Here is a 284,289-nt window from a genome sequence, read left to right as displayed (position 1 = left end):
CCTTCCTCCTTCCCTCCAAGCCATTCTCTCCCCCTCTGCTCCCTTTCCTCATTTAACTACTTCATTGGTCAGCAGCAGTAAACACAATTCATTGCTGTTGCTGGCTTCAGGTCTTTCTCTCTGGCCGGTCCTGTCTTCATGAAAACAGGAAGTAGGCAGGACCGGCCAGAGAGGAAGGCCTGAAGCCAGCAACAGCAGCGAATTGTAAACGTTGCTGCTGCCTGAAGCACCCGAGGCAGACTCTTCTCTCCCCTCCCAGCCCAACCCCCGCTGACTCTGCGACCCTCCCAGCAAGATGACTTTAATATCAAACCTCCCTCCAGCGTTGGCAGCCGCAGCACGCTAAACAGGCTGCTTCGCGGCTTTCTTCTGCCATTGAGTCCCTCTGTCATGTCATTGACATCATCAGTGACGCGGCAGAGGGACTCAGGAGAAAGCCCGAAGCAGCCTGTTTAGCGTGCTGCGGCTGCCAACGCTGGAGGGAGGTTTGTGCCGGTATGTGCAGAACCGGTATGTCCATCCCCCTCTAGTACGTGTGCAGCACTTTGCGCGGCGCATCCTCCCACGATCCTGGGTCGGCCACAGCGCTCCAGTATGGGCCCTAACCGCGCATCTGCTCTCCTGCCTGCCACGGACCTACGGATCACAGAAGCACGCAGGCAGAAGTGCGCATGCGCGTCTAGCGTTTTATTATATAGGATACTAGACAAATTCAGATTAACATACATGAAACGAAAGGAAAGTAGGGGAGGTAGAGGTTGTTTAAAATACATTGAAGTAAAATTAAAAAAAGGACAGTAAGTGGGGAGTGGTAAAGACATTAGGAGGGGAATCACTTCAAAAGAAGTATTAGATGTTTCAAAGCTACACATGAATCATGGAATTAAGAGGCAGAGGCTGATGCTAAAGAGTAAAAGCATTTTTAAAGAGGAAAGTTTTAAGTTTGGTTTTAAATTTTCAGAGTGAATTCTCTAATCGAATGTCTAGTGGAAGGCATTCCACAGAGAGGGGGCGGTAACTGAAAAGATGGATTTGCAAGTAGTATCGTAAAACAATTCCCGTTTTGACGGTATAGAGAGTAAATTTTGATTATTTGATTGGAGGGCCCTTGATGATGAGTAAGGAATCAAAAGTTTATCTATGAATGCCGGTTGGTTAGAGTTTTTTGTTTTAAAAGTGAGGAGGAGTATGTCTGTCTCAATAGCAGACTATGGAATTTTCCTCCAGAAACTTGTTCAAACCTTTTTTTTAAAAATAAATCCAGCTATGCTAATTGCTGTTCTAGTGCGGCAGAAGCTGTATATCAGAACATTTAAAACAGGTCCCTTTTCAGAAGAGCTTACAATCTACTTAACAGACAAACATAAACGATAAACGAAGGGGATTGCAGAGTTCATCAGGCATGAATGCCTTACTGTGAGTAGGGGATAGGAGTTGAAAGCAACCTCAAAGAAGTAGGTCTTGAGCCTGGATTTGAATATAGCCAGGGACGGAACTTGACATTGTGATTCAGGTACAGCAAGAGAGAAGGAACAGAGTCTTGAGTTGGCATTAGTGGAGAAGGGTACTGATAGGAGAGACTTACTTGATAAACGGAGTTCTGGGGGAGGAGTATAGGGAGAGATAACTGTTGCAGAATGCGGCAGTCAGACTAATCTTTGGACTAAAAAAATTTGACCACGTGACCCCCTACTACCGACAGCTACATTGGCTGCTGATGAAGGCACGCGTAAAGTTCAAATTTGCCTGTTTCTGCTTTAAAGCATTACACGGACTTGCCCCCAAATACATTACTGACCTTTTCTCCTTCTCAACCAACAGACACAAGAGAAGTTCACATTCCAACTTCGTTCCCCCCCAGTGAGAGGTTGCAAACTGAAAAAACACCATGAATTCCTTCTCTCACACCAAGCAGCATCATGGGGTAAAGACCTAGAACAATTACTTTCGCCCTCTACTTATGAGGAATTTAGGAAACATCTAAAAACACACCTGTTCCTAAAACATCTTGACAACTGATCCACTTATCTCTTTCCCCTCAATAGCGACCTACTGTCCTTTTGATCACTTTTCTCCTCAACAATGAATTTCCTGTCTAATTACTTCTCTTTCTTCTTCCCCTCTTGAAGTCAGTCAATTTGTACCTTTGCTTAATCTTTTGTAAACCGCATAGAACTTCACGGTATTGCGGTATATAAGCTGTTATATTATTATTATAATATAAGAGAGGAGAGATACTGAGGTGCTGCAGAGTGAATGCATTTGTAAGTAAGAGGAGTTTGAATTGTATGCAGCAATGGATGGGGAGCCAACGGAGAGATTTGGGAGAGAGGTGATATGGGTACGGTGACTCTGGTGGAATATAAGTCAAGCAGCAGAATTTTTGGATGGATTGAAGGGGAGAGAGGTGGTTACGAGGAAGACCTATGAGAAGCAGGTTGCAGTAGTCAAAGCAAGAGGTGATAAGGGTTTTGGTGGTGTGCTCCGAGAGGAAGGGTTGAATTTTGGTGATGTTATAGAGAAAGAAGCAACAGGTTATGGCGGTCTGCTTGATTTGTACAGGGGAGAGGGATGAGAACGCCATCCACTGAAATATAGAGTGGGGGAAGAGGAGAGGTGGGTATAGGCAGAAGGACTAGTAGCTCAGTCGTGGCCATATTCAGCTTTAGGTAGCAATGGGGCATCCAGGAAGCAATGGACAGGCAGACTGAGACATGGGCCTGGATACCTGCAGAGATTTCTGGTGTGGAGAGGAAGATCTGGGAGTCATCAGCATAAGGTGATATTGAAAACCATGGGAAGAGATCAGAGCCCCAAGGGAATGAGTATAGATAGAAAAGAGAAAGGGAACTAGGAGAGAGAGCCCTGGGAAACCCTGATTGACCCAGCGGGATAGGAGTGGAGGAGGATCCACCACTGTATACACTAAAGGTGATGTTTGACAGAGAATAGAACCAAGAAAAAACAGAGCCCTGAAATCCAAGTGAAGACAGCTTATCGAGAAGGTTCTGGTCTACAGTGTCGAAAGCAGCGTACAGATTGGGAAGGATGAGGATAGAATAGAGGCCTTTGGATCTGGCCAGGGACAGGTTGTTGGAGACTTTAGCAAGGGTGGTTTCCATGAAGTGTAGGGGTGAAAGTCTAATTGGAGTGGGTCAAGAACAGTTGGGGTTGACAAGAAGTCAAGGCAACAGTGGTAAATAGCACATTTGAGTAGCTTGGATAAGAAGGGGAGGAGGGAGATGGGGTGATAGTTGGGAGGGCAGGTATGGCAGGGATTATGTGTATAATATAAGGCAAGAAACCTGCAATATACAACTACAATGCCATGTGAGCTTTATGCATCCTAAATGTTAATACAGTATAACTGAAGTTTGTTTTTCTAGCAGTGTGAGGTCTATAAAGGACGCTGCAGAGTCTTCTGAAGTTGACAGAGGCTGACTTTACAGCTGTTGCAGTTAAGCAGATGTTTGAAGAGTCACCTTTTATTTTTGTTGCTGCAATCCTTGCTCTTAGAACAAGCCCATGCCATGTTACATCACTTCCTAAAAAAAGAATCAAATACTTCTGCTTAAGAAAATTAGCTCAGATGAATGAACAGGAAGCAGGAAATGCTCAGGTTTATGGAAGTGGGATAGAAAATGCAACGAGTGAATCAGGATGCATAAGACTGGGGCAGGTTCTCCGTGACATGCAGAAATCCAGCTTCGCACTCTCTCTTATCCTTTGGCTTGCTGCAGGGTTTCCCTATGGTAAGTGAGATCAGACCTTTTCATGTTTTGTGTGCCTGAGGCTACTGAACTCTGTAGTAGGATAAAATCCTGAGAATCCTACCTGTAAAGTAAAGGAAATTAGGTGTTGGCTGTCTCTGGTATTTTACTGTGAACATCTGCTTTTTTTCATTCTTTCTTTGAAAGACTAGATACAGATAAAGCTATTTTTCAGTCTATAAATGGACTCATAGGGCTAGATTCACTAAGAAAACCGATCGTGTACCGCTCGGTTTGCGCTCACTTTCCGACTTCAGCTCGATTCACTAACCTTCCTCCAGACCCCATCCGATCTGCGCATGCAATGAGTAAAAAGGCATGTAAATTTCTTAACGCGTTGATTCATGAAACCATTTCGTCCAAAACGACTGGCCTTTCCTGTCCCAAAAAGTTACGACTGCTGAGGACCAGCCGTTTACATCCTCGCCGGCTATTTCTGCCTAGCAACTGACGCGTGCATGTTAAGAACCCCATTAAAAATATATATCTTCCCCTACAAAAATCAAAAATGTATCTAAACTTTTAAATATATGTAAACTTTCATGTACTTAAGTGTTAGAAATATCTTTTTTATTTTTTTGGAATGCGCATAGCGAGAACGGGAGTGAATCTCAGATTTGTAATGCGCATGGCGAGAAAATCGCGGACTAACCCCGTGATCTCCTTGCGCATTGTACATTTCAAATATCAATGCCAAATAACAACAACAACAAAAAATCCTAAATCAAATATAACTTTTAAGGGCCAGCTATCCCTCCCCCAGCTAGATTGTCGCGTGCATGTGCATGAGATTCGTAGGCTGTATATAACAGCGCCTGATCCCAGCGCATTCAACAGCTGTTAACTGTTGTGCCATCTAGCAACTTAACAGTACTTTTCCGGAGTGAAATGGACGGCGCTTGGTGGCTACATTTCTACGCAGTGAAGTCCGATAGAGCTAGCGCATGCGTTATGAGCTTCAAAACCAACAAGGATACAGTACGCACGCGTGTTGATCGATGTTTCAGCGCTAATAGCAGCGTGTTTACGATGGGATCATTTGCATGGACAAGCTTTACTGAATCGATCGGCTACAATGCCTCGGAAACGGATAGGACACGAATAGGATAGATTGCGGGACTTTAGTGAATCCTGCCCTTAATGTGACATACTCTAGTTAAAAGTATGCAGTATTTGCTTTTCAATTAAATATGCAAATCGTGAAGGGTTTTTCTTACATAGACACGCTGGGTTCCAAGGAAACAACTTGGGGAAGGGATCTTCAAAGCCCACGAAGCAGGTTTTGTCTCCTTTATCTTCAAGCAGCATGGGGCCCAGGGCAATTGTCCTCTCTCCCCAACCTTTCTTGCTGGCTAACTGATAAATACCATATAGTTAATGGGCATCAGGCCCTCAGTGGCCTGGATCTGAGGCTGAAGGAAGCACTGAACACAGGGCTAGATTCACTAAGCAAAGCGATCGTGTACCGATGGGTTTGCGAGCCCTTTGCAACCCTTCTGACCCGATTCACTAACTTGTGTACCGATCCGTGCATGCAAATGAGGGGAAATGGCGTGCAAATGAGGAAGGACGCGATTCACTACACTTTTCCTGACACACTGACTGGCTGGCTGATCAAAACACAAGCGACTGGTGAGGACCAGTCGCTTGTGTAAAAAAACTGCTCTCTGCCCCATCAAAAGCACCCTGCTCTCTGCCGCCTCTCCTTCCCAGAACAGCACCGGAGGCTAGCCCTTATCTTGCTCTTGCCGCCCCGACTCTCCTGCTCTCTGCCGCCCTTCCCCGCAGTGCGAGCCCGTGGTTTTAACCTGCGGGTTTAAAGCAGGGCCGCACTGCGGGGACGGGCGGCAGAGAGCAGGAGAGTCAATAATTATGCTCGCTTTTGTCGAGTCGGTGAAGGGGAAGAGGCTGCCGCCTCCGGGGATCGCCCTTCCCTGGGAAAGCAGGAGAGTCGATGGCCAGTAAAAAAAAAGTTTTAACCCCCCCCCCCAGCAAAAATGGACAGCAAACGCATGCGCAGACTATCTACAGGCAAAGTAGATGGTCTACGCAAGCGTCGGGATCGCTACACGGCGATCCGTGTAGTCGGAAGGGGGCGTGCCTCCGATCGCCCCCATTTGAATATTCTCCCTTCGTGAATTGGTCGGCCTGCCATGGATTGGCCACGGATCAGGCACGCAAAGGCAGGTTAGTGAATCTATCCATTTCCCACCTGTGGCCGCCATACTTTTCCCAGTAGTGCTTGTATATCAGCTTGGCAAATAGGGCTGGATTCAGTAAACGGTGAAGAAAGTTAGGTGCTGGAAAGATGTATACTGAAATTACATTGGGGGGGGGGAAGATATGTAATTATATTATTATTTGTTATATATAAGTGCTGATTATTGTATCATTTGTTCATATGCTCTATTGCACTTTGTGTTTCTTTTTTGAAACTAATAAAAATTAAAAAAAAAAAAGAAATTACATCCAGTAAAGTCACTCTGTGTCAAGTGCCCTTTATAAAAAAGCTCTCGGGACTTGATTCTATAAACGGCGCCCAGCTTGGTAGGCGTAGGCAGTGGCGTAGCGAGGGTGAGTGACGCCCCTCCCCCACCCTCATCTCTATCCCGCCGGCCGCATGCTTGCACCCCTTCCCTTTCCCCGTACCTCTTTAATTTTCCCTGCATGAGTGGCATCATAAATTTGCTGCCCGCGTCGACGTTGGCTCTCCCTCCGCCATTACTTCTTAGGCGTGGGGCCTGGAAGTGACGTCGAAGAGAGCCGATGCCGACGGGGGCAGCAAGTTTGTACGGCTGCTTGCGCTAGGAAAACGAAAGAGGTACAAGACAAGCCCCACACGCGCATAGTGGGGGGGGGGGGAAGGGAGGCTGAGAGGAGGACAGCGTTTTCATCACAAGCCACTGGCTCTGGTCTGACACCCCCTGAAATATTCAGTTCATTCTTAAAAAATGTTCACATATCGATGTCAAATCTTTTTTTTTTTTCTTATTTATCTCTGGAAAAGAAAGTGATGTAATTGCTGGTAAACAACAAAAATTTTCCTTGATTTACTCATGAAATAAAAGATATCTACCAAAATGTGTATTCTAACTGAGAAATAGATTAGGACACCCTCCACCAGTGTATCGCAAACTGTGTGCCTCCGGAGATTTCAGGTGTGCCACGACACACTGGTGAGGAGGAGAGTCATCCACACTGACTGACTGCCTACAGGACGTGCCTCTCGCAGCAAAACACACGTCCTGTAGGAAGTCAGACGACTCTCCTTCTGGCCGGCATCTCTCCTTCTCTCCCTGCAAGTCCCGGATCCCTCCACCGAAGCGGGTCACGGCTAGATGGGCCTCCGCGCACTTCCAGGTGCCTTCTGGATTTAGTGTGCCACCAGCAAGAAAGTTTGCAAAACACTACCTTACACCCTAATAGCTCGTGTTACCCCCTTTACCTGAAATAACAGCAGTGAGACGCTTCTTGTAGCCATCTACCAGTCTCTGACATCGGTCTGAGGAAAGTTTGACCCATTCCTCAATGCAGAATTCTTTCAGCTGTGAGATGATTGAGGGGTTTCTTGCATGTACAGCCCGTTTCAAATCGCCCCACCGCAAACAAGATGCTAGGAATTATTTAAAAAAGGGATGGTTAGCAAGACTAAGAATGTTATAATGCTTCTGTATCGCTCCATGGCGCAACCTCACCTGGCGTATTGCGATCAATTCTAGTCTCCTTAAATACAAGAAAGATATAACGGCACTAGAAAAGGTTCAAAGAATAACGACCAAGATGATAAAGGGGATGGGACTCCTCTCATATGAGGAAACACTAAAAAGATTAGGACTCTTCAGCTTGGAAAAGAGATAGCTGAGGGGGAGATATAATTGAAGTCTACAAAATCCTAAGTGGAGTAGAACGGGTACAAGTGGATCGATTTTTCACTCTGTCAAAAATACTTTTAAAACATATAGAAGGAAATATTTTTTTACTCAGAGAATAGTTAAGCTCTGAAACGCATTGCTAGAGGTTGTGGTAAGAGCAGATATCGTAGTTGGTTTTCAGAAAGATATGGACAATTTTCTGGAGGAAACGTCCATAGTCTGTTATTGAGAAAGACATGAGGGAAGCCACTTGTTGTCCTGGATTGGTAGCATGGAATGTTGTCACTCTTTGGGTTTTTGCCAGATACTAGTGACCTGGATTGGCCAACATGAGAACGGGCTACTGGGCTTGATAGACCATTGATCTGACCCAGTAAGACTATTCTTATGTTCTTATATATTCCCTCTGAGGCCAATCTTTTTTTGCCCAATGTTCATGTTTGGCTCTACTGAAGAGATCTTTTAAATAATGGTAAAAAATTAATAAATTTAACCATATCTAAGAAACTAGAGCTGATGAGGTCTATCCAATGTAATTTTCAGAATCAGCACCCCAAATAACCCCAGCACCATCTCTTGTATGTACAATGTACATTGCTGCATGTGCCTGATAGTACTATAGAAATAAATTGTTGAATTCCTCTTTTCGTCAAAATGTTAGGTGAACTATCAGGAAAATCAATCTTCAGTACTCCTGCAGAACCACTAGAGGTCACTGCAGGATCACAATATAGCAAAAAACTAGGGTCTCTACACATGTATGAAATGCATGTCTGTCAGAGAGAAGAGAGACTTTTCTTTCAGAGTCTCAGTTTGAAACCTGTAGCTCATAGAGGACTGGGAATTTCAGTTTGAAAAGTAGCTGATGACCTTCCTCTAAACAAATATGTATGAGTTTTATAGTGTGTGTGTGTGTGTAGGAAAGTCAGAGGAGATGATGCAGACGAAGACATCCAATGGAATAATGGGTGTTGAGCAGTGTTTACAAGAATATGTGGAAAGGATTATGAGATGGATGGATGGATGAACATAACTTGAAATTAAATGTGAACAAAACAGAGGTGATGATTGTGAAGAACCGATGGGATAGTTTTGAGTTAGAAAATGTCACTGTGATGGGGGAGTGTTTGGAGTTAAAAAGGAGATAAATGTGTTAGGGGTGTGTCTGGACTGCTGCTTGACCAAGGAAAAGCAAATTTTCCATTTGGAAAGGACGGAGCATGTCACAGAATACTATGGTTGAAGTTAGAAGATCGTTTATATTTCAGGCTGCTTGTGATGGTAAACTTGTGTTTGAATGGTTTGGCTCCTGCAAGTTTGGTGGGTCCTATTCAGGCTTATGTCCCTTTATCAAAATTGCGCTCTGTCCATGATGGTGATTTGTCTGTGCCATCTATAAAGGAATTGAGACTGACCCCCTCTTCTACAAAGCCACGCGGTATGGGCTTCGGGGATGTTGCTGTGCGGCTTTGTAAAAGAGGGGGTGAATTCTTCATGTGTGACGATGTTTTCCTGTAGGGGACCCCAGGAATGGAATCTTCTACCCTTGTATATCAGAAAGCAATATAATCTTTTTTTTGTTTGTTTAGTTCAAATGTTTTTATTAATTTTATAAAATAAATGCAATGTAATCTTGATGGCTTTAAAAAGTTATTGAAGAGAAATTTATTTTGCTATATGAAGTATGGGCGTTAAGGCATCTGTTTTGGTGTAAGCGCAGGTCGCTTATCTTGTGAGTGTTTTTACATGTATTTTATGTACTTTTATTATGTATGTTTACATTGTGAGTCACTTTGGGAAAAATGGGTTATAAATAATATAAAACAACCCCCCCCCAAAAAAAAACAAATAATGAAAACAATCAAGGTGGGGTATATGCAGTTGAAAATGTTTTATACAGTGTTTCCCCAGTCATTTGCGGTTGGCGGTCTCGGTCATTCGCAGTACTCAAGCCCCAGGACCACTTCCCCATGCTTCTCATCCACGTAGGAACGAACGACACTGCCAGGAACACCCCGGAGAATATACCTAGAGGCTTTGGAGCCCTGGGTGAGAAGCTAAGACGGACGGGTGCACAGGTGGTCTTCTCATCGATCCTCCCAGTTAGGGGTAAGGGAAGAGCCAGGGATGAACGTAGCCAGAGGACCAACGAGTGGCTACACGGATGGTGCAGGTAGATGAACTTCGGATTCCTGAACCATGGAGAGGCACTGCAGGGACTTCAGGGACCAGACGGACTCCATCTAACCAACAGGGGTAAGAATGTATTCGGACACCGACTGGCCCGCCTGCTTCGTAGGGCTTTAAACTAGGTAAGTTGGGGGAGGGTACTGGTGCAGTAGGTAACTATCCTGTGGAGGTGAGTCGCAGCTCCAGTTCTGAGTCCGAGGTAAGTACCCACATTGCTAACAATTCTCCAGGAACCTCACTATCTCAGATGGGAAACTCCACACAAGGTCCCAGCAAGGTATGGAGGGCTATGTATGTTAATGCACACAGTTTAGGCAATAAAATTCTAGAACTGGAGACTGAAATAATGAATGCTGTCTAGATGTGGTGGCAATTTCAGAGACTTGGTTCACGGACTCTCATGGGTGGGATATGGCTATACCGGGTTACAACTTACTTCGTCAAGACCGAGAGGGCAAGTTAGGGGGAGGGGTAGCACTATACACTAAAGAAGACATCAAAACTACGAGAATCACAGATGTCAAGTACACCGGGGAATCCCTCTGGGTAAACCTAGCAAAAGGCAACGAAAAATGTCTGTATCTCGGTGTAATATATAGACCTCCAAGACAACTGGAAATCAAAGACATAGAATTAATCAAAGACATAGAGAATATCACCTTAAGGGGGGGACACTGTACTGCTAGGGGACTTCAACATGCCCGATGCAGATTGGAACATGCTCTCGGCAACAACCAGCGGCAGCAAAAGGCTAATATCCTCCATAAAGGGAGTACAACTCAAGCAATTGGTATTAAAGCCTACCAGGGCCCAGGCGATACTGGACCTGGTACTCACCAACAGAGACAGCGTCTCGGAGGTCTCGGTAGGCGATAAACTGGCCTCCAGCGACCACAACATGGTATGGTTCAACCTCAGAAAAGGTTTCACTAGATCAAGCACGACAAAAAAAATACTTAACTTTCGAGGCACTAACTTCAAACGCATGGGAGATTTCGTCCATCAGGCACTGCAAAACCAAGCTGTGACTGACAATGTGGAGGCTATGTGGTCAGCCTTGAAATGTACCCTACACGTAGCAACAAACCGCTACATAAAATCGATAAGCAAAAGGCGAAGAAACAATAGACCCCAATGGCTCACCACAGAGATCTCGGACCTCGTTAAAGGTAAGAAACGAGCATTCATCTCCTACAAACATTCAGAGCAAGGGAGGCTAAAATAGAATACATGGCCAAATCTGCAGCTGTCAAAGCGGCAGTCAGAGAGGCCAAGCACCGAGTTGAAGTAAACCTAGCAAAAAACATCAAGAAGGGGGACAAATCCTTCTTCAGGTACATTAGTGACAGAAAAAGAAACACTGATGGGATAGTACGTCTTAGGAAACCAGACGGGAATTATGCAGAATCGGATTCAGATAAAGCTGAACTACTAAATAAATGCTTCTGCTCGGTCTTCACCCATGAGGCACCGGGGTCTGGCCCACAGTTACAGGCAAAGCAATGTTCGGAAGACCCGTTTCAAAATTTCGAGTTTGCACCTGGTGACGTCTACGAGGAACTATCAAGACTCGAGGTGAACAAAGCCATGGGACTGGACAATCTACACCCCAGAGTACTCAGAGAGCTGTGTGACGTCCTAGAGGAACCGTTAGCCACACTTTTCAATCTGTCCCTGAGTGCGGGTAGAGTCCCCTTGGACTGGAAATCAGCTAATGTCGTTCCTCTGCACAAAAAGGGTTGCAGAGCAGAAGCTGCGAATTACAGACTGGTGAGTCTCACATTGATAGTGAGTAAACTCATGGAAAAACTAATCAAATGAAAATTGGACACGATTCTGGACGAGGAGAATCTATGCGATCCCCACCAACATGGATTCACCAAGGGTAGGTCATGCCAATCCAATCTTATCAGCTTCTTTGACTGGGTAACAAGAAAACTGGATTTGGGAGAGTCCCTGGACGTCGTGTACTTGGACTTCAGTAAAGCTTTTGATAGTGTCCCCCACCGCAGGTTGTTGAATAAGATGAAATCGTTGGGATTAGGTGAAACACCAATAGCATGGGTCAGCGATTGGCTGAGTGGTAGACTTCAGAGGGTGGTGGTTAATGGTACCCTCTCTAAAACGTCGGAGGTGACCAGAGGTGTGCCGCAGGGCTCAGTCTTGGGCCCAATCCTCTTCAACATATTCATAGGAGACCTGACTCAAGGGCTTCAAGGAAAAATAACGTTATTCGCCGATGATGCCAAACTCTGTAACATTGTAAGCAACAACAACAGCAAATTGCCTGATTGTATGACGCAGGACCTGCTTTTATTGGAACATTGGTCTTCGATCTGGCAGCTAAGCTTCAACGCTAAAAAATGCAAGCTCATGCACCTTGGCAACAATAATCCATGCAGAACGTACACATTAAATGGAGAAACCCTGGCTAGGACTGCAGCAGAACGCGATTTAGGGGTGATCATTAGTGAAGACATGAAAACTGCCAATCAAGTGGAGAAGGCTTCATCCAAGGCTAGGCAAATGCTGGGTTGTATCCGCAGGAGCTTTGTAAGTCGGAAGCCCGACGTCCTAATGCCACTATACAGAACCATGGTGAGGCCTCACCTGGAGTACTGCGTGCAATTCTGGAGACCACATTACCGTAAAGATGTGCTGAGAGTTGAGTCGGTTCAGCGAATGGCCACCAGGATGGTCTCCGGGCTCAAGGATCTCCCGTACGGAGAAAGGCTAAACAAATTGCGACTATACTCTCTCGAAGAACGTAGGGAGAGGGGAGACATGATTGAGACATTTAAGTATATCACTGGTTGTATCGAGGTGGCAGATGATATGTTCTCTCTTTGGGGACCCTCGACCACAAGAGGGCATCCGCTAAAAATCAGGGGCAAGAAGTTTCATGGCGACACCAGGAAGTATTTCTTCACCGAAAGAGTGGTTGACAATTAGAATGAGCTTCCAGTGCAGGTGATCGAGGCCAGCAGCGTGGCAGATTTTAAAAACAGATGGGATGCCCAGGTCGGATCTCTAGGAGGGTAGAGATAAGGGGATGGGTCATCAGAGCTCAATATCTCAAAGGGTAGCTAGGAGGGAGGGTCAATAGAGTGGGCAGACTTGATGGGCCTTGGCCCTTTTCTGCCATCACTTTCTATGTTTCTATTTTTCGACCATGAGCCGCCAACTATGAGAGGACAGCTGGAGAGGCAGGAGAGAGCAGCTGGAGTGCCGGTAAGTGAAGGAAATCAGTCCCTGTATGCTCCGACTGCCTCTTCCTGCACTAAAGTCAGGCCATACCAATCAGGAGCTGCTTTGACACGCAGCTCCTGATTGGTAAGGCCTGACTTTAGTGCAGGAAGAGGCGGTCGGAGCATACAGCGAGTGATTTTCTTCACTCTCCGGCGCTCCGGATGCTCTCTCCTGCCTCTCCCGCTGCCCTCTCCAGTCTCCCCCATGAAAAACCATATTCGCGGTTTTTCAAGATTCGCGGGGGTTCCTGGAACAGAACCCCCGCGAATTTCGGGGGAGTACTGTAGATTGAAACCAATGTTACCAGCTTATGACTTTCACAGAGTTGTGCAGGTGTTGATTTTGCGTAGGGTTGATTATGGTAACGCACTATACCTAGGAGTTTCTAAAGAACTCCTAGGTATATAAGAATGGTATATAAGAATGGTATGGCGGTATATAAAAATAAAGTTGTTGTTATTATTACTATTATTATTAAAGTGAAAATGAGAGCTCTGCAGATGTTGATTAACTCTGCAGTAAGACTGATTACAGGCATCCCCAGAATGTCTCATACCGTATAACGCCGGTTTTGAAATAGTTGCACTGGTTACCAGTGGAGCAAAGAGTGCATTTCAAAGTCTTGTCAATAATACATCAAAATTTTGAATCATGCATCTCCTGCACTGAAATCTTATTAGCCAAGGAGGAGCTTGAGGTCGGAAAATAATATGAAAGTATGCTTAGGGCGGAGGATGGTAATCTTTCATTCCAGAATTTGTGTAGCAATGTTATCGGTGGGAGGTGCAAGACTCTGGAATGCTCTGCCAGGTAAGGTGTTCCACAACACCGGGCCCTGCACAGATAACCTGGGCTTGCGGTTCCCAGAAAGCTTCACAGTCGTTAATGACGGAACTTCTAAACTTAAACTATCTGAAGACCGTAGCTCACGCAAAGGGCAATGCCGCTGTAACAGAGAGTGGACACTCAACGGACAATTATGCACTGAAGCTTCTTAAACATCACACACAGGACCTTAAATTCGACCCGCATGCCTATCGGCAGCCAATATAGCTCTCAAAGTATCGGTGTAATGTGATCGAATTTTGAAGCATGAACAATAAGGTGTGAAGCAGTATTCTGTGACAGCTGCCGTGCCCGCAAGACACATGTAGGCAGTCCTGGATAAATAGAATTACAATAGTCAATCAAAGGTGTTATCATCATCGTGATGACTGTTTGAAAATTATCATCTGAAAGATAGTCACGCAGTCTCCATAGCAAATGCAGCTTGAAAAACACACCGGATATCACTGGCTTAATTTGGGCTTTACAGGACAAAGCTGAATCAACCCCCGCCCAGATACCTGCACTGCCATCGCACTGAGACAGCCTCACTTGAAGTAAAATCTCAGATGGGCAAGATACCAAGTTCTTTCCATGACCAATGTATAGAACTTCGGTTTTAGCAACGTTCAACTTTAATTGATTTTGAGACATCCATTCCTGAATGATACAAAAGCAGTCGTTCAGGTGTGATAGAGCTTCATCCTGCAATTTTTCCCAAGGAATGAGAAATTGAATGTCGTCAGCGTAAAGATGAAACCTAACACCCAACTTATGCAACGCCTTACACAGCGGGGCAAGTAGATATTAAACAAAACTGCTGACAGGGCAGATCCCCAGAGGACAAAGATGCCCAGTCAGATTTCTTCTCTTTCACTTCAACACAGAATGATCTATTCCCCTCAAATGACCCAAACCAATCCAACACCGTGCCTGAAATACCCATGGTCCGTAATCTTGCTACCAAAATTTGATGATTAATAGTGTTAAAAGCCGCAGACACATTCAGAAATACCATGAAATATGATACTCCATGATCTAACCCTTTACATATGGTATCAAGCACGGAGAGGACAAGGAGCTCGGTGGAATGTTTTGACTGAACCCAAACTAAAAGTCATCTAAAATGGCACTCTTAATTTTTCAAGATCTATGCATGCCACTATGTTTTTAATCATTTTTAAAGTTTCTTTGTGGCTTTTTAAGGTCATCTTTACAGCATTTTAGGTGGTAATGGAATCCTGAACATCTAAGGATCCATTTTATTGAATGTAATTTTTAAACTTTTGACAGGGCTATTTTGTGATGCTTCTAACATACACATCTCGTTAACTCACTTCTTAGAGGATATTTATACTTTTTGATCCTCTTTTTATTTATTTTTTTATTGGTTTTCCATCCTGTTTTTAAGGGCTGAAATCACTTTTTATTATTTTAAGTTTTTAAATAATTATTACTCATTATGCCAAGCTTCCACCATTTAAGCTTGGTTACAAACACAAGTTTGTCTGTCAGTGACTATTTGGTGTTTGGTAAACTTTTTTAATTCATGTGATGCAATTTTATCCATTATTTTTGAGGTTTTTGCTTTTACTGATAAATCTCTCAATTGTTTAATAGATTTTTTATATTGGAGTGAGCTGTGCATTCACACCAGCTGGTTTTTATTGCTGGTAGAAACAGTTTATGATACCAGCAAGGTAAGCCATCTTTCTTTGACTTTTAATATGTGTGGTTTTCTTTTTAAGTTAATGTTTATGCTATCTGTCTATCTATCTATCTATCTATAAATATATATATATGTGGAGGGGCATAATCGAAAGGGATGTCTAAGTCCGTTTTCATCTATGTCACAAGTCGCCAAAGTAAAAAAACAGCCTAGGACACATTTTCGAAAAATACATCCAAAATTTTTTTGGTTTCGAAAATCGTCTAAGTACAGTGTTCCCCCAGTCGTTCATGGTCGGTGGTTCACGGTCCCAGTCATTCACGGTATTTTACGACCGTGAACCACTGATAAGGAGAGGGCAGCGGGAGAGGGAGCTCCTGATTTGATAAGGCCTGACTTAGTGCAGTAAGAGGAGGTCGGAGCATACCACGAGTGATTTCCTGCACTCGTGGCACTCCGGCTGCTCTCCTGCTGCCCTCTTCAGACTCCCCCATGGAAAACCCGTATTCGCATTTTTTTGAGATTCGCGGGGTTCCTGGAACGGAACCCCCATGAATATCAGGGAGTACTGTATACGTCCTGCTGATCTGATTGTCCAAGTCACTAAATAGTCCATCTTTATACTATATTTTATAAGTCAAAAATGCCTAGAACAAGCCCTGTGGATGTGGGAGAGGTCTGCAAAGTGATGGACAGAGGTGACCCCATAGACATCATATACCTTGATTTCCAAAAAGCCTTTGACAAGGTGCCTCATGAACGATTACTCCGGAAACTGAAGAACCATGGGGTGGACGGAGACGTACATAGATGGATCAGAAACTGGTTGGCAGGTAGGAAACAAAGGGTAGGGTTGAAGGGACACTACTCTGACTGGAGGAGGGTCACAAGTGGTGTTCCGCAGGGCTCGGTGCTCGGGCCGCTGTTATTTAATATATTCATAAATGATCTAGAAACAGGGACGAAGTGTGAGATAATAAAATTTGCAGATGACACCAAACTATTTAGGGGAGCTCGGACTAAAGAGGACTGTGAGGAATTGCAAAGGGACTTGAACAAACTAGGAGAATGGGCGACAAAATGGCAAATGAAGTTCAACGTTGAGAAATGTAAAGTATTGCATGTGGGAAGCAGAAACCCGAGGTACAACTATACGATGGGAGGGATGTTATTGAATGAGAGTACCCAAGAGAGGGACTTGGGGATAATGGTGGATAGGTCAATGAAGCTGACGGCACAGTGTGCAGCGGCCGCTAAGAGAGCAAATAGAATGCTAGGTATAATCAAGAAGGGTATTACAGTCAGGACGAAAGAAGTTATCCTGCCGCTGTATCGGGCGATGGTGCGCCCACACCTGGAATACTGTGTCCAGTTTTGGTCGCCATACCTTAAGAAGGATATGGCGTTACTCGAGAGAGTTACTCAGAGAAGAGCGACACGTCTGATAAAAGGGATGGAAAACCTTTCATACGCTGAGAGATTGGAGAAACTGGGTCTCTTTTCCCTGGAGAAGAGGAGACTTAGAGGGGATATGATAGAGACTTATAAGATCATGAGGGGCATAGAGAGAGTAGAGAGGGACAGATTCTTCAAACTTTCAAAAAATAAAAGAACAAGAGGCCATTCGGAAAAGTTGAAAGGGGACAGATTCAATACAAATGCCAGGAAGTTCTTCTTTACCCAACGTGTGGTGGACACTTGGAATGCGCTTCCAGAGGACGTTATAGGGCAGAATACAGTACTGGGATTTAAGAGAGGATTGGACATTTTCCTGCTGGAAAGGGGACTAGAAGGGTATAAATAGAGGATTACTGCTCAGGTCCTGGACCTGTTGGGCCGCCGCTTGAGCGGACTGCTGGACAAGATGGACCTCAGGTCTGACCCAGCAGAGGCATTGCTTATGTTCTTATGATGGACTGAACACCTAGAAATGCCACCTAAATAGTGGGGTATCTTACAGGGCACTGCTGTGAACTTCACAAAAAGGATGCCATGTCTTGTCCTCACTACAGCTCCCTTATACGTCATGGTGAGCCCCCCAAACCACCTCCAGAATCCCCTAGACCCACTTATCTACCATCCCAATAGCCCTTATGTCTGCAGGAGCCATTTATATGCCAGTAAAAAAGGGTTTTGGGGGTGTATAGGGGAGTGCAGTGTTTACAGGGGCTTATGAGCATGGGTCCTCCTCTCTATAGGTCCCTAACCCCCCCACCCTCCCCAAGACGACTTAAGCCGCCTCTATGCTGGACGACTAGGCTTTCCTATGCCAGCTGGTCAGGTGATGATGGTCTGGAGGCTGAATTTTAAATGTGTGATTAATATTTTTATGGGGGTGGGGGTTGGGTCGGTGATCACTGGGGTAGTGTGTGGGGGGGTCTGTTTTATGTGTTTGCAGTGCTTTTCTGGTGACTTTAGGTGGTTTTTTGTGACTTAGACCATGTTTTATATGGTCTAAGTCACAACGTCCAAGTTCCGTCGATCCTGGGCTGTATAACTTTCGGTTATATATGCTGTACGACTAAGTCTAAGCCAGCCCACGTCCCGCCCAACTCCCAAACCTGTTTTTATTATCGGCACTTGGATATATTTGGGAAACGTTCATCCAAGTGCTGACTTAGGCCAGTTTTTGGATGTTTTTCTCTTTCGATTATGAGCCCCATAGTGTTTTATTGTTATAGTTACTTGCCCTGAAGCAGCCTTGTTTGGTGAAATTAATTGATTGGTCTTTGTTGCTGGGAGCACTTTGAATAAGCATAACTTATCTCCAGATTGGATTCTTTGGTAGACTGTTTGCCTTGTTGTTTCCTAATAGCCAAACCATAGTGCAACAAGGAGTGAAAAAGTGGTGAGTGGTGCCAGAGTTGCTGAAGATGTAAGCTGAAATTGAGAGCCAGCCCACTCTTATCTCTAAGGAGGAAGGAGTGAAACAACAGGAGATCCTGGCCCTGAGAATCAGGAGGAAACACGTTTATCCATGAGATCTACAAAGAAAAAAAGACTGTCAATGGGAGTAAAATTGGTGTCAGAGGTGATGGTGTGAGCATTTTGCTCTGTACACATTGAGAGAGATTGAACAAATTTGAGACCCAGTTATGGTGAAAAGGAAGGCACAATGGGTGGTTATCCTCTCTACTCCCATGCAGTCTACCTCTTTGGTTTAACCAATCCTTGAAGTGCTTAGAGTTGCTCCTGTATGAGTGGAAGAGGAACAGAGCAAGAGTGGGGTGTCTTTGAGCCCTGAAGCATGAGCTGTTCCACTGCAACCCTGAAGCTCCTTGAGGAATTGGCATCTGACCTCACAGTACACTATCATCCACACCAAGATCAGGTGTGTAGAGTCCCTTGGTTGTGAGAGCTGTCATTTCTCAGCAAGTCCAAGGTATATTTACACTGGATCAAGCTGGGTTAAGAAAACCTGAAATGTAATTATGGAAGTTTTGTGGCAAGTAATCGGAAGTTTGGAATCTCCCCTCTCCAAGACTGTGAGTAAATTGGATGTTTATGTTTTGATACTGGTGAATACTATTAAAGATTTTGGGAAAGGGCAAAATCAGTGTTCCAGAAAAGTGGCTTAAATTGAGAAATTTTGTTATAAAATAGACCCAGATTTGATCTATTTTGCTCTTGAGCTAGACCAGAGATGGTACCAAGCCGGTGTTAGGCATGCTGGAACCCAGAGCAGAAATTAAGGAGGGGGCTCCCAATTCCCCTTCTCCCTGCTCCTCCCCAATTTTCCCACCTATCAAAATGCCCTTATAGTCAGTTCTTAAGGAGTAGAAAACTGTGCTCTAAGGAAGTCTTTTGTAGGACTCAAGCAAGAGACATGACGAGACATTTCCAAGAGAAAGGATATTCGATCAGGGCAATAAGCATGGGTAAAAAGAAAGCAACAGTGAGAAATAGAGAAGAATTATTGTTGCTAAAGATAAGAGAGCCTAATGAGAAAATTGTGTGTCCTCTACTTTTTATGTACCTCTCAGCAGATATCATCATAATATTATGTTAGCTTGATTTTGCTATGTAGCATTCTGTAGTAATTTGGTTTGTTCAGTTTTCACAATAGTGGAGGGGATATTTGTAAAAGGGAGGGGAGACAAGGGTTTTGTTGATCCTTGCTCTGTATTATTTGTGTTTATAAAATGACAATTGTACAGAATATTGTCTCTTTTTATACTTTAATAAAATAAGTTCAGTATAAAATCATAACTATTCGAGGCTTGTGCGGATGGAATCTGACAGTTTGCAGGGTGGGGACAGGGCAGAGACGGGGACTGAGCTGGCGGGGACGGGGCAAAGATGGGGATTGAGCTCGCTAGGACGGGTCAGGGACGGGGACTGAGCTCACAGGGACGAGGTGGGAATGGTGATAATTCCCCCCCTCCCCCCCGTGTCATTCTCTAATCCCACGTGCCTATCCCAGGCTCTTTGGAATTCAGACACAGTCTCTGTCTCCACCACCTCTTCCGGGATACTGTTCCATGCATCTACCACTCTTTCTGCAAAAAAGTGTTTCTTTAGATTATTCTGGAGCCTATCACCTCTTAACTTCATCCTATGCTTTTTATATATATATATATATTTTAACATTTTAAATAATCTCTTACTTTTTATTATTGTAAACCGACCAGATACTTGTGATGATCGGTATATCAAATTATAAATAAACTTGAAACTTCCTTTCAAATGAAAGAGACATGACTCATGCGCATTTACAACACGTAGGTATTTAAACATCTCTATCATATCTTCCCTCTCCCGCCTTTCCTCCAAAGTATACCGATTGAAATCTTTAAATCTGTCCCCATACGTCTTATGATGAAGACCAGGCACCATTTTAGTAGCCTTCCTCTGGACCAACTCCATCCTTTTTATATTTTTTTGAAGGTGTGGCCTCCAGAATTGTACACAATATTCTAAATGAGGTCTCACCAAAGTCTGGCTGTACCTCTTCCTATGCACCCTAGCAACCTTCTAGCTTTTGCCATCACCTTTTCAACCTGTTTGGCCACCATAAGATCATCACATACAATAACACCCAAGTCCTGATCTTCTGTTGTGCACATAAGCTCTTCACTCCCTAATCTGTACCATTCCCTTGGATTTTTGCAACCCAAATGCTTGACCTTGCATTTCTTAGCATTAATAGAACTGTTAACCAGTGTAATTTAACTTGCTGAGTTCCACTATAAGATGTCTTCCCCTCATTCAATATATGCAAGATCTATACTCAGATGATATGAATGCAATATAAAATTGGTATTGTTTTTAAGTCATACGAGTGTGGCTGAAGGACAAATGAGGATGAACGAAGTGAAGCGCCATCATTTAATCATCTACTCCAGGTTATTCCTTCTCATGAACTCAATGTTTCTTGTGATTGTTTGTTCTCTTTCCTCCTCCACTTCTATAGATCAGGTGCCCAAGAATTTTCCACTCTCTACTCTTAGTCTTGCGTCGGTGGTTAATTTGTTTCGTTAATATTGAAAAAAGTCATCCTGTTGTTACAGCTAGGTTGTTCTTTTTAGAAGATGAATCTTCTGGAGAGGGAATCCTACCGACTGAAGGGCTGTTCAGCACCAAAGGGGAACCAAATTATGACAGTAGCGATGATGACACAAGCTTAGCCAACCAGGACTTCACAGTCATACAGTTGGCCTTAATGATTGGTGTTCCTGTACTGGTGGCATTGGTACTACTTATCCTAATCATCATTTGCCTTGTAAACCATTACAGAAGAGAAAGACCTAAAGAAAAAGGTAAGGTTTCTGGCTGGGGTTGGCACTGTTCCATTGACAAGTCTTTTATTTTTTTTTCAGTTCCAAAATTTAATTAAAAATTTTTAAATATACACTTCATTCTCCTTATTTGCGGGGGTTAGGAGCAGAGCCGGCCTGCGAATATGGAAAAATCGCAAATAACTTTTAGGGCTGACTGACCAACCCCCGCTTCCCTTGTGCCTCCTGGACCTCTCCACACCTTGCCTGGTGGTCTAGCGGTGAAACAGGGTAGTAGTAATCTTCCTACGCGCCTGCCCTGTGCAGAGCCATCAACTAAAATGGCTGCCATGAGTTCCCGTGGTCTCTCAAGACTACAGCTGGAACTCACGGCAGTCATTTTTTGTTGACGGCTCTGCATGGGACAGGCGCGTAGGAAGATCACTCCTGCCTCGCTTTACTGCTAGGCCACCAGGTACAGTGTGGAGAGGTCCGGGAGGCAGGGGTGGGTCAGGGTTTAGAAACGCGCGAATAACCGAAGTTGGGAGTTCTAAACCCGTGAATTTGGAGGGAGAAGTGCACAATAACAAATCCAAACAGGAGAGAATATATGCTTAGTAAATATATGTTCACAAGTACAATCACATCCATAGAATAGGATATTTGAGAAATCACATGAAACAACCCATGTCCCTTATACAGAGAGCGAATCACCCATCAACATCCACACATTCATTCTTTCAACATACACTCATCCGTTATTATCCACATATTCTTGTATGGGTAACCATATCCTATGAAATTTAGCCTTCTTGCCTCCCTGCTCCATAATTGCAGCCCTATATTTCCCTGTCAAGCATACAGAGTTCCACCATGTCTTACTGCTTCAGCACTTTCTGGGAGTGGAGCTAAAGTATTGAACTATTTAACTATGAAAAAGGAGGCTGTATGCAATGTAAATTGCCAGTGCAGTTTTACAGACCGTAGATTGCTTTTCAGCATGAGCCATGGGGTAATAAGATATTACAAATTACTGTATAATCATGACTTGGTGGTGTTTGGAGTGCAACGGAGCCATGACTTCAGATTATATACAGTGGAGAATGAGGCTTAGTGCTTGATAGTGATTTTAAATATTGATCTGGTTGCGTTTAAAATGCCAATATGGATATTTGGGAAGTATTTGAGTGACCTCAGGGCTTTACCCCAAAGACTCTCCAGCATTAGAGCTCCAGTTGTCGCATGAATGGGGAAGAAAGGGTATTAAGTCTCTATTTTCCTTCGTTCTTCGATAGGTTGGTATTCAGGACCCCCAAACCCTTCTCCTCTCCTAAATCCCAGGCCTTCTGCTTAAGTGGCAGAAAAGAAGGGATGAAAAACTCCATCCCATTACATGACATTTTTATTGGTATTTTACTATCCCCACTAATATATTCCTAGAAGGGAATGGATTTTGCATAAATCTCCCAGTATATAGGTCCTTTCATTTCATTGTGCAATATCAAGTTTCAAGTTTATTTACAATTTGATTAATCGCCTATTCCAAATTCTAAGCGATGTACAGATCAGCAAAATACATAGTTAAAATATACATAAAATAAACATACGCATAACTAACAAGGGACTAAGTTTGCAGAACATAATAAAAAAAACCTCATTTACGAACACAATGAAACAATAGGTAAGGCAAGGAAAGAAATACAATCTAAGTAATATAGGAGTCAACAATTAGAGGTTAAGCACAACAGGAAGGGAAAGACAAAACTGAATTGAAGGTTTAAAAATAAACAGAAGAGCAGTAGGCAAATCAATTAAATATTGAATGCATCTTTAAAAAGAAAACTTTTACGTTTGCTCTTAAACTTTTCCAAGTTCTTTTCCTCTCTTACGTAAAGTGGGAGTGGAAAAGAACTTGATTCTGCCATAGAGAAAAATTTGAATCGTCACAACGTCTGTAAAAATGGAACTGTATGAACGAGAGACCCTTCCATTGCGTAATCTTGGGAGAGGCCTACTGGTTAGAGCCAGAGCCTCAACACCCTGAGGTTGTGGGTTCAAATCCTGTGCTGCCTCTTTGGGACTCTGGGCAAGTCACTCAATCCCCCATTGCCCCAGGTATGTTAGATTGTGAGCCCACTGGGACAGAGAAGGAAAATGCTAGGTTATCTGATTATAACCCACTTAGATAACCTTGATGGACGATATATAAATACATCAAATAAATACCGGTACTCAAAGATAAGTGAATTGTACTGTGAGAGGGGGTGAGGAGCATATGCTAGAAAACTAAACTAAACCTTAGGTTTGTATACCGCACCATCTCCATAGTCGTGGAGCTCGGCACGGTTTACAGGAATTGTGGTGAGAAAGGAACTCCAAGGAAGGGCTAGATGAAGATCGGAGGAAAGAAGAATGTTAGAGGGCTAGGATGTCAGATGAGGAGGGAGTGTTAGATTTTTGAGAAAAGCCAGGTTTTCAGATGTTGAAATGCCTTTTAATGAGGGGAAGGATAATTTCGATTTTTGGGTAAGTCTGGTGGTATTAAGATTTGAGAAGTTCCAAGAAAGAGGAATTAATGGAGGAAGGATGCCGTGGAGGATCTTGAAAGTTAGGCAGATGCATTTGAAGTGGACTTTGGAAATTATCGGAAGCCAGTGAAGCTTGAAAAGGAGCGGTGAGATGCGATCGAATTTACTTTTTGCAAAGATAAGCTTGGCCGCGGCATTTTGAATCCGTTGGAGTCTGTGAAGGTTTTTCTTCGTTAGGCTTATGAAGATAGAATTGCAATAGTCCAGTCTGGAGAGGATGATGGATTGGGCGAGAACGACAAAATGTTTTTGATGGAAACAGGATCTTACTTTCCTCAACATGTGTAGGCTGAAATAGCATTTTTTTTACCAGGGAGTTGAGGTGGTCATTGAAGGACAATGTAGAATCAATGATGACGCCCAGGACCTTGCTGGAGAATTCGAGCTGCAGAGTGGAGCCAGAGGACAGTGGGATTGAGGTGGGTAGCTGAACTAATTTTGGGCCAAGTCAAAGTAGTTTTGTCTTGGATTCATTCAATTTCATTTGGACGGTGTGGGCCCAAGATTGGAGGTTCGAGATACAAGAGGATATGTTCTCTGTGAGATTAATGAGGTTCGAGTCGGTCTCGAGAAGGACAAGGATGTCATCAGCATAGGTGTAAATTGTTTCAAGGGGGGATAGATGGAGGAGTTTTAGAGAGGACATATAAATGTAAGTAAGTAAGTAAGTAAGATGATCTTTTCTTTGGAAGCAAACGAGAAGTGGCATACTTTCAAATGCCCAAGCTTTACTCTGAGTAGTTTATCTAGAGTTGAAGTAAAATGATTAGTGATCTGTCTGTTGAATTGTGAAAATAGAATGGGACTATTTAGTCCACCCTGAGTTTAGAAGGGCTGTAGCAGAAAATAAATGTGCTTTAAAATGAAATGAAATTGCTCCAAGTTAAACTAGAAAGAAGTGTTCTATGGAAAGGACAATTAATTCCATGACACTTCATCACTGACAGTTAATTATTTGGATAATTAATCACGCAAAATGTAATAACATGTCACTTATTACCTGTAGAAATAATCAAACACCCAGACATTTAATCCATATTGGCACACAGGGCTATAGCTAATGAAACGAAAAATGGGACACAAAAACAGCAGTTTTTAGTTCTATATGAACATAAGCATAGCCATAGTGAGTCAGACTGCATCCTGCTTCCAATCCAGGCCACAAGTACTTGGCAAAATCCCCCAAAGTAGCAAGATTCCAAACTAACAGAAACATAGACGGCAGATAAGGGCCACGGCCCATCTAGTCTGCCCACCCTAATGACCCTCCCCTACCTTTCTCTGTGAATAGATCCCACGTGACGATCCCATTTGGCCTTAAAATCAGGCACGCTGGTGGCCTCAGTCATCTGAAGTGGAAGGCTATTTCAGTGATCAACCACCCTTTCAGTGAAAAATAATTTCCTGGTGTCACCGTGCAGTTTCCCACCCCTGATTTTCCACGGATACCCTCTTGTTGCCGTGGTTCCAGGAAAAAGTAGTGACTTTTCTTTAGTGGCGTGCAGTCAGGGATTTCAGGGGATTCAGTGAATCAACTACTCTACTCTAAATCAAAACCCCATATGGAAACAGATACCCCCTCTGCAACACTAAAAGGCCTTAATCACACACAAATCACCAATCACACAACATATAACAGCAGGAAAAGAACAAAAAAGAAAAAAGAAGTGGAGAAAATAATAATAATAACAACTTTATTTTTGTATACCGCCATACCCAGGGAGTTCTAGGCGGTTCACCTCAATTAATCAGATTTACAAGATTACAATTAATCAGATTTACAAGCAACGAAGTCGTTGAGGTAAGCATGAAGGGACTGTACAAGTCATTGGAGTTAGCAGGGTGGGAGCGAACAATAAGAAGGAGTAAGAGGAGAGTTCAGATCGTTGGTGGAAGGGCTGAGAGAAGTGGAAGATAGGGAATTAGGGATTCTGTCCATGGAATAAATGAGTTTTGAGTAGTTTTCTGAAGTCGAGGTAGGTGGGGGTCTCTAGCACAATTTTGGCTAGTTCTGCTTCATCTGGCAAAAAACTCCACTTCTTCAAAATAAACACTCCTGCACACCCAACAAAATGTAGAAAAAAAGCACTGCGATAGACTGCAGAGTGATATCAAACAGCACGCTGGACACACAGCCCACAATCGTGATAATGCGGACAAATGAGCACTAGGGCATTACGGTCCAGGATCTTGCAGATAGAAAAAAACAACTTAGCTGCTATTGGCATCCAGGATTTTCTCAGTCCAAAACTTCGCCTCCTGGGCCTTGTAGCCACTGAACCCAATGGGGAACCCTCCGTTTCGCTTCATTCGCTGCGTCATGGGTATCGATTTCACTGCTTCACATATACATTTTCCAGACCCACCATGCTCCTCGGGCTCTCGTTCCTCTTCACAGATCACTAATGGCACTGAAGAAGTGGAGTTTTTTGCCAGATGAAGCAGAACTGAGGCTTTTTCTCCACTTCTTTTTGTTCTTTTCCTGCTGTTAAATGTTGTGTGATTGGTGGTTTGTGTGTGATTAAGGCCTTTTAGTGTTGCAGAGGGGGTATCTGTTTCCATATGGGGTTTTGATTTAGAGTAGAGTAGTTGAGTTTAACTGACCCTGATCCCGAGGTGAAGTGTTTAGTGTGATTCAGTGAATCTCCAGGTCTACAGCCCTGCTTTTTTGGTTGGTTTGTTTATATTTTGCTTGATGTAGTTTGATTTGTTGAGCAGGCAGCCTGCTCAACCAATCAAACTGTATCAAACAAAACAAAACAAAAAAGCGCAGGGCTCTAGGGCAGCTCCATGAAGGCCCTTACAGTACTGATCTGAATTTGATTGGTTGAGCAGCTTCTGCCTGCTCAACCCAAAAAAATTCAGAGCAGTACCCTCAGGGCCTTCAGGAGGTTGGGAGAATCTCCTGAAGGCCCTGACTGCACAAAGTTTTCTTGTGTCTACTTTTTATGGACTTTTCCTCCAAGAACTTGTCCAAATCTTTTTCAAACACAGATTCATTACTGCTTTTACCACATCCTCTGGTGATGAGCTTCACAGCTTAATTATTTATTGAGTGCAAAAACATTTTCTCCTATTTGTTTTAAAAGTATTACCATGTAACTTTCGCCATTGTGACACCACTCATGAGGTTGGGTCTTATTGGTGGAATGAGGCATTATGACATCACAGTGTCAGCTCTGGTTACCAGATACTGAACTCTTCACACTATGAAAATGTCTCAGCCCAACCAAGAAGAGAACGACATGGATATGGTTCAATCAATAATCTGAAACAATGTCAAAACATAGAATTTTGTTTCTGCAAATTGGCACTTAATGAAATAAGATAGCACTCTTTTCAGCTACAGTGGCAAAATAACGCTCAGAATTTAGGAAGTTGGTTGGTTGAGCTGAGAACTTTTCAGCATCCCCTCGTATGTAATAAAAGTGAGCCAAGTATAGGACAATCAAGCTATTGAGACATCACTGATGAGGTTGGCTCTTATTGGTGGAATGAGGCATTGTGACATCACAGTATCAGCTCTGGTTCCCAGATACTGAATTCTTCACACTATGAGGGGGGGCTGAAAATGTCTCAGCACAACCAAGAAGAGAACGACATGGATATGGTTCAATCAATGATCTGAAACAATGTCAAAACATAGAATTTTGTTTCTGCAAATTGGCACTTAATGAAACAAGATAGCACTCTTTTCAGCTACAGTGGCAAAATAACGCTCAGAATTTAGGAAGTTGGATGGTTGGGCTGAGAACTTTTCAGCACTCCCTTGTACATGAGAAAAAAAAAAAAGGTTATCTTCTAGTCTTTCTGAGTATTGCCCAGCTGTCATATGTTGGAGAAATTCAAAAGTGATTGTGACATTTTATTTGATGTTATATCATATATTTGATAAATGTAAGCATCCATAATGGACGCTCATTAAGTGACTAGTGTTTAATGGTCAAAGTGATTGACTTGTTTATAAGTATCAGTGATTAAGTGACACTTTATTAAATTTTGTATGGTTAATTGTCCACGAAATTAACTGTCGGTGATTAACTGTGCTCATTAGTAAGTGTCACATGATTAAATATAACCAAACCCTTGTCATCTCAGAAATACTTGAAGCAGTAGTAGACTGAATGAGCCTTAGGTTTGACCATGAGGAAGGAAATAATCGAATCTATGCTCTCCAGGGAATGTGTACTATTAGAAATCTGATTCGCTCTCCATTTGAACTGAGATCTATGCCATTCATTACGTCTTTGAAATGCAACTCCTAATTACCTTCCAGAGTAAAAAGAACATACTTGTTTTTGCATTTGCAACCTCCGTTTGAGATTAGGTAATAATCATAGCACAGGATAACATTCCTTACAGAGAGAACCGATTGCTCCTATTGTGAGGGAGAATTCACCCACATGCTCACATCTGACTTGATCACCGTGAAGAAGAACCCTGACTCAGGGATTATATAAATTTAAGATACCTAAGGCTTTACCTGGGCATCCTTTATATTTTATCTAATTAAGCCAGTCCTCAGACGAATAAGATCAGGGAAGTTGTTTATAAGGCTGTAAAAGAAATAAATACAGTATTACACCAAGGTTCTGTAAGTATTAGATTTTATAAATACACAAATGTATGGGTTAACAAGGTGCTGGCCACTTAAATAGCTTTATTTGTGTTTGTTTACTGGCACTAATACAGTTATACTTTGGTTGTATGTTGCTATGTAGCCAAAATTTATCCATGTATACAGAAGAGGGTATGGAACGTTCTAGAGAAAGGGCTAGAAGTTATACAGATAACAGTAAAATTCAACCTCTGCCCACGTAGGTTAGGCCACAGAAATAGTAGGCCTAAGTTCATAAAGATACATTTAAGTCAGGGATCTCAAAGTCCCTCCTTGAGGGCCGCAATCCAGTCGGGTTTTCAGGATTTCCCCAATGAATATGCATTGAAAGCAGTGCATGCCCATAGATCTCATGCATATTCATTGGGGAAATCCTGAAAACCCGACTGGATTGCGGCCCTCAAGGAGGGACTTTGAGACCCCTGATTTAAGTCAATCTGTTCAACAGTATGACTTAAGTGGATAAGTCCACTGAATATCCACGTAAATACATATGAATAGCTCATCTATATACCTTTAGGTCGTTGTCGGACTGCTGACTGTGTATATGTTAATAGATAAATATGTGTCCCTGATGTAAAAAAAAGAAGAAAGCAAGAAAAATTAGAAGTAAAACCTTTATTGATTGAAAGAAAATGACAAACTATAATCCTCTTAAGGACATTCTTACATAATAATTTTTAAATCTTTTTGTTACAGATAATCTGGCAGGTGAAAATAACAAAAGGTAAAGTGCATACTGAACTCAGGGAAAAATCTGTATACTTTGCACTCCCATGTGTAAAGCATGTTTTAATCCCCAAATGGCTTTTATAAAAGTGTATGGTCATATATAGGGTTTACCATATGGCTCCAGAAAAAGGAGGACAGATAGGGGCAACCGGGTTTTACTTCCATTGCTTTCAGTGGCAGTAAAACACGGATGTCTCAATCTGTCCTCCTTTTTCTGGAGTCATATGGTAACCCTACATGTAAAAAATAGATGTATTGAAAGAGTGTGTCCTCTTGTTTTTGAACTGCATGTCGGCATTTCTTGAGGTGTACTTTGAGTGGAGATGCGTTATGCATACATATAATACCGTACTCCAGTACATGTGCAAATTTATATCTGCCTCTGATCTACTGTAACTTTGGGCAAAAGGATTTGTGCATTACTGGGATGGCTCTGGGTATCCATTTTATATAGGTCAAATGAATGTTTCCTTTTATCAAATAAACTTAAGAACTTTTCTGGCAATCCACTTAGGCACCCTGTTATAATATGCTTTTACTGGAGAACTCATAAAGGAATGTTTTGACTACAGTCGGCCCTCCGTATCCACGGGGGATTGGTTACAGAATCCCCTGTGGATACCAAATTCCATGGATGCTCAAGTCTCTTAATCCCTTCCCTCTTCCCCCCAACAAGATCTAGCACCTCACAAGTGCTCTCTCAGGTTCCCTGCCCCTGCTGTACCTTTGCAGCAAGTCTTTGGCCCTATGGCAACAGCAGCACAAAGGCTGTCTGCCGCCTGCACCGGGCCTTTCCCTCTAAACTGGCCCGCATCAGAAGGGGCGGACTCAGTGGCGTACCTAGGGGAGGGTGGGGGGGGGCGAGCCGCCCCGGGTACCAGCCCTAAGGGGGTGTTCCCGGCCTTGCCGTTCAGTCCCCCGCCACCCCCGAAGGACCGCTCGCCCCACTGACCTTCCTGCACCACCTGTGAAGCAGCCCGCAGCAGGATCGCGAAGTCAGCGTCAGCATCCCTGCGCTGCTTCCTGCGCCGCGATCCCGCCCCTCCTCTGACGTCAGAGGAGGGGCGGGACCGTGGCGCAGGAAGCAGCGCAGGGATCGCTGACGCTGACTTCGCGATCCTGCTGCGGCTGTTCATAGGTGGTGCGGGGAGGCCAGGGGGGCGAGCGGTCCTTCGGGGTGGGTCGGGGCATCAGGCCTTCAGGGTGGGGCGGGCGGGCAGGCAAGCAGGCTTTCAAGGGGGAGGGGGGTGACAGGCAGGCAGGCAGGCCTTCGGGGGGGGGGGTGCAGGCCTTCAAGGGGTGCAGGCCTTCAAGGGGGGCAGGCAGGCCTTCAGGGGGGTGCAGGCCTTCGGGGGGGGTGTAGGCCTTTGGGGGGGTGCAGACCTTCAAGGGGGTGCAGGCCTTCAAGGGGGGGAACAGGCCTTCAAGGGGGGAAAGGCAGGCAGGCCTTCAAGGGGGGGACAGGCCTACAAGGGGGGGGGGACAGGCCTACAAGGGGGGGACAGGCCTACAAGGGGGGGACAGGCCTTCAAGGGGGGGTGCAGGCCTTCAAGGGGGGTGCAGGCCTTCAAGGGGGAGACAGGCCTTCAAGGGGGGAAAGGCAGGCAGGCAGGCCTTAAAGGGGGGACAGGCCTACAAGGGGGGGACAGGCCTACAAAGGGGTGGGACAGGCCTTCAAGGGGGGGACAGGCCTTCGGGGGGGTGCAGACCTTCAAGGGAGTGCAGGCCTTCGGGGGGGGGGGGTGCAGTCCTTCAAGGGGGTGCAGGCCTTCAAGGGGGGGAAAGGCAGGCAGGCAGGCCTTCAAGGGGGGGACAGGCCTACAAGGGGGGGAGAAGCTACAAGGGGGTGGTACAAGCCTTCAAGTGGGGGACAGGCCTTCGGGGGGGGGGCATACCTTCAAGGGAGTGCAGGCCTTCAAGGGGGTGCAGGCCTTCAAGGGGGGACAGGCCTTCAAGGGGGGAAAGGCAGGCAGGCAGGCCTTCAAGGGGGGGACAGGCCTACAAGGGGGGGGAGAAGCTACAAGGGGGTGGGACAGGCCTTCAAGTGGGGGACAGGCCTTCGGGGGGGTGCAGGCCTTCGGGGGGTGCAGACCTTCAAGGGGGGGGACAGGCAGGCAGGCCTTCAAGGGGGGGACAGGCCTACAAGGGGAAGGGACAGGCCTTCAAGGGGGTGCAGGCCTTCAAGGTGGGACAGGCAGACCTTTAAGGGGGGACAGGCCTTTGGGGGGGGACCATGATTTAGAAGTACACGGAGGGAAGGGGGTGTTCAAAGAGACATGCATATGCCAAACTTTGGGGGGGGGGAAGAAATAATGGGTCTGAAAATAGAGGAGAGAGAGAGAGATGATGGACCATGGGATTTAGGGAGGGAAGGAACAGAAAGGGAGAGAAATTGGACACAAGGGATGGTGTGGAGGAGGGATAGAGATACTGGATAGGAGGGTAATTAGGAAAAGAAACGGAGAGATGGTGGACTCTGGGATGGTGGGGAAGGAGGGAGAGATGCCGGATGAAAGGGTATTTAAGAAAAGGTGGATCTGTGGAGGGAGATGAAAAAAAGGAAAGATACCAGACTTCCTGGGAAGGGAAGGGAAATGGAAAGGGAGGACAGAGTTGGCAGATGGATGGTTAGCATGCAGAAAGAAGGAGACCTTGGCAAGCAAGTTATCAGAAGAAAACCAGAGCCTTGGACCAACAAGATTTGAAATATAACCAGACAACAAAAGGTAGAAAAATTAATTTTATTTTCTGTTTTGTGATTATAACATGTCAGATTTGAAATGTGTATCCTGCCAGAGCTGGTGTTGGACTGCAAACGTGAGCTAGGATTTAACAGAAAGAGGAAAAGTCCTTTTTGTTTCTTTATTTTATTTACACCACAGCGCCAGTGTGGTTAGGAGAAGCCAAAGGGGGTGAAAAAGCTATAAAACCCACCAGGAGTTTTGAAAAAAATCACCCAACTGGGCAGGAAAATCGAATTGAAAAACCAATTCAATAGGGCTGAATCGAATCAAAATTTTTTTTTCCTGTATCTGGCAGCATTAGTTTGCGCTACTGTCTTAGACTTTAGGACCTGGGATTGGGGAGAGATGGCATCCTCAGTACTTTATAATGCAAGTGAAACGAGGATTTGGTCAGACTTTTGAAGGGTCTGCAGAAAAAAAATATTGTATAGGCCGGGGACATGAGACAGCAGGAAATGGGAACTTTTCTTCCTTCTATTTTTGTGAATGGAAAGGCTGAGGATGTCAGAGAGGTCAGTTAAAATATGTGCTTTATAAGAAAATATAATAATGTGTTTTATAAAGTTTATAGCATAGCTGGCCTACCCAGTGAGGTGTTCCTAGTGGTGATGGTGGCAGCGTGTCAATGTGTTGAGAGGAAGAGGTGGTCTTGGAAATTCTGCTGAGCAAACTCCGGGCCCATTTCCACCCCCCAGTTAGTCCACTCCACTCAACTGATTCACACACTGAGTGGGTCTTTGGGTGTTGTTTTGGGATCTCTTCCAGTGGTTTATCTCCTTCTGGTCCAAGGAAGGAAACTTTGTTATCCTTAGCATTGACCTACAGAATATGTTTGTAACAGCGCTGCTTGTGTGGCATTAGGCTATGTAGTGATCGAAAGAAAAAAACAGACCTTTGCACATTTTTGCACTATATGGTGGGTGTATGAGGAGATTCACATTTCCTGCACAGCTAAGTCCATGTGAAGTTACCTTGTGCTGTATTTGACATCTAGCAAGGTCTCTGTTTGAAAGGAAAGATCTAAACTTAAAAATGAAGTGGCCAGAAGTTATGGTAAAAGCAGATAGTGTAGCTGGTTTTAAGAAAGATTTGGACAAATTCCTGGAGGAAAAGTCCATAATCTGTTATTAAGACATGGGGGAAGTGTCTGCTTGCCCTGGATCGGTAGCATGGAATGTTGCTACTCTTTGGGTTTTGACCAGGTATTAGTGTCCTGGATTGGCTACCATGAGAATGGGCTACTGGGCATGATGGACCATTGGTCTGACCCAGTTAGGCTATTCTTATGTTATGTTCTCATCTGTAGGGGCCTTTGTTTTCACTTCTTATTTTAATGTATTTTTTTTTCTGGGAACTTATCAGTGTTTTTTATAATGGGAACAAAAATGGAAGAGAATTAATGTGTGTGGAATGGGGGGTAACTAATTTCTTCAGCTAAATAATTCAATCCACTTCAAACAGACATAGCAGAACTTGTGCACCATTCACACACCCTCCAACCAAAAACGTCAAAAGAAAAAAACTGTTCGACAACCTCCTAGCCATTCGAGCTGCAACACTCGACCCCCAACTCTACAACCAATTGATATCAACCACAGACTGCAAAACCTTCAAAAAGAAATAAAAACCCTTCTATTCAAAAAACACATAAAACCGAACTAACACAATCAGAACTGTCCCAAGCATCACCTGCAACTACTCCATATGTACTTCTAATGTCATGACAATTTAGACATAATTTATGTTATGTTATGTTTGGAATAATGGTTACATATATGAGGTTCAATAAAAGAAAATTTTCACTGCCTGTTTCTATTCTGACCATTTATTCCATTTCATGGTTATTGCAAAAAAAAAAAAAAAAAAATTTTTTTTACATGGGGGGGGGGGGGGGGGTCAAAAAATGATGGGCCCCAGGTGCCACATACCCTAGGTACGCCGCGGACTGTGTCAGAGGGAAAGGACGGGTGAAGGCCGAAGCCTTTGAGTACGACTGTTGCTCTTGCTGCATGGCCAAAGTCTTGGATGAAAAGGTACACCAGGGGTGGAGGACCTGCGAGAGAGAGCCGCAGTCGGGTCTGCGGTTGGTTGAAGCCACGGATGTGGAACCTGCACATACAAAGGGCCAACTGTAATACATTTATATTACTTCTAGTATTACTACATTAGTACATTTATATTTATACTAGCAATACTTCCTAGCTATTTTGTAAATATCTTCAATGAAATCTTTTGCCTGTATATCACACCAATGCAAATAGATTTTCCATTTTCTCTTTCCAGATTATAAGTGTCTAGAGTGAATGTTTTTCAGAAAAGAAACAAGGAATGAAAGTATCCACTAGAGAAGCCTTGCATAGCTCCTTATGGATATGTGAAACCAGGAATTACTAGCTTTGGCTTGCACTCCACCATTGCACTTCACCATTGTGGCTCCTCCCCCCCAAAAACAAAACAAAACACAAACCCCCCTCCAAATACCACAAAGTTTTCTTTTATAGAGGGCAAAACAGATCACAGTAGAAAGGTTATAATTTTTAAGGCAAAGAACCACAAAATTTCAATAGAATACCAAGAAACTGTAGTGCAGAGAGGATTAGAATTTTACAAAATAAGTTTCACAAACTGGTTTAAATATCCAACAATTGCGCTCAAGGTTAAGCCAGGTGGAAATCTCAGGTAGAAACAGAAACATAGAAACATGATGGCAGATAAAGGCCAAAGGGCCCATCCCCTCTCTCTCACTCTCCCTAAGAGAATCCATGTGCATAGAAACATGATGGCAAGTCAAAAATACTGAAATAATCAAAAAGGTTTTTAGTACCCAAAGGCTGTGTTTAGCCTGTGGGTCACAATTTGCCTTTCCTGATGTATAATATCAGAAATAAAGAGGCCCATAGAGGGTTGCGTTTTCTTCAGGGCAGACTCTACCAGTAAGGACTGGTGGGAGAGTTGCGCCTTCTCAAACCCCTTGGTAGGAACCGTCCTGTATTTTGACTTCATCTTGGACGGGACAGACGGGACTGTAAGAGGGTTAGCCAAATTTTTCAGCCAGGTCTGAAGAAGGACCTTATTTAAGGGGAGCCGAGGGGCCTCCCGAGGTGGAGTGGGGAGGTCCTGCTCCTCCAGGAATTCCTTCGTATACTGGGAACCCGCCATGAGGTCCAACCCCAGGGCTCGGGCCATGTCCTGCACAAAGGTGGAAAAAGAGGACGGCCTGGCAGGCGGTGAAGGGGTTCTCGACCTCACCGCCGAAGAAAGGGGAGAAGCCTCGTGAGAATAATGGGGTTCTCTACCGGACCCCGAGCCCCACGAAGTTAGCTTCACGAGTTGCTGTAAAGCATGTTTTACCCGGTTGGCTGCATTTTTTTCACTTACAACCAGCAGGCTTGACTTTTGAGGGTTATATTGCAGCTATGGTGGCTTCAGTAGCCTGCTTGAGATCAACTTTCATGGAGGAAATATGCAGGGCTGCAACATGGACATCTGTATTAGAGAATTCAATTCAAATTCTACTGCCTATTATTCAAAGCATTAAATGCCTCTTCCCCCTCCTACCTAAACAACCGCTTAAACCAGATCCTCCCCTCAAGACAAAGAAGAACCCCGAACCCTTTTGCCTTCCCTTCACTCAAGGGCACTCAGCACAAGAAGATGTTTGACAACCTTCTGGCAACGCAAGCAGCAAAACTCAACCGTTCCATCTCCAACTTGCTGACGGCAACGGACAACCTCAAAACATTCCGAAATGAAATCAAAACCCTGCTTTTCAAAAAATTCATCCAAATATCTTAACCCCCCCTTCCACCTACTCCCAGATAAATTCTCCTCTAAAACCCCCACTTAGAAAACCTCTTCCTCCCCAAAACACCTACCAAGTAAACAGATCCCTGAAATGTAATGTAATCTTATCTGTACTCTAACTGTAATCTATTTGTTATATCACACAGTAACGTACTGTCAATTTACTATCCAAATTGTAAGTTCCTTCGGAATCTATCCAGCTATCTCTCCTCTGTTGGAAAAAACCCCCCCAAAACTCATCTATATACCCCATATTGTATCTTCACTGGAAATGTCCAGTCAACTTTTTTGTAATCCGCCTTGAACTGCAAGGTATAGGCGGAATAGAAATCCCTAATGTAATGTAATTCATCTGTTTGACCTTCATACCAGGATGTCACAGCTTCCTTGATTTCATCATCACTTTGAAAACTGATATCCACAGAGAGATTTCTTCAAAACTCGTAGCGCGAAATAATCTGAGGGAGCCAAGTCAGGACTGTAGGGTGAATGGTTCAGCTGCTGAAACCCACATTCTTGGATGGCAGCCTGTGATTGTCCTGACATGTGCACCGGCGCATTATTGTGAAGAAGCAGCATGCTTGCTGTGAGTTTTCCTCATCTTTTCTTCTTGATTGACTCCTGCAAAGTGATCATTGTGTTGGCATAACCCTCCCCGGTTATGGTTGTCATGTGTGACATGAACTCCAGAAGCAAAAGTCCTTCATCATCCCAGAAGACAGTCGCCATGACTTAACCTTCAGATTTTTCTGTCTTGAACTTTTTTAGGGTGGGGGGGATGACTTGTGCTTCCACTGCATTGATTCCATTTTGGACTCAGAATCTTTGTGATAGTTCCAAATTTCATCTCCAGTCACCAAACAATTAAAAAAAAAAAAAAAAAGCACTTGGTCTTCACAGAGCAACTCCAAGTTCTCCTGACAGCACTGGAGCCTCATGGACTTCTGACTAGAGGTCTGCATGGGAACAGGGTTTGCAGGACTCCCACGGGGATCCCTCCCCCCCTGGGATGGAATCAGGGTTCCTGATGCCTGGAAAGAGAATTAGTAGAAGAAACCGGGACCAAGATGATGGAAAAACAAATTGTCCCAACATCTACAGCAAGGGAGATGTTCATTTTAAGGGGGGCTAAGCTCAAAGTGGAAGGCCTAGCCCCCTCTCATGGTTATGCCACCAATTGTGTTTAGTACAAAATGAAGTACTTGCTGAGTTTGTGTTGGGGTTTCCAGTTCAGTTTTGGCACTTTTTCTTAAGCAACCATTGTCCTGAAAAGTGCCTTTCTCAATTCTGCTTTAAATGATTTTGATGCTGTATTGTTTGATTCTTTACTCATTGCTGCATTAAAAACCATTTGTGGATCTTGGAAGGACCTCTCACAAGTTACCTATGCCAAATGGTGGAACCAGATTTGTTTGCTGTACAGATATGAGCTATATATTGCCAAAGACTTCAATTCTTTTAAACAAGAAATGGTCGACCCTGCAGTCACATGACCTAATGTCTATTCTAATCCTTTCCAGTGATGTTTGCGTCTCTTATTTCTGTTCACTGTTACTTGTTTATATTATACTAGTGTTTAAGCCCGTTATATTAACGGGTGCTAGAATAGATGTCTGTCTATCTTTTTTTTTCCTTTTTCTCTCTCTCTCCGTGTATGCTGTCTGTAATTCTTTCTGTCTGTGTCTCTCCCTGGCCCCCTGTCTGTCTTTCTGTCTCTGTCTCCCTGGCCCCCTGTCTGCCTGTATTTCTCTGTTATGCCATGCCTGCCTGACTCTCTGTGACCCCTTTCCTATGTCCTTAGTGTCCCATCTTGTCCTTAGTGCTCTCAGTGCCTCCTTCCTATGTCCTTAGTGCCCCCAGTGCCACCTTCCTATGTCCTTAGTGTCCCATCCTATGTCCTTAGTGACCTCAGTGCCTCCTTCCTATGTCCTTAGTGCCTCCTTCCTATGTCTTTAGTGTCCCTTCCTATGTCCTTAGTGCCCTCAGTGCCTCCTATGTCCTCAGTGCCCCCAGTGCCACCTTCCTATGTCCTTAGTGTCCCATCCTATGTCCTTAGTGCCTTCAGTGCCTCCTTCCTATGTCCTTAGTGCCCCTTCCTATGTCCTTAGTGCTCTCAGTGCCTCCTATGTCCTTAGTGCCCTCAGTGCCTCCTATGTCCTTAGTGCCCTCAGTGCCTCCTTCCTATACCCTTAGTGCCCCCAGTGCCACCTTCATATGTCCTTAGTGCCTCCTATGTCTTTAGTGCCCTCAGTGCCCCCCACCCCCAAAGCCAGCCAGCCTGCCTGCCTCCCTCCCAACCCCCCTGTACAGTAGACCTATCATTTTTCTAACCCTCCCTCCCATTCCCCTGTGCAGTAGAACCCTTGAAAGCAGCATGTTTCCATCTCCCCCCCCCCACCACTACCGCCGAAGTGCAGCCGACCTCACTTACCCTCCCATCCGACCCTCCCACCGCGAGGCGAACAGAAACCTCCTGGCTCGAGCAGCGGCCGCAGCACTCTAAACAGGCTGCTTCGCAGCCTTCTACTGCTCGCGATTCCCTCTGCCGCGTCACTGGCAGAGCAAATCAGGGCAGTAGGCCGCGAAGCAGCGTGTTTAGAGTGCTGTGGCCACTGCTAGTCAAGAGATTTGTCGGGACCTTGGGAAGGGAAGGGAAGGGAAGGAGGGTGGCCAGACCGGGTTTGGAGGGTCGGATGGGAGGCTCAACGGGGAATCGGATGTGCCGGGGAGGGGGGGGGTGAAGCCCACGACACTGGAAAGGCTCTGGACCCGAGCTGGGAGGAAGACCGGTGTTTGCTGAGGCTGCGCCTGCCTGGAGACTGCGTTCAGCTGCCCAGGAACCCCGTCAGCCTGCACTGGACACTCCAAAGAGGGGAGCAGAAGGAACGGCGGTGGCGACAGCGGTTTCTTTCACAGTGAGCGAGGGGGGGGAAGCTCCAGAGTGTTCCCTGCCACTGCGTTCTAAAATAGAATCCGGCCACGTATCACACACCACAGCGGCAGGGAACACGAAACTCTAAGTGCGCATGCGGCGCTTAGAGTTTTATTATATAGGATTTTATTGTTGGTTTAAATAAACTAAGACGTGCAAAAAAAAAATCAAAACTGTCAGAAGTAATTGCTGCTTTTTATGGGGACAGGTAACTTTTATGGGGGGACGGGTGGGGACAGTGAGATTCCTTGCAGGACAGGCGGGGATGGAGGGGATTCCTCACGGGGTCGGGCGGGGATGGAGGGGATTCCTCATGGGGTCGGGCGGGGATGGAGGGGATTCCTCACGGGGTCGGGCGGGGATGGAGGGGATTCCTCGTGGGGACGGGTGGGAACAGGTGGGATACTGGTGGGGACAGGCGGGATTTCTGTTCCCATGCAACTTCTGACATGGTGTCAGCATTCTTGGAACCCATCTTATACTAACCTTGGACATGCCCAACTTTTCATGACCTATTTTCCAACATGTACCTGCCGAGATGCCCATGTCTTCAGCTATTTGGGAAACTTTAATTTGTCTGTCTGACAAAATTAAATCCTTGACTTTTTTGCACATTTCTGTGGAAGTTGCTTTCACAGGCCATCCAGTGTGAGGGTCATCTTCAATGGACTCTCTATGCCACTTAAACTGCTTGCTCCAACATTTTACTTTGTAGGATGATGGGGCAGACTCACCATAAACTGCAGTCATGCGTTCATGGATCTCCTTTGGCTTTTTCCCTTCTTTCCCTCTACATTCCGCGGATTTCCAAAGAAAGGAAAACTAAAGGCAAAGGAGAACCGGCATGGCTTACTAGAGAGGTGAAGGAAACCATAAAAGAAAAGAAGGACTCTTTTAAAAAATGGAAACGAAAAAAACAACCGAAGCTTGGAACAAACACAAAGATGATCAGAAGAAATGTCACAAGGCGGTGAGGGATGTCAAAAGGGACTATGAGGAGAAAATAGCGCAAGGGGCCAAAAATTTCAAGCCCTTCTTTAGATACGTAAAAGGGAAAAAAACCCGCAAAAGAGGCGATGGGACCGCTGGCTGACCAGGGAAGAAAAGGGCACATCAAGGAAGACAAACAAATTGCAGACAGACTAAATTCCTGGGCCTCCGCGTGTGCGGATCGCCAGACTTGATGGGCCGATGGTCTGATCCGGAGATGGTCTGATCCGGAGATGTTTTGTGAGAAATTTTATCCCTGAACAGTGCTCCAAATCTTACTTGATTCACATGAGGACTCTCCTGACATCCTATCTCTTAGAATATTAGACTCACACTAAGCCACAACTTGAGACATGTCACAACATGCACAGACTTGCTACTTTCGTTCAGACGCAGGTAGATAAATTATTGAACGCCCCTCATACATTCGCATTCCAAAACTGTTTGGGACAGAGCTTCTGACAATAATGAGCTTGGCCAGTTGTTGTTCCTCTAGAATCTCATTGGGCAATACAGAATCCAACTGCAACCTCCCTAGACCTTATGAAAAAAAATCAAGTAAAGGTTAATTGCCACCCAAAATATGTTGATACCTGCCTGTTGCAGTGCATTGTTGTTCCTCTTTTCTTGTTGAAGACAGTTGCAGCTAGGGAGTTCCGTGGTGTGAGGGCTTGCTATCCTGCTTGTCTTGGGAGAAAACTACATTGCATATCTGTAGCAGGAGCTGGTAGATTTTACTTGTCTCTAAGGTCCGGTAACCGAATTCTAAAGCATTCCTTTTCCTGCTTCAGTCCAATTTTTCAGGAAGACACACAATCTGTTATGGAAATAGAGATGGAAGAACTTGATAAGTGGATGAGCAGCATGAACAAAAGAGGTACGTGGTTACTTGTCTTTTAGAAACCATAAAACCCAAAAAAGGGTAATCTCACTCGTACATTAAATGCAATTGTTATAGTTCACTAATGTGTTCCATACACTCCATTGCGGAGCTTACCGTCCAGTCATTGCATATGGTAATATTTATTTTTGTTATTATTTTGGCTTTTAAACTATTCTTTGCGCTTTGCAACTTAAAATGAATAAGCCACGAATGAACAAGCTATTTGTCTTAAATGTGACTTGGGGGATGGGGGGAGTCAACCAGTCACACCAAGTCACATTTAAGATAAGTGGCTTATTGATTTTAAGTTGCAAAGCGCAAGTGCTAAGTTTAACAAGAATTGGAGTGCTAAGCTTAACAAGAATAGTTTAAAAGCCAAAACAATAACAAACAAAAATAAACGTTACCATATGCAATGACTGGACGGTTAGCTCCGCGATGGGGTGTATGGAACACATTAGTGAGCTATAACAAATGCATTTAATGTATGAGTGTGATTACCCTTTTTTGGTTACAATAATCTTTTCTCCTCTAATTTTTGAATCATCTATTACCCTGTTATTCTTAGTTTAAGAAACCATAGGCTGATATTCAGCCACAGTGGTCAATGGTTTTTCAGCCAGCAGAATTAAGCCTGGATATACAATAATAGGCCATGTCCAGGTACCAGATTTAAATATGCAGGGTCATCTGCCAATCCAGATGTTATACAAGTTTCAAGTTTTTCAAGTTTAATTTTCATTTGATGAATCGCTTATAACAATATCTAAGCGATGTACAATTTAAAAAACCATCAGAATGTGGTAATACATTTAGTTTAAATAGGGTAGACAATAGACAAAACAAGTTGGACAAACGGGAGATAGTGGGAAGGAAGGGGAAAGTTACAATTTCGTTATTTGTTAAAATTTTACATCAAAAGGAGAACACATTAGGTAATAATGGGGCGAGAAGAGAGAGAGAAAAAAAAAAATGGAAAGAAAGAAATAATGAGAGAACCTAGGATGTTATGTTTCATGAATCAAATGCATCTTGAAATAAATATACAAGTTGTATGAGTTTTCTGATTTATTTCTCACCAAAGAGAGTCCTCCGATCTTCACAACCACAACTGCATCATTTAGATAGCTATTTCTTGATGTTCACAGGAGCTCTTCCTTCTCGGTCGTGGCACCTATACTTTGGAACTCCCTTCCACACTACATCCGCAATGAAAGTTCACTTTCAAAATTCAAGGCACAACTGAAAGCTTATTACTTCTCGTAGGTCTTTTAGTCAGAATCCGACAGAGAAGATTAAAAAAATGAATGAATAAATAAAATAAATAGGAATTCCTTTTATTCCCTTGTCTTGTGTTTTATCCTTTTCCCACACCCTAGATTTCATTGTAATTAACTTCTCATGCTCTTAACATAAGAACATAAGCAATGCCTCCACTGGGTCAGACCCGAGGTCCATCGTGCCCAGCAGTCCGCTCATGCGGCGGCCCAACAGGTCCAGGACCTGCGCAGTAGCCCCCTATCTATACCCCTCTATCCCTTTCTTCAGCAGGAAATTGTCCAATCCTTTCTTGAACTCCAGTACTCTGTCCTATTACGTCCTCTGGAAGTGCATTCCAGGTGTCCACCACACGCTGGGTAAAGAAAAACTTCCTGGCATTTGTTTTGAATCTATCCCCTTCCAATTTTTCCGAATGCCCTCTTGTTCTTATTTGATGTTTGTTGATTTTGTCCTTGTACTGGTATTGGGGCTAGATTCACTAAATTTACATTCGTGTACCGATGGTTTTGCGATCGTTTCCCGACCCGATTCATTAAACAGCTGTGCAATCAATCTCTGATCGGATCCGCACATGCAAATGAGGGGAAATTGCTTGCAAAAATAGGAAGGCAGCGATTCACTAAAAAGAAGAAGGAACACTGATTGGGGTTGCCAATCCAAAGTGAAGCGACTGCTGAGGACCAATCGCTTCACTTCCTTACCGACTTTTCTGCCCTCTTTTGCCCTTTAAAACCACGGGTTGGCAATGCGCCAATTCTCCCTTTTTTTAATATTCTGCAAAAAGCGCTTTGCGAGTCCTATGTTTTAACCTGCACCGATGCTCCCCCATGCACCGTTGCCCCCCGCGTGCTGATGCTCACCGCCGTCGCTGCCTCTATGGCAGGAGGGATTCCCACTCCCTCCTGCCATCTGTACCACTCCCGAATTCCCCCCCCCAAAAAAAAAAAACAAACGGCATGAGGGATGCCGACTCCCTCCTGCCACCCAAGGGATGCTCCTTCCCCGTTCTCCACCCCCCATCCCTGTAACAGAACAGGAAGGGTGCTCAGTCCCTCCTTCAGTGCCTCACGCGACGCTTCTGAGGCCTTAAGCCCTGATTGGTTCAGGCATCTCGGGCTCCTCCCAAGGGAGGGGCCTGAGGTGCTTGAGCCAATCAGGGTCACTTAGAAGCTGTTCCTCAAAGATCTGTGCTTCATAATGCTTCTTCCTGGGTCTCCTTGGGCATTATATTGTATCATCTTTATGCAGGTGGAGTTCAAATTTGTTTCACTTTGACATCTGCATAGATTGTCTTCATATTTTACAATGGTTACATTAAGGAAGTTTAACCATCATTGAAAACTCAAAATTCAACCTCTCTCTTTCTCACTTTACTATCATTCTAAATCTATGCAATACCCACTGATCTCCCTTTTCTGCCCTTCTTTCTGGACTGTTTCACTTTTCTTCTCTTGCTTTCGTAAGGATGGAAATAGACATCGTGACTGTTGTTCAAAGAATATTTAAAACAAAAAGCTGCATTGTAACTCACAGTGAGCATTCAGAGACCTGTGCAAGAGAGAGTTTTTATTCAAAAAGATTGTCATGCAGGCAGCAGGAATTGGTTGATTGATTTCCTCTACAGGATCTAAGGAAAATCTATGACTTTGCTTGTAACAAGTACAGAAGAGCAGAACTAGAATTGATTTCCATGCATCGGAAGTCCCTTTCATTTGCACTGATGCTACTGCATGCCTCGAGCAAAAGAAATGACTGTAAAATCTTGAATATAAAGTGCCCCCATGCATAATATGCACCTGGAGTTTTAAATTTAGCCCAAATGTAAAAACGGAATTACTTCTGCATACTATGAGGGGCCACTGAAAAGTTCTCAGCCCAATAATAATAATAAATTTTTATTTTTATACCGCAGTACCTCTCAGTTCTATGCGGTTTGCAATAATGAAAAGCTGGACAACGCGGCGATAATACATCAGTAGCATTAAAATTCATGTGGTTAATAATGTCAGACAAATTTAGCAAAAAGATAAGTTTAACATGTGTCCTAAAGTCTTGGTAGGAATAAGAAGCCGCAATCAGACCGCTTAAAGTTTTACTTCATTTACCAGCTTGGAAAGATAAAGTTCTTTCAAGAAATCTTTTATACTTGCATCCTTTTAAGGATGGGGAAAGAGAATAAAGAACAGCCATGGGTATGGCGGTCAGTATCAGAAAGTCTGAAATGTTTCAAGAAGAGAATGAGGTGGAGCCATGAAATTTACAAGTTATTCCACATTTTTTTTTTTTTACACTTTTCGTTTCAATGTTATGAAATGAAAAGTGTCAAAAAAGTGTGGAATAACTTGTAATTTTCATGGCTCCACCTCATTCTCTTCTTGGCTGGGGTGAGAACTTTTCAGCAGCATCTCATATTGTGATGTCATAATGCCTCATTCCACCAATGCCTAAGAGCCAACCTCATCGGTGATGTCACAATGGCTTGTTTTCCCTATACTTATGCCCATTTGCTAGATGCATTTGCCTCATTGAAACAAAAAGTGTCAAGGAAAGTGTGGAATAACTTGTAGGTTTCATGGCTCCACCTCATTCTCTTCTTGGCTGGACTGAGAACTTTTCAGTGGCCCCTCATATGCAGGGTGAACTTAGAAGCCCTATGCTAAGCATGCATGTGGGCTGTGAAACGTTTAATTCCAAAACTTGGGCACCCTATGGAAGTGCTATTGGAAACAAAAATACGTGGCAGTTCCCCTTGGAACTAAAATTCTTTTGAACTTTTTTTTTTTTAAATCTTTAAAATTTTTATTGGTTTTCAATAGTAAATATACAACAGCAAACAGTCAAAATACATCTAGCAAATGATGTCAAAAAGCTGCAACAATATATAACACAAACATTTCCCCAATACCCCACCCCACCCTCAACAGCAAAGATTAATCCCATGACTCCATTCCATCCCAAATCCCATTGCATTGACAAAGGCCCCCTTTTATGAAGTCGCATTAGGCTTTTTTATTGCTGGTCATGGCGGTATTAGCTCTGACACTCATAGGAATTCGATGAATTTTTAATGCCACAGCCTGCGGTATAAAATCCTAACACAGCTTCATAAAAGGGGTGGGAAATGAACATTTTCTGGAAATATGACTTCCTGATCTTTTTTTTTTGAAAAACATTTGGTAAATTTTATAAATACAGTGGTACTTTGGTTTACGAGCATAATTCGTTCCAGAAGCATGCTCGTAAACCAAAATACTTGTATATCAAAGCGAGTTTCCCCATAGGAACTAAGAGAAACTCGCTTGATACGTTCCCACCCACCTCCACCCCCCGAGGCCAGCGGCACTGCTCTACCCCCCCCCCCCGAGAACTGGCATTGCTCCCACCGAAGGCCCCCCGCGTGATCCGCCATCCCCTCCGCGATCCGGCACCGTCCTCCCCATGATCCGGCATCCCCCAGCTTACGTTGCACCCCCCCCCCCCGGTCGCGATCAGAAATCCCTCAGCACCCACCCGAACATGCTGCTTACCCCATCTGGCCACCGGCACCGGCACCAACGCACAGGACATGCCGGTGCTGGTGCCCGAAGATCTGTGTCCTCTTCTTTGCTGAGCCTCAGAGAGAGCGTGAACTCGAAGGCGTTGAGCATGCACAGGTGCTCAAGGCCCAGCAAAGAAGAGGACGAAGATCTTCGGGCACCGGCATGTCCTGTGCATTGCTGCTGGTGGCCAGATGGGGGTAAGCAGCGTGTTCGGGTGGGTGCTGGGGGATTTCAGATCGTGGCGGGGGGAGGGGGTGCGACATGAGTGGGGGGATGCTGGATCAAGGGGGGTGCCGAATCGCGGGGGGGGGGGGGGGGGCACCACTCGCAAATCGAGGCAAGCTCGGTTTCCGAGGCGCCGATTTTGCGAATGTTTTGCTCATCTTTCAAAACACCCGCAAACCGGTGCACTCGTAAACCGAGGTACCACTGTATACTTAAAAATTACTTACAGTAGTCTAAAATGTAAATTAACAACAACAAAAAATAGTAGGTAGGTTAACAGCTATTAAATTAACTGGCACATCCATAGCAGTCTTCCAGTGTGATCACCCTTGTATTGTATAATGTGCATTGCGCACCCAGAATTTGGACAAAATGTGCCTTTTATAATCAAGATTTTACAGTATGCACAGGTTTCTTGCAGAGTATTAACAGAGTTTGCATCTTTTATCCATTTTAGCTCAGTACAAACAACTTTCTGCTATGGAAGAAGAAAAGAAAACGCATTCTATCATAAGGTACATCTATCAATTCTAACCATTGGAACCATGATAGCACACAAAGTTACAATTTAATTAGCACAAGTCTAAAGCTTGTGTACAGTAACACATTCCTCAAGATCGAGCTCTATGTACTTTGCAGTCATCTGCTTTTCTGAGCATTTACTCCCCACACCAGCTCACAAAACCGACACCGAAATGTGCTACTCTAGAACAATGAGCTTTCCCTTCAAATAGTGTCTATCTTAGCAGCAGTTCCATTGCTTTAACACATATTTATATACTGGATATACTAAACTAAGCTAAAACCTAGTTTTATAGACCGAGTTATCAACCAAGAGGAGCTCGACTCGGTTAATAATAATGTAGTACATGATACATAAACTTGACAAGGAAAAGTAGACTGAAATAGTTAATTTCCAAAATGTTTAGCAAACAAAAAAGTTTTCAGAACTTTCCAGAATAAAGCAAAAGAACCTAAACTTCTTAATGTAAGCGGTAAAGCATCCCAGAATTTGGTTAATTTAAAAGCAAAAGAATGACTAAATCTCTTAAAGGTTCTGTTTTTACCACTGAGAGAGGGAAATGTAAGTTTTAATTTTTGAGAACTTCTGGCAAGATGAGATCTATGAACATTCCAGTCTAAAGGAATCAAAGTGGCAAAAATGCCAAATAGGATCTTAAATGCAATACAAATAGACTTAAATTGAATTCTGAGATACACTGGAAGCCAATGTAATTCCTTGAGCAGAGGGATTACGTGATCAAATTTACTCTCACCAAAGATAAGTTTAGCTGCAGTGTTCTGTATTAATTGAAGTCTTTGCAGACTGACCTTTGAAAAACCCAAATTCACTGAATTGCAGTAATCCAACCTTGACAAAATGACTGACTGAACCAATACAGAGAAGTGTTGTTGGTGAAAAAGTGCTCTCACTCTTCTCAGAGCACGGAGGCTGAAAAAACACTTTTTAATAAGCGAGTTTAGTTGGTCCTTAAATGTAAGTGAAAAATCGATAATACCCAGTATTAACGAGGAAAACTAAATTTAATTTGTATGAAAATTAGGTGCAACTTACATTCGATGACATGCTGAAGTTCTGCTGAAGTTACCGATGGCCAGAGGAAGCCTACGATGATGTTGTAAGACCTAATGGAAATTTTTGTACTGCCAATTTATTTTTATTTTCATAGAAAAAAAAAAACTCTTGCATCGGCACAACTGTTGATATACAACTTTCTATTTCCCTGAAGAAGCCATTGGTGAAACGGGCATGTTCCGCTGGGATTTTTTCAAAGATAAATGACTTATTTTTTTTCATTCAATGCCGTTAAAATTATTTTGGAGGTTTTTGACCTATGATTAGATTGAACTGGTGTATTGCAGAACTGCCTAAAGATTTTCTAATTCAGCAGGCTTTTTCTATTCAATGAGGTCTTTTTTTCCTCTTGTCATAATTTGATATTTCTAATCTAAATAAACAATTCGGTCTGGTTCCACTAGGTGGTGCATATTGATAAAATATTTTTAAGTGGACCTTATTTTCCCATCGTTTGGATTCTGTATGTTAGAATCATGGACAAATGTTACAAATCACATAGGGCTCCTTTTACGAAGGTGCGCTAGCGTTTTTAGCGCACACACTGGATTAGCGCGTGCTAGCCGAAAAACTACCGCCTGCTCAAGAGGAGGCGGTAGCGGCTAGCGCGTGCGGCATTTTAGCATGCGCTATTCCGTGCGTTAAGATCCTAATGCACCTTCGTAAAAGGAGCCAAAATCTACAGTATTTGCACACTCCTTAACACTTTGGTCCCCTTTTGTGAAGCCGCGTTAGGCATTTTTTATCGCTGGCCATGGCGGCAAAAGCTCCAATGCTCTTAGGAATTCTATGAGCGTTGGAGCTAATACTGCCGTGGCCAGCGATAAAAAAAAACCTAACCCGGCTTCATAAAAAGGGAGGTATTTTCAAATAGCCATACTACGTATATTGTTTTCCTTCTGCATGTTTATTGACCATATTTTTCACTTTTGCAAAATGGGGATGAGTCGTAGAATCGCTAGTGTCTTAGATATTTACAGATGGGGAAAGGCAGGCACAGAAGGTTTTTGCAAAAGAAGTTCAAAAAATGTACTATTATTCTTAATTTTTATTTTTCATGAAAAATTAACATATCATGTAGCATCTGTCTCTAGCAATCTTGGGTTCCACAATGGCACCTCATACTCAAATGAATGAGGGCACATTTTCAGTTATTGGTTTGCTCAGCACAATACATATTTATACTGTTCAAATGTGTCATTAAAACTGATTGAACATTCCACTACTTGTTTCTCCAATTATTTTTCTTCATTACCCAGATAGGAGGGGCAGGGGAACTAGGAAGAGAGACTCGTTTGGGATGCCAGACACAGGGTGATGAACAACCGAGAGGGAAGACATTCTGGACATGGTGGTAGAGGACTAGAGAGACAAAAAGAGGATGGTAGACATGGGAGTATGGGACTAAGGAGACAGAGAGGGAATGCTGGATATGAAGGTAGAAGACAAGGAAGACAGAGGATGCTGGACATACAGTGGTGTGCAAAGACTAGAGTAGGCTGTTTGCAAAGTGGAATGGAATTTTGGTATTTCTGGCATTCATTCATTTTCAATTTTTTTTTAAATTTGTGCTTATTTAGTGTTAATATTCTTTGTTGCTTCCTGCACAATGATTCTGTAATGTTGTTTTGGCCACAGATACATGTTACATATGTGATGCAGCACATAACATGGGTATCTATCTATACATTGCAAATTTAATGTGGCTCAGTTGTTATGTGGATGCTGTAATCAAATACAAAAAGGTCCAACAGAGGAATGAGACCCACAAAAAAAACAACCAAAACAGAGTGGGATTGAACAATGAACTTCCAATGAAGATCCAGGAGAATAATCGAAAAATAAAAATCCATAAAGATTCAGACCCGATTATTCTCCTGGATCTTCATTGGAAGTCTATTGTTAAATCCCATTCTCAGTTTTGATTTGGATGTTGTATCTATGACATTAAATAATTAAAGTACAGGTATATAAATTATTTTTTTTTAAATGTGGCATGAAAATGGCCAGTTGGGTGTTTGGTAGTGATGGCTAATATTTAGTACTAGTCTTATAGCCCATTACATTAACGGGTGCTAGAATATATGTGTGTGTGTCTATCTTTTTTTTTTTTCTTCTCTCCTTAGCTGCTTTTTGTATTTCTTTTTTTTTTTTCCTTGCCTGTCTACCACCACCACTTGCCTGCTCCCCCTGTCCATTCTCCCCTCCTTTTACCTGCCCTGTGTCCTCCACCACCCCATTACTGCTCATCTTATCCAGCAGCAGCCCTTCTCCCTTTGTTTTACCTCCCCCTGTCCATCATCACCTCCTGCCCGAAGAAGCCAGGCCTTAACCACAAAGCTGGAGGGTTTTAAAAGCTACAGCGGCGGCGGTGCTGGGGGGTTTGAAAAGCCATCGGCCGTGAAGTAAACTTGCCTGTTTTTTTTTAAAATGGCGTCTGGGCTCCCGCGGTCTGCAACCGCTGACATCCGCCTCGGGGGGGGAGGGAGGGAGAGAGAGAGCTTCGCGTGGCCTGCAACCACCGACAGCCACCGCGGCCGATATCCGGGAGGGGGGAGGGAGAGACAGAGCTTCGCGTGGCCTGCAACCACCGACAGCCGCCGCAGCCGACATCCACCTCGGGGGAGGAGAGTGTTTCGCACGCATGTGCACTCCTACTTGCGGTGCCCTACAGCGCATGGAAAACGGAACACGCGATGGGAGTGCGTATGCGCGGCTTAGCCTTTTATTATATTAGATTACAGAGAATTACACTGGCTTCCCATTGAGGCCAGAGTGCTGTTTAAGTTAGGATGCCTATGTTATAATATAGTACATGGTATAGCCCCAGGGTATCTAGTTGATCACTTTAATTTTTCTAGTTTTAGACGTTCGTCACTTATATCAACAATATTTGATTCTCTATTGGCCAGGGGCTGACGTTACAAAAGATATCATTATCGATTGCTCTCGTATCAAGCTACTACTTGGGATTCTGACCTTCAATTATTTTCCACTTTCTTATGTGAATTTTAGAAAACCATTAAAAACTTACTTATATGCTAAATTCTTAATTGGAAGTCTATGTAAACTTTTTATAGTTCGCTGCTTGATGTTCCTTTTCTTTTTACTAATTGTTAACCGCAAGGATCCACAAGGTTTTGCGGTATATAAATGTTATATTATGTTATGTCAGCCTTTGCTCTTGCAGATGACCTTGCACTGTCCTGCCATTGAATAATCCAACTCTAGAAGATAGTGGCCAGGGACCACTTGATTCCAGGCTGCAATGAGTGCCCCTGTCAGCTCTTTTTGAAGCAGGATGCCACTTGGATATTTCCAGTGCTATTTCATGTCACAAGTTCTTGATTGGATTCAAATCTGGTGATTGGGTTAGCCAATTATGGGTAGTGATCTTGGATTTCTTTCAGTCAACATCTGCTTTCGCTTGATGGCATGGGACACTGTTGTCCTGGCATAAGTTTTTCTTCTGATGGAATCATGCACTTCTGCAGTATCTTGATGTATTCCTTGACATTTTTACCATGCCATTGACGATTTGTAGATGGCCCAGCACCACTTGCTATCATACAATCCCCAAGCCATGATCTTCCACAGATGTTTGACAGACACATTAAAATGCTCAGGCTTGCATTCTCCACCTGAAAATCAACTTATGTACGTGCAAGCCTGGTTTCCTAAAAGGCATAAAGTGCTTTTATTATTGAAAAGAGTTTGTCCTACATCTTGCAAATCAATTTTGAGAATTCTTTGCTCACTCAATTCTGTACTTCCTCTGTGCCTCCATCAACAACAGTTTCTTCTTGCTTTATATCCCATCAATCCACATTCCAGCCACTTTTATCCACTATAAATGAAGAAAATGCCACTCAGCAGTTGTTAACCATTGTCTGAGTAGCTCAGATGAGGTGGGTTTGCAGTCAAATTTTCTGTGATGAATACATATTCAATTAGTTGCATTTGAAGGAGGAGTGGGCACTGAAACACATAGAGGGGCATGATCAAAAGAAACATCTAAGTCCGATTTGGACGTAGGGTGCTAGTCGCCTAAATTCGACAGCAGCAAAATGTCCATTCTTGAAAAGTACGTCCAAAATCATTTTTTTTGAAAATCGTCTTATCTATACGCCGAGGCGTTTGATCATCCAGACCACCACTACGTCTATCTGTATATCACATTCTCGACCAAAAATTCATCCAAGTCCCAAACACCCAGAACAAGAACTTTTGGACATGGGAGGGGCCAGTATTGTGATGAACTGGCCACCCAGACATGGCAACAGAGCAGTGGGGCACCTTACATGGCACTGCTGTGAACTTAACAAAAAGGGTGCCACATAAACATCTCATCACAACTTCCTTATAGGTCATGGTGAGCCCCCCAAAACACCTCAAAAACCCACCATACCCACCCATCAACAACCCCAATAGCCCTTATGGCTACAGATGCCACCTATAGTACAGTAGGGTTTTGGTGGTCTCACATTTTCCACCATTGATGTAGTGGTTAGAGTGTCTTATGGGCCTGGGTCCTCCTCTCTATGGTTCACTGCCCCCCCCCTCCCGCCCCAGACAACTCAAGCCACCTCTGTGCAACTGTACTAGGCTTTCCTGTAGCAGGTGCTGATGTTCCGGAGGCAGGTATGTACATTTTTATTCTGAACTTTGTGGGGGTGCAACAGGGTCAGTGAACACATGGGGGGTGAGGGGGGAGTCTTTACTTTGTCCTTGCAGTAGTTATCTGGTCACTTTGTATACCTTTTAGGCACTTATACGTGTCGTTACATTGTCTAACTCACAACATATAAGTTCCATCTAAGCAGTTTCGTCAAACCTTTGATTATTCCTGCAGGATGACTAAGTCTAGGTCGGCCCACATCCCACCCTAACCACTCCTCCCAAAACACCCCTTTCTGCTCTGAGTGCACAGCGGGATTCAGAGACCTAAAAAGTCCCTGGGTACATCTAAAAAGCCATTTCAATTATCGGCACTTGGGACGACCTGTCTTTTAGATCGTCCCAAGTGCTGACTTGGGCGGGTTTTTAAACGTATTTCAGTTTCGATTAAGAGCCCTCTAATATTTGATGTTTCAACATAACATCTACAGTTATGTGAAAATTGCACACTTAAGCTTCAAAAGAGCATTAAGGGCTGCTTATTTCAGAATTTTGCACACTATAGTAGGGGTAGAAGACAGGAGACAGAAAGAGGATGCTAGACATGGCGATGAGGGGACTAGAAAGAAAAATTTTAGGATGCTGGACATGAGTGTAGGAGACTAGCCAGACAGAGGGGATGCTGGAGTGAGCTTTGATGGAGGCTTTGATGGAGATGCTGGAGTGAGCTTTGATGGAGGCTTTGATGGAGATGCTGGAGTGAGCTTTGATGGAGACTCTAGTCGATGGAACCTAAGCATACTAAGGGCTCGGGGTTTCTGGCCCAGAAATATCTAAGAAAAAGGACCATTTAAACTAAATTAATTTATAGAGCATGTATGGTTGGGCAGACTGGATGGACCACTCGGGTCTATATCTGCCATCATTTACTATGTTACTATGGATGTAAGACACTGAATTTAAGGGGAGAGAAAGAAAAGGTTATGCTGAACCTCGGGAGGAGGAGGAAAAAGAGAAAAGAGGAAGCTAGTGAGAGACCTTGGAAGGTGAGATCAATAAAGAATGGGAGTATAGGGTAGGGGTGAAGGACAATTATGGAATCTAGTGGTTAGAGCAGCTGCCTCAGCACCCTGAGATTGTGAGTTCAATTCCCACCACATCACCTTGTGACTCTGGGCAAGTCACTTAACACTTCATTGCCCAAGGAACAAAATAAAGTACCTGTCTAACCCCTTCCCGCTTTTCCTAAGCCACTGTAGAGGTTTCTACCATGGCCCCGGGGTGATAAATGTTCCAATGCTCATAGAATTCTATGACCATCAGAGCAGTGTCGGAGCATTTAGTGGTAAAATTTGATGCACTTTTGATTTTTTTGAACAGGCCTTCTCCAGCTAAAATAACCCTTTTTAATAAAACATGACCATACTGTATCATGTTACTATTTTTGGATAGCATAGAATAAGAGAAGAAATCTGTAAAAATTACAACATGGGACTCAGCTTTGTGTCTTTCCTTTCAGTGAATATGACTTCTGAGAACGGATGAAGAGAAGGACAACCTGTCCCCAATCACCAACAGAAGCAAGCGCTCGTGACCTTTTCAGCCTGCAGTAGCCTTCATCACCATGGTGCTAGATAAACTAAAATGGAAAGTAAAATATTGAGATAGTTCCCTCCAATCCTTCCGCAAACACCTGAAAACTTGGCTCTTTTCAAAAATCTAACACCTCCCGCTCTTTGGTACCCTGTCCCTCTTTATCTTCCTAACTCCTTTCCTATAACCCTTCATTGTAGCTCCTTTTCAACCTAACCCTGTAAACCGTGCCGAGCTCTACGCTTGTGGAGATGGCGCGGTATACAAACCTAAGGTTTAGATTAGTTTAGTACTGTTAAGCATAATACTATGCTAGATATCACAGAAAAGTTGAAATGTGTTGAGCTATATCTATGTTTATCTTTATCTACTGTATGTCTATATATAGATATTTACAAGAAAACTCAGGCAAAAAGGCCCGTTCATATATATTAAAAAAAAAAGTCTAGTGTCCATACATAAGAATTGCCATACTGGGTCAGACCAATAATCCATCTAGTCCAGCTTTCTATTTCCAGCAGTGGCCAATCCAGGTCACAAATACTTGGCAGAAAATCCTCTATCTGGATGTCCAGGCCATTGGGACATCTTTATGCCACATTTTTTACCAAAATTTTATCCAAGTCCCAAATGCCCAGAACAAGACCATTTGGACATGGGAGGGGCCAGCCCTGTAATGAATTGGCCACCCAGACATAGCAACAGAGCAGTGGGGCACCTTAGAGGGCACTGCTGTGAACTTCGCATAAAGGGTGTCAGATAAACATCTCACCAGAACTCCCATATAGGTTATGGTGAGCTCCCCAACACCCACTATACCCAACTGTCTACAACCCGAATAGCCCTTATGGCTGCAAGTGGCACCTATATGGCAGTAGAAAAGGGTTTGGGGGTTTTGGTGGGCTCACATTTTCCACCATGAATGTAGTGGTTAGAGTGGCTTATGGGACTCGCTATTCCTCTCTGTGGTTCACTAGTCCACCCTCTATTAGGCTTCCCTAAACCAGGTGCTGATGTTCTGGAGACAGGTATGTACATTTGTATTCTGATATTTGTGGGTATGAGGGGGATCCATGAGCACTGGGGGAATGTGAGGGTGTCTTACCTTGATGCTTGCAGTGGCCATCTGGTCAGTTTGTGGCACTCAGACCCTTCTAAAACAGGTCTAGTTCCAAACATATATGTTCTGTTCAGGATGTCTTGCAAAATGTTTGATTATTGGAGCAAGATGTCCAGGTCTAACCAGCCCTTGAGACTGCCCAAAGACCGCCTATAACATGCCTCCACCATGCCCATCTCATGCTTTGAACATACAGAGGCTGGAACACCTCACTAAACGTACAGAAAGATGTTTTAATTATCGGCACTTGGACGTCCTAGCAATTAGGACGTCCAAGTGTTGATTTAGGATTCTTTTTGGATGTCTTATGTTTTTTGATTATGGATCCCAAAGCATCTGGAGTATTCCTTACACATTCCACTCAGTCACATACTCATATTATTTTCATTATCCCACACCAACTGATTTACATCATGGTTTGTTTTTTTTAAATTTCTGCCTTTGCTGTTCCTGCACCCTCACTGAGAAATCAGTTGCCCCCTGACACTAGAAACTCTCCATCTCTGCTATCAGAGACATAGAAGAATCCCTACACCCATTATTAAAGATGGACTTGGGAAAATCCACTGTTTATTTCAAGTTTTATATATAGTTAATTATACTTACATAAGCACAGAAAGACCCTCACCAAATGGAGACTAACTATTTCACAAAACTAACAGTGATGTTGTAACCTGCCATCAGGCAAGAAATCAACAAAATAAAATACCATCTTTTCATAACTGGACAGCCAAGCTCACACGGATGGGTCTGTGATGGGGAGACCCACTTGAAGCTAAAAAAAATTGAAATGGTTGTCTACAATAAAATGGGTTTTGACTGAAGATTTCAATATGCCGTTCTGAGGGTACTCAAAAGGTTGAAGTGATTTAGATCAGAGTGTGTGGCGCAGTGGTTGGATCTACAGCCTCAGCACCCTGGGGTTGTGGGTTCAAACCCCGCGCTGCTCCTTGTGACCCTGGGCAAGTCACTTAATCCTCCATAGCCCCAGGTACGTTAGATAGATTGTGAGCCCACCGGGACAGAGAGGGAAAAATGCTTGAGTACCTGATTGTAAAAACCGCTTAGATAACCTTGATAGGCGGTATATAAAATCCTAATAAACTTAAACTTAAACTTAATCTTGCCCTGCGAAACCAGGTTGATTTGTCAGTAAGGGTTTGTTAGTATCTTATGGAAACTCCGAACACTCAGAAACTACTTTGATTTTTCAGCCTTTAAAAACAGTCCTTGTACTTAGTCATTTGGACTATTGTAACATCATTTACGTAGCATGTACTAAGAAAAATCATATAAAGTTACGAATAATTCAAAATACTGCAGTCAGGCTCATTTATGGATTGAGGAAATATGATCATATTACATTACATTACATTACATTACATTAGGGATTTCTATTCTGCCATTACCTTGCGGTTCAAGGCGGATTACAAAAGGTTAATTTAAAAAAAACAGAGTTACAATGATTAGCTAGAGAGGTAAGTTGTAGATCTTATAAACATTTAGCGGGTTGTTGAGGGTGAGGTGGTTTGTAAAAGAGTTAATAGGTGGTCATACATTGGTTGCCTGTGGAGGCACGAATCCTTTTAAACTGGGATGTCTCTATTATAAGGTAGCAACGGGCCTGGTTCTTTCTTATTTGATAGATCTGTTCTGTTATTCTTCTGCACATTATTCACGCAGTACTAAAGTTTTATTTGTTTTTCCACCACTTAAGGGCTGCAGGTACAAAAGATACCACGACAGAACTCTCTTTTCAGATTGCATTATGGGATAAAGAGTTTAAGCGGCTGTTATCGAAATCTATTTCTTATCTTCATAACAGAAAACAACTTATGACTTTTTTGGTTTTTGAAGTTTTTCAGCTCTTAAAAACTAATTCATCTGTCATCTTGAATTATATATTATAGCTAGTCTTTTGTAAACCGCATTGAACTCTTCAGTAATTGTGGACTAGATATAAATTCTTATGTTAATCACTAATTTTGTCCACTGTGTCTGTCATAATTAGATTGTAAGCTCTTTAGAGAAGGGACCATCTCTTCATGTTTACTGTACAGCGCTGTGTGTGTCTGGTAGCACTACTGAAATAAATGGTAGCAGTAAGTAGTGTGGTGGTACTTTTTCCTGTATTATAGCTTGTCTTTCAAATAGTGGAAAAAGTTTATTTGTCATAAAATTGCTACAACATGCTGATCATATATTCATCATTATGCCCAATCAAATCATGTGGTGTTACAGCTGCTGGCAACCTTTTTCTGGAATTGTTCTCCCTTGAGAAGAGGAGACTGCGAGGGGATATGATCGGGACTTTCAAAATACTGAAAGGAATCGACAAAATAGAGCAGGAAAAATATTTACAATGACCAATGTGACACGGACAAGAGGACATGGACTGAAGCTAAGGGGGGGGGGGGGGGGGGGGAACAAGTCCAGGACAAATATCAGGAAGTTCTGCTTCACACAGCGAGTGGTGGACACCTGGAATGCTCTCCCAGAGGAGGTTATTGCGGAATCCACCGTTCCCGGATTTAAAAGCAAACTAGATGCACATCTCCTTACGAGAGGCATAGAGGGATATGGGTGACTAAAATTACGCCAGGTGTACACCTGGCTGGGCCTCCGCGTTTGCGGATCGCCGGACTTGATGGACTGAAGGTTTGATCCGGAGATGGCAGTTCTTATGTTCTTAAGAATTGTCATGTTAATATCCATTTATACACTTTCTCCCAAATTCTACTGTATATATGGGGTCTTAATTTATATGTGCCTAATTGGTGCTGATAATTGGCAATTAACACTATAATTTGCACTGATTAAAAGTTAAATGCAAAACTCAGCATGATTCTATAAAAAGTATGTGTCAGTTGCAGTGTGTGATTTTGAAAAGGGGGCAGGGACCGGGGTGGATCATGGATGTTCCTAAAAGTTGTGGCCGTTTGCTGAAAACTTCTCTCTGGAAGGCAGACCATCAGCCACCTCTTCTTGGATAGTGCTTCCAGGTTGAGGGGGAGCCTGCCTCTGATTAGGGCTCAGTGATGTTCGGTCAGCAGTAAGGTCCACTGAAGCAGTCAGCATTCTTCCTGAAGCCATCACAGACTTAGTCACCTGTCAGGTGACTGAAAAAAAATTGGACTCTTGATTCAGCAACCCCACCCCTGGCTGCTTTAGGAGGCCTCAGAGCGGAGGTATGTCAGTCTCACGGTGGGAGGGTCGGTGGGGTTCTACTGCACAGGGGGATGAGAAGGAGGGGTAGAAAGATGCTGCACAAGAGGATGGGTGAGAGGGGAGGAAAGATGCTGCACATGGGTGGAGGGAGAAAGGAAAGAGGAATTGGGGTAGAGGAGAGGAATGGGGAGATAATTGTTGTACATGAAAAAAAATAAAACATCCCCGAAATTAAGCCCTAGTGTATTTTTTGGACCCAAAATTAATATAAGACACTGTCTTATTTTGGGGGAAACACGGTAATAGTAACAACAGCAAAATAAAATTATATAGGAAGAGTTCAATAATGAGAGCAATTTCCAGGTTCTTGTCCTGGCTTGCATTAACCCTAGTCGGGTTTCATTCTTGTCTAATGGCAGGATATAACACATTTTGCTACTATAACTGCTGTTTCCCTCAGAATTAAACAGAATTTTGTTGGTTTGCCTTTTTTTTTTTTTGCTCATGTTGTCACTGTTTGAATTCTGAGTGTTAATACTGGAATTTGAAGGAGGTAAATAGAGAGCACAGAGATAAATGTCTCGTTACATATAGAGTAAATCTTGGGTGTTTGAACTCACAAGTGTGTGTCACCTTTTTTAGTAGGTGTAATAAATTCCTCTCTATACCCGATTATGATTCCCCAGGAGTTTCTTCCTTGATTTTTTTTTTTTTTTCTTTTTTCATTATTGCAAGAACTAACAGTTATTTGAAACCTTTGGGACTGGCTGTGGTTGGAGTCTTCGCCAATCCAAGTTTCCTATTACATTCCATTTATGAATTTATAGTCTGCCAAAGCCTTTCAGTTGATAATTTAGCATTCTTTCATTGAAATCTGGATTTATGTTTTTATGTTCCAAAAGCTGATGATGTGAAACCCTAGATGTTACAACTACTAACAGAGAAAGATTTCATTTTATGGGTACTAGCATTATATTATACAAAGTAGTAATACAGTGTCAGAGTAAACTATGCACCATTTCCACTGGCAGGCTATGAAATTTAAGTATCTCAAATTTATGTAATGGTAATAGTAGCAAGAAGAATAGATATTTAGGAATAAATTTGTCACATGCCAGTTTGCAGATGTATCTGATTTTTATGAGCATTTCTCGTGTAGGTTGTTTAGCATTTGCTTCCTGGGGAGAATGGTATAGAAAATTGAATAAATAAATATTTCATTGGGTTATCAATCTGTGTCCAGTCCACATCCTGTCTTCCTGCTGTCCTCCTGTAGTGGGAGCTGTCTGATTTCTGGTGTATCATGTGCTGATCCTGGATTAGCGGATGTTGGGTTGTGGTTCTGCTCTGTACAGGGATGTCTCTGGTTTATGGCTTTATTGTATCAATACAAGACAAATCTCCAATGGTTTGGAAATTTCCAAACATTGTGGGGGGGTTCTCTGGTTACTGGATGTGTGTGTGTTCATATTGCTGCTGTGGTAGCTATTCTGTTGTGGAAGATTCTAGTACTAGGGGGGAGGGTGTCAATTGCCTATTTCTAACTGGGTGATAAATCTCTTTTTAGGTTTGGGAAGTGTTGTTTTTCCAGAATTGTATCTCTGAGGGATTTGGCAAGCATTTTAACTACCTGTGCATTAAAATGTATTGGATAATAAATAAACCAATTAATAAATAATAGAAATAATCAGATTATAAAACCACAGACAAAGAATGGGAAAATTACCTGCACTAAAAGTAGATACAAATCTGCAAAAAAAAGAAATTAAAAAAAATCTGTAAAAAACCAAGAAGTCAAAAAGGCTGTGGAAGGGCAAAATCAATACTAAGAAAGTTTCTTAGATTTATGCATTAAAATAGCTAGACCTGTGCTAATAATGTCTACTGTGCATTAAAACCAGTAGCATGATTTATAAAAAACCAACAACACTGCACTAGCTGTTTAACATGGGTTGGGGCAGAAACTGAGCATTATTAGGACAGGTTGGAGGAGTGCCCAGCTATGAAAGGTAGTGCATGGGTTGGTACTGTACTCATATACTAGCTGTAAGGGGATGATAAATGTAACCTGGCAGTGCAGCTGTTCTCAGTGGAGGTGTGTTGGTGCTTCACCCAATGTTCAATCCTCCCTCTTGACACCCATGCCTGACCTCTCTGGCTCACACTCCAGCCCTAATGTTCCAAACTCTGCCTACAGTCTAAACCCCTCCCCTGAGTTGCATCCTCCTTCTACCACCCCTTCCCCCCATGACTGCAGTAGTTCAGTGGCCACAGGTAGGAGTGAAGTAGTATAATGGGTACACCTCATGTCAAACTGATTGACAGGTGAGATAAGATAAGGATCGACCAATCAGCGTTCACTTCCGGGTTAAGCCCCGCCCATTGTCCCGCCTTAGTCTCCGCCCATGGCCCCGCCCCCACCCATGGCCACGCCCTAGTCTCCGCCCATGGCCCCGCCCCTCCCATAGGAATGAATGGTGGTAGCCCCGCCCATGGCCACACACCCCGCCCATGGCCCCACCCCACCCTTCACCTAAGCCCCGCCCCTCCCATAGGAATGAATGGTGGTAGCCCCGCCCATGGCCACACCCCCCACCCATGGCCCCACCCCTCAAGCCCCGCCCCCGCCCCCACCCCTCAAGCCACGCCCCCACCCATGACCCCGCCCCCTCAAGCCCCGCCCCCGGAAATGCACTTTTGATGACATCACCGGAAATGGGGGCGTGTTTAACCCCGAAAATACGCTTTCTGATGACATCACCGGAAATGGGAGTGCCTGCCCCCTACCGGAAATGCGCTTTTCTGATGACATAGGCGGAAATTGGGTAAATGACGCGGCGGAAATGCGCTTTTCTGAACACGTAGGCGGAAGTAGGGTAAATGACGCGGCGGATATGCGCTTTTCTGAACACGTAGGCGGAAGTAGGGAAACAGACTCGGTCAAAACACCCACCCAGAAAAGAAGCGTCTTTATTTTAACAGTTTTTAGTTAAAAGACAGGGTTTAAGAGCTCACAGATAGAGCAGAGCACAAAACAAAAGGCATTCACAAAATCTTTCCTGCTTTTTAAAACAGAGTAGGGGCAGAAACAAACGAGAAAAAAAAAAAAAAGTTGCATTTGCTTTTAACACCCTTTTCAGTAGGAATTCTGAGCTAATGGTTAATGGGTCAGCTCCCCTATTGTCATGGTAACAGCTGATAAGACCCTTGCAACACCCCTCCCCCTGATAAAACCAAGGGGAGAGATGCGGAAGTGTGTTTAAACATGTCTGAACTTGTCCCGGCCCCCCTACTGTTGTCTTAACAATCTGAAAAAAAAAAAAAACCACAAGGCAAAAGTCTTTATTGAAGCAAATTTATTATGATCCACATGCGGCAGGAAGCTATGGAGGCATTAACCCTCTACTTCAAGCGGCTAAAAAGAGTGATATAACAGCCCGGAGAAAAGATGTGGTGGATTGGGTCACCGGTCAAAACGCATACAATTTACACAGACCGGCTAGAATCCATTTTAAAAGAAATAAAACAACAGACAGTGGCAAAGTGACTTAGTCAACATGTCAGCCTTTGCCCCCCTTATAACAACGGTTACAAATACATCTTAACGGTAATAGATAACCTGTCAAAATATGCACGGGTCGTTTCTTTAAAAACAAAAACCGGTCGTGAAGTTACCGAAGCCTTTGAAACAATATTTAATTTAGGGCGTACATCTGAAAAACTTCAAACAGACGAGGGTAAAGAATTTTGTGACCCATAATGATGTTAAAGCAGCTGTAGTGGAAAGATTTAACAGGACTTTAAAATCCATAATACCTTTACTTACCAAGACGTCCTACAGGCTATGGTGTACATCCGTATGGGCACGCGTTTCCGGTTGCCGCGCGGCGGCACACGTACGGCACAAAGGAAACATAAGTTTAACCCCCACCCTGACAGGTAACACCCCCGGAAATACGCTTTCTGGTGACATCACAGGAAAAGGGAGTGCCTGCCCCGACAGGAAATGCGCTTTTCTGATGACATAGGCGGAAATTGGGTAAAGGAAGCGACGGATATGCGCTTTTCTGAACACGTAGGCGGAAACAGACTTAGTCAAAACCCCCCCACCCAGAAAAGAAGCGTCTTTATTTTAACAGTTTTTAGTTAAAAGACAGGGTTTAAGAGCTCACAGATAGAGCAGATCACAAAACAAAAGCAGATGTCACCTAACAGAGCTCTGTTAAAAAGGCAAAAGTCTTTATTGAAGCAAATTTATTATGATCCACACGCGGCAGGAAGCTATGGAGGCATTAACCCTCTACTTCAAGCGGCTAAAAGAGTGATATAACAGTCCGGAGAAAAGATGTGGTGGATTGGGTCACCGGTCAAAACGCATACAATTTACACAGACCGGCTAGAATCCATTTTAAAAGAAATAAAACAATTGTGTCAGAAGTTGACAGACAGTGGCAAAGTGACTTAGTCGACATGTCAGCCTTTGCCCCTTATAACAACGGTTACAAATACATCTTAACGGTAATAGATATCCTGTCAAAATATGCATGGGTCGTTTCTTTAAAAACAAAAACCGGTCGTGAAGTTACCGAAGCCTTTGAAACAATATTTAATTTAGGGCGTACACCTGAAAAACTTCAAACAGACAAGGGTAAAGAATTTTTAAATAAGTCTCTGAAGAATTTATTAAAACAAAAAGGTGTTAGCCATTTTGTGACCCATAATGATGTTAAAGCAGCTGTGGTGGAAAGATTTAACAGGACTTTAAAATCCAAAATGTGGAGATATTTTACAGCCCATAATACCTTTACTTACCAAGACGTCCTACAGGCTATAGTGCACAGCTATAATTATAGTTTTCACAGAACGATACAGGCGAGGCCTGTAGATGTGACACCCTCAAACTCTTTGCAGATTTGGAAAACAGTCTACGGCAGTAACATCAAATGCGATCCCACCGAGGATCTCTTAATGAAAGGAGACCATGTAAGGCTATCAAAACTTAAAGGAAGATTTCAGAAAGGTTACGAACAAACATGGACGGATGAAATATTTATAATAAAAGATGTTTTAAACAGGGGTCAGAGAACAATATACAAGATACAGGATTACGATAGCGAAGCTATACAAGGTTCTTTTTATCCTGAAGAATTACTAAAAGTCAAACCTCTAGAGGACAGAATATACCATATCGAAAAGGTTCTAAAGGTAAAAGGAGGGGGTAAGAACAAAATTTGTCTCGTGAAATGGAAGGGGTGGCCTGATAAATTTAACAGTTGGGTGAAGGCCTCAGAGATTCAAGACATCTGATTTTGTCTTTTGAAACAGCACAGAGAGAGAAAAAAACAAAATGAATGACGGTGGCTTTTATATCACATTGCCTAGCAATGCTTCGGCAGCTATGTTTCCCCGTAATACCAGCTCTAATTTCACCATACAAATAGCTAGGCCTTTGGACTTACAGGGGCCGTGGGAAGCGGGGCTGGTGGAAATACAATACCCACATACTTGGGAAAATATTAAGGAAGACATAAAGTACGTTGTCACCTCTGCAGAAGGAAATGTACGCCAATTTATAATCAAGAGTGGATATTATGCGACCATGGGGAAGTTATTGGAAACCATGAATCATGATATTAGAAGCGCCTATGAGTCTGAGAAACCGCCGAGAATCATATATGACCCCAATACGCGAAGAATTCATGTAAAATCAGAGGATAAGTCTGTTATTTCTACAAGGGGTGATTTGGCAACCATTTTGGGGGTAAAGGCTAATGTTAATACAAGGCTTTCTCATTTCCCAGCAAATATAGAGGCCGGCTTTAATACCCTCTACGTGTACACCGATATTGTAGAGCACCAGTTAGTAGGTGACCATTTTGTACAACTGTTGCGCTGTGTTCCAGTTCTAGGGCCAGTGGATAAGTTTATCACCCTCACGTACGATAAACCGCACTATGTACCTGTGAACAAGCAGCACATCGATACCATCACAATTGAAATAAAGACGGATCAGAACAGGAACGTCTCATTTCGTTACGGGAAGGTGATCCTTAAGCTTCACCTGCGACCCAGGAAGACTGTAGTGTTTTAAAATGTTGGTGTCTAAAGATTACGGAGACCCCAAAGCATACAAAAATTATTACACAGCACAAGCCGGTTATGGACTTTCAGGATATCACGGAACCCCTGTCATGTACGGTGCCGGTGTAGGTGGCGTATTTCGTAGTCTCTTTAGAAAAGCAATACCGCTTTTGAGAAGGGGTTTTGAAATTATTAAACCACATGTGAAAGGAGCCGCAAAAAACATAGCTAAAGATGTCATGGGCCATGTCGCAACAACCGTTCTAAATAAAATAAACCATTCCGCAGAGCAGGCGGGGTCGGGTCTGGCTGTGGTTAGACGGGGTGTTAAAAGAAAGAGGACCCACCCTCAAGAGGTTCTGCAAGGACCTCCAAAACCTTTTAAAAGAAAGAAACCTCAAGGTAACAAATCACAGAAGCTATCCAGCGGATCCAAGAAGAGAAGGACCCGTTCTACGAAACGTGATATATTCTAAAAAAACCATGGCTTTTGTACACAACGGCTCTGAAGAATGCGTTAAATCAGAACTAGATCTGTTTGAGCTATCCCCAACCCAAACCAGTATCGAAAAAAGCATCTATGTGGAAATACCACCATTATCAGCTTTATCGGAAACAGCACCTTTGGACTTCTACATAGCGGGGCACGGTGAAGACTACATTGATTTAAACAACACTCTCCTGCATCTGACCTGTAAAATTGTGAAAGAAGACGGTTCAGACATTGACGCAGCCGCCAAAGTAGCCCTGGTAAACTACCCGATTGCATCTATTTTTAGCCAGTTGGATGTTACCCTGGGAGACCAGCTGATTAGTCAGAGTAATAACTGTTACCCCTACAGAGCCCTCATAGAGCTGATCCTCAATTACGGTGAAGGAGCCCTCAAATCACAGTTCACAAGCGGCCTGTTTTATAAGGATACAGCCGGACATCACGATGTTAGAGATATAGGTGCACGTAATGTGGGTTTTACCGAAAGGGCTCACTTTACAGCATCTAGCCACAAGGTGGAACTGTTGGGACATTTACACAGCGATCTATTTTTTCAAGAAAAGCTACTCATCAACGGCGTAGATCTTAAAATAAAACTGTCACGTAACAAAAACTCTTTCTGTTTAATGAGCGGTGATGCTGACCAAAATTATAAACTCCTTATCTTAAACGCTGCCCTCTTTGTAAAGAGAGTTAAAGTGGCCCCTGGAGTACGCTTAGGACATGCTGAAGCTCTACTGAAAGCTAACGCCAAGTATGCGATAGACCGTGTGGGGTTGAAGGTGTTTAGCATACCGGCCGGCTCCCGAGTGACTAATCAGGAAAATCTCTTTTTGGGGCAGTTACCAAAGCTCATCGTGTTGGGTTTTGTGGATAACGACGCTTTCAGTGGTAATTACGCTAAAAACCCTTTCAATTTTAAACATTACGATATTAATTTTGCAGCTCTGTATGTAGATGGTGAACAAGTACCCGGAAAACCTCTACAACCTGACTTTGAAAATGGAAATTGTGTGAGAGAATTTTTGCAGCTTATTCAAGCGACAGGTAAACACCTGAAAGACAACGCCCTCCTGGTTGACCGTCAGGAGTTTTACAAAGGTTATATGCTGCTAGCCTTTGACCTATCGCCGGACCAGGAGTGCGCTGACCACTACTCGCTGATCAAAACCGGTAACCTGCGGGCTGAAATACGTTTTGCCAGAGCTTTACCACACACTGTGAACATGATTGTGTATGGGGTTTTCGACAACGTGATAGAAGTTAATCATAGAAGGAATGTTCTTTTTGACCATTCTTGAACATGAACACCGTGCAGATCTTCCGTGTTTTAAAGAAGGACCCCTGTGTTGCAGAATCTTTTTTAGATGTACTGCCCAGTGACTGGTTAACAGGATTAGAAATACCAAGGAGGCCTGTGGGAATTGTCGTGAACACACACCCACACAACCTACCAGGTGAACACTGGTTGGCCCTCTATGTGACCGGGGACGGGACAGGAGAATTTTTTGATTCTTACGGACAACCACCGGATAGTTTATTCTTTCCTAACAGCATTATGAACTTTTTCAATAAACACTGTAAAGCTGTATTATATCATAATAGACAGTTACAGCACCCGCTGTCTGAGGCCTGTGGCTATCACTGTGTGTTTTTTTTACATCATCGCTGTAAAGGGCAACCTTTTGAAAATATTTTAGAAATGTATTCTGAAGATTTAATGCAAAATGATGAAATGGTACTGAAATTTGTAAAAAATAAAAAACAAGTCATGTGTAGACCTTTTCAAAACCCATTTCATACACCCCAGGGTTGTGTTTCCTACCACGAATGTCATGCTGTTTCTAAATAAAAAAAAGTAAACCTTAAAATCAAAATGTCTGCAGTCTTTTATTTTCATTTTTAAAAAACATTATTTTATTGAAGACATGTTTTTATACACTCAGCCACCGGTAACTGGGTAATAATTTACGTCTTTTATGAGGAAGGAGTTCTTTGGTCTTGGCAGGTTTTGTATATAGTTCAGGAACCTTCATAGCTGGGCTCTCCTTGAGACGTAACAGTACCTCTCTGTTGGCTGCGTTACCTACAACCGAGGAAGGCATATTTAATTGAGCTAAGGTTTGCATGAATTCCCCCCAGCCTAGGGGCTTTCTTTGCCCTGAAAGAGCATGGGTCTGCGTAACACTGCGAACGAGGTCGAGCAGGTTAGAACCACTGATAGGTGTTCCTTGGTATACAAATGTACCATCTCCCACCCAGGATGCAACACTTTTGTTTTTTGACAGTTTGTTAAGCAGGACTTCGGCATTTTTCCTATAGCGCGTATTGATGCTGTTTAACACTTCTTGAACCACAGAGTCGGGTGGTATACTATTTTCTGGAGCGGGGGTTGTTGAAGTATCAACCGGTCCCTGTAGATACACATTTAGCTTTTCTTTTTCCATATCCCTTTGTCTGTTCAACACGAGATAACGTTGTAACACTTCTGAATAACGTTTAACTTTTTCATGGTCGGACATACCAGGGCTCTGCAGTATGTTTTTCATTTCCTCGTCTAACCTAAGTATGGTTGAGGTTCTAATATTTTCTTCCCGGTCTACGGGGTTTCTCAAGCGCTCGAGTTGTTGACTAGGGACCAGGTACATTTTTTCAGCGTGATGCATCAGCGGTTTGTCAGAAGACCCGTTATCAACGGTATAGCAAAACTTAACAAGGGCCCTATAAATCCGCCCGATTGTTTCACCAATTGCTTCTTTTTTTTCTTAAGGGTTAATCTTTTATCACACAGTCTTTTTATGGCGTGACGCTTCCCTTTTAAAACCTTTATCTGGTTTTGTGAAAGCGGGATGTTACCTTTTAGGGTGTTGAGAGCTATTTCAGCTATAGCAGCCACCAAATCATCAGAGGCTGTATTCAGGATGGCTTTTCTGTGCTGCGACGAGGCTTGGACTAAAAGTTTTAAAAGGGGCAGGTTTCTCTTTACACGGCTAGACATGTTACCTGAGACACGCCCCAGCGTATATGAAGGGGTCTGGTTATGTATTCACAGCCTTTTACGGGTTGATTGTGGTTTTACACAATATACCGTTGTCCAGTCTGGCGGGAAAATATCCGTTCTCAATCTGTAAGCCTCAGGCGTTGTGGTATTTAAGTCCACACAGAGATAGCCGTACGGTTTTCTGGTGGCATCCTCGAAGGCTTCTAAAAAGAATTGTGATTTTCCAGGGTACATCTGCCTAGCTAGAATGGCTACCTGTAACTTATCTCTAGGATTCTTAAAGAGAACCATGTATTTAGTGTTTAAAGTTATAGTCCGGCTTGTTTTACCCTGGCAGAAAACATTCTGAACTATATATATGATGCTCAGGTTTCTGTGATGTACGTACTTAGTAAAGGCATTCTCTATTTCGCCGCTTTTACAGGCAGAATCCATTAGATCATCTATAATAACCAAGTTTACTTTATGGGTTGGAAACATTCGGTCATCGTTAAAAGTATCAGGCAAAATGTCCGTAAAAGTAATAAAAGGATATTTATTTAACATTTCTTTATACAAAGGCTGCCAACAACTATAACACCAAACAATATTGTCAGGCATGACAGACAATACACGGCCAGCGTGTTCTAACAGTTTTTTAACAAAGAAGCTCTTGCCTGAATTGGACGGTCCTGCTAATATACAAGAGAAAGGGTGCGACCAGCGGACATCCACCGTTCTAGTATCCGTAGGGTAGTGTGTTGAACCCATCCTCCTCCTTCACTCTTTTGTCATACACAACTTGCTGTGTTTTTTTAATCACACCGGTCTCTATAGCCCACCTCTTTTTGTTTCTTATAATACCGGTTTGTTGCACCCCTATCTTTTTCTGGGGTAAACCCTCTGCACCCGGTTTGTAGTCAAAAACTAGATCTTTTAAACTAGTAAATTTGATTTTCAGGCTGTTTTCTACATTTAACGTTATCCCTTTCATACAGGTCTTTCCACTTGTCAGTTTGTAACCGTATGTTTTAGGACCATCTGATACATACTCTGTTATATGATTCTCGGCGGTTTCTCAGACTCATAGGCGCTTCTAATATCATGATTCATGGTTTCCAATAACTTCCCCATGGTCGCATAATATCCACTCTTGATTATAAATTGGCGTACATTTCCTTCTGCAGAGGTGACAACGTACTTTATGTCTTCCTTAATATTTTCCCAAGTATGTGGGTATTGTATTTCCACCAGCCCCGCTTCCCACGGCCCCTGTAAGTCCAAAGGCCTAGCTATTTGTATGGTGAAATTAGAGCTGGTATTACGGGGAAACATAGCTGCCGAAGCATTGCTAGGCAATGTGATATAAAAGCCACCGTCATTCATTTTGTTTTTTTCTCTCTCTGTGCTGTTTCAAAAGACAAAATCAGATGTCTTGAATCTCTGAGGCCTTCACCCAACTGTTAAATTTATCAGGCCACCCCTTCCATTTCACGAGACAAATTTTGTTCTTACCCCCTCCTTTTACCTTTAGAACCTTTTCGATATGGTATATTCTGTCCTCTAGAGGTTTGACTTTTAGTAATTCTTCAGGATAAAAAGAACCTTGTATAGCTTCGCTATCGTAATCCTGTATCTTGTATATTGTTCTCTGACCCCTGTTTAAAACATCTTTTATTATAAATATTTCATCCGTCCATGTTTGTTCGTAACCTTTCTGAAATCTTCCTTTAAGTTTTGATAGCCTTACATGGTCTCCTTTCATTAAGAGATCCTCGGTGGGATCGCATTTGATGTTACTGCCGTAGACTGTTTTCCAAATCTGCAAAGAGTTTGAGGGTGTCACATCTACAGGCCTCGCCTGTATCGTTCTGTGAAAACTATAATTATAGCTGTGCACTATAGCCTGTAGGACGTCTTGGTAAGTAAAGGTATTATGGGCTGTAAAATATCTCCACATTTTGGATTTTAAAGTCCTGTTAAATCTTTCCACCACAGCTGCTTTAACATCATTATGGGTCACAAAATGGCTAACACCTTTTTGTTTTAATAAATTCTTCAGAGACTTATTTAAAAATTCTTTACCCTTGTCTGTTTGAAGTTTTTCAGGTGTACGCCCTAAATTAAATATTGTTTCAAAGGCTTCGGTAACTTCACGACCGGTTTTTGTTTTTAAAGAAACGACCCATGCATATTTTGACAGGATATCTATTACCGTTAAGATGTATTTGTAACCGTTGTTATAAGGGGCAAAGGCTGACATGTCGACTAAGTCACTTTGCCACTGTCTGTCAACTTCTGACACAATTGTTTTATTTCTTTTAAAATGGATTCTAGCCGGTCTGTGTAAATTGTATGCGTTTTGACCGGTGACCCAATCCACCACATCTTTTCTCCGGACTGTTATATCACTCTTTTTAGCCGCTTGAAGTAGAGGGTTAATGCCTCCATAGCTTCCTGCCGCGTGTGGATCATAATAAATTTGCTTCAATAAAGACTTTTGCCTTTTTAACAGAGCTCTGTTAGGTGACATCTGCTTTTGTTTTGTGATCTGCTCTATCTGTGAGCTCTTAAACCCTGTCTTTTAACTAAAAACTGTTAAAATAAAGACGCTTCTTTTCTGGGTGGGGGGGTTTTGACTAAGTCTGTTTCCGCCTACGTGTTCAGAAAAGCGCATATCCGTCGCTTCCTTTACCCAATTTCCGCCTATGTCATCAGAAAAGCGCATTTCCTGTCGGGGCAGGCACTCCCTTTTCCTGTGATGTCACCAGAAAGCGTATTTCCGGGGGTGTTACCTGTCAGGGTGGGGGTTAAACTTATGTTTCCTTTGTGCCGTACGTGTGCCGCCGCGCGGCAACCGGAAACGCGTGCCCATACGGATGTACACCATAGCCTGTAGGACGTCTTGGTAAGTAAAGGTATTATGGATTTTAAAGTCCTGTTAAATCTTTCCACTACAGCTGCTTTAACATCATTATGGGTCACAAAATTCTTTACCCTCGTCTGTTTGAAGTTTTTCAGATGTACGCCCTAAATTAAATATTGTTTCAAAGGCTTCGGTAACTTCACGACCGGTTTTTGTTTTTAAAGAAACGACCCGTGCATATTTTGACAGGTTATCTATTACCGTTAAGATGTATTTGTAACCGTTGTTATAAGGGGGGCAAAGGCTGACATGTTGACTAAGTCACTTTGCCACTGTCTGTTGTTTTATTTCTTTTTAAATGGATACTACCCGGTCTGTGTAAATTGTATGCGTTTTGACCGGTGACCCAATCCACCACATCTTTTCTCCGAACTGTTATATCACTCTTTTTAGCCGCTTGAAGTAGAGGGTTAATGCCTCCATAGCTTCCTGCCGCGTGTGGATCATAATAAATTTGCTTCAATAAAGACTTTTGCCTTGTGTTTTTTTTTTTCAGATTGTTAAGACAACAGTAGGGGCCGGGACAAGTTCAGACATGTTTAAACACACTTCCGCATCTCTCCCCTTGGTTTTATCAGGGGGAGGGGTGTTGCAAGGGTCTTATCAGCTGTTACCATGACAATAGGGGAGCTGACCCATTAACCATTAGCTCAGAATTCCTACTGAAAAGGGTGTTAAAAGCAAATGCAACTTTTTTTTTTTTTTTTTCGTTTGTTTCTGCCCCTACTCTGTTTTAAAAAGCAGGAAAGATTTTGTGAATGCCTTTTGTTTTGTGCTCTGCTCTATCTGTGAGCTCTTAAACCCTGTCTTTTAACTAAAAACTGTTAAAATAAAGACGCTTCTTTTCTGGGTGGGTGTTTTGACCGAGTCTGTTTCCCTACTTCCGCCTACGTGTTCAGAAAAGCGCATTTCCGCCGCGTCATTTACCCAATTTCCGCCTATGTCATCAGAAAAGCGCATTTCCGGTAGGGGGCAGGCACTCCCATTTCCGGTGATGTCATCAGAAAGCGTATTTTCGGGGTTAAACACGCCCCCATTTCCGGTGATGTCATCAAAAGTGCATTTCCGGGGGCGGGGCTTGAGGGGGCGGGGTCATGGGTGGGGGCGTGGCTTGAGGGGTGGAGACAGGGGCGGGGCTTGAGGGGTGGGGCCATGGGCGGGGTGTGTGGCCATGGGCGGGGCTACCACCATTCATTCCTATGGGAGGGGCGGGGCTTAGGTGAAGGGTGGGGTGGGGCCATGGGCGGGGGGTGTGGCCATGGGCGGGGCTACCACCATTCATTCCTATGGGAGGGGCGGGGCCATGGGCGGAGACTAGGGCATGGCCATGGGTGGGGGCGGGGCTATGGGCGGAGACTAAGGCGGGACAATGGGCGGGGCTTAACCCGGAAGTGAACGCTGATTGGTCGATCCTTATCTTATCTCACCTGTCAATCAGTTTGACATGAGGTGTACCCATTATACTACTGAGTGATGCTCCTTTTCCCCTGCCCAGACCTTTGCTGGGATCCAAAATGCCTACCAGAACTCCTAGCAGTAGTTTAATGGTACTACTACTAGGGGAAATTATTTGAGAGTGTTTAATAATAATTTAATAATAATAATTTTATTCTTATACTAGCTGATACCCCGGTGTTGCACGGGTATTTAATTATAGCAATAACACTGTAAATGGATTCAAATAAAGATACTTTATAGTGGTGAATGAAATTATTTTTTTACAGCTTAATAAAAAGTACAATATTCAAATTATAATGTGAAATATTTGACAAAATGAATACAATACAACTAACGGAAAACGTGATTATAAACAACAATTTTAGTTTCACCTCCTGGAGCAAGAACATATAAATTCTTGGGTGAACCAAGCCTTGAGCAAGCAACATAGAGTTGTGGGCCGCGAGACCCCCAGAACATATCACCCCAGGTAGTGAGGGATCTGCATACCAAGTTTAGTTCAAATCGGTCAAGCCGTTTTTGAATTACTGTGAGAATGACAGCTTTTTACATTTTTTCCATTGACATGAATGGGTGAAATCCGATTTTCTGTTTGTAGCTCCGCCCACATGTGCAGGTGGGCCGCGAGACCCCCAGAACATATCACCCCAGGTAGTGAGGAATCTGCATACCAAGTTTCGTTCAAATCGGTCAAGCCGTTTTTGAATTACAGTGCGAATGGCAGCTTTTTACATTTTTTCCATCGACATTAATGGGTGAAATATGATTTTCTGTTTGTAGCTCCGCCCACGTGTGCAGGTGGGCCGCGAGACCCCCAGAACATATCACCCCAGGTAGTGAGGGATCTGCATACCAAGTTTCGTTCAAATCGGTCAAGCCGTTTTTGAATTACTGTGAGAATGGCAGCTTTTTACATTTTTTCCATTGACATGAATGGGTGAAATATGATTTTCTGTTTGTAGCTCCGCCCACGTGTGCAGGTGGGCCGCGAGACCCCCAGAACATATCACCCCAGGTAGTGAGGGATCTGCATACAAAGTTGCGTACAAATCGGTCAAGCCGTTTTTGAATTACTGTGAGAATGGCAGCTTTTTACATTTTTTCCATTGACATGAATGGGTGAAATCTGAATTTCTGTTTGTAGCTCCGCCCATGTGTGCAGGTGGGCCGCGAGACCCCCAGAATATATCACCCCAGATAGTGAGGGATCTGCATACCAAGTTTCATTCAAATCGGTCAAGCCGTTTTTGCGTGATCGCGGCACATACACACACACACACATACATACATACTGTACCTCCGATTTTATATATATAGATACCACCAAAGCCAATGAAGGATAAATATCTGAACTGAGATTTTCCTTCATCAGGAAAAACTCAACTTGTGACTAGACTTCTAGGGTTTGGATCTGTGGAGGAAACCCCTAGAACAGTGTCTCTCAAACTTTTGTAGCTCTGGCACACTAACCAGAGCAAATGTTTTTCGCAGCACATTATAATTGAAATTACAAAATTGCAAAACCAACAAAATATTAAATTTGAGAGTTATTTATTTAAAGTTACTTAAGCTATGAGTAATTGTAACAATGGTAAAACTAAAGTAGATAGAATAGAATTGCTAATCAATGCAATGGATGTGCTTGCTTTTGAGTGCAAATTAACTCAAAACTTGGCTCGATTGTCAAGCAAGCACACATTTCATCATCCACCATCTGCAGTTGTTCTCTTTTTTTCCAATTTAATTTCCTTCAGAGCTGAAAATCCAAGTTCACAAAGATAAGAAGATCCAAACGGTAACAAAGCCTTGATTGCTTTGTTGCTCAAGTTAGTATAACTACTGCATAAAAAAGCCATGAAAGTTCGAGGCGGTTTACAAGAAGTGCTGGACAATCAGTGAAGTGGTCACAGTATAAAGTCATCGAATGCAAGCTATGATAGTTTGAGGCAGTTAACAACAAGAGGTGCTGGAAATCAGTATCATACAAAGACATCGAATACAAGCTTTACAGAATGGAAGAAGTGAAAAACTAAAAAATTTCTTAGGTTACAAGGGCAATCTTGGCTACAACCAAGGGGTAAACTGACCACTCAAGCAATCAGCATTGCCCAAGGACCCAACAGCTGGGGACCCAATATCTCTCCCATACCTGATCCAGAATGCTAACCTTTCTCTCCTCTTTACCCAGCATTTCTCCCTATCTCTTCCACTCCTCCCTCACCCTTCTGCAATATGGCATCTCCCTTCCCAGTCTTCCTTTCAATATGTTTCCCAGGAGATCTCTGGCAATGGTAGCACTTGACAGATGCTGCTTTCAGCCTACTCAGAGTCTCTTCTGCCATAACCTGCACCTGATTCAATTTCCAGTTTACACAGGGTGCATCACGGAAGAGGCTCCAAGAAGCTTGCAAGCGGCATCTGTGAATACTGCTGCTGTTGGGCACCTCCTGGAAGACTAGGTGTAAGGTAGACCATGAGATGTGAAAGAGGGGGAGTGGAGAGAGAAAGAGAGATGATGGACCCTGAGAGTGGAGGGAGAGGGAAGAAAGTGTGAAATGATGAATTGAGGGGGAAGGGAGGGAATAAATAGAACTGACAGACATGAAAGTGAAAGGGAGGGAGAACTAGAATTGCTGGACCTGAGGGTGGAGAGAAAGGAGGAAAGAAATAGAACTGGACACATGGGCGAAAAGGAAGGAATAGGATTGATGGACCTGAGGGTGGAGGGGAGAGAAGGAAGAAATAGAGAAAATTGGACCTGAGGATGGAGAGAAGGGAAGAGGGAAAGAAAGATGGACCAAAAGGGCAAGGAGGGAGTGAAGAAAGATATAGATGATAGACTGGGTAGGGGATTAAGATGAGGAAGGGAAAAAATGATGAACCTGCGAATGGAGGGGAGGGAGAGAATAAAAAGAATTAGTTGACCAAGAGGGGCAATTAAAGGGCGGGCAGAAGAAAGAAATGGTGGACAGAGGAATAGAAGGGAGGGAAAAGAGAAATGAAGAAGGGATGGAAGTAGGGAAGAAAGAGAGAAATGAGACCTGGTGTGGAAGGGTGGGTGAAAGAGATACTGGGCTATGTAAGGGAAGAAAGGAGAGATATTGGACCTGGGGTAAAAAGGAGGGAAAGATGCTGGACATTTGGAGGGAAGGAGGGAAAGGCAAAAATTATGTTGGACCACAAGAGCAGGGAAATAGGGAAGAGAGATAATACTGGAAGATGCTAGGGAGTGTTGGGCTACAAGGGTGGGAAGATAGAGAAGAAATATATGCTGATCTACAAAGGTGGATGGAGGGAGGAGAGAAATTTGGAATGGGGGGTTGGGGCCAAGATGGTGTTGAGAACAGATGCTTGATTAGAGCTTTCCTGTGTAGGAATTATTTCAAAGGCAACTGCTTACCTCAGCTGTTTCTGTTATGGAAACGTGGAAAAGTGCTCCACATGTTTATCCTCCACGGTTGGTAGCACCAAGGCGCTTGGTGCAGATGACCATTCCAGGAGTGAGCAAATCAGTGTCAGAGATGGAGTCAGGGAGTGTCGGGTACATTTGATGGGGGGGACTTTGGGGTTTGATCTTAACTAGGTTTTATTTTTGGGGTAGGGCTTATATTAGGAGCATCTTTAAAAATCATGTTAGAGCTTATTTTGGGATGTTTTATTTTCAGGGAAAAAGGGTACTTTGTAAATGATCTTCTGTCTTTTTTCTGTAGTTAACATACAGCATATAAATTACTTTGACAACACAAGTCAAATTGTCAAGCTAATAGTTATTTGAATGTGTGTGTGTGTGTGTGTGGGGGGGGGGTGGTTACCCTTCCTTCAGGTTCTCAAATTCCCTTTCTTATGCTCTATTTTTCCTCCCCAATTTTGGAAAATAAAATACTTATAGAATGTTTTGACTGCATTATATAAAGGTCTTAATAATAAAATAAAAATTTTACACAAAGAGAGGTTAATTTTACAAGGCCATTTAAGGTATTTATGAGGATTTTTTTGATTAAATGTATATATTGTACTACATTATATAGGGATCCTTTTAATAAGGGCCTGCTTTACAAAGCCGCGCTAGCAGCTGCGGTGCGGTAATGGTCCCGAAGCCCATAGAGATTTAAAGGGCTTCGGTTCTATTGCCACGTGGCAGCCGCTAGCGTGGCTTTGTAAAACAGGCAGTAAGGCGCACTAGCCGATTTAGTGCTACATTGGCTAGCACGCCTTAGTAAAAGAGGGTTAGTGAGCAAAAGATGGGAATGTAGTATGTTCATTTGGATTATTTGGGTTTTTTTTTTTTAGCTTCCCCTCCTGAGGAAGCAAGAGAACGCAAAATTCAAGTCGGGGGGTTGACTTGAATTCTACAGTTTCAGGAGTTCTATTTATTAGAGTTTGCGCACGGTTCGACCAGTTCATGGGACCAGCACTAACCAGCCATGATCATTCAGATAAGTTGTTAGCTTTTCTGTTAAGAATTTATCCAATTTTGGTGACTGTTTAAGTGGCGGTTGGACAGTGAATGCCAAGATGGCCCTACTGGGCAACCTGTGTTTTGTTCACTACATGGTTGCTGGTCCGAGCACTGCACAAATATTTATAAAATATAAATTAAACTGTGATTATTTGTGGATCACTTAATTTGTGTGCCAGAAATGTGTACATGTTGCATCAGTACATAGTAGATAAAATGACATCATAGATAGAGAATGACACGGTGACAAAATTCATCACCGTTCCTGTCCCCGCGGATAACCACGGGAAACCATCTTCATGTCGTTCTTTAAGGACAGAGGGAAGAATCAGAGTATGAATGGCCACAACCACTGATCCTCAAACTTTGCTTTGAAGAATGCTGGTGTAGAAGGACTGAGGTTGAAATAGACACTAAAAAATGACATGGGATTATTTCCTGCAGTTATCCACGGGGACGGGAACGGTGATGAATTTTGTCACCGTGTCATTCTCTAATAGACCATGATGGCTGCCCGAGTCCAGAGCATTGCTCAGCATTCTGACATTCGCTGCATTTCTGAACCTCCATTAAACTTCACTGATGACTTCTCTGCAATGATACAATACCCACTCTGCACAGGCCCTGGCAAAATAACTGCAAAAAAACCCCAACCAACATATGGCCAACTTGTAGGAGTTTTTGTACTCTGGTGGCTTGTAGCAGAGGAGAGAGTACTTCAATATAGTGCTCAAGACAACACAAGGCAGTGAAAAGAAAGTGGAAGTAACTGGGAAAGACCCCAAATTTGAAGGTGCAGGAGTAAATGTTGCAGAATGAAATGAGAGCCTGGTTTAAGGACCTGAGAAATGACATTGCAAGGTTTAGCAAGAAAATGTTGACTGCAGTGCCAGAAATAGGTGGAGACCTTGGAGCTAAGCATTAGGGTGGAAGCTGAATCCCATGCAGTTGAGCAACTGGAGACCACGTCTTCCTAAAGTATCAAGTACTGAACTGCTAAAATCCAATGGCAAACCCTGGGATAAGCTAGAGGATGCAAAAGGAAAAAAAAAAGTGCGAAGAAATAATTTGCACTGGTGGCCAGGGTTTCTGGAAATGATGACTGTGTGAAAGTAGTTTCCAGAATTTCTAAAGCTCTCCTAGAGGCGGGAGGTTGTCAGATTAAAACTTGAGTGGGCTCTTAGGGCACTAGGAATGTAGAGAACTAATACCCCTAAAAACATTCACCTGCTTCCATGACTTCTCTGTCAAAGAGAAAATTGCAAGTTGCAACAATAGTGCAGGAGCAGGGGAAGTTCCTGGAGGAAATGTCCATAGTCTACCATTGAGACAGACATGGGACAAGCTACTGCTTGCCCTGGATCAGTAGCATGAAACGTTGCTACTATCTGGGTTTTTGCCAGATACTTTTGACCTGGATTGGACACCATGAAAATGGGATACTGGGTTAGACAGACCATTGATCTGACCCAGTAAGGGTATTCTTATGTTCTTAAGTTTTAATGGAACTCATATCAGAGATGGTTGCAGACCTCCTCCCCATCACCCTGGTAAAGGGATCTAATCTAATCAGGACTTCTTATTCATACTTTTCCAGTTCAGGTTCAATGCGATTTACAGGTTAAGAAGCCCATGTAGCAAGATTATACAGTATATAGAAGGGAAATATATAGTATATTACTGGGGAGGGTTACACAGTTACAGAAAAGGTAATTAAGAGGCACATGAAGTAACATGGGGTAGTTATACAGTATATAAAGGGAGACACAAAATATTACACGGGAGGTTACATTGTAGTAGGAAAGAAAACATCTAAGATACCATTTGTAGGATTGCTGCTTGTCAAGGAGAGCGTAGTTGTAGGGAGTTTGTCTCTAAGTTGTAGGGACTTTGTCAAATAAGTAGGTATTCAACAACTTCCTGAAAATGAAATAGTTTGGTTCAGTTCCTATGGAGTGCGGGAGAGAGTTTCATATTCTTGTGGCATATTCTTGTGGCATTTGAACCTGAAGGGAGATAGGTTCAAAACAAATGCAAGGAAGTTTTTTTTCACCCAAAGGGTCGTGGACACTTGGAATGCACTACCGGAGGAAGTGATCAGGCAGAGTACAGTACAGGGATTCAAACAGGGATTGGACGGATTCCTGAGGGATAAAGGGATCGTGGGATACTGAGAGAGGTGCTGGGATGAAATACAAGTATAGAAAACTAACCAGGTATAATATGGAAACTCAACCAAGTCGTGAATGTGCAAGACCAGAGGATTAGGACTTCGATGGGAAGATAGGACTTCAATGGGAAACCAAGGTGGCAAGGGGGCCCCTTCTGGTTATTCAGACAGGTCGTGACCTGTTTGGGCTGCCGCGAGAGCGGACTGCTGGGCAGGATGGACCTATGGTCTGACCCGGCGGAGGCACTGCTTATGTTCTTATTATAGGTGAAGAGGGTGTTGAAAATTCACTTGAATTTCACTCCTTTGGATGAAGGGATGATCAGCTGGTTAGTGTTGCTTATCCTGCTTGAGGCGAAGGAGGAAGAGAAGAAAAGATGGGTCATCTGTTTAGGAACATTGGTGTATTATGCATGAGAGTTTGAACATGATTTGGGCCTTTATACGCAGCCAGTGGAGTGTGTGGTAATAAGCGGAAACATGATCATATTTTTTGAAGCCGAAAATCAGCCTGATAGGGTTGGGAACCACTGGTCTACAGTCAAACGCAGCTGATATATCAAACTGCAGCAGGATGGATTGGTGTCCCTTGCTGAGCAGTGTGAGAAGTAGTGTTTCTGTGCTGTGTTTGGGTTTGAAGCCATACTGGGAGGGATATAGGCAGGATAATTTGTCTATGTAGTTTGTGAGTTGCTTAAAGACTAGTGTTTCGAGTAGTTTGGTGAGCTATGGGTCTAAAGTTTGATGGAGCAGATAGGTTGCCTCCTTGTTTTTTTGGGGATGGGTGTGAGAATGATATGGCCCAATTGGGTAGGGAGCTGGCCCTTCTGTAGGAGGTTGTTGATCATCGAAGTCAATCAGTGAGTTCAAGTGGGACGTGGGCTTATAAGCGAGATGTGCATGTGCCTAATATGCTGCTTTTGGTAGATAACTCATGTATTTGGTTCAAAAGTTCATCAGGGGAGAGAGATTTGAAGGTGGTCCAGATTTGGTTTACTGCTCATGGGTGATTGGTAGTGGAGTCAGTTTGAATCTCTGGTTATATAGTGCTTAATACCTTGATTTCTGCTTGTACGTTCTTGATTTTGTCTTGGAAGTAGTTTGCTAGCTTTTGAGAGGTAAGTTGGGTGTTTGAGGTCACTGTGCCTGGTCTTGGGGGTGCAGTGATGGTGTGCATCATTTGGAAAAGTTTCTTAATGTTGACAGTATGGTTAGCTATTTCTGAAGCGAAGTATGACTTTTTGGCATCAGCTACTTGATGTTTGTAGGATTTCATCAGTTCTCCATGCTTGTTTATGGTCCGGGAGGGGGGAGGGTGTTTGCCATTGTCTTTCTAGACATCAACAGTTTTGTTTTCCAGCTTTTAGGGTGTCATTGTACCATGGGGATTGTTTGGCTGTCCTCACATTGTGGGGGCGCAATGGAGTCTAACGTTTGATGTGTTAGAGAGTCCCAGTTATTGGGTTCTACATTGTCAGCAGTCATCAAACTGGTTAGGTGTACAGTGACTGAGGTCCAAAATTAATTGGGGTCTATTTTGCCTCAAGTTTTCATTTGCTGGTTTGTCAGTAATGGTGCCCATGTAGAGGAGTAGGTTGAAGGATAGTAGGGAATGGTCATTCCAGAGGACTGCAGACCATGTATGCTCAGTGACTGGGAGTGCGAAGCTAATAGCTATGAAGTCAATGGTGTGTCCCTTGTTGTGGCTGGGGGCTGAGGGGACCAGTTTTAAGTGAATTTTTAAGAGAACGGTTTTGAAACTTGGACAGCAGGTTTATCTTGGGATTCTAAAGGCTTAACTCAGTACTAGATAGACGGTCAATAGACAGATAAAAATAAAAAATAAATTTATGAAGATAAAGAAAATAAAAAAAGAGATACCAAGGGAAAAAATAATAAAGATAAAATGAGAAGGCACCTAGGGGTAAAACAGCAAACTTATGGAATAACTCCAACTAATGTCTTTTTAGCTCTATGGAAAACTAAGAACTGATGACCCCGTGAGCAATCATTGGGCAGGAAGTCACGCATGCATGGGCCATTTAGAGACTTCTAAGAAGTTAAAGCGACAGTACACTTTAGGACTGTCTGTACCGAGTTAAGTTCCTTTTAGGTGATGACCCTGTATACAAATCCAAGTTTTAGATTAGATTAGATGCCACCCACCTGTGAGACTATGATGCCTGCTTGTCCTGGAAAAAAATGCAGAGGTACCAAATCTGAAAGAAAGGAATTACTGTAGTATGTAATAGGTGAGATCCAGACCTATAGAATCACATCTTTTTGGTATTGGCTTGCTGTGCTGTTGAGGAACAGATACTGATTAAGAAGAGGGAGCATGGGAAGGTTGTATTCGAATAGAAAAGAAAAAAGAGTGAGCAATCTATTCTCCAAAGATACTATTTTATCTATTCGATAAATATGGTGATCCTAGTGGGAGATTTCCGATTGTGAAGGTGCCACTGGGAACTACTAAAATGGTCAATGGTCTTTTTCATAAAACATATGAGACAGACTTAAAAGATTTCAATATGTATACTACTACTACTACTACTAATTATTTCTATAGCGCTACCAGACGTCACAGAGTAAACTGTGGAAGACATGCAGGAAAGGGGAAATATAATAGAGACATTTAAATTCCTCCAAGGCAAAATGCACAGGAGCCCTGGAATGAGGGGTTGGTATCATAGGATAAAGGTAAAAGGTTATAGACTCATGAGTAATCTACAGAAATCTTTTTTTTTTTTTACACAAAAAGGGTGATGGATGCATAGAATCACCTTCTTGCAGCAGTAGAGACAAAGATTGTATATGAATTCAAGAAAGAATGGAACAAACACAGGAGGATCTTTAAAGGACTATAGAGCTTAGCAATTTGTAAGGGCAGGTAGACTGGATAGGTCAAATGGTTTTTAGCTGTCATTATTTTCTCTTTTTTGGTATTCAGTATTCAACAAAAAAATACAGGAAAAATGTAGGCATATATACAAAACCATACTGACTTAAAAATATGCTAGTTACATTTCAAGAGATGGAGGCGCTACCACAAAGAAGCAGCTTCCATTGAGGTATCTGTATTTTTTAATATCAAGTTCAGCAACGTTCACAAAATCTTCACATGATTTATAAACATTAAGGATACTATCATGCATTAATGAGTGCAATTAGTAAATAGGTCCCACTGCATAAACCAGCACCTGCTGTAAATAATATGTTAATGCATGGTAGTGCACTTTGGTATATCTCTCCTGAAGTCTGCTTAAGGCCTCTGTTATGTACACAGAATGGCAAAGAATGACATGATTATTTATAAAATGGTTCAAGGGACCCACGGTAACAAGATGGCATCCGTGGAAAATCAGAGGCGGGAAACTACGAGGTGACACCAGGAAATTCTTTTTCACTGAAAGGGTGGTTGATCGTTGGAATAGTCTTCCACTGCAGGTGATTGAGGCCAGCAGCGTGCCTGATTTTAAGGCCAAATGGGATCGACACGTGGGATCTATTCACTAGGCAAAGGTAGGGGAGGGTCATTAGGGTGGGCAGACTAGATGGGCCGTGGCCCTTATCTGCCGTCTATTTCTATGTAACTTCATCCTTCTTCATCACTGCTACTCCATGCATCTTGAAATGCTGGATTCAAATGAGACTGTGGTCCTGACTTTTCAGAACCCTCATCCGGATCTAGGTCTCTCACAGCTGGTACCCAAGCAAGAATATTGCAGTCTTTGCTGCCACTATAAAGCTCCTGGAAATTAGACTGAAATACACAGCAGTCAACATCGCTATAATGTCCTCTGAGCTTGGTTATCAACTCTCCTGCATGAAGAGTATAAACCGCAATGGTGCTGTCAAAAGGTACAAAGACAAAATCTGTACTACACCTGTCAGATACGGTGAACTTAAGGCCCTTTCTACTCTCATTACACACTTTCCCATAGTTTACCAGAGTGTTTTCCCCACTGGAGCTGTTCCAGAGCCTCATGCGATCATCAGTACCCACTGTTAGAAAGTGCAAACCATCAGCTGTAAAACATAAGCCATTAACTCTTCCATTATGAGCCGTGTTTGCTATTTCAGAAGATATCTTGGACTTTTCACCATTGTGCTGATCAAGCGTAATTAGACAGCTGGATGCTCTTCGCACATCCCACAGTTTCACTCTACTATCAGCGCTTGCTGTTGCCAGGATGTATTCTTGGCGTGGAGACCAAGACACTGCAAGCACTTCACCTCTGTGGCCTTGCAAAATGTGAGAACAGGATCCGGATTTCAGATCACAAAGCTGCACTTTGTGGCTCTTGCTACCAACTGCTATTAAGCAGTGCTTGGTAGCAACAGGAGACATGTGATGGCTGTAGACTGTGCCTTCAAAATGAAACACATCTGCAGGTTGTAATGTATTTGTGTCCCATATTTTCAGCGTCTTATCAAAAGAACTTGACGTGAAAATACCAGTGTCATGGGGATACCACTGAACTGTCTCCACACTAAATTTGTGAACATCAGGATGACTCTTGCCTACGGTGCAAACTGCTTTACAAGTGTAACATGGCTTTCTGCTGAGGTTGGCAAGGTCATAGAGCACAATAACCCCGTCAGACCCTCCTGACAGCATGTACCTTCCCTCAACGGGTTCGATATCGAGGGTATTAACACCACTGCCATGGATTCTTTCAACATCTCTGTCTTTATTGAGCTCTAAGCTTAGCACCCTTCTTGTACGCTCTGCTCGTCTGAGTCGAAGTGCGTCATCTAAACCAAGCTGGCGAGATGAAAGAAAGCCCAACATCTTTAAAAACCCTCATTAACCACCACTGAGCTCAAATAAATTAAAAAAAAATTAGGATTACAAAAATATTTTCCATATAATCCATTCAAACTTGATGTCTTCAAGATTAGAATGTACGTTGTTAAAGCACCCAAGAAGTTACTGAATATGGCATTAGAAAGGGACATATGAATTTAGATTTTAAATTCCATCAGAAAGCATAGGCAGATCCAGCAAATCTTCTAAGGTTATAAAACCAGTTCAAGGCTTTTACTTTACAATGCAGTAAAAAAAAAAATATCACCAAAACAGAAAAATATCATCCAGAACAGTCTGAGAACATAAGAGTCCTGGATATCAATAGGAAAAAGGTCAGTGGTGCATTATATTCTTCCTTTCAAGATGAGATGTTTTACAAAATATGAACTAGTGGAAAATATCAGATGTTGTCAAAATGACACCACAGAAGATGCAGGGAGAAGCTTTTTTTGTAAGAATTCTTTATCTTTAGGGAGTCTTCATTACATTTTCGTCCAATCACTGGAAATGAAAAAGAAGAAAAATTAGAAAATTCTGTTTACATATAGGGGTCTTTTTATCAAGCCGCGCTAGCGGGGTTAGCGCGTCGGACATTTCATCACGCGCTAACCCCTGCATCAAGCCAAAAAACTAACGCCTCGTCAATGGAGGCGTTAGCGACTAGCGCGGCAGGCGGTTTAAAGCGCGGTATTCTGCGTGTTTAACCCCTACCGCGCCTTAATAAAAGGACCCCATAATTTACATGAGTAAGATTAAGGTGTAGACATGGAATAGGAATCAAAGCAAATACAGGGGTCTTTTTATTAAGTGCACGCACCAAATCGGTTAGCGTGCCTTAATCAAAGGACCCCATAGCGCAGCTTGGCAGTGAGGCTGGTCCTGAAAATCTTCACTGTTACAGAAAACGAATATATAAAAATCAGCAGACAATAAGTATCCCAGAGTCTATCTAACCTCTGTAGAATCTGGCGAATGACTATTTTGCCATTTTTATAGGTTTTGATTTTTATCGGTTCTACATCTTATCGTTATTAGTTTTGTACATAGTCTCAAACCTTGGTTAGGCAAGGTTAACCTTAAGAGGGTAATTCTGATAAAGGCCACCTAAAGTCAGCCACCAGTAGGTGCCTACATCACACCCGACACCTAAATTGTTTTAATTGGCTTTATTTAAATGGTGTGTTGATCACAGCATTAAAAGCCAATTAAAACATACAACAAAAAAAACCAACAAAAAAACCAACAACCCTAGATGTCTCCTGGGACCAGCAGCTAATACATGGACGCCTAGCAGCGTTTAGTGATGCTGCACGCCTAAGTAGGCGTGTTTAGGGGCGGAGTTAGCCTTAGGTGTCAGTAAGTGCCACTAGGCCCAATTCTACGATGAATCTAGGCGCTGGAAATGTAGTCCTTTAAAACCCTGGCCTATGTTACCAGCACCCAAGTTCATCGTTAGGCGCTGGTAGCCATGATTCTCTAAGTGGCGTCTGAACGTGATGGACATGTAGCAGATGCCACTTTTCTAGACGCCTGCCATTTCAGGCGCCACTTAGAGAATCAATCCCTTAAGGTAAGATTCTATAAGAAGTGCCTACCTTAATTACCCAAACCACATTAATAGATTCAATTATGAGCTTTAACAAGCCCATAATTGAAAAAAAAAAATAAATAAATAAATTTTTTTAATTGGTCGAAAATTACCTACCTGATTCTGCAAAAGGTAGGCACCTAAGTGGGCATGTTTGGGGGTGGAGACAATCAAAATAGAGAGGGACTCGAAGTACAGACCAGCAAGAAGCAGAAAAAGAAAAATTTGGGGCCTTCAAATTTCGAGCAACCAAATTTCCATTTATTGGTAGACCTGGCCGTGTTTTGGCGTACTTGCCTGTGTCAGGATTTTATATAAAAACATACATATAATCATATTGGTTGGCAGATAAATCATTAAAAAATGATATATAAAGTGATAAATATTGATTGACAGCTACATATTGCAAGAAATAAAATTCAAGAACAGCCATTTTAAATGTGTATAATAAAAGAACACTAAGCAGAGGGGCTGCGTCTCAGCAATGGCCAACAACCATTAGAGGACAATGTTGCGACAGAGCCAAAAATGGTAGTGCTTCCCTATGTCCAAGGAGTAACAGATCGCATAGGAGAAACTACTAAAGAAAAATAGCATCAAACAGCCTACAGTGCACCACAGAAACTCACATTTACCCTCAGACATGTGAAGGAAAAATTATGTTCTTACCTGATAATTTTCATTACTTTAGCCATAGCAGATGAATCCAGAGACGAGCGAGTTAAGTCCACCTACCAGCAGGCAGAGATAGAGAACACAAAGCTGAACTCTGACATATGTGATGGCCTGCTCACTAGAACTTCAGTATTTCTCTTAACAAAGCAGCAGGATCAACAAACAGGCCTAACGGCACAGAACTCCCTCCTCACAGCTGTGAAATTCACATCGAAGCCATCCACCTGAACAATCCCTATGGAACAAAGGCAAAACTGAAAATAGTAGAAAGGGTGGGACTCTGGATTCATCTGTTGTGACTAAAGGAACAAAAATTATCAGGTAAGAACATAATACTTCCTTGTCATCAACAGTGGATGAATCCAGAGACGAATGGGATGTACCAAAGCAGTACTCGGTGGGGTGGGATATATGGAACAGAATGAAGAAAGATAGAGACACCAGGGATCCAACTGGCACCCCACAACAGCTGTAAGGCTGTCCACTGGAAGGGGTTAAAGCCGAACAGACCGGAAGACACGAAGGACCCAAAGAACTGCACTAAGGATAGGTACTCTACAGCCCAGGAAGACAAGGTGCATGCAAGCAAGCAAAGCATGAGAACTCCAGGGATAGCCATTGCTAGATCTGCAACCTGCACATGGCAGAGCGACTGAGGAGGCGTGTGCAACTGAGGGTGAAGAAGATGCCCCAGGCAAGCAGGCACAGTGAAAGGAATCAATGGCTCACGCTCTGCATGGCGCCACAGAGGGCATACAAAGAGGGAGGCATACAGATCAGTCCAGCTGGGCCGCTCACTATGGCCGGATATTGAGCAATGCAGAGAGTGAGCCCTGCAGAGGAATTCATGCCAAAGCAGGTAGTGCCCTATATCCCAAGATGGAGTTGCACTACAAAGGCAGCTGAATTAGCGCCCTACTTCCAGCAATAGAGCAAGGTAAATGCGGTAGTATGAGATAGGGAGACAAAGCTCCCTCTGTACAGCCACAGCTGGGGTAGTACCAGACAGGGAGCTGAACACCCTCAGTACATAGAGCCATGACAAACCATCAGCCGAAGCCTTTCCGTACAACCAGAGATGTATCAGTGCTAGACAGGCATATGAAGCTCCTCTTTAAAACCTCACAACTGGGGCAGTGCCAGAGAGGCAGCCGAAGCCAATCTGCCAAGCCAGACAGGGAGCAGTGCCAGAAGATAATCAAAGCTGCTCCTTATGGTCAGAAAAGAAGCAGTGTCAGATAGGCAGCTAAAACTGTGCTGTAGCTCTAGAGAGCAAGCAGTACCATACAGGTAGCTGAAGCTGCACTTTATGGTCATAGATGGAGCAGTGCCAGACAGGCAGTTGAAGCAGCCCTGCACATCCAGAGACGAACCAATGCCAAGACTAGGAGCCAATATCAACCCGGTAGACAAGGCCACACTATACATCCAGAGATGAAGCATGGGCCCACACGCAGTCGGAGCTGTGCTCAACATCCATCGATGGAGCCTTGGTGGAAATGTGGCCAGAGCTGCTGCTCTCCAGAGCCATCGATGTAATCATGGCACAAATGCAGCCAGAGTTGCAGTGTCGGAGCTTGGAACAAATGTAGTTGTGGCACAAATGCTGCCAGTACTGCTGCTCAGCACATCCAGTGACGGAACCATGGCACAAATGCAGCCGCAGCTACGCTCCATAAGAACTGCCACTGCTGGGTCAGACCAGTGGTCCATCATGCCCAGCAGTCCGCTCATACGGTGGCTCTTAGGTCAAAGACCAGTGCCCTAACTGAGACTAGCCTTACCTGCTTACGTTCTGGTTCAGCAGGAACTTGACTAACTTTTTCTTGAATCCCTGGAGGGTGTTTTCCCCTATAACAGCTTCCGGATGAGCGTTCCAGATTTCTACCACTCTCTGGGTGAAGAAGATGAAGGTACAATCAACTCTGCTTCTCTGGGTGAAGAAGAACTTCTTTACGTTTGTACAGAATCTATTCCCTTTTAACTTTAGAGAGTGCCCTCTAGTTCTTTCTACCTTGGAGATGGTGAACAACCTGTCTTTATCTACTAAGTCTATTCCCTTCATTATCTTGAACGTTTCAATCATGTCCCCTTTCAGTCTCCTCTTTTCAAGGGAGAAGAGGCCCAGTTTCTCTAATCGCTCGCTGCATGGTAACTCCTCCAGCCCCTTAACCATTTTAGTCCACATCCAGAGATGGAAACATAGCACCAAAGCACTGTAGCTGCACTCCCCATCCAGAGTTGGAGCTGGAGCTGCTGCTCTAGGCTAGTCTTATGTCTCACCTGATATGTCATTTTCTTTCTTTAAGTTATAGCACATAACCATCTACCAGAAGAAGGAGATAGAGGGTACCAAACTGAATTCTCTCTTATAGCATGAATGCTTCTCAGCCAGTTAATATTATTCATAACAAAGCAAGAGACAACATAACACAGAAGGGAGAGGGGGGCACAAACTTGGGACAAAGGCTGGAAAGAGGGACGGGGCACGAACTTGGAACACAGAAGGGAGGGAGGGAGAGCACTGGGACACAGAAGGGAGGGAGCATGAACTTGGGATATACAGTCATGTGAAAAAATAAGTTCATCCCATGAAATATTCAGTTTTTTCTTAAGAAATGTTCACATATCGATGTCAAATCTTATTTTTTATTTATCTCTGGAAAAGAAAGTGATGTAATTGCAGGTAAACAACAAATTTTTTTCCTTCATTTACTCATGAAACAAAAGATATCCACAAAATTTCTAATTAAGGAATAAATTAGGACACTCTCACATATTCTCCCACTTAAAGTGGCTCAAATCACACACAGGTGTATTACATCAGGTGCACATGATTAGAATATCATTATTCAGCATTTTGAAGGAGGTTTGCTCTACTTAAACCTCAAACAGGCAAAACAGAAGAGCCCCTTGCCTTGGGATATAAGCAAAACAACAAGGAAAGACAAGGGGGATGGCTTTACAACCAAAACAAGTCTTTATTAAAAACAGTAAGTCCCAACAAGGATCCCAGTTTCGGCGTATAGAAGATGCCTTCAGGGGATACTTGAGCAGAGAAAATCGCGCTGTGTTTGACGCTGTGAAAGTGAAACTGAGCGTCAAACACAGACATTTAGTTTGGTGTTCTCATGACTGCTGCGGTGAGAATGAACACCATGGTGAGATCAAAAGAGCTATCTGAGGCCTTCAGATAGAAGACTGTAGCAGCTTATAATTCTGGTAAAGGATTTAAAAAGATCTTGAAAGAATTTGACATTAATCATTCCATGGTCCGGAAAATAATAGACAAGTGGAGACTTTTCAAACAATTGCCAACATGCCAAGGTCTGGCTGTCCAAGCAAGCTGACCCCCAGAGCAGACCGCAAGATGCTAAAAGAACTTTCCAAAAATCCTAAACTGTCATCAGGGGACCTACAGCCAGGCCTTTAGCTAGGCTGTCCTGAAGGAACTCCAGAATCTGGGGAACTGACAGGATAGACGAATCCTAGAGTTTCTGAACTCACCACATCTGAGAACATAGTATAGGCAGCCACTGTGGACTTCTTCCTGCTGCGGAGAAGAGTGGCACAGAGTAATGTAACAGAAAAGTTTTGCTTGCGACAAAAACTAATTTTTTGCTCACATCAACTCAGCCCTTAGAAGAATACCAATAGGCACCCATCTCCATATAGCACGTCCTGGGATGCCCCATGCAAGATTAGTCTGCCAAATATGGGAATTTTTCCCTTATTTGGTAGTCTCCGCCCAAATTACAAAATTAAGCTCTTGCTACTTTTGACATCAATTTGCACAGCTTTATTTAATTTTTTTTTTTTTGTCAAGGTGTATTTATTGAAAGATTTTAAATATACAATAATCACGCGGCAGCCCCCAGGTCAAAGACCAGTGCTCTAAATGAGTCTAGCCTCACCTGCATGCATTCCAATTTAGCAGGAACTTGTCCAACTTTGTCTTGAATCCCTGGAGGGTGTTTTCCACTATAACAGATTCCAGAAGAGCGTTCCAGTTTTCTACCACTCTCTGGGTGAAGAAGATGAAGGTACAGTCAACTCTGCTTAAGCGCAAGGCCTCCGGACCGGACCGCGACGTTCTCTTAAAAGGAGTGTGCACTTAATCAGAGTACCACTTTTTAGTCATGAAAAATCACAATACGCTGTAGTCCAATGCAATAAAACTTTTAATCAGTAAAAAAATACACAGGTAAAACAATTCTACATGGTTCAGTTTTAGAATCAGCACTGTTCTGTCTAATGCAATACACTGTAAACCTTTTTTAAACCAACATTCTACTGAAATAATCAGTCATTTTTTTCTGCACGCAGATTGCACGATTTAGGCTGTGTATCTGACTACTGATGCTGTAAAACTGGCCATAGTCGTGACATCCATTTATCTCCAACGTGTCTGAGAAGGAAACAATCTCTGCAAGTGTTTCATTAGTCGTGATGACCAGAGCAGTATCCCCGTCATCATCAGACTCTTGGTTGTCTGCAGTGTCCTTTATGTAAATCTGAGAAATCTGGCTAGGATGAACGCTGTAATGCTTTGCAATAGAGACCTGACTCTCCCATTGGTCAAGTCTCTTTAAGACATCAACACGTTCAGCCAAAGACAATGACTTTTGTCCAACGTGGTGAACATAGTCAGCCAGAGACAATGACTTTTGACCAGCCACAGACATAGGTTTTTCTCCACGAGACGCCAAGGTGCAGTTTTGAAAGTTTGAACACCTGGCCAGGCCTAGAATGCTGATCCGAAACATGTGGCTCATCAACACGAAAACGTGTTTGCTTTTAACCAGAGTGAACGTAACATGAACGCATAGAGGTGGGACCTATAACATCAGTGCGCATAAGCGGATTGTGTGCTTATCAGAATTGCAATTATCCAGATTTTACGTCCATTGACTTTAATGTAAAAAAAAAACGGGACCAAGAGGTAGGGTGCAGATAACTGAAGCGTGCGTTTAGCTGACATGCACATAGGTGGAATCAACTGTAGATAAATCCCATATGGCCTGCTTATCAAGACTGCCCATCCATGTTGTTATCTATAATACTTTTCTCTCCCTTAGAGATCTTATGTATTCGACCCAAGCTTTTTTAATTCAGATACAATTTTTACCTCCACTAGGAGGCTGTTCCATGAATTCACCACTCTTTCCATGAAGAAATATTTCCTCAGGTTACGCCTGAGTCTGTTCTCTTTCATTTTCATCTTGTGTCCCCTCATTCCAGAACTTCCTTTTAATTTAAAGAAACTCACTTGTGCATTTATGCCACAGAGGTATTTAAATGTGTCTTATATTTCTCCTCTCCCGCCTTTCTTCCTAAGTATGCACATATTGAGATCTTTAAGTTTGTCCCCATACGCATTATGATAAAGACCACCATTTTAGTTGCTGTTCTGTAGACCAACTTCATCCTGTTTGTATCTTTTTGAAGGCGAGAGCTTTAAAATTGTACATAATGTTCTAAATGAGGTCTCATGAGAGCCTTCGGCAGTGGCATCATCATCATTTACCTACTAGCCATTCATCTCACTATGCACCTAAGTAGCACTGATATCTAATTGGGGAGGGGGAGCTTACAGGTGCCAAGCTCTTTCCGGTATACTTTCAAGGAGAGGTGAAAGTGATACCTTCTCATCTCATTTCTGTCATGTTCGGAAATGGTGGTATTTGATGCCACGCAGTGCATCCAGAATGCAAACAAGGGAATTTCCCCTTAATTTTGTAATTTGGGCGGAGACTACCAAATAAGGGAAAAATTCCAACTCCCTCCAATTTAGGAATCAAGGAAACTCTTATATCTTGGCATCCCAAGTCCTCTAAATTTTCTTCACACTTCTACCTCTAACCCTCTGTTGTAGTTCCTTCCTATTTCTCCTACTGTAAACTGCATCGAGCTCTACGAACGTGGAGATGATGCGGTATACAAACCTAAGGATTAGATTAGATTAGATATTTGGCAGACATGGGGCATCCCAGGACGTGCTATATGGGGATGGGTGCCAATTGGTATTCTTCTAAGGGCTGAGTTGATGTGAGCAAAAAATTAGTTTTTGTCGCAAGCAAAACTTTTCTGTTACATTACTCTGTGACACTCTTCTCCGAAGCAGGAAGAAGTCCACAGTGGCTGCCTATACTAAGGCTTGGCGATGTTCTCAGATGTGGTGAGTTCAGAAACTCTAGGATTCGTCTATCCTGTCGGTTCCCCAGATTCTGGAGTTCCTTCAGGACGGCCTAGCCAAAGGCCTGGCTGTATCTTTTTTTCTGAGTCTAGATTGCTGGTCTCTCTTGTCTGGGGCATAACCTTCTGCGGGGCATTTTCTGCGGGGCACTCTGAGGCTTCCCTGTTCTACTTGGAATCTAAATTTGGTTCTCTGGTCTCTGGCTCATCCGCCATATGTGAGAGTGTGGGAGTGTGTGATGCAGCGGTTAGAGCTACAGCTTCGGCACCCTGAGGTTGTGGGTTCAAATCCCACACTGCTCCTTGTGACCATGGGTAAGTCACTTAATCCCCATTGCCCCAGGTACATTAGCTAGAGTGGGAGCCAATCAGGACAGTTAGGGAAAAATGCTTGAGCACTTGAATAATTTGTAATCTTCCTAGAATTGTAGGGGGTACAGATAGAAGTAGAGGGGATTGAGGGGTACAGATAGAAGTAGAGGTAGGTTATAGAAGTGGTCAGGAACCACTTCACAGGTCATAGACCTGATGGGCCGCCGCGGGAGCGAACCGCTGGGCACGATGGACCTCTGGTCTGACCCAGTGGAGGCAACTTCTTATGTTCTTATGCAGAATATAAATCAATTCTGTTTTTCCTTATGGCCATCACCTCCAACCACAGGGTTTCTGAACTTCAGGTTCTTTCCTGCCGGGATTCCTTTCTACGTATTATGGATTTTGGCGTGGTGTTACACACTGCTTCTTCCTTTCTTCCAAAAGTGGTTTCAGCTTTCCATGTTAACCAGGAGGTCTGACTTCCTGCTTTTGCTTCCTCTGGTTCCAGAGAGGAGGACCGAGTGTTGCGGTCCCTGGACGTACGCAAGATCAGCCCTGTGATTTGCTGATTGTCTGTCTTTGCAAGTACTGGTAAGCTGGATTTCAGTTTCCTGACCAGCCTTTCTAAGAGTACCATGCGAATATGTTTAACACGTTATCTTGGGGGTGGGCCCTCAGTCCGATGCCCCCTTCTAACAGTACAGACTGTGTATCTTTATAGCACTGTTCTTTTGGTTGTTCAGATTCCCGGAGTGTCTCCATACCCCTCTCTTTTGCCTTTTTCTTCTACAAATGTCCCTGGCTGCTTTGTCACCAACTGATTTCCTGGGGGGCAGTCCTGAGGTAAGAGGGGAGGGGCTCAAGACTCAGTTATGAGGCTTTCTACAAGCTCTGGCGAGTATGGGAAAATAACTCACTAGTCTAGGAATACAGTGTGGATTTACAAAAAAGATGATTAGCAAAATTAAGAACCTAATCATTCGTTGGCTAACTTCAGCTCTTAATAAGTAAATAGTGACAGATTCTCTATTCAGTCTTCCCAATTCTTAGTTTGGAGCTGGGGATAAAGTAAGACTCATAATTTCTGGACATAGCTGAAATATACAGAAAACACTGGGTATTTAAACATGAAAAAACTGAAATCCTCTTCCTCTCAGTTTTCTACACAAGTTTCTCATCTTTGTTGTAAATGCATTCATCAAGCTGAATCCCCTTTTGCAATCAGCGTTGGAAGTTTGAAAAGTTCCACCAATATTTCCAGAAGAAAATACAATAGTTCCTGTTACTATCTGAAAGTTAGTGTGTCTAGAAACAGTTTTATAACAACACTTTTCATTTAGATATAAGTACCTGAAATCTTATGCAGCTGGCAGAGTGCCTTTCCAAAAGGAAGCGCCATCTTTATTAAGCAAAGTGAACATTAAAATAGCCTTACTGGGTCAGACCAAATGGTCCATCAAGCCCAGTAGCCCATTCTTATGGTGACCAATCCAGGTCCCTAGTACCTGTGTGGCGGGGTCGTGGGTGCTCGATGGTCAACCACGGCATCTGTCACACGCTTAAGATCCGTGCCTCTTGGAGTACAGAGCTGTACGGGAACGGGAACGGGAACGGGGACGATGGGAATCCCGCGGGACCTACGGGATCCCGCGGGGTTCCCACTTCGTGTCACGGGGATCCCGTGGGGACGCCCCTAGGGTCGCGGGGATCCTGCGGGGTTCAATGCATCTCGAGCCACGAGGCTCGTCTTCTTTTCCTACCTGCTCTGCTGCAGCACACATAGCTGACCGGAAGTCTTCCCCGATGTCAGCACTGACGTCGGAGGGAGGGCTTTGCTTAAGCCCTCCCTCCGATGTCAGCGCTGACATCGGGGAAGACTTCCGGTCGGTTATGTGCTGTGGCAGTGCAGGCAGGAAATAGAAGACGAGCCTCGCGGCTCGAGTTACATTTGGATGAGAAGGTTGGTAATTTGCTGGCAGATGATGGGTGGGAGGCAAACGCGGAACACAAAAGGGGGGGAGGGAGTGCATTTTTGGACAGTTGTAAACTGCTACAACTCTAGGTAAAACTGTTCTTTTATTGGAGTGACTTTTTTTTTCCAAGGGCTATTTTTAAATTAATTCTTAAATATTTAATCCAGCAGAAATATAATATATCAAAATATGGATCTTTTAGATATTTTAGAGCTAGTAGCAGAAGTAAACATACAGTTGGATCATAATGCTACTGTATGTTACAAAACAACCAAAATGAACTTGGGAGAGAGATTGGAGGAAGGGAGCGAAAGAGGTGGGGGAGGGAATGCGTTTTTGGACACAGAAGGCATGAACTTGGGAGAGAGGAAGGGAGGGAAAGAGATGGTTGTGTACATGGGGAATGGAAGAAAGGAGAATTTTTGGTCATAGGGAGGACGTGAGGTACAAATGAGAGGGAGAAATATTGTGGTGGAAAGGGAACAGTGGGACAGATTGAAATGGATGCAAGAGGGAGGAATGTTGGACATAGTGGTGAAGGGAATGGAGGGAGAGATGTGGCGTGGTTCTGGAGAAGGGTGATGGAAAGAAAAATGTTGGGCATGGGGCTGGTGGGCAGGCACAAAAGATAAGAAAGGGATAAATGCTGGACCATGGTAGGAGGAACCAATGGACAGCAATAGAAGAATTTACAGAAGATGGGAAAGTGGAAAAAAGAAACTGGGTCCAACTCTATGGAAAAATAAGTCTCCAGACAACAAAGGTAAAAAACGGAATTTAGTGACTAAAATATGTTAGCTTTGGGAAATGTATATAGCAGATGTCTTTGTATTGTGTTCAAAAGAAAAGGAAATACATTTCTGGTTTTATTTCTACAGTGTTGAAGTACTTGCTGACCCTTGCTGTGACTGGTGGGGATCCCCAAGCATCGCCAGCAAAGGACCTCCTCTAGAGACGGCCAGAACTCCCCTCCACCAAGCATAGCAGTCACTGGCAGCATCCATGAGCCACTGAGATGCCAGCATCTGTGACTCAGGGACGCTACTGCTGCCTGCCAAGCTTGGCAAAAGGGACCCCCGGCCAACTGCAAAGGAAGTCCTCAGCTGACAGCTTGGGGGTTCTCATCAGCTGAGTATTTATATTTTATATTTACATTAGAGGCTCTGGTAGAAACCCGTTTACAAAGTATGTATTCTTCCCAATTGATATTTCCAAATTAATAAAGTGTCTTTGCTTATTTGTAAATGGGTCTCTATCAGAGCCTTTAATTCAGTAGCATAATTAAATGAAATAACTATTTCTGAAGTTTACAGGGATAGGCGGGGATGAAGGGGGATTCCTCGTAGGGATGGAGGGAATTCCTCGTGGGGATGGATTGGATTTTGGCAGGGACGGGTGGGATTTCTGTCCCCGCGCAACTCTCTATCTTGGAGTGCCAGCGATAGTGAGGCTCTGGGCCCCAAGGAAAAAAGGTCCCAGTCAATATTATTTCTCAGAAATCATATTTATTCTTCCTTGAAAACAAAATAATTTCCTCTCATTCAGAGGCAGTTCCTCTTAGATAGCCCATCAGGAGCTTCCATATAATCAAAATAAGCTTTTTCACAGTTCAACTATTCACAGTTCTTTGAATTCTGTAGAATGGTAGTGCTTGGTGTAAAGGCTGCTTCTCATTAAACACAGTTCCAGCAGCTGCCTCTCCCTTCCCCCAAGGGTGGGTTAAAGGAAACCCTAACCTCCTGGTTGGGATACGGCTTTCCCCCCTCCCTGCTCTCTACTTCTCAGAGGGGAAAAAAAGGGTTTTTATTTTCCTCTGTTTTTAGTCCTTTTCAAGCGACAGCCTAGCTTACTGCAAGGCTTCTTTCAGCACTTTTGCCCCGCTTGGGTAATGGCCAGAGTGCTGGGGATACTCTTCCCTGCATAACAGTTGGAATCATGTCCTCCCGGCCCCCTGATAAGTGCCCTGGAGCTCTGGTAAGAGGCTGCTTTTAGCTCCTTAAGTTTCCTCACCTAGCTCTTGTGCAGTGAATTCCCTTCCCCCACGCCTAGCTGGGGAATTCAGTAGCCTTCACGCACACACTTTCTGTTTTGAAAACCAACTGCGGCGTTTGCTTTCATACCCCTTAGGTTTAAAGTTAAACCGAGGCTTTATTCAAACATATCTTCATTCCCACAGACGTCCCCTTCAGTTAGCCATTCCTTGCTTTGCTCTGGGTTGCTATAAACAGATTCCAATATCTTCATAACACATTAGGAAATCAGGCTCTGCATAATCCTCCCTGCCCCTTGCTTCAGGAGACCAAAGGACATTTTCAGCAGTTTCAAAGGCTTCCCCTTCCCCCACCGCTACCTGGGGTTTAAGAACTCTCCTTCTCTCGGTAGGGCTCTGCTGGGAATTCAAGAGGCTGGGGAATGAAGGAGCAGGCAGCTTTCTGCCTATGGAGGCTGTCTGTGTCTTCCTGTTTCCTGGTAGCTCTGAGAACCTCCTCCTGCTGCAGCTTCAGCTTCCATGTTAGACAAGCTGGGCTCAATTTACCTGCAGGTTCTCCGCCTGCTGGGAAAACTCTCTCTCTCATTGGCTGCACAGCATTCCTCACTAGACCGAGACCCACCTCCTCTGTTAACTCCTTCAGTGCCAGATCTTATTCTCTGCAGTTCACAGATATTCAGCTGTCTTCCTAGCAAGGGAATAATAGGGAATCTCCCTTCTGTTTCTATCCCTCACCCTTATATCCTAGCAGGAGTCGGGACAGTTTTATCTTGGGCAGTGTCAGAAGGAGGGGGCAAATTGCCTGTCACACTGGCCAAAACCCAAGGAGTAGCAATATTCCATGCTACCAATCCAGGGCAAGCAGTGGCTTCCCCCATGTCTTAATAACAGACTATGGACTTTTCCTCCAGGAATTTGTCCAAACCTTTCTTAAAACCAGCTAGGCTATCCACTTTCATCACAACCTCTGGCAATGCAGTCCATAGCTTAACCAGTCTCTGAGTGAAAAAATATTTCCACCTATTGGTTTTAAAAGTATTTCCCTGTAACTTCGAATGTCCCCTAGTCTTTGTAATTTTTGAAGGAGTGAAAAATCAATCCACTTGCACCCATTCTACTTCACCCAGGATTTTGTAGACTTCAATCATATCTCCCCTCAGCCTTCTCTTTTCCAAGCTGAAGAGCTCTAACTTTTTAAATTTTTCCTCATACGAGAGGGGTTCCATCCCCTTTATCATCTTGCTTGCTCTTCTTTGAACCTTTTCTAGTGCCACTATACATTCTTAGTCTTGTTAATCATCCCTTTTTAAATAAATCATAGCATCCTGTTTGCTTTTTTGTCCGCTGCCACACATTGGACTGAAGGTTTCATCGTATTGTCTATGATGACATTTGGATCCCTTTCATGGGCGCTAACCCTCAAGGTGGACCCTAGCATCCGGTAACTGTGATTTGGGTTCTTCCCAATGTGCATCACTTTGCATTTGTCCATATTAAATTTCATCTGTCATTTGGACACCCAGTCTTCTAATTTCCTAAGGTCTGCCTGCAGTTTTTCACAGTCCGCATGCTTTTTAATAACTTTGAACAGTTTAGTGTCATCTGCAAATTTAATCACCTCACTTGTTGTTCCAATTTGTTAAACAGCACCGGTCCCAGTACAGACCCCTGTAGCACTCCACTGTTTACTCTCCTCCATTGAGAAAAATGATCTGCTTTCTATCCGATAACCAATTCCTAATCCACAACTGAACTTTGCCACCTATCCCATGACTCTTAAATTTTCTCAGGAGCCTTTCATGAGGAACTTTATCAAAAGCTTTCTGAAAATCTAGGTACACTATATCAGCTGGCTCACCTTTATCCACATGTGCATTCACTCCTTCAAAGAAGTTGAGCAAATTGATGAGGCAAGATCTCCCTTGGCTGAACCCATGCTGACTCTGTCTCTTTAAATCATGTTTGTCTACGTGTTCCACAATTTTTTTTTATAATTGTTTCCACCATTTTGCCCGGCACAGAAGTCAGGCTTACCAGTCTGTAATTTCCAGGATCTCCCCTGGAACCCTTTTTAAAAATTGGCCTAACATAGGCCACTCTCCAGTCTTCAGGTACTACAGAAGATTTTAGCAACAGGTTACAGATCACTAACCACAGGTCAAAAAAGCAGACAAGACGATAGGAGTTATTAAAAAAGGGAAGTTAACAAGACTAAAGATATTATAATGCCTCTGTATCGCTCCATGGTGCGATCTCACCTGGAGTATTGCGTTCAATGCTGGTCTCCTTATCTCAAGAAAGATATAGTAGCACTAGAAAAGGTTCAAATAAGAGTGACCAAAATGATAAAGGGGATGGAACTCCTCTTGTATGAGGAAAGACTAAAAAGGTTAGGGCTCTTCATCTTGGAAAAGAGAAGGCTGAGGGGAGATATGATTGAAGTATACAAAATCCTGAGTGCAGTAAGAACATAAGAACATAAGAAATGCCGCTGCTGGGTTAGACCAGTGGTCCATCCTGCCCAGCAGTCCGCTCATGCGGCGGCCCTCAGGTCAAAGACCAGTGCTCTAAATGAATCCAGCCTCACCTGTGTACATTCCAGTTTAGCAGGAACTTGTCCAACTTTGTCTTGAAATCCTGGAGGGTGTTTTCCCCTATAACAGATTCCGGAAGAGCATTCCAGCTTTTCACCACACTCTGGGTGAAGAAAAATTTCCTTACGTTTGTACGGAATCTATCCCTTTTCAACTTTAGAGAGTGCCCTCTCGTTCTCCCTACCTTGGAGAGGGTGAACAATCTGTCTTTCTCTACTAAGTCTATTCCCTTCAGTATTTTGAACGTTTCGATCAAGTCCCCTCTCCGTTTCCTCTTTTCAAGGGAGAAGAGGCCCAGTATCTCCAATCTCTCACTGTACGGCAACCAGGGCCGGATTAATCAATAGGCCTAGTAGGCAAGTGCCTAGGGCCTGAAACTGTGAGGGGGCCCGCTGAAGGAGGACGACTCACCTTGTCAACGGCAACGCCCCCCCCCCCCGCATCAACCCTCCTATCTCTCCCTCCCATGCGAATCCTGCTGACCCTCCTAGGCAGGAAAAAGCCGCAAAGCAGCCTGTTTAGTGTGCTGCGGCTGCCAAAACTGCTGGAGGGAGGTTTGCTGCTCGGTCATCTCACTGGGAGGGTCAGCAGGATTCACATGGGAGGGAGAGATAGGAGGGTCAGTGGGGGTTTGGCTGGGAGGGGGGAGAAGTTGTCTGCCTCGGGCGCTCCAAGGCCTGGCGCCATTACCTTCTTCGGGCAACAGCAGCGTTTACAATTTGCTGCTGTTGCCGGCTTCAGGCCTTCCTGTCTGCCGGGTCCTGCCTACTTCCTGTTTTCATGAAGACAGGACCCGACAGAGAGGAAGGCCTGAAGCCGGCAACAGCAGTGAATTGTAAACGCTGCTGCTGCCCGATGAAGTTCAGGACACCAGGAAGTTCAGGACACCAGGCCTTGGATGACAGAAGGAGGAAAGGGAGCAGAGGGGGAGAGAATTGGGGAGAGTGTTGCTGTACCCTACTGGAGGGAGAACAAAGATGAGGGAAGGAATGAAAGGAGATGCCAGGGGTTGGAGGGAAGAAGAAATGCCAGGGCATGGAGGGAAGGAGGAAGGTATGCCAGACCAAGGGAAAAGGAAGGGGGAAAGGATGGAGGAGATGTCAGAGCATGGAGGGGGGAGGGAGAGATGGAAGAAAAGGAAAGGAGAGAGATGCCAGGGAATCAGGGCAGGGATGATACCAGACAGTGGGGAGGGAAGGAAAGAAAGGAAAATAGAGAGATGCCAGAGCATAGGGGAGAGGGTGGTGAGAGAGAGAGAAAAATGGAGAGGTGACAGAGCTGAAATCAATCATGTTCAAAGAAGAGAAGGGGCACAGGATAGATAGTTTATGGAAGGCGCATAGAAAAAGGGAAGATGTCATATGGAAGAGAGAGAGAGAGAAAGGGCGAACACTGGATGGAAAGAGCAGAGAGGGCAGTGAATGGAAGGGGAGAGAAGTGTGGGGGAGAGGAGGGACAGCCGCTGAATGGAAGTGTGAGGGACAGGGGGAGCAGATGCTGGAAGGAAGTGGGGAGGAGAAAGAAAAAAGGGCACATGCTGGATTGAGGGACGAGGATAGAGTTAGATACTGGAAGGAGTGAGGGAAAGAGGTGGCAAGCTATAGGTAGACATAGTGAAAGAGGGAAATTGAAGACTGAATAATAAAAAAGAATTTAGACAGAGACAGAAAATAAATTGAGAAGGAAGACCAGGGAAGAACAGGAGGAAGGGAGCGGAGAGAGAGATGCCAGAGCAGGGGGGAAGGAGAGGAGACAGATACCAGACCTGGAAGGAGGAAAAGAGGAAGAAGACAGATACTAGATCTGAGGGAAAAAAAGGAGGAGAGAGATATGCTAAAATCTGCTGGGAGGAAAGGAGGGAGGAAGGAAAGAAGGAGAGAAAGAGGTAGAGAAAGGGGGAGGAGGGTTGTAAGGCTTGGACGAAAGGGGAAAGACAGGAGGTAGATGCAGAACTATGGGAGGTTCAGACAGAGGGGGAGAGAGAGGGAGACCTGGAACAAAGGTAGAAAGGAGAACTGACACTGGATCTGGGGAGGATAACAGAGAGAAAAGAGAGAGAGACCTGGACCCAAAGGGAATGGGGCTGGATTGTGAAAGAAATGTTGGATGCAAAAGAAAGAAAGATTGGATGCACAGTCAGAAGGAAGTGCAGAGGCTCATGAAATCACCAGACAAAGGTAGGAAAAATGATTTTATTATCAATTTAGTGATCAAAATGTGTCTGTTTTGAGAATTTATATCTGCTGTCTATATTTTGCACTATATTTGTCTATTTTTCTATAGTTACTGAGGTGACATTGCATTACAAGAGCAAAAACTACAGGATTAAACTACAGAAGCCAGACATGATCAAAGGAAAGCTACCCACTCGATCTCATTGTTAAGGCCATATGGGTGGAGAGAGTTGAGGTCAAAGATCCATTTCTGCTCCTTTCTCCACAACATACGAGCTGTATCACCACCCCTAGTATTACAAAGTAAATCCAATACTGTAAATTGTAAATCAGTAACAGCATGATTCTTGTTTTGCCAATGCTGGACAAGGGGGGCTTCCTGCACAGCAGTGCGTATGCGACTCATATGTTCTCCAATGCGGAGCTTCAAGCTGCGGGTAGTGCTTCCCACATACAACAGCTGACACGGACAAGAAATAGCATAGACTACATGATGAGAGTTGCAGTTGGTCACATGCTGAGAGTACTTCAATCGGGAGGGTAATGGCATTTGTTGAATGGTGGCACTAAACTGACAAACTTTGCAGTGCCCACATGGGGAATGCTGACCCCTCAAAGACTTAGAAACCACATGACTTGAAAACTGAGAGTGAGTTAATTGTTGTCTCAAATTGAAAGATTTTGAAAAAGCAAATCTGGGAACCTCTTGAAAAACTTCATGGTACTGCATGATGGGCCAGTGACGTTTGATAATTTTCTTGATTTGAAAAGCGTGAATAGAATAAGGCAGCACACAAACCAACGGGCAGGCATCAGATTTGGAATGAGCTTGCAGCAACAGAGACCGGTTGGCATATAAACCACGTTTATAAGCTTTCTTGAGAACAGAGGGAGGATAACCCTTCACTAAAAATCTTTGTTTGACTTCATCCGCTCTGTATACATATTCCTCCACTGTGGAACAGAGTCTTCTGAGACGTAAAAATTGTCTAGTGGGTATATTATTCCTTAGATGTCTCGGGTGGAAGCTGTCATACTGTAACAAGTTATTCCTATCTGTTGGTTTGCGGTAAATGGATGTTTGAAACTGACCATTTTGCAATGTGATATTAATGTCCAAAAAAGAGACCCGGTGAGAGTCCATGGTCATTGTGAACTGTAAATTAGAGTCACATTTATTAAGCCAGTCAAAAAAACGTCCCAGCTCTTCTGAAGTACCAATCCATACTGCCAATACGTCATCAATATATCTCTTCCAAAAGAGAAAGAATTGCCAAAACTCAGAAGGATATAAAATTTTTTCCTCAAACTGAGATACGTAAAGGCAAGCTATGGAAGGGGCCATCTTGGACCCCATGGCAGTGCCTTTAATCTGTATGTAAAAATCTAAATCAAATTGGAAATAATTCATACTGAGCGCTACCCTGGCCAAATCAAGCAGAAACTGTATCCTAGTGTCTAACATATCCTGAGCTTGTAGTTCAATTTTAATAACCTCAATAGCTTCTTCTTGTGGAATATTGGTGTATAATGCTGAGATATCAAAAGTCAGTAGTATAGCATTTGCTGGTATATCACAAAGAGAGGCTAAAAATTGAATCATACTCGTGGAGTCTAAGACGTAGGAGGGGGCCAGAGGAACCCTATCCTTGAGATACAAATCTAAAAAAGCAGATAAAGGTTCCAACAATGATCCAATTCCAGAAACTATTGGTCTACCCGGAGGGTTAATTAAAGATTTATGAATCTTTGGGATAAAATAGATGACTGGAATGCATGGATGTTTACAACTCAAAAACCTGAATTCCTTGTCAGTAATAACCCTGGTTTCAAGCGCTTGCACCAATAAATGTGAAATAACATCTTGTATGGATTGGGTAGGATCATTCTGCAAAAGTTTATAATAAGTGGGATCACTAAGTTGACGTTGTGCCTCACTCACATATGAATCTGTGTCTTGAATGACTATTCCTCCACCCTTATCTGCTGGATAAATAACAATACTAGTGTCAGTTGCCAAAGAAGACACAGCAGCTTGTTGTTGTCTAGATAGATTGAAACGGGTAGGAGGAGGATCTTTCTCTAAACTGCCAATGTCTCTCAATATTAAATCTTCAAATGTCTGAATGTGTGGATCAATAACTCCCGGAGGACACCAAGAGGATTTAATATGTAAAATAGGTTGACTATCTTGGGATTGATCAATAGGGGTCTCTTCTGTGTAAAAAAAATTTTTAAGTTTACACGATCTTATAAACTTAAACACAGCCACTCTAGTGTCAAAAGCCCCATAACGACTAGTAGGGACAAAAGAGAGACCCTTATTTAGGACTGATGTTTCTGTGGAGGATAAGATACGGTGGGAGAGATTAAAAATGTTAGATGCTAAGGTTGCGTCCGGGGTTGTTTGGATCTTACCGGCCTTTTGTTGGGAGGTTTGGGACCCCCCTGAAAATGGACATTGTGAGATGAGGCCTGTATAGTTCCCTGATGAGATTTATTATCATCTTCAGATGTGTCAGATGATGTCTGTGTATATGTGGGACGCTTCGGACGTTTGATGTTACGAGTTTTGTCCATCCACGCATACACAAACCCTTTTGTATAATCCATCTCATCCCTACGTAGTTTCTTAATTTTAGTTTTTCTTAAATCCTCTCTAAAAGCATCAATTTTAGACTGAATATCTTGTAATGATTTAGTATAATCATCAGTACTACTATTATTTTGTAAAGATTCCCTAGCTTGTTGAAATTCGTCCTGATAAGTGTCTAATTCTGTCTTGGTAGTCTCTATAACTAAAAGCATAAGATCCAAAGAGCATTTATTAAGAATTGCGTTCCATTTATCAAGAAATGCTGTATTGTCCAAAAAAAGTCCGGGTTCTGTCCTCATCCGGAGGCCTCTGGGAATTCGTTTCAGGCGACAATACTCAGCCAATGTGGCTGCATGCAACTCAGCACGTACTATACGTTTCTGCAGATTTTCTAAATGTTCCCAATCAGTGGGAATCATGGAATTGTCTTCTGAGGTAAATAAATGAAAGGCTGATAATAAATCTGAAGCTTGTTGCTCATTATAAGAATGTGCATCCCATCCAATGGCAGCCATAATACACCCTGCAATAGGTTCAACTATGTTTCCACTTCAGCAGGGAAAAGTAACAAAAGAGTCAGAAAAATGCAAAATTGTAACAAAAACAGACTGACTCAGTAATTAGCACTACCAAAGAGAGGGACCCGCTATACAAAAACTCAGCTCAGAGAAATGTAACTCTGAAGAGGGAGGGGTAACCCCCTCTTGGGAAAGAGTTTATCTTCCAATCATTGCTTGATTGATGTTTAAAGCGAGTCCAACTCGATGGTGTGAAAAAGGTTATTCAATTGTGTATGAATGTCTTAATTGAAATACTGTATATATTCAGTTCACAAATCTTTTGCATTCAGGTTGACACTAAAATTTCTACATGCACTTAACTCGGTTGTGAAAGAAAATTCATCAGGGTCCCGACGCGGCCCCGTTTCGGTGTCTACTTCAGGAGACCCCGCACACTGTACTTTGAGATTCACTAAGAGGTAACAACCGTGAAAAGTTCAAAAAAGATCTGAAATGCAAAAATACATGTCAAAAGAGCAATAGACACAGGCAAAGAAACTCAAAAAGCCTACTATCTATGCAAAAATGTAATAAGGCTTATAGCTGACAATAGCAGACAGGAGCAACATAAAGTACATACCAGTCAAAATGATGAAAAAATTTTGTGCAACGGAGAACGCCGGCACCCGCTCCGATATTTAAACCGGAGGGGGGAGGGAAACCGGACGTGACACAACGTGATGACATCATTGCAAATACTGACAAGAGCAAAAACTACAGGATTACACTACAGAAGCCAGACATGATCAAAGGAAAGCTACCCACTCGATCTCATTGTTAAGGCCATATGGGTGGAGAGAGTTGAGGTCAAAGATCCATTTCTGCTCCTTTCTCCACAACATACGAGCTGTATCACCACCCCTAGTATTACAAAGTAAATCCAATACTGTAAATTGTAAATCAGTAACAGCATGATTCTTGTTTTGCCAATGCTGGACAAGGGGGGCTTCCCGCACAGCAGTGCGTATGCGACTCATATGTTCTCCAATGCGGAGCTTCAAGCTGCGGGTAGTGCTTCCCACATACAACAGCTGACACGGACAAGAAATAGCATAGACTACATGATGAGAGTTGCAGTTGGTCACATGCTGAGAGTACTTCAATCGGGAGGGTAATGGCATTTGTAGAATGGTGGCACTAAACTGACAAACTTTGCAGTGCCCATATGGGGAATGCTGACCCCTCAAAGACTTAGAAACCACATGACTTGAAAACTGAGAGTGAGAAATGTCAGTTTTGAGAATTTATATCTGCTGTCTATATTTTGCATTGTTCAGGAAGAAATTGTTTTCTTTCTATTTCTCTTCTTTATGTATATTAATATTTTTAGTTTGAGGGAGCCTCTTGCACTTGGAGGATACCACCGGAGGGGATTTGGAGCTGGTTCCTGGCCTCCTGCAGCAGCGGTTTGGGTTTATTTTTCCCTCGCTGACAGGCACTTACAGAGATGGACCCCCTGATGTCACCGGGTCCGTCTCCAACGTTTTAAAACTGAGCCGCCGCCGCGGCTGATTCGGGAACCTCTTCCACTTGGAGGATACCACCGGAGGGGATTTGGAGCTGGTTCCTGGCCTCCTGCAGCAGCGGTTTGGGTTTATTTTTCCCTCGCTGACAGGCACTTACAGAGACGGACCCCCTGACGTCACCGGGTCCGTCTCCAACGTTTTAAAACCGAGCCGCCGCCGCGGCTGATTCGGGAGCCTCATGCACTTGGAGGATACCACCGGAGGGGATTTGGAGCTGGTTCCTGGCCTCCTGCAGCAGCGGTTTGGGTTTATTTTTCCCTCGCTGACAGGCACTTACAGAGACGGACCCCCTGACGTCACCGGGTCCGTCTCCAACGTTTTAAAACCAAGCCGCCGCCGCGGCTGATTCAGGAGCCTCATGCACTTGGAGGATACCACCGGAGGGGATTTGGAGCTGGTTCCTGGCCTCCTGCAGCAGCGGTTTGGGTTTATTTTTCCCTCACTGACAGGCACTTACAGAGACGGACCCCCTGACGTCACCGGGTCTGTCTCATAGACACATAGAAAGATGACGGCAGAAAAGGGCTATAGCCCATCAAGTCTGCCCACTCTAATGACCCACCCAATTTAGTCTGTGCGCTAATGACCCAACTCTTTAACTCGACCTTCTTAGTGATCCTACGTAGGTGTCCCATTTATTCTTAAAGTCAGGCACGCTGGTGGCCTCGACCACCTGCACTGGAAGCTTGTTCCAACGATCTATCACTCTTTCCGTGAAGAAGTACTTCCTGGTGTCGCCATTAAATTTCCCTCCTCTGAGTTTGAGCGGATGTCCTCTTGTGGCCGAGGGTCCTTTGGGAAAGAAAATGTCATTTTCCACCTCGACACATCCTGTGATGTACTTAAATGTCTCAATCATGTCCCCCCCTCTCCCTACGTTCCTCGAGAGTGTAGAGCTGCAGTTTGTGCAGTCTCTCTTCGTACGAGAGACCCTTGAGCCCCGAGATCGTCCTAGTGGCCATCCGCTGAACCGACTCGACTCTGAGCACGTCTTTATGGTAATGTGGCCTCCAAAATTGCACACAGTATTCCAGATGAGGTCTCACCATGGCTCTGTACAGTGGCATTATGACTTCAGGTTTCCGGCTGACGAAACTTCTATTGATACAACCCATCATCTGCCTTGCCTTGGATGAGGCCTTCTCCACTTGTTTGGCAGCCTTCATATCTGCACTGATGATTACTTCCAAATCTCGTTCTACTGAAGTCCTAGCTAATGTTTCTCCATTCAAGGTGTAAGTTCTGCATGGATTACCGCTACCGAGGTGCATGACCTTACATTTCTTAGCGTTGAAGCCCAGCTGCCAGGTCGAGGACCAGCATTCCAATGTAAGCAGGTCCTGCGCCATACTGTCCTGCAAGTTGCTTTCACTTACTATATTGCATAGTTTGGCGGCGTCGGCGAATAAAGCACAGTTACTTACTGTAACAGGTGTTATCCAGGGACAGCAGGCAGATATTCTTAACGCATGGGTGACGTCACCGACGGAGCCCCGGTACAGACCTTTTTAACTAGAAAGTTCTAGTTGGCCGCACCGCGCATGCGCGAGTGCCTTCCCGCCCGACGGAGGAGAGCGTGGTCCCCAGTTAGGATAAACCAGCTAAGAAGCCAACCCGGGGAGGAGGGTGGGACGTAAGAATATCTGCCTGCTGTCCCTGGATAACACCTGTTACGGTAAGTAACTGTGCTTTATCCCAGGACAAGCAGGCAGCATATTCTTAACGCATGGGTGACCTCCAAGCTAACAGAGAGGGAGGAGAGATGGTTGGCCATTAGGAAAATAAATTTTGCAACATAGATTGGCCGAAGTGTCCATCCCGTCTGGAGAAGGCATCCAGACAGTAGTGAGTAGTGAACGTGTGAACTGAGGACCAAGTGGCAGCCTTGCAGATTTCCTCGATGGGCGTGGAACGGAGGAAAGCCACAGAAGCAGCCATAGCTCTGACCCTGTGGGCCGTGACAGCACCTTTCAGTGAGAGACCGGCCCGAGCATAACAGAACGCAATACAGGCGGCAAGCCAGTTGGAAAGCATCTGTTTAGAGACGGGACGACCTAGACGGTTAGGATCGAAGGTCAGGAAGAGCTGAGGGGACGAGCGGTGAGCCCTGGTACGGTCAAGGTAGTATGCAAGGGCACGCTTACAATCCAGCGTGTGCAACTCCTGTTCCCCAGGATGAGAATGGGGTTTAGGGAAAAAGACAGGCAACACAATGGACTGGTTGAGGTGAAAAGCCGAGACCACCTTGGGAAGGAATTTAGGATGGGTACGCAGAACCACCTTGTCATGGTGAAAAATAGTGAACGGTGGATCGGTGACCAGTGCATGAATCTCACTAACCCTCCTGGCAGAGGTGACGGCAATGAGGAAAAGCACCTTCCAGGTTAGAAGTTTGAGCGAAGTTGTGGCAAGAGGCTCAAAAGGAGGTTTCATGAGGGTTGATAAAACCACATTCAGGTCCCAGACGACAGGAGGAGGCTTCAGAGGTGGTTTGACATTGAAGAGGCCTCTCATGAACCGGGAAACCAGTGGATGAGCCGTGAGAGGTTTTCCGAGGATAGGCTCATGAAACGCAGTGATGACACTAAGGTGGACTCTGATTGAGGTAGACTTGAGGCCAGCGTCGGACAGGGAAAGCAAATAGTCCAGTACAGTTTCCACCGCCAAAGAGGTGGGATCGTGATGATGCAGTAGACACCAAGAGGAGAACCTGGTCCACTTCTGATGGTAACATTGAAGGGTGGCCGGTTTCCTAGAGGCATCCAAAATGCGACGGACGGGCTGAGACAGATTATCTGGAGAGGTTAGCCCAAGAGAAACCAAGCTGTTAGGTGGAGCGAAGACAGATTGGGATGTAGTAGAGATTGATGCTGCTGCGTAAGTAGAGTAGGAAACACAGGAAGAGGAATGGGCTCCCTGGAGCTGAGCTGAAGCAGGAGGGAGAACCAGTGTTGGCGAGGCCACCGAGGAGCGATGAGAATCATGGTGGCCCTATCCCTGCGGAGTTTGGATAACGTCCGCAACATCAGAGGTAGAGGAGGAAAGGCATAGAGGAACCGATCTGTCCAGTCGAGCAGGAATGCGTCTGGGGTTAGACGATGAGGAGAGAAGAGTCTGGAACAGAACTGGGGCAGCTGATGGTTGTGAGGAGCTGCAAAGAGGTCCACCTGCGGAGTGCCCCAGCGAGCAAAGATGGACTGGAGTGTTGGAGGGTCCAGAGTCCACTCGTGAGATTGAAGGATGCGGCTGAGATTGTTGGCCAGGGAGTTCTGTTCGCCCTGGATGTATACAGCCTTGAGGAAGAAACTGTGGGCCGTGGCCCAGGTCCATATTCGGATGGCCTCCTGACAGAGGAGGGGAGATCCGGTGCCGCCTTGCTTGTTTATGTAGTACATAGCGACTTGATTGTCTGTGCACAGGAGAAGAACCTGAGGGTAGAGAAGGTGCTGGAAGGCCTTGAGAGCATAGAACATGGGTCTGAGTTCCAGGAAATTGATGTGATGTTGACGCTCCTGAGGGGTCCAGAGTCCCTGGGTGCGTAGAACCCCAGGTGAGCTCCCCACGCATAGGGGGAGGCATCCGTGATTATGATCATGGAGTGAGGGGGTAGATGGAAGAGTAGACCCCTGGAAAGATTGGAGTAGGTCAACCACCATTGAAGAGATTGCTGAAGAGACGATGTCACAGAGATGGGATGAGAAAGAGGATCCATGGTCTGTGACCATTGGTTGGCTAGAGTCCACTGAGGTGTCCTGAGGTGGAGTCGAGCGAGAGGAAGTACATGGACCGTCGAGGCCATGTGGCCCAAGAGGACCATCATCTGTCGAGCTGGGATGGTTTGATGAAGGAGCACCTGACGACAGAGGTGGAGCAGGGTCCGGTGTCGGTCGGGGGGGAGAAACGCCCTCATCAGAGTGGTGTCGCGAACTGCTCCAATGAACTGAAGTCGCTGTGTGGGAAGCAGATGCGACTTGGGGTAGTTGATCTCGAACCCCAGGAGATGGAGGAACGAGATGGTGTGTTGAGTGGCTTGTAGCACAAGCGGAGACGTAGGTGCTTTCACCAACCAATCGTCCAAGTAGGGGAACACCTGGAGGTTGTGAGACCTGAGAAAGGCCGCCACCACAATAAGGCACTTGGTGAACACCCTGGGCGATGATGCGAGGCCAAAGGGTAGCACCTTGTACTGATAGTAGCGGTGCTGTATCTGAAATCGGAGGTAGCGACGTGAATGCAGATGGATTGGAATGTGAGTGTAGGCTTCTTTGAGGTCCAGGGAACATAGCCAGTCGTGTTGAGAGAGAAGAGGGTAAAGCGTGGCAAGGGAGAGCATTCTGAACTTCTCCTTGACCAGACACTTGTTGAGGTCCCTGAGATCGAGGATGGGACGGAGGTCTCCTGTCTTCTTGGGTACCAGGAAGTAGCGGGAGTAGAATCCCTGACCCCTTTGGTCCGGAGGCACCTCTTCGATGGCATTGAGAAGAAGGAGGGATTGGACCTCCCTCAGGAGGAGGGGGGTTTGGGAGGAGTGAGAAGCAGACTCTACGGGAGGATTGTCTGGGGGAAGAGTCTGGAAGTTGAGAGAGTAGCCATGGCGAATGATGTGGAGGACCCATTGGTCTGATGTGATGACCTCCCAACGGCTGAGGAAGAGTTGGAGGCGATGTAGATTCCTCCTTGTCAGGAGCCTCAATAAGTCCCCTCAATCGTACTCCTCCCCTTCATCCGGTACCCAGTGATAGTGGGAATATAAGACCCACTACATCCGAAGCTCAATTGGTTTCATCTACCCACTTAAGTAAATTAGTATATGCTGAAGTACCTAAACCATTGATATTTACTGGTGGAGTGGAAGAAAACACACGAACAGAGGAAACACAGGATATTACATTAAAAGACTTATGGTTAGGTATATCCAGAGTTGAAGGGTTTATACGGGACATACGGGACAGTTCAACAAATTTTGTCAGATAAATTTAACATGAGACGCATTTCTACGAAATTTGTGCCAAGACTGCTAACTGATGAACAGAAGGCCCATTGCGTTTCTGTCTAGTCGGAACTTCCAGAAACATTAGAGTGATTACGCACCCTCCCTATTCGCCTTACCTTTCCCCCTGTGATTTTTTTTTTTCTATTCCCCAAAATGAAATTATGATTGAAAGGGTGTCGTTTTAACACAATTGAAGAGATCCAGGCAGAATTGCAGGAGGTCCTCAAGGCAGTCACCCAAGATGACTTCCATAGATGCATGGACTCATGGGAAAAATGCTGAAATCGCTATATACATTCTTAAGGGGACTACTTCAAAGGAGATGGTGGAAACTAGGCGTTTCGGTAAGCAATTTTTTTTTTTTACAATTGAATTCCCTGAACTTTTGAACGATGAAGCAAATGGGAGATTATTCTCAGTCAGTTTCTTCTAAATTTGAAAATGTGGATGCTAACCTAAGTTGTTTGGATAAACGACTAAATGTGGTGGAAAATCAATGTAATAATTTACAAGCTGTCTCTGTATCAGCTGTTAAAGATTCAACAGTAATACACTCTAAAATTGAATCTATCGAGAACATGAATAGAGTGAAAAATCTACGCTTGGTCAACTTTCCAGTAACTCATTTATTGTCACCTGAGATTTTATTAAGGAAATTCTTTAAAGAAGTACTGGGAATGACCAATGCTGAGAATTTTCCAATAAATAATTATTATTATATTCCTCCAAAAAAACTTGAATCTGCCCTGGAGGTGGACCATCTGACCACACCAGAGGTAAATTTGACTGAATTCCTAGAAGATACTCAGGATGTGATTCAGACTCGGTCCACCCTGGTAATAACATGCATGAGCGAGATGGATAAAATGTTGATAATGCGACTTTATTTTAAAAACAGGTTAATGAAATTTTGTGGGGATTTGGTTAGGATTTTTCCGGATGTATCCAGAGCCACACAGTTGAGGAGGAAAGAATTTTTGAAATTGAAGGATAGAGTGTTGGCACTGGATGCATCCTTTTACCTGAAATTTCCCTGTAAATGTCTGATTAAGCTACAAGATATCGAATATTCTTTTTGGGATCCAATACAACTACAACAATTCTTAATTGCAAGAGAAAAGAAATAGAAATGAGATTTGTTTCACCTTACTGAGAAATATGAGGAGAATTAATATAATGGTATCCCAGTTTAAGGAATGACTCAGGGTTCATTAATATGAACCAAGAATCATTATCCTTTATATTTCTTGAACTTTATTTTATTAGAAATAGCAAGATATACTCCCCATTAATGTGGGCTTGAAAGGAGTTTTGTACGTATGACTTGATTATGTATTGTTTTATGTGATTTTCCTTTTCTTTTGAATTTGTTGGATATTGTAAAGTATTCAAAATTATAAATAAAAAAAATATATATATATTTTTAGTTTGTGGTCCTGTATTTGAATAGGGGTTGTCTGTGTTCTGCGTGTGTGACCAAGGCCAGGTGTTCTGGTAGGAACGAATGTTGAGCATACATCGTGCTTTGTGCAGTTATATTGTGTGTATATATATATATATATATATATATATATATATATATAAATAAAATGAATGGAAATATGGTATTACAGTACTATTATTATATGATGGAGGTCTAGGGTATTGCTTTTATGCACCTCCCCCAAACAAAAAAGTGTTCCGCTGCCTATGATTTCTAGTATTTTATTTGCTTTTTTGGCTGCCACCACATAGCAGAATATTTCAATGTACACTTCTCCCTCCATATTCGTGGTGGATGCGTTCCGGCAATAGGCACAAATATGAAAAAACGTGAATAATTTATGTTATTCACAGTTTTTGGAAAGTGACATCGTTTTTACTATTGAAACCGCGAATAACGTATCAACTGTTATTTGCAGTTTTTGAATTAAGCTGCCACTATTACTACTAACCAGTGATTTCAGGGCAGCCAAACAGCAATTTCAAATTTATAATCAGGCATAGATGTTGCTTAAAACAGTGGTTCCCAACCCTGTCCTGGAGGACCACCACTATTACTACTAAAAACACTATTACTACTAAAAACACATGCTGGGAAGAAGCCTTTCTCTCTAGGGATGCTGGGAAGCAGCGTTTTTCTCAGTGAACATTGGGAAACATGGAAGCAGCGAATTTGTGGGAGAAAGCATGGAAGCAGCGATTTTCAGAGTTATCGTACAGCAATGGTAAGTGATAAACTTTTTTATCGGTACTGTACAGTAAAAGGAAAAAACTTTAGTGATAACGGGTTTTTTTTTTTGGGGGGGGCGGAGTCAGCAGCCGAAAAATTGCAAATAAGCGAATCCGTAGATATGGAAACCGCGAATACGGAGGGAGAAGTGTATTGTCCATGATAACATCTAGATCTTTTTTTTAGGCACTAACTCTTAAGGTGGACCCTAGCATCTGTTAACTACGATTTGAATTATTCTTCTTTCCATTTGGATGTCTAGTCTTTCAATTTCTTAAGACCTGAACTGAAAATTCTCAGTCTATATACGTTTTAACTTTAAATTTTCAGATAACAACAACAAAAGACTAGTCCGTCACCTCGCTTATCATTCACTTTTTCAGATTATTCATAAATATGTTAAAATAGCTTCAGTCCCAATTTTCCCTGATGTGTCTAGGGTAACTCGATATCGAAGGAAAGAATTCTTAAGTCTAAAAATACGTGTATTATCTTTAAATGCATTATTTTTTTAATGTTTCCTTGTAAGTGTGTAATCAAGCTTCAGGATGAACAAGAAATGAAATCATGGGTACAAGAGGAGGATAATGATAATAACAGTTGATCTTATATAGGGAGTCAGAAAAAGAAAACGCATTAAAGGTATAACTCGGTGGTTACGAGTTATTAATTTCCTTAGATTCTTTTGTTATTGCCTCTAATTCTCTCATTATTGTGGGCTAGGAAGATTCTATTTCAGGAAATTGGTCATATGTTGTTCTATACCATTTTATGTAATGTAAGTATCTTCATTCTGTACTATTCTGAATTGAATTGTATTGAAAGTAAAGATTTCCTGGGAACTCCACTATTTACCTTTCTCCATTAAGAGAAATGGCAATTTAACCCCTACCTACTTTCCTCTATTAACCAGTTCCCAATCCACATTGCCTCCTATCCCGTAGCTTTTTAATTTTCTCAGGAGTCCCTCATGAGGGACTTTGTCAAAAGCTTTATGAAAATCTAGATACACTACATCAACCTGTTCACCTTTTATCCAGATGGTTATTTATTTTCCAAATAAATGAAGCAAATTGGTGAGGCAAGATTTCCCTTGGCTGAATGTGTGTTGATTCTTTCCCATTAAACCATGTTTGTGAATGTGTTCAGCAACTGTATTCTTTATAATACAATAGTACTCTCTTGACTAGACTACTGCAACTCCCTATTCAATGGCATTGCTGCAAGAGATCTAAAACGCCTCCAAAAAGTCCAGAACTCAGCAATTCGACTCCTATACAACCTCAGCTACCATGACCCCATTACTCCAGCATTCTATGCAGCTCACTGGTTACCAGTGAAAAAGCGATGCATCTTCAAAGCCCTGGTCATGACACAGAAGAGATTCTACCAAAAAACCCCAGCCTACATAGCATCCAAGCTACGCCTATACACCCCTAACTGCCCCCCTCCACTCAAAAGCAGAACAAAGACTCAGCATTCTCGCAGGGAGATCCCTCCGAATGAGTACGGCGTACCAAAGATCCCACAGCCATTTCCTACCTCATCTATGGAACCGACTACCCACACAGATCAGGTCACTTGACTCACTAATGACCTTCCACAGAGCAGTAAAGATCTTCCTCTTCCACCAATCGGGCCATTAAAAACTGCCTCCTCAATATATTTCTCCTAGTACTCTTCGCTATGACCAGTCTAGTCTCTAGAATAAGCTCCGTTATTGTCTACTGTAACCTATTTGTTGTCATGACTAGTCTGTTTTCAAACGATTGTGAATGTCTACTTGTAACCTGTTCTGAGCTTCTGGGAGAACGGGATAGAAATCGAAATAAATAAATAAATAGTTTCCATTGTTTTGCCTGGCATTGATGCTAGGCTCATCGGTCTGTAATTTCCTGGATCACCCAGGATCCTTTTCAAGAAAAAAAACTGGCATTACATTGGACACCCTCTAATCCACAGGTACTAAGGACAAATTTAATGACAGAGTACATAGCAGATTTTATTTGAGTTTTTTTCAGTACTCTGGGGTGTATGCCATCCAGTCCAGGTGACTTATTACTCTCATGGATTTAGTGCATCTTCCAGGTTCATTACAATTTGTTTCCGTTCCTCTGTATCATCACCATCTGGCACAGTAAGATCAGATCACTTACATCCTCTTCAGCAAAGAATTCATTCAGTCTCTCTGCTATGGCCTTGTCATCCCTAAGTGCCTCTCTTACTCCTTGATGATCTAATGGCCCTACTGATTCTCTCACAGGGTTTCTGCTTCTGATAAAACTGATTAAGTTGTTACTACGGGTTTTTGCCTCTACAGCAAGTTTTCTCTTCATGTTCTCTTTAAGTCTTCTTTCTTGCTATATTGCATCTAACTTGCTAGTACTTACGCTGCTTTTTGGTTTCTTCATTTGGATCCTTTTTCCATTTTTTGAAAGATATTCTTTTGGCTCTAATAGCCTCTTTCACGTCACCTTCTAAACATGCTGACTCTCATTTACTCTTCTTTCCACATTTATTAATACACGAAATACATCGGGTTTCTAGGCTAACAAATGGCATTTTTTAAGCCAGTGGTTCCCAACCCTATCCTGGAGGACCATCAGGCCAATCGGGTTTTCAGGCTATCCCTAATGAATATGCATGGAGCAGATTTGCATGCCTCTCACTTCCATTATATGCAAATCTCTCTCATTAGGAATCGCCTGAAAACCCGATTGGCCTGGTGGTCCTCCAGGACAGGGTTGGGAACCACTGTTTTAAGCAACATCTATGCCTGATTATAAAGTTGTAATCTTTTAACCATTTTTCCTCATTTTATCATAGTTGCCCAGTGGCAGAGTCCAGTCTGGGTTTTTCTGGAACCCTGTGCACATTCAAACACGGCTTAAAAAGAGCAGCCATAGTGCCAAAAAGTCCTTTATTGACTGAAAAAAACCCTGAATCCCTATTACCTCACAGGATCAGGCACACAGGAACAGTTTCTTGTCCAAAAAGTTCAGAGAGGGGCCTGTAGCTTATGGGACTCAAAACATGGACACAGACTTTCCTCAGTTTTTCCCCAGCCAACCTTGTTCTAAGATCTGGTTAGGGACAGACCGTCCCTAACCAGATCTTAGAACAAGGTTCACATGTAATTAGCACAAGAGTTTGGCTTATCTCAGTCAAGTAGAATGCAAAGAGTTTGCTGGGGCTACTTCTCTGAGAAGTCTCTTGCTGGCCCGCCTAGTTCTGCCCATCCTCCACCCTAATCCCACCCCAAGCCCCACCCCCACCTGCCTGCTCCTGGCAGGGAGGACATGCGCAGATGCTACGTGATGACATCACAGACGCTATCGCGTGAAGGCCACGCATACACAGACGTCCTCCCTGCCCGACACAGCTTTTCCAAAACCCGGACAGACCCCTTCTGATCCAGCAGAGCTGTGGTATTCCTTCCCTAATGATCTCAGCACTGAGCTGCAAAGCTCAGGGCATCCTGGGACATATAGTTTTCATCAATTTGCCTAATGCCCCCTGCTGCCCAGTGGCATAACTGCAGTGTTAGTGAAGCAAAACCCCTAAATCTCTCACATTTTTATAGGTAAAAGCTGCTATAGTAGATTCCCTTAGTGACCTTATGCCAGTTATATTGGATCATGTTGGATCATGTTATCACTCATATTGGATCATGTTATCACTTTTTTCAGTAGACCCCACACCGTTACTTCATGTGCTAAGTCCTGCATTCTCGTAAGATAAGCCATCTTTTGCAGCACCTTTCTATAGTCCTAAGGTTTTCCTATTTTAGAGTTGGTTGTCTGTTCCTGGCACTTCAGCTCATTGAGCTTTTTGAGGTTCCACGGCCAGCACAGTAGAAGGTAGAATGCATTAGCACGAAGAGTACTGTCTTCCTTCCCACCTCACTCTATCATCCCCCCACTTTGTAGGACCAGTATCTGCTCTTCCCTTCTTTCTGGGTCGCTTTCTCCCTCCCTTCTCCCCCCACTTATGGATCCAGGCTCCATCCCCCTCCATCTGCCCTCCCTCCCTACCTCTACTACCCCCCTCCCTCCAGCCCCGAAGCAGCAGCGATTCTAAGCCGCGAACCCCTCTCCCTCCAACCCTGAAGCAGCAGCAGCAGCGGTCATGAACTGCGAAGCCCCCCTCCCTCCATCGCTGAAGCAGCGATCCCGCGTCATCAACCCCTCTCCATCCCCCTCTCACTTACCGAAACAGCAGCAGTCAGTTGGTAGAGGCAGCGCTGAAAATAGGCTGCTTGCAGCCAGCCCTGGCAGGGCCTTTCCTCTGCCACATCGGAAGCGAAACGCCAGAGGAAAGGTCCTACTGGGAATAGCCGCGAGCAGCCTGTTTTCAGCGCTGCCTCTGCTGACCAGCTGCCACTGCTGCTTCGGTAAGTGAGGAGGGATGGAGGGGGGGTTCGCAACTAAGGACCGCTGTTGCTGCTTCAGGGCTGGAGGGAGGGAGGGTTCGCAGCTCAGGACTGCTGCCACTGCTGCTTCAGGACCAATTCTTTTTTTTCCCCCCAATTGGGTTGTTTGAAATACCAATTAATCGCTATTCTATTGTATTTCTTAAACAGATATGTATGACATCAGTCTTTTCAACTGGGAATGAACAGAGCCCTTGCTGCTTCTTAGAAGTTGGTTTACCTCCTTTCTGAATTCTGTCATTTCAGCTGGTATTGTTTAATAATTTCTACATAATCTGTTGTTTTGATGAGCAGCTATGCAGAAGCAACCTGAGGGAGGAGGGTTGCAAAATCCTTGGGAATACCAGCTCTGTGCATCTGCAGCTGAGGATTTAAAATTCCGTGCAGCAGACAATACCTTCAGCAGGCAAGTAAAAAGGTTACTGCATCATTAGGCTGGTTTGCATCCATAGTTTTTTAATCTGCAAAGCTTTTACCTTTCACTTTGCACTGCCTGGTTGCAATTAGATATTGCTGGAAATTGACGGAACAGAAATGAAACTTCCCAAAGGGCAGAATGAGGTGAAGGGAGAGGCAGTAGTAGCTGAGTTCAGCATTAAGCAGTGTAATAAAAAAGGATAAAAAAAACAAAGGAGCAAGCTTCTATGATGCACTATAACACAAGGAAGTAAATTGTCCTAGCATGCATTTGACCTGCTTTCATATTCCCTGCTATTTTTAAACCTCTGATGATGCTGCTGCTGTTGCACTGAGGAAGGACCTGATGGCACTAGGAGTGAAGGAATAGCTAACATGAGATTGTCCAGTGATCAAGTTAAGCAGAAAAATCACTAAGCATGTGCAAAAAACACTTAGGGCGCCTTTTACTAAGGTGTGTTAGGGCCTTAACGCTAGCATTGAGCTGGCGTTACTCTAGAAGCGTACCGCGGGGTTTAGCACGCGGTAATTTCATGCGTGCCCTAAAAGCGCTAGCGCACTTTAATAAAAGGAGCCCTTAATTTTGGGAAACCTGTAAGGGTGGCATTTTTAAAAAAAATAAATAAAAGTTTAATATGAAATAGGAGAATGAGGTGTGTGTGTGTTAGTACTAAACTTACTTGCTCCACTTCATCACTGACGCTGAAACCGTGGATTGAAGACAAAGTTTTATTTTATTTTTCTTTCCAGCTTATGATTTATCTTTAATCTTATCTGTTGTTTTGCCTTTTGTCTTTGTTTTGTTCTATTTCTATCATTTAAATTTCCCCCTTCTGCTTCTATTCCTTTCTCTCCTCTCTTCTACCTTCCAAAGTATTTAGATCAATGCTGTCTTGTTAAAATGTTTATTTTATTTTTATTTTTCCTCTAACTCTACTTTTCACTTCTCTATTACCCTCCAGGTACTTTAGTTAGATTGTGAGCCTTCGGGACAGTAAGGGAATTTTTCAAGTACCTTTCTTATTTCTAATCTTAATGTATATTTTCTGTAAACCGCTTAGAACCTAACGGATGTAGCGGTATATAAGAAATAAATTACATTACAAATTACATTACTTTGTAGTGTTAGATATACAGTATTGGTTTTCTTATCACAGTGCTTTAGTGGTACGATGAACACACTGTGCTAGAGTTGTGGACTCTGATTTTTCCAGTTTGAAATATTACAGTAAATTAGCGCAGAATATGAATAGAAAGATTAGACATTGTGCTTGCTGTGTGGCAATTGATGGGTCTCCCTGAGCACAAGAGTTATAAAAAGGTCAGCAGCTCCGATTGGCAAATGGAAGGCTACAGCAAGTAATATTTCCTGCTTCCTGCTTTCAGCTCAGCGGTGCTGCCGCAGTAGCAGAGGTTCCTTTCCAGTTAATTGAACGGTTCTTGAATGGGATGTGTGGGGGCTGCGAGGAGGGAGGGGCGTGGTTCGTTCCTGTTGGCTCTTGGAATAGAGTGCAATTACAGAGGGAACAGGTTGGATAGGCTTAGTTTATGGAGCAGGCAAATGGATCTGAAGTGCTAGAAGCAGTGGTCAAAGAAAAGTGTCCGTCACTGGCCACTGTTACTGAGCTGCTAAAAACAAGAGAGTCTGAAATCAGCATCTTACCTTTTCGTACTGTAGTTTACAAGGCTTCTCTTTATTTTCCTCTAATCCCGCTAATTTTACTTGGTGATGGGGTTGGTGTTTTCTCCCGGAGAGCAGTACTGTCCGCTTTCTGTTTCTCATGGCTAATTTCAGCCAGAGAGCTGCGGAATGAAACCTTGCCTAATTCTGTTTTACGGGATGATACAGCTTCTGACTTCTTAAGGGAAAAATCCCTCATCCGATGAGCAAGTCAATGTGCGGCTGTGGCTGCAGCATTATTTCCTCTTTAATGAAGAGGCTGGGCCGCTCGACCTGCTGCTCCAATCTGCTGTCTTGCAGCCATACATCAGAGCAGTTGCAGAGACTATCCATCGAATGCCCCAGTCAACCAAAGGTAACCATATAGATTCATTTAAAGTGAAAGGCATGATTTTAAGCTATATTTGGATGTGATTTTGAGCTAATGATAAGCGACATATAGAAGAGGATGTGAGCAGATTTTTTTTGACCTTGCAGTAGTTATCCAATATCATTTTGCAATCCTCAGGTTGTGTAGCATTGGAAATGTGCTTCAGTAATTGATTTTGTAATAGGATCAGGTGATTTACTGGCTGCACTGACAACTGCTTGCTTGCTCTGAATCCTGGAGCACTCTAATGGATGTTATGATTGCAGCCAGGAACTGCTTTGAAAGTGCTGCAGACTTAAAGATGCAGTGTATTCTTTTTGAAACAGGATAATTATCGAATGGTTTTTTTCCCCCCCCAATTTATATGCAAGTAGGAAGAGAATAGCGTTCTTATGCAGGAGCTGTAGTTAAAAGGTTATGTAATGGCCTAAGAGACAGGGAAGCTTCTTTGACTTGCGAGTTCAGATTGTGCTCTTTTGGGGATATCTGCGTGAACTTGGGCTAGTCACTAAAAGGGCAATATTATAAACCAGACGCAAACATATACACACTTTTATGTATTTAGATGTTTAAAATCCTAGCATATAAGAATGAAGGTGCCCATTTATTTACTTTACAAATGTATATACCGTTTAAACCAGGGATCTCAAAGTCCCTCCTTGGGGGCCGCAATCCAGTCGGGTTTTCAGGATTTCCCTAATGAATATGCATTGAAAATAGTGCATGCACATAGATCTCATGCATATTCATTGGGGAAATCCTAAAAACCCGACTGGATTGCGGCCCTCAAGGAGGGACTTTGACATCCCTGGTTTAAACCTAAACGGTTTACATATCGTTACATACATAATTCAATAAAACAACTAAAATTACATTACATTACATTAGTGATTTCTATTCCGCCATTACCTTGCGGTTCAAGGCGGATAACATCCAAAGTAAAACAAGAATTACATTTCAACTTTGAAGTAATAGATTAAACGATGAGATAAAATTTTAAGGGAGAATTATGGGTTTTAGATAATGTTTGGTCACTAGAAAACTTAGAGAGGACTAAGGGTTTATAGAGTGTTGGATGTTGGGTTAGATTTGTTGTGCTGGATAGGTTTAACGTGTTTTTTGAAGAGTATAATCATCAGAAAATCACGTGAAGTGCCCATCAAAAGAACCACTGCAAAGCTCAGTTCCTAGAAAAATGCATTAACAAATAACTGCGTTTTGAATAGTTTTCTGAAATTACCCTTGTCGTGACATTTTCGTAATTGACCGACAAATGAATTCCACAACTTGACCCCCACACAGCAAAAGGCCATTTTACTGGTATCAGCATATTTTGGATTAGCATTTGTTTTTAATAACGCTGAGTTCTCAGAGACCTAGATGGTAAATAATTTGACATCTTACCCCCTTGTCTATGAAACTGTGCTAGCAGTTTCTAGCGCGGGGAGCCGCGCTGAATGGCCCGCACTGCTCCCGACGCTCAGAGGGACTCAATGAGCATCGGGAGCAGCGCGGGCCATTCAGCGTGGCTCTCTGTGCTATAAACCGCTACCGCGGTTTCATAGAAGAGGGGGTTACTTTTAAACAATTCAGGTCTGGCTCCATATAAGAATTGATGGCAAATCATTATTGCTTTATATTGAGATCTAAAAACAACAGGAAGCCAGTGCAATTGTGGGAGATGGGCGCGAGACGTGATTGTATTTAGATACGCCTGTTATCAATCTTGCTGCAGCGTTCTGCACAACTTGCAATGCCCTGTATATCAGTTTATAAGTGTCTATTATCCTATAAATTTGACTAGCATGTATATTGTGTATTTGCAAGAGGGCATATACATGGACAGAGCATGAATGGGACTCCTACTCATGCACATAAATTACATAATACTGTAATCCAGTGGTTCCCAACCCTGTCCTGAAGGACCACCAGGCCAATCGGGTTTTCAGGCTAGCCCTAATGAATATGCACGGAGCAGATTTGCATGCCTGTCACTTCCATTATATGTAAATCTCTCTCATGCATATTGGTTAGCATTAGGGCTAGCCTGAAAACCCAATTGGCTTGGTGGTCCTCCAGGACAGGGTTGGGAACCACTGCTGTAATCTACTTGCATCCCTGTTGGATTTAGGTGCCTGCATTTACGCCAGCTCTATAGCTGGCCTAAGTATGGGCACCTAAATGTTGGGTGTACTGATCCCGGGTTACACTAGTAGTCTATAAGCCAAGTATTTGAGGGCCTTAATGGAGGATTTTGGGGGCCACATGCAGTCCAGGGGGGTGTATGTTGGAGTTCAATGCTATAAGGAAACCTAGGGGGGGGTCTAGGTTCGTTTATAGAATAAGCTCCTACCGTCCACCCTTGGGGTACCTAAATGGAAGTGTCCTCTTTATCTACCTATTTCGCTTTTCCCAGCTGTTTTTATGTGAGATTCTTTCTTCATTTTCCTTTTTGGAGGCTGATCAGGCACAAAAATAAACAAATACACCAGTGGATACCTATGTCTATGACATACTAGATTGTAAAGCATTTTGGGATCTATCTAAAATGAAAGAAAATACAAATAAATCCAAATGATTCTCATTACATCTCCAAGCCAACATAATGAAAAATCTGTACAAAGGCATTTTTACAAACATGAAGAAAGCCAGTGCTAGTGATTCAGTCTTAGAGTGTGATGTTTAAACATATATCTGGTACGTCTCTCTCTTGTCTTAACCTGCCTCCTCTACTGCCAACTCACAACTCTGCCCCTTCTGCATTGCTGTGCTGCATGCCTGCAACAACCTTCCTGAATCAGTACGCCAGACTCCTTCCTTGGCGGTATTCAAATCCAGGCTCAAAGCCCATTTAGATCCTAACTCTTGCAGCTTGTAATGCATTGTATCCGCTCTCATTCCCTCTGTAACCTCTACCCTCACTACCTCTTCTTCCCTTGTTTGTCCCTTCAAGAGCACCATATATCTTCCTTTTATTGTGAATTGCATTGGCTGCCGGTTGAGGCATGTATTATTTTTAAGAACATAAGAATAGTCTTACTGGGTCAGCCCAATGGTCCGTCAAGCCCAGTAGCCTGTTCTCACGGTGGCCAATCCAGGTCACTAGTACCTGGCTAAAACCCAAGGAGTAGCAACATTCCATGCTAACGATCCAGGGCAAGCAGTGGCTTCCCCCATGTCTTTCTCAAAAACAGACTATGGACTTTTCCTCCAGGAACTTGTCCAAACCGTTCTTTAAACCAGCCACTCTATCCACTCTTACCACAACCTTGGGTTGTGTCTATTATAAAGTCTTGTTGGGTCAATCTCCAGCTTATTTGATCAATTCCTTTTCTACTCAAAAACATTCACGTAAAGCTCATGCTTTTTTTGTTTTTCTATTAGTGAAGGGTTGTAAGTTGAAAAGATTTCATGAATATATGCTTTCTTATCAGGCTGCCAGTTGGGATAAAGAATTCAAACAATTATCTTTTATGTCTTTCTCATATCTGGAATTTAGAAAACGTTTGAAAACTTACTTATTCTCTAGATTTTGGGGTAATTAAATTCCATGATGATCGCTCGGTTGTAAGTTTATGTAATCTTTTGTAAACCACATAGATCTGCAAGGTTATGCAGTCTAAAAGTTAATTTTATGTTATGTCATATATTGATCCACCCTATGTCCTCTGTGTCTGTCATAACTTAGATTGTAAGCTCTTTTGAGCAAGGACCATCTCTTGCATGTTTAATGTACAGCGCTGTATGCATCTGGTAGCTATAGAAATAATAAGTACTAGTATTAATTTATATCCATTTGGCAAATCCATGTTCAAAGCATATTACAAAAATCATATTCACAAGGAAAAAACATTCAACCATAACACAAACAATCCACCTATCAATCTCTTTACCAGCCACGTTCAATGACATTCCTGGTCTATCTGAAGGCTTCAACAAAATTGAGTTATAATACTTTTTCAGGCAAATAATTTTGTAAAGACGAACCAGCAAAAAAAAAAATCATCGTCTCCTATCTGCTCACTAACTTAGCTACGTTTTAAATACCTACGTAATGTAAACGCGCATAAGTCAAATCTCTTTCATTTGAAAGGAAACTCTAAAACGAGAAGGCAATGGATGAAGTTAAGAGGTGATAGGCTCCGGAGTAATCTAAGGAAATACTTTGTTACAGAAAGGGTGGTAGATGCGTGGAACAGTCTCCCGGAAGAGGTGGTGGAAACAGAGACTGTGTCTGATTTCAAGAAAGCCTGGGATAGTCACGTGGGATCTCTTAGAGAGAGGAAGAGATAATGGTTACTGCAGATGGGCAGACTGGATGGGCCATTTGGCCGTTATCTGTCATCATGTTTCTATGTTTTCTATGTTTCTATGTATACAGTATATTACATTACATTACATTACATTAGGGATTTCTATTCCGCCATTACCTTGCGGTTCAAGGCGGATTACAAAAGGTTAATTTAAAAAAGACAGAGTTACAGTGATTTGCTAGAGAGGTAAGTTGTAGATCTTAGGAGCATTTAGAGGTCGTGTTGTTATTGCTGTTTCAGGAATTTCTTGAAAAGTGTGGTTTTTATTTCTTTTCTGAACGTCCTATAGTCTGGGGTGGTCATCAGAAGGTTGGAGATCTGGTTGTCCAGTCTTGCGGCTTGGGTGGCTAGGAGGCCGTCGTGTAGTTTTGTTCTTTTTACTTCTTTGATTGGGGGGGGTATGAATGGGGAGTGCGTTTTTCTGTGTCTGGTACTGGGTGCTTGAATGAGGCGATTGTTCAGGTATGATGGGCTGTCTCCGTGTAGGGTTTTAAATAATATGCAGTAGAATTTGAATTGGATTCTTTCTTGGATTGGGAGCCAGTGTGAGTTGACGAAGGCTTCAGTGATGTGGTCATGTTTTTTCAATGAGTAGATGAGTCTCAAAGCTGTATTTTGGATTGTTTGGAGTTGTCTTATCGTGGTTGCAGGACATGGAAGGAAGAGTATGTTACAGTAGTCCAATATACCTAGTATTAGGGATTGTACTATAAGTTGGAATTGTGTTCTTTCAAAGAATTTTCGGACTTGTCTCAGGTTTCTCATGATTGCGAATGATTTTTGAATTGTTTTATTTATTTGCGGTTGCATTGTGCAGCATCTGTCTATGGTCATGCCTAGTAGTTTTATGGTGGTTTGGATGGGATATTTGGTTGCGTTTATGTCTAGGCTGGTTGTGGTTTGGATCTTGTCATTTTCTAGGAGGATGAATTTGGTTTTGTCTTGGTTGAGTTTAAGTTTGTGATTTTCCATCCAGGTTGTGACTGCTTCAAGTGTTTGGTGAAGTTTGTCTGTCATGGTAGGTTTAGAATGATCGTATGGGACGAGGATGGTGATGTCATCCGCATAACTATAGGAGGTTATGCCTAGATTATCCAGATGCGTTCCTAGAGAAGCAGTGTAGAGATTGAAGAGGGTAGGGGATAGTGGAGATCCTTGTGGTACGCCGCAGGGGTTTGACCAGGATTCTGACTTTTCTTTGTTTGATTTTACACTGTAGGTTCTGAGTTTTAGGAATCCTTCAAACCAGGAGTATACTTTGTCTGAGATGCCTATTGCATCTAAGATCTGTAGGAGGATGTTGTGGTCTACTAGGTCGAATGCCGCCGATAGGTCCAGTTGAATGAGTAGCATTTTTTTCCCTGTACTAAGTTGTTGTCTGACGGTATCCATAAGGGAGCCTAGTAGTGTCTCTGTGCTGAAGTTTGTTCTGAAGCCTGATTGCATGGGGTGGAGTAGGTTATGGTCCTCTATGTAATTGGTGAGGAGTTTGGCTACTAGGCCTTCTATAATTTTGACATATAGCGGAATTGAGGCTATAGGTCTAAAGTTAGATGGGAGGTTTTGTGGTGCTTTTGGGTCTTTTTGGATTGGGGTGATGACAATTTCGCTGAGGTCAGCAGGGAATGTGCCTTCTGTGAGCGTGATTTGGATCCATTGTAGAGTTATGGTGCGGAATTTTACACTAGAGGTGGTAAGGAGATATGAGGGGCAATGGTTGAGGTCACAGGAGGCATGGCTGTATTTTTTGTAGAATTTGTTGAATTCTGACCATTGTATGTTAGGGAATTGAGTCCAAATTCTGTCTGCTGCGATTGCCTCTTTTCCTGTAGGGTGGATTGTGATTGGATTTTGATGGGATGGGTTAAGGATGAGTGTGGCTCTGGTGTTGGTGATTTTGTTCTTGAAGTGTTCTGCTAAGAGGGTGGGTGATGATGGAGGTGTGTTCGTGGTGGTAGTGTATGGTTTGGTGTCTGTTAATTCTTTCAGGATTTGGAATATTTTTTTGGAATCTTGGGTTTCCGTGCCTATGAGATTAGTATAGTAGCTTTTCCTCTTATCTTTTAGTAGCTTTTTGTATTGTTTGTTGATTTTTTTCCAGTCGGTTTTTGTTTGATCTTGGTTCTTTTTTCTCCATTTGCATATAATTTACCTCCACTGCTCAATCATTGGCATAAAAACCTCTATTCTTAGCCATTCTCACTGGTTTTGCACTAAATTTAAACTTTTTCACCAAATACTATACCAACACTTCAGTGTTCAAAATAATGTTTTCAAATGGTTCCAAAATAATAATCTCCAAATAATTTCTTCTCTTAAAAAAATCTCTTTCAGGTAAACTCATTAAACATCACTTACAAAAAAAAAAATCACCGGCTCCTTTTTTTTTTTTTGAGAAAATGTCAGCAAAATATTAACCCCCCCCTCTTCTATTAAACTGCGCTACTCTATGAGCGTCGGGCCATTCAGCATGGCGCACCGCGCTAAAAACTGCTAGCGCAGTTTCGTAGAAGAGGGGAGGGGGGAAGTCTCATAGAAAAATTTATAAACGTATCTTTTCACTGAAATGTTGCCAGTATGAAGCAGTTCTCAAAACACACACTTATCTTTTACTAAGGTGCGCTAACCGATTGGCGCGCGCTAAACGCTAAATTTGCGCATGTTAGTCTACGGACGTTTGCATTTAGCGCGCGCTAATCAGTTAACACACCTTAGTAAAAGGGGGGTTAACGTTAACATTCAGCCCTTTAATTCTGAGGTTTTTCCGCCTTTCCTTTATAAACACCAGCAATATTTGATACAGTGGGTTGAGCTGTTAACTAACTGTAGGGGTTTTTTTTTACCACTGACCCCAATTTTATTTTTTTGTTTAATAGCATAGATCATTTTGTCACATACTGTTAGCGGAGGGACTGTGCAGCTTAGAAGGGGAGGGGAAGGCATCTTGATTGATACGTGGTGTACTGCTGACATTATTCAACTTATCATCTCCATCATATTTGTTTGCCTACATGGTCGGCAAGGTGGCAAGTTCTCAACCAGCATTTAAACACGGGCGACTGTGGGTGGGGCTCCGGTTGCCTTGCTGGGCAGAATGGATGAATTATGAGTCTTTTTCTGCCATCATTTACTGGGTTAATGTATTACTGTGTATTGGATGTTTATAAAGCAAAACAAAAAATGAGTGTTCTACCCGTCTTCGGATAATTGTGATCTTATAACTACTTTTTTAGTCTGATCCTTACTAATTGCTGTTTTCCAAACTTACCGATATAGATTAATTGTAGTTGATTTGTAGAATTTAGATTTTTCTTTTCTGTCTAGGAGTAGTCAGCTGTACATTAAGAGACCCCCATTAACTAAATTTAAAAAGAAAAAAGTTTGGTCCGACCTTGTTAAAAGGCACAGTTGGACAAGTGCCTTGAAGGAGACTCTGCTTTTAAAGTCAAACATATAGTTTATTTCCTTTTATATGATTAGTATTTTTTTTCTTGCAAATTTTTCACTCTAAACCCTCTAGCTCCACTGCTCAACACTTACCGGGCTTGTAACGTCTTGTATAGACCGGTTTAGCTGGTTTTGCGCGCATGTTATTATGTGACTAATGCATAAAGGGTTTCAGCACTGCTTTTACCATCCATGGAAACAGCAATTGAAAATACAATGCAAATGTATTAAAATGAGCATTTAGTAGTAAAGACATAGGATTCTGTACCATAGCTGTTCCTTCTCCCTAGTCATAAACTTTGCAACTTTGCAGAAGGGTGTGATTCAAAACTTCCAACTCCACTTTAGCACTGGAGAACAGCTTCCTCTTCAGTTTTTCCTTCTGCAGACAAACTCAGAAGGTGTGTTCCCTGGGCAAGAGCTCATATGCAGCCATTCTAGAACTCTCTTCTTTCCAGGTCATCCCTGCAATGCCACACTCTGCAGATGCAGCTCCCCTGGTCTTCAAGTGTGAAGCACAGTTTATGTTGATGGCTCCAGGGGGATGCCTTATCAAAGGACATGTCCCTTAGAATCAACTCATGGGTGAACCTCACAACCAACACCAGCTTGACCACTGCTGTGGTTGCCCACTCCAGGGGAAGTGGACCCTGTTGGAAAGCAAGTGGTCCATAAATTGTCTGGAACTGAGAGCCATTCGTTTGGTGCTGAAGGGGCTGCAATATTTCCTGACAGGGATGGCAGTCCGGGTGTTTTTGGACAATGCCACAACAGTAGCTTATGTAAACAGACAAGGAGGCACAAGAAGCATTCCCCTACTCCTGGAGGCACAGATGTTGTTCCAGTGGGCGGAAATTCACTTGCTGGCTCACATGGCAGGAGTAGAGAATGTCCAGGCCGATTTTATCAGCAGGCAGACTCTGGATTGGGGGGAGTGGTTTCTGTCCTGGAGGACATTCTCCCTTATTAAAGATGCTTTTCACTGCTAGCTTTGTATAGTTAGGTCACACCTTTTAACTCCAACTTTTGATCTTTTTTTAATTTTTATCCCTCTCTATTGTTATATCCGTTACCTGTCTCATTTACTATCATATATTGTATTTCTTCCCCCTCTTCCTTTTGGTCCTGTTTATGTTAAGCGTTGTGTCTATGCTATTTGTAATAAAGCCTTGTATTTGTATTTATTGATATATTATTATTATTTTTTTTAGACTTGTTCATCGCTTTGTATTACGATTAAGCGATTCTTCAAATTTTTTAAATAAAAACTTGAAAACTTGATTGTGTAGTGCTGGGGAAGACTGGACATGGATCTCATGGCCACAGACAAGAATTCAAAGGCAGATCGCTTCTAAAGTTGAAGAGCTGAGCAGGGAAGCGCAAGGCTAGATGCCCTCATTCAGCCCTATCCCACTGAGCTCCTACTCTGTGTTTCCTCCATGGGCCATGGTGGGCCAGATTGTCCACAGAATAGCGAGCCACTGGGGGCTGGTGATTCTAGTGCAGACAAGGGCAACTCTGGTCCTTGAGGGCCGGAATCCAATCGGGTTTTCAGGATTTCCCCATTGAAAGCAGTGCATGCAAATAGATCTCATGCATATTCATTGAGGAAAACCTGATTGGATTCCAGCCCTCAAGGACTGGAGTTGCCCATGTCTGTTCTAGTGGCTCGGGACTGGCCTCGTCAACCTTGGCATGTGAATCTGTTTGCGGCTTATGTGAAGACCTGGAAGGCCTTCCAGTTATGGTGCACCAAGGAGCAGGTGGCCTGAGAGGGCTCTCATCTTGGTGATTCTAGCATTCCTGCAAGCCAAGCTTGAAAAGGGCCTAGCAGTTTCATCTCTTTAGGGCAGAGAGAGGCATATAGTTGCTTTAGGGCTGAGAGAGGCATAAAGTTGCTAGTCTTTCATCCAGACATCTCTTGGTTTTTGAGAGGGTACTCAGATTGCATCCCTCACATTGTAGGCCATTCCTGTCTTGGAACCTTAATGTTGTTCTGAAGGGCCTTGTATCTCAGGCTCAGTATGAACCTCTGCTGGAAGTTTCTCTCTTGGATGTTAAGGTTAAGATCGTGTTTTTGGTTGCCATAGTCTTAGCATGGCAGATCTCAGAATTACAGGCCCTCTCCTGTAGCAAACCCTTCCTCTGGTTTATGGAGTCAGGTGTTTCTCTGTGAATGGTACCTTCCTTTCTACCGAAGGTGGTTTCTGCCTTCCATATTAATCAGGAGATTCGTTTACCAGCCTTTCACCCTACGGGATCGGCAAAAAAAAAGACAGAATTTTGTGGAGGTATAGAGTCCTGCTTCTCTATCTGGAGAGGATTGATGATGCCAGGCTCTTCGATCACCTTTTTGTGCTCACCAACTAATTGAGATGAGGCAAGCCAGTGTCCAAGGCTTTGATTATCAGATGGATTTGCATGGTAATTTCATCTTTCTACACTGCCTGCAGTAAAGAGCCCTCCATCTCATTGGCCACACATTTCACTAGAAGTGTAGCGACTTCCTGGGTGAAGTCCTGTGCTGTTTCTCCTGATGAAATTTGGTCTACTCTCCACACCTTTATGAAGTTCTACAGAGTGGATGTGGTGGCTCGAGAGGATGCTACTTTTGGGTACTCAGTACTATGGGCAGGCTCATCTATCTCTCCCTAGATGTCTGGCACTGCTTTGGTACATCAGCTCCTGTATAGAATCCTATGTCTTTGATACAAAATAAAAGATTAGGTTCTTACCTTAGTAATCTTCTTTCAGATAAAAGACATAGGATTATGTACACACTGCCCTGTAAAAAAGTTTTGATTCACCTGATTCTTGCCTTGGTCCATCTTGGGACCTCTTTTCCTGTTTCTGAGATATAACAGAGAAACAACTTTAGGAACATGAGGGCTCCTATTCCCTTTCTCCTAGGGGGGGATATAGCTCCTACTATTTGCACTTAGCAGGTTGGTTCCTAGCTACTCATGTGTGTAATTTGTTGTTTAATGTTAAATTAATTGTTGTTCATCACTGTTTTTTTTAATCATATGTTACAGAGCAGAACAGAATATGGTTTGCTGCTGGGGAAGTTCTCCTTGCTTCTCCTTCTCTTTTCTTCTGTTTCAATGGAGTTCGATTGCTTTGGTATTGACTGAAGAGGGGGCTGTTCTCCAGTGTTAAAGGGGAGGAGTTTGAAGTTTTGAGTTACACCCTTCTGCAAAGTTCGTGACTAGGGGGAAGAAACAGCTATAGTACAAAATCCTATGTCTTCTATCTGAAAGAAGATTAGTAAGGTAAGAACCTAATCTTTCATTCTGTGTAACTCACAAATGTTTCTGAGTAATGAACACAAAGGAGTGCCAATATTTTCCCAACAAATCTGAGGGTATCTTTGCATGAAGGCGACTTCTTGATGGAGCAGTTCGCTAGTGTTTTTTCAGTTTGCTTGTGTGTGTAATTTGTGTGTGTTCTACCTACTGAAAAAAGAAAAAAAAAAAGCAATCTGCATGTGTGTGGAGAATGTCATGTTTGTGTATTGTGTGTGGAGAAATGTGCCGTGTGTGTATTATGTTTGTGTGTTCATTCCTCCACTGGTAAAGCTGCTGCCTCTGCACCCAGAGGCTGTGAGATCAAATCCCAGTACTGCACCTTGTGACCCTTGGCAAGTCACTTAATCCTCCTTTGCCCACTGCTTTGAATGTCAGCTTTGAATGTCAAAGCCACAAAAAGGCATTATACAAGTTCCCATTCCCCTTATGATGTCATTCGATACATGCATATGACATCTGTCTATGGTGCATGCAATAGGTTTGCTCTATGGCAGGAGACTATCATAAGGGCTGCTGAATCATTTTCTCCCGGTATAGAACTTTGCAGAAGAAGCCTGTTAAGTACCTGTAGCTTGCCCTCTTATATATGCTTGCATCTTACATTTGTCTGTAACAGGAGACGTGGATAGAAGTTTCTTCCTGTGCTTTGTATGGGAATGTAAAGCTAGTGAGCAAAGGAGAGAGAGGACAATGAGGAAAGTAGGGAGGTACTTCGACTGCAGATTATACTTCTGCGTTCCCTTTCCTGTTGGATGGCCTTGGAAAAAATGTTGGACCAAAGCATGGAAGAAGCGTACCATTTAACCATTTATTTATGAGCTGTATGAGGACATCAAATCTGATATTGATCCACCAATAGCTTGGTCACATGCAGTACTAGGCTGGTGAAGTTGCCGACTGTTCTGCAGTTCCTTGGCACGGGAAGCTTCAAGCATGTGATAGGGGTTTCCAGTGGTGTGGACCAATCTGTTTCTAGATATCTGACCCAGGTTCTGCGAGTCTTGAGAAAATGTGCCAAGTAGTATATCAAGTTCCTGGAGGAAGAAGGCCATCTGCAGGAGTTAAAGTGGGATTTTTTTTCAAATTGATGGGATGCTCAATATCTTGGGCGCCATTGACTGCACCCATGTGCTAGTCAACCCCCATTGGATGATGAAATGGCATATTGCATCCGCAAGCTTGGATACTCCCTGACCATCCAAGTGGTTTGTGATGCTAAGATGAGGATCCTGGATGTCGTGTCCGAGTTCCCTGAGAGCTGCCATTACTCATACATCCTTGCAAACTCTGCTCTCAGGTGCAAATTTGTGGATGTTAAATTAAGTCATGGATGGCTACTGGGTGAGTGTTATTGTCAATAACTACATAGGGGGCAGGAGTTCAGAGGTCTAAGTGGGGGAGGTGAGACAGATGAAAGTGGGGGTCTACAAGCTGCAGCTATCCTGTTGAAAAGCACCATAGGAAAGTTGGGGAAAGGGTGGAGGTTATGCTAGCCTTTAAAGAACTTATGTTGAGTGATTGATATGTTACACATCATTAATTGACAATTGTGTTCTTTTAGGGGATGGTGAATATGGATGCAAATCGCAGTTGATGACCCTGCTCCCACACTACAATGACACCCACATCTCAACCATCGAGCCTACTTTTGGGGTGCTGAAGAGCCTGTTCTGCTACTTGCATCTCTCTGGAGGATCCAGACGGTATTCCCTGACAAGATGGCAGACATTGTAATGGTGTGCTGTATGCTCCATAACGTTGCACTGAGGCACCAACTAGAGACAACTGTTGTGCCACCAGAGTTGGACATATGCCCTCCAGCTATGGGATTAGATATCTCCAGGGGAAATGTAGTGCGATGGATTGAAGAGTACTGCACCCGAGAGCTGCTGCTTTTATATACCATGTTTGCTTTGTTTAGATTTTTTTGTTGTTATTGCGTAATAATATCCCAATAGTATCATTTAAATAAAATGTTTTACATATTTTAATGTATTGCTTTCCAAGAAAAAATAAAATCATTTTGGGAGGTAGAAAAGATAGACAAGGGTCCTCTCAAGAGTGGGGTTACTAGAGGGCTCCAGGATAGGGAGGACAGACAACAACCAGTTCTGCTTTTGTTCCCATTAAACGCAATGGGAGTAAAACATGGATTGGCTCTGTTTCTTGTTCTGCTCAGCTGGGGCTCTCATGACCCCCCCCCCCCCCATACCGTAGAATTTAGAATCTCTACATTCATAATGGTTTTAGTTGGGGATCTGGTGATTCAATGGGACATAAACCCAAATAAATTCAGTGGGATGACCTGACCTTACACAACTCAGCCCAGGCAAGGCATGAGGGGATGGGCATAAATCCTTCCTGCAAGAGGGGAGGAGAGCAGAAGCGATTTACGTGGAGGTGCCTGAGGGGTTGTCACTTGACTATCAGGGATAATGGTCATTAGGGGGTGGGGCCTGGCCGGCATAGTCATGCCTTGCGAGGCCTCCAGGGGTTGAAGTCACTTATAATTATGTTGTTGCCTCTGGCCATGACGTTCAAAATCTAACTCATCTACTATGTTAATAGCTTCTTTTCTTCAGGAAGCCTTGAAATCATTGTAATACTGGTCCTGAAATTCCTATAACACATAGTCTGTTTAGCAGCAGAGTGTGGTTAACTGTATCAAATGTTGCTGAGATGTCAAACTGTAGTGGTAGCATTTGTTCACCTGTGCTTAATACTGATCTAACCCTAGATGTCAGATCTATCAAGCATGTTTCTGTACTATGTAGGTTTCTGAACCCATGTTGGGAGGACATTAGTAGATTCCATTTTGAAATATATACTTTTAGCTGGGAGACGACTACGAACTCTTACTTACTTCATCATGGTATGCTTGCTACCAGTCTGTAGCTTGCAGCTTGGGATAGGTCTAAATCTGCTCCTTTTGGGTTAGGTTTAAGTAGAAGTTCCCTGAATTTATCTGAGAACCATCCTTGCCGTCTTAACTAAACCAATTCAGCACTTCTTCCAGTATATCTCGTTATAGGGCATAGGTCCAGTTGGCATTTTGTTCCAGATTGTCTGTTCACCAGAGATCTTAATTCTTTTGTTGTGACAGTATTAAAAGCTGTCCATGTTCTGTCTACTTATATATCAATTATGCTTCTATCTATCTCTGAAAGCAGTTCAATCAAAACTTTAAACGTCCAGAAAAGTGCCTAAAATGGCACTTGGATGTCCTAATCACCGGGACTTCCAAGTGCCGATTTTCAAAACCGTGTTTCTGGACTTCTTAGCTGCTGTGTGTCCAGAGTTTAAAAGAACATGTTATGGGCGAGCTTAGGGGCAGCTTAAACTTGGACCTTATGCGGAGATAAGCAATAGGACATCCTAGTCCAGTGGTCTCAAACTCAAACCCTTAGTGGGTTCACATTTTGGATTTGTAGGTACTTGGAGGGCTGCAGAAAAAATAGTTAATGTCTTAAAAAAGAAATGACAACTTTGCATGAGGTAAAACTCTTTATAGTTTATAAATCTTTCCTTTAACAGTTAATGGAAAGATTTATAAACTACTAGCTGATGCCCCGGCGTTGCACGGGTATTTAATTATAGCAATAACACTGTAAATGGATTCAAATAAAGATACTTTATAGTGGTGAATGAAATTATTTTTTTACAGCTTAATAAAAAGTACAATATTCAAATTATAATGTGAAATATTTGACAAAATGAATACAATACAACTAACGCAAACCGTGATTATAAACAACATTTTTAGTTTCACCTCCTGGAGCAACAACATATAAATTCTTGGGTGAACCCAGCCTTGAGCAAGCAACATAGAGTTGTGGGCCGTGAGATCCCCAGAACATATCACCCCAGGTAGTGAGGGATCTGCATATCAAGTTTCGTTCAAATCGGTCAAGCCGTTTTTGAATTACTGTGAGAATGGCAGCTTTTTACATTTTTTCCATTGACATGAATGGGTGAAATCTGATTTTCTGTTTGTAGCTCCGCCCACGTGTGCAGGTGGGCCGCGAGACCCCCAGAACATATCACCCCAGGTAGTGAGGGATCTGCATACCAAGTTTCGTTCAAATCGGTCAAGCCATTTTTGAATTACTGTGAGAATGGCAGCTTTTTACATGTTTTCCATTGACATGAATGGGTGAAATCTGATTTTCTGTTTGTAGCTCCGCCCATGTGTGCAGGTGGGCCGCGAGACCCCCAGAACATATCACCCCAGGTAGTGAGGGATCTGCATACCAAGTTTTGTTCAAATCGGTCAAGCCGTTTTTGAATTACAGTGAGAATGGCAGCTTTTTACATTTTTTCCATTGACATGAATGGGTGAAATCTGATTTTATGTTTGTAGCTCCGCCCACGTGTGCAGTTGGGCCACGAGACCCCCAGAACATATCACCCCAGGTAGTGAGGGATCTGCATACCAAGTTTCGTTCAAATCGGTCAAGCCGTTTTTGAATTACTGTGAGAATGGCAGATTTTTACATTTTTTCCATTGACATGAATGGGTGAAATCAGGTTTTCTGTTTGTAGCTCCGCCCACGTGTGCAGGTGGGCCGCGATACCCCCAGAACATATCATCCCAGGTAGTGAGGGATCTGCATACCAAGTTTCGTTCAAATCGATCAAGCCGTTTTTGAATTACAGTGAGAATGGCAGCTTTTTACATTTTTTCCATTGACCTGAATGGGTGAAATCTGATTTCATGTTTGTAGCTCCGCCCACGTGTGCAGGTGGGCCGCGAGACCCCCAGAACATATCATCCCAGGTAGTGAGGGATCTGCATACCAAGTTTCGTTCAAATCGGTCAAGCCGTTTTTGCGTGATCGCGGCACATACATACATACATACATACACACATACATTCCTCCGATTTTATATATATAGAAGATAAAGAGTTTTACCTTATGCAAAATCGTCATTAACTATTTTTTCTGCAGCCCTCACATTTAAAGTTTAATATCTTTTCTTTCTCAAAACTGACACATTTCAATCACTATATTGAAAATAAAATCATTTCCCCTACGTTTGTTGTCTGGTGACTTTATTTTTCTGTGCATTTAACTATGTTTCCAGGGTCTTCTTGTCCTTTGACTGGTTTTCTCTCCGTCTTCACTTTCTGCCTTTCATCCATCTTTGGCATTAACTTAATATTCAATTTTTCTGCTTTCTTTTCAAAATCTACGTTTCCATGTCTTCCCTTCCCTTCTATCTTTCTCTTCTTCTGTCCCTATTTCCATGGTCTGACATCTCTTTCTTTCCTTTCTCTCCCTCCCTCCTTCCTTCCTTTCCCCTAGTCTGGCATCTGTCTCCTTCCCTCCCCCAACTTTTTATTTCTTTCACCCTGCCCCCTTCTTTCTTTCTCTCTCTATGCATGCCCCCATTCATTCTATATATCTCTCTCTCTCCGTGCCCCCTTTCTTTCTTTTTTCTTTCTCCTTGCCCGCCCTTTCTTTCTGTCTTTCTCTCGCCATGCCCCTTTCTGTCTGTGTCCCGTTTCCCTTCTTTCTTTCTGTCTCCCTGTCCCCCCCTTTCTTTCTTTACTTCTCCCTGCCCTCCCCCAAGCCACCACCATTGGGGAACAGGCCGCCACCACTGCAATCAGGTAACAGGCCAGCGCCGAGGTCTTAACTCTCCCTGCTTATCTTCCCCAGCGCGGGGCCGACCAATTCACGCCACTCGATGTCAATTCTAACGTCGGGGAAGAACTTCCGGGCCAGCCAGGCAGCTGGCTTGTCCAGAACTTCCTCCCCGACATTAGAATTGACGTAGGGTGGCGAGAATCGGTCGGCTCCGAGTTGGGGAAGATATGCAGGGAGAGTTAAGACCTCAGGCGCTGGCCTGTTCCCCGATTGCGGTGGCTTGGGGGAGGGCAGTGGGAAGGGAAGCAGATTGGGGACCCCTGCTTTAGGCGAGGACAGATTGCGGGCCGCAAAATAGTCCCTGGGGGGCCGCGTGTTTGAGACCGCTGTCCTAGACGGTATAGAAATTTTAAAAATAAATAAATAAATAGACTTATTTTAGAAATGTCTTAAGTGCCACAAAAGTCTCCAAACTAACCAGATGAGCACTGGAGGTAAGTAAGTATGACCCCCCTAACACTCATTTAGTTTATTGTCTGCTGTATTTTAAAATAATTTAAATATATTCTCTATCTTGTTCACTCGTGGACAGTCTATCACCCAATCATATCTGAGTAGTATTTCCGTTTGTGTTGTTTTATTTGTCTGTTATAGTATGGATGATGTTTCTTCCATCTGTCTCTTAAGTGACTGATCTTTCGATTTCCTCCAAAATCTTTCTGGTTTTTGCCATTCTCTTTTTCTGCTGAGTACCACAGTTTCTTCTCGCCTCTAGAATCAATAGTTCCACTAATACAGAGAAAATTATCTAAAGTGGATTCTATGGATCTCGTCTATTCTTTACAATTTTGGTCCCATTTGGGTTCGTTGTTTGTAAAGAAACATAGAAACATGATGGCAGATAAAGGCCAAATGGCCCATCCACTATCTCCTCCTCTCCCTAATAAAAGCATAGAAACATAATGGCAGATAAAGGCCAAATGGATCCCAACTTTTCCCAGAACATTTGAGCATCAAATTTACCCTCTACATTTAACTGATTTTATTTTTGGGCCTGGTTTGGTGTGTAAGGTTCCGCATTTTAAGGTGTATCTACATATATAATGATCCGACCAGACTAGTAGTAATCAATCAATGAAGGACAGCAGTGGGGAAGTGAAGCCGATGCTGGAGGAGTAGCATTATATGTTAAAGATCATATTAAAGCCACACAATTGCAGGATCTGCAGGGTAAGGAAGAGGCACTGTGGATCAATATGGAAAGAGGGAATGGTGAATATATGTACATTGGTGTGATATACAGGCCTCCTTCACAGATGGAATTAGTAGATAGAGATTTAATAGTAAACATTCAGTCAGAATATATCTAAAAAAGGGGAAGTCTTGCTAATAGGTGATTTTAACATGCCAGATGTTGATTGGGGTATCCCTATTGTGGGGGTCTTTTAGAAGTAGGGAGATCCTGGATTCTCTACAAGAACTGTTCCAGCAGTTGATAATGGAACCCATGCGGGATGGGGTCATACTGGATTTAGTGCTTACAAATGGGAAAAGTGTTTCTGATGTCACTGAATGGTATGGTTTAATATTAAGATGGGTATAGATGGGCTCATTCAAAAGTAAAGGTTCTAGACTTTAAAAAAAACTAACTTTGTTTGGATGGGGGAATTACATCAAGGCATTATTATCTGGATGGGAATGTCTGGAAGGAGTGGAAATGCTGTGGGCACAACTGAAAGGAGCGATTGTAAGGGTGACAAACTTTTTGTGAGGCAAGTAAGTAAAAGAAAAAGGAAAAGAAGGCCGCTTTGGTTCTCAAACGTAGTAGCTGAGAAGGTAAGGAATAAGAGGTTAGCTTTTATAAACTACAAAAGATCGCAGAAAGAGGAAGATAGGCAAAAATATCTGGAAAAGTTAAGAGAGGCTGGTTGTCTAGTCAGGAAAGCAAAGATGCAAATTGAAGAAAAAAATAGCTGACAATAAAATGGGGAGTCAAGACATTTTTTTAGATACATTAGTGATAGGAAGAAGTACAAAAGTGGCACTGTGAGACTCAAAAGTGAAGGGGAAGAATCTGTAAAAGCTGATAAAGAAAAGGGTGAATTGCTTAACAAATATTTCTGTTCTGTGTTCACGACTGAAGATCTGGGAGCAGGACCACAGAATACAAATGCAAATAGGGATGGTGGAGTGGTAGACCCCAATCAATTTTCAGAAGGTTGTTTTCGTGAGGAGCTAGCTAAGTTAAAGCTAGAGAAAGCAATGGGGCCAGATGGTGTACATCCGAGGCTGCTGAAGGAACTTAGGGCAGCTAGATTCACTAAGCTTACCTTTGCTGGGCAATCTGTGGCTGAATCTTCCTGGGCAATCGATTCATCAAGCCTCCTCATACAAATTGATGCAATCGGAGGCAAGCCCCACAGCGACTGCACGGATCGCTGCAGAGCGAACCTGACGCATGTGCAAATCATCTTCTTTGCCTGTAGATGGTCTGCGCATGCGCTTGCTTTCAACACAAGTGCGGGGGGGAGGGGGAAATCGAGCTATACAGTCTTCTACTGTAAGGCCGTATTGATAATAATGCTGGGAGCAGAGGTTATTTTTGATCGGAACTTCCAGATAGGACCCTACGCCTTTTTTAAATACAGAGGAGCACAAGGATGCCCTCCAGTGAGGGAGGGCTGACACAGAAGAGCATACGCCAGCGCTAGGGAACGGGGAAATACCAGGCAAGTGCATCGTGACAACACATGCTGAGATCAGCTGGGGCTGGTGGCAAGAAGTGCAGCCCTGCTTTTAACCCGCCCAGTCGGTGTTCCTGATTTTGATTGGTGAATCGCTGCCTTCCTACATTTGCATGCCATTCCCCCTCATTTGTTTGCGTGGATCGGATCAGGTGCGGATTAGATTGGGAGTAAGGTTAGTGAATCGGGTTGGGGTCGCAAAGTGATCGGGACATGATCGGTGTCCTTAGTGAATCTAGCCCTTAGGGAAGTTCTGGTGGCTCCTCTGATTGAGCTTTTCAGTGCTTCTCTAGAGTTGGGAAGGATTGGAGAAGGGCAGATGTAGTCTCTACACAAACGTGGAAATAAGGAAGAAGTAGGGAATTACAGCTAGTAAGTCTGACTTCTGTGGTAAGCAAATTAATGGAAATGCTTTTAAAACAGAGAATTGTGAAGTTTCTGGAATTTAGTGGATTACAGGACCAGAGGCAACATGGATTCACTAGAGATAGGTCTTCTCAGACAAATCTGATCAATTTCTTTGACTGGGTAACCAGAGAATTGGATAGGGGGAATGCGCTAGATGTGATGTATTTAGATTTGACAGTGTACCATAAAATGGATAATAAATAAACAAACTGAGTGCTCTTGGGATGGGCCCCAAAGTGACGAACTGGGTCAGGAGTTGGTTAAGTGGAAGATGACAGAGGGTAGTGGTTAATGGAGATCGCTCTGAGGAAAGGGATGTTACCAGTTGTGTACCTCAAGGTTCTGTTCTTGGGCCCATTCATTTTAACATTTTATAAGCGATATTGCTTAAAGGCTGTCAGGTAAGATTTGCCTCTTTGTGGATAATAGCAAAATCTGCAATAGAGTAGACATCCCGGATGGTGTGAATGACATGAAGAAAGACCTAGCGAAGCGTGAAGAATGGTCTGAAATTTGGCAGCTAAAATTTAATGCTAAGAAATGCAAGGTCATGCATTTGGGCTGCAAAACCCTGAAGGAACAGTACAGTTTAGGGGGTGAAGAACTTTTGTGCATGACAGAAGAGCGAGACTTAGGTGTGATTGTATGTGATGATCATAAGGTGGCCAAACAGGTTGAAAAGGTGATAGCAAAAACTTAGAAGGATGCTAGGGTGCATAGGAAGAGGAAAAAGGAAGTATTGATACCCCTCAGTGTTCTACCCAGAAATTTTTTCCAGCTGGAGGACATGAAAAAGTAGTAGAGTGGGGCGGGACAGGGAAATTTGGTGGTTAAAATAGGGTCATTAAATCCAGTGAAGTACCTAGTATATATGACATCCAGTGCTGATCATTTTTAACAACCCCCTCCTATATATAAAAAAGTTATTTTTAGTAATAATCCATGAGTCACACAAGAGTGCACCTAGGAAAAGGCAGCATCTTAAACACTGCAGGGAGCACTAGAACACCAACACACGCATTGTAAAACTAAACAAACCAGATCCTGCATAGTCAGTTGATCTTGTACAGTCAATGCTAACAGAAAACCATGTCCTTTTCATACACACAGAACACAAACACCCTCACCCAATATGGAATAATCACAAACTAAAAATAGAAATATGTAGACAAAAGTTAAACTAATGCAATACCACAGAAACAGTGAAACATGTCCCCTAATACTGTGCAAAATATAAAGACAGTAGATGTAAATTTGAAAAAACGGATACATAACAATCACTACTTTACAAATTAACAAATAAAAATAAAACAAATAACGAGAAATAGGAAAATACCATTTTATTGGAATAATCCTGGATCCTGGTTTTCCTTCGAACTTGTCTCTGAATCCCTGGTCCATAATCTCTGCCTCAAACTGAAATCCTGCAATTGTACCTTAGATCCATTCCCCGCCTACCTTTACAAGAACACTCCCCCTCAGGCCATCTCCTCTCTTACCATTCTCATAAACTCCGCCCTCCATTCGGGCCATATCTCCTTAACTCCACTACTGAAAAAACCTGATCTAGACCCCTCTACACCATCCAGTTACCATCCAATAGCAAATATTCCTCTCCTTACCAAGATGCTAGAATCCATCATATCCACTCAACTATCTTCCTACCTTGAAAAATTCACCATTCTGCTACCCTACCAATACGGCTTCCGTCCCACCTTCAGCACCGAATCCCTTCTGACCTCCTTAATCTCAAAAGTTCAACATCTCCATTCTCGCAACAAGTTCGCCATCCTTCTTCAATTCGACCTCTCTGCAGCTTTTGATGTCGTCCATCATGATATCCTACTTTACCAATTCACCGAGATAGGCATTAACTCCACAGGCCTTGACTAGTTCTCGAAGTACTTACGCTCCCGCTCCTACACAGTCAACATGAAGGGCATTTCTTCCTCCCCCTGGAACCTGATCTGTGGAGTCCCACAAGGCTCACCTCTCTCTCCTATCCTTTTCAACATTTATATGTCCTCCCTCAAACTTCTCCATCTCTCCCCCCTTGAAACACTTTACACTTACGCAGATGACATCTTTGTCTTCCTTGAGACCAACCGGAACCTCACCAACCTCTCTGCGAACATATCCTCATGTATATCGAACCTTCAATCCTGGGCCCACACTGTGCAGATGAAACTGAACGAATCCAAAACAAAACTTCTCTGGCTCGGCCCAAAATTGGACCAACTGCCCACCTCCATCCCTCTGTCCTCTGTCCCCACTCTGCATCTTGAATACTCAAGTAAAATTCTGGGAGTCATCATTGACTCTACACTTTCCTTCAATGATCACCTCAACTCCCTAATAAAAAAATGTTTCTGCAGCCTTCACATGCTGAGGAAAGTGAGAACCTATTTCCATCAAAAACACTTTACCGTCCTTGTCCAATCCACCATCCTTTCCAGACTGGACTATTGCAACTCTATCACCTAAGCCTAACAAAGAAAAACCTTCAAAGACTCCAGCAGATCCAGAACACCGCTGCTAAGCTTATCTTCGCAAAAAGCAAATTCGATCACGTCTCACCGCTTTAGTCCAAGCTCCACTGGCTTCCGATAATCTCCAGAGTTCACTTCAAATGTACCTGCCTTACTTTCAAGATCCTACACGGCATCCTCCCCCTCTTTATTCCTCTTTCTTGGGACTCCTCTCACCCCAATTCCACCAGATCCACCCAAAAACTGAAACTTTCCTTTCCCTCTCTAAAAGGTGTCTCCCTTGTAGGAAAACTAGGTTCCTCTTCCTCCCTCCCTCCCTTTTAGAATCACTGAGCTCTGGAACAACTTTACCTCCCCTCTTAGGAATCTGAGCTCCCTCCAACTCTTCCGTAAACATCTGAAAACCTGGTTATTCTCCAAAATGTAACTCTTCCTCCCTCTCTGTTTACTCTAGTCCTCTAAATTTCCTCTTCATCTTTCCCTCCACTGGAGTTCCTTTCCACCCTAATTCTTGTTAACTGTGTCAAGCTCTGCGAATGTTGAGATGATGCGGTATACAAACCTAAGGTTTAGTTTAGTTTAGTTTAATCCATTTTTCAATTAGCTTTCAGAGGCCAAATCTTTCTTCAGCACAGTATGTTATGGTATCCTGTCCTGACCTGAGGAAAGGGTTTTAGTTCAAATGAAATTGCCTTATTTCCATTTCCTATTTATAAACTTTTATCAATTAAGTTACAATACTACTTGATTCTATGTAAAGCAACCAAAATAATTTCTTTTTACCTTTTGTCGTTTCTGCTTTAATCATCTTCTCTTCACTCTGTTCTTTCTATAAAGCGTTTGTCCTCTCTCCCTTCCATGCAACGTCTGCCCTCTATCTTTGCCCTTTCCACCCAGCCTCTGCTCTCTCTCTACCCCTTCCATATACTGTCCATCCTCTCTCTTCCCCTTCCATCCACTGTCCACCCTCTCTCTCTTCCATACGGCATCTTCCCTCTTTTTATGTCCCTTCTGTATATCCTGTGCCCTTTCTCTCTTTGTACATGATTAATTTTTAAGTCTCAACCCCCTCCCCCAATGCTCTGTCATCTCTCTCTTCTCTTCTCCTTTCCTTCCTTCCCATTCTACCCCATGGTCTGGCATCTCTATCTCCTTCCCTTCCCTCCCCCCATGCCCTGGCATCTCTCTCCTATCTCCCCCTCTCCCTACTTGCTTTGGCACTTCCTCGCCTTCCTTTCCCTCTGGTCTGGCATTTGTCTCCTTAGTTTCCCTTCCTTCCCCCTTACCCTGGCATCTCTCTCCTCTCCCCCTCCCCATCCATTATCTAGCATCTCCTCTCCTTCCTTTCTTCCCTCTGGTCTGGCATTTGTCTCCTTCCCTCCCCCCATGCCTGACATCTCCCCCTCCATGGTCTGGTATCTCCTTTCCTTTCCCTCCCTCCCATGGTCTTGGCATCTCTCTTTTCTCTCCTCTCCCTTCCTGGTCTTCCTTCTCTCTCCCCAATTGGGTGCAGCAGCATTTCTCTTCCCCCTTCCCCCATCCACTCACTCTCCTCCTCCACTGCTCTCCTCTCAGTCCAGCTGCGGCATTCCCTCTTCCATTTTAAGTCCAGCGGCACTCTCCTATGTTCCCAATCCAGCAGCACCTCTCCCTCTCACCTCCCTCCACCACTCAGCTCCAACAACACCTCTTCCTCCCCTCCTCTCTACTTCCTTTTCCCCTACTGACTAGCTGCAGCACTTCTCCTTTTAACCCCCAGGACCAGTAGCACCTCTCCTCTCTGAATAGCAGGGCTCCTCTCCCTTCCCTTCCCCTCTGACTAGAAGCAGTACCTTACCCATTCACCTCCCAGGTCTAGCAGCACCACTCCCTCCCCTCCTCCGACTACCAGCGGCACCTCTTTTCCTCATCTCCTATCAGCGCACCTCCCCCCTGACTAGCAGCAGCACCCCTCCCTCTTAACTCCCAGGTCCATCAGCACCATCCCCCCTCCCAATTAACGGACTCTCTATTGTAACTTGCCTGACTGCTGCCATAGCTTTAGCGAGTCAATTTCCTCCAACAGCCTCAGGGCCTCTGCTAGGCCATCCCGCCTCTGAGGATAAAAGGAAGTTGCATCATCGGAGGTGGGTCAGCCTAGCAAAATCCCTGAGGCTGCAGAACAGAATTGATTCCATAACACTACTGCAGCTGTCAGGCAAATTACAATAAGGAGAGAGCCTGCTAGTGGGGAGGGGAGGGAGAGGTGCTACTGCTAGTCCAGGGTATAGAAAATAGAAAATGATAGCGGCAGCAGGAACGCGGGAGGCACGCTGGCGCTGCATATATAGCACAGTTACTTACCGTAACAGGTGTTATCCAGGGACAGCAGGCATATATTCTCACATGTGGGTGACGTCATCTACGGAGCCCCAGCGCGGACAGCTTTTCAAGCAAACTTGCTAGAAGTTTCAAGTTTGCACACTGCACCACGCATGTGTCTGCTTCCTCGCCCACTAGAGGGCGCGTTCCACCTCGTGGTCCTCAGTTCCATCACTAGCAAAGAAGCCATCCCCGGGGAGGCGGGTGGGTTGTGAGAATATATGCCTGCTGTCCCTGGATAACACCTGTTACGGTAAGTAACTGTGCTTTATCCCAGGACAAGCAGGCATGATATTCTCACATGTGGGTGACCTCCAAGCCAACCAAAAAAAAAGGGCAGGTGGGAGGATGGCAATTTATGAAAACAGATTACGTAACACCGACTGGCCAAACCGGCCATCGCTTCTGGACAAAGTGTCCAGGCAATAGTGGGAGGTGAACGTATGAACCGAAGACCAAGTGGCAGCTTTACAAATGTCCTCCATGGGAGTAGATCGGAGGAAAGCAACCGAAGCTGCCATCGCTCGGACCTTATGCCCCGTGACACGCCCCGAGAGCGGGAGACCAGCCTGAGCGTAGCAAAAAGAAATGCAAGCAGCCAACCAGTTGGACAAGGTGCGTTTGGAAACCGGATGTCCTAGACGATTAGGATCGAAGGACAAAAATAATTGAGGAACCTTCCGATGAGACTTGGTACGTTGGAGATAAAATGCCAACGCCCTCTTACAGTCAAGAGAATGGAGCGCCGTCTCGCCAGGATGGGAGTGGGGCTTAGGAAAAAACACAGGAAGGACAACGGCCTGATTCAAGTGGAAATCCGATACAATCTTTGGCAAAAATTTCGGATGCGTGCGCAAGACCACCTTGTCATGGTGGAACACCGTGAAAGGAGGATCCGCAACCAAAGCTTGCAACTCACTAACCCTTCGAGCCGATGTGAGAGCAATCAGGAAAACCACCTTCCAAGTAAGAAATTTGAGAAGGGATACGTCCATAGGCTCAAAGGGAGGTTTCATCAGTTGAGCCAGGACAACATTCAAATCCCAAACAACAGGAGGAGGCTTCAGAGGGGGACAAACATTGATTAGCCCCTTCATGAACCGTTGCACCATAGGGTGAAGCGAAAGAGCACGACCATCTAAGTGCCGGTGAAAAGCTGAAATGGCACTGAGATGTACCCGAACAGATGTCGTCTTCAGGCCTGATTTAGACAAATGTAACAAGTAGTCTAAAACCGAAGCCACCGGGACAGACTCAGGAGTCAGATGTCGCGAGGAACACCAAGATGAAAATCTGGTCCACTTCTGTGAATAACAAAGCCTGGTCGAGACCTTGCGTGAGGCTTCCAAAACCTCCCTCACTGACTGAGAGACGTGTATTGAAGTGAAGGGGAAAGGAACCAAGCAGTCAGGTGCAAGGACTGCAGATTGGGATGCAACAGCGAACCCCGACTCTGAGATAGCAGAGAGGGAAACACAGGCAGAAGCAGAGGTTCCCTGACACTTAGTTGAAGAAGCAGGGAGAACCAATGCTGACGAGGCCACCGAGGCGCAATGAGAATCATCGTGGCGGTGGATGACTTGAGACGTACCAACGTTCTCATGATCAAGGGAAAAGGAGGAAACGCATACAGGAACCTCCCCTCCCAGTCCAGAAGGAAGGCATCCGCCTCCAGACGGTCCGGGGAATACATCCTCGAACAATATAGGGGCAGTTTGTGAGTCTCCGAGGAGGCAAACAGGTCCACCTGCGGAGTCCCCCAACGGTCGAAGACCTCGCGCAGGACTCTGGAGTGGAGAGACCACTCGTGCGGCTGAAGAAGCCGACTGAGCTTGTCTGCCAAGCAGTTTTGGTCTCCCTGAATATAGACCGCCTGCAGGAAGATGTTTCGGGAGATCGCCCACTCCCAAAGGCGAAGCGCCTCCCTGCAGAGGGGCCAAGAGCCCGTCCCACCTTGCTTGTTGACATAGTACATCGCTACCTGGTTGTCCGTGCGAACTAGGACTACCTGATCGCGAAGAAGGTGGTCGAATGCACGAACCGCCATGTAAATGGCTCGCAATTCCAGCACATTGATGTGACATCGACGGTCCTCCGACGACCACAGACCCTGGGTCCGCAGTCCGTCCAGATGGGCCCCCCACGCATACTCCGAAGAGTCCGTGGTCAGGACCCTGCGAAAGGGAGGGGCCAGAAAGAGCAACCCCCCGGAAAAATTGGAACAATCGGTCCACCAACGGAGCGACCGTTTCAAAGAAGGAGTGACCGTAATGAGGCGGGACACCGGATCGCAATCCTGACGCCACTGGGAGGCCAGGGTCCACTGAGAGATTCTCAGGTGCAGTCTGGCAAACGGGGTGACGTGGACCGTCGATGCCATGTGGCCCAGAAGCATCATCATGCGCTGGGCCGATACCACCTGCAGCTGCGAAACCCACCGCCCCAGCCGAACCAAGGCCGCCAAGCGAGGCTGCGGGAGGTACGCACGTCGGCTCACAGTGTCCAGCACTGCGCCTATAAATTGAAGGGACTGGGCCGGCTGCAACTGCGACTTGGGGAAATTCACCTCGAACCCCAGTCGTTGAAGGAAGGCGATAGACTGTCGGGTCGCTGAGATAACCCCCTCCCTGGTCGTGCTTTTGATCAGCCAATCGTCCAGGTAGGGGAAAACCTGAAGGCCCCGATTTCTCAGGGCCGCCGCGACCACGACCATGCACTTCGTAAAGACTCGAGGGGACGAAGCTAGGCCAAAAGGCAGGACCCTGTACTGAAGGTGCAAGTCCCCCACCTGGAACCTCAAGAACCTCCGGAAGGCAGGATGCACGGGAACATGAGTATATGCCTCCTTCAGATCGAGGGAGCACATCCAGTCCCCTTCCTCCAAAAGAGGGTATAGAACCGGGAGAGACAGCATTCGAAACTTCTCCCGGACCAGGAATTTGTTGAGCTTCCTGAGGTCCAGTATAGGGCGCAGGTCCCCGGTTTTTTTCGGGACCAGAAAGTAGCGGGAGTAAAACCCGGTCCCCCGCTGATCCGCGGGAACTGGTTCGACCGCCCGAAGCTTCAACAGGGCCCGGGCCTCGGCCAGCAAGATGGGAAGCTGGCTCCGATTGAAAGTGGAAGGTCCCGGGGGCATATCCTGTGGCACAGACAAGAAATTGAGAGAGTAGCCCTCGGAGACGGTCCGGAGCACCCAGGCGTCTGATGTAATTTCGGTCCAGGCTGGGTAAAAGGACCGAAGACGCCCCCCTATAGGCAGGGATTTCTGAGCTGTCGCGGAGGGGAACCCGCCCCATCCGCTCAGCCCGTCAAAAAGAAGGCGCGGGCTTGGAAGGGCCCTGCGCCGGAGCTTGCGTTTGTCCCCCTCTGCCCCTCTGAGCCTGGCGTCTAGGTGGCGGTCTAGAAAAGGCGGGAGTAGATTTTTGGGGGGTACCGCCTCGGGGGAGGGCGGAAGGGTTTCTGCGGCGGGGGTCTAGGCTTGGGCCGGACCAAGGAGGCCAACGAGCGCTCCTGCTCAGACAACCTCTTGGTCGCCGCCTCTAATGACTCGTCAAAAAGTTCGGACCCCACACAAGGCAAATCTGCCAGGCGATCCTGCAGGTTTGGGTCCATGTCGAGGGTGCGAAGCCAGGCCAGACGGCGCATGGCCACCGCGAGGGCCGACACCCTCGAAACCAGCTCAAAAGCGTCGTACAAGGCGTGAAACAGGTACAACCGCAGTTGAGACAGGTTGGACATGAATGTATCAAAACCTGCCTTCTGGGAGTCCGGTATGGAGTCACGAAACTGAGGGAGGTCCTTCACCATACCTCGGAGATAGGAGGAAAAGGTGAATGCATAATTTAGCACCCTGGTGGCCATCAGGGAATTGGAATAAAGGCGACGGCCAAACTTGTCCAGGGTTCGGCCCTCCCTACCAGGTGGAACCGCCGCAGAAACCCGGGAAGGCTGAGACTTTTTAAGGGCAGATTCCACCAGCAAAGACTGGTGGGAGAGCTGCGCCTTGTCGAACCCCTTAGCCGGCAGCGTCCTGTATTTGCCCTCCATCTTGGACGGGACTGATGTGACCGTAAGAGGGTTTGACAAATTTTTTAACCAAGTCTGCAGGAGGACCTTATTGTATGGGAGCCGAGGAGCCTCCCGAGGTGGAGTTGGAAGGTCCTGCTCCTCAAGGAACTCCTTAGAATACTGGGATCCGACCGAAAGGTCCAGCCCGAGGGCCTTGGCCATGTCCTGCACAAAAACCGAGAATGAGGACGGTTTAGCAGGTGGGGAAGGAGATCTCGACTTTTTCGCCGAGGAAACCGGAGAGGCCTCGTGCGAATAATACAAGGGATCTCTCCCCGACCCCGAGCCCCACGATGTCCTCTCCACAGGCCTCGAGGGGGTAGGAGAACGAGTCCGCCTCGACGAGGCCCGGGGCGAAGACCCCGGGGTCCGGGGGACGAGGGCCCCCTCCCGTTTCCTCGGCGAGGAAGACCGGGACACCCGACGCGCCGGGGAGCGGAGAAGCTTCGGATTGTCAATGCGCAACTCCGACACCCGCAACGCCTCGCCCCCGATCGGGGAAGACCGACCGCGCCCTCGAGGCGAACCCCGTGAGCGCTTCGGCTTCCTCGGCCGGCGCCTCGACCGAGTCCGAGGCGAGGGCGAAGACCCCCGGGAGGACCTCGAGGACGATGAGGAGGAAATGCGGCGGACCCGACGCACCTTGTCCCGGGGCCGCACGCTACGCTCCGGCTGATCCCCCGCGGTCGATGGTAAGACCGAAACCGAGGCCGAGGCCGAGGCCGAGGCGGGCGGAGCCTCGACAGCCGAGACCGAGGTCGGAGGAGCCCCGGTCTCCGAGGTCGAGGGAGCCCCGTCACCCGAGGCCGAGGTCGCCGAGGCAACAGCCGCCGGGGTCGAAGCCCGTTGCAGCTGTTCCAGGGCCCCCGACAGCTCAGTTGATATGAGCGCTCTGAGGAGCTCCTGGAAAGCCGGGATCCCGACGAAGGTCGGGAGGTCCGAATCCGGGGCATGCTCCCTGGAGGGCGACCTCGGTCTCGAGTGTTCCCTCGGGGCTTGCACGGGCGGGGCCCGAGGCGGGGCCGAGGACGACCCACCCGCCTTGGTTGAAGCAGAGGACGGCTTCTTTGCAGACCCTGTAGGGGATGGAAAGGAGGACTTACCCGAGGTAGCCTTCGTTCCCGAGGTCGACTTGGAAGTCGAAGGGCGAGGAGAGGCCGAGGGCCCCGAGGACGCCGAGGCCGAGGTCGAGGCCGGGGCCGAAGCCGAGGCCGACGTCGAGGCCTTTACCACGGGGTCTGCCTTAAACAACTCCGCCATTCTGGCCCTCCTGCGACGGAGAGCCCTGGGTTGAAACGTGGAACAACGATCGCACGAGGTGGTAGGGTGTTCCGGGCCCAGACAAACGATGCACCACCGGTGGGGGTCTGTAATAGAGAGCAGCCTCTCGCACCGGCTGCACTTTTTGAAGCCCGTTACAGGACGGGACATCAACGACGAAACTGGCCGGGAACGATCGACGTCCCGCGGCCACGGCTGCCGGGAGCCCCCGGAGCCCAACGAGAAGACAAAAATTTTTTGTTTTAAAAAGGAAAAGAACAGAAAAGAACAGAAATCAAAAAGCACAGCGACCGAAAAAATCAGACGCGGTGTCAGGAAGCAGCGACACAAAAAAGATGAGGAGCTCACAATCCACAGGGCTTACTGGCTCCGCGGAAAAAAATGAACTGAGGACCACGAGGTGGAACGCGCCCTCTAGTGGGCGAGGAAGCAGACACATGCGTGGTGCAGTGTGCAAACTTGAAACTTCTAGCAAGTTTGCTTGAAAAGCTGTCCGCGCTGGGGCTCCGTAGATGACGTCACCCACATGTGAGAATATCATGCCTGCTTGTCCTGGGATAACACGTGTTACTACTACTACTATTTATTATTTCTAAAGTGCTGAAAGGCATACGCAGCGCCGTACATTTTAACATACAATAGACAGTCCCTGCTCTGAAGAGCTTACAATTTAATTTAGACAGGACATTTTGTGGTTGGGGAGATTATGGTAGAGGAAATGATGCAGTACTAAGGGAATAGTTCCTCATCATTGGTTTTTAACTTATTCCCCTACCTGGGAAAGCAAGGGGCACTACTTTTAGATTTACTTCACAAGCAGGTAAACACAAGAAATCCGGGGCAGGTGAGAAACTTTTGGCCACTCAAGACAAGTAAACCAGGAAGCAGGGTGAAGAAGAAATATATCATAGGCCGAGGTGGGGGGGGGGGGCAGGTCAAAGCAAAAGTACCGAGTGGAGGCAATCGAGGAACACCTACCTCCAAATCACATTTGCACCTTGGCACCACACTGGAAACATTTAATTTCCTTTACAGAAGTAGCCTTGAGTTGATAAGTGACGTTTTCACATTCTTTTACCTTGAAACCAAAGCAATTTTCTACCTCCCCAGGCCTGTCTTCTTGATCGGGAATGGGAGGCGCCCATCGCATACAGTACTGCTGCTCCACCAACAAAATACAAATTACAGGCTAGTGTTACAGGGAGGGTTTGAAAATTGCCTGGTTTTGGGGTTGTTTTTTGTTCTTTTTTACTTTCTTTATTAATTTTTAAATTCAATACACAAGCAAAAAAAAAAAAAAATAAAAAAGTCAGGCTGAGGCCGGAGTCGAATACAGAACTTCCAGCAGCTCTTCAGGCTGTGCCAAGTCAGCCCGGGGAATGCCCAAGCAAGCAGCAGGATTCGCGACCGAGATGACAGCCAGGCCCTCACCTAAATTAGCCGGGCGGAGTGCCTGGCTAAAAGGAGCTAGGGAGAACTAGCTCTGTTGAGACCTCATTTAGAATACTGTGTACAATTCTGGAGACCACATCTTCAAAAAGATATAAAAAGGATGGAGATGGTCCAGAGGAAGGCTACTAAAATGGTGCTTGGTGGTCTTCATCATAAGGCATGTAGGGACAGACTTAAAGATCGCAATATGTACTATATACTTTGGAGGAAAGGCAGGAGAGGGGAAATATGATAGAGATGTTTAAATACCTATGTGGGGTAAATGCACATGAGTCAAGTCTCTATCGATTGAAAGGAAGCTCTGCAAAGAGAGGGCATAGGATGAAGTTAAGAGGTGATAGGTTCCGGAGTAATCTAAGGAAATACCTTTTTACAGAAAGGATGGTAGATGCATGAAAGAAGTGATGGAGACAAAGACTGTGCCTGAATTCAAGAAGGTGTGGGATATGCACATGGGATCTCTCAGAGAGAGAAAGAGATAATGGTTACTGTGGATGGGCAGACTGGATGGGCCATTTGGCCTTTATCTGCCCTCATGTTTCTATGACTACTTCTTTGTGACTCTGTACAGCGCAGCGTACGTCTGGTAGTGCTAATAGTAGCAGTAATGAACAAGAAGTTAAAGAACATTACATGGAATGGATGACCATTTAGCCTGAAATGGTCCTTTGTGCCCCTGAGTGAAAACGTAAGAACATAAAACTACCCTTACTGGGTCAGACCAAAGGGCCCTCAAGCCCAGTAGCCTGTTCTCACGATGGCCAGTCCAGGTCACTAGTACCTGGCCAAAACCCAAGGAGCAGCACTATTCCATGTTACCGATCCAGGGGAAGCTGTGGCTTCCCCCATCTCTTTCTCGACTTTTCCTCCAGGAAATTATCCAAACACATTCTTTTAACCAGCTACACTATCCACTCTTTCCACAACTTTTGGCAACACATTCCAGAGCTTAACTATTCTCTGAGTGAAAAAAATATTTCCTCCTATTGGTTTTAAAAGTATTTTCCTGTAACTCATTGAGTGCCCCCTAATCTTTGTAATTTTTGATGGAATGGAAAATCGATCCAGTTGCATCTGTTCTACTCCACTCAGGAGTTTGTAGACTTCAATCAGATCTCCCCTTAGCAGTCTCTTTTCCAAGCTGAAGAGCCCTAACCTTTTTAGTCTTTCCTCATATGAGAGGAGTTCCATCAACTTTATCATCTTGGTTGCTCTTCTTGGGACCTATTCTAGTGCCGCTATATCTTTCTTGAAAAAAGAAGATCACAATCGAATGTAATATTCCTGGTGAGGTCACACCTTGGATCGATACAGAGGCATTATAACATTCTTAATCTTGTTAATCATCCCTTTTTAAATAATTCCTAGCATCTTGTTTGTTTTTTTTGGCCACCACCTCAAATTGAGCATGAGGTTTCATTGTATTGTCTATAATGACACCCAGATCCTTTTCTTGGGCGCTAACCCCCAAGGTGGACCCTAGAATCCGGTAACTTGTCATTTGTGTTATTCTTCCCAACATGCATCACTTTGCACTTGTCCACATTAAATTTCATCTGCCACTTGGAAGCCCTGTCTTCCAATTTCCTAAGGTCTGCCTGCATTTTTTGACAATCCGCATGCGTTTTAACAACTTTGAACAGTTTAATGTCATCTGCAAAATTTAATCACTTCACTCATCGTTCCAATTTCCAAATCATTTATAAATAAGTTAAATAGCACTGGTCCCAATACAGATCCCTGTGGCACTCCACTGTTTGCTCTCCTCCATTGAGAAAAATGACCATTTAACCCTACCCTCTGTTTTCTATCTGATAACCATTTCCTAATCCACAACTGAACTTTGCCACCTATTCCATGACTCTTTAATTTTCTCAGGGGCCCCTCATGAGGAACTTTGTCAAAAGCTTTCTGAAATTCTAGATACACTACATAATCTTAAATGTCCATAATTTCCTACAAATGGCGAATCAATCTGCTTTTGAATTATAGCTCATTCAGCAGGTAGTAGAATTTTAAATGTCTAAGGCCAGAATATACTTCATAAGTTTATAGATGTAGAAATGATTGGAGGGGGTAGTTAGAAGGGGAAGAGTGGGAACGAAATAGTTGTTTTCTTATAACAACATTGGGTGAGTTGTAGTAACTACAGTTCTGGTTTGGCATAGTTGATTTTAAAGTTACTGATACTTAAGAATATATATGATTGTAAACATTCTTGCTGGATGTGGTAATGTGCTAACTTGAATGAGGACGGAGCTGGAGCCCAAGAAAGACAGAGCCATATAGCAGTTGCAGACAAAGGAAAATAACTTTTTGTTAAAGCTGTGGGTCAGGGGCCCAGTTCCATTCACAGGTAGGAGAAAAAGTCAACATAAAGCTAGTCCATAAGCTAGACCTGCTCCTGCATTGCCACTGTATAGCTTACTGCCTCTAAGAACAATAGCACACTACTTGTCCCTGGCCTGGTTCCTTAAATACTTAGGTCAAAATACAAAATCTTCAAGGTTCCAAGTGGGTCTTGGCCTACCTGACTGTGGCAGTGGCAATTCACACATAGAAGGTGGAGGCAAATACCGTGGAGTATCGCTGCTTCCTTCTGGGCCTCCTTAACTTGGCTGTGCCCCCTAGCTTTTATACTTCCTAGTTTCTGTTCTTCTGGCTCCACCCTTCTCATGTCATATCCTCCTTGAGTGGGACTATGGATCTTAAGGTGGTTTTGACTCATTGAGGGAGTATTCGTAAGGGCAAAGATAGCTTCCTATACATTTTTTCACACTGTAATATATTATATTGGCTGCTTCTTGCCTATTCATTAAAAAAAATATTCAAACATAAATGGTCATTAGTGATTAATATTTAACAGTTCGGTTTGCAAAGATTTTAGAAGGATTAGCATGTTTTTAATTAGGTTCATTTGTGCGAACACTCTTGACTCATGAGGCTTCTGGGAAGATTAAATATCAGTCCACTCTGTAGGGATCTAGTAATGAATACACTGAACTCTGTATAAAATCACTGCACCATAGTTATGAGTAAAAGCTTTGTTAAATTGTATATTTTACTGAATCCCTAAGGAGCCCTTTTACTAAAACTTAAAGTACACACAGGGCCATGTCTATAAACAGTGTCCTGATTTAGGCGGCAGTAGGCATCCTACTGCTGTCTAGCCAGCCAATCGGGGCACATGTTTTCTAAAAAAAAAAAAACAACAACCCCAAACCCCCCAACCTTAGGCAGGCCACCTACACTGTAGGCATCTGTCGTGGGTACAGGGAGGCTGGGCATGGGCGTGATTTCGACTGGAAGTAGCCTTAGGCAAGCTTAAGTGACCCTAGTCATCTCCCCAGGGCCGCAATAGGCAAAATGCTGGCCTACATTTCAAACAAATCACTTAAACTGGTCAAAACACAATATCGGTGACTGGTTCCCTATGGTGGAACGCCCTTCCCCAATACATTCGTAACGAAAAAGATATTTTAATATTTAAAAAACTTTTAAAATCTTATTTATTTAGAGATGCTTTTAATGTTTAAAGTATAATAAATTTAATATTGCTGAGGTTATTACTTCCCTTACCTACTGTTATTTCCTTATTCTACCCCAAACAAAAATTGTAACTTTTATCTTTTCCTTCCCACTGTATGTTTGTTCGAGTTAAATGTTCTTATGTTAAAATGTCAACCCCTTTGCACTTGATATATTTTTTGTTATGTACATCGCTTAGTGATTATAATAGGCGATTTATCAAATTGTGTTAATAAACTTGATAAACTTGATCTTAAAGGCCTAGTAAATCAAAGAACATCTATATTCATTCAGACCAATGTATCACTTTTCTCAATTCAAACAAAAGTATTATCGGTGCTCCTTTCAAACTCATGAGCCATCAGAAGTGACATGCTAAAATAAAAACTTTATAGAGTATGTTGCTGCTATGCTTCTTTATTGGCCCGTTTCAGACATTTATCTATATTCATTATTTTATTATATATAGATATTTTGAACTTATCTGAACAGCCGGCGTGGTATATAACCTAACGACCGCCTGTAGCACCGCCGCTGACATGCATGTTTCGTATGCAAGTAACTGCTTCAGGGCGTGGTAGTCTACAACCAAAAGAAAAGAGCCCATTATAGCTATCACTTACATATCTCATAATTATTATTACTCTAAAAATTCATTGCTTTTACCTATTTAGCTAGTTGCTCGTTTAACATGGGCACAAACGCTCACTTCAGTGGACAACCTCTGAAGGAAGCCCCTGCCTATTCCATGTCATAAAACATAACATAACACAACAAGTCATTTCTATACTGCATAACCAGTAGGTTCAATGCGGTTAACAAATATTAAAAAAGACAATAAAGATTAGGAAGATTTGGTTAGTTAGTAAACAGATATTTCTGTTGCCTTCGGAAAAGATAAGACTCAGAGCACAATAACAAAAGTCTTAGTTCCTTATCCCAGCAAGTCGCCTGGTATGAAAGCGAACATTGAAGATATTTTTTTTTACGACAACCTTTGATTAATGGAGAATTAAAAAGACTATGTGAACTCCGTGGACATTTAGATTGAAAAATGAAAATAATTTGGATAGATAAATCGGTGCCATGTCAAAGAGCACTTTATAATAAAGACAACCAAATTTAAATTTGACTCAGGTCTCAACTGGAAGCCAATGCAATTCTCGATAATAAGGTCTGTTCTCCAGAGGACTACACGACATTCAGAACTATCGCGGAGATACTGGGAAATTGCCGTTCCGACAGATTCCGATAAGATTCAATGATGATCCCCCCGATTCGACTCGCTTCCAACTCCAACCCAAAGCATGGCTACTCAAACACTAACTGCATTATCTAGTTTTAAAGGGCAACTGACCTCTAACAACAAATTCAAATAAGGGACATCCAGTACAATTCGGCATTTAACCCCTTAGGTTCTAGAGTCTGAAGCTCAAAAATCCATTTCTGCTCTTTATAATTCAGTAAAGATTCAATGTCGCCAACCTCCCACCCTACTATAATTTCTTCTAATATTCTCCATTTAAAGTTCTTGACTGAATGGTTTGCCTGTTCTCAATGGGTCACTAACGGAGCTAAAGCGGTATGATTTTTCAATCTAGATTTATGTTCTGCTAATCAGGTCCTAATCATTCTTAGTGATCTTCCTATATATAATTTCTCACAAGGACATATTATAACATAAACTACCCCCTTAGACAAACAGGATATGTTGGTTCTAGAAACAATGGAGCGATCAGTGTTAGGGATTCGCCAACAGGAGCCCTCTATAGTGGACTCGCACCATTGGCACAAACCACATTTGGTGTGAACCAATAAAGAGGTTTGCGAACATGAACAATCAAATCTTTTGTATAGTATTTCTCCAATTGTTTTGTCTCTATGATATGCAAATACTACATAAGAACATAAGAATTGCCGCTGCTGGGTCAGACCAATGGTACTTCATGCCTAGCAATCTGCTCACGCAGCGGCCCTCTGGTCAAAGACAAGCACCCTAACTGAGACTAGCCCTACCTGCATATGTCCTTGTTCAGCAGGAACTTGTCTAACTTTGTCTTGAATCCCTGGAGGGTGTTTTCCCATATGACAGGCTCCGGAAAATTGTTCCAGTTTTTTTACCACTCTCTGGGTGATACAGAACTTCCTTACGTTTGTACGGAATCTATCCCCTTTTAACGTTAGAGAGTGCCCTCTCGTTCTCTCTGCCTTGGAGAGGGTGACCAACATGTCTTATCTACTAAGTCTATTCCCTTCATTATCTTGAATGTTTCGATCATATCCCCTCTCAATCTCATCTGTTCGAGGAAGAGGCCCAGTTTCTCTAATCTTTCGCTGTACGGCAGCTCTTCCAACCCCTTAACCATCTTAGTCGCTCTTCTCTGGACCCTTTCGAGTAGTGGTAGTGGAAGAATGGTAAATTCCTCATGTACCTCCAAAATGGACCAGTGCTTGCGAATAATATTTTTCAAGATAATAGTCTGAGTAGAAAAAGGGAATACTGCTACACTCTTATCTTCATCTGTTCTTGATCGATATTGAAGCAACAGGTCCCTGTTGGCAAATTTTGCCCATAGACAAGCTCGTCTAATTACTGCTTCAGGGTATCCTCGGGTCCTAAAATGGTCCATCATCAGTGATTCCTGGTATTTGAAGTCATCTATGGAGGAACAAATTCTCAGAATCCGTCAGAACTGACTTACGGGCAAGCTTTGTTTCAGACAGTCTGGGTGGAAGCTATTATAATGTAAATATGAATTTCGTATTGCAGGTTTCTGATACAGTAAAGATAATAACTTATTGTGATGTCAAAAGAGATGAACATTTAAAAAAAATTCTATCCAATTGTTGTGAAAAGTAATCGTGAATTTTAAATGGTCAGTAAGGAAATTCATCCAACTGAAGAACTGTAGTAAAAGTTCTTCAGTACCAGTCCAAATGCAAATGACAATCGGTCAAATATCTTTTTTCAGAGGCGCACATGATCAAAATAAGATAACAGATAGATGTACTGTTCTTCAAATTCAGCTACAAATAATGTAGTTACGTGGAATGGGTTGGGGGGGGGGGCTTCCTTCAGAGGTTGTCCGCTGAAGTGAGCGTTTGTGCCTGCCACTTCACTGGCTTCCAGTTTATTTTAGAATTCAGTTTAAATGTTCAAAATCTTACATGGAGCTTTCTTTCCCTTTTGTTTCAATCTCCTTTAATTCTTTACGAACTACAAAACCAACAATTTCTCAATTGTAGAAACTCTCTTTTCCTTCACTTAAAGAAACGAAGATTTTAGGTTATGCTTCCCATTCTTTTATATACTTTACTTCAATTTGGAATGAACTTCCTGTTGAGATTAGACCTACTTTCTCTCCATATACAGTACTTTTAGAAAGTCTTTAAAAACATTACTTTATCAACAATCAATATATGAGTAACCTTACTGAGGATTTAGGAGAAGACCCGGTATATAAAACTAACGATTGGATTGGATGTTAAATAAGCAACCAGCTAAATAGGTAAAAGTAATGACCTTTTTAGAGTAATAATTATGAGATATGTAAGTGATAGTTATAATAATGGGCTCTTTTCTTATGGTTGTAGACTACCGCGCCCTGAAGCAGTTACTTGCATATGAAACATGCATGCCGGCAGCGGTGCAATTTGAGTGACTATAGGCCAGTGGTTCCCAAACCTGTCCTGGAGGACCCCCAGGCCAGTCGGCTTTTCAAGATAGCCCTAATGAATATGCATGGGGCAGATCTGCATTCCTGGCATCTCCATTATAAGCAAATCTCTGTCATGCATATTCATTAGGGCTATCTTGAAAAGCCGACTGGCCTGGGAGTCCTTCAGGACAGGTTTGGGAACCACTGTATAGGCGGTTGTTAGGTTATATACCACGCCGGCTGTTTAGATAAGTCATCTATACATAATAAAATAATGAATATAGATAAATGTCTGAAATGAGCCGATGAAGCACAGCGGCGAAATACTCTATAAAGTTTTTATTTTAGAGTGCTGCTTCTGATGGCTTATGAAATATAAGAAAATATTTCAGCTTGAAAGGAGCACCATTAATACTTTTTGTTTGAACTGAGAAAACTGAGAAAAGTAGCCACTGTAAGTCGGCCATCAGGAGGGATACCAACTCCCTCTCACCGCCACCCCGAGCCCCCCCCCCCCACTGTCCACAGCAGGAGGGATGCACACTTTCTCCTGCCGCAAAATGCAAAACAATCCCCAGCAGGAGGGATGCAAATCCTCACCTACCAAAGACCACCCGGACCCCTCCTCCCCATACATTTAACAGGAAGGCCAGCCTGAGGGATGCCTACTCTCTTTGTCCGGCAGGCCTGCCTCTTCAGAATGGTGAGTCTTCCTTTCCTGGTGCATCCTGGGATGCACCAGGGAGGCGTCTAAGGCCCTGATTGGCTCAGGCACCTAAGGCCCTTCCCATAGGAGGGGGTTTAGGCACCTTGGCCAACCGGAGTCTTAGGCCTCTTTCCCAGTGCATTCTGGGATACATTGGGAGTGGCCTAAGACACCGATTGGCTGATTGCTGGGGATGTTGGGAAAGGTGCCGGCAGAAGAGAGTGGGCATCCTTCCTGTCGGGGATGTTAGGGGGTGCCGCTCAGCTGATCGTGGCAGCGAGATTCCCTTGCTGCGATCAGCTCAGAGGCAACATGATTCTCTAAACAGTGTCTGTGACATGGACTCCAGTGAGAGAATCGGGACAGGTGCGATTCTATATAGGATGCCCATGTGCGTTTCTGAAAAGCCACTTAGGTAGCTGCATCCTATATAAAAATCAGGCCCTAAATGTTAAGAAGCCCATAGGTATAAAATGGCTTCTTTGAATTTAGCATGCGCTAATTCTATTAGCATGGCCTAAGCTTTGGTAAAAGAGCCCCTAAGTGAACAAAAGCTGGCCAAACTTCTTCCTGGCCCACAATGAAACGCAATATGTTTTTGTAAATTTTCAGGGCCATATTCTATATACAGAGCCTTAACTTAGGTGCTGGTAGAAGCCCTACCGGTGCCTACCTTAAGTGCAAAACACCCTATAAAAATGAGTAAAAACGGTTTTTAAAAAATAAGGTGCTTGCATCGTGGCTACAGAGGCGCTTTATGATGCCTAGCGCCATTGTAGGCGTGGATAATGGCAGAAGCAGCGTTAGGCATCATAAAGCACCTGCGTAGCCGTGAATCAGATAAAAGGTAGGCCCCAGAAATGTAGGCTTTGAAAACCCTGGCATACATTTCTGGTGCCTACCGTTCACAAAGCCGCGATTCTAGAAACAGCACTGTTACGTGACTGACACATGATCGGCGGCCATTTTTAGGTGGTTGTTGCCGCGGGCGCTGCTTGTAGAATCTGGAATTTTGGGCTCCTTTTACGAAGCCGCATTAGCGGCTTAATCACGCGCTATCCGAAAAACTACCGCCTGCTCAAGAGGAGGTGGTAGCGGCTAGCACAGCCGGCGGTTTAGCGCGCGTTAAACCGCTTACGTGACTTCGTAAAAGGAGCCCTTAATGTTTAATTACTATTTATTTGCTAATTGTATCAAATTGAAAATACTGTAAATTAAAAAAGTGGGCATATCAGGTGCTAAATTTGGATACCCTTATAGCTGATTAATTACTAGTTTTAATATGTTGCTAATAAGGCTCTGAACATTTACCCTCTCATTCTATAACAGGATGCCAGAGTGCCCAAATTTAAGCATCTTTTGAATTTATAGAATACAGGCATTTACATGGGTAAATAGACATATAGGTGCATAAATGGTAGTAAGGCGCTCAACCACTGTTCTATAATTACGCATTAAAAAGGCTTAGTGCATAATTGTAAGGAAGGCGTTCACGGGGGAGGGGAGGAGAGGGGCCGGACAAAGTCAGGGCTGACTTTTAGGCTCTTAACTTACATTATTTTTAAGTTAAATGCGTCACTGCCACATTTAGATGGCAACATTTATGCTGACAATAGGCTTAGTGTAAACGATTGAGCTTACAGTTACAACTTAGGCCAGAGGTGTCAAATGTTGGTCCTTGAGGGCCGTAATCCAGTCGGGTTTTCAGGATTTCCCCAATGAATATGCATGAGATCTATTAGCATACAATGAAAGCAGTGTATGCAAATAGATCTCGTGCCTATTCATTGGGGAAATCCTGAAAACCCGACTAGATTGCGGCCCTCAAGGACTGACATTTGACACCCCTGACTTAGGTTAATATTCTATAATGGCATGTTGATGCACAGATTCCATTATAGAATTGGCGCTCTGGGTGCAGCGTCGGCATGCCTAAATGGATATATCCAGTTTTGACCTTTAATTAGGTGAAGACAATTCATTGTTTAACAAATACTTCGACTCTTCTAGGCTCTCATCTTGTGCTTGTTTTCCGAGACAAGCAGGGCTGCAAGTCCTCAAAGCATGGGCGATGTCACCGATGGAGCCCCTGTGTGGAAAGCCACCCCAGGTTAGTGTAACTAAAAGATTTTGAGCCATCTCACCACTCATGGATGCCATTTCCTGTCTTCCACCATCACTGGGACAACTGTAGTCTTCGTCTTTCTGTGGAGAAAGTCCGTCGCCTGTCCCCAGAGCTTGCCCGAGACATTTGTTTTTCATTTCTTAAACTGCAGTTTTGAAAGATTTTTGAATTGCTCATGTCTGTCATGTGATACTTTTCCCAACAGCACCTTAGTTAGGTTTTTGGCTGGTTTTAGGTTTCTATTATTTTTTGTGGCTAGCCATTGGAGGCCTTGGTTGAGGACCTAGGGTTCCTGTTTGGAGCTACTTATTCAAAACTGAATAATCTGATTTTCCTTAGGCTACTTTTCTAGATGACATAGCCCAGAAAACCCCCAACACTTCTAAGAAGTGCATCCATTACAACAGGACCAAAATCTGTTATGGATAAACATAATGGAGCCTGCAATGCTTGAGGCTTGACCATGAACCCTCTCTGTAAATAATGTTCATACATGACCAATAGAGGTCTTTGAGGTCACCGGTGTTCTCAAAGTGCTCCAGATGTGAGAAAAATGCATCTTCTTTGGTATTTTAGGAGGTATAATGGCTTCCAAGGACTTGAGATATGGCTTCTGATACTCCTCAGGTTACTTAGAAAAATGTGGCTACTTTCATTGTATTTCCCATGCCTTTAAGGAGCCACTCATGAGTAGAAGAACAGCTAGAAAGCTTCTTTGTTCAGCATGATGCTGTAGCTTTCACATTATAGATGCCAATGCGCAGAGAGATTCAGCTAATCCTTGAGACTCATATGGTGCCTACAGGTGAAATACTGAGTCATCGAGGGTCTGGGAATCAATGTTGACCACACCATTGTTGATGTCCATTGATGGAAGAAACTTCATTGAACATCGAAAATCCTTGGTGTCTCAGTACCTTTGCCTAAGACCCGACATTGATATCAATAGGTCAGCACAGGCAGAAAACAAGACTTTCTCTGTAGTATTTTTGAAGATCTGACTTGAGTGCTTCTGGGATTCTGATTGACCAGAAGTATTCCCTAAAGAAGGTTCAACTGATTTACCCTCAAACCCATCTGCACCTCATGAGCGAAGAAGTCACTATTGGAGGAGCTGTCAGTCATTGATTTTGATTGGAAAATGATGGAGGCCATTCCGTTTAAACAAGAAATGGAGGAGCAGCCCATGGCAGAAGCATTGGATATCCTCCAATTCTTGAGAATCCCTCCAGTTCTTGAGGAAACTGTGATAGTACCCGTTCACAAAATCCTTAAGAATGTGCAGATGAGAATATGAGAGACCCTCCTCATTGTGTCTCCTATCAATAAGAAGGTTGATTCAGTGTATATAGTAGAGTCCAGAAGTGTTTCAGATTTAAGCAGCAGCAGGTTCCTTACTATCCCATGGCAGTCAAATCTGTTCTCAAAGAAACAAAATTCCACAACGCACTTATCAGTGGCTCTAGAGAGAATGGCTTGGATATTGGTTGGACATTGGCATAAGAACAAAAGAATTGCCGCTGCTGGGTCAGACCAGTGGTCCATCCTGCCCAGCAGTCTGCTCATGCAGCGGCCCCCAGGTCAAAGACCAGTGCTCTAAATGAGTCCAGCTTCACCGCATATGTCCCAGTTTAGCATGAACTTGTCCAGCTTAGTGTTGAAACCCTGGAGGGTGTTTTCCCCTACAACAGACTCCGGAAGAGCGTTCCAGCTCTCCACCACCCTCTGGGTGAAGAAGAACTTCCTTACGTTTGTACGGAAACTATCCCCTTTCAACTTTAGAGAGTGCCCTCTCGTTTTCCCTACCTTGGCGAGTGTGAACAGTCTGTCTTTATCTACTAAGTCTATTCCCTTCAGTATTTTGAATGTTTCGATCATATCTCCTCTCAGTCTCCTCTTTTCAAGGGAGAAGAGGCCCAGTTTCTCCGATCTCTCACTGTACGGCAACTCCTCCAGCCCCTTAACCATTTTAGTCACTCTTCTCTGGACCCTTGGTATGCAGAAATCCAAAGGAGATGTATGTAATAGGAGGTGGGAGTCTGAGCACAGTTCAGGAGAGATACTTTGGGGTGAAAGTATTTGAAGATCTGAAGGCGGTGAAGCAATGTAACAAGGGGTGGCCATAGCATAAACTTGCAGAGATATTAAACGTAGAACGGAATTATAAAAAAAAAGTCTAAATCCATTTTGGGCTTAGAGTGCTAGTCGCCCAAAGTCGGTAGTGTCTAAAGTCCATTCTCGAAAAATACGTCCAAAATATTTTTTTTTTCCCGAGAATTGTCTAATTATACGTCCAACCATTTGATTGTCTAGACCGCCAAGTCATCTATCTTTATACTGCACTCTTGTCCCAAAAAATCATCCAAGTCCAAAATGCCTAGAAAAAGTCCTTTTGGATGTGGGAGGGGTCAGCAAAGTGATGGACGGGCCACTAAGACACGGCAACAGAGTAGTAGGGCACCTTACAAGACACTGCTGTGAACTTCATAAAAAGGGTGCCACATAAACATCTCACCACAACTCCCTTGCAGGTCATGGTGAGTCCCCCCCCAAACCTACTATACCTACCTGTCTACCACCTCAATAGCCCTATATGGCAGTGCAGTAGGGTTTGGGGGGGGGGTTGGGTGGACTCATATTTTTCACCATGAATACAATGGCAGAGTGACTTATGGGCCTGGGTCCTCCTCTCTATGATTCAATAGCCCACCCCCCAGACTATTTAAGCCACCGCTGTGCTGCTCTACTAGGTTTTCCTAAGCCAGGTGCAGATGTTCTGGAGGCAGGTATGTACATTTTTATTTCGATTCTTATGGTAGTATGTGTGTGTGTGTGTGGGGGGGAGGGGCCCATGATCACTGGGGCAGTGTGTGGGGTCTGTACTATGTGACTGTAGTGGATATCTGATCACTTTGTATACCTTCTGGGCACTTAGACTTGTTTTCAGATCACCTAAGTCACAACGTATAAGTTCCATCTAGGCAGTCTCATCAAACTTCCAATTATCACTGAAGGACGACTATGTTTGGTCGCCCTAACCACTCCTTGAAAAACGTCCCTTTTTGTTCTGGGTGCACAGCAGCAGTCAAAAGGTCTAAGCTGCCTCTAGCTATGTCTAAAACCCGTTTTGATTATCGGCACTTGGACGACCTGTCTTTTTAATCGTCCAAATGCCGATTTAGGCGGGTTTTTAGACGTATTTTTATTTCCATTATGTACCTCATAGTGCATACAAGGAAACTTAAAAATATGTCTGAGCTAGAAGAGTTATGCAAGGAACAACAGAAGGACTTATACCTAGCTACAGGCTATTCCTGCCAAAAGAGGTGTTAAAAAGTACTGACAGAAAAGGCATGCAGAAGTTTGTGAATCTGTAAAATAACTGCCACTAGTAATTATGCATTACCTTTGTACCATATAGAGGTTCTGTGAGTATCTGTTCACATATAGATTCAGTGACACATACAGTTTGGCCAGGGATGCCTCAATCTTTTGTATATATATAGCCCATGCAACTGCTGTTAACTGATATGCACCAAAAAACAAATATGCTGTTCCAAATAGTTAGAGAAGTTAATTTGCTTTGTTTCTCAATCTTAGACTTTACTTTTTCACTGTGACAACAGAAACCCTGCAGCTTGATATTCCTAAGGTGGGTTGGCGGTACACTTCTCCCTCCGAATCCACAGTTTCAGTATCCGCAGATTCGGTTATTCGCGATTTTTTTAAAATTTTAATCAATTTTAATTTGGGGGGCTATTTTTAAGCCCTCTGAGACTTCCTGGAACCTTACCTGGTGGTCTAGCGGGCTTTCGGGACTGGAGCGATCTTCCTACGCTCCTGCCCCGTGCAGATCACTCGTAGGATATGGCTGCCGTGAGCTCCCATAGTCTCTCGAGACTACGACGGGAGCTCACGACAGCCATATCCTACGAGCGATCTGCACGGGGCAGGAGCGAAGGAAGATCGCTCCTGCCACGAAAGTCTGTTAGACCACCAGGTAAGGTTCCGGGGAGTTTCAGAGGGCTTAAGGTAAGGTCCAGGATTCTGGGGGAAAGCGGGGGGTGGGTTAGAACCGGCCCGAATATTATTCACGTTTTTTTTTAATATTCGCGGGCTGACTCTGCCCCTAACCCCCGTGAATATTGAGGGAGAAATGTATAGCATCTTTGACTAATAAACTTTGTTTTGGGTAATGCAGAGCATTTATACATAGTAGTCTCAAAATGTTTTAACTTACCCACTCGGATTGTACAAAATGTCTACCTTATGGCCCTCGTAATGTAAAAGCACATTTTCTGTTTCACTTTGCACAGCATCTGAATGTATACAATATTTTTTTGCTCAGACATTAGCTCCCTCTAGTGGATACAAAAATATTTTCATAAAATATTGAACATTTATAGTTGTCTAGCTTTTCTCCCATATAGCAATTTTGTTCAATTGAAGATTTGTTTATTATATTTCCTGCATTATCTATCTATTGAATGTATAGAGTTAAGCCTTTTATAATTCAGATTGGTATTCTTTTGTTTAAACTATACTGCCAGAAATGAAACAGAAAATAATGGAAAAGATTTATTCACCAGGCTGCTAACATACTCTAAGTAAGTAGTACTTATGGAAGTTTGAACTAATACTAATGTGGGGATATTAGAATATTTTTGAAAATTCTTTTGCTGGGCCATTTTGTTACCGTGATGTTAAGAAGAAACTAAAATGAAACTGAGAAAACACTAACAGAAGTATCAAACCATTTGATTTGCTTACTCTATTGTTTTATTTGCTGACTTTTCTAAAGTTCTGCATCTAATCTTATTACAGTAGTTGCTACCAATTTATAGCCGAAATCTAAAAATGTCTAAGGCCCGGATTCTGTAAACTGCGTCCCGATTGTAGGCAGCTGTACGCGTCCTACAGCTGTCTAACCAGCCAATTGAGATGCACGTTTTTTGGGTTTATCTAAATGCTCCCCAGGCAGGCCGCCTATATTGGAGGCGCTTCTGGGAGCATAGGGAGGCCCGTAAGCTCGCCTAAGGCTAGGTGTACCCGTACACGTCTCCCTAGGCCAGCAAAATGCAAAGGATGAAAAGCAACGCAAATGCAATGTAGGCCAGACGCAGCAAAGGATCTCCCTGCCACGATAAGTATAGTGGCTGTAGCTGCCAGTCCCCGCACTCCCCCGAATGAACGCAGAGGATTGGGCACCCTTCTGCCGGCGATCTTCAAAGGGGGTGTGGGGTGTTCAGGGGGCTCCGGGCAGGAGGGATTGGGCATCCCTCCTGCCGCGTTTGTTCAGGGAGGGGGAGGGGGGAACTGGCGGCCGCAGCTGCGGCCACTATACTTATCATGATAAATGTAGCGGCCGTGTCTACAATAACCCGATTCTGTAACCGGCTTCTGTAACATGAATGTCGGTTACAGAATCGGTATATAAGAAATAAATTATTATTATTATTTATTTTAGGTGGCCTTAGGCCCGATTATGTATAGGATGCCTGTCGGCTTCTGAGACCAGGCGTCCTATAAAGAATCCAGGCTTTAGTGTCTTGGGCATGAAATGGTTTGATTTTTAGTTCATTTAACTTAAGAACAAAAGAACAGAATACCGGGTCAGACCAATGCCTCATCTAGCCCAGTATCCAGTGGCCAATCCAGATCACAAGTACCTGGTAGAAACCCAAATGATAGCGACAACTAGAACCTCCCTAAGACAAACAAGCAAACAAAAAAAAAGAAAAAAAACCCTGCTGCTGAGAGGCAATAACATCATTGAAATATTGTTTATATCATGGCTTTACTCTAGTTGTGCCTCCTTATGTTTAAAATACTAAAAGATTGACATTATATTTTTGCTATTCTTTCTTGGAAGTTCTGAAAGATTAGATATTTTATGTATGAAGGATCAAAAAAAGTTCCCACACTATTAAATATCCCAAAAGCAAATTACATCACTTTTCTATATAATTACCTTATTTTGCAATACATTTTTTCCAGCGTCCTACTATCCTACTCTTACCACTTCTCCCGCCCAACCATGTCCCGTGAAAATATGAATGTGAGGAAACTTTATGAAGACCCCTTGTAGTTTCTTTCTTAGATTGAGAATATTTTTTTCCTACTACACAACTGGAGGTAATTCTTAGAAATGGTGCCGTTAAGGAGTAGAGATTTGTGTTCTAATCTGAACTGGCAATCTGTATAATGAGAAGTTTAGAATTTATTGCTACCACTGCAACCAGGTTTGATTATGGGTCACGTAGATCTGTTGAATGCAAAGAGGATGGGAAAACATTTTGGGTCATTGTCTTGGTGCTGAGGTTGGATATTCTTGCTGGAAACTGTGGAGTATGTTATACTGAAATACTTAAGACAGGCTACAGTGAAGGTGTCATTTGTGGGGGGAAAAATGATACTCATAAAGATGGTAAGAAGCAGCTTTCCTAAAAAAATTAAAAAAAAGTGCTTCAATGGATACAAATAATAAAATCAAAATCAATTAGTTGCAGTCAACTGATGTGGTTATTCTAGAAATGGAGTTAAAGTTACAGATTTTTATGGTTCTATACCAGACATGGTCACACTGAATATAGTAGAGGGTGTGTATTGTAGCTCAGTGTTCTTCAACCACCGGTCCACGGACCAGTGCCAGTCCACAGAAATTTCCTGCCGGTCCACAGGGCCAGCACATGCATCAGGCCCAAAACAGTGTTCTTCAACCACCGGTCCACGGTGCGATCGATGCAGCGTTATCTTCGAGCCAGCTCCCTCTTCCTAACTGATTCAGTGCACAAAGCCACGGGCAGCGGCTCCTACGGGCATCCTGCGCCTGAACCGGAAGCCTTCTCTCTGACGTTGCAACGTCAGAGGGAAGGCTTTCAGATGAGGCACGGGACGTGCAAGGTTCAATTAGTACTATTATGGGGGCGGGGTCTGGGGTAGAGATGGGTGGGGTCTGGCCCACGACTTAGCCCCGTGATCTTCAACCGCCGGTCCACAGAATAATTATTTTATTTCTGCCAGTCCATAGGTGTAAAAAGGTTGAAAAACACTGTTGTAGCTTAAAGAGCAAGGAAGTCAAAGTAATACTATGTAATTAGACAAGACTTCTCAGTATACAAATAAGTGAAATGTAAATCTGGCTTATAAAGAGAGGTTAAGTGTTCACATACACTCAGAATTGTGAAATTTGACCAAGAGCGTTAGCTCCTATAGCCAAATCCACCGCTCCATCATCGCTCTTGGTCAAATTTCACAATTCTGAGTGTATGTGAACACTTAACCTCTCTTTATAAGCCAGATTTACATTTCGCTTATTTGTATACTGAGAAGTCTTTGTCTAGTTACATACAATCTATACCAGACATGGGCAACTTTGGTCCTCGAGGGCCGGAATCCAGTCGGGTTTTCAGGATTTCCTCAATGAATATGCATTGAAAGCAGTGTATGCAAATAGATCTCGTGCATATTCATTGGGGAAATCCTGAAAACCCGACTGGATTCCGGCCCTCGAGGACCGGAGTTACCCATGTCTGTTCTATACAAACCTCCTCTTTTACGAACGCATAGCATGGGTTTTAGCGCCAGCAGCGTGATAACTGCTCAGACGTTCATAGGAATTCTATAAGCGTCAGTGCAGTTACCGCCGCTGTTGGCGCTAAAACCCGCACAGGGGGTTTAGAGCAGTGGTTCCCAACCCTGTCCTGGAGTTCCACCAAGCCAATCGGGTTTTCAGGATAGCCTTAATGAATATGCATGGAGCAGATTTGCATGCCCGTCACTTCCATTATATGCAAATCTCTCTCATGCATATTCATTAGGGCTAGCCTGAAAACCTGATTGGCCTGGTGGTCCTCCAGGACAGGGTTGGGAACCACTAGTTTAGAGAACTATTTCTCTACTGTTTTCTTAAAAAAAATTCTGCTATACAACAGTATATTCACCTTGATAATACGCTTGATTATATGAATGTTACTGTAAGGAAGATAAGTGAGGTTCAAAAATCTTTGCCTCTTTCCACACATAAATGAGAACACTCTTCTACTCAAATATAATATTACTGCCGTCAGATTTCCTACATTATCATTTTTATGTGAAGAACATTGCAATTGTATTAGATTTGTAAGGATTATAGGTATGTGTATATTTATGTTACTTTTTTCCTTCTCAGAATGTGAAAACATTTGCATCTTCAGACAGTCTAGCCAAGGTCCAAGAAGTGGCAAGCTGGCTTCTGGAAATGAATCAAGAACTCCTGGCTGTGGGCAGCAAGAGGCGACGAACCGGAGGGTCTGTCCAAGGTAATGGCACCTCTAGTCATCTAGACGAGGAGCAAATGAATAGGGTCGTGGAAGACGACGAGCAGCATCAGCAGATAAGACTGCAAGGAGAGGAGCCCGTTAGAAGGAATGGAGATGGGGTCGGGGCAGATATGGAACCTCCAGAGGAATGCGCAAGCCAACAGGAACCAAGAGAAGAAAACAACAACAGGTTTGTTGCAATGGATGAAGAATCTCTTGGAAACCAAGAAAACGAGGAGGAGGAGGAAGACATGGACCAAGACAGCGATGATTTTGATCAATCTGATGACAGCGGTAGGGAAGATGAGGACACTAATGGTAACAGTTTTTCAAATTCCAGTAGCATCTTGGACTTATCCATTCGCCGGCAGATATCGCCTTTCTGTACCAAGACAAAGGTTAGTCATTGTTTTTATAATGATTATCCCTTAAATGTTGTAAGGTTACATAGTCTAATTTGCAGAATAATAGCTGGAGAAATATTGTCACTATAGTTTCATTGAATATTGGATTGCTTTGCATATATGGGCTTATTTTGTTTAACAGATTCTGTAGGGAATTATTTTCTTCTAGAATGCTGTAAAAATGAAAAAGTTGGATATTATTATTATAAAAGTTGCAGTATCAATGGTAATGGCACCTAGGAGAGAATCTAAAATTTATCCTACAAAATCATGCTCATATTAGCAAGCTGTAAATAAACAATTTTCCAAGGACAAGAAGGATAGCCCTCAAACATGTCATCCAATGGACCCAGAGCCAGAAAACATGTATGCAAACTAAGTTGATAGAAATTTCTAGCATAATGGACAGATTTTTTTTTGTATGGGGAATACTGGATTTAATGCATCACAAAGTCAAATCTCCACTCCTATGAAGAAGTCTATACTCAAACACTCGCACTCCACTTTTATAGTTTATCTATACTTGGAGCTTGATATTCGTTCAGGAAAAGGCCTCAGACATAAGGAGTACTACGCTTATAATTTCAGTGGTAACCATTACCAGCATAGGTGTATTCCAAACACGTACTCCGTACTGCAATCACTGGCCAAAAACCTGTTCTTTTAGTTCATTATCCATATTATGTTTCTGCTAATTTAAACTATTTTTTTAAACTTTTTTGTTATAACTTATATCTCTTATTTTGTACATTAACTGATTGAGTGCAGACCGCTTCAGAATTTGAAAAACCTCACAGAAAATTACTCATCTTTAGCGTTTTCATTATTCTGTTTCCATTTCTGAGCTTCTTCAATTCTGTGCTATTTCGTACTCGGGATCAGAACCGGAGCTTTCAACGCTCTCGAGACTAGAGCCAGAGCCCATTATTGGATTTAGCCTACTCCTTTGCAGCAATGGCGTAGACCAGGGTTGTCCAACCTCGGTCCTCAAAGGCCCCAATCCAGTTGGGTTTTCAGAATTTCCTCAATGAATTTGCATTAAATTTATTTTGCTTCCATTGTGTGCAAATAGATTTCATGCATATTCATTGGGGAAATCCTGAAAACCTAACCTGGTGAGGGCCGAGGTTGAACACTCCTGGCATAGACAGACATCTATTTTTGGGTAGGCTTGAGCTCAAAGTGGATAGGCATGAAATTCTCCCTGCCCCACCCTTCCTTTTCTTCCAGCATTCCTCCAAATACAAAATATAAACACCTAAGCTGGTGGGAATCCCCAGCCCAAACTGAGCAGAATCTGAGCATGTATGGTGGGGGAGAGGGGGGAATAGCGGCAAGTGATGGCAGGAACTTGAGGACCCTCCATCAGTTGCTTAACTTATGGCTGCCAGAGGAGGTCTTTGATTCAGTAATTTTGGGTCCCCTGAGGGCTCAGGATCTTGACTTTGTACCTAAGGCAACACAGTTACATGTGCTTTGTATATTTAAGGGCACAGAAAAGTGTCGCATATGTATGTGAACTACAAGCTGTTCTATAAGGGTGCCCATTTATTTATTTATTAAAAAATTTATATCCCACATATGCAACAATTCTATGCGGGTAACAAAGGAACATACATAATAAAAATATGAAAAAATACAATTTAAAAACATAACAAAAGACAACACTATACAATCATTGTACAAACTCTTAAAAAACATGCACCACGATCCAAGATGGCCAACAGACCTGTTAGCTGAGTGCTTCGTTTCAGAGTGCTCACTCATTACTGCTTGTTGCACTTCTAAAAGACATTTACCTGCAAGTATACCAATAAGGAGAGGACACAGTGCCGCTGGAGCCTCGCGGCGTTCTAGCCTAACCAATTTTGGCAACATGGAGGAGCTCCTGCGTTCAATGCAGGATATCACGGAAGTTTTGGCACGCCCGCTGGAGACGCTCCGTGGCGAGACGGAGGCGGTCCCCTTGGGCCTGGAGTCCACCTTGAGCCCCGACGCCAGAGCACCTCCACCTCCTCCTCAGATCACCAGCTCCCCGCGGGTGTGCGCTTCTCTCCGGAGGCCATTGAAAACATGGAGGGGAGCATGGAGTTGGACTCCCTGTGTTTGCAGGGGAGTCCTGTGGAGTCTGGGGATTTGCCAACTTTGCGGACGGACCGTGAGCAGGAGAGTCATTGCCAGGAGGAGATACCGGTTGGTGAGAATATTGACATTGAAAAAAACCCTTTCTTTTACACTAGAGAAACCCGAGAGGTAACTCTTGAGGCTAGTTGGGATCTCGTGGTAGACCTAGCTAAATCAATTAAGCTCCAGATGGTTCAGCTGGAGTATAAAGTTAATACTCAAGAAACTGATATCAAGAATCTCAGTTGAATTACAAGATTTAAAAAATTCAACAGTGAACTTTTCTCAGGAAATAAGTTTCTAAACAAATTACAGAAACATTGGAGAGAGACAATATTAATTTGAGAAGAAAACTGGAGTCTCTAGAAAGTTGTTCCCGCAAATATAATCTTAGATTGATTAATTTTCCCAGAGTTGCAGCAGTAACTCCTAGAGCCATGCTGAAACATTATATGATGGAAGTGCTAGAAATTTCAGAGGAACTGTTACCACCACTTACCCAAGTGTATTACCCAAGTGTATTACCTACCCATGTGGGATCCCTACGAGGGTCAAGATAAGGAAATTGGGTCATTAGGGCATAGACAGGGGGTGGGTAAGTAGAGTGGGCAGAGTTGATGGGCTGTAGCCCTTTTCTGCCGTCATCTTCTATGTTTCTATGTTTCTATGTAAGAACAATTAAAATTAAAGGAAGGTGATCAACAACTACTTAATATCTCAATGATGTTGATGTTGGAACTTTTGGATAGGAAAGTGGCAACAGTGGCAACACTTCTTCTCCCAGTTGTCTTAGCACCAGATAAGAATTGGTTACTTAGACTTTCTTTTAAAAATAAACAAAAATAATTTCTTGGGTACAAAATACAAATGTTTCCAGATCTGGCACGGGACACAAAAAACCAATTGGAGGAAATTTTTTTCACTCAGAGAACAGTTAAGCTCTGGAACGCGTTGCCAGAGGATGTGGTAAGAGCGGATAGCGTAGCTGGTTTTAAGAAAGGTCTGGACAAGTTCCTGGAGGAAAAGTCCATAGTCTGTTATTGAGACAGACACGGGGGAAGCCACTGCTTGCCCTGTATTGGAAGCATGGAATATGGCTACTCTTTGGGTTTTGGTCATGTACTAGTGACCTGGATTGGCCACCGTGAGAACGGGCTACTGGGCTTGACCCAGTAAGGCTTTTCCTATGTTCTTATAAGCAGGACAAGGGAAGGGCATGGGCAAGGCTGCCATTTATGCATGCAACTTACAGAATACTTAAAAGTAACACATATTCCACGTCACATTTAGGCATGCCCATTTACATCTGGAATTGGCCTGGCACATATTGGGCATGCCTACATTTAGGTGTGCCAATGTGGGTTTATGCTAGTAATAGAATCCTGGTGCCCAGATGCCATTATAGACTAGGCACTCCCTATACAGCACTGGGGTGCCTACAAAGGAATTTTCAAATTATAGTGTTGCTTCTTTGGTGGCCCATAAATAGTGCTACTGTTATTTGAAGCCTTGTTCCAAGCCCATTGCTCTAAGAATAAGATGCTCCTCTGCTTAATTCTTTTTCCCTCTATGGAGCCTAATAGTTGCATTTTTACACTATCTTGCAGCAAATAGTCATTTTCCCTTCTGCTTTTTCATGTCAGGATGACATTGGTATCACCCATTTCATGTCTTAGCAAAACCCTAGTTAAGTGTTTATGTCATCTTTAGGTGTTTAATTTTTGACATTTGCATCAGCATATTTAAGTAGCTTCAGTCAGTACATTTTTATGTTCACATCTCTTTTTTTTTTTTTAAATTCAAACAAGTTTTATTGAAGTTTACAAGAACATAAATCATAAACAAATGATGCCCAGTAAGTAGACGGTGAATGGGTGGCACACAGTTGACACTTAAACATCCCAACCTACAAGCAGAGCATAAACATTAAAAAAAAATAAAATTCTCCCACTTCTCCCCCATCCCCGCCAACCCTATTTTATTTATTTAAAATACTTATATCCCAACAACTGACAATGTTCTGCGTAGATTACAGAAATATTAACAGCAGTACAGATTATTTACTGTATTTTCCTTTTAAGATAATGACATGGACAAATTTGTCCCCATGGAATCTTAATACTTCCATCCCACCTCCGCGAGTTCTGTCCCTGTCCCATTCCTGCAAGCTCTGCTTAACCGCACAAGCCTCAAACACTTAAGGTTTTAAAGTGTTCAAGATTTGCACAGATGACAGAGATTGCAGGAATAGGGCAGGGACAAGGACCGAGCTCGCGGGGACGGGCAGGGATAGAGAGATCCTGCGGTGATTGGGAAAATTTGTCCCCATGTCATTCTGTGGCATCAACTTGGGTGGGCCCCGCTCACTTAAGACTCCTGACGATCCAGCAACTCTTAACTCTAACTTCTTCCCCCAACCCCCTCGTACCTTTTAAATCTTTCATCTTCCCTCCGACACAATTCCTGTAACTCGGAGGAGAGGGAAGGCTCAGGGTTGGCATGAGCAGCTGGTATGAGTCGCTGCTGGCCCAGTAACGAAGGATTTTAAAAGGTACCGGGGTGAGAAGTTGGAGGAGTGAATTCAAGAGATGCCAGATCAGCTTAGGGATGTTGGGGAGAGGATGCTGGGTGGGGCACGGGCACCCATTCTCACCCACTTGAGCTCAAGCCTGCTGTCTGGCTACGTCTATGGCATAAAGGAAAATGTTAGAGAGTTCTTTCCCATTTCAGGAACCAAAATTTGTTTATTGTAGTGGAGACACAATGCAAATACAGAAACCTGACACAGGCTGTTGCTGTGCAGAGTTAGACTGTGGAGTAGAGGTCTGCACGGGAACAGGGATCACGGGAATTCTGCGGGAATTCCCCCTAACCCACAGGACTCCCACGGGACTCCCACGGGGACCCCCTCTAGCCCACGGGACTCCCACGGGGATGGAAGGCTTTGGAAGCAGGGTTCGTCCATATAATATAATGGACACGTCAGCCTTAGTAAAATAGGGGGGTTTATAAATTAATTACCTGAACAGAAAACAAAAAAAGGGTTCCACCAAAGAGATTCCACAAGGAAAACAGCAAAAGAAACTGTGGAATTGATGATCCTGTCAGAAGTGATTGCTGCTTTTTACGGGGACGGGCGGGGATGGAGGTAATTCCTTGCGGGGATGGGTGGGGACGGAGAGGATCCTGACGGGGACGAGTGGGGATGGAGAGGATTCTGATGGGGACAGAGAGGATCCTGGCGGGGACAGGTGGGATTTCTGTCCCCGCGCAACTCTCTACTGTGGAGCAGTGCCACCTTTTGGCTTAATGCTCCTCCCACCTGGCTAGTGATGCTGTTTTTATACACCACCCGACTAATAATCTTTATCCATAAAAAAAGCAATCATCTTACCATCTGTTCTGGAAATATTTAAAACTTTATTTCAAAAGCGCTTGTGTTGAATGTGTGCATCATTACTGCAATTCTGTATAGATTTTCTCTTCAATTTTTCATCACTAAATTACATTCCGAGAAGGAAAAGAAAATGCTTTTTGACAATACAGCAATATTAAAAAGCCTGAACTGCAAGATATACATAAAAAAGTATCAAATAAAAAGAGGGTGGGGGAAAAAAAAAATCAATTTTTTTTAACAATCATATAGGAAAATATCAGAATCTAGTCATGTCTTTAGACAGAAGAAATGTTACAAGGGGGGTGGAGTCTTTACCCTGGAGAAGCGGAGACTGAGAGGGGACATGATAGAAACCTATAAAATCATGAAAGGCATAGAGAAGGTGGAGAGGGACAGATTTTTTAGACTAGCAGGGACAACTAAAACAAGAGGTCATTCAGAAAAACTGAGAGGAGACAGATTCATAACAAATGCAAGGAGGTTCTTCTTCACTCAGAGGGTGGTGGACACCTGGAACGCGCTTCCCGGAGAGGTGATAGGACAGAGTACAATTCTGGGGTTCAAAAAGGGACTGGATGACTTCCTGGAAGCGAAAGGGATAACAGGGTACAGATAGAGATTTACCTTACAGGACATTGAGTGAACAGGGTATGGGTATTTTAAGTTAGGTAGGGAACACTTTCAGGTCATGGACCTGGGGGGCCGCCGCGGGAGCGGACTGCCGGGCACGATGGACCCCTGGTCTGACCCGGCAGAGGCAACGCTTATGTTCTTATGTTCTAAGAATGGCAGCCTTAAGCTTTGTTCTCCTCACTCCTCATCACTTCATTTTTATTTTCTAATGACAATTTTACTAACAGATAGTATCCTAATATATATCTAGACTCCTGAACATATTTCTCGATGCCAGCAGGGAAGAAACCCAGGTGCAAAATCATGGTGCAAAATCATGGTGCAAGAGCGGGAAGAAACCGAAGCAAGATTTACTGTTGTTCGCCTGCTCAGCGGAGTCTTGAAACTTTATTATATTCTTCGGGATCTTTGCGACTGCCACCGGTCACTACAGCCCTTCAAATCTGTTGGTTTTTCCAGCTACTTACTTTTGGTCAAATGGCTTCTCTGGTCACTTCCGGTCACTTGACTCCTCCGGTCTCTTAGTCATTTGGCTCCTCCAGTCACTTCCAGTTAGGCTTACAGGGGGTTAGGCGGGAGCTAGCATGCATCCCCCCACCCCCAGGACAGCCTAGAGAGTCCGTGTTGCCAAGAACTCCCTTCTGGGTTCTTTCAGTCTAGAGGTCACGAGAAGAGGTTTAGTCATGGCCAAGACTGAACTCCTTATCTTTCCTCCTAAACCCGCTTTGCCCCCTCCTCTCTTCTCTATATTGGTGAATTACACTCTCGACAGCTAGCAATCTCGGTGCCTTCTTTGACTCATCTCTTTCCTTCTCCACACATATCCAACAGTCTGCAAAAACTTGTCGCTTCTTTCTCTATAACATCACTAAAATCTAAGCTCCTCCCAACCAGATGTCATCCTACTCCAGGAAACCCATTTGAGCGCCACTGAGGCCCCCAAAATACGTCTGCCTTGGGCTCACCAACCTTATTTTCCACCTGCGAATGGGATTAGAAATGGTGTCCTTATATTACTCAGGAATAGACTGGATATTAATATTATTTCATCGTCTCACGACCTTAATGGAAGATGGGTTCAGCTCATCTTGGGTAAAGGCAACTGTTCCATTTCCATTACTAACATTTACGAGCAGGCTGCCAAGACCATCATCCACACCCTCGTTACCTCTTGCCTGGATTACCGCAACTTGTTTTTTGTAGGTCTACCCGCTAAGCCACATCTCTCCCCTTCAATCTGTCCAGAATGCTGCTGCATGCCTCTTATTTCGCCAGTGTCATTATGCTCACATTACCCCTCTCCTGACATCGCTTCACAGGCTCCCTGTCCATTTCCGCATCCAATTCAAACTCCTCTTATTGACCCTTCAAGTGTATTCACTCTATAGCCCCTCAGTATCTCTCCTCTCTTATTACCGCCTATGCTCCGCCCCGGGAACTCCACTAGTTTGATAAATCTATCTTATCAGCACCCCTCTTCTCTGCTGCCAACTCCTGTCTCCGTCCTTTCTACCTTGCTGTGCTGCATGCCTGGAACAACCTGCCTGACTTGGTACGTGAGGCTCCGTCTCTGGTGGTTTTCAAGTCCAGGCTGAAAACCCACTTTTTTGAGGTTGCATTTAAATCCTAATCCTAGCACATATTAGTCACCTGTCGCTTCCACCCCGTCAGCCCCCTTCTTACTCCCCCACATGAGCAACATGTATAGATTCCATCCTTTTTGTCCTGCTTGTCTGCCATAATTAGATTGTAAGCTCTTGTGAGCAGGGACTGTCTCTTGAGTGTTTAATGTACAGCACTGCGTGCGCCTGCTAGTGCTATAAGAACATAAGAATTGCCATACTGGGACAGCCCGAAGGTTCATCAAGCCCAGTATTCTGTTTTCAACAGTAGCCAACCCAGGCTCCAAGTACCCAGCTAAATTCCAAGTAATAAAACAGATTTTATGTTGCTTATCCTAAGAATAAGCAGTGGATTTCTCCACGCCATCTCAATAGTGGCCTATGGACTTCCCATGTAGGAATTTATTTAAACCTTTTTTAAATCCTGCTAAGCTAACTGATTTCACAACATTCTCCGGCAATGAATTCCAGAGTTTAATTACATGTTGTGTGAAGAAATATTTTCTCCGGTTTCTTTTAAATCTACTACTTAGTAGTTTCAACACATGCCTCCTGATCCTAGTATTTTTGGAAAGAGTAAACAAGCAATTCATATCTACCCTTTCCACTCCAATCAGTATTTTATAGAGCTCTATCATATCACCCCTGAGCTGTCGCTTCTCCAAGCTCAATAGCCCTAGCCGCTTTAGCCTCTCCTCGTAGGGAAGTTGTCCCATCCCTTTTATCATTTTTGTTGCCCTTCCCTGAACCTTTTCTAATTCCGCTATATCTTTTTTGAGATTCAGCAATCAGAATTGCACACAGAGCGATACAAGGGCATTATAACATTTTCATCTTTGCTTTCCATTCCTTTCCTGATAATTGAGAACTTATTGGGTCAGACCAATGGTCCATCAAGCCCAGTAGCCCGTTCTCACGGTGGCCAATCCAGGTCACTAGTACCTGGCCAAAACCCAAGGAGTAGCAATATTCCATACTATCGATACAGGGCAAGCAGTGGCTTCCCCCATGTCTCTCAATAGCAGACTATGGACTTTTCCTCCAGGAACTTGTCCAAACCTTTCTTAAAGCCAGCTACGCTATCCACTCTTACCACATTCTCTGGCATCACGTTCCACAGCTTAACTATTCTCTGAGAGAAAAATCCTTCTATTGGTTTTCAAAGTATTTCCCTGTAACTTCGAGTGTTCCCTAGTCTTTGTAATTTTTGAAGGAATGAAAAATCGATCCACTTGAACCCGTTCTTACTCCACTCAGGATTCCTAACATTCTATTGGCTTTTTTATTCGCCGCCACATATTTAGCTGAGGGTTTCAACGTGTCCTCAACAATAACACCTAGATCCTTTTCCTGGGCAGTGACTCCTAACATAAAACCCAGTATCACGTAACTCTAGTTTGGGTTCCTCTTTCCCACATGCATCACTCTGCACTTGCTCACATTAAGGGCTCCTTTAACAAAGGTGCGCTAGCGTTTTTAGCGCACGCACCGGATTAGCGCGCGCTACCCGATAAACTACCACCTGCTCAAGAGGAGGTGGTAGCGGCTAACGTGCGCTATTCCGCGCGTTAAGACCCTAACGCACCTTTGTAAATTTCTCAGGAGTCGGGCATCAAAATGGCAGATGACATTTAGGGATCCTAGGAAGAGATCTGCCATTTTGATGCCCGACTTCTGAGAAAATTATTAAGCCATTGGATAGGATACAATGTTCTGTTGTGGATTAGAAACTGGTTATTGGACAGAAAACAGGGGATAAGGTTAAATGACCATTTTTTTCCCCAGTGGAATAGGGTAAATAGTGGAGTGCCACAGAGATCTGTACTGGGACCAGTGCTATTTAACGGTGTCAGGTCAAAAGCGCGCCGGGACAAAGGCGCGCCCAGACAATTGAGCGCAGCGCGAAAGCGCGCACCACAGAAAATTACTGTTTTTACGGCTCCGACGGGGGGGCGTGGGGGGGAACCCCCCACTTTGCTTAATAGAGATCGCGCCGCGTTGTGGGGGCATTGTGGGAGGTGTGGGGGGTTGTAACCCCCCACATTTTACTGAAAACTTCACTTTTTCCCTGTTTTTAGGGAAAAAGTTAAGTTTACAGTAAAATGTGGAGGGTTAAAACCCTCTTCCTGTACTAAAGTCTGGCCTCACCAATCGGGAGCTGCTTTTCACTCGCCGGCGCTATTGCTGCCCTCTCCTACCTGGTCATTCGCGGTTGGAAAATACCGCAAATGACCCGGGGGAGCACTGTATATGATATTGTAGAGTTACAGTAAGGAAGCTTATAGTAAATAGAGAATGAAGATACAAACTAAAGTGTAAATACACTGGATCCAGTTAGGTAGGCATACAGTAGTAATTTGAAGAGGGCTTTATAACTTATGGTCAAATTTTAACTGTTTTAAAACTGATTTTTAATCTTTTAAAAATATTTATTGGTTAAGTGCAATAAATTTATATATGCACTTTACAACAAAGTCTTCTGGGTCATTTCAAGTTTTAAATATTTGTAACATTTCATCTGGTTTTCAAACCACATTTAGGCCTGGTCAGGTTCTCTTAAACTCGTATTTTAAATTTAAGAGTGGCTAGTGTTTTGTTTTTCCTTGATCTCCCTCCATTTCTGGCCGGGTGTTGGGCTGAGCCACTTGGATACCACGACTACAGAATAGAATACTCGGCACCTTGGCTCAGAATAATCAATGCATTAATAAACCATAATCAATAGTTGTTACAATACAGAGTTAGTGTTTTCTGAGCTGGTTCTCAATACAGCCCTCTTAAATCATAATCAATCCTGGTTCTTATTTCCACCTGTAATATATAATCAATCTACCTGCTTATACATACCTATATAAAATATATTTATTCAGATTCTACCTTCGTATACACACACATAAATATATAAATATATGCATCCATATTTAGTATCGTCTACTGTGTTCATACTACTCCTTTTTCAATTCACGCTTAGGGCTCCTTTTACGAAGGTGCGCTAGCGTTTTTAGCGCACTCACTGGATTAGCGCACGCTATAGCGCGCTAGCCGAAAAACTACTGCCTGCTCAAGAGGAGGCGGTAGCGGCTAGCACACGCGGCATTTTAGCGTGTGCTATTCCGCTTGTTGGGGCCCTAACGTGCCTTCGTAAAAGGAGCCCTTAGTGTCTGTATCGTGATCTATGTTCATCTTGGAAGTGCTAACTTCCTGATATATCTGGTTATCTGTGCTATGATTATCTTATCCCCTGTCTCTACTGTGTTTATCCTATAGATCAGGGATGCCCAAAAGGTCGATTGCGTTGCCTTTGTGTTTTCCCCATTCCCTGACGCTATAACAGACCAGACTGCAGAAGCACACCAGCCTTCCCCCTCACGTCAATTCTGACATCGGAGAGGAAGTTCCTGGCTTGTTACAGCATCAGGGAACAGGGAGAACTCGGTGTCAACGGCAGCTTGGGGAGAAAGAAAGGACAGAAAGACAGACAGGGAGACAGAAAGAAAGAAAGAGGGCAGGGAGAAAGAAAAGGGAGGGGGCAGGGAGAGAGGAAGAAAAAGTTGGGGGAGGGGTGCAGGCAGGTAGAGTGGAAGAAAAAGTTGGACAGTCAGAAGAAGAAAGTGCAACCAGAGACTCATGAAATCACCAGACAACAAAGGTAGAAAAAATGATTTTATTTTTAATTCAGTGATCAAAATGTGTCTGTTTTGAGAATTTATATCTGCTGTCTATATTTTGCACTATGGCCCCCTTTTTACTAAACTGCAGTAGCAAATTTTAGCGCAGGGAGCCTATTAGCGTTGAGAGCAGCGCGGGGCATTCAGCGCAGCTCCCTGCGCTAAAAACTGCTATCACGGTTTAGTAAAAGGGGAGGGGGTATATTTGTCTATTTTTGTATAGTTGTTACTGAGGTGACGCTGACTATTTTAAAGTCATCTGCCTTGATCTCTTTGAAAAAAAAAAGAATATAAATGATAATTAATATTTTCTCTGCATACAGTGTGCTTTGTGTGTTTTATAATTTTATTGTTGGTAGATTATTTTGACTTGGTCATTTTAAAAGTAGCTTGCAAGCCAAAAAAGTGTGGGCACCCCTGCTATAGATGTTCCTAGTTAAAGCTCTATGGCACAGGTGTCAGAGTCAGTCCTCGAGGGCCAAAATCCAGTTTGTTTTTCAGGATTTCCCCAATGAATATGCATGAGATCTATTAGCATACAATGAAAGCAGTGCATGCAAATAGATCTCATGCATATTCATTGGGGAAATACTGAAAACCCGACTGGATTGCAGCCCTCAAGGAGGGACTGACACCCCTGCTCTATGGGCTTCGGGGCCATTACTGCGCGGCTTTGTAGAAGAGGGGGTTAGAGTAACTGATCACTAGTCACTGTAAACCACTTAGATAGATAAGTGGTTTATAAATCACTTTCACATTCTCATTTTTGAAAGGGAGCATACCGCGAGTGATTTCCTTCACTCGCCGGCGCTCCGGCTGCCCTTTCCTGTCTCTCCTATCTTCCCCGCTAAAAACCATATTCGCGGTTTTTCAGCATTCGCGGGGGTTCCTAGAACGGAACCCCTGCAAATATCGGGGGAAGTACTGCATAGGTAAGTTTAATAATGTCTGTATTGAAACCACAAGTATATTTAAAGCCTACTCTATTAGAGATGGGGTCTGAAATCTTGTACTGCCTAGAAAAGACCTGCTCTCGATTCTTATAAAGCTTGTTGGGACTGAGGGTACTTGAGCACATTAAGGACTCCTTTTACTAAGGTGCGCTAGCGTTTTTAGCGTGCGCTACATTGCCCCGCGCGCTAACCCCGCGCTATGCGCCAAGAACTAACGCTAGCTTAATGGTGGCGTTAGCGTCTAGCACGCGCTAAAACTTCCTAGCGCAGCTTATTCAAATTCATGTTTATTACCCAGTGCCAGGTGTGCAACTGTTTCCAATCAACAGAAAGTTCACCTGGGTATGTCCTAGCTGCACCAGGATGATCTCGGGGCTCAAGGGTCTCTCGTACGAAGAGAGACTGAACAAATTGCAGCTCTACACTCTCGAGGAACGTAGGGAGAGGGGAGACATGATCGAAACATTTAAGTACCTCACGGGATGTGTCGAAGTGGAAGATGATATTTTCTTTCTCAAGGGACCCTTGGCCACAAGAGGGCACCCGCTCAATCTCAGGGGCGGAAAATTTCATGGCGACACCAGAAAGTATTTCTTCGCAGAGAGAGTGGTTGATCATTGGAACAAGCTTCCAGTGCAGGTGATCGAGGCAGACAGCGTGCCAGACTTTAAGAATAAATGGGATACCCATGTGGGATCCCTACGAGGGTCAAGATAAGGAAATTGGGTCATTAGGGCATAGACAGGGGGTGGGTAAGCAGAGTGGGCAGACTTGATGGGCTGTAGCCCTTTTCTGCCGTCATCTTCTATGTTTCTATGTTATTTAGTTTATTAGGAATTCATATACATAAAAAAGAATTCACACATAAAAACATTAATTGATAAGTTCCAAGGTGAGCATTATGATGTTTGTGCAAGCTAGGATATACTCAGGTGAACTTTCTATTGATTGGCAAAAGGTCCCACTAACTGCACACCTGGCACTGGGTAATAAACGTGATTACCTTCATGTGCAGTACATCTCCCCTCTTCCTTGCTCCCTCTCTCACCTCCTCCTCTATATACAGAATTTCTCCCTTCCTTCTATGTATATTTCCCCTCTCTCTGTCTTCCTATCCATATGTAAAATTTCCCCCTTCTCCCCATTTCTCTCTCTCTCTCTTTACCCCACCTAGCATCTTTCCCATCTCTCTTCCACCCTCTCCCCCGACACCCAATTTTGGGTAGCCAGAAATCCAAGTGGGTGGGCATAAGAACCCCACTCCACAGGCAATATAGTCTCTTTCCTCTCCCACCTGGGTGATCTGGTCTCGTAACTCTTCTGTTGCTACGACAGCCCTGCTGCTGGTGCCCTCGGTTTAAGGGCTCTCCAGGATGGAAGAGGCTAAGCGGAAAACGAGCAAGAAGCGCAGCTGACTGGGAGCTGCACCCGTGCTACTGGTAGGTCAGGTGCTACTGCCACATGCACGCTGCTTCCAGCCAGATGGTCTGGGCCGGCGTTCTGTGCACGTTCAGCTGGGAGAGCGCAAGGCAGCATTGCTGGGATTGCTGATTCAGCAGCAACCGTTCTGTTATAAGCGGTGCTGCTGCTCAGCCAAAGCTGCCCTCTGACGCGAACCGCCCAGGTGGAAACAGGAAGCTATATCAGAGGGGAAGCTTTTGGCCGAGCACCACTTGTAACAGAACGGTTGCTGCTGATTCCGGGAGGGGTGATGCCAGGGGGGGGGGAGGTGTGTGCCCGCATTGCCGATTTTCCCAGGGGCCCGTCCCCATTTGAAAACAAAAAAATTCAGAGTTGTCTGTCACTTGTTTCTTCAGCGGGCCCCCCTGACAAGTTCGGGCCCTAGGCACGTACCTACTGGGCCTACCCATTAATCTGGCCCTGTTCCCCAGAACTCCTGCAGTTTTGTGCACTCTCACCACATATTTATATGGTTGCCTATTTGCATGCAACCCCTCCAGCATTTTTCTGACTTCACATATATTTTCTTCAGGGCATCTATCAGGTGTGAGATGCTATTTATATAATATCTTTTACCAAGTTGGATGAAATAGTGAGATCAGTGCCTCTGAATAATAATTTGCTTCCGTGCATCCTCTTCAACTAGACTACCTAACATTTCCTCCCACTTCTGGAAATGTATTGGCTTAATTTTCTGCCCTACTATCATGGAGCTATATATTTTCCCTTTTGCCCAGCCCTCCACAGAGTGTCTCTAGTACTGTTGTCTCTTGACTTATTTCTCCCATCATTCCTTTTGATCCTAGGTAATGTCTAATTTGCAAGTGCTTGTGCAAATTTGTGTGGCTAAACCATGTTGCTACCTGATGTTGCTAAAATATAATAGCTGTCCCTGCCCATACAGTTGCTCAAGCTGATGAAAGCACTTCCTTCTCCCATTTTTGAATGACTTGAGCAGTCCTACAGACACAACTCCTGGAGAGCATCAGAGTGGCATTAGCACAGAAATTGTCTTAACTTCTAACAATCTCCCTTTATACCAAGATCAAATATCTAGTGTAAATTAGTGCTGCCCGATTTGCAAATTTGAATGGATTTGCTTTCAAAAAAAAAAAAAAGGACTCACCGATTCAGTGAGGTCTGACACCGCCAGGTCTCCTAAAACAGCAGCAGTGGTGGCATTGGCTGGCGGGAAGAGGCCTGCCCCGCCAAGGCCTTCCATCTGCCACATCAATGATGACATGGCAGAGGAAAGCCCTGGTGGGGCAGGCCAGAAGTAGCCTGTTCTGAGCACTGCCTCTTCCCACCGGCTACCGCCACAACTGCTGCAGCTTTGGAAAGTCCGTATGTCAGATCTCACGGTGGAGGGAATCGGTTGGGAGGTGTTTCACAGGAGGATAGGAAAGCTGCTGCACAGGGGGATGGGAGGGGGGAGAGCAGAAAGGAAGATTTGTTGGACATGGGTTTGAGGAGAAGAAGGGAGAAATGCAACAAACAGATGGAAAAGGGGTTAGAGGGAGAAATCCTGCATATGGTGGAAGGGAGGGAGATATGCATGGAGAAGAGAGAGGGAGAAATGTTGGACATAGGGTGGAGGGCAGGGAGAGATGGTGCATGGGGAGAGAAAGAAATATTGCACATGATAATGGAGGGGAGGAAGAAAGATGATGCATGGAGGGGAGGGGAAGGTACAGAGATGTAAGATGGATGGTGAGCACAGAGCGAGACCTTGACTCTATACCACCTGACCAGGATCAGTTTATCTTTCTATCAAGTCAGTTTGGGGAGTTTTAGTGCCCCCTGGGACTATGAGGTCATGGCAGCGGTGTGGAACCAGGATCTGTCCCCCTCTGAACAAGTTATGGCGGATGGACTTAGTCTTCTTATGAAACATCTTCCTCAGCTGACTCGTTCCATAGTTTGCAAGAACAGCAGTACAAGTTTCTTCTGCGACAGAATGTGTCTCTTTACCGGGCATATGTCTCTGGGTTTGCATCTCATGCTCAGTGTCCCAAGAGCCAGTCCACCCTGGCAGGCTGTTTCACATGTTTTGGTCGAGTGTAAGCAGATTCCTCTGCGGGCAGATATTCTGCTCTTTTCCCAAGTTGCTACTTTGGGTTTGTCTAGAGGGGGTAATTTGCTGTTGCACAAAACCTCCTTGTTGCCAAGAAAACGTATCCTTGTGTTGTGGCATCAAGTTGAGGTGCCCACTGTTACTATGTGGAGAAATGAACTGTTTACTTTATTAAAATTTGAATATTTAGATGTCTGCAGGGGTGGCCCCAGTCAATGGCGTAATCTAGGAGAATCTTGGCCCCTGTTTGTGAGGCTCAGTCCCATAGAGCTAGGAGTTCTCTATTGAGAACTTTTGACATTGGAGTGCTGAGGTGGAGGTTTGGGAGGGGAGGATCTTTTGGTGGGGGGGTTGGGTCTCTTAGATCTTTGTGAAAGATTAACACGGATGTCTTTGCATAGTCTGCTGTTGTATTCGAAAAAATGCGAGCCATGGAATCGAGGGTGATATGCTCACGTGGATTAAAAACTGATTGGTGGATAGGAAATAGAGAGTGGGGGTAAATGGATAATACTCGACTGGAAAAGTGTAATGAGTGGAGTGCCGCAGGGTTCGGTGCTCTTCAACATATTTATAAACGACCTGGAAATTTGTAAGACGAGTGAGGTGATTAAATTTGCGGACGATACAAAGTTATTCAGAGTAATGAGGACAAAGAAAGATTGCGAAGACCTACAATGAGACATAAACACACTTGAGGAATGAGGCAAATGAGGTTCAACATGGATAAGTGCAAGGTGATGCATGTCGGTAACAAAAATCATATGCATGAATACAGGATGTCCGGTGTCGTACTCAGAGAGCGCCTCCAGGAAAGAGACTTGGGATGCTTGTAGACAAGTCAATGAAGTCGTCCACTCAATGTGCGGTGGCAGCATAAAGGGCTAACAGAATGCTAGGAATGATTAAGGAGGGGATCGCGAACAGATCTGAGAAGGTTATTATGCCGCTGCACCGGGCCATGGTACGCCCCCCCTCCACCTGGAATATTGCATCCAACACTGGTCACCGTACATTAAAAAGGAAATAGTACTACTCGAAAGGGTCCAGAGAAGAGTGACAAAAATGGTTAAGGGACTGGAGGAGTTGCCGTACAATGAGAGGCTAGAGAAACTGGGCTTCTTCTCCCTTGAAAAGAGGAGACAGAGGGGACAAGATCGAAACAGTCAAGATATTGAAGAGAATTGACTTAGTAGATAAAGACAGGTTGTTCACCCTCTCCAAGGTGAAGAGAACGAGAGCGCACTCTAAAGTTAAAAGGGAATAGATTCCGTACAAATGCAAGGAAGTTCTTCTTCACCCAGAGAGTGGTAGAAATCTGGAACGCTCTTCCAGAGGCTGTTATAGGGGAAAACACCCTCCAGGGATTCAAGAAATGGTTAGATAATTTCCTGCTGAACTAGAACGTACGCAGGAAAGGCTATACTCAGTTAGGACACTGGTCTTTGACCTAAGGGTGGCTGCGTGAGAAGACTGCTGGACACGATGGACCACTGGTCTGACCCAGCAGCAGCAATTTATGTCCTTATGCATGGTTGTTGAGTTTGGTGTGTAAACATATGACATGAAAAACATTTCAATAAAAAAAACTATAAACAATAAAACATCAAATGGTGAATGAGTTTACATGTGTGTGTGTACGTGTGTGGCCGCTGACTCATAAGGTAGACCCTAGCATCGGGTAACTATGATTTGGGTTATTCTTCCCAATATGCATCACTTTGCATTTGTCCACATTAAATTTCATCTGCCATTTGGATACCCAGTCTTCCAATTTCCTAAGATCTGCCTGCAATTTATGAGTGTCATCTGCAAATTTAATCACCTCACTCATCATTTCAATTTTCATATACTTTATAAATAAATTTAAAATAGCACCGGTCCCAGTACAGATCCCTGCAGTACACCACTATTTACCCTCCTCCATAGAGAAAAAAAGACCATTTAACCTAGTGGTCTCAAACACATGGCCCGGGGGCCACATGCGGCCCACCAGGTACTATTTTGAGGCCCTCGGTATGCTTATCATAATCACAAAAGTAAGATAAAACAGTTTCTTAATCATATGTCTTTTTAACCATAAATGACAATATTATTATTAAGACTTAGCCAAAAGGAAAGATTTATAAACTATAAAGAGTTTTACCTCATGCAAAATTGTCATTTCTTTAATAAGACATTAACTATTTTTTTTTTTTTAGGCCCTCCAAAGTACCTACAAATCCAAAATGTGGCCCTGCAAAGAGTTTGAGTTTGAGACCACTGGTTTAACCCTACCCTCTGTTTTCTGTTTGATAACCAATTCTTAATCCACAATTGAACAGTGCCTCCTATTCCATGACTAATTTTCTTAGGAGCCTCTCATGGTGATCTTTGTTAAAAGCTTTCTGGAAATCTAGATGCACTACATCAACCGGCTTGCCTTTATTTACATGTTTATTCACACCTTCAAAGAAATCAAGCCATGGTTTCCAACCATCGCGTCTTCAAGTACACTTCCTATTTTTGAATTGAAGTCCCCCATAATGATCCAGGGAGGGAGAGTGTGGCACAGTCGTTAAAGCTACAGCTTCAGCACCCTGGAGCTGCGAGTTTAAACCCACACTACTCCTTGTGACCCTGGGCAAGTCACTTAATCCCCCCATTGCCCCAGGTACACTAGATAGAATGTGAGCCCACCGGGACAGACAGGGAAAAATGCTTGAGTACCTGAATAAATTCATGTAAAATGTTTTGAGCTCTCCTGGGAGAACGGTATAGAAAAATGAACAAATAAAATAAAAATAAATAGATCATTTTGGGGGGACTTCAATTGTTTTGGCATTTGATCTATTACATTTTGAAGTTGTTTGTAGACAATTCTATATCTCATCTTCCGCGTCTGTTGTCGGAGTATATACTTGGATCAAGATGACATCGATTGCTTTCCCTGTTCAACCTTTATGGCAAAAGCCATCTTTTGAAAAGCAAATTCAGAAGATGAGAGCATTGGTTTCAAAGTTGGTGGCTGAAATATAAACAACCTGCACCATGCAGATGATACAGTGTTCATCACCAGCAGTAAAGATGACATGCTGTATCTACTGGGAAAGGTCAAAGCCAAAAGTCATAACATGGGATTAGAACTGAATTTATGCCAAAGATCAAGAACATGGAAAATGATGGAAGATTTTGAGCCTGAAGGCGATAGAAGTTGGAAAGGATTTCAATATCCTGGGCTCTTATGTAAACAAAGAAACAACTAACAGGGAAGAAATACTCCACAGAATAGCAGTTGGTTGATCTTCAATGAAGGCTCTCATGTAAACAAAGAAACAACTAACAGGGAAGAAATACTCCACAGAATAGCAGTTAGTTGATCTTCAATGAAGGCTCTCATGTAAACAAAGAAACAACTAACAGGGAAGAAATACTCCACAGAATAGCAGTTGGTTGATCTTCAATGAAGGCTCTCATGTAAACAAAGAAACAACTAACAGGGAAGAAATACTCCACAGAATAGCAGTTAGTTGATCTTCAATGAAGGCTCTCATGTAAACAAAGAAACAACTAACAGGGAAGAAATACTCCACAGAATAGCAGTTGGTTGATCTTCAATGAAGGCTCTCATGTAAACAAAGAAACAACTAACAGGGAAGAAATACTCCACAGAATAGCAGTTAGTTGATCTTCAATGAAGGCTCTCATGTAAACAAAGAAACAACTAACAGGGAAGAAATACTCCACAGAATAGCAGTTGGTTGATCTTCAATGAAGGCTCTCATGTAAACAAAGAAACAACTAACAGGGAAGAAATACTCCACAGAATAGCAGTTGGTTGATCTTCAATGAAGGCTCTCATGTAAACAAAGAAACAACTAACAGGGAAGAAATACTCCACAGAATAGCAGTTAGTTGATCTTCAATGAAGGCTCTCATGTAAACAAAGAAACAACTAACAGGGAAGAAATACTCCACAGAATAGCAGTTGGTTGATCTTCAATGAAGGCTCTCATGTAAACAAAGAAACAACTAACAGGGAAGAAATACTCCACAGAATAGCAGTTGGTTGATCTTCAATGAAGGCTCTCATGTAAACAAAGAAACAACTAACAGGGAAGAAATACTCCACAGAATAGCAGTTGGTTGATCTTCAATGAAGGCTCTCATGTAAACAAAGAAACAACTAACAGGGAAGAAATACTCCACAGAATAGCAGTTGGTTGATCTTCAATGAAGGCTCTCATGTAAACAAAGAAACAACTAACAGGGAAGAAATACTCCACAGAATAGCAGTTGGTTGATCTTCAATGAAGGCTCTCATGTAAACAAAGAAACAACTAACAGGGAAGAAATACTCCACAGAATAGCAGTTGGTTGATCTTCAATGAAGGCTCTCATGTAAACAAAGAAACAACTAACAGGGAAGAAATACTCCACAGAATAGCAGTTGGTTGATCTTCAATGAAGGCTCTCATGTAAACAAAGAAACAACTAACAGGGAAGAAATACTCCACAGAATAGCAGTTGGTTGATCTTCAATGAAGGCTCTCATGTAAACAAAGAAACAACTAACAGGGAAGAAATACTCCACAGAATAGCAGTTGGTTGATCTTCAATGAAGGCTCTCATGTAAACAAAGAAACAACTAACAGGGAAGAAATACTCCACAGAATAGCAGTTGGTTGATCTTCAATGAAGGCTCTCATGTAAACAAAGAAACAACTAACAGGGAAGAAATACTCCACAGAATAGCAGTTGGTTGATCTTCAATGAAGGCTCTCATGTAAACAAAGAAACAACTAACAGGGAAGAAATACTCCACAGAATAGCAGTTAGTTGATCTTCAATGAAGGCTCTCATGTAAACAAAGAAACAACTAACAGGGAAGAAATACTCCACAGAATAGCAGTTAGTTGATCTTCAATGAAGGCTCTCATGTAAACAAAGAAACAACTAACAGGGAAGAAATACTCCACAGAATAGCAGTTGGTTGATCTTCAATGAAGGCTCTCATGTAAACAAAGAAACAACTAACAGGGAAGAAATACTCCACAGAATAGCAGTTAGTTGATCTTCAATGAAGGCTCTCATGTAAACAAAGAAACAACTAACAGGGAAGAAATACTCCACAGAATAGCAGTTGGTTGATCTTCAATGAAGGCTCTCATGTAAACAAAGAAACAACTAACAGGGAAGAAATACTCCACAGAATAGCAGTTAGTTGATCTTCAATGAAGGCTCTCATGTAAACAAAGAAACAACTAACAGGGAAGAAATACTCCACAGAATAGCAGTTAGTTGATCTTCAATGAAGGCTCTCATGTAAACAAAGAAACAACTAACAGGGAAGAAATACTCCACAGAATAGCAGTTAGTTGATCTTCAATGAAGGCTCTCATGTAAACAAAGAAACAACTAACAGGGAAGAAATACTCCACAGAATAGCAGTTAGTTGATCTTCAATGAAGGCTCTCATGTAAACATAGAAACAACTAACAGGGAAGAAATACTCCACAGAATAGCAGTTAGTTGATCTTCAATGAAGGCTCTCATGTAAACATAGAAACAACTAACAGGGAAGAAATACTCCACAGAATAGCAGTTAGTTGATCTTCAATGAAGGCTCTCATGTAAACAAAGAAACAACTAACAGGGAAGAAATACTCCACAGAATAGCAGTTAGTTGATCTTCAATGAAGGCTCTCATGTAAACAAAGAAACAACTAACAGGGAAGAAATACTCCACAGAATAGCAGTTGGTTGATCTTCAATGAAGGCTCTCAACAATGCATTCAAAGGCAAGAAAATAACACTGCAAATGAAGATCAGACTTGGCCACACATTCATTTTCCTAGTGGTCAATTACAGATGCAAAAGTTGGACACTACAGAAACAAGACAGAAAGAAGATTGACTCATCTGACCTTTGGTGCTAGAGAAAGATTTTATGTGTGCCATGGACTGCCAGAGGAACAAATCAATTATGGAATAGATCAAACTGACTATATCGCTTGAAACCCAAATGATGAAGTTACGACTGTCTTTATTTTGGACGCACCGTCAGAAGAGAGAGATCACTGGAGAAGGACATCATGTTTGGGAAAATCAAAGGAACCAGGCAAAGAGGGAGACCTGCAACCAGATGGCTGGACATGTTGAAAAGAACCATGGTGATGATGCTAGAGGACCTTACTGGACTAGCATAAAACCAATTTCTTTTCAGATCTGTAATTCGTCAAGTCTATAGGACTCAAACACAAGTTGATGGCACCTAACAAACAGTATTGGATCAATTATCTGACTACGTAAGTAGAAATCAGTTGTTGACTAGGAGGCAGTCAGGATATATTGTAGAGAGCACCACAGCACAGAATCATTAATAATAGATATAATGAATAGTATTTTGGTTAAAGCAGATCAAGACTAGGACATACTGGCTCATATTTTAAAACGACGCCTTAAGTTAGGTGCCAGAAGGCATCCTACCGGTGCCTAACTTAAGTGGCAATGCCATTTAAAAATTGTTTAAAAACAAAAAGGTAGGGGCCTAGAGGCCCCTACAAAGCTGGTGCCTAGATTGCAGAAACAACCTCGGGCATCCTTGGGTGCCTCCGTAAAAATGATTCACGTCAAACATAGGCGCTGGAAATGTAGGCCTCAAAAACCCTGGCCTCCATTTCTGGCACCTATTTTCTTAGATACAATTCTACAAATGCTAGGCACCTGTTTAAAGGGTAGAAAATGACAGGCGCCACTAGGCATGGTTCTCTAAAAGGACTTAGGCGCTTAGGTGCTTATAATTTTAAAACCCTGGTCTAAATTACAGGTGCCTAAGTTTTAAGTTAGGCACCGGTAGACACGATTCTGTAATAGGCGGCTAAGGGCTCCTGTCATGAAGGTGCGCTAGCGTTTTTAGCGTATGCACCGGATTAGTGCGCGCTAGCCGAAAAACTACCACCTGCTCAAGAGGAGGTGGTAGCAGCTAGCGCTTGCTGTTCCGCGCATTAAGGACCTAATGCGCCTTCGTAAAAGGAGCCCTAAGTGTGATTGGCATACAATGGACACCTATACTATAGATGCCTATCTTATTAAATGCCATTTACAGAATTTCACCCTTAAGGCCTGATTCTATCGTGTTTCTCCAAAAATAAGACAATGGCTTATATTAATTTTAGGCCCAAAAAAGGCACTAGGTCTTACTTTTGGGGTATGTACATGATTATCTCTCCCTTCCTCTCCTTCACCCCAGTTCTTCCTCTTTCCTTTCTCTCCCCCACTTTTGCAGCATCTTTCCTCCCTTCCCATCGCTTGTGCAGCAGGACCCTTGCCAAGCTTCCCTTCCCTCCCTCCCATCCCTCGTGCAGCAGGACCCTTGCCCAGCTTCCCTTTCCTCCCTCCCATCCCTCGTGCAGCAGAACCTTTGAGAGAGCACCCCCCCCCGAGCACCTGCACCCGCCGCGCAGCCAAATCTCCATCCTGCCCTCCCTCCCATTGGAAGCCCATCGTGAGTCCTACTTAGCTCACTAAGCAGCATCGGGCCGGCAGCACTCTAACAGGCTGCGTCGGCCTTGTCCGACCTTTAACTCTGCTTCGTTACTCTCTCAAGAGTTCTGCTGCACAAGGGATAGGAGGGAGGGAAGGGAAGGGAAACTGCCGGCGAATCCTGGGACTAGGGCTTATTTTGGGGGGAAGGGCTTATTTTTAGGGGAAAACGGTATATATGGCATCTAAAAAACTGGCGTTGACTAAAGCAGCGCTTGGTGCGATTCTATAAAAGCAACAAGACACCTCACAGAATTATACTTCGTGCCAGTAGGTGCCGTAACTTTTAGGCATACCCATGCAGACCAAGGAAAACCAGACCTAAATGTCTGCACCTAACTTGTGTGAGCGCATTGGGTGCGTTCTTTAATGATATGCATAAATTCTAGGAATGCCCATGATCTGCCAACATTCTTCCCCTGGTCACTTCCACTTTTCAGATTTCCACGCACTAGACTGGCGTGCAGCTCTTTCTAGAACACACCTACCAAGTTGTGTGTGCAACTTTTAATTAGTGCTGATCAGCATCAACTTCAAGGTGTTAATCACCAATAACCGGCACTAGCGACACCATTCTTGGACCGTTCTACTAATTCGGCTTTAACAGAAACTAAGCAATGTTTCCTGAATGCGCCAAAGGGCATAAGAACATAAGAATTGCCGCTGCTGGGTCAGACCAGTGGTCCATCGTGCCCAGCAGTCCGCTCACGTGGTAGCCCTTAGGTCAAGACTAGTGCTCTAAATAAGTCCAGCCTCATCTGCGTACGTTCCAGTTTAGCAGGAACTTGTCCAACTTTGTCTTGAATCCCTGGAGGGTGTTTTCCCCTATAACAGACTCCGGAAGAGCGTTCCAGTTTTCCACCACTCTCTGGGTGAAGAAGAACTTTCTTACGTTTGTACGGAATCTATCCCCTTTTAACTTTAGAGAGTGCCCTCTCGTTCTCTCTACCTTGAAGAGGGTGAACAACCTGTCCTTATCTACTAAGTCTATTCCCTTCCTTATCTTGAATGTTTCGATCATGTCCCCTCTCAGTCTCCTCTTTTCAAGGGAGAAGAGGCCCAGTTTCTCTAATTTCTCACTGTACAGCAACTCCTCCAGTCCCATAACCATTTTAGTTGCTCCTCTCTGAACTCTCTCGAGTAGTAACGTGTGATTAATGCATAGAAACAGGCTTCCATGAGACATAAGAACATAAAAATAGCCTTACTGAGTCAGACCAATGGTCCATCAAGCCCAGTAGCCAATCCAAGTCACTAGTACCTAGCCAAAACCCAAGGTGTAGCAATATTCCATGCTACCAATACAGGGCAAGCAGTGGCTTCCCTATGTCTTTCTCAATAACAGGCTATGGACTTTTCCTCCAGGAACTTGTCCAAACCTTTCTTAAAACCAGCTATGCTATCTGCTCTTACCACAACCTCTGGCAATGCGTTCCAGAGCATAACTATTCTCTGAGTGAAAAAAAAATTTCCTCCAATTGGTTTTAAAAGTATTTCCCTGTAACTTCATCGAGTGTCCCCTAGTCTTTGTCATTTTTAACGGAGCGAAAAATCGATCCACTTGTACACGTTCTGCTCCACTCAGGATTTTGTAGACTTCAATCATATCTCCCCTCATCCATCTCCTTTCCAAGCTGAAGAGCCCTGTTTTAGTCTTTCTTTTAGTATCCCCTTTACCATCTTGGTCGCTCTTCTTTGAACCTTTTCTAGCGTCACTATATCTTTCATGAGATAAGGAATTGAACGCAATACTCCAGATGAGGTCGCACCATGGAACGATACAGGGGCATTATGACATTCTTAGTCTTGTTAATCATCCATTTTTAAAAATAATCCCCAGCATCCTGTTTGCTTTTTTGGCCACCACGGCACATTGGTCGGAAGGTTTCATATTCAGGAGTTTTGCAGCAGTTGGTCCGTTTCCACACATTAAAGACGCATTAACCCCCAAATTCTGTGATCCTTTACATTGTGTGTGCAAATTTGTATGCACGTTAACTTGCACTCTCCTTTACAAAGCTGCGCTAGCATTTTTAGTGTCGGCCACGGCAGTGACTGCGCAGACACTCGTAGAATTCTCTGAGCCTCGGAGCTGGTATCGCGGCGGCCGGCGCTAAAAACATTAGCGGGCTTTGTAAAGGAGAAGGGTTGTTTAGCCTACTCAGCACCGTGAGTTGAATGGGTTAAAAAAAAAAATAAAAATAAAAATTTAGCAGTCTGTCTTCTGTTCTTAAGCCGCAAAACACTCTAAAGCAAATGCATTTCCCTTACAGGAATCATGGCAAGAAAAATAAAAGGATGAAGTATTTGGCCTTTATCACTATAATGGATCAAGTTTGGAAGTTTAGGTTTTTGTTTTCCAAGGGAAAGAAAATATTTATTTCTATACTGCATAATGTGCCCCGATATTACTAGTCAAAGAAAGTTAAACCAGCATGCTTAGCACAGGAGGTGCACTGGCTGTTTGACTGGCAGGAGCAGTCTGCCTTCACGTTAGCAGTTTCTAATTACTGGCTCTGCTAGGATAGCTTTCACTCCACTGAGTAATAGATCTGGTCAGGACATTTGGTAGACGGCTGAAAGACAAAAGCAGCAGATCTTGGGGACAGCCTTTCACAATCTGTAACCTGTTATGGTTTTTTTTTCCTTCAGTTGCACAGAAATAAAGCAGTGCAGTCTCATTGCAGATAACCCTAACTAAATTCGTTTTAAAAGTAGTAACAGAATGTTGAAGACGGGGAAATCTTCCTTTAATCGTGATCTGGTTCCTGCTGATCTTAGTGCTGCCAAAGAACCTCCGTCACAGCAAACTGTGATGAAGTCGTTTTGTATCAGTATCATCGCCCACGGTCTCCCGTTCTGCCGCAGGCGGGTAAGTGTGAAAAACTTTGTGATACTGTGTTTTGTTATTGAGAACAGAGATTTGCTGCACTACATAGCTTTTGGCCTCAAAAAAAAAAATATTCAGTGATGTTTTTGAATCATAACTTTTCGAAATCGGTTCCGAGCAGAGCTCTGGGTTTCTGGCTAAGAAAAGGACCATTTAAATGAAATTATTAATTTATAGAACGTGTACAGTTGGGCAGACTGGATGGACCATCCGGGTCTTTATCTCCTGTCATTTGCTAAATATAGTATTACTATTACTGCCAATCCTCTTGCAAACTTCACTTCTTAGCCCATCCCTATTGTTTTCCCCTTTTTTTGGGGGGGTGGGGGGTGTTTATCCTTACAAAATTGTGCTTCACCCCTTATTTACTATAGGTTATGTTCACCTGCTTATCTCACGTTTGTGATTTTATTTTTGTTTTTTTAATTAAAATATGTTTGTATGTCCTAACCTTAGTAACTGTTTTAACTTTGTACATTGCTTTGTAGCAAGATAAGCGGATAGCTGTATTTTGGATCAGCCTTAATAAAAAGGGTGACAGGACAAAGGCGCGCCGAGACAACTGAGCGCAAGGTGGAAGCCCGCGCCAAAGAGAAAATAGTATTTTAAGGGGCTCCGACGGGGTGTGTGTGGGGGGCAACCCCCCACTTTACTGAATACAGATCGCGTCGGCGTTGTGGGGGGGTTGGGGGATCGTAACATCCCACATTATACTGAAAACTTCACTTTTTCCCTAAAAAACAGGGAAAAGTTAAGTTTCCAGTATAATGAGAGGGGTTACAAGTCACCCCCCAAACCCCCCACAACGCCGGCGCGATCTGTATTCAGTAAAGTGGGGGGGGGGGTTCCCCACCTACACCCCCCGTCGGAGCCCCTTAAAACACTGTTTTTCTTCGGCGCGGGCTTCCACCTTGCGCTCAGTTGTCTCGGCGCACCTTTGTCAGCGTGTGCTTTTCACTATGAACCATAAAAAGTATTCTAGGAAGATTAAAGCTGATCCAAAATACAGCTGTCCACCTAATTTTTGGATTGAAAAAAAACAGGAACATGTCTGCCCATATTACCATCAGCTGCCCTGGTTGCCAATAGATGCTAGAATACTTTTCAAAAAATTTATACAGATGGCTTAACCCAAAACAGACCCCCTCCTCCCCCCTTCACCAGTTCCCTTCTCTTTAGCCTCAAGCATGTCAACTGCTTCCCTAACGGTATATATACTGGATCTGCACTATTTCTTATTTGTACAGCATCTTGTAGCTCTTGAAATATACAGCTCCATTATTCTTGTAACTTCTCCTGGAAATGACCAGAATTCTCTCTGTAATTATCCTGGAAATGTTCAGTTGTCTCTTTTGTAATCCGCCCAGAACTGCAAGGTTGAGGCGGAATAGAAATCAGTAATGTAATATAATGTAATAAATTGTTATCTGGATTAGCTCCATCTTATCTTTTCTCTCATTTTGAATTGTATAGTCCAATTAAGTTTACTCGACGTTCTGGTTTATTCACTTTTCCTAATCCTAAAAAGTGTCGTTATAAAAAAAATTTTAGGAGCGCTCTTTGGCCTATCAAGCAGGTGAAGTTCAAGCTTGATTAGATGATATGATTCAACAGACTGCTTCTTATTGAACTTTTAGAAAATCAGTTCAGACTTATTTGTTATCTGATCAATGACTACATCATAGTATTCATACTGTAGTTTTATAAATTGAATATTGTACTGTGCTTTTAAGTATTTCGTTGTATCACTGAACTGTTCAGTCCTCTTACTCTGTGAACCGCCTAGAACTCTTTGGGTGTTGGCGGTATAGAAAAATAAAGTTGTTATTATTATTATTTTAATCAAATTTTAAATAAAACTTGTAGAATTATGTTTCCCCTAACTAGTTAATGAACAAATATATTTTAAGCGCCTGTTTTACAAATCTGCGCTAGCGGCTGCTTAATGGTAACGGCCCCGAAGCCCATAGAGATTTAAAGGGCTTTGGGGCTGTTGCCGCGTGGCTTTGGAAAACAGGCTGTAAGAGTATGATATGAAATGCAAAATATTTGTTGATTTTTATTGCTGGTTTTCTTTAACTTTATGGTTATATAAAGTTCAGGAGTTAAATGTGACCTTCTCATTTATTTGGGCAGAATTTCGTGGTCCGGGCCGTGCTGGCTGCTGGCCAAGAATTTAACTTGTAATTCAAGTGACTGTATATGACAACTAGGGGGATTCATATTCAGTTACTTTAGTACTTATAAATTATTAGCATGGATAAATAAGACTTGCAAAAAAAAAAATGTTCTTAACAGCCAGATCAGTAACTTTGTACTGAGTGTAGTTTTCTTCTTACCATAGTTGATCAGAGATGTTGTCTTTAATGCGAGTCAAATCATATGAAAGATTTTACAGGTAACGTGTGTAAATTATCAATAATGTATCGTGCTTCAGTTTAGAAAGATCCAATTGGTGGAATAATTGCATAATTAATTCTGCAGATATCATGTTTGCCTTATTGTAAATAAAAATAGCCATGTTACTATGTGGTGGTTGAGATAGAGTTTATATATAGACAATGCTGGACTGTGAAAATGTCTGTGGCTTGGAGTTTCTCATATTGCTTTAATAGCGATAGTAACAAACTTACATTGTTGTTCTTTTCCTATGTGGAAAATGTTTTTTTTAAAAAAACGTCTTTTTTTTCAGTATTCATGCCAAAGAGATTTTTTTTGTTCATGTTAATATTGAGTTGATGTGCAAATCCTTTGACTTTGCAAACTAAAGGCTTAGCAATCTGCAGAAAACCTGGGGCTAAAATTACTGCAGTGTGGTACTATGTTAGCACATACAAAAAAATGCCATTAATGTAAAACTGGGACTCTTTTCCTAAACTGCTTTAAGAACTAATGTGTGTCTACCTCGGCAAAAATGACCTTATGCGGACATGCTAAAGCGTTCCACATCAGTTTTGCCATCTGCGCTCACTAAGCATGTGGTATTTATTTTTAAAGATTTTTTTTAGGAAGGGGTGTGGCAGGGCCTGAGAATGTATAAACTCTAGTGTCCCAATTCACAAAAAGAACAGAGTTACAATGTACAGTAATCTCTTTTGAAGCTTTCATCTAGCTCCTGGACCTCAGCGATACCACACAACACTCAAATAATCTTATGGAGGTCTAGATTCACTTGCCTTATTAACTGGTCCATATTAACAGGCCTATAAATTTTAGCCTTATCTATATATATAAAATCGGATGTATGTATGTATGTGCCGCGATCACGCAAAAACGGCTTGACCGATTTGAACGAAACTTGGTATGCTGATCCCTCACTACCTGGGGTGATATGTTCTGGGGGTCTCGCGGCCCACCTGCACACATGGGCAGAGCTACAAACAGAAAATCAGATTTCACCCATTCATGTCAATGGAAAAAATGTAAAACAGCTGCCAATGCAAAAACGGCTTGACCGATTTGAACTAAACTTGGTATGCTGATCCCTCACTACCTGGGGTGATATGTTCTGGGGGTCTCGCGGCCCACCTGCACACATGGGCGGAGCTACAAACAGAAAATCAGATTTCACCCATTCATGTCAATGGAAAAAATGTAAAAAACTGCCATTCTCACAGTAATTCCAACTACCTGGGGTGATATGTTCTGGGGGGGTCTGCGGCCCACCTGCACACATGGGCGGAGCTACAAACAGAACATCAGATTTCACCCATTCATGTCAATGGAAAAAATGTAAAAAGCTGCCATTCTCACTGTGACCAATTTGGACGAAACTTGGTATGCAGATCCCTCACTACCTGGGTTGTTATGTTCTGGGGGTCTCGCGGCCCACCTGCACACGTGGGCGGAGCTACAAACAGAAAATCAGATTTCACCCATTCATGTCAATGGAAAAAATGTAAAAAGCTGCCATTCTCACAGTAATTAAAAAACGGCTTGACCAATTTGAACGAAACTTGGTATGCAGATCCCTCACTACCTGGGGTGATATGTTCTGGGGGTCTCGTGGCCCACCTGCACACGTGGGCGGAGCTACAAACAGAAAATCTCATTTCACCCATTCATGTCAATGGAAAAAATGTAAAAAGATGCCATTCTCACAGTAATTCAAAAACGGCTTGACCGATTTGAACGAAACTTGGTATGCAGATCCCTCACTACCTGGGGTGATATGTTCTGGGGGTCTTGTGGCCCACCTGCACACGTTGGCCGAGCTACAAGCAGAAAATCGGATTTCACCCATTCATGTCAATGGAAAAAATGTAAAAAGATGCCATTCTCACAGTAATTCAAAAACGGCTTGACCGATTTGAACGAAACTTGGTATGCAGATCCCTCACTACCTGGGGTGATATGTTCTTGGGGTCTCGCGGCCCACCTGCACACATGGGCGGAGCTACAAACAGAAAATCAGATTTCACCCATTTAAGTCAATGGAAAAAATGTAAAAAGCTGTGGGACCGATTTGAACGAAAATTGGTATGCAGATCCCTCACTACCGGGGGTGATATGTTCTGGGGGTCTCGCGGCCCACCTGCACACATGGGCGGAGCTACAAACAGAAAATCAGATTTCACCCATTCAAGTCAATGGAAAAAATGTAAAAAGCTGTGGGACCAATTTGAACGAAACTTGGTATGCAGATCCCTCACTACCTGGGGTGATATGTTCTGGGGGTCTCGTGGCCCACCTGCACACATGGGCGGAGCTACAAACAGAAAATCTCATTTCACCCATTCATGTCAATGGAAAAAATGTAAAAAGCTGCCATTCTCACAGTAATTAAAAAACGGCTTGACCGATTTGAACGAAACTTGGTATGCAGATCCCTCACTACCTGGGGTGATATGTTCTGGGGGTCTCGTGGCCCACCTGCACACATGGGCGGAGCTACAAACAGAAAATCTCATTTCACCCATTCATGTCAATGGAAAAAATGTAAAAAGATGCCATTCTCACAGTAATTCAAAAACGGCTTGACCGATTTGAACGAAACTTGGTATGCAGATCCCTCACTACCTGGGGTGATATGTTCTGGGGGTCTTGCGGCCCACCTGCACACGTTGGCCGAGCTACAAGCAGAAAATCGGATTTCACCCATTCATGTCAATGGAAAAAATGTAAAAAGATGCCATTCTCACAGTAATTCAAAAACGGCTTGACCGATTTGAACGAAACTTGGTATGCAGATCCCTCACTACCTGGGGTGATATGTTCTTGGGGACTCGCTGCCCACCTGCACACGTGGGCGGAGCTACAAACAGAAAATCAGATTTCACCCATTCAAGTCAATGGAAAAAATGTAAAAAGCTGTGGGACCGATTTGAACGAAAATTGGTATGCAGATCCCTCACTACCGGGGGTGATATGTTCTGGGGGTCTCGCGGCCCACCTGCACACGTGGGCGGAGCTACAAACAGAAAATCAGATTTCACCCATTCAAGTCAATGGAAAAAATGTAAAAAGCTGTGGGACCAATTTGAACGAAACTTGGTATGCAGATCCCTCACTACCTGGGGTGATATGTTCTGGGGGTCTCGCGGCCCACCTGCACACGTGGGTGGAGCTACAAACAGAAAATCACATTTCACCCATTCATGTCAATGGAAAAAATGTAAAAAGCTGCCATTCTCACAGTAATTAAAAACGGCTTGACCGATTTGAACGAAACTTGGTATGCAGATCCCTCACTACCTGGGGTGATATGTTCTGGGGGTCTCGTGGCCCACCTGCACACATGGGCGGAGCTACAAACAGAAAATCTCATTTCACCCATTCATGTCAATGGAAAAAATGTAAAAAGATGCCATTCTCACAGTAATTCAAAAACGGCTTGACCGATTTGAACGAAACTTGGTATGCAGATCCCTCACTACCTGGGGTGATATGTTCTGGGGGTCTTGCGGCCCACCTGCACACGTTGGCCGAGCTACAAGCAGAAAATCGGATTTCACCCATTCATGTCAATGGAAAAAATGTAAAAAGATGCCATTCTCACAGTAATTCAAAAACGGCTTGACCGATTTGAACGAAACTTGGTATGCAGATCCCTCACTACCTGGGGTGATATGTTCTTGGGGTCTCGCTGCCCACCTGCACACGTGGGCGGAGCTACAAACAGAAAATCAGATTTCACCCATTCAAGTCAATGGAAAAAATGTAAAAAGCTGTGGGACCGATTTGAACGAAAATTGGTATGCAGATCCCTCACTACCGGGGGTGATATGTTCTGGGGGTCTCGCGGCCCACCTGCACACGTGGGCGGAGCTACAAACAGAAAATCAGATTTCACCCATTCAAGTCAATGGAAAAAATGTAAAAAGCTGTGGGACCAATTTGAACGAAACTTGGTATGCAGATCCCTCACTACCTGGGGTGATATGTTCTGGGGGTCTCGCGGCCCACCTACACACGTGGGTGGAGCTACAAACAGAAAATCACATTTCACCCATTCATGTCAATGGAAAAAATGTAAAAAGATGCCATTCTCACATTAATTCAAAAACGGCTTGACCGATTTGAACGAAACTTGGTATGCAGATCCCTCACTACCTGGGGTGATATGTTCTGGGGGTCTTCCGGCCCACCTGCACACGTTGGCCGAGCTACAAGCAGAAAATCGGATTTCACCCATTCATGTCAATGGAAAAAATGTAATAAGCTGTGGGCCCGATTTGAACGAAACTTGGTATGCAGATCCCTCACTACCTGGGGTGATATGTTCTTGGGGTCTCGCGGCCCACCTGCACACGTGGGCGGAGCTACAAACAGAAAATCAGATTTCACCCATTCAAGTCAATGGAAAAAATGTAAAAAGCTGTGGGACCGATTTGAACGAAAATTGGTATGCAGATCCCTCACTACCGGGGGTGATATGTTCTTGGGGTCTCGCGACCCACCTGCACACGTGGGCGGAGCTACAAACAGAAAATCAGATTTCACCCTTTCAAGTCAATGGAAAAAATGTAAAAAGCTGTTGGACCGATTTGAACGAAACTTGGTATGCAGATCCCTCACTACCTGGGGTGATATGTTCTGGGGGTCTCGCGGCCCACCTGCACATGTGGGAAGGGTGGGTTCACCCAATAATGTATATGTTCTTGCTCCTGGAGGTGAAACCAAAAATGTTGTTTATAATCAAGTTTTGTGTTAGTTGTATTGTATTCATTTTGTCAAATATTTCACATTATAATTTGAATATTGTACTTTTTATAAAGTAAAAAAATATTTTCATTCACCACTATAAAGTATCTTTATTTGAATACATTTACAGTGTTATTGCTATAATTAAATACCCGTGCAACGCCAGGCCATCAGCTAGTTCTATATAGAAATGGGCCTAGTGAGCAGGAAAGGCCCACCTAAGGACTCGCAAAGCCTATTTCTCTCATTCTGCAACCTGCTTAGGTGTGATTCTCATGGAAGGTAGGCCTTTAAAACCCCGGTCTTTACATAACTACAATTAGAGAATGGCACGGGGGTCAAATTTTCTCTGTCCCTGTGGGAACTCATTTTCCTGTCCCATCCTCGTGAGTTCTTTTCCTGTCCCTGCCCCATTCCTGCAAGCTCCATCCTCATCTGCACAAGCCTCAAAAACTTTAAAATCATAAGTAGCAACGTTGTAGAGCTCAGATTGTGATGTCATAATGCCTCATTCCACCAATGCCTAAGCTCCGTCCTCATCTGCACAAGCCTCAAACACTTTAAAATCATAAGTAGCAACATTCTTGAGCTCAGATTATGATGTCATAATGCCTCATTCCACCAATGCCTAAGCTCCGTCCTCATCTGCACAAGCCTCAAACACTTTAAAATCATAAGTAGCAACGTTGTAGAGCTCAGATTGTGATGTCATAATGCCTCATTCCACCAATGCCTAAGCTCCGTCCTCATCTGCACAAGCCTCAAACACTTTAAAATCATAAGTAGCAACGTTGTAGAGCTCAGATTGTGATGCCATAATGCCTCATTCCACCAATGCCTAAGCTCCGTCCTCATCTGCACAAGCCTCAAACACTTTAAAATCATAAGTAGCAACGTTGTAGAGGTCAGATTGTGATGTCATAATGCCTCATTCCACCAATGCCTAAGCTCCGTCCTCATCTGCACAAGCCTCAAACACTTTAAAATCATAAGTAGCAACGTTGTAGAGCTCAGATTGTGATGTCATAATGCCTCATTCCACCAATGCCTAAGCTCCGTCCTCATCTGCACAAGCCTCAAACACTTTAAAATCATAAGTAGCAACGTTGTAGAGCTCAGATTGTGATGTCATAATGCCTCATTCCACCAATGCCTAAGCTCCGTCCTCGTCTGCACAAGCCTCAAACACTTTAAAATCATAAGTAGCAACATTCTTGAGCTCAGATTATGATGTCATAATGCCTCATTCCACCAATGCCTAAGCTCCGTCCTCGTCTGCACAAGCCTCAAACACTTTAAAATCATAAGTAGCAACGTTGTAGAGCTCAGATTGTGATGTCATAATGCCTCATTCCACCAATGCCTAAGCTCCGTCCTCATCTGCACAAGCCTCAAACACTTTAAAATCATAAGTAGCAATGTTGTAGAGCTCAGATTGTGATGCCATAATGCCTCATTCCATCAATGCCTAAGCTCCGTCCTCGTCTGCACAAGCCTCAAACACTTCAAAATCATAAGTGTTCGAGGCTTGTCTAGTTAAGGCAGAGCTTACAGGAACGGGGCAGGGATAGGGCCAGTGAGAAAACTCACGGGGACGGGACAGGGAAATTGAGTTCCTGCGGGGATGGGGGAAAATTTGTCCCTAAGTCATTCTCTAGCTACAGTTCTGCAAATGGCACCATGGCGTGACCGACACTTGGAACGGCACCATGTTTGGAGGTGCTGCCCGATAACGGTGCTGTTTGCAGAATCTGGTCTCAATGAAATGACTGCACATGGAAGTATTTTTTACTCGAAGCTCTGAAACTTCTTGTTAGAGAATGTGATAGCAGCAGTATCTGGATTTAAAAAACAGGTTTGGACAAGTTCCCGAAGGAAAGTCCATCGTCTGCTATTGAGACAGACATGAGGGAAGCCATGGAATGTTGCTTCTATTTGGGTCTCTGCCAGGTACTTGTGACCTGGACTGGCTTGTTGGAAACAGGATACTGGGCTAGAAGGAGTCGGCTTCACTACCAACAAGGAGACAGTAGAAGATGGCTTTTTTCCCCTGAAGTAGCCCTTGCCGGGCGAAACAGAAAGTCTTTTCTGTCGGGATTATGAGTTGGAAGCCTTTGGTGAAAATCTCCTTTTTCCAGATGAGTGTATTTTTTCCGTATCCAAGAGCTCTTGCACTAATTTAATCAAGCTGTAGCCGTTGCTAACTAATTGAGTTAAGTTTGGGATTCTGGCCTGTATTGCTATATACCGACGCTTATACATAAAAAAGACTATTGAAAAAAAGTGACCTAAATATGATTTTGTATGTATGAAAACGAGTGAAGCATAAAAACATGTGATAATAAAATACCCCCCGCCCTACACTTTAAATTAACATTTAATATAAGGGAACCAATTTTAAAATTAATCTTTACAATATTTCGTTAATGGTTTCCACACATCCTGAAATTTTTTAAGATAACCCCGCTGTATTGCAATAAACCTTTCCATTTTATAGATATGGCATAAAGAGTTCCACCAGAAGTTGTAATTCAATCTCTTCCAATCTTTCCAGTTAAATGTGATTTGTTGAATGGCAACTCCAGTCATTATAAGTAATAATTTGTTGTTATTTGCAGAAATCTGACTTTTGGCTCTCATTTCCATCCCAAATATTACAGTATCATAAGTCAATGCCACTGGGTTCTCTAATAAATTATTAATTTGGTCCCAAATTGATTTCCAAAAATTCATAATGTATGGGCAATGAAACAATAAATGATCTAAAGTTCCTGTTTCTAAATGACAATGCCAGCAACCTAACAGGGGGTCCATAACGCTCTATGCAATAGAAAAAACCAAGTTTGTCTCATAGATGCTGAAACCGTACATTTCATCCTCCAAGACCAAATTCGTGGCCATTGAGATGCAGTAAAAGTAAAAGGGGAGGGTTGGGATTGGGTTGGGTATAAGAATATGTGAGAAATGCCAATGATTATTTATAAGTGATATATTTAATGTTTATGTGATTGAATATATTTTAACACTTAATGTAATCTTGAAAATGAATAAATAAATAAAAAAAGAAAACGAGTGAAGCAGTGACTCATATATATGTTTGCGGAGTTTTTTTTATAAACCCGTGATGATGAGTGGAGGGCTGGGCACTTGTGTAGTCCCAACCTCCCTCAATTGAGGTTTATTTTTTCTCCGTTTCAATTTTTGGTTTATGTGTTGTCAGCTCTGTTTTTGGTATACATGGCCTGGATGTTTCCCTGCTAATAACTGGATTTTACAAACACGTATTTTTCATATATTTATTAATTATTTTGGACGTTTTGACCTTAATAAATTGCCGTTTGGTCTGACCCAGTATAGAAATTCTTATGTTTTTAATAATCCTCAAACTTTTTTGCATACTATATAGATAGAGATACATTTACATCTTACCATATCATAACCTTGAGAACATGGTCTCAGAAACATGCACTGCAAAATGCATTTTAAAAGATCTTTTATTAATTTCGCTCTGTTTTTCAGTTGATTAAATTTCCACTGAATGGAATCTTATTCCCTGCGTGAATGATGTCAGGTTCATATTATACTTCTTTATTTCTTGATTGTCGATAGCTTTATAAAACAATACGTTATTGGGTGGGAGGGGGGGATCATTTTAATATTTTATGATTATTTATGTAAGATTTTCAAGTGATACATGTTGTGATATAATTTGTTACACTCGATGATGTATTTAAAATGAATAAAGAATTAAAAAAAACAACAAAAAACTATACATTCATTTTATATATTGTCTCTTACGTCTGACATTTTTCGAAGGCATTTCTAGTCTAATCAGCTCATTTCAGGTTTTAACCCTTTCAGGACCATAAGGATCGTAGGCCAATTTTTGTGGTTTTGACGACATTTTTATGGTAAAAAGGGCTTGCAGATGCCAAAAAATTGATTTTTTTTGTGAAATATCATTAATTTTATTTTAAAAAAATCACACTTCTGGCTTATGGACAGTGTGGCAAGTGAATCTTCTCGTCAATCTGGCAACGACGCTAATGAATGAATGTCGGAACCAGTTTGTTTACATAAAGGCAGTATCCTATGGAATCCGTACATATCAAATTTAGAACTGTAGACTATCCCAATCAAAATTGATAGGATTTTAAAGTTATGGGACAAATATGTCCCTTGGTCCTGAAAGGGCTACTGGGCTACTCTGGCCATGCACTTTGCCCTAGGAAATATCAGCTCCATTTTCAGACCATTTCTTTTTTGTGCATCTATCAAAACAAAGTTGTGCCTTTTCAAAGTTTACTTAAATGTAATAGTATTAAAGCCAGTATTTTTATTTATTTATTTTAGTGAATAAGGGGTATGCCTTTAATTTCAGCTGCAGTTCTCTCACATATTGAATTATAGTATAAATCCCATAACATTGAAGGAACAAGGACAAATTCTGAGAGAAAACTGACATGTGCAGCATAGAATGACACAGGGACAAATTTGTCCCCTTCCCCACAGGAACTCAATTTCCCCATCCCATCCCCATGAGTTTTGCCCTGTCCCGACTCCCTACCCTATTCCTGTAAGCTCTGCTTTAACTGCACAAGCCTCGGACACTTATGATTTTAAAGTGTTCGAGGCTTGTGCAGATGATGACAGAGCTTGCAGGAATGGGACATGGACGGGAAAATGAGTTCCTGCAGGGAACGGGAAAATGAGTTCCTGCAGGGAACGGGGAAATGAGTTCCTGCAGGGAACGGGGAAAATTTGTCCCCGTGACATTCTCTAATGTACAGTATAAAACTCATGAGATGCCTAAATCATGGGTTTAAAGTATTATATAGCATGGACTTTGACGACATACATTCTAGTTGTTCCTCTATTCATTTTATAAAAACAATTTTCTTTCAAAATTGCTAGGCACTTTGAAGTAAACTATTTTGTTTCCAAAACAGAATTTAGAAGAAGATTTCATCTCTGCCTTTGCTTGCTTGCAAACCTTTACCAGAATTACAGAATGGCTGATGTATTAATTATGGGGTTCATAATCAAAAAAAAAAAAAAAAAAAACGTCTAAAAAGTATCCTAAATGGCTTCTTGGACAATCAAAAAGCCTGATCTCCAAGTACCCATAACCAAAGCTGATTTTTAGATGTATCTAAAACCAGCTTAGGCCTTTCCCCTGCCTCTAAACGCACAGAGAGAAGAGGCGTATTTAGAGGAGGGGAAAGGGCGGGCAGTGGGCGGGAGGTGGGCCGACCTACACCTAGGCGTACAACAGGTATAACCAAAACATTTGACAGGTTGCCTAGTCGGCACTTAGACCTTTTTGACTTAGACGAAGTCAAACCAGGTCTAAGTGCCGAAAAAGGGGCCACTGAGCTGATGGCCACTGGCGTGATCAGTTCAGCGGCCCGGCAACCTACCCACCGCAACCATCGCGGCAGGAGAGATGCCTCATCTCCCCTACCGCGATGTGATCACCCCTCTACCCGAACTGCCAGACACCGGTTACAGAATCCAGCTTTTAGGCGAAGGACTGGCTCCTCCTTCGCCTAAAAGCCCTTCTGTTGGACGTTTGGGGCTTAGGCGTTTTTTTTGGTTCATTATGGCCAAAAAGTGTAGACGTCGTGGGGGTGTACTTGTAGACGTAGTGGTGATCTGGGCTTTTAGTAGAGGCAGGCCATAATCAAAACAAGGACGTTTTGTTTTGGTTATGGACACTTTCCCTGCTTCTGCTTTGAACGTTTAAGGACTTAGGCCAAAAAGGGACCTAGACGGTTTTTTTGATTATACCCCTCTATGTCTTCTTTTGCTATTATTAAATGCCCACTGAATTATTTAACCACAGTGAGCAAATCTGTGAAAATCAAACCTTGTTTCTGTTTAACAATTTATAGCTAAGCTTGTAGACCAGTGTCTCTCAATCTGTGTGCCCTGAAAAGATTCCGGGTGTGCCATGAGAGATTCCAGAATTTTACTTTATTTTAAAAAATATTCCCTTCATAAGTATACTGTACACTAGAATAGATGACATGTAGTTTGTCAATGTTATGAGCATCTGTGTGCATAAGGATACAACCGCCCAGACAAGCATCATTCTTTGATATGATTGGTCCTTGAAAACTAAGGGCAAGTAATTTTATTTTTTATTTATTTATAAACTTGAGAGAGGTGGTGGAGAGGAAAACGGCGACTGAGTTCAAAGAAGCGTGGGATGAACACAGAGGATCTAGAATCAGAAAATAATATTAAATATTGAACTAAGGCCAGTACTGGGCAGACTTGCATGGTCTGTATAAGGCCGTTTGGGGGAGGATGGGCTGGAGAGGGCTTCAATGGCTGGGATGGTGCAGATGGGCTGGTGTAGGTTTGGATGGAGATTTTGGCAGTTGGAACTCAAGCACAGTACCAGGTAGAGCTTTGGATTCTTGCCCAGAAATAGACTGCAGATGGTGGATGATGAAAATGCGGGTTTGCTCGTCAACTACCGAGCCGTGTTTTGAGTAAATTTGCCCTCAAAAATAAGCACATCCATCACATTGATTAGCAGTTCAATTCTATCTACTTTTAGTTTCACCGTTGTTACAATTACCCATCCATAGCTTAGAAAACTTTAAATAAATAACTCTCTCAAATTTAATTTTTTGTTGATTTTGCAATTTTATAATTTCAATTATAAATGTGCCGCAAAAAAACATTTGCTCCGTTTAGTGTGCCGGAGCTTAAAAAAAAAAAAAATAAAAGTTTGAGAGACACTGTTATAAACAATATAAGGTGTGGGCTGTAAGTATAAAAATACAGTAAAACCTTGGATTGCAAGTAACTTGGTATGCAAGTGTTTTTCAAGACAAGCAAAACATTTTATTAAATTTTAACTTGATATACAAGCAATGTCTTGCAATACAAGTACATACAGTATACACGCATCACAACTGAGCCAATGGTTCTTCTCTCTCTGACTGTTCTAAACGAGCGACTGTTCTAAATGAGCGAGGTCTTACAATACCAGTACGTATATAGGATTAGGTGACACATTGACGAAATGGGTTGGGAACTGGCTTGGTGGTAGGCTTCAAAGGGTAGTGGTGAACGGCACCCCCTCAGAAATGACGGAGGTGATCAGTGGAGTGCCACAGGGTTCGGTCTTAGGACCGACCCTATTCAACATCTTTATAAGAGACTTGGCAGAAGGGCTTCGAGGTAAAATAGCCTTATTCGCCGATGACGCCAAACTAAGTAATGTAGTGGGAAAATGCACAACGGACGAAGATTCAATGCCCGACAACATGATGCACGACCTACTCCTACTGGAGCGCTGGTCTAGGACCTGGCAACTCAGCTTCAATGCCAAAAAATGCAAAGTAATGCACCTAGGCAACCATAATCCATACAAGACTTATACTCTTAATGGTGAGATCCTAACAAGAACGGTAGCAGAACGGGACCTGGGAGTGATCGTCAGTGAGGACATGAAGGCTGCCAGTCAGGTAGAGCAGGCCTCATCCAAGGCAAGACAGATCCTAGGTTGCATACGCAGGGGTTTCGTGAGCCGTAAGCCGGAAGTCATTATGCCATTGTATAGATCCATAGTGAGGCCCCACCTGGAATACTGTGTGCAATTCTGGAGACCACATTATCGCAAAGATGTGCTGAGATTGGAGTCGGTACAGAGAATGGCCACCCGGATGGTCTCGGGACTCAAAGATCTCCCGTACGAAGAAAGGTTAGACAAACTGCAGCTATACTCGCTTGAGGAGCGCAGAGAGAGGGGGGACATGATCGAGACGTTCAAGTATCTCACGGGCCGCATCGTAGCGGAAGAAGATATCTTCTTTTTCAAGGGACCCACGGCAACAAGAGGGCATCCGTGGAAAATCAGAGGCGGGAAACTACGAGGTGACACCAGGAAATTCTTTTTCACTGAAAGGGTAGTTGATCGCTGGAATAATCTTCCACTGCAGGTGATTGAGGCCAGCAGCGTGCCTGATTTTAAGGCCAAATGGGATCGACACGTGGGCTCTATTCACTAGGCAAAGGTAAGGGAGGGTCATCAGGGTGGGCAGACTAGATGGGCCGTGGCCCTTATCTGCCGTCAATTTCTATGTTTCTATGTATAGTATTTTGTATTAAAGTTTATGGGGTGTGGAACGAATCGTCTGAGTTTCCATTATTTCCTATGGGGAAATTCGCTTTGACATACGAATGCTTTGGATTACAAGTATGCTTCCAGAACAAATTATGCTCGCAAACCAAGGTTTTACTGTACTTCTGTTATGAGTAACGTGACCATTTATTATTTTTTTTCATCAAAGCGGGACATCTATTAATTGTCAGTCCTGCCCCAATCCCGCCCTAGCCCAGCCCCTAATTTCTTCCATTCATTTTTCATGTACAAATAATATCTTATTAATTCATAATGGTAACCATAAATTTTTTTTTTTTTAAACCCTCACAAAGCACACTATACGCAGAGAAAATGTTAATTATCATTTATATTTGGGGGGTTTTCAAAGATGTCACCTCAGTAACTATAGAAAAATAGACAAATATTGATAGCAGATATAAATTCTCAAAACTCACACATTTTGATCACTTAAGTGAAAATAAAATCATTTTTCCTACCTTTGCTGTCTGGCGATTTCATGAGTCTCTGGTTGTATTTCCTTCTGACTGTGTATCCTTTCTTTCATTTCTTTCTTTATTCAGGCCCAACAATTGTCCCTTTCTATTCCCTCCCTCCTTCCTTCCTATGTTCTTAGTGCCCCCAGTGCTCCTTCTTATGTCTTAAGTGCCCCTTCCTATGTCCTACGTGTCCCCTTCCTATGTCCTTAGTGCCCTCAGTGCCTCCTTCCTATGTCCTTAGTGCCCCCAGTGCCTCTTTCCATGTCCTTAGTTCCCCCAGTGCCTCCTTCACATGTCCTTAGTGCCCCTTCCTATGTCCTTAGTGCCCTCAGTGCCTCCTTCCCACGTCCTCAGTGCCCCCAGTGCCTCCTTCCCATGTCCCCCCCCACTACCTTCCAGCCTTTATCCCACCCCGTCCCCCAAAGCCAGCCTGTCTGCCTACCTCCCTCCCTGCCAAATCCAGCCTCCCTCCTTCCCTCCCGCGCCCGATTTAACCCCCCCCCCTTCGAGTCCGCCGCCACTGCTTGCCAGCCTCTCTCCTTACCTCCCTCCAGCGCTGATTCAACCCCTCCCCCCAGGTCCACCGTCAATGATGCTTGCCACCCAAAAGCCTTCTTCCCAACGTCAATTCAGATGTCGGAAAGTAAGTTCCGGGCCAGTAAATCACTACCTGGCTGGCCCAGAACTTCCTCTCTGATGTCAGAATTGACATTGGGAAGAAGGCTTCTGGGCAGCAAGCAGTGGTGGCAGACTGTGGGGGGAGGGAGGGGTTGAATCAGTGGCTGCAGACCTGAGGGGGGTTTGATTCGGGCACTGGAAGGAGGGAGGCTGGCTTGGCGCAGCAGAGAGGGAGGGGAAGCAATCACCTGTCCCGTTGACCCCATGCATAACTTCGGGACACTGCCCCTGAAAACGGGACATTTTGGCGTCTCGAAGCTGTGTGTGGGGACAACGGGACAGGGGATCTCAAAACGGGACGGTCCCGTTCAAAACGGGACATATGGTCACCTTAGTTATGAGGCCTGACAGTTTGTCTTCCGTATCTCGTCCTCTAGTTATAATGGGCTTCTATCAAGCAGTTGACTATCAATGGTCATGGGATGCATAACTGCTTTCTGTCTTCTATTATGTAGGACATTTTCGTCAAATCGTCTTCTGGAATTGAAACAGTTCTGCCTACAGTAGCAATCTAAACTTCACTATGATGATCATACACTCCATTGAACATTGTTGGTGAAGTATATGAAAACCATAATGTAGTGGAGCGAGGACTTGGTAGAAGTGGATTTTCTATTGCTTATGGAGAGGCATTAGAGAGATTAATGTGGCTTTCTATAAAACAGCATATCATTGAAGTACCGGCTTTAATTGAAAACATTACTTTCTCTAAACATTTTGTTAATGGAACTCATCATAAAATATGAAATGGGATGAGCTGGCAATAAAATCCTTGCATTCATTCTGTCATTCACTGTAATTGCTGGACAGTTCGCAAATATTCTTCAGTATTTAACTGCAACAAATTTTTACAATAAGCTTACTTGACATTGTCAATCATTTATTTTAGAAAGTCAGTCATGTTTTAGGTGCCATTTTTTTTCTCTTTCACAAGTTGCATCCTCTAACAGGGGTCTCAAAGTCCCTCCCTTGGCCATAATTGAAAAGGGCTGAGAGTCAAAATGAAATACACATCAGAAAAATTTTCTTTAAAGCAGTGGTCTCAAAAGTCCCTCCTTGAGGGCCGCAATCCAGTCGGGTTTTCAGGATTTCCCCAATGAATATGCGTTGAAAGCAGTGCATGCACATAGATCTCATGCATGCATATTCATTTGAGGAAATCCTGAAAACCCGACTGGATTGCAGCCCTCAAGGAGGGACTTTGAGATCCCTGCTTTATAGTTTATAAATCCTTCCTTTTGGCTAAGTCCTTACAATAATATTGTAATTTATAGCTAAAGGAGACATATGATTGAGAAACTGTTTTATTTTACTTTTGTGATTATGATAAACATATCAAGAGCCTCAAAATAGTACCCGGCGGGCCGCATGTGCCCCCCCCCCCCCCGACTTACTGAGACTTCACTGGAGGCCATCTAAATAGAGAACTACCTTGAGTATATAAGATGCAGGCCCAATTGATTTGGCTAGGTAAAGTTTAACCTGTGCTTGGAATGCCCTTCTTGAGGAGACTGTTGAGACAACAAAACACAATGAAATTCAAACACTTTTAGGGGTGGTTCATCCTTGGCATCTCTGCAGTAGAATGAAAATGGGATGTTCCGCTTCCCTGGTTCTTAGCTCATTGTGTTAACCATTCTGTTTCTCTATTGAAAATATGTACTTGCACAATCCCCATGTTCATGAAATCCGACTGTGCCACCACAAGGCATGAAAATTATTTTATACTATTTCTAGTAGAATTGCAATATGGAAGAAAAGCCATTAAACAAAGATCCCGATGAGGATAGAGAGGTTCAAGGAAAGAGTAAATTAAACTTTGAGGGAATCGAGAAGAGTAAATAGTAAGGATGTTGTAGCGTGGCCGTCCCTTGAACTATGGCATGGACTGGCACACGGCAACAATATAGGCCCTTTCACAAATGGAAGGAAGACCCTGTACTGGTGGGCTTACCACAATATAATAGTCAGAATGGCAAAATAACAGGTAACCTTTCAAAGCTACATTTATTTCTCATTCTGGTTTGTCTGAGAATTAAAGCAAGCTGTATTCATTTGTACAGCAAACAAAAAGCAAAGTTTCTTCTGCCAGCCTGGTCTGGACAAACTTAGAGTGCTCACTCCATGTTCCAGATAAGTTCAAATCATTTCCAAACACAGAAAAAAATACCCCATGAAACCGAAAAGTACTATCACTCAGTTCTTTTATCACAAAGGGTGTTTCAATTCAAGCATTAAGAATTCTCCAACCTCTCAATGCTAAAAGCCTTTTAGCAAAAGGAGAGAGAGATTGGTGGGTCTGCCAAAATAGGCACTTTGTAGCAACAAAATGCAGACTCTCAAATCCCACCTCAATGATGACCGGCAAATCCAGCCCCCAAACTCTTTATCTCCTCAGCAGAAAATAAAACTTGTCAGGGAAAAGCCACAGTTCCCCACTATCTTATACAGTCCTTAAGCCTGCTTAACTCCAGTAGTGCCTTAATGCACTGTACCTATGTGCAGCAGCGGCCATTTTGTGCCAAAAAAGGTTAAGCTCCCTGGAAAGTTTCAAGACATAAAACTTTCCCCTCTTTATTAGTCCCCATAAGTTCTCAGCAAGCACAGCTTAACTCACAGTCATAGACTTCCTCAGAAGCAAGGCATTTCCTCCAGCAGCTTGCACAGCAACAAAACTCTTGCTAACAAAAACCTGGAAAAGGCAACAAAACAGACTCAACTCACTTCCAAATCCTCAGAAAGTGTTTGCTCCAGTACAGGACCCAATTCCATCGCTTCTGGTGCGTTTTCCTCCGCTAGCTCATTTCCTTCCTCAGACAACAGCATTTCAAAAATCCTTGAGAGCTGCAGGGCCATGCCCAGCCCTACAGGGGGATGGTCACTGCTTAGCTCTGACTGCCTCTCTACCTGTTTAGCCAGCAATTTCAAGATGGTGGAACTTAAAGGGGCAGAGCCCTGTTTTTACCTGGCTGTGTTTGGCATGTAATGAAGGCAATGTTCTATGTGATGAGTTCTGTCTGGGCTCAGCATGATCACTATATTCTTGATTCTGCCCAGCAAAGTCACATTGGTCAACCCTAACCAGCTTAATAGGGGTGTTTTTAACTGGCACAAGGCTGATCTGAAAGTGACAAAGTTGCAAAGTTAAGGTGACCATACGTCCCGTTTTGAACAGGACTGTCCCGTTGTCCCCACACACAGCTTCGGGACGCCGAAATGTCCCGTTTTCAGGGACAGCATCCCGAAGCGTGCGTGGGGACAATGGGACAGGCGATTGCTTCCTCTCCCTCACAGCGGTGCAAAAAAAAAAGGCTCCCTCCAGGGCCCAATTCAACCCAACCCCCTCCCCCCCCCCCCCCCGGTCTGCTGCCGCTGCTGCTCTGCTTACCTCTCTCCAGCGCCGATTCAACAACATGCCCCACCCCCGCTGCTGCTGCTAATTGCTGCCCAGAAGCCTTCTTTCCGACGTCAATTCTGATGTCGGAGAGGACGTTCTGGGCCAGTCAGGTAGCAATTGGCTGGCCCGGAATGTCCTCTCTGACGTCAGAATTGACGTCGGGAAGAAGGCTTCTGGGCCGCAATTAGCAGCAGCGGCAGGTTTGAATCGGGTGCTGGAGGGAGGGATGCTTTTTTTTTTTTTTTTTTGCATGGCAGGGAGGGAAGGAGGTAGGCAGGCAGGCTGGCTTTGGGGGAGGGGGTGGGACAAATGCTAGAAGGCAGTGAGGGAGACATAGAAAGGAGGCACTGAGCGCACTAAGGACATGGGAAAGAGGCATTGGGGGCACTAAGGATATGGGGAGGGGCACTAAGGACATAGGAAGGAAGCACTGGGGGCACTAAGGACACAGGAAGGAAGAAGAGAAGGAATAGAAAGGGACAATTGTTGGGTCTGAGTGCAGAAAGAAAGAAAGGATACACAGTCAGAAGGAAACCCAACCAGAGACTCATGAAATCACCACACAGCAAAGGTAGGAGAAATGATTTTATTTTCAATATAGTGATCAAAATGTGTCAGTTTTGAGAATTTATATCTGCTATCTATATTTTGCACTATATTTGTCTATTTTTCTATAGTTACTGAGGTGACATTGCATATTTTAAAGTCATCTGCCTTGACATCTTTGAAAACCCCCCAAATATAAATGATAATTAACATTTTCTCTGCGTATAGTGTGCTTTGTGGGTTTTTTTAAATTATGGTTACCATTATGAATTAATAAGATATTATGTGTACATGAAAAATGAATGGAAGAAATTGGGGTGGGATTGGGGGCAGGGCTGGGGCGGGACTGACAATTAATAGATGTCCCATTGTGATGAAAAAATTAATAGTCACGTTAGACAAAGTACATGACTAAAAAAGAAATAGTTTTTGCAATTTTTATAGTTTTTTGTACGGTTGAGCTTTTTGTGCATATTGTACACAGGAACTTTTATACATACACAAATCATTGGTACACATGTTAATTTCGTAGCTGTACATGTGTACAATAACAGAATATAACGCTCCATTTGTATACCGCCAACACCTTACAGTTCTAAGAGGTTAATATAAAGAAAACTGTGCATACACAGAGAATTCCAAAATAACAATGGCAGCATAAATGATGTCATTATTATCCCCCCAAATTGTTTAAGTACCGTATTTTCGCGGATATAACGCGCACCATTGTAAAACGCGCACAGGGGTATAGCGCGCAGAAATCACGATGATATGTACAAAAACTTTTCTATACCGCGCTCAGGCATATAACGCGCATGCTGCCCGACTCTCCTCTGGCCACCCCGACTCTCCTTTCGCCCTCCCCGACTCTCATCTGGTTGCCCCGACTCACCCTGACTTTCGGTGCACTGCCCCGACTCTCCTCTGGTTGCCCCGACTCACCGTTCACCCGCCCTGACTTTCGGTGCACTGCCCCGCCTCTCCGTGCCTGTCCCCCTTGAAGTCCTGTCCCCCCTTGAAGGTCTGCCTGTCCCCCCTTGAAGGTCTGCCTGTCCCCCCTTGAAGTCCTGTCCCCCTTGAAGGTCTGCCTGTCCCCCTTGAAGATCTGCCTGTCCCCCCTTGAAGTCCTGTCCCCATCCTGAAAGCCTGATGCCCCCCCTCGACGTCCGATTCTTCTCCCCCCTCGGCAGGACCACTCGCACCCCCACCCCGAAGGACCGCCGACTCCCCGACAATATTGGGCCAGGAGGGAGCCCAAATCCTCCTGGCCACGGCGACCCCCTAACCCCACCCCGCACTACATTACGGGCAGGAGGGATCCCAGGCCCTCCTGCCCTCGACGCAAACCCCCTCCCCCCAACGACCGCCCCCCCCAAGAACCTCCGCCCGTCCCCCAGCCGACCCGCGACCCCCCTGGCCGACCCCCACGACACCCCCACCCGCCTTCCCCGTACTTTGTGTAGTTGGGCCAGAAGGGAGCCCAAACCCTCCTGGCCACGGCGACCCCCTAACCCCACCCCGCACTACATTACGGGCAGGAGGGATCCCAGGCCCTCCTGCCCTCGACGCAAACCCCCCTCCCTCCAACGACCGCCCCCCCCCAAGAACCTCCGACCGACCCGCGACCCCCCTGGCCGACCCCCCCACCCCCCTTCCCCGTACCTTTGGAAGTTGGCCGGACAGACGGGAGCCAAACCCGCCTGTCCGGCAGGCAGCCAACGAAGGAATGAGGCCGGATTGGCCCATCCATCCTAAAGCTCCGCCTACTGGTGGGGCCTAAGGCGCGTGGGCCAATCAGAATAGGCCCTGGAGCCTTAGGTCCCACCTGGGGGCGCGGCCTGAGACACATGGTCGGGTTTGGCCCATGTGCCTCAGGCCGCGCCCCCAGGTGGGACCTAAGGCTCCAGGGCCTATTCTGATTGGCCCACGCGCCTTAGGCCCCACCAGTAGGCGGAGCTTTAGGATGGATGGGCCAATCCGGCCTCATTCCTTCGTTGGCTGCCTGCCGGACAGGCGGGTTTGGCTCCCGTCTGTCCGGCCAACTTCCAAAGGTACGGGGAAGGGGGGTGGGGGGGTCGGCCAGGGGGGTCGCGGGTCGGTCGGAGGTTCTTGGGGGGGGACGGTCGTTGGAGGGAGGGGGGTTTGCGTCGAGGGCAGGAGGGCCTGGGATCCCTCCTGCCCGTAATGTAGTGCGGGGTGGGGTTAGGGGGTCGCCGTGGCCAGGAGGGTTTGGGCTCCCTTCTGGCCCAACTACACAAAGTACGGGGAAGGCGGGTGGGGGTGTCGTGGGGGTCGGCCAGGGGGGTCGCGGGTCGGCTGAGGGACGGGCGGAGGTTCTTGGGGGGGGGCGGTCGTTGGGGGGAGGGGGTTTGCGTCGAGGGCAGGAGGGCCTGGGATCCCTCCTGCCCGTAATGTAGTGCGGGGTGGGGTTAGGGGGTCGCCGTGGCCAGGAGGGTTTGGGCTCCCTCCTGGCCCGATATTGTTGGGGAGTCGGCGGTCCTTCGGGGTGAGGGTGCGAGTGGTCCTGCCGGGGGGGGGGGATGTATCGGACGTCGGGGAGTCGGCCGGGCAAGAGGGCTTGGGCTCCCTCTTGCTCCGATCGTGGATGCGGGTGCGGGTGGGAGCGCGTGCGAGCGGTCGTTCGGGGTGGGGGTGCGAGCGGTCCTGCTGGGGGGGTGAATCGGGCGTCGGGCGGGGTGGGAACTATGTTTAAAAACTTTTGTATACCGCGCTCAGGCATATAACGCGCGAGGGGTATGCGCGGTACGTAAAATCACGTATAACGCGCGCGTTATATCCGCGAAAATACGGTAAGTCTTTAACATTTTCCTATAGTGATCATAAGATACAGATGCTCTTATTATTGAGCCTAGTTTTCTCTCCCAACTAGTAACCTGAAAAGCTAACATGCAGAATGTTTATTTTATTTGATTCAATTCCCTTTTTAATATATAGCACAACCCCCCCTCCCCCAATTTGATCTACTCTATCCTTGAGAGAGAGATGGGAATAGGAGACTGGGAGAGGGGCAAGATGGGAAATGGGAGAGCTAGAGGGTGAGAGTAGGACATAAAGTTGATAGGTAGGTGAAAAATAGACATGAGTAGGGTGAAATTTGAGTGGACAGTAGCAACTTCCCCCCCCCCCAAAAAAAAAAAAAGGAAGGAAGGAAAGAAAGAAAGAGCTAAAAAGGAAAAATCAGTATGCCAGAGACAGATACTGTATATTGAGGGAACAAAGCAGGAGGAGAGAGAATTGAAAAAGAGACAACAGCCACTGGAAACAAGACAGAAAGCAGACAAGTAAATGGAACATGAAACCGACCAGAAAACAAAGGTAGAATAAAGTGTTTTATTTAGAATGTATTAATTGAAATATGTTAGCTATGGGAAATATTAATTGCAGATGTCTTTGACCTGTATTCAGTTCAAAATATGGCGCCCCTTTTCAGGTTTTGTATTTCACAATGGGCCTGGTAGTGGAGAGCTTTGTATTGCTATTGCTTAGATAACATGGAAATCCGGATTTTATTTATTTATTTTTTTTTGCATGGTGACTTCCATGGAGAAATGTTCTAGTTCTGATCTGCACGTTGTGGGGAGTTAGAATATCAGCTCCCATATAACTAATTTTATTATGGTGTGTTAAACTGAGCTGCTTTTTTTTTTTTTTTTTTGCTTCCTTTCTCATTTTGCTCCTTCTTGTTTGAGCATTATATAAAGAAACATGATGGCAGATAAAGACCAACTGGCCCATCCACTGTAACCATATCTCTTCCTCTCTCTAAGAGATCCCACGTGCCTATCCCATGCTTTCTTAAATTCAGACACAGTCTCTGTCTATACCACCTTTTCTGGGAGACTGTTCCAACCATCTACCATCCTTTCTGTAAATAAAAGTATTTCCTTAGATTACTCCTGAGCCTATCACCTCTTAACTTCATCCTATACCCTCTTATTCTAGAGATTCCTTTCAAATGAGGCTCGACTCATGAGCATTTATGCCACAAAGGTATTTATCATATCTCCCCTCTCCTCCAAAGTATACATATTGAGATCTTTAAGTCTGTCCTCATACGCCTTATGATGAAGATGATGTTCCATTTTAGTAGCCTTCATCTGGACTGACTCGATTCTTTTTATATCTTTTTGAAGGTGCGGTCTCCGGAATAGTACACAATATTCTACATGAGGTCTCACCAGAGTCTTATACAGGGGGACATTCAATACCTCCTTTTTCCTACTGGCCATACCTCTTCCTTTGCACCCTAGCATCCTTCTAGCTTTTGCCGTCACCTTTTCAACCGGTTTGGCCACCTTAAGATCATCACATACAATGACACCCAAGTCTTGCTCTTCTGTCATGCCCATAAGTTCTTCACCCCCTAAACCAGGGGTAGGGAACTCCGGTCCTCGAGAGCCGTATTCCAGTCAGGATTTCCTCAATGAATATACATTGAAAGCAGTGCATGCAAATAGATCTCATGCATATTCATTGGGGAAATCCTGACTGGAATACAGCTCTCGAGGACCGGAGTTCCCTACCCCTGCCCTAAACTGTACTGTTCTTTCTGGTTTTTGCAGCCCAAATGCATGACCTTGCATTTCTTAGCATTAAATTTTAGCTGCCAAACTTCAGACCATTCTTCAAGCTTCACCAGGTCTTTCTTCATGTTATTCACACCATCCAGGGTGTCTACTCTATTGTAGATTTTGGTATCATCCACAAAGAGGCAAATCTTACCTAACAGCCTTTCAGCAATACCGCTTATAAAAATGTGTTTTTGCAGAAAAGCAAGTTAAAGTATGTGTAGCGAGAAACATAGTTCTTTGAGTTTGTCTGGTAGGATCTATTGTTTTGCTTTACACATGGGTGACCTAGGCCTAAAAGGAGTGCTACATGAGGCTCTGCTGTCATTTACTGAGTCACTGTATCTACTACCCTCTAAGAAGATGCTGCCGCAGGCAGCTGACCAGTCTTGCCTAATAGTTGGGGCAGCCCTTGCTCCACCCCCATTTTGGATGGGGGAGGGAGGGAGGGGATGCACTAGCTCATCCTTTGCCTCATTGCCTTGAGCCACCCCTGCCCTGACTACATAAATTGTTAATGTGAAGTTCCAGCAAAAAAATTACCCTGAGATGCAGTAATCAATGAGTATGCAAATCACTGCTTTGTAAAATTGTGGCAGTAATCCATAGTTCATTGTGATATACTGTATATCCTTCCTGTCAAAACATTAGCAGTGTAATTGGTTCATACATTGCTAGGAAGGGTATCATTTTAAAAAATACACACAAGTAAAGCCACTAGCATCCACATCTACATCAGCCTCCTTCCCTCCATGAACCAAACCCACAATCCTTGGTATCTAATGGTACCACCCCCCACCTAACATGCCTCCCTTCCCTCCTCAATCATAAAAAAACCCCACTCCCTGGTGGTCTAGCAGTTCCTATCCTAACCTCCTAACCATAGCCTTAAAAAAGCTAAAAATTCCTGGTGTCTAGCAGTACCACCCCTCAACCAACTCCTCCCCCTGATCTTCCCCCTCCCAACACTCCTGTGTCATACGATAAGAGGCAGGAACAATGCCCACCTGCTTCTGCCTCTGGCACTGCTATCTTGAAAATGGAGGTATCCAGTCCTGTGTGGTACATCCTGGGATACACTGGGTGGGGTCAGTCTGCTATATAAAGGCATTTCCAGAAAGTACCGTGCAGGGTCGGTGTCACCATTTTTCAAGATGACAGTACCAGTGGTAGGATCAAATGGGTATCACTCCTTCCTCTTAAGCTACAACCAGAGGGGGAGGGGGGTCAGGAGAACCTGTGGAAGGAGGGTCAAATGGGTGGGGATATCACTAGATAAAAGGGTTTTTACTTTTTGTAATATTAAGTTTGTTATAATTTATCTAATTGAGTTTTGTACCATATTATCATTGAATTATTATTTGAGTCACAATTCATGCCCTGAAACAGCCCACTACCTGTGCAAAACATGACCATGTTAGGCTTATTGATGTTTTAAATCCATGCCTTGTAAGAAAAAATTGTGTTTTCCAAACATTAGACACTGGTGTTTTTGTCATCTGCTCTCTCTAGTTTCCCACAGGGAAGGCCAGAACAGAGAGACTAGGGGTAGGAAAGATGCTAGACATGGGTGAAGAAAGGATAGGAGCACAGAGGAGCGATGGATGCTGGAGGTGGAGAGAGAAGAAATTTCAGATGGACCAAACACAATTTGAAGTGTCTGTATACAAATGCTAGAAGCCTAAAAAATAAAATAGGAGAGTTCGAGTGTTTAGCATTGAATGATGAGGTAGATATAATAGGCATCTCAGAGACCTGGTAGAAGGAGGACAATCAATGGGACACTGTATTACCTAAGAACAAATTATATTGTAAGGATAGAGTAGATCAAATTGGAGGGGGATTGCACCAGCCATACAGGATCTCCTCTCCACCCCCACCCCCATTTCTAGCTATGCAGGATCTCCTCCCTTCTCCTTCCCAGCCATGCAGTGTGTTTTATTCACCCACCCAACATTGCCCCTCTGCCTGTCCCACCACCTATTATCTAACATAGTCTCTCTCTTCTCCCCATCCATTGACCCTCTGTCTTTCTCGCTCTCCCTTTCTTCCCCTCTAACATTGCCCTTCTATCTTCCTCCAGTATCCAGTATTGGTCTCTCCCCTTCCCCTCCATCCAACATCACTTGTTCCCCCCTCTCTTCTTCCTCCCAAGCCCCACCTTGCTGTATTGTCTGTCTTTCTTTCCCTCACCCCACCATCACCTCATCTCTCTCTCTCTCTTCTCCCCTTCCTCTCCTAGTCACTAATTCATCTTACTGAGGCTGCTGCCTTCTGATATCCTGAGCTTTCCTTCTCTTTAATCTCTTCATTCACCGATTCACAGCTGCTGCCTCCCTGACTTGGCTGGAAACAATGAAACCACCACATAGCGGCGCTGCCAGCGCTGGCAGTCTCCCTCCTCCTGCCACTCCATGATGTAACATCCTGTTTCAGGGAAGAAGAGATTTCACTTAGAATGACATTCACTATCATATACAGTTCACAAATTTCACTTAGTTTGTGGTCCCGTATTTGTATAAGGGTTATCTGTGTTCCTGTAGGAATGAATGTTGAGAAGCATATGTACAGTGTACTTTGTGTAGTTTAATTTTGTGGTTAACCATTTTGTATTGTTAATAAGATTATATTGTGTGTGTATATATGAAAAATAAATGGAAAAAAATGGTATTACAATTAGTACTATTATGGGGTAGGGTCTGTGGCAGATATATCACCTAAACAGAATCTTCACCGAACACTTCTTTCTTTTCTCGTTCCCAATATACCCCCTCTGAAATCCTAATCAAACCGTATTTTGCAATTCGGGACATTTCTTCTAATATGTCCCCCCTGAAAATTCTTAAACTGAATATTGTAATTTTTGCTGTATTTTTTTGTAATTCACGAACCTTTTCCTAACAGGTCCTTTCAGAAATTTCTTAGCAAACTGTACATTTTATATTTTCGCTTTCTTAAAGTTGCTGTACACTGTATTTCCTCTGACTATCTGCATATTGTAACTCGCTTAATGTCCAGCTCTCTTGAATGTAAACCGCCTAGAAGTCGCAAGATTGTGGCGGTATAGAAGAATAAAGTTGTTATTATTATTATTATTATTGGGCGGGATCTGGGTGGAGCTTGCGGGGCCCGCCCCCCAGCAAAAAAGCGTTCCTCTGCCTAAGAAGTGAACCTCATTAGTCTTTTTACTAGAATAGTGCACTAAATGATCTCTATGAGAGGTCTGGTATAAGATTTTTTGACACTCTATGCTGGGTACCCTCTTGCCAAAACTTTAGTTTGTAATGTCTTAGCCTGCCTTTTATACTCTTCTTTCATAGAACAAATCTGATGATATTGTAAAAACTGTGAGAAATACAAAAATGTTTTTCAAGTGGAAAGGATGAGAACTCGAATGATGCCAAAAATTTTTGCTTAGAAGAAGTAGCTGTAAAAAACATCTTCCTCATAAGAATTGCCCTACTGGGACAGACTGAAGGTCCGTCAAGCTCAGTATCACTTTTCTTAATATCTGCTATCCACTCTCAGTCTCCCATTTCTTCACTCACACTATCATTATCTGAACTTCTATTTTCAGTTTCCTCCTCCACCCCTGCTTCCCACTTCATCCTTATGTCATTCCTTTTGGCATTTATTTTACCCTGCTTGCTTGTAATCTGAGTCACTTTCCATCCTCTCTTTACTTTTTCTACCCACATTATAGTAGTTGCCAAATTTGGTTTCATTTGTGCAGTGTATAATCTTTTGTTGCCTTAGTACTGATGCATCAAAAAAATCTGATCCATACCTTGAAATAATTTGTTACAATATTTTTGCTTTTTTGTCATCCATCTGGCTTCCACTTACATTTTATTCTCTTTTTTCTTTATCTATTTCATTTTTACATGCTTTATTTTTTCAAATTATAAAAGCTTGTTTCATAATTTTTAACAAGGAATTAATTGGCTAAATATATTACCCAGTGGTATACATACAGTACATACAAAGTAAGCCTAAAGACACATAGAGGGGCTTAGTCGATAGGACATCTAAGTCTGACTTTGAATGTTTCCTGTAAAACGTCCAAAATTGGACTTCTAGAAGGGTCCATTTTCAAAAATGCTGGACGTCCAAATTCTTTTTTTTTTTTAATCATCTAATTCAGGGGTGTCCAATGTCGGTCCTCGAGGGCCGCAGTCCAGTCGGGTTTTCTGGATTTCCCCAATGAATATGCATGAGATCTATTTGCATGCACTGCTTTCAATGCATATTCATTAAGGAAATCCTGAAAACCCGACTGGATTGCGGCCCTCGAGGACCGACATTGGACACCCCTGATCTAATTGGATGCCTTGGCCACCAGGTCATTCAACTAGATGTCCAACCTCAGGATGTCTAACTTTATTCCCTATTTTCGACCACAATACCGTCTAAGTTGAAAACGTCCAAATGAAGCCCATTTGGACGTGGGAGGGGGCCAGTTTTCTAATGGACTGACCACACATACATGCCTAAACACAACAAAGTTGAACCGTAGTGACCCAAACAGTCTTGTTAATCAATAATAAGCAGAGAATATGCTTTATGGAGGAAAAAAGGCTCAGTGAAAGGGACAGACTGCAGTACAAACTTTCAGCGATATTACTGACCCACAGAACACCGTTTCACCGCTGAAAGTATGTACTGCAGTCTGTCCCTTTCAATGAGGCCTTTTTTCCTCCATAAAGTATATTCTCTGCTTATTATTGACTAACAAGACTGTTTGGGTCACTACGGTTCCACTTTGTTGTGTGTGTGTGTGTGTGTGTATATATATATATATATATATATATATATATTGTGTGTATATATATAATATAACGGTAAGCCGCGCATGTGCATTTCCTAAGCGTGCGTTCATTTTCCGTGAGCTGTAGCTAGCAAGTGCGCATGCGCGGCTCACCCCCGCCCTCTCCGTCGCCTCCCGGCTCCAGCGGCGTGTCAGTTTTCAAAGAGGCGCGGGATTGTTTCAACGCGGAACCCCAGCAGTTAAAACTCCTGGCGCTGACTCCCGATAGTGGAGGAGAGGCAAGGTAGAAGAAGATTTCCGCCGCCCCCCCCCCTTCCCTTACCGCGGCCCCGACTGGTGATTTAAGCAGCGTGTCCAGCAGTCTTCACACGCTGCTTCGGGCCCTTCTACTGCCCTGATTTGCTCCGGACTTAGTACTGATGCCATTTTGACTATTAAGACGTCTAAGTGCCAGTTTATGCTGCCTTTTGGACGTCTGTGTTTTCTGAAAATGAGCCCCATAGCGCCTACTTTTAGGAGATACATCTATAGGCATTCCCAGCATCTTGAAATAGGTGGAAGAGTTGGGATTGGTACTTAACATGCATATTTTATAAAATACATTTATATGCACCTATTATTCTTTTGGGAACCTCAATTGATGAAACAATCACTTATTGATCCACCAGTAGCTCTCATGGATAGTTTCAAATAAATTCAATTGATCCTCAGAAGCACCACCTCGGACTCCTATAATTCATAGTCCTAGGCTTTAAGTGTTAAATCCTCACTGGATCATAATGATTTCATGATAATTCAATTAAATATATATATAAATAGTTTAGCTTTAGCTTTAATTAATAATATGAACTTATCTCAAACATGGCCTTCATTAATGGGATAACTTAGCTGACATGTTTCATAACCAAGTTTTCTCAAGGTCGTTCATCCCTGCAAAGAAGTAAAAAAAACCCCCAAAAAACCTTTTATCACCTTTCCCTCTTTCGTTTAACTTTAACCTCTTTCTTTAGATACAAATATTAGGGCTTGGATTTTTTTTTTTTTTACCCCTTCCCATTGTCTCATTCCTTATTTTCTCTCTCTCCTTAAGCCATGAAAATGTAACTTTTTCCCTTTATCCTCACGTTCCATGTATGTCTAAAAATTGTTAGTCCCAAGACTTGTGTTTGTTGTTCATTTATTGTAACCCGCTTTTATGAAGTTGTTAATTGCTTAGTAAATCGAATAAGTGATCCATCAAATATAAATAAAAACCTGAAACCTGAAAAAACCTTAAATAAAACCCACCAAACTTTTGCCTGACCTCCTAGAATCTTCTACATTCTAACACCCAGGACCCATCTTGTTACCTTAGTTAAACTCAGCGCTACTCCACTTGACCACAGTGTATATTAACATGGTTGTTGCATTTTTAAGAACCATTTAAATAAACCTCTGGTGAAGCTACATCGCCATTGACGTCATTACGTCAGCAGGGACGTGCAACCCAAAGGGGGGTTTGGTCTTCTGTTAAAGGGAATGTTCACATTATGAAGGAGACCCCTATACACTTAAGTTTGGTGGGTTTTATTTAAGTTAAACGAAAGAGGGAAAGGAGTTAATCACCCTTGGTAACAGGTCGCGAACAGATTTAAAAACCAAGGTCAATATCTTACACTGTATTCTCCATGTAACTGGCAACCAATGGAGATCCGCAAGCACAGGTGCGACATGTGAGCAGCGAGGCAGTCTTGCTATTATCCTACAACTGTATTCTGAGCCACTTGTAGAGCTCTTAAAGAGTTCTTCAGCAAACCACAAAAAAAGAGAGTTACAATAATCTAAATGCGGCAAGACATAACTTTGCATAACCAGTCTGAAATTAGCAGATGACAACAAATCACGTAATTTTAGAATCATAAATTATAACTTTTGGTGGAATTCTTTATGCCATATCTATAAAATGGAAAGATTTATTGCTTTACAAAGGGGATACTTTAAGAAGTTTCAGGATGTGTGGAAACCATTAACAAAATATTGTAAGGATTAAGTAAAATTATTTCCCTTTTAATTATCAGTTCAGGATATAGGGAGGGGGTATTTTTATTATTACATATATTATATAATAATGGAAGATATGGATGGGAGGGATGGGAAAGGGGAAGGGATAAAAATTTATATAATGTACCAATGATTGTTTATAAGTGATATATTTATTGTTACTGTGAATGAATATATTTTACACTTAATGTAATTTTGAAAATGAATAAAGAATATTAAAAAAAAAAAAGAATCATATATGTTACCTTTATAAAATAGGTCATACAGAGTTCCCAATATTCATATACTATATTATCCAATGAAAGCTTCCTGAATTACCTATTGAAGCAAAAACATTCTGCAAGATAGATTATAAGGAAGGGGCTCAGAAACGTAAGAATTCTTAATAAGGTCATAATATCCCTCCAATTCCATATTATTGTTGAAGTTATGTTGTCTAACTGATAACACACAATAAAAATATGCTGCACTAAGGGCTCCTTTTACAAAGGCGCTTTAGGGCCTTAACGGGCAGAATAGCGTGCACTAAAATGCCGCACGCGCCAACCGCTACCGCCTCCTCTTGAGCAGGTGGTAGTTTTTCAGCTAGCGCGTACTACGGCGTGCGCTAATCCGGTGCGTGCACTAAAAACGCTAGCGCACCTTCAAAAAAGGAGCCCGAACTCTCAAAGTCAGGAAAGGACCTAAGCCAAAGAGTACCCAAAATAAAGTTATTTTTGACTCGGGTCTCCTCTTGATATTGAAATTGTACATATAGAGATGTCTGAGCTGTGGGGAAAGGAAGCAGAATTTGGTTGCAGGTCTCAAGAACTGATGGAGGTAGTGATATTCCTAGAACAAACACTGCTCAACGCTCTTCTCCTTGAGGAGACGAAAGGACAGCCACCACACTCAGGCAATAGTGAAGAAAAAAGACCTCATACAGCCAAAGGAGCATTACAAACAGCCAATGCGGTATCATAGTAGGCTCACTCTCATCATAGGTGAAAGAAAAAAAGCAAAAACCTCCACAAAACAATCGGGGCCTACCACTATATCACTTTACAGAGAAAATCAACATATTACAATTTTAAAATTAATTAATAAAATAAAAGAATGCCAGTGGCACAGTGATTAGAGCTACAGCCTTAGCACCCTGAGGTTGTGGGTTCAAATCCCTCGCTGCTCCTTGTGACCTTGAGCAAGTCACTTATTACCCTCATTGCCCCAGGTACACTAGATAGAGTTTGAGCCCGCCGGGACAGATAGGGAAATATGATAAAGTACCTGAATGTAAACCACTTAAGATATAAGTGGTATATAAATTAATAAATAAATAATCCAGATAGGTAAAGACCCACTCAAAAAATATATATCCAAAGAAACCTCCCCAGTTAAAAAGTGCAGATTACATTCTAAATTAGTGGTTCCCTGTCCTGGAGGACCCCCAGGCCAGTCAGGTTTTCAAGATAGCCCTAATGAATATGCATGAAAGAGATCTGGATATAATGGAGGTGGCAGGCATGCAAATCTGCTCCATGAATATTCATTAGGGCTATCCTGAAAACCCGACTGGCCTGGGGGTCCTCCAGGACAGGGTTGGGAACCATTAACATAGAAACATAGAAGATGACGGCAGATAAGGGCCATAGCCCATCAGGTCTGCCCACTCTACTGACCCACCTCCAAGTCTACTATCCTAGGGATCCCACTCCTGGTGACAGGTTCCCTTGGCTTAACCCTCTAAGGGATCCCACATGGGCATCCCATTTGCTCTTAAATTCTTGCACGCTGTTTGCCTCGATCACCTGCACCGGGAGCTCGTTCCAAGGATCAACTACTCTCTCGGTGAAGAAATATTTCCTGGTGTCGCCATGAAATTTCCCGCCCCTGAGTTTGAGCGGATGCCCTCTTGTGGTTGAGGGTCCTTTGAGAAAGAGAATCTCTTCTTCCATCTCGATACGGCCGGTAATTACTTAAACGTCTCGATCATGTCTCCTCTCTCCCTACGTTCCTCGAGTGAGTACAGCCACAAATTTTTCAGCCTTTTCTCGTATGATAGATCCTTGAGCCCCGAAACCATCCTGGTGGCCATCCGTTGCACCGACTCTACTCTCAGCACACAGTATTCTAAATGAGGTCTCACCATGGTTCTGTATAATGGCATTATGACTTCAGGCTTCTGGCTGACGAAACTCCTGAGGATGCAACCTAACAACTGTCTTGCCTTAGATGAAGCCTTCTCCAAATGATCAGCAGTTTTCATGTCTGCGCTGATGATCACTCCCAAAGGAGACTTATTCTGAATATATTATAAGCGACAAAAAACAATCAAGTGGGGTTAGGAAATGCACACATCAACCAGGGATAAGTAAAATAGAATAATATTTATTAAAATAACAATAAAACAGTCTTTATCATGTGTTGTAGACCCGACACGGTCCATGTTTCGGCTTAAAAGCCTGCCTCAGGGGTACAATTGATATCTAAGGATCAAATTGACATAACAATGAACCAATGCCAGGATTACTGGAAACAGTGTACATTGATAAAAATGATGGTAATAAAAGCATAACATATGGCAAAATGTCATCATAAGAAAAATCAAAGAGCATAAATGAAATGAGCAACCCACGAGCAAAGGTTAAAAACAAGTCGGATGCCAGAAGTATGATAAATAACAGAGTGTGTATTGACAAAAAAAAGTCACACATGAATAGGGAAGAAAAAATACTTGGGTCAGCCAACTTCAAAGAAGCTACATAGGATCACAAAAAACAGAAGTGGTGCATTACATATTCCAAAAATATGCAAGACAACTCTTATCAGTAATGCCAAACCACGCTCAGAATTTGTGCAATTTTCAGAACAAACATCGGGACAAGCCCAGTTGTTAAATGCTGTGGCTTCACATTTCAATCATCGCATAGGTTTATACTAATGGCAAAGCTCAAAGAATACATACAAAACCCCTCACTTATCTTGTGCTTGTAAGAACTTGCAGTAAAGGCTCTGGGTCCTGAAGCGTTTTGCGACAGCTGCTTTGGAAGACCCTTAAGACATCATTCTGAAAAATTCAAACTGCAGACAAAAATAGTGACCGTGAAAGTATAGCATAACATGCAACAAAGTATCATCATAAGAAGAACCCAACGAACGTAAATGAAATGAGCAACCCATGGGTAAAAACCTCCATTGATAGGTGGTATTTAAATAACTAATAATAGTTAGATCAAAGATGCATCAGACGCTCCTTGCAGCCATTTCTGACCTGCCATTCACATCATCCAGGATGTACTCAGGTGATGCGCTGAAGAATCACTTCAGTTCACCAAAGAGACTTTATCTTCAGTTCTCTCAATCCAAATGGACTTTGCTGTCACTCCAGACAGCAGAAGGCTCAAGTTCTGTAGTCATATCCCTAGCCAAAATCAAGGGTAAGTGTCTGTTCTGAAGAAGCTTCCTGCTGTCAGAGAAAAGCTAAGGTTTTAGGTAAACATCATAATGCCTCATTCCACCAATGCCTAAGAGCCAAACTCATCAGTGAGGTCACAATGGCTTGACTGTCCTATTCTTGGCTCATATAAGAACATAAGAGCTGCCATACTGGGATACACTGAAGGTCCATCAAGCCCAGTATCCTGTTTCCAACAGTGGCCAGTCCAGGTCCCAAGTACCTAGCTTGATCCCGAGTAGTAAAACAGATTTTATGCTGTTTATCTAAGAAATAAGCAGTGGATTTCCCCAAGCCATCTCAATAATGGCCTACGTCTTGCAGTGCTATAGAAATTATAAGCAGTAGTAGTAGTAAGGTGGCAGTAATTCCACTTGATTTTGAAAAGTCATTATTTGGATGTTTCACACTGCAGTTCATCGAAATAGCAAGGACATATATTGTGGGTGGGACTAGGGAGTGCCCAAAGGTTGGATGCCCTACAGAGATTTTCGAATGGAAAGAAACATCCATGTCTAAAATAAAGGACTTTTTTTTAAAAAGTCAAGACCTGTTTTAGTCACATCCAAGTTACAAACAGTTATTCTAATTGAGCAGCTGTATACTGGAGGGATTAAGGCATGGTCACTTCTTAATCTTCCAGTGCTTGCTGCCCCCTTCCTTCCTTCTCCTCTGAAAGTAAAACTAGAAAACTAGCTGCAGGTACTGTATTATAGAGAATGACACGGTGACAAAATTCGTCACCGTTCCCGTCCCCGCGGATAACCACGGGAAACCATCTCGATGTCATTCTTTAAGAAGAGAGGGTAGAATCAGAGTATGAATGGGCACAACCAATGACCCTCAAGCCTTGCATTAAAGAATGCTAGTGTAGAAGGAGTGAGGTTGAGATAAGACACTAAAGATTGGCACTGGATTGTTTCCCGCGGCGGGGATGGTAACGGTGACAAATTTTGTCATTCTCTACTGTATTATGGCCATTCTGAACAAAACGACCTGCAGCTTATGGCTGTGAGATGAATGCTGGGGTTTTTTTTGGGGGGGGGATATTATTAGCAGACTTTAGACTTTTTTGTTTTAAATGCCCCCTTAGAATGTTTTGATTTATTGCTTAGGTCTAGAAGTTTCATGAGCAAAGCCCTCATTTTGCAAGGAAAAATACTCCTGCTGGTTGGAAATGCATGCACACATTACTGAACATATAACTTGCATTGGTTTGTGATGTATATCTTAGGGCAGGGGGTCTCAAAGTCCCTCCTTGAGGGCCGCAATCCAGTCGGGTTTTCAGGATTTCCCCAAAGAATATGCATGAGATCTATGTGCATGCACGGCTCCCCCTTCTGCTTCTATTCCTTTCTCTCCTCTCTTCTACCTTCCAAAGTATTTAGATCAATGCTGTCTTGTTAAAATGTTTATTTTATTTTTATTTTTCCTCTAACTCTACTTTTCACTTCTCTATTACCCTCCAGGTACTTTAGTTAGATTGTGAGCCTTCGGGACAGTAAGGGAATTTTTCAAGTACCTTTCTTATTTCTAATCTTAATGTATATTTTCTGTAAACCGCTTAGAACCTAACGGATGTAGCGGTATATAAGAAATAAATTACATTACATTACATTACATTCATTGGAGAAATCCTGAAAACCCGACTGGATTGCGGCCCTCAAGGAGGGACTTTGAGATCCCTGCCTTAGGGCTCCTTTTACTAAGCTGCATTAGCGTTTGTAGCGCGCGCTAAACCCGCGCTACCCAGCTAGAACTAACGCCAGCTCAATGCTGGCGTTAGCGTCTAGCGCGCGGGGCAATTTAGCGCATGCTATTCCGCGCGCTAATGCCCTAACGCGGCTTAGTATAAGGAGCCCTCAGGTACGTTCAGTTGGAAAGGAAGTTCCATGAATGAAAGAGCTGCCAAATTCAGACCTGAACTGTTTCATGCATTTTGGACAATTTTTACATTTTATGGTACTTAAACCGTCATTCTGATACGTAAAGGGAGAGCATGCAGATGGCAGACTATTCCTAAGCTTGTTTCTAATAATAAGCTCCACTGTAAGATTAATTTGGGCTATAAGAGGAGCAGCTGGCACAAATGCTTGCAATTTTTACGTATTTGTGACAGCAGCAGTGAATTCTGTCTTGAATTTCTTCTGTGTTTTGTTGACACTTATTTCCCAGTACACACTGCACACGTAGAACAGTGTTGAGTTCTAAAGCAGTGTTTTTCAACCTTTTTATACCTATGGACCCGCAGAAATAAAAGAATTATTCTGTGGACTGGCATCGGTCCGTGGACCGGCAGTTGAAGAACACTGGGCTAAGTCGTGGGCCACATCCCGCCAATCTCCACCTCAGACCCCGCCCCCATAATAGTACAAATTGCATCTTGCATGTCCCGTGCCTCATCTGGAAGCCTTCCCTCTGATGTTGCAACGTCAGAGAGAAGGCTTCCGGTTCAGGTGCAGGATGCCCGTAGGAGCCACTGCCCGTGGCTTTGTGCACTGAATCATTTAGGAAGATAAAAGATAACGCCGCATTGATTGCACCGTGGACCAGTGGTTGAAGAACACTGTTTTGGGCCTATGGACCAGCAGGAAATTTCTGTGGACCGGCACTGGTCCATGGACCGGTGGTTGAAGAACACTGTTCTACAGGTATTTACCGTAGTTATACTTGTCTTGGAGAAAACTGACACACTAGGTTGCAGTTGCCTTTTTTATAAACCTTTTAAAATCTATGTGGTACATGAGTTTTGGAGACTTCCGAGCTCTTGTATTATGCATCTTTCTTTCTTTTGGGATAAGGGATAGGTCAGTTTCCTTTGGCCATTTTCGACTTCTGGCTCAGTCAGAATTGTGGCAAGGATCTGATGCCATTTGAAACAGGCCATAGATTTTTGTAGTCCTGATTTATATCCCCACCCAATTCGCCTAATCCAGTGATTGCAATTGCAGTCCTTGACTCAAGAGTAATGCTAAGAAATTCTTCTTTACGGAGAGGGTGGTTGATGCATGGAATGTGTTCCCGAGAGAGTTGCTGGAGAGGAAAACGGTGGCAGAGTTTGAACAAGCATGGGATGAACACAGAGGATCTCTAATCAGAAAATAAATGGGTATATATTGAAGGAACTAAGGCCAGTACTGGGCAGACTTGCACAGTCTGTGTCCCGTATATGGCTATTAAGTTGAGGATGGACTGGGATGGTTTAGATGGGCTGGAATGAGCATTGATGGAGACTCCAATAGATGAAGCGTAAGCACAGTATTGGGCAGAGCTCTGGGTTTTTGGCCCAGTAATATATAAGAAAAGGACCATTTAAACTAAATGATTAATTTATGAAGCATGTATGGTTGGGCAGACTGGATGGACCATTTGGGTCTTTATCTGCCATCATTTACTATGTTACTATGACCAGCTATGATACTGCATCCCTGATAAGTGCTATACCAACCAGTTATTGATCTATTACTTTCATTAACGTAGCTTTATGTTTGAATATATGTTGCATTTCTGTCGTGCTTACCCTTTAGAAATTCTCCTCCTCTTCTACGAAACCGCGCTAGTGGTTTTTAGCGCGGGGAGCCGCGCTGAATGGCCCGCGCTGCTCCTGACGCTCATTGAGTTCCTATGAGTGTCAGGAGCAGCATGGGCCATTCAGCGCAGCTCTCTGCGCTAAAAACCGCTAGCGCGGTTTTGTAGAAGAGGGAGTCTGTTTTAGAGGGCATACTGTAAGCCAGGTGGAACCACATTCAGGATTATTTTAGTACTTTATATAGAACATTTAAACAAGAGAATGACACGGTGGCAAAATTCATCACCGTTCCCATCCCCACGGATAACCGCAGGAAATAATCCCATGCCATTTTCTAGGGTCTATTTCAACCTCAGTCCTTCTACACCAGCATTCTTCACAGCAAAGCTTGAGGGTCAGTGGTTGTGGCCATTCGTACTCCGATTCTTCCCTCTCTCCTTAAAGAATGACATGAAGATGTCTTCCCACAGTTATCCGTGGGGACGGGAACGGTGATGAATTTTGTCACTGTGTCATTCTCTAATTAAACCCCCTAAGCGCATAATTTTTCATTTGCAAATTCAACCATTTATTGTGATATCTTTGAACTTTGCATCTAATTTTTTTCTATTTCTGTTTTATTCCGTTTGCAGCCTCTTGTTTTAAAATAGTTTCCCCGAGACTTAAGTGTCAGTTGTCTTGCAGCTTCCTCACCAGTGCCCTCCTATTTTATGTCAACTGCTTGTCCAGTTTGTGAACAACCATACACAGTTAATCTCAGTCTGTCTCCAAAAGGAGAACAGCTTGGTTGAAACTGGTACTCGTTTCTTCATTACTTCATCTGTTTTGATTTACAAATGTGCTGCTAACACATTTGCTGTTCCCCAGGACTCTGCCTGTGCCAGAAGATGGAACATTGTTTTCAGATACTACATGGTCTATGTGCCATATACAGAACTTGATCTACCACCAAACTTACAAATCACTCCAAACAAAATCAAATTGTACAGTATTCTAAAAACCAACCTCATTCCCAATAAAACTTATCTGTGACACCCCCCGGATCAAAAACCCGCCATACTTCAATGATGCACACACCTGCAAAGCAAAAGCTATTTTACCTCTGTGTTAGGCTACGTTCATTCTTCATGATTAAAACCTGGTGTGGCTAACATCATACGGGCAGTTGTACATGATGCTGTCTTGGAACACAAAACTCAACAAAACGATACTAATCTAAAGAGTGGTTTTGTTATTATGGTTGCAGCAGACTCACATTCTTTATCAACACACTTCCGGCTCACCACACAATTGTTTCCCACGTACTCACCTTTATAGGACCCCCAGGGACCCCTGAAGAAGACTTTTAGTCGAAACGTGGACCATGTTGGGTCCTGTATCCCTAGCGGACTAGGTAAGGCTTTTATGTGGATGAATTTATTTTTATGTGGATGAATTTATTTTATGTGGATGATTTCAGGGTACCTTTGGAACTTTGACACTTTCAAATAAAGTCCATTTAGGAACATCGTCACTCCAAAGAGTTTTTTTTTAGTTTTTTTTTTTTTGTTTTCTCAGGATTTTCTTCTTTGTGGATATTTCGGGGTCAATCCCTTTTGTTTTTTGTTTTCAACAATATTAACAGCATTTTATTTGCTAATTTCAGTTTTAAGATGTCTTTCTCTCCCCCATTATGGAAGACAACACCCATCCTTAGAGTATATGATATAAATGCGATATAAAATACACATACTTTAACTTGATCTGGGTTTTTTTGCCATGTAGGAGACACAGAAGTCTGGCCTGCACTGGCCCTACTTCCAAACCACCGGAATCGTGGTTTAAGCACCATTACTGTCCATTATAACACATCAACTGCTATGAAGTCATTAAGTGTTAATTCTATCTTCTTTTCATTTAAGGATTCTAACCCCCTCTTCTATTAAACTGCGCTAGCAGTTTTTAGCGCAGAGAGCCGCACTGAATGGCCCGCACTACTCTCGACACTCATAGGAACTCTATGAGCATCAGGAGCCATGTGGACCTTTCAGCACAGCTCCCCGTGCTAGAAACTGCTAGCATAGTTTAATAGAAGAAGGGGTATCTGTTTTTCCCATACATTTTTGAATTCTGTCACTATTTTTGTTTTCACCAGGACAGCATGCCTGGCATCCACCACTTTCTCTGTGAAGAAGTGTTTTCTGTCATTATTCCTAAGTCTGCCACCTTGCAGCCTCACTTCACCTCATCTATTTTACCATTTCCTATCTCTGGAAAAGATTTGTTTGTATATTAATACATTTCAAGTAGTTAAGCTTTGCATTATATCTGCTCCATCCCTACTTTCGTCCAAGATATACATATGCAAGTCTTCAAGTCTCTTCCTGTGCATTTTGACACAAACACCATACTAATTGTGTTGCATTCCTCCAAACTGCTTCAAGTCTGTTTATGCCCTTAGCAAGATACAGCCTCCAAAACGGAACACAATATTTACTCAATGTCAAAATATTGGGTGTAGACGTAAGACTGAAGGAATGTAGGGAAGTTCTAGAAGCTGCACTGGCTTACCTTTTCAATGCTTCTCTAGAAACAGGAGTGGTATCGGAGGACTGGAGAAGGGCAGATGTGATCCCTCTCCACAAAAGTGGAAGTAAGGAAGAAGTAGGGAACTACAGGCCGGTAAGTCTGACTTCTGTGGTAAGTAAATTAATGGAAACACATTTAAAACAGAAAATAGAGAAATTTCTGGAATCCAGTAGATTACATGACTCACTAGAGGCAGTTCTTGTCAGACAAATCTGATCATTTTCTTTGATGGGTAACCAGAGAATTGGATAGAGGGAGTGCACTAGAGTACTTGAGTACCTGATTGTAAAACCGCTTAGATAATCTTGATAGGCGGTATATAAAAACCTAATAAACTTGAAACTTGAAACATGTGCTGTATTTGACAGTGTTCCACACAGGAAATAAACTGGGTGCCCTTGGGATGGGCTCCAAAGAGGCACACTGGGGCAGGCACTGGTTGAGTGGAAAGCGACAGAGGGTAGTGGTCAATGGAGAGCTCTCTGAGGAAAGGGATTTTACCAGTAGTGTGGCTTGGGCCTGTTCTTTTTAACATTTTTGTAAGCGATATTGCTGAAGGGCTGTCAGTAGGGTTTGCTTCTTTGTGGACGATACCAAAATCTGCAATAGGGTAGACCTAGCAAAGCTTGAAGAATAAAATGAAATTTGGCAGCTAAGATTTAATGCTAAGAAATGTAAGGTCATGCATTTGGGCTGCAAAATCCTGAGGGAATGGTACAGTTTAGGGGGTGAAGAACTTTTATAGATCATAGATCTAGCTATGAACTTTTCCGTATCCTTATCCTTTATCCTAATGTAATTTCCTTTCATCTTCTTTCCTACCAAGACAATGTAGTTCTTTCCCAGTTCATTATTTTATTTTCCTTTATGTATCATGTATATTGTCTCATTATATGTATTGTACAATTTCATCCCTTTATGTAATTTATTTTTACCTCACCTTTTTAAATTGTACACCACTTAGTCTTAATGAACGGTATATTAAAAGCTAAATAAACTTGGAAGCTTTTGTGCACGAAAGAGGAGCGGGACTTGGGAGTGTAGCCAAACAGGTTGAAAAGGTGATGGCGAAAGCTAGAAGGTTGCAAGGGTACATAGGGAGAGGTATGGCCAGTAGGAAAAAGGAGGCATTGTGACTGGTGAGTCTGGTCTAAGAGACAACACTATCAGTAAAACTGAGATAGAATAATAAGCCAGTAGTAAGCTTACACTTGGACAGAATGATAGCTTATTTGAAACAGGTAATAGATGTTAACTGTATGAGAGGAAAAAGGGTCTCAGAAACCAGCTCAGAGACTGATGGAAATAAAAAAATTTAAGTCTGAGACTTATCAGTTCCAGATTTCAGTCATGGACCCTGAAAAAAACCTCTCATCTACTATAATAAAATGCTAAGCGCACAAGCGCACTCTTACCTGCGTAATCCCTGATCCGCAGGTCCGTCGCTGGCAGGAGTGCGCATGCGTGCATACAACGGTCCCTCTCTCGCAGACCCCAAGGTGATGTGCAGTCTTGCTGGCTCCCTTACACTTCACGGCCAGCTGAAGTTTATTTTTAAGTTAAAAGCCGCGGTGGCGGCTCCTCTCACAAGCTGCACCTGCGTCGGAGAAGGCTTCCGACGCAGGCGGCGATAATGAGAGGAGCCGCGGTGGCACATTTAAACTTAAAAATAAACTCCAGCAAGGGACTAAGGGAGCAGGCCAGACTGCGGGAAGGGGGTAGGGGAAAATGCTGCTGCTGATGCAAGGGACGTGGAGGGGGAGAGAAATACTGCTGCTGCACAGAGAAGTGGAGGAGAAGAGAAATACTGCTGCTGCACAGGGAAGTGGGGTGGGGGGAGGGAAATGCTGCTGCACAGGGAAATGGATGGAGAGGGAATGCTGCTTTAGCTTCTGCACAGGGTAGTGGAGGGAGGGAAATGCTGCTTCTGCACAGAGAAGTGGGGTGGGAGGAGGGAAATGCTGCTGCACAGGGAAATGGAGGGGGAGGGAAATGCTGCTGCTGCACAGGGAAGTGGGTTGGGGGAAATACTGCTGCACAGGGAAATGGAGGGGGAGGGAATGCTGCTGTGGCTGCTGCACAGGGAAGTGGGGGGGGAGAAATGCTGCTGCTGCATAGGGGGCAGGGAGAGAGACAGACAGAAAGAAAGACAGACAGACAGCGGGAGGGAGGGAGAAAGAAAGGAAGAAAGACACAGGGGAGCCCCTAATGTGTAAAAGTGAAATACTTAAATCAAATAAGCTGGAATGAGAGGGCATAGGATGAAGTTAAAGGGTGATAGGCCCAGGAGTAATTGAGAAAATACTTTTTTTACAGAAATGGTGGTAGATGCGTGGAATAGGCTTCCGGTAGAAGTGGTGGAAACAAAGACTGTCTGAATTCAAGAAAGCGTGGGACAGGCACTTGGGATCTCTTAGGAAGAGGAGGACTTAGTGGATGCTCTGAATGGGCAGACTGGATGGGCCATTTAGCCTTTATCTGCCATCATATTTCTATGTTTCTATGTAGTAATATACAGAATGCCTATTCAAATGCTATCAATGTTTGAAACTGAGTGGATGGAAGGCATTGAGGAAGTTACTTTCATGTCAGAGTAAGCAAAGGGCAAGAAGGCAAATAGTTTTATAACATGTCCTCATTTAAATATGGACAAAGACAAACTTTCCTAATCTGTGGGATTCATTTCGGAATATTGACAATTTAAATTATAATTTTGGGATGTGAAAGCAGATTATACTCGTATTTGTAGTGACTTATTTTTTATTCCATACTTAACATTATTGACACTCCTTTCCTTCATCAGTTTGCTGAAGGCAAGTTACAGGTCTTCTATGTCAGTGATCAGGCGTCTGTTTCTCTCAACATCCCCTCCCCCTCCCTGAATCTGCTTTCAAATCAATAAAGGTCACCAGCAGCAGCAGGGCTTCTTCACAGCTACAGCCTGCCCTAGAGTCTTTTCTCCAAGGCCTCCCACCCATGTGAAAATAGGAAATTGTGTCAGAAGGGGACAGGATGTGTTAGAGGAATAGCTCCGGGGCAGGCAGCAGGCACCTATAGCAATTTGAGGTAGATGAGGTGGGGGATTGAGAAAAAGAGATGCCAGATTGTGGGCAGGGAAAGAAGGAAGTGGAAGAGAGCTACCAGACCATAGGAGGAAACTTGTTAGGTCTTCGGTTTAGAAACAGGTGGCCCCTACCACTGAACAGCCCTGAGGATTTTGCTTGGCTCACTCAGTGATGGCTACACCCCTGAATCTAACTGAATAAACATGAACAAATGTGTTAAAATTCACAAACTGTTTTGATAGAGTGGTGAGGTAATCAGTCCTGTCGAGGAGCCAGAAGACAGAGGGATTTAGGTCCCTTGGCATCTGTTGGGGGCAGGCTTTAGATCTCAATGAGGATCAGCTGGCTCCTCACTGATGCAGGTGAGAATTCAGAGTCACATTTTCACTAAACAACACAAACCTTTGGGTTCACAGAACCAGCTTCCAAAGCCTTTAAAGTGTCCTCTTGCATCTCGGGTGCAAAAAGGCTGGCTGTGGAATCCATACTTCCGCACATGGTACTTCTCAGGGCTGTGGAGCCAGTTCTCCACTTGGTGGAAGGCTGGAGGAAGCATTCTGCTTAATTTATGGTCCTAAACTAGGATGGTTCCTTCTCGGCCTAAGAGGGGTTAGTGTCTCCCTCCATGTTCTGCATTTCCATTGGGAATAGCCTGTGTTAGGTGATTGCCTCAGTCCAGCCAGATGACTTTCTAACCTCCCTGGACTTGCGTGGAAGATTACCTCCGCTTCTAATCTGAGCAGATTACAAGCATTTTCTGATTTTTGTGTCCTGAATAGACATCATTTAGTTTTGATTTCTTCTCTTTAACCTGGCAATGGTTCTCCACACCTTTACCACAAGCAGAGGATTTGGACGCACCCCTACCTGAAGGACTGGTTAGTAAGGGCTGACTTGAAGGCAGACTTGAGGGCAGCCACTGTAAAGACCAGGCTTAGTAATGAACTATTCCAAAAGTCAGCTAAACCATATGCAAGAGCTGGAATATGCTTTGACACCAGCTATTCTATTATGTGTAAAGAGGTTTTTTTTAAATGAACGATGATTAGATCAGTGATTCCCAACCCTGTCCTGGAGGAATACCAGGCCAATCAGGTTTTCAGCCTAGCCCTAATGAATATGCATGAGAGAGATTTGCATATGATGGAAGTGATAGGCATGCAAATTTGCTTCATGCATATTCATTAGGGCTAGCCTGAAAACCCAATTGGCCTGGTGTTCCTCCAGGACAGGGTTGGGAACCACTGGATTAGATAACCCATTCAATTGATTAGCTTTGGCTATGGGATATGATTTGAAGGGTATCTGAGTTCTTTTTCCCTCTTTTTGGTAAATTTTTCCTCTTTTTGGTAAAATTTCAGCCAGGATGTACAGTTATCATTTTTTCTATCAGCAAATGATATTTATCGTATTATAGAAGGGCCTGAATGCAGGGAATGTTCTCCTATTTGTTTAGCATAGGCAGTTTCTACCTTTTCTTTCCCCACCCGTCGTCCTGTTTGATCCTTCCCTTCCATGATTTTATTGTAGCCTTCCCTGTTTCCTCTCGTTGCTGGTTGTCTGTTTTGTTATTACATTATAAGATTGTTTTGGATTTATTGTATTTTTAACCCCCCCTGGTTTTTATTATTGTATAATCGCCAAGAACTATGATAGGCAATCAATCAAATTCTTATTAAACTTGAAACCTATTGGAATTTGTTATAACTTTACTTTGGATGCTCATCTTTAGATAGTTGCTTGTAGAGGGTTTTGTCTATTTTTTGTACAGTGTAAATGGAAACCAGACCAGTTTTCATAATTGTTGTCAGATTCAAACAGGCATTCGTGTAACGTAACATAGAGGAACTAGTGTTTAAGCCCGTTACATTAATGGGTGCTAGAATAGATGTGTAGACTTTTAGCACAATGGGTCGCTGAGGCGTTTCTTTCTTTCTTACTTTATGTTTTTTTATCTCTCTCCCTGCCCCCCTTTCTTTCTGTCTCTGTCCCCCTGTGTGTCTCTGTCTCTTCCCTGGCCCCCTGTCTTACTGTCTCTCTCCCTGGCTGTCTGTCAGTCTTTCTTTGTTTCTGTATCTTCTCCCTTCGCGAGTGTGGGGCAGTTGTAGGCGCGCATGCGCACTCCTTCCGGCCATGGACATACAGAACACGCAGGTAGGAGTGTGCATGCGCCGCTTAGGGTTTTATTATCTAGTCATTAAGCCCGTTACATTAACGTGTGCTAGAATATATGTCTGTCTGTCTCCCTCCCGCTGACTCTCTCTCTCTCTCTCCCTGGCCCCCTTTCTCTGTCTGTCTTTCTGTCCCTCTCCCAGCCCCTGTGTCTTTCTTTCTTTCTTTCTGTCTCCCTCCCTCCCGCTGTCTGTCATTTTTTCCCCATTTCCCTGTGCAGCAGCATTTCCATCCCACTTCCTTATGCAGCAGCAACAGCATTTCCCTCCTATCCCTCCCCCTTTCCTGTGCAGAAGCAGCAGAGGTATTTCCCTTCCCCTCCAGGTCCCTGTGTAGCAGTAGCAGTAACAGCATTTTCCCCACCCCCCTTTCCCTTCTCTTACTGCGATCTGGCTTGCTCCGTTCGGCCCCTCCCCCTTCTTTTACTGAGTTGTCCTGCTCGATCTGGCCTGCAGGTGGGAGTGTTCATGCGCCGCTTAGGGTTTTATTATAGAGATGAAAATTCACCTGCTTGTACGTACCGGCCTATAATGAAAGGGGTAGGATTCACATGAAGAAATAACATCTGAATTATGAGCAGATTTCATTTCCACACTTGGTTTGAATCTGAAAAATTAAGTGTTATGAATGCTCCTCTGCCAGCTAAAGTGTTAACACATGTCCACTTTCTGTTTGCCATGGAAACACAGAGTACTTCAAAAATAAGAGCCTAAAAGAAATGTAAAAACAAGAAAAGGCGGCCACCACCATCTGAGAATTTCTTGTCTGTAATTAACAACATATATTGTGCTTTGGGAATGTACTGACCAACTGTTTTGTCGAGCTTTTTTTTTTTTTTTTTTTTAAATAGGTCTGCACTATGGTCCAAGAGCAAAAAACAAAAAAAAACAAAAAGCATGACTTGAGGAAGAAGGGCTTACAAACTGTTATACTTGACTTTGAAGGATAAAAATATCCCAAATACTGGGAGAGTATCTCTTGGGGCAAAACTTAACACACATGTGTGACTGTAGCTGAATCATGTCTAAAAGATCCATTTGTTCAGCTAAAACAGACAGTTGGAAATTCTCTAGACAAGATGGTCTTTGCTGTCTAAATCCAAATATCTTTTTGATCTCGCATACTTCCAGTGGCAACAAAGCGCGTAATGACAGCTGAAAAGAAAGAATAGGATAACACCCAGTTAGTTGCTAAAGATATGCAAATAGCTGGGAGCATAAAAGAAGTGTCAAAAATGTTATAGTACTTCTGCTAAAAGTTGGTTTGGTTATTCTTGGCCTCTACAGTAGGAAATTACCGTATAATAAACCAAGGTGCTTGCCTTTCAAAAATCCAAAAGAACAGGCTTTCTGTTATCTAATTTATTGTTTTCAAAAGCACCTTCTTTGTCAAAACAAATATTGATTTACCACATTCCCTTAGCTATGTTTCATGTGAAATAGACCCTTGATCTGCTGCCTGTGGAATGATAAAAGCAAACAAAAGCAATTTTTCTCAAAACGCAACCAAAATTCACAGGAAAAAAAAAAAGGTGGTGACAATTACTAACCCGTTGTTGCTCTGTCAGGAATTCACCAGTTAAGGTAAACCAATTTGGCTGCCATGTTTGTCCTTTGGAATATTATTCCAGTTCAGTTAAGATGTCTCCCTTCCTATGGAATTCCAGAAAGCTGTCAAGACCAATTTATTTGAAACATGTGTAATAGGTGTTAGTTGATCTAAAGGTCTTTCATATGTTTTAAATAATTTTTGCTAATGTTAATTTTATAATTACGTAATTTCTGGTTATAATTCCTGTGTGGAGCTGTGATAAGGAAGCACATGAGCTGGAGGGGAGAGTTTAGGACACAACACAGTCTCATATGAACAAAACACTTTTTATTCTTTTTAGTTTGCTTCACACTTTACAGAAAGTTAGCTTGGCTTACCTCAGCCGAGCAGTACAGGCATCATTCCTTTTACCACAGCCCTGTCCTCAGCTGATGCCTAGTGAAAAAAAATCAAGAGTTCTCTTCTCTCTCAGGAACCTCTCTGAACTGATCCAGGTTCATGCATATATTCTCCCTGCCTGAGGACCATGCCTGTGATTCAGCAGGACTGCTTAGCCCAGTGCATTATGGGAGCTATAGTTTCCACACTACTGGGCCAGTGCCCTCTGCTGCCCAGTGATAGAATAACATCATTACTGAGGGAGAATCCTTGACTCTTTTACAGGGGCATATTAGTGATTCATAAGAAATAATGTAATGTAATATATTGGAACCTATAGAGCGGAATTTTAGAAAGGTTGCCCAAGTCAGAATATGAAAATACATATCAATAGAATGCAAGGGAAATCTTGCCTCATCAATCTACATAATATGAATTACACATTAACTCATAGCAGCCATTTGAGGACCCACTAAAAAATGAAATAATTAAACAATTGAACGAAGGCTTGACTTCTATTGATATGTATTGTTGTATTTATTATTCAGCCTAAGAGAATAGCCATATGTGAAGGAATGACTTCAAGTCAGAATATGGACATCCTTGTCTCGTATGTTTTAGAATAGGATCTGCTGATATACAGCCTGTTCTAAAATACTGAAAAATGGGTTCTGGCTATATTCAGCATGAACATCCATTTTACAAACAAAGGTCTTGATTCTGCAAAGTGCGTTCCGATTTTAGGCAGCTGTAGGCGTCCTACAGCTGTCTAATCAGCCAATTGGGATGCACGTTTAAAAAAAAATGCTCCCCAGGCAAGCTGCCTATATTGAAGGTGCTTCCAGGAGCCTAGGGAGGCCCGCAAGACCGCCCAAGCTCGCCTAAGGGCCTTAGGCAAACCTATGCGGCCCTACGCGTCTCCCTAGTAGAGGAAGAGATGCTTACAATGTAGGCCAGCAAAATGCTGGCTTACATTGTAAGTAGACGCGGCCGCTATACTTATTGCGGCAAGGGATCTCCCTGCTGCAATAAGTATAGCGGCCGCGGCCACCTGTCTGATTGCTGGCAGGAGAGTGCCCAATCCCTCCTGCCGGAAGATGCCCCCCCAACACTACTGATTGCCGGCAGGAGGGTGCCCAACCCCTCCTGCCTGAACACCGCCCCCCCCCCCCCCCGACACAACTGATCGCCATCAGGAGGGTGCCCAATCCCTTCTGCTGGAAGATGCCCCCCCGACACTACCGATCACCGGCAAGAGGGTGCCCAATCCCTCCTGCCAGAGGACACCCACCCTGTGCTAACACCCCTCCCCAGCGCTAACACCCACCGATGACCACCCTTAACCTCCCCCCAACTAACCTCCCCCCCAAACTAACCTCTAATTGTTGGCCAGCCGGTCGGGTCTTGCTACCGTCCAGCTGGCAGGCCCACCTCGTCGAAATGAGGTGGGCCTGCCCCTTCCCGCAAAGTCTAAGGCCTGATTGGCCCAGGCTCTAGAAGCAAGACCCGGCCGGCTGGCCAACAATTAGAGGTTAGTTTGGGGGGGAGGTTAGTTGGGGGGAGGTTAGGGGTGATCATCGGTGGGTGTTAGCGTAGGGGTGTTAGCGCGGGGGAGTCTAGAGGGGGAGGCGTCCTCTGGCAGGAGGGATTGGGCACCTTCCTGCCGGCGAATATCGGGGGAGTACTGTATTGCAAATAGATCTCATGCATATTCATTGGGGAAATCCTGAAAACCCGACTGGATTGCGGCCCTCGAGGAGGGACTTTGACACCTGTGTCCTAGACACTCACCTGCTCTATTTAATTTTCCATCTGTTAAAGGTTATAAATTTAAAAGACCATCAACGTCTCCTGTCTTATCAAGCAGCATCTTGGGATGAGGATTTAAATTCTCTAATTTAGGAGACATTTAAAAACAAATTTGTTCACAAGCTCCTTAGGTAACTGCACATACTTCATCTATTGTAACTAACGGTATTGCGGTATAGAAGTAAGATTTTATGTTTTGTAATTCTGCTGCTTTTACCTTGAAATCAGTACTCTGTCATTAACTAATCCTTTTACTAAGGTGCGGTAGTCGTTTTAGCACACGCTAAAAATTAAGGCCTGCTAAGGCGCGCTAATGCGCCCATAGGATATAATGGATGCGCTCGCACGCCTTATCACGCCTTAACATTTAGCGCGCGCTAAAACGACTACCGCACCTTAGTAAAAGGACCCGTAAGACTTTCTAACCACACCCAGAACAAGACTTTGAGGACAGATTTGAAAAGTAGGTGAGCTGGCTGTCTAGCTCAAGCAGTTTGTTTAATCCACAAATATACAATTTTCCTGTCTGGTCTTCTGGCAGTGAATACTCTCTTTTTTTTTTTTTTAGTTCAATCTTTATTAAATTTTCACATGCTACATATGTAAACATACACAAGAAAATTCTTAACCCTTAAAATGGATACTAGTATACTAAAAATGTCCTCTGATGCCTTATATTATTGTATTTTAAAGTGCATTTTAATGACACCTCTCACTCTGGACCAAGTATTACCTCTTTTATTGATTCATTATTACTTGTGCCTAAACTAAATATGAAAGGGCTTCCTTTTTATGCTGTTCAATAACTAATACTATTAAGGAGTCTTCCCTGAGCTGGGGCCGATCTGCCCCTATTCTGCGTTTTGCACATTCTACTGATTGCTTCTCTGTGTTTTTTTGGAACTGGGAAGGCTACAGCTGGACAATACCTCTTACGTTGAGCAGTGGCAGTGTTGCAGAAAAAAAAAAAAATTCTTAACAGAAACATATCATTATCTACCCATCCCACCTTCCCTAACCCAAACCCCCACCCTACCTCCTATTTGTCTGGCAGGCCAATCATTCCATCACTCATAGTGCTTAACGAAACCCTCTAAGGGGCTCTAAACATCCTTTTTAAAAAAAAAAAAAATCTTTATTAATTTTCAAATGTTAACAGTGTCATTCAATAAATTTAAACATAAACACTATACGGAATGCACTTTAAATACACAAATGATTAAAAAAACAATCATTTTCACCCCCCTCCTCTCCCTAATTAATAAAATAAGAAGTACATATTTAATTTCAATAATATAGATAATTAAGTATAGCAAACAATAAACAGCCTTAAATGAGGTCATATTCCCCGATCTTTCAGCTTCATACCTATAGAAGAGACATACAGGGCTCCTTTTACGAAGCCGCGTTAGCGGCTTTAGCGCGCGTGACTTTTAATCATGCGCTAACCCCCGTGCGAGCCAAAAAACTACCGCCTGCTCAAGAAGATGCGGTAGCGGCTAGCGCGCCAGCAGTTTAGCGAGCAAACCGCTAACATGCCTTCATAAAAGGAGGCTCCTAGTCGGAGCTGGACACTGTAGTTATACTGTGTCTTTGTAACATGCAGACTCTTTACTAAATTTGTAAATGTGACTTTGCAGCGCCGGCAATGTGAACAGTGCTGCCTTGGGCGCTTGTCCTGAAGAAGCTCTTGTAAAAGTGATAGGAGCGAAATGGAGATCTTCCTTTTTTTTTTTTTTTTTAGTTCATTAATTTTATTGAATATTATAAGTAATATACAGAAAGCAGTTCAAATACATAAAAATTGAATAAGAAATAGTGATGTAGAAACAAAAGAAACCATAATTGCTGTTATTTGCATATAGTAGAAACGGAGATCTTCCGTCGTTAAGAATATACATTGAAGCTAAGTACTTCTATATTAGATACTATAATGAGAGAGTATTGCATAAGAAATCACTAAACTATTCAACAAATAAAAAAATTTTAAAAAATTTACAAAAATCATTTAAAAGAGAGTGTATGGGACCGATGATAGCTCACTTTGGAGTTATTGGCCTTGAAAAAAATATCGGGCTTATAGCAGTGAGCGCTTGAGACCCCTATTACCTCTCTATACTACCCGTTTCGGGTTGATGTAGACTTGTGTTAAAGTCTTAAAGATTTTGGTGTGTCTCACAAGAATTTGGAGAGTTATTTCATAAAAGGAGCCCACAGTTTCCCCACCAAAAAAATGAAAATTCAACAGTGTGAAATCCTTCCACTTCTTAACAATGGACTGTATTGCCACTCCAGACAGAATCAAGAACAATTTGGCTTTATTTACTGTCAGTAAGGTTGCTGAGGTAGCACGTGCTCCGCTTATCGCCATAAGACACATGCAGTGAATACTCTCTTTGCAGAGGTCGTTGGAAGGGGCCTGGCGACTCCTGCAGCTCCAGCAGATGCTTTGGATTCACTGAACGCTTAGCTGGGTCAGAGCTCAGCTGTCACATGATGCAGTGAGCGAGGGCACTGCTGTACCAATCGGAGACTGATGTCACAGACAGGACATCGCTTCATTTGCTGTGAATGAAACATGACTTGAAAAGTGAGGGTGACACAAGATAGCGGTAAAATTAGGCGGTCAAGGTGCTTGGCCACCATAGTTCATCACTGTGTGGCTTGAATTCCAAACTGCTTTCCACCCGATCTATATCTGCTGCTGCTGAAATTGCAGCTGTGCTTAGGATGGGCTGATAACTGCAAAACTGATTGAATGAGGATATCTGGTGCAGTGAAAAATTGAAAGTATATTAATTTGTTAGGTTTGTATATTATAAATTAACTTAAATGGAAGAAGCAAATTAACTCATACACATTCTCACCTATATTATGTCTTCTTTTTTTTTTTTTTTTTACATACACAGCAAATTTTTTGATTTTGCTCCAGAAATAAATGTCAACTGACAAGATTCTTAATGGATTCAGTATTATTTGTGGGTAGCTTTTAACATATAGCCCCCTTTCAGCTTGTCACTATTCAGATTAAGAAACCTGCTCTTTTCAGGTGCTCTTCTTTATCCGTTGAGCCCTCTAAAGAGGTCCAGGTCCAAAGACACATTTTTAAGGCAATGAATAAGCTGTCTGTACTTTACAGAATAAACAGAATTATCCAAATAACCATCCTTACAATGCAAGGTATATCATAAATTGAAAAGCAGACATGCATGCCTCAAAATTAATTTCAGGGAGATATTATATTTTCTGATGATTCATTTTGATTCGGTTAAAGTAGGATTACCATATGGCTCCAGAAAAAGGAGGACGGATTGAGGCATCCGGGATTTACTTCTATTGCTTTCAACAGAAGTAAAGCCCAGATGTCTCTATCTGTCCTCTTTACTTCCATTGCTTTTAGAAGAAGTAAAACCCGGATGTCTTAACCCATCCTCCTTTTTCTGGAGCCATATGGTAACCCTATATTAAAGTAAAATAGTTATTTTGCCAACATATTTCCTAACCGTGGGAATTTTCTGTAGAATATCAACAATAGATTAAAAGCAGTAAGATTTGTAGTTTGTGGCGTCAGATTTTTTTTCTTTGACCACATTCACTGCGTTTGTCCTGATATCTCATGGAGTCTGGTCCAAGTTCTATTACAATCTAGTATAAATAATTGAAACCGATTTAGGCAATATGAATGTTCATAATGTTAAATGTATTTGTAGCATATTTAAAAAGTGTGCCACATGTTTATTTGCCTGCCATGTGTTAAATATTTGGTTTAGCTATTTTATTTCCTAGAGGCAGAACTAGCGGTCCGAATGATGTGGACTAGATCAGAGGTTCCCAACCCTGTCCTGGAGGACCACCAGGCCAATTGGGTTTTCAGGATAGCCCTAATGAATATGCATGAAGCAGATTTGCATGCCTGTCACTTCCATTATATGCAGATCTCTCTCATACATATTCATTAGGGCTAGCCTGAAAACCTCGATTGGCCTGGTGGTCCTCCAGGACAGGGTTGGGAACCACTGGACTAGATCACTGATATAATTTTTCTTTGTAATTTATTTTGATGAGCATTTATGCTACTGTTGAAATGGATATTCCTCTATGTTTGTTATTTAAATTGTAACAAATGAATAAATAAAGATTTGTTTTTAAAAAAAATGTATTTGTAGCATTATTGAACTAGAGGTCTGCACGGGAACGGGGATCGTGGGAATCCCCACTAACCCACGGGACTCCCATGGGGATGCCCCTCTGGCCCACGGGATTCCCACGGGGACCCCCCTCTAGCCAACGGGACTCCCACGGGGATGGAAGGCTTTGGAAGCAGGGTTCATCCATATAATATAATGGACACGTCAGCCTTAGTAAAAGAGGGGGTTTATAAGTTAATTACCTGAACAGAAAACAAAAAAGGGTTCCACCAAAGAGATGCCACAAGGAAAACAGCAGCGCAAACACAAAAGAAACTGTGGAATTGATGATCCTGTCAGAAGTAATTGATGCTTTTTATGGGGACGGGCGGGGATGGAGGTAATTCCTTGCGGGAACGGGTGGGGACGGAGAGGATCCTGGCAGGGACGGCGGGGATGGGTGGGATTTCTGTCCCCGCGCAACTCTCTATATTGAAGTTCATAACCACAAAATAAAACACATGGCTCACCTGAAAACATTTGCCTGATGAGAGAATCTAAAGAGACTCAATGTTGTCCTACTTAGAGGTGATTTTAGATTTGCATTCTTAAAGGGTGAGCTTAAAAGTAAACACTACCAAGCTTATACGTTTTGTAATCTAGGGCTCCTTTTACGAAGGTGCGCTAGCGTTTTTAGCGCGGGCACGAGATTAGCGTGCGCCAGCCGAAAAACTTCCGCCTGTTTAAAAGGAGACGGTAGCGGCTAGCGCGCACTAAGCGCACGCTAAAACCGCTGGCGCACTTTTGTAAAAGGAGCCCCTAGTTTTACTGGACCTTTACATTTAGCTGCTAAATTTTCAGAAGTGCCAGATAGGGTGGGAGAAGAAATTAGGCAATAAAGAGTTGATTTTCATCCAAAACTAGGCATTGAAATAGCAGGCCTAAATGTAGGCAAGGCCAGAGTCTATAAACAGAATCGCAGGTTAGGTGGTGGCAGACACTGAACCACCATGTGGCAGAGTCCAATCTGGGTTTTCCTGGCACCTTGTCCACATTCTTCCAAACATTCACAGTATAACTACAACAAAAAACTTTTCTTTGTGTACAGCTCTGAGTATTGTTTTTTTCACAGGCTCAGGGTTCAAAGTACATTCAATACAAGGACATCAATATTTCCACAGACTGAGGCTCTTCTAATCGGTTCATAGTCGCGCGCGAGACACCAGCACGCTGACAATCGAGCGCTGACAATTCAGCACAAGACACCAGCATGCCGTGGGAAAACTTAGTTTTAAAGAGCTCCAAAGCGGGGTGTGAGTGGGGAACCCCCCCACTTTACTGCATAGTGTTCACGCTGCTGTTGGAAGGGGGTGATGGGGGGTTGGAACCCTCCGTTATAGAGAAAATGGAGCTTTTTCCGATTTTTTCAGGAAAAGTTCCGTTTTCTCTATAATGTGTGGGGGGGTTGCACCCCCCTACACCCCCCATCGGAGCTCTTTAAAACTAAGTTCTCCCGCGGCGCGCTTGTGTCTTGTGCCAAATTGTCAGCGCTCGATTGTCGGCGCTGGTGTCTGGCGCGCGATTGTCCCGTCACCCTTCTAATCATGTGCTTTACCAAGTCCAGCTATTATGGTATTCATGCTCCAAGATGATATTCTAGGGTTACCATATTTTGAGCGGTACAACCCCGGACACATGGTCCTGCCCCGTTCCGCCTAGCCCCATTCCACCCCCACAAAGCCTATTTTCCCTGATGAGCTCCGGTCACGTCTTGAAGGTCTGGAGCATACGCGGATGTGTGTGACATCATTCATGCATGCTTGGAAACCCTCCAGAGGCGGCTGGAGCTCGTCGGGGCTTTCCAAAACCAGGACAAATTTCTGGGTTTTGGAAAGTCCATTCAGGTACCTGGACAGTCCTAAAAACATAAGAACATAAGAATTGCCACTGTTGGGTCAGACCAGTGGTCCATTGTGCCCAGCAGTCCGCTCTCGCGGCAGCCCTTGGTCAAAGACCAGCGCCCTAACTGAGACTAACCTTACCTGCGTACGTTCTGGTTTTCCCAGACGTCTGGTAACCCTATGCTATTCCATACAGTTTATTCAGCATAAGGTGATTTACCTTAGCCACCCAATCAGCAATCCACTCAGCAACTGTCTCACCTTGACAGTCTCTCTCTTACTTTTTCTTCCCAGGGATCTTCTCCAACTCACAGCTAGGGAAGTGTACTCTCTCTGAGACTTCTATGATCAGCGAAGTCTCTTCCTCGAGGACCTCTCTTTGGGACCTCCCTGTAATCATTCCAAGCTATGGCATGTATCATCCTCCCTGCCTGAGACCCACCCCTCTGACCCAGCTGGGTTGCATTGCTTTCCTTCTTGTGGCTCAGTGCATTATGGGACATGTAGTTCACCCCCCTGTTGCCCAGTGGTATAATTGCAGGCTTAGTGTGGGAGAACCCCTAACTCCCTCACATGCTGCCTAGCTTAATTGCTTAATTGGTTTTAATCGGCATGGCAATTGACTGTGTCATTAAAAAATGATTAAAAACTCATTAAAAAAAACCCAGTATATGCTGGAAAATTACAAAGGTAGGTATTATAATGGCGTCTAAGGAGGCGTCTAATGGTGCTTAAGGTCAAAATAGGTGTGGTTAGGGGCAGAGATGACCTCAGGTGCTGTTAGACATGATTCTCAAAAGAACTTAGACACCTGCGATGTAGGCCAGTAAAACCCTGGCTTACATTGCAGACACCTAAGTTTTTGGGTGGTGACTGACAAAGGCTTAGGCCAGGGGTGGGCAACTAGGGCCGAAATCCAGTCGGGTTTTCAGGATTTCCCCAACGAATATGCATGAGATCTATTTGCGGGGGTTCGTGGGGGTTCCGTTCCAGGAACCCCCGTGAATACTGAAAATCCGCGAATACGGTTTTTAGTGGGGGAGATAGGAGAGGGCAGCCGGAGATGTAGGAGAGGGCAGCCGGAGCATCAGCGAGTGAAGGAAATCACTTGCGATATGCTCCGACCGCCTCTTCCTGTACTAAAGTCGGGCCTCACCAATCAGGAGCTGCATGTCAAAGCTGCAGTAGAGGTTTCTACCACAGCCCAGAACACTAAACAATCTGACGCTTCTCAAGTGCTTATAGGAATTCTATAAATGTCAGAGCATTTGGTGCTCTGGACCATGGTAGAAACCAGTACTGCAGCTTAGTAAAAGAGGGGGCAAGGCGGAATTAATGATTTTGCTTATGTGACCATGAAAATATATTTCCATTCAAAATCACAAATTATTTCTACTGTAGACTGGGACATTATCTAATAATGTTTTAGAGTAGGGGTGTCAAAGTCACTCTTTAAGGGCCACAATTCAGTTGGGTTTTCAGGATTTCCCCAATGAATATGCATGAGCTCTATTAGCATACAATGAAAGCAGTGCATACAAATAGATCTCATGTATATTCACTGGGGAAATCCTGAAAACCCAACAGGATTGCGGCCCTCGAGGAGGGAGTTTGACACCCCTGTTTTAGAGCAAGGAATGTAAAGAGACATTCTTTGATCTCAATTTTGCAATGTATTGTCTCATATTATTGATTCACTGGATTTTGTCAATAATAAAAGCAATACGTAATAGTGCAAAATTGAGAAATGTATGGGCTTGAAACGCTGCTCTTTGAATAAACTTTAATCAGGTTGACAATTCAAAATACAAACTTCACTTTTCTGCGCCGTGGGAAAGTTTGGTTATCACGAAGTTGGACTAAAAGCACACAGAACTAAAATAACATGTTAACTTTTGATAATGCTATTATAATGTGCCCTGAATGCAAATTTTCTCTGTAACTCTGCCTATAATAAACTTCCCCCCTGTTTTACTACGGTTCGCTCACCGATTAGTGCGCTAATCGCGAATGCATCCATAGACTAATCGGTAATTACTGCATAGCTGCACTAATCGGTAGCGCACTAATCGGTAATTATTGCATAGCCAAAAAAGGTCTAGTTTTGCTCTTTGTCTAATTAGCTTTTACAACCAGTTTCTTCTGTAGCAATAAACATATTTATCAAACTCTGGCCACTAGGGGTCACCAGTGCAATTTTGTTTTCAGCCTTTTGAAATTTCTCATTTTCACAATCCTAGGATACTGCAGATTTCTGAAAATGGTGATTGTAATTTAGCTGCATTTAGGTCCTAACGCTTCCAACTTGTAGTACACCAGGGATCTCAAAGTCCCTCCTTGAGGGCTGCAATCCAGTCGGGTTTTCAGGATTTCCCCAATGAATATGCATTGAAAGCAGTGCATGCACATAGATCTCATGCATATTCATTGGGGAAATCCTGAAAACCCGACTGGATTGCGGCCCTCAAGGAGGGACTTTGAGACCCCTGTAGTACACTATATCAGTTTCTCATTCCCTCAGCAGCCCCTACCCTCTCTGCATCTTCATCCCTTTGTATCCCCTTTCTTGAACAGTTTACAGTATATTGATCCACCCCGTGTCTGTCATAATTAGATTGTAAGCCCTTTTGAGCAGGGACTGTCTCTTATGTGTTTAATGTACAGCGCTGTGTGCATATAGTAGCCCTATAGAAATAATACAGTAGTAGTAGAAAAAGATGGAAATTGCTTTTCTGAAGAAGTTTTAATGTTTACCTTACCTACATTTTGGCAGAGTTGATTTTGCAATTTACTAACCCCTCTTTTATCGAGCTGTGGTAGAAGTTTTTAGTGCAGGCTGGTGAGGTAAGTGCTCCAACGCTGATAGAAATTCTATCGGAGCATTTACAGCACCAAACCTCTAGCACAGCTTGACAAAAGCTGGTCTAAATAAAATAAAAACTCAGCATTTGCACAAAAGATGAAAATATACATTGTGGTCTATAACCAGTCACTTCAAATGCTCCTTACCACCGTTATCTGAGAGATATAAGAGGGCAATTTTATAAAGAGTACCTATCTAAGCATCTTTTTATAAAAACAAGAAGATGCCTGCTCACAGAGCTGGTGAAATTAAGGTGTGGACGTGGTACACGTGTGCCTGTAGATTACGGTATGAATCACACAATGCACACAGGAGAAAACTCTTTAAGGAGTTATCACAATTGTATACCAATATTCAGAGATAGCGGTAATTTCTTCACTGTCACTTTATATATCCCTTATAAATACTTCCCCAGATCCTTAGCGGCACCATTTTGGGCTCAAAACATTTCACTGCCCAAAGCTTTATGTGTCTGATCGTCACTGGATCTGTTAACCTGTCTATATTAGTGATATGAAGGTGTCAGTTTCCATTATTTATATTAAACAAAATCTTATAAGTTATACGCGAATACTTAGCTTAACTTAGTGGTCTTTGGCTAGGGATTTCTTGCGCCAACATGTTTTGTACAAACTGCTTTTTCAAGGCACGACCCCTATCGCATACACGCCAGTCCCCGTGACCACAATCATCTGAGCTCTCGTGAGAGAATGGTGTCGATAAATAAATAAATCATACCTAGAATAAATGGTGAATCTCACTGATTAGAACTTTTTAGCTGGCTCATCTCTTCATTTGATTGTCATTACTGGTGCTTTGTGTGCATACTTTTATATCAATCAGTGTTTTATAAGAGGTCATTTGGATTGCATAAGCATGGGAATGTCTTTATTAAATTACCCTGCCCTACATCTTTAACTGCCAAAACAATTATAGCCATTTATTTTTCCTGAGCATCTTTTGAGGCTATGGGGCTCATAATTAAAAAAAAAAAAAAAAAAGTGTAAAAAGTGGCCTAAATGTGTACTTGGACGATCAAAAAGCGTGATCGTCCAAGTACCCATAACCAAAGCTGGTTTTAGACGCATCTAAAACCAGCTTAGGCCTTTCCCCTGCCTCTAAACGCAAAGAGCGAAAAGAGGCGTTTTTAGAGGAAGGGACAGGGTGGAAGGTGGGTGGACCTAGACATAGGCGTACAGCAGGTATAACCAAAATTTTAGGCAGGTTGCCTAATCAGCACTTATACGTTTTGACTTAGACCAAGTCAAAACAGGTATAAGTGCCGAAAAAGGGCCCGCTGAGCTGATGGCGGCTGGCGCGATCAGCTCAGCGGCCCGGCAACCTACCCACCCCCCACTGCAACCATCGCGGCAGGAGAGATGCCTCATCTCCCCTGCCGCAATAGCGATACCACCAAGTGCCGCCAAACGCAGCACTTGGGATCACTAAAGCGGCGGGAGAGATGAGGCATCTCTCCTGCAGCGATTCACCCCTCCCCCCAACACGATCCTGGTAGGAGTGAGCTCAACCCCTCCTGCCCAGCGACACCCCCCCTCCCAACATCGATCCGGGCAGGAGGGAGCCCAAGCCCTCCTGTCCGGCGACACCCCCCACAACTATTTGGGCAGGAGGGAGCCCAAGCCCTCCTGTCCGGCGACACCCCCCACAACGATTCGGATCGTTGTGGGGGTAGGGGAGGGTCTCTGGGGCAGGAGGGCTTGGGCTCCCTCCTGCCTGGATTGTTGTCGGTGGGTGGGGGGAGTGAGATGGGGTGGATTCTGTAACTGGTGTTGTTTTTGACAGATACCGGTTACAGAATCTAGCTTTTAGGCAAAGGACTGGCCCCTCCTTCGCCTAAAAGCCCTTGTTTTGGGCGTTTGGGACTTAGGCTTTTATTAGGTTGATTATATGGTGTAAGTTTTGACGTAGTGGTGGTCTGGGCGTTTAAACAGCTGAACATAGAGGTAGGCCATTATCAAAAAAAACCTCCTTTTGGATGGTTTTTTTTTTTATAATGGACATTTTCTCTGCTTCTACTTTCAACGTTTAGGGCCTTAGGCCAAAAGGGGACTTAGACATTTTTTTTATTATGTCATTTCACATATATAAATCACCTCCCTTCTCTCTTATGATCATTAGGTAAAACTAAGGGTTCCAACTATGGCGGGCTTTTACAAAGGTTTGCTGCTGCCAAACTGCCCAAAGGAATAGAATGGGTGGTACAGCCTTTAGCAGCACACCTTTATGAAAGGACCTGCATGTGTGTGTAAATTTTTATGTTTGTCAGAGAGAGTTGTGTCCACCATACAAATTTATTTAAAATATTCATTCCAACTGGCAGAGCAGAGATGTTACTTCCTCACATCTAAGAAATGTCCTTGAGGAACATTCACTTGAGGATAACAATTTTCAGTTTTCACTTTCTGTTTAGGCTTTGCCACACCACAGCTGCACTTCCTTATATACTGTTAAATGATTGTGTGACATCATCCCCAAAGCTGGCACCTCTCCTCCTCTCTGCCACCCCTGCCTCTTCCTATTCCTCCCCTCTACGTGCACGCCCCCTTCCCTTCCCCCATAGCTCTAGTTGATGTTGTTTGCGGCATTGCCCGGATATAAATTCCCTTGGGTTTTGGTTTACATTTACTTGAGGATTAACATCACACAAATTTTCAGTTTCTGTTTAGGCCACACCACACCACAGCTGCACTTCCTTATATACTGTTGATTGTGTGACATCATTCCCCAAGCTTCACACCATTGGTAAAAGCAATATCTATATTTTTCAATGATTCTTTACATATCATCCCCTTCCCACCCCCACAGTATTTTTCCCAGATAGTAATTGATATGTATACCAAGTTTGGTTGAAATCTGTCCATGCATTTCAAAGCTATGCCGGAACATACATCCAATTTTATATATATACATGTTTGTCAAATGACCACAGTTAAAGGATAGACCATGAATGCAATAAGTGTTATCAACTGATCAAATATAAATCCCAATTATTTATTAGAATCAAATATCTAAAAATTGTCTAATTTAAAATTAATTGGATTATTAGTGATTGCTAAAGACCTGCTTTAATCCAAAGAAGAATGTTTGCTGGTGAACCTGTCTGGTTTGTTTTAACCTTTATAAATGTTTGTTTATAGAAATCTGCAACTTAGCTCCCCGGTGCTCCCTCTCTTGTTCCTCAAGCCATCTCTACTGCTTAGTCTCTGCCCAACTCCTTTCTTTGCTCCCAGGTCATTCTTTCAGTGACTTGAGTTGGGAGCAGCCTTGGTATTAGACAAAGGTGCGTGAGAAAATAAAAAGTAATCTTCAAATATCTTTTTAAGCTACCACATTCCAAATGCCTTTTTCACAATTCAAAGTAATTATAAAAGGACCTATAAGTAGCAACTGGTTAATATTTCTAAGCTTTGTAAGTTCAAGTTAAACCTGGTTTTGGTTTTTTTTTCAGAGCTCCCCCATTTGACATTTCTTTTCTTAGTTTTCCTTGAACTCTGTTTCCTAGCAACAGACACTATGACTAATGAGTACTATTGGCCATTGGATGACTACTGTTTATTGCTCTCGTGCTGAAAGTAGTATTTAAAAAAAGATAATACAAACTAGTCACATAATAGAAAGACCAGTAGATTTACATTTGAAAGATGGAATTCATTTCTACATTGGGGATTTAATCAGTGTCTTGTAAAGCAATATTAAGGGTTTGATATACCACATTTTTGTAATATAACTAAAGAAGTTTATATATATATATATATATATATATATGTACCTTTTCTGGCCCTAGTGGGCTCACAATCTAAATTCTGTACATGGGGCAATGGAGAATGAAATGATGTACTCAAAGTCACAAGGAGCTGCAGTGTGAACTGAAATCAGTTCCTCAGATTCTCAGTCCATTGCACTAACCATTAGACTACCTCTTCACTCCAATTTGTTCTGTGCATCAAGTTTTTACCTTTAGAAAGTGACCTAGAGAATGACACGGGGACAGTATTTTTTTCCCTGCCCCGTCCCTGCGGATAACCGCAGGTAGGGTTACCAGACATCGGGATTTCCCTGGACGGCTTTTGAAAACCCGGCACTTTGTCTGGGTTTTGAAAAGCTGTGTCAGGCGGGGAAAAAGTCCGCGCATGCGTGGCCGTCATGCGATGATGTCACGCCTGCGCGTGTGCACGTGACATCGTCACGTAGCATCCACGCATGTGCAGACTTCCTGCCCAACAAGAGCAGGCAGTGGGAGGCGGGGCTAGGGCAGGCGCGGGATTAGGTTGGGGTGGGCGTAACTAGGCGGGGCTAGGGGTCCGGATGTTCTGAAAGGAAAATCGGGCAACCCTAACTGCAGGAAACCAATCCTTGTCATTCTTTAGTGACTATCTCAAACTCAGTCCTTCTATACCAGCATTCATCAATGCAAGGCTTCAGGGTCAGTGGATGGGCCCGTTCATACTCTGATTCTTATGTGAGCCAAGTATAGGATGATGAACCCATTGTGACATCACTTATAAGCCCGGCTCTTATTGGTGGAATGAAGCATTATGACATCACAAAATCTGCTCTGGATACCAGAGACTGTCTATCTCAGCCTCAGTCCCTCTACATCAACATTCTTCAATGCAAGGCTTGAAGGTCAGTGGCTGAGCCCATTCATACTCTGATTCTTATGTGAGCCAAGTATAAGATGATGAACCCATTATGACATCACTGATGAGGTTGGCTCTTAGGCATTGGTGGAATGAGGCATTATGACATCGCAATATCTACTCTGGATACCAGAGACTGTCATTCTTTAGTGTCTGTCTCAGTCCTTCTACACCGGCATTCTTCAATGCAAGGCTTCAGGGTCAATGGCTGAGCCCGTTCATACTCTGATTCTTCCCTCTCTCCTTAAAGAATGACATGGGGATGGTTTCCCATGGTTAACCGCGGGAACGGGGACAAATTCTGTCCCTATGTCATTCTCTATACGTGCAAAGTACAAATTAAAATGCTTTCCCTTCATATGGCTGCCTCTTTTTCTTTGTTGGGTTTTGGAAAACAAGGTAAAGAATCCTAACTGACTTTGAGAAGTGAGTTCAAATTAAAAACAAAACCACATAACAATGGTCCTCAGAGGTCAATCCAGAACACAAATACCTGGCAGAAACCCAAATAGTAGCAAAATTCCATGCTACCAATCCCAGGGCATGCAATGGCTTCCCCTATGTCTGTCTCAATCGCAGACTATGGTCTTTTCCTCCAGGAACTTGTCCAAACCTTTTTTAAACTCAGCTACGCTAACTGCAGTTACCACCTCCTCTGGTAACAAGTTCCAGAGCTTAACTATTCCTTGAGTGAAAAAAAAAAATACTTCCTCCTATTTGTGTAAAGGTATTTCCTTGTAGCTTCATTGAGTGTCCCCTAGTTTTTGTAGTTTTTGAAAGACTTAAAAAATCTATTCACTTTTGTCCATTTTATATCACAAGGAGGGCAAAGCCCTCTCTACAGGTGACATGCTGTTTTATCTGCAGGAAGGAATTTTTTCAGGTCTTGCTGACCGTTTCCCCAAGTAATAGTACCCCCATTTGTCCAGGTGATACTGATGCTCTTACCAGTGGGGTATGAGTGTGTTTTTGGAGGCTGGTTTGTGTATATAGGAGGAAACAATGCGCACCAGTTTGTATAGCTAGTGCTTTATAGGTAATAGTAAAAACCAAACAAAAAGGTGCATGATTTGGAAAAATTTAAGAGAAAACTCAAGGGCTTTCTTTTTAAAGATGCATTCAATGACTAAATGAATTGCTTAGGAGTTTCATTTTATCTTTATATTTTTTGAGAGTTTTTCTCCTTCCCCTTCCTATTGTTTTTGACCTTAATTGTCTTTCTTTTTATTAATCAGATTGTATTTCTCTTCTATTCTTTCCTTGTGTTTTATTATGTTTGTAAAGTTCATTTTTATTATGTTTCGTAGATTTAGTCTTTTTGTTTGTTATGTTTGTTTCCCCTAACTTTGTAATTTTATCGATTTGTTCATCGCTTAGAATTTGGAATAGGTGATTAATCAAATTTTATAATAAACTTGAAACTTGAGAAATATCTCCATGCTTTGCTGCAATGAGACTAATTTGTTCTACTTCAAAATACACCTTTTGACCTCCCTCTTTATAGAGCAGATAGAGAAATGTGACTTTTGTTAAGCAGTGAAGAAGCTCATCAGCTCTGTGGGTTAAACTACTACATGATCAGGGAATTTAGCAAATTGAATGCCTTTTTATTAACTGTAATTACAAACAATTCTATATCATCTAAATTGTTCTCATATTTACTGCTCTTAAGTAGATTTAAAGATTTCAAGTGCTATAGCATTGTCCAGTGTGCATTCTGCAACTTAGATGCTAAATGCCTGATGCCTAGCCATAGCTCCTGTACTGGATGAGGATATATATTTTTTTATAATGAGAATATATTTTTTTATCATGATACACCATAGAGAGGCACTATTTTATATAAGCAATTAAGGGCTCCTTTTACGAAGCCACATTAGTGGTTTAACGCGTGTAATAGCGCTCGCTAATTTTCCGGCTGTGCTAGCCGCTACCACCTCCTCTTGAGCAGGTGGTAGTTATAGGGTTAGCGCGCGCTAAAAAAATTTGTGCGTTAAAGCTGCTAATGCTGATAAAATACTAGAGTATGTAGTAGACAATGCGTCTTGAATGTGGGCACAATCAGATATGTGGCCGAGAACTGGTGTAAATAATATATGGGTGATGTCATCCCCAAAGAGCTCGGTGCAGATGCTGCCTAGTGCACTATAGCTTTAAGAGGCTTTTGGAAGTGGTCCCCACTAGGTATGCAAGAGTCCAAGACCCTAATCTAGTTCTTTTCCTTCAGAGCTGGGAGGTCATGTCTGAATGATCTCCTTCAGTGCTTATTTACTGCAATTGTTATGTCTTTCTAAGGAGAGTAAACAGTGGAGTGCCGCAGGGATCTATTCTTGGACCAGTGCTAATTAACTTATTTATAAACGATCTGGAAATTGGAACGAGTGAAGTGATTAAAATCTGCAGATAACACTAAACTGTTCAAAGTATTAAAATGCATGTGGATTGTGAAACATTGCAGGCAGACCTTAGGAAATTGAAAGACTGGGCGTCCAAGTGGCAGATGAAATTTAATGTGGACAAATGCAAAGTGATGCATATTGGGAAGAATAACCCAAAATCACAGTTACCGGATGCTAGGGTCCGCCTTGGGGGTTAGTGCCCAAGAAAGGGATCTAGCTATCATTGTAGACAATACGATGAAATCTTCCGCCCAATGTGTGGTGGCGGCAGCCAAAAAAGCAAACAGGATGCTAGGAATTATTTAAAAACAGATGGTTAACAAGACTAAAGATATTATAATGCCTCTGTATCGCTCCATGGTGCGACATCACCTGGAGTATTGCATTCAGATCTGGTCTCCTTATTTCAAGAAAGATATAGCGGCACTAGAATGACTAAAAAGGTTAGGGCTCTTCAGCTTAGAAAAGAGAAGGCTGAGGGGAGATATGACTGAAGTCTACAAAATCCTGAGTAGACATGGAGACATGGAAACATGGAGTAGAACGGGTACAAGTGGATCGATTTTTCACTCCGTCAAAAATTACAAAGACTAGGGGACACTCAATGAAGTTACAGGGAAATACTTTTAAAACCAATAAGAGGAAATTTTTTTTCACTTAGAGAATAGTTAAGCTCTGGAATGATGTTGTGGTAAAGTGTATAGCGTAGCTGGTTTTTAGAAAGGTATGGACAAATTCCTGGAGGAAAAGTCCATTGTTATTGAGAAAGACATGGGGGAAGCCTCTGCTTGCCTTGGATTGGTAAAATGGAATGTTGCTACTCTTTGGGTTTTGGCCAGGTACTATGGCCAGGATTGGCCACCGTGAGAATGGGCTATTGGGTTTGATGAACCATTAGTTTATTCTTAATGTTGTTGCCTAATTGTTAACTTAAGGTATTGTGCTGCATGGGGTATACATTTCATGGTCTCCCAGGAACAATATTTTAATTCTTTTACAAAGCTTTTATCTTAATTGATTTCTTTTCTGCAGTGTTTCCTTTCTCTGAACAGAGTTATGTATTCATATATCCATTTATTCTGTATCTCCCAGCCTTATAGATTTTTTTTTTCTGTGTCATAATGTTTTTTTTTTTAAATTTTAAGTCCATTTAAATTATAACCACATGTTCATATCAAGAATAATTGATTTTATTTTGCCTGAATTACTTTTGATTGTCTTTAATTGAATATCTCTTTGATTAGTGTCAAGTATGTGCCTGACATTTCTTTATTTCAAAAATTTGTTTTAATTTGCATTTAAAATACTTCAAAGCTGATTTATGGTGGAATGAGTTATTGCATTTTAGTTTGTGTGTATTCATCCATATAGTAGCTAAATAGTGAGAAACAATATTAGAGCAAAATATAAGGCATATCTTTTTATAAATCTGTAGGAATGAATACTTCCTCCTACATTCCAAGTGGCCATTTTATTTATTTATTTATTCATCTGTTCTGAAGCAATTGTAAATTCTTTCAGTACGGACTTTCTCCTCCCCTGCAAATTATGTTTGTTCATCTTTCTGCATGTTCCCAGGGAATAACAGGGGACCATGCCAGAAAATTCTATTAAACTGCATCTAGTGCTGTCTACTTCTAGCACCAAATAGCCAGGTTATTTCTCAGTAATTCTACTGCTGTCAGAGATTTTGTCCTTTCTGCATTAATCCTTTTTTACATCATGGTTATCCTTTTAATTTTCATAACCATATTATTATCCTTTTGAAATCAATGTAGATCTTCCTATATTTTTTATAGTGCAAGCATTACTGTAAGTGGAAAAGGAATGATATTTGAACCTATATATTTAACTTGGTTTCTCAGGTCTTCAATATACCAAACATGGAAGTCTTGGTTTATATAAAAGCCACCACCTGACCACCGGCATGGCTGTCCTCCTCCTGCTCCCCACTGAACACCAGTGCCGCTATCCTGTCCTCTTCCTCCTGAACTGTAGCGCCAAACTCTAGCACCCTCTGTGGTGTGTTATATGATTACACTGACACACTATTGTTATTACTTGAGAGTGATCCCCAGCCACATGAAGCACAAGACCGTTCGTCTCTAGTTACCATGAGTCTGTGAGCATTTCAGCCATGTGCGATCTCTCCACCCTGTGCCTATGATTATGATACCTTCTCTAAAGTGTTCCTCCCCCCCCACCCCGGAGCCACAATCCACAATCCACAATCTAAGCCTTGGGATACACTGGTAGGGGATTAAGGCCCTGATTGGCTTAGGGCCTTAGGCCCCTCCCAGTGTAACCCAAAATGCACTGGGAGGGGGAAGGGCCACCATTTTAAAGATGCGGCATTATCATCAGGAGTGAGTGGGCATCCCTCCTGCCGATATTTCATCCAAAAGGAGTGTGTGTATGTGTGTGTGGGGGGGGATGTCAGAGGGGTGTTGGGTGTGTATGGGAGGTGTCAGAATGTGGCTGGGGGGAATGTCTGGGCGTGTGGAAGGGTGTCGGGCTCAGCAGGAGGGCGCTTTCTTTGGAGTGGGCTGGGGGATTGGTGAGTGGGAGGAAGGGAGAGAGGAAATGAGGATCTCCTTGCCCGTTCAGCTGATCGCAGCAGTGGAATCCTTGATCAGCCGAGCTGGCAGGACTCCCCGAAGCTGATGGCAGCTGATGGCAAGCTGTGCACCATTTTTGGGATTCCCTAACAAAGACAGGCACCGAAAATGTAGGCCTATCTTTGCGTGAAACGTACTTATACAGGTACTTTAGGCCGCCTAGCACCACTCCCGTTATTGGCCATGCGTACTTTGGCAAAGCACCAATGTGGGCACGATTCTGATGCCTTTTATTTAGACACCAGTAAGTGCTTTATAAACAACATTTCTCAATTAACTTAGGCACTGGTAGGGTGCCCACTGGTGCCTAAATTTCAGCACTGCTTATAGAATATCCTCATAACCTCCTGCTTAGAGTATGAGATGCTCATCCCCTTCAAATCCCTGTGATAGGGGGTTAGAGGCTGTGCTATCTGAGGCATTAGTCTGCAGTATAAAGGGTTTGGTAAAATTCACCCCTTCAACACAGGTTTCTGATATAAACTAGAAAGGGAATAGACTTAGTAGATAGAGACAGGTTGTTCACCCTCTCCAAGGCAAAGAGGGCACTCTCTAAAGTTAAAAGGGGATAGATTCCGTACAAATGTAAGGAAGTTCTGCTTCACAGAAGCTGACTTCCACTGTCTGTTTGGGAATTCTGATGATGAGGAATCTTGTTTTTATTTAAAATCCCCAAGAGAAAAGGTAGATAGTTCTCCAACTGTGGCAGGGGAGAGGCGAATACTGTCACTGACCAATAAATAAAGCCAGAAATGACATTACATTACATTAGAGATTTCTATTCCACCATTACCTTGCGGTTCAAGGCGGATTACAAAAGAGTTATAGAAGGAGGGTTACAAAGGAAGATCACAGGTCATTTCCAAAGAGTAGATCAGGTAGTATTAGTGAGTTACTGAGCCGTGGCTAACAGTGCGGTGTGATTATTTATATGCATTTGGTTGAGTCAGTTCTGAAAGCACACTGGATGTCACCAGTAGAATATCTGTGGTGACTTATATATTTATTTAGCCCGTTCTCCCAAAGGAGCCCAGAATGGGTTACGGAGTACATTCACAATATAGACAGGACATGACATAGATGATAATACAAACTTGGCGAACATAGCTTAGTTAAATGCAGCATTTCAAATACAAACTCAGCTGAAAGAAGTTATCTTACAGCTTTGCTAGACTTCATTCAAATAAACTTCAGAGTTTATTTGAATGAAGTCTAGCAAAGCTGTAAGATAACTTCTTTCAGCTGAGTTTGTTATTTGACAGTATCTTCATTCTTATTTGAACCTAGTGCTGGTGCTTGCATTTCAAATACAGCTTTGCTTTACAGGTCTAAACATGGTTGATAGCAAAGCAGATGTGTTCCCATGGGAGCACACTTAAGTTGTATTGGGAGTGACATTTGAGTTAAGTAGGCAGTACATTTAAGTTGTACTAGGAGTGTTCATTAGGATAGGTAGCTATTTAACTTGTATTAGGGTGGCATTTGAGTTACAATAGGAGCTCATTAGGTTGTACTGGGGAAGCTTTTGAGTTCCAACAGTCAGGAGTGGAGGTATAGAGTCACTGAGGCGCCGGCCTTTAAAGCGTTGGGTTAGTAAAGAGGAAGACTTTCATGACCTTCCTAATGTGTCTTCAAGCCATTCTAAGTACAATTTTTTCAACAATCATCTTCCAGATAACTTTTTTTACAATAGTAGATTTGTGAGTTTGAATAAATGACACATTTTGGTGGGCAAATGTGTGTACCACATATAAATATGAGAGAATGAATGCGGAATGTATGGGGTTTAGTAGTTCATTTAATAAAGTGTGGAGCCCATTGACTACATTTGTTACCTCGCAATAAGGGTCATGTATCTTTCCTTTTCTTAGATTTCCTTACACTTCCAGGGTAGGTGGTTGGGGGGAGGGCAATGCATTTTGAGGATTAAAATTACTTAATTAAAATATTTCAATCACATCATATGTCTTATTGTATTAATAATTGAGAGGAGGGTGAGAGAAAATGATTGTTTTATGTATTACTTGTGTAGTTAATAGTGCATTTCATGCAGTATTTTTATGTTCAATTAATTGTATTGCACTGTCAAAGTTTGAAAATCAATAAAGATTTAAAAAAAGGAAATATTTTCTGTTCATGTTTGCCAAATCAGTTCAGACGGTCATTTATGTTCCTCCCTATAGAAGATGGAGACAAAACAACACTGCTCACTTTTGTAATGTGCTAGTCTTCTGTAGAGGAGACCACTAGACTACTGCAACAAGAAAAAAACAACCTGTTAGTAGACTCTGGTAGCAGATACTTGCACTTGGATTTGATTTTACTGTGGAGCTGGGGCTTAGGGGGGGTGGGGGGGTTAGTCATTAGTGAATGGCAGGCTATTCCTCCCTTACTCTTCTTGGGAATCAGCTGCTCACTTCCCTAAAGGGCAGGGAAAAACCGCTTTCCTTTAGGAAGGCTAGTAGTTCATGAGCAATAAAGCTATGCAAAAACTTTATGGTACCTAAGAAAGGACACACTTTTCAACCATTTTGAACCATGGCAATGTAAGTGCAATGAATACACTTTCCGATGAAAACTTGTGGTTGGCCATTATAGCCATAAGAGCTAGAGAATCCTGATTTTCTTTTTAGATATAATGGAAGCCAATCTGCATACCCTTACCAAGTAGACTTTATTTAAAAATGTCTCAGTTTTGCAGTTCTGGACTTTTCATTTCCAATTCTCAGCATTAGCCTTCTGATTGGCCTTGGCCACATTGATCTTCACCAAGGTCATGGTGGTACTGGCAGCATTCCTGGTGGGGAAAGAGGGTGATGGTTCTTCCTTAACTTGATGACTTGGTAAACAAAGTCAGGCTAGGAGAGTAAAGAGACTACAGCCAATCTAATGGAGCTATGTGAAACCAGGGACAAGAGCAGAATAGTGTCTTAAAAGTTGGAGTGTGTGTGTGTGTGTATGCTTTTGACTCAACCACATGCACAGTGAGGAATCCTCCCTGTGATATTTCAAGGCAGAGTACAGGAGTGGTTTGCCATTGCCTTCTCCCGTGTGTAGTAAGAGGGGTGCGGGGGGGGGGGGGGTCTACCTCGGGTGCGATCTTCCTCTGGGTGCTGGTACCCCTCCTGCTCGCCACCCCTTTCCATTCCTCCCCCTGCCATGTGCATGCCTCTTCCTTTCCCCCCATACCTTTTTAAACTTTGGTGCGAGCAGCCACGAACTTGCTGCTCGCGTTAGCTTCGGCGCTCTCTCTGACGTCGCTTCTGGGCAGGGCCGGATTTAGATGAAAAGAGGCCCTAGGCTATTCCACTTATGAGGCCCTTTCACCTCCCATTTTTAAGTTTGTAAATTACATGAGAGATAATAAAATACATCATTGCTGTGATATATATCAATATGTTAAATGAAACATGTTGTTATTGGTACTAACCTTTATAAAAAATGTGACATGGATCTTGAGGCCCTAGGCTGAAGCCTAGTTAGCCTAGTTAGCCAATAGGAAAATCCGGCCCTGCTTCTGGGATTCACACCTAGGAAGTGACTTCAGAGAGAGAGAGAGCTGAAATTGACGCGAGCAGCTAGTTTGTGGCTGCTCACGACGAAGATCAAAAGATATGGGGAAAGGGCATGCACGGCGGGGAAGAGGGCTGCCACCGCCCTGGGCACCACTCACTTCCACTACGCCGTTGAGTGTGTGGCTCCACTATGTTGCTGCTGCCCAACATAGGGCCCTGCAGCCCACAGCACCTGGTAATCCCCAGTGGTCCCCCATCCAGGTACTAGCCAGGCCTGACCCTGCTTAGTTTCTGATAGCAAAAGCAAACCTACCCAGGTCAGACAGGCCAGAGGCTCAAAGTTGGAGTACATAGGCAAACTGTGTCTAGCAGAAGCCGGAAACAGAACACTCCAATGCTAGATTTGGGAGCTTTTGGAGTCTTTTGTCCCAAGAGTCATTGGATTATATGGATGAGACCCCTGCAGAAAGTTTTGCTGTCAAGATGGTTACCAGACTTCCGTGATGAGAACTCAAAAGCAGTCTGCAGTGATGGCTCAGCAAGGGCAACATAGAAGGTATAGACTTAGGGCTAGATTCTCTGGCCGATTCTCCAACAGCGAATGATTCACTATCAAGTTTGCATATTTCCATGCAAACACGACTGATTCAATCGTCGTTCAGTGAGTGATTGAAACATGTGCACAGCCCTAACAGCAGTGACAGGGAAAGCAGCCTCTTGTCACTGCTGTTAGGATGTGTGCCCCCCTCCCCCCGTGCAGTGCTATGCCTCCCCGAACCAAAAAAATATATGGCAGGAGGGATGCCCACCCTCCTGCCACCAGACACTGACACTCATGCTCCCCCGCCCGCCCGCCAAGAAAAAATGGCAGGAGAGATACCCACTCCCTCCTGTCACCAGATGCTCCCCCCTGCCAAACTTAAATATGGCAGGAGGGATGCCTACTTGCTCTTGCCACCAGATGCCCCCCTCTCCCGCTAGCAGAGGAGGAGGGACTGACTGAGTACCCTTCCTGCTTCCGACTAAAGTTATCAGAGAGAGGGGGGGGGGGGCTGATGGAGGGTGGCCTCCACTGACAGGAGGTAGTGGGTATCCCACCTGCTATATTTATTAATAATAATAATAATAATAATAATAAACTTTATTCTTGTATACCACCCAACTATAAGTTCCAGACTGTTAACAATCAAGAAGGACTGTACAATCAGTGAAGCATACATGTAAACAGAATCAATAAAATTAACATGATACAAACTTATCAAACAAATAAGTTTTCAATAACTTTCTAAAGGCATGATATAATTGAGTTTGGGAAATCAAAGGACTTAACCAGGAATTCATTTTTCCTAACTGGAAAGCGAAAGTCTTGTCTAAAAATCTTTTATAGAAACAAGCCTTAACAGATGGAAACATAAAAATGCAAACATTACGAGTATTTTTGTTTCACTTATATAATTTAAATTGGGAGGAAAGGAGCCAGACCAAAAAGAGCTTTAAAACAAGTGCAGCCGAATTTAAAGAGAATTTGCGCTTCAGATGGCAACCCATGTAGCTGCTGATAAAAAGGGCTCACATGATCATATTTTTTTAACCCAAAGATCAAACGCACCGCCGTATTCTGTATTACTCGAATGCGATTTAATGTTTTCTTGTAGGATGCTAAGTAGATAATGTTGCAATAATCAAGAGCAGATAGAATTAAAGATTGGACTAATAATCTAAAAGAAACAAAATCAAAATATTTTTAACTAGTGTTTAAGCCCGTTACATTAACGGGTGCTAGAATATATGCCTGTCTGTCTTTCTTTATTTATGTCTCTCTCCCTGTTCCTGTCTCTTTCTTCCTTCCTTTCTGTCTCTCTCCCTCCTGCTATTTTTCTCTCTCTCTCCCTGGCCTCCTTTGTCTGTCTGTATTTCTTTCTGTCTCTCCTCCCCTCCCCCCACACTTTCCTTTGCAGAAGCAGCAGCGTATTTCCCTTCCCCTCCAGGTCCCTGTGAAGCAATTCCCTTCTCATACGTGAGCTGTCCTGCTCCGTTCGGCCCCTCCCTTCTCTTAATGCGATTTGGCCTGCTCCGATCGGCCCCTCTCCCTTCCCTTCCCATGGGCTGGCCTGCTGCGGCCGAAGGTTAGTTTTAAAAGTGCCGGTGGCGGCTCCTCTTACGCTGCTGATCCTCCTGAAGAGCAGCCTGCGATGGTGGCCAGCTTTAGCGAACCTTGCAGGCCGCTCTCCAGCCTCGGTAGCACGTTCCCTCTGACGCATGGGATCGCGTCAGAGGGAACGTGCTACCAAGTTGGAGAGCGGCCTGCGAGGTTTGCTAAAGCCAGCCACCATCGCAGGCTGCTCTTTACAAGAGGATCAGCGGCGGCGGCGGCGAATGAGGGCCGAGGTGTGTTCCCTGCCGAGGACGCAGGCAGGAAGAGAGCTTGCCTGGCTTCCAGGGTGAGTGAGGGCGGGAGGAGGGGAATGGCCAGAGTGATTATTGGCCGGGTTCTAAAATGGAACACGGCCACGGATCACACACCACAGCGGCAGTAATCACGCTTTTTTAAAAGCGTATGCGCCGCTAACCTTTTATTATATAGGATAGTTTGCAATTTCCAGAGGATCACAAAGCATTTTTTTATCATGAGATCGGAATGATCTTCTAACGGGGGGGGGGGAACAAATCGTGACAGGAGGGAGTAAGCATCCCTCCTGCCATATTTAAATTTGTGGGGGGGGGAAGGGAAGAAAACATCTGGTGGCAGGAGGGAGTGGGCATCCCTCCTGCTATTTATTTTGGTTAGGGGAGGGAGGGGGCGCTTTTTCAGGGGGGCTGTTGGGAGACTTTTTTCCTTTTTGTTTATTGGGCAGATATTTTGCATGTGTAATACACACAAAATATCTGTGCCAGTGCAAAAAAAATGAGAAAAAACAACAACCAGGCAGTCCTGTCGGTAACACAGTTACTGACAGATCTACAGCAATCGGGTTTTAGGATCGGTAAAACCCGATGCTAAATAGCCAAGAGATATAAGTGAATCAATCGCTTGGCTATTTTGCATGGGGTTTTACTAATTTGCGTATCCGGATCAGAAAATGGGCGATCGAGGGGAAAAACAAGCGGTGGACCGTTTTGTGAATCAGGTTGGTTAGCAGGTTGGTTCCCCATGGCAAAACTTTATACCACATTTCCCCTGTTTGCCAGAAATAACGGTGTGCATATGTGAAACTTCAAACTTACGAGTCACATGCAGATTGGTAGCCAAAATGCACCTTATGTATTCTCTCAAATATTCAGCCACTAGTTACCGGTAATACTTTAGCAATTTGCTTGATTACAATACTAAAATCATACATTAGTTTCTCATACTTAAGAGTGTCACTGCAGTAGCAGTGCTCTCTGTGGAGAAATAAGGACCTTCAGCCTCTCAAAACTATTTTTTTCCTCTAAGCAAACACCCCCTCCCTTCTCTAATGGATGAGGAAATACCAGCACTTCCCTCTCAGAGCTCAATGCGACAAGCCATTTTAGTACCTGGGCCTGTGCCAGTACATACAGCCAATGTGTATTCTGATGCCCACATGACCTTGTAGCCCAGGGAGGGGGGGGGGTCAGCTCTCTTCCACCACCTCCACTGTGGCTCAGGCCATTCTTACGTATTGTTTCCATGTATTGGGCTCTATGCATACAGCAATGTCATGCGTGTTCAGGACTGATAAGAGGCTGTGTTCTCGGATATGAGGAGTCAACAACCCCATAGTGGGATGTCATGCCCCAGGTTATTTATTTATTTTCTTAGTTCTTTAGCCCATCCTACCTAAAAGCCCAGAACGGGTTACAAAAAATACATTCACAGTGCCATATAATAAACCATAATAAAGCAGTATAAAGTCATCAATTCTTAAAAACATGTTTAAAAAGATAGGTTTTCACAGCCTTCCAATTACCTAATAGTAAAAGGAATCTGATTCCACAATTCATACATAAAATGAGAGTAAGCTCACTTTTGGTCAGTTTCCAAATGAAGAGATTGTCCTGAGAGTACACTTCCCCCTCCCAATTTGCAGTTTTAGGACTTGCGATTTTGATTATTCATGATTTCCTAAAACCGGAATCACCCCCACCTCCCGGACCTCCCCAGACTTTACCTGGTAGTTTAGTGGTCTTTCGGGGCAGGAGCAATCTTCCTATGCTCCTGCCCCATGCAGATCACTCATCCAAAATGGCTGCCATGAGTGCCCATTGTAGTCTCAAGAGAGTATAGGAACTCACAACAGCCATTTTGGATGAGTGATCTGCACGGGGTAGGACTGTAGGAAGATCGCCCTTGTCCCAAAAGACCGCTAGATCACCAGGTAAGGTCCGGGATGGCGGGGGTGGGTCAGAGTCAGCCCAAAAGTTATTCACAAATTTTCAATATTCGCGGGCCGGCTCTGTCCCTAACCCCTGCGAATATTGAGAGAGGAGTAAATAAATGCCTCTGTGTTTTGAAGTACTATTGACTCCTTAAGCCATATGATTCTTTAGTCTATGTGGATTTCATTATCTGAGCCACCCTGTTTGCCTTTAGTTTTGCAATACTGTTCTGTGTTCCCTGTAATTCTCTTGACAAACAGAGACTAAGAAGATAAAAAGATAAGTAAAATGATTTTTTTAATGTTTCACCAGATAATATTTGGATAATCTAAAAATATTAAAGAGGAGGGTTTTTTTTAGCCAATGAAGTGACTGTCCTCTTTAATCTGACGGGAATACTCTCCTTGATGGGGTTCTGAGGCTTTTTTCTCCTGCTTTGTGAATTGTTTTCATTATTGGATTTTGTAATTTCCATCTCACATTGTTTTTGGCAGCATTTTTGTATGTGTATATAAATGATTGTAAGCTGATTGGATTATATTTAATTGGGTGTTTGAACTCCACTATTTACCCTTTTCTACTGACCAGTTCTTAATCCATAATAGGACATTACCTCCTATCACATGACTGTCTAATTTCTCAGAAGTCTTTCATGACATACTTTGTCAAATGCCTTTTGAAAATCCAAATAGATAATATTGAATGGCTCACCTTCATCCACATGTTTATTCACCCCTTCAAAGAAATGTAGTACAGGCAGTCCCCGGATTACAAACATCTGACTTACATCAGACTCGTAGTTATGAACAGGGGTCCTCCTGCTTGTCCCTTTCGTGTCTCAACACGCCCCTCTTCCTCCCGTGCCCCAATGTGCCCCCCTCTCTCCCTCCATTCTGTGTCCCAAGTTTATGCCCCCCTCTCACAGGTGGGCACCTGTATTCTGAACAGCTCCCTCCTACCGCATTTGTTTCTCTTCAGGCAAAGCTGTGGACAGCGTCTTCTAAACACAGCTGACCCAGAAGCCTTCCCTCTGACATTGGAAGGAGCTCCCTCCGACATCAGAGGGAAGGCTTCCGGGTCAGCCACGGGCCGCGTGTAGGAGCCATTGCTCGTGGCTTTGCAAAGAGAAACAAGCGTAGCTGGAAGGCAAAAGGAGGAGGGAGCCAGCCAAAATAGTTAAACACCCATGGGAGGGAGGCATGAACTTGGGACACAGAATGGAAAGAGTGAGGGAGAGGGGCACATTGGGACACAGAAGGAGGGAGCACAAACTTTAGGCAAAGGATGGAAGGAAGAAAGGAAGGAGGGAGGAGGCATGAACTTGGGACACAGAATGGAGGGAGGATGGGGAGAATGAACTTGGGACATAGATAGAAGAATGGAAGGAGTATGGGAAAGAGATGATGAGGTGGGGGAGGGAATAGAAAGGAAGAATTGTTGGGCATGAGTGTCTGAGTGAGCAGTAAAGAAAGTTGGTGCACGTGGGGAAATGAAGAAAGAGTAGAATTGTTGGGCATCGGGAGGGAAAGAGAATTATTGAACATGGTGGTGGGTAAGGAGTGAGGTAAAAATGCATGGGAAGAGAGAGTTGAGAGGGAGAAATGTTGAATGTGGTGGTGAAGAGGGAACAGTGGGACAGATGGAAAAGGATGCAAGAGGGACCTTATGGAGGTAAAGAAGGTGGGAAGAATTAAAAGGCTGAAAAAGTAATTAACTAATCTCTATTAGCTAGTAAGTAGCTCTTAAGAAATAGTCTAAGAAATCCGAGAGGGTAACCTACCAATTACAACATTACAGAATAACAATAAAAATTAAACTTTACCATAGCCTAACATAAAACTAGCAATCCTAGGGGAACTTAGTATAGGGGAATAAATGCTTAGGGATGGTGGTCCAAAAGATGTTTTTGTAAAAGATAAGGGATGTACTTGAGACAAAAGCTATGCAAAGAAACTAAAGATAATAAGAATGTAGGCAAGCAGAGGAGTCAGATAAGCAAGAAGTAGGAGTGAGTTAGGGGTTGCTGGGTTAGGTGGTAGATTTCCATCTCGGAATGAGATTTTGTTAAGTTATTAAATTAGGGTAAACACAAACAAAAGACAGAATTGCTGCAGAAAGAAGTGGAGATAAGGCTGGGCACTCAGGTTGGAAGGACACAATATTTTGTCAACAAAGAAATGATGAATGAAAGTAGCTGACTGGATACTGGAGGTAAACATGGTCTAAAGAGAATACTGAAAGTACTGACAAGACCACAAAGAATGTCAAAGAAATGTGAGATGAGATTGGAATAACTGAGGGATTTGGCAGCAAACAGAATGGCAGTGGAAGAGGTGCATAATTGAAGAGAAAAAAAAATAAAAATCAAAGGCTGTGATATTTTTATAATGTGTGCTACGAGTATAAGGGGCTGAGACAGCCATCTTTACAGAACTGGACTTATGAAAAATGGTTGAAATAGGGGAAAGGGTATGAATAAGTAGTTTGCAAAAGAGGGTTTGAGAGAAAACTGATTTTCTGAAGGATACTAAGGTTTCTAGGGACAGAACTGCTGAATTTAAAATGGTTGAAGTTATTGAGGGAACAGGCGCAGAGTAGAAGAGAAAGATATATAGATGTTGAAGTAAAGTGGCACAATGATCAGTTTGGCCTAGACTGCAGAAGAACTAGGCAGAGATTACAAAAAGAAAAAGGTTGAGGTAATCAGGACAGCTGTCAGATGGGGCAAACAGGACAATCACTTGGAGCCTCAGTGTCCTAAAGGATCCTGTGATGCATTATGGGACCTGCTACTCCTGGTTTAGAGACAAAAGGGGCAAGAAGCAAAAAAATAAAAATAAAAAGGATAGATAATAGAGAAAAAGAAAAAAGAGGCAGAGCTTAACAGTTATAAAAAATGTGCACTTAACATGACACAGTGGTATGTTTCTTCTTCCTTCATTTGTAGACTGAAGTATGTCTGTGTGGGAAACTTAGAAAGAAGTCAGAAGGTATTTCAGGGTAGCAGGGGTTGTGTGGGTGGACAGAGGGAGGAAATATAAGCTATGAGTAGTATGTATATCTCTGTGGTGAGTTTAGCTGTTTTTAATCTATTGGGAGGGGGAGGAGAGTAGATGTGGTAGAAGAATGTGGGGTATGTATATTTACTTCCCTGTCCCCTCCACACCACATTACACTCTTCCTCCTTCTTCTTCTCCCCCCCCCTTGGCATCTTCAGTGCTGCATTCTTTGCCAGCAGGGATTGACTCTTCATTGGCATAGAAACATGATGGCAGATAAAGGCCAAATGGCCCATTTAGTCTTCCCATCTGCAGTAACCTTTATCTCTTTCTCTCTCCGAGAGATCCCACGTGCCTATCCCAGGCCCTTTTGAATTCATAGAAACATAGAACATGACGGCAGAAAAGGGCCACGGCCCATCTAGTCTGCCCACACTAATGGCCCACCCCCTAACTACCTCCATGAAGAGATCCCACATGCCAATCCCATCTTTTCTTAAAATCTGGCACGCTGCTTGCCTCAATTACCTGTTGTGGAAGATCATTCCAGCGATCAACCACCCTTTCGGTGAAGAAAAGTTTCTGGTGTTGCCATGAAATTTCCCACCCATGATTTTCAACAGATGCCCTCTTGTTGCCGTGGGTCCTTTAAGGAATTTTCCAATTCGATATGGCCTGTGACATATTTGAACGTCTCGATCATGTCTCCCCTCTCTCTGCATTCCTCGAGTGAGTACAGCTGCAACTTACCCAGTTGTTCCTCATACGGGAGATCCTTGAGTCCTGAGACCATCCTGGTGGCCATTCGCTGAACCGACTCAACTCTCCGCACATCTTTTTGATAATGCGGCCTCCAGAATTGTACACAGTATTCCAGATGGGGTCTTACCATGGATCTGTACAACGGCATTATGATCTCGGGCTTACGGCTGACGAAACTTCTATGGATACAGCCCATGATTTGTCTAGCCCTGGATGAAGCTTTCTCTGCTTGATTGGCAGTCTTCATGTCTTCGCTAATGATCACCCCCAAGTCACGTTCTGCTACAGTCCTTGCTAGGATCTCACCATTTAGGGTGTAAGTCCTGCATGGATTTTTGCCGCCAAGGTGCATGACCTTGCATTTTTTGGCATTGAAACTTAGTTGCCAAGTCTTTGACCAATGCTCCAGCAGGAGTAGGTCCTGTGTCATACTGTCGGGCATTGGCCTTTTGTCGGGCACTGTGCTTTCATCTGTTGTGCGGTTGCCTACCATGTTGCATAGTTTGGCGTCATTGGCGAATAATGTAATTTTACCTCGAAGCCCCTCAGCCAAGTCTCTTACGAAGATGTTAAATAGGATCGGGCCCAAGACTGAGCCCTGCGGCACTCCGCTGATCACCTCCGTCGTATTGGAGAGGGTACCGTTTACCACTACCCTCTGAAGTCTATCTCTAAGCCAGTCCCTAACCCATGCGGTTAATGTTTCACCCAGTCCCATCGAACCCATCTTGCTCAATAACCTGCAGTGTGGGATGCTATCAAACGCTTTGCTGAAGTCCAAGTACACGACGTCCAGGGACTCCCCTATATCCAGCTTTCTTGTTACCCAGTCAAAGAAGCTGATCAGATTTGATTGGCAGGACCTTTTCTTCGTAAAACCATGTTGATGGGGATCTCGTAGATTCTCCTCGTTCAGGATTGTATCCAATTGGCGTTTGATTAGTGTTTCCATAAGTTTACTCACTATCGATGTGAGACTCACCGGTCTATAATTCTCAGCCTCCGTCCTGCATCCCTTTTTGTGGAGTGGATTGTTCCAATCCACATCAGGCATATTGAAGTCTCCTAACAATACTGTGTCTCCATGCAAAGTGATATTTTCAATGTCTTCGACTAATTCTATATCCATGTCCTCCTGTTGTCTTGGAGGTCTGTATACTACACCAAGATAAAGGCATTTGTCCTTCCCCCTAGCCAAATTCACCCAGAGGGATTCCCCGGTGTACTTGACATCTGTGATTTTGTTAACTTTGATGTCCTCTTTAGTGTGTAGTGCTACCCCTCCTCCATTTTTGCCCTCTCTGTCCCGCCGAAGTAAGTTGTATCCTGGTATAGCCATATCCCACCCATGGGAGTCCGTGAACCAAGTCTCGGATATCGCAACCACATCTAGGTCGGCGTTCCTCATTTAAGAACATAAGAACATAAGAATTTGCCTCCGCCGGGTCAGACCAGAGGTCCATCCCGCCCAGTGGTCCGCTCCCGCAGCGGCCCTCCAGGTCTATCACCTGTGCTGTGGTCCCTGACTATTCCTATAACCTACCTCAACTCCTATCTGTACCCCTCGATCCCCTTATTGTCTAGGAACCTATCCAAACCTTCTTTGAAGCCCTGTAACGTGCTCTGTCCTATCACGGCCTCCGGAAGCGCGTTCCACATGTCCACCACCCTCTGGGTAAAAAAGAACTTCCTAGCATTTGTTTTAAACCCGCCCCCTTTTAATTTCTCCGAGTGCCCCCTTGTACTTGTGGTTCCCCACAGTGTGAAGAATCTGTCCCTGTCTACCTTTTCTATGCCCTTCAGGATTTTGAAGGTTTCTATCATGTCTCCTCTAAGTCTCCGCTTTTCCAGGGAGAATAGCCCCAGCTTTTTCAACCTGTCCGCATATGAGAAATTTTCCATACCCTTTATCAGTTTAGTCGCTCTTCTCTGGACTCCCTCAAGTACTGCCATGTCCTTTTTGAGGTACTGCGACCAGTACTGGACACAGTACACCAGATGCGGGCGCACCATTGCACGATACAGTGGCATGATGACTTCCTTCGTCCTGGCAGTGATACCCTTCTTAATGATACCCAGCATTTGGTTTGCTTTCCTTGAGGCCGTCGCGCATTGTGCTGACGCCTTCAATGTTGTGTCTACCATCACCCCCAGGTCTCTTTCAAGGTTACTTACCCCTAGCAGCGATCCTCCCATTTTGTAGCTGAACATCGGGTTCTTTTTTCCTACATGCATGACCTTGCATTTCTCTATGTTGAAGCTCATTTGCCACTTTTTTGCCCACTCTTCCAGTATCGTTAGGTTCCTTTGCAGATCCTCGCAGTCTTTCGCGGTTCTAACCCTCAAGTTTCTGTTTCAGAAGAGCAATCACTAAGCATAGCTCTTCCCTCCTGTCAAAGCTACTCTTCCTGCCCCAATCAACAGAGCCACAGGTCTTCCCAAATCCTTCCGGCTCAGGTGATTAACTGACAGGGAGAGCAGCAGAAAGAAAAGTCCCCTCTCCCTCCGACACCCTTGCTCGCCGCTGCCAAGATCCCACACACACACACTGAACAAGATTTTCAGGAGGGATGTCCACTCCCAGGATGCACTGGGAAAGGGCCTAAGACACTGATTGGCCCAAACACCTAAGGCCCCTCCCATAGGAAGGGCCTTAAGTGCCAGGGCCAATCAGATCCTTAGGCCCCTCCCTGGTGCATTCCAGTCGGTGGAATGGAGTGGACAGCCTTTCTGCCAGGGGTAGGGGATGGGAATTATTGGTGGTAGGTGTTGGGGGCATGGAACCCCAGTGATGGGAGGGAATGGACATCCCTCCTGATGGGGAGATTGTTGGGGGTGGGAATCACCGGTGATGGGAGTGAGTAGGCACCCCTCCTGCTGGGGGGGGAGTTGTCAGGGGAGTGGGAATCACCGGTGGCAGGGGGGGGCGGGCATCCCTCCTGCTAGGGATGTCGGGGGATGGGAACTCCGGTTGTGGGAGAGAGTGGGCATTCCTCTTGCCATCCCTTAATTCAAGGGTCTTTTTTTTAATTTGCAGGGGAGAGGGGGTCTGAGCTGTCAAGCCTTACTTTCCTGTCAGTGCCTGAGCCGAGTAAGGCTACGACAGCTCAGACTCTGTCAGAAAATTATGGCCGAAAATGTGACACAACGAGGTTAGGGAATTATCTGACAATGATAGAGAATCACCCAGAGTGCTTATTTAAATATTGATGAGCCCATTTTACTACCATTTTAATATTAATGACCCCATTGTACTACATTTCCTTGGCAGAGTTGGAGACTGCTAGGAAGCTTGCAAAAGGCTGGAACCAGGGCAGGATTAATTTGTCAAGGGCCCCTAGGCACACAAGTACACTTGGCCCCCTGCCCCACCCCACCATGCGCCCAGGCGGACATAGGAAGCTGCGTCAGAGGGAAGCTTTGGGCAAGCAGCACCGCTTGCACAATTACAGTTCCCATTGCCTTTCTTACCCGTGTTGCTTGCTTGTCTTACTTTCTGTCGATGGGGAAGGGCCGCGTTGCCGATCGGGGTGGGGCCCACATTGCCGATCGGAGTGGAGCCCGCGTTACCGATTGATACTGGAGGGGTCCATTGCCATTTGGAAAAAACAAGTTGATGCCCTCCTTTATCAAGCCCCCCCCGACCATTTTGGGCCCTAGGCACGTGCCTACTTGGCCTATTGGTTAATCCTGCCCTGGCTGGAACTGGTTTAGCAACCATGTTAAGGGCAAGATAAATTGTGAGAATCCTGTCCTTGGGTAATGCAGACCCTATGGGGCCGTGTCTGGAGAGCCTTCAAGCATTCGCAGATGTGACATGACGATGCCCTCCAGATGCAGCCTCGAGTTACAAAACCTGGACAAATTACTGGGTTTGGAATTCCCCCCCCTGAGCCCCCCCGGACAGTCTTCTGAAAAGAGGACATGTCTGGGTTTTCCTGGACATCTGGTAATCCTAGATTTGGACATCATCTTGAAAATGTGCGGCCTGGTGGGAGCTGCTTCCACAGCACCCTGAGGTTGCAAGTTCAACCCCAGCCTGCTCCTTGTGACCCTGGGCAAGTCACTCAGCCCTCTATTGCTCCAGGTACCAGAGTTAAATTGCGAGCCTTCCAGGACAGATAGGGAAAATACCTAAAAGCACCTGATTACTATTCAGTGTATTGCAAACCGCTCTGGGTGAATCTCTTCATGAAAAAGGCAGTTAATAAATCCCAATAACTAAATAAATCAGATAAATATACCGTCACTTGTAGAAGATACTAAAATTAAACTGCAGGTTTGTTGGGTTGTTTTTTTTTTACTGCTGTATTTGTCTATTGCTTATGTTTGACTTATTCTCGCTATACACCATCTTGAGTGAACTCCTTCAATTGTACTGTAACTATAGCAAATTGTAATCTGTTAATTGTATATTGTGTATGTTGACCTGTAAATCGTCCTGGGATAGTAAATGAATAAAATAAATAAAGAGGCAGGTAGGGGGCAGTATATCCTACTACAGCTATGTATCCTTAAACATCAACTGGCTGTATGGTTAGCAAACTGTTGGAAAGCCTTCCTTCAGGCTGCCTTTTCTTTGAGGATTGTGATCACTGATACAGACATTGCATCTGGGAAAGCACTGTATGGATTGTACAGATCTGTGTCAGTTCCAGGTTATATGGTGGAAGCTGATAGGGAGAAGCATCTTGCTCGCTTGATGGAGAATGCAAGTACTGTAAAACCTCGGTTTGCAAGCATAATTCGTTACGGAAGCATGCTCGTAATCCAAAGCCCTCGTATATCAAGGGGAATTTCCCCATAAGAAATAATGGAAACTCAGACGATTCGTTCCACAATCCAAAAACATCAATACAAAATACTATACATAGCCCACCAACCATTTTAATTGCCTTCCTCTAGACCAATGGCTCTCAACCCTGTTCTGGGGACCCCCCAGTCAGTCGGGTTTTCAAGATATCCCTAATGAATATGCATGAGAGAGATTTGCATATAATGGAAGTGACAGGTAGGCAAATCTCTCTCATGCATATTCATTAGGGATATCTTGAAAACCCAACTGGCTGGGTTGAGAACCACTGCGACCGACTCCATCCTGTTTATATCTTTTTGAAAGTGTGGACTCCAGAATTGTCCACAATATTCTAAATGAGGTCTCACCAGAGTCTTATACAGGGGCATCAATACCTCCTTTTTCCTACTGGCTGTTCCTCAACCTATGCACCCTAGCATCCTTCTAGCTCTGTCTTTTCAACCTGTTTGATCACCTTAAGATCATCACATACTATCACACCCAAGTCCTGTTCCTCTTTCATGCACAAAAGTTCTTCACCCCCTAAACTGTATGCAGCCCAAATACATGACCTTGCATTTCTTAGCATTAAATCTTAGCTGCCAAATTTCAGACCATTTCTCAAGCTTCACTAAATCCTTCTTCATGTTTTCCATACCATCAGGGGTGTCTACTGTATTGTAGCTTTTGGTATCATCTGTAAAGAGGCAAATCTTACCAGTCAGCCCTTCAGTAATAAAATGTTAAAAATGTTAAAAAGAACAGGTCCATGAATTGAACTTTGAGGCACACCACTGGTAACATCCCTTTCTTCAGATCAATCTCCATTGAACACTACCCTCTGTTGTCTTCTACTCAACCAGTTCCTGACCCGGTCTATCACTTTGGGGGCCCATCCGAAGGGCACTCAGTTTATATATTAGAGTAATTCAAACTCATCCAGAATATATAGTGTTTATGCTTTTGTCTATTTTTTGAACTTGTTTTTTTCACCCTAAGCGTGAAGGGTGCTGAGAACCAGGACCTTGCTGAGAATGAAGTAGGCTTCCAAAAGAGGACCTCCTGGGCCACCCAGGATTAAGGACTTGTTCTTTTGGAAGGAGGGCTCTCTACTTGTTGCAGAGTGCTGAAGTATTACTGTGTGGACCCTTCCTTTTGACAGAGGAACTCTACCTGTTACATGGTAATAAGGATGGGATCTGGTGAGCTTCCTTGCTGAAGCGTGACTAATGGATTCCAGGCACCTGTAGAGGAACATGAGTCAGTGGTCTCTTGTGGTAAGAGTACCTGGTATGTGCATTTGCTGAGAAAAGGAGTTATAAGGATGGCGGTTGAGGGGGGGAGCTCCCTGGTTGAAGGAATTATTTTTGTTTTGTTTTTTTTCTCCACAGTTATACTCTAGCAAGATGAAAGTGAAGAATGTGTTCCAGTGGTTGGCAGGCCAGTTCAAGCAACAGCAGGCGCTACAGGATACAGTGCAAGCAGGACACAACAGCAGCCACGGCAACCTCTTTTGGATTTGCCACAAAGACAATTCAGGACTACTGAAAGCCTGGTGGAACAAGTCAGAGACAAAGGAGTCCTGCTGCTCTGGATGATGGGCCTGGGCTTCCAGATGGTAGGACTTTCTGGTTTTGGACCCTTTTCTTTGCAAAATTGCTGACCGCCTCTGTTTGGATAAAGAAGCTAGCAAGGCAAATGGTTTGCGATATCCAAGATGGAAGATGCACAAAATGCAGACCTTAGAGAAGTGTCTTTATTGTTTCTTTTAAAAGCTTCCAGGTATGAAACACTGAAAGGATCATACAGGTCTTTTTTTTTTTTTTTTTAATTCTTTATTCATTTTAAAATCAAATACATAGTGCAAACAATTAAACAAACAAGTAATATATCCAACTGCACTTTGATTCAATCAAATACTATACAATTATTAAATCCTACCTTTCACCCTCCCTCTTCCTCACCCTCCCTTCCCTCCTGGATATGTATACCAATCTTTCATAAACCAAAGGGAATTAATAGTACAATATCATAACTTGCAATATTTTGTTAATGGGCCCCATATTTCCTTAAATTTACTATGATGACCCCTCTGTAAAGAAAAAATGTTTTCAAACTTATAAATTTGACAAACGGACTCCCACCAAAAACTATAATTCAAATTATCACAATTTTTCATTATCATCTACATGGCCACTCCTGTCATGATAAGAAGCAATTTGTTCTTATTTGTATTTATAGGTTTCTTAGTGAACAATGTCATTCCAAATAATATTATATTGTATGATATTGATAGTGGAACTTCCAATATTAAAATAATTTGACCCCAAATGGTTTTCAAGAAGTTGAGTATCAAAGGACAGTAATAAAGCAAATGATCCAATGTCCCAAGATGACAATGCCAGCATCCATTAGATTTCGAACTATCTAACGGATGCAACCTAACCGGGGTCCAAAAAGATCTATGCAGTAAGAAATACTAAGTCTGTCTCATAGATGCTGATGCTGTACATCTCATCCTCCAATTCCAAATTCGTGGCCATTGAGATGCAGAAATTTGCTGCTTTATCTCAATACTCCAAAGGTCTCTAAGACAAGTTTTTGTTTTTTTGTTCAAAAAATCAGATATTCATTTATACCACTGGGCAGCCTGATGACCTAGGAAGTCTGTCTGGAAGCACAGGAACGGAAAACTGTACTGATTTTTAAACTTCTGCCATTCAGAGAACCCCTTCCGAATAGCCTGCTTCAACTGCAACCATTTCAATGTTTGAGATTTTGAAATACCAAATGATTGTTGCAGCCGTGAAAACTCAAGCATCTTTCCATTCGATATCACATCATATAACATACGTATACCTGCCTGCATCCAGTGTTTCCAGATGACTTTATATCTGCCAATTTGAATCTTGGAGTTCAACCATAGGGACTGGCATGTGGATTGATGAATCAGAATCGGTGTTAAATTGTTTATGAATTTTAATGTTTGCCACGTGGAAACTAAAATTTTATTTTCCTTATGAAGCTTGGGCATTTTGATACTCAACTGTTTGAATAAAGAAACTAGCAAGGCAAAAGGTTTGCCATATCCAAGATGGAA

The 284,289-nt window shown here is 43.4% G+C and overlaps 3 protein-coding genes across 5 annotated transcripts; 2 read left to right on the top strand and 1 right to left on the bottom strand.

The window, feature by feature from the left end:
* The first annotated feature begins 3,613 nt into the window (after positions 1-3,613).
* Positions 3,614-53,914, top strand: TMEM154 (transmembrane protein 154). 2 transcript variants are annotated; one of them, XM_033955929.1, is made up of 6 exons: positions 3,614-3,752; positions 21,104-21,334; positions 29,198-29,225; positions 40,492-40,577; positions 46,086-46,143; positions 53,362-53,914. In XM_033955929.1, the coding sequence occupies exons 1-6, from the start codon at positions 3,692-3,694 to the stop codon at positions 53,375-53,377; spliced, it is 480 nt and encodes a 159-aa protein (XP_033811820.1). In that variant the 5' UTR covers positions 3,614-3,691; the 3' UTR covers positions 53,378-53,914. The 2 variants fall into 2 exon arrangements, with proteins under 2 accessions (XP_033811820.1, XP_033803262.1); XM_033947371.1 differs by having other exon boundaries at positions 21,086-21,334.
* Positions 53,915-81,761: 27,847 nt separating this feature from the next.
* On the bottom strand, positions 81,762-215,267 carry LOC117358882 (DNA excision repair protein ERCC-8-like). 2 transcript variants are annotated; one of them, XM_033940698.1, is made up of 2 exons: positions 215,088-215,267; positions 81,762-83,604 (listed from the first exon to the last, which is right to left on the bottom strand). In XM_033940698.1, the coding sequence occupies exon 2, from the start codon at positions 83,083-83,085 to the stop codon at positions 81,886-81,888; it is 1,200 nt and encodes a 399-aa protein (XP_033796589.1). In that variant the 5' UTR covers positions 83,086-83,604; positions 215,088-215,267; the 3' UTR covers positions 81,762-81,885. The 2 variants fall into 2 exon arrangements, with proteins under 2 accessions (XP_033796589.1, XP_033796598.1); XM_033940707.1 differs by lacking the exon at positions 215,088-215,267 and adding an exon at positions 96,200-96,339.
* LOC117366773 (F-box/WD repeat-containing protein 7-like) lies at positions 169,114-171,951 on the top strand. Its single transcript, XM_033958613.1, has 3 exons — positions 169,114-169,572; positions 169,748-169,804; positions 171,691-171,951. The coding sequence occupies exons 1-3, from the start codon at positions 169,114-169,116 to the stop codon at positions 171,949-171,951; spliced, it is 777 nt and encodes a 258-aa protein (XP_033814504.1).
* Positions 215,268-284,289: the final 69,022 nt, after the last annotated feature.

The sequence above is a fragment of the Geotrypetes seraphini genome, chromosome 1 (assembly GCF_902459505.1).
Source record: "Geotrypetes seraphini chromosome 1, aGeoSer1.1, whole genome shotgun sequence".
NCBI lineage: Eukaryota > Metazoa > Chordata > Amphibia > Gymnophiona > Dermophiidae > Geotrypetes > Geotrypetes seraphini.
The sequence above is the reverse complement of the archived record's forward strand: the minus strand, read 5'-3'. Positions and strand labels throughout refer to the sequence as shown.

Coding starts and splice junctions, on each gene's coding strand:
- TMEM154 (XM_033947371.1), top strand. CDS start 3,692: ATGCAGAAATCCAGCTTCGCACTCTCTCTTATCCTTTGGCTTGCTGCA. Junction 29,226..40,491: donor GCAGGTGAAAATAACAAAAG/GTAAAGTGCATA, acceptor TTCCTGCTTCAG/TCCAATTTTTCAGGAAGACA. Junction 40,578..46,085: donor GAGCAGCATGAACAAAAGAG/GTACGTGGTTAC, acceptor TATCCATTTTAG/CTCAGTACAAACAACTTTCT.
- LOC117358882 (XM_033940698.1), bottom strand. CDS start 83,085: ATGTTGGGCTTTCTTTCATCTCGCCAGCTTGGTTTAGATGACGCACTT.
- LOC117366773 (XM_033958613.1), top strand. CDS start 169,114: ATGAATCAAGAACTCCTGGCTGTGGGCAGCAAGAGGCGACGAACCGGA. Junction 169,573..169,747: donor CTTTCTGTACCAAGACAAAG/GTTAGTCATTGT, acceptor ATTTTCTTCTAG/AATGCTGTAAAAATGAAAAA. Junction 169,805..171,690: donor TAAAAGTTGCAGTATCAATG/GTAATGGCACCT, acceptor CTGTGTTTGCAG/GGGAGTCCTGTGGAGTCTGG.